General features: G+C 37.1%; 4 protein-coding genes and 1 non-coding gene across 15 annotated transcripts; 3 read left to right on the top strand and 2 right to left on the bottom strand.

Annotated features, from left to right (window-relative positions):
* Nucleotides 1-57,795: 57,795 nt before the first annotated feature.
* On the top strand, nucleotides 57,796-62,013 carry LOC131168080 (beta-galactosidase 7-like). The gene is made up of 17 exons (XM_058127278.1): nucleotides 57,796-57,891; nucleotides 57,993-58,105; nucleotides 58,207-58,273; nucleotides 58,399-58,491; nucleotides 58,595-58,738; nucleotides 58,836-58,924; nucleotides 59,017-59,122; nucleotides 59,232-59,319; nucleotides 59,417-59,535; nucleotides 59,647-59,808; nucleotides 59,999-60,198; nucleotides 60,326-60,429; nucleotides 60,541-60,650; nucleotides 60,741-60,959; nucleotides 61,087-61,298; nucleotides 61,380-61,656; nucleotides 61,772-62,013. The coding sequence occupies exons 1-17, from the start codon at nucleotides 57,796-57,798 to the stop codon at nucleotides 61,877-61,879; spliced, it is 2,307 nt and encodes a 768-aa protein (XP_057983261.1). The 3' UTR covers nucleotides 61,880-62,013.
* A 61,978-nt stretch (nucleotides 62,014-123,991) lies between these two features.
* Nucleotides 123,992-166,638, bottom strand: LOC131168682 (pentatricopeptide repeat-containing protein At5g03800). 6 transcript variants are annotated; one of them, XR_009140385.1, is made up of 4 exons: nucleotides 163,871-166,626; nucleotides 124,679-124,837; nucleotides 124,500-124,575; nucleotides 123,992-124,412 (listed from the first exon to the last, which is right to left on the bottom strand). XR_009140385.1 is itself a non-coding variant. In XM_058128307.1 (2 exons), the coding sequence occupies exons 1-2, from the start codon at nucleotides 166,570-166,572 to the stop codon at nucleotides 124,822-124,824; spliced, it is 2,718 nt and encodes a 905-aa protein (XP_057984290.1). In that variant the 5' UTR covers nucleotides 166,573-166,634; the 3' UTR covers nucleotides 123,992-124,821. The 6 variants fall into 6 exon arrangements, 2 of the variants coding, with proteins under 2 accessions (XP_057984290.1, XP_057984291.1); XR_009140386.1 differs by having other exon boundaries at nucleotides 124,500-124,560; XR_009140383.1 differs by lacking the exons at nucleotides 123,992-124,412; nucleotides 124,500-124,575; nucleotides 124,679-124,837 and adding exons at nucleotides 151,036-151,153; nucleotides 161,544-161,672 and having other exon boundaries at nucleotides 163,871-166,638.
* Nucleotides 166,639-179,808: 13,170 nt separating this feature from the next.
* On the top strand, nucleotides 179,809-179,914 carry LOC131143541 (small nucleolar RNA R71). The gene has a single exon (XR_009133529.1). It is a non-coding gene; the product is annotated as a small nucleolar RNA R71 (small nucleolar RNA).
* A 2,657-nt stretch (nucleotides 179,915-182,571) lies between these two features.
* On the top strand, nucleotides 182,572-272,657 carry LOC131168438 (E3 ubiquitin-protein ligase UPL7). 5 transcript variants are annotated; one of them, XM_058127863.1, is made up of 15 exons: nucleotides 182,572-182,760; nucleotides 183,287-183,409; nucleotides 200,095-200,335; nucleotides 210,506-211,098; nucleotides 213,534-214,526; nucleotides 214,616-214,950; nucleotides 222,387-222,665; nucleotides 222,772-223,024; nucleotides 231,204-231,374; nucleotides 231,510-231,602; nucleotides 241,591-241,698; nucleotides 246,405-246,521; nucleotides 259,805-259,894; nucleotides 260,005-260,112; nucleotides 266,925-267,375. In XM_058127863.1, exons 1-14 carry the CDS (start codon nucleotides 182,737-182,739, stop codon nucleotides 260,086-260,088), a joined length of 3,504 nt encoding a protein of 1,167 aa, XP_057983846.1. In that variant the 5' UTR covers nucleotides 182,572-182,736; the 3' UTR covers nucleotides 260,089-260,112; nucleotides 266,925-267,375. The 5 variants fall into 5 exon arrangements, with proteins under 5 accessions (XP_057983846.1, XP_057983842.1, XP_057983844.1 ...); XM_058127859.1 differs by having other exon boundaries at nucleotides 182,574-182,760; nucleotides 222,381-222,665; XM_058127861.1 differs by lacking the exon at nucleotides 266,925-267,375 and adding an exon at nucleotides 272,198-272,657 and having other exon boundaries at nucleotides 182,588-182,760.
* On the bottom strand, nucleotides 271,481-274,460 carry LOC131168439 (GDSL esterase/lipase At5g03810-like). 2 transcript variants are annotated; one of them, XM_058127865.1, is made up of 5 exons: nucleotides 273,855-274,460; nucleotides 273,628-273,758; nucleotides 273,311-273,544; nucleotides 272,207-272,462; nucleotides 271,481-271,727 (listed from the first exon to the last, which is right to left on the bottom strand). In XM_058127865.1, exons 1-5 carry the CDS (start codon nucleotides 274,093-274,095, stop codon nucleotides 271,534-271,536), a joined length of 1,056 nt encoding a protein of 351 aa, XP_057983848.1. In that variant the 5' UTR covers nucleotides 274,096-274,460; the 3' UTR covers nucleotides 271,481-271,533. The 2 variants fall into 2 exon arrangements, with proteins under 2 accessions (XP_057983848.1, XP_057983849.1); XM_058127866.1 differs by having other exon boundaries at nucleotides 273,491-273,544.
* Nucleotides 274,461-288,358: the final 13,898 nt, after the last annotated feature.

Below are 288,358 nucleotides of genomic sequence, written 5' to 3'. Positions count from 1 at the left end.
CAATTCACTTATAAGTTCAATTTTAAAACACAATATATTTAATTGACCAATTTTTTCCAACTTAATTTATTAGATTAATGTCATTTTTTACTTTATCTTATCAAATTTGAATAAAAGGGTAAAATTATTAACGATGAAATTTTATTTTTTCACTAGACTTAACAGTTGACTAGCGATTAATTATTGTGAGGTTCATTTAGTCAATAAAATTAAATTTTAGGATTTTTTTTTAGTGTTTTTGAAAACTCAGGGGGTGAAGTGTCATATTCGAAAAACTCAGGGGTATTGCTAAATTTTCTCCATTAAGATAATCAAATATAAAATAATTAAGTGCAAATAATTATATGTAGAAGTGTACTCTTGAAGTAATTAAATGAATAATTTAAAACAAATGTTCATATTTGAGAGTGTACTCAAGTAAAAAAGAATGTAACTACAGGATAAAAAAATTTCCTTGAGTTTGTATGTGTTGCATGTAGGATACCTTGGAAGAAGAAGAAGACGAAAAATTGATCTTGGAGACATTAATTAATTACCTTAGTTGTTGAATTTTCATGATAGGCAGAGCCACACCTTGAGCAAGTCCAAAGAAGTTTAAACTAATTTTACTTGTAAGGTGGAACACTTTGGTTGGTAAAAGGAGAATAGGATCATATGCTTTAAAATGTGGAAAATTAGGGATATACATAGATAGATATATTGGTGAGAAAGTGACACTTTCATATTTTAGAGAGGAGGTTGAGATGTTTCTCGACGTAGAAGAGATTGTTCGTTAAGAAAATGTTATGTGTTGCAGCCGAAAATTGAACAATCTGCATGAATCGATCCTTGATCATGCCCACCTGAAAAGAGACAAATAAAAATGACTTAAAGGACTTGAGGTGTACTCCGGGGGACCTCTCCTATGCCTAAGTAAGGGATGAGATTGAGAGGTTTTTATATAACAGTAAAATGTGTTAGGATGAGATACCTTAGCCTCTTCTTCAAATCCCTATTTATAGTGACGGAGGTTGACTTAAGGGTGTAATACCATTTATTGGCGAGTTATGGTGCGGGCGTGAATTGCTCCGGTTCTCACCTCGTTGGTGTGAATCACTCTATTTATTATAAGGTGGGAGTTAATTGTTTCGGTCGGGTGGTTGACTTGGGCGGTAACTGCGCTCATAATGTTGTGCTCTGGTTTCTTCTAGGTAGGTGATATATTTGGGGTATATCATTTGCCCGTCCTTAAGTTCGAATTTTCGAAGTTGGCTTCCAAAGTTCGAAAGTTGTTGTTGTTGTTTTTATTTTTTTATTTATTTATTGAGCAGATCTTTTTGAGGCATTTTGGGCTTCTTGTGGATTAATGAGTCGAGCTCTTTTTTTTTGGTTTCTGGTTTAATGAGCTATGCTCATATTTTGGGCCGTTTCTGGGCCTCACGAGCGTTGCTCGTCAGTTGAGCCGATTCTTCTTTTCCTAATGAGCCGTGCTCATTTTTTGGGTAGTCTTCTGGCCTCACAAGCGTTGCTTGTTAGTTTGGCCGATTCTTCTTAGCCTAATGAGTTGTGCTCATTTTTTGGGCAGTCTTCTGGCATCACGAGCGTTGCTCGTCAGTTGGGCCAATTCTTCCATGCCTAATGAGCTGTGCTCATTTTTTGGGCAGTCTTCTAGACTCACGAGCGTTGCTCATTAGTTGGGCTGATTCTTCTTCAGTAACATTTTGGTAATTTATGAAGCTGGGATGGTTGTTCAATTTGGCAGGTTCTTGCAGTTTTGATTTCATTAGGGTTAAATATGTGAGTTCTGGTATTTTCAATATAAATTAGGATTCAGAATTGGTTCAGGATGGATTTGTTTCAAAGAGTTTGGACGTGTATGCGCCAAGTGTTTGATCATTTGCGGCAAAGGGAATTGCAGGTAAGCGTGTAATGTTATAGATTTCGCAGACTATTTTTGTGTCGTCTGTGTCATTTGGGGTCTATAAACTCAGATTATTCAATTGTTTCCCAGTTGATCCGTGAGTCCCATGTTAGTTTTTTTGGACATGAGGTTGTGAGTGCAGCGACAGATTGAAGTTTGAGATTGAGATCTGTGAGATGTCTACCATCGACGACGGTGATTTTGTTATTGTTTGTTTTGATTATGGTGTGGATTGTTTAGTTGATTGGGCTCCACGTGCTTGACAGAATGTCACTAAGGAGCTCGGTTTTGTTGTTTGGGGGTTTTGCCGATTGTAGTTACTGCAATTGTGCAATTTTAGTGTGCGTTGCAATTTCAACTCAAATTTTCGATTGCAATTTCAAATTCACTGTTTAGAGCACTATTCAGCGCACATGAATGTGCAAGAGTCATTATTGCCGACCCCATGGTGCATTTGGCCAACCCATTGGAATTTCAAAGCTTGACTTTATTTATTTGACTAGCAGTGCAGCTGTCATGACCCCACTATATATTTGGTGCATAGGTCATTGTTCAATAAATTAAATAACTTGAACATCCTATTAATTATTATTAACCATTAAGGAGGAGCACTTCAAGCGTTGAAACTGTGACATCTATTTGTTTTTTTTTTTTTTAAGAATTATTATTGTATGATGGAGAAAAAAAATCATACCTTGAGAATAGGCATGTTGGCTACATAAATCTTGCGCATAGAAACATCAATTGTAGTCACATTAGATCCAAAATTTCCCAATATCGCAAGTTGGGTATTGGTTATTCATCCGTCAATTTTCTTACTTGGTTCCTTCAACGCGAGCAAAGGGCCATTGACGTGCTTGAACGTAATAAACCCATACCCTTTACTTTTCCTAGCGACCTTGCCAAGGATTACGACGGCTTCTTCGAGGTCACCATAGGTGGAGAAGAGATTGTGGAGGTTCCCCATCCAAGGCCACGAATGAGGAGTTTACACTGGGTAGGGTCCCAATTGGCGATGGATTAGACGGTGTCGAGTACGTCTAGGTGTTGGACAACGGCATTTCGGACGATCTTAATCAAGCCAATGCATCGACCTTCAATGATTTGATGTAGTCATGATCAAGGATTCAAAGAGAAAACCTCTCAAAAAATTCCCACAGATGGCGCCAACTTTTAACGAACGAAAAGTTATGTTATGTGAAAAAATATTGAATTAAAACATTGAATCAATAGATTTAGCATTTTGGAACGAAAATGTTTCACATGTTGAAATGTTTTTACCAATATATATATATATATATATATGGTTCAGTAGGGTGTTAAGAGTCTTCAGATAACTATGGTTTGAACTAATCACATAATAACAACTTATCATAGATTCAAAAGAGGTCGGGTTAGGGGAGGGGAAAAGTTTATATAGCAACTCCAATGGTGGTCTTGACTCATTTAGGAGTTGTCACGTGGCCAGTTGATCCCATGCTTTGATTGGGCGGCAAAAACAAATGCTCATGAGCTTAATTTTCTATACATGAGCTCCTAAATGGTTGAAGATCGCCATACAATTTATTGTGTTAGTAGTTACTCACTATTGAAAATATTCTAATGGATAAGGGAATGTAAGACAAAGATAACATTAATGTAGCAAATACTTATTCTTGAGAGTATTAAAATGTAGGTTTCTTTGAGCACTAAAAATTTGATCATTGTATAAACTTTTACATAATTTCTTGTATCAAGTGATGGGAAGAACATGAAATAGGTACATGAGTTCTTGTAGTATCAGATGATGGTAAGAATGGATTGAACATGATAAATCAATAAATTGAGAAAAAAAAGAGATTAGAAAGATTTAAAAGGGATGTGTTAGATGTAAAAGCATCCTATATGTTATATTTGTGTGGCTTTTATACTTGGTGGAGTTCATAAACAAAAGAAGAAAAACATATGGGTGAAGTCTTTGTGCTGTGTAGTAGGGCATTTTTCGACGAGTGGGCCTCATTCGTCGATGAATGGAGATACCGAGAGCAGGAAATGTTTAGACATATGAGATACCAAGAGCAAATAATATTTAGATCTTCAAAGTCGTCAAAGAAAAGGCATCATTCGTTGACGACTAGACAACAATTGTCGACAAATCAACCATTTTTGTCGACGACTACTCTCGGGGCTGCAAGAAAGAATTCAAATTTTGAATGTGAACGTTGGGACGGTTGGGTATTTGGAGGGAAACCTATGAGAGGTTGTTAAATATGTCTTTCTGGGCATATTGTGAAAGTGAGGAAATCATTGTATCATTGTATTGTGTACTTTCAAGTTTCATAGTGAAACCTTTGCCGATTGTTCTCGTGAATGTAGGTTTTGCCGAACCACGTATATTTGTTTGTTAATTCTTATTGTTTTAAGATATACTGTGTAATGTTCCTCAATTTCTTAATATAAAATGTCACATAATAGATCAAATGGTCAACCCGAACCTGTGGGAAGCGGGGACACCTGTCAAACACAGCGGAATTCTACGAAGCAGTAAACATAAAATCCAAACATCCATCCAAAAAACATAATACCAGAGCTTTCTATAACATTATAAAACTGTACTTTTATACATCCTCATAAACATCAAAATATCTCTAGGGTCGAACACAAAATAACTCTCACCCTATTACAAAATCTTATCCTTCTCACAAGGTAATCTCACTAGCTCAACGGCGGCCTTGACCCGCCGATCTCTCAGGGGCTCCTGAAAAATTAATTAAGTTTGAGGGTGAGACACTTCTCAATAACGGAAAATAAACTAAATACAGCTGTGTGACAACATGAATATTTAATGCAATTATACGTATACAGTACATTTCAGATTTCATAAATGTTCATCATATCATACTGAATAATCACATGCTTTCATATTTTCTAGTAAGTCATATCATACACAAAACATCTGTTATACCGGTAATACTGAAAACATATACCTAGGATGAATAGCTAGCTGGTGTCATGTATTACCCCCCATGACGGGTTGTGCAGCCCGAAGGCGGGACCCGACAATGGTTGGCCGACCACTGCCGAGTCAAATATGTCTATAAGTACGATGAGCCCGCCACACCCTGGTCCGGACTGTCAGGTGGACGTCCACACTCTACTAAAAGCCACATCGACTATCCATCTCCCATCCCCTCGTGGAATGGTTAGAACTAATCTGAGCGTAGATATCTGATCTACATATAGCTACGGTATCGAGCTCCTGAATTAAACTAAACTAACATCTTGATTGTGATAACATATAATACATGATCATATATATAACATCATTACGGCCTCGTGCTGAAAATATAGTAATTACAACCTCGTGCCGAAATCATACATAAATATGGCCTTGCGCCGATATTAAAAATACGGCCTCGTGCTGATAACATATATACGACCTCGTGCCGATAATATATATACGGCCTCGTGCTGATAACATAAATACATGGCCTCGCGCCAAAATCGTTTCAGGTATATATATTCTGAAAATAAATCATTTATCATATATTCGTCAAATTCATCACAATAGAACTCATCTTTTCATTATACCTGAAATCATGCTTTGTTCGTAAAATCTTTCACATCATAATACATTTCACATAAAATAATATTCATGCCACACATATGCTGTTAAAAGTCATACTTCATATTCTAAAATCATGATTTTCCGGCATCTCATACATATATATATATATATATATATATTTTAATCATCATAGCAGTATTTTTCCAATCGCACCTTTCATTCATAATAAACAATATAGCATATGCTTTTCTGAAAATAAATTTACTCATAATTAATAATAATTTGCATGGAAAATAACTGCTTTAATTTATTCTCTTACCTGATTACTGAGAAATACGTTAGGACCCAAATCCTACGCCCTTAGCGCCCGAAATTCAACTCCTGAAATTTACATTTTCCCCAGATTAATTAATCTATTTCTCCAAAATAATACTCACTTAGCCTTCCCTAGGCTCCATATACCTCAAATTAATATTTAAACTATTATTTAACATTCCTACTTAATTTTCCAAATTTTGCCTGCGGGTCCCAAAATTACACCCGCGGCGCTCACCTGGGTCCTAAATTCCAGAAATCCTATTTCAGTCCCAGATGCTTAATATTTTAGCATTTCTAAATTAATGCTAATTAATTAAAAATAAGCCCCTTAATAACCCCCGTATCCCAAATTTGGGATTTTGGCTCGACACCCCCACAAGAATTCTGTCCTACTAGACTTATAGAGAATCATCCCTAAATTCTCGTGGTGGTGTCCGTTCGTCAATTGGGCTTATATTTTGTAAGAAATTAAAGAAAAAGGGAAAAATGGCTTACCCCAGGGAATACGTCTATGTCACTCCTACCACCGATCCGCTCCAGTAGAAATGATGGTAGCGGGGAATGGAGTCCAGTGGTATCTTTGGATTTTCGATCGGGCGAAAATCTGTCACGAAATCGAGGAGAGAGGGAGAGAGAACGTGAGGAGAGAGAGAGAGCTGCGTTGCAGCAAATAAAGAAAAGAGAAGAAAAGTAAAGAAGAAGAAGAAGAAGAAGAAGAATGAATGAATTTTTTTTTATAAAAAGGTCTCCTGAAGCTTCTTTAAGCTTTAGGAGATAATAATAATAATAATAATAATAATAATAATAATAATAATAATAATATATTTAATTAATATTAATAATAATATATATTTTATTAATAAAATAAAAATAAATTTTAATTAATTTTTTTTCTTTTTCTTTTAAATCCGATTAATTAATTAATTTTTTTTTTGGAAATTAATCCACTAATCTTTTATATCTCTTTTTGGGGTTTTTACATTCTCCCCTTCTTATAAAAATTTCATCCTCGAAATTTGTCATTCCCATATTTCCCTTCCTTAGCGAAAACACTTCCAATTTTATTGATTGCCCTCACTTATGGTGGAGGAATACCGTGGTTACAACGAGGGCTCTGGGAGATCACAACTATTCAAAATTCTCCCAAAACCATTTACATTTCAAAACTAAAAACTCTATCTATCTTACGTTACACTATACAAATAAAAAATTACAACAATATTCCATTCACTTGACTGACTCAGCTCTAAACTCCACTAAATAAGTGCGGATATCTCTGGCGCATCTGATCTTCTAGTTCCCAGGAAGCCTCCTCAATGGCATGGTTGTGCCATAGAACTTTTACCAGTGAAATCTTCTTCGTGTGTAGCTCCTGTTCCTTTAGGTCAAAAATCTGCATTGACACTTCCTCATAAGCTAAAGTATCGCCTAACTCCAGTGCTTCATATCTGATCACATGGGAGGGGTTTGGAACGTATTTCCTCAGAATAGAAACGTGGATTACGTCATGGATCCTAGATAGGACTGGTGGTAATGCCAAGCGATAAGCAACTGGACCCACTCTCTCAAGAATCTCGAATGGTCCAATATACCTAGGGCTCAGCTTACCCTTCCTCCCGAACCTCATAACACCCTTTAGCGGTGCCAGCTTCAGGAATACGTGATCTCTTGTGTCAAACTCCAATTCTTGCTGACGAGTATCAGCATAACTCTTCTGCTAGATCTGCGCTGTCCTGATCCTGTCTTTGATGAGTCTGACTTTATCTTGAGTCTGCTGTATCAGCTTTGGCCCCAATACCTGTCTCTCTCCAACCTCATCCCAATACAATGGGGATCGGCACCTCCTGCCATACAGTGCCTCATATGGTGCCATCCCAATGCCGGCCTGGTAGCTATTGTTATACGCAAACTCAACCTGTGGCAAATACTGCATCCAACGACCTTCGAAGTCTAGCACACATGCTCGCAGCGTATCCTCTAGAATTTGTATCGTCCTTTCTGTCTGTCCATCTGTCTGAGGATGAAAAGCTATGCTGAACGACAACTGAGAATCCATGGCCCCTTGCAAACTCTTCCGAAAACGAGATGTGAACCGTGGGTCTCTATCTGAAACTATGGACACTAGGACGCCGTGGAGTCTAACTATCTCCTAGATGCATAACTTAGCCAATTTGTCCATGGAGTAGCTAACTTTGATCGGCAAAAAGTGGACAGTCTTTGTCAATCGATCCACCACTACCCAAATAGCGTCCTGTCCATGCAATGCTGGCGGTAATCCTGAGACGAAATCCATCGCTATATGCTCCCATTTCCACTCAGGAATGTGGAATGGTTGCAACGATCCCGCCGGTCTTTGGTGCTCAACCTTCATTTACTGGCACGTCAAACACTGATCCATATACTGAGCTATCTCCCTCTTCATGTTGCTCCACCAGAAGGACTCTCGAAGATCCCTATACATTTTAGTGCTACCTAGATGTACAGTATATAGAGACCGATGTGCTTCCTACAGAATGACTTTCTTAATCTCAGGATCGGCAGGAATGCATAACCTGGTACGGAACCTCAAGGCTCTATCATCTGAAATGCTGAACTCTGGTTTTTGACCATCCTGCACCTTTCCCACAAGCTTTACTAGTTCTATGTCATTCCTCTGGGCTACTTTAATCCTCTCCTGTAGAGTCAGCTGCAAAACCAAGTCAGCAATGAACGCCTGGTGATCACCCTCTACCAACTCCACACTGAGCCTCTCCAGATCCATCTGAACCGGATGCTGAATCTCCACTGCAGATACAGATGATACCACTGATTTCTGACTCAAAGCATCAGCAACCATATTAGCCTTTCCTGGGTGGTAGCTGATAGTGCAGTCGTAATCCTTTATTAGCTCCAGCCATCTCCTCTACCTCATATTCAATTCCTTCTGCGTGAAGAAATACGTTAAACTCTTATGGTCAATAAATATCTCACACCTACCCCCATATAAATAGTGCCTCCAAATCTTCAGCGCGTAAACAACTGCCGCCAACTCTAGATCGTGGGTAGGGTAGTTCTTCTCATATTCTTTCAACTTTCGAGAGGCATAGGCTATTACTCTCCCCCTCTGCATCAATACACATCCGAGCCCTTTATAGGACGCATCACTATAAATTACGAACCCCTTTTCTCCTAAAGGAATCATCAACACAGGCACAGTGATGAGTCGCTGCTTCAATTCTTGGAAGCTCTATTCACATTTATCAGATCACTTAAACTTCACTCCTTTCCTAGTCAATCTGGTCAATGGGCCTGACAATCTAGAGAAGCCCTCAACAAACCTGCGGTAGTACCCAGCCAATCCCAGGAAATTCCTGATCTCGTGCACGTTCTTTGGTCGTACCCAGTCTACTACCGCCTCATTCTTACTCGGATCAACAGAAATACCACCCTTGGATATAACGTGTCCAAGGAAGGTAACCTGTTCCAGCCAAACTCACACTTCTTGAGCTTCGCATATAGCTTCTTCTCTCGCAACACCTGCAACACTATACTCAGATGCTCCTCATGCTCCTCTGGACTTTTCGAATACACCAATATATCATCAATAAATACTACCACAAACCGATCCAAGTACTAGTAAAAAACCCTGTTCATAAGATCCATAAACACTGCAGGAGCATTCGTCAATCCAAACGGCATAACTAGAAATTCATAGTGACCATACCATGTTCTAAATGCCGTCTTCGGAACATCTTCCGCCCTGACTTTCACCTGATGGCACCCGGAGTGTAAATCTATCTTTGAAAAGATCTGTGTCCCCTGTAACTAGTCAAACAAATCATCGATACGCGGGAGCGGGTAATTATTCTTGGTAGTTACTTTATTTATTTCTCGATAGTCGATGCACAATCTCATCGAGCCATCCTTCTTCCTCACAAACAAAACCAGTGCTCCCCAAGGTGACACACTGGGCCGAATGAACCCTTTATCTAATAGCTCCTATAACTGTTCTTTCAATTCTTTCAGCTCTGCCAGTGCCGTTCTATACGGCGCCTTTGAAATCGGCGCTGTCCCCGGAACCAGATCAATAACGAACTCTACTTCACGATTAGGAGGTAGTCTTGGTAAATCCTTAGGAAATACATCAGGAAAATCCCTTACCACTGGGATATCCTCTACCCTCAGTTCCTCTTCTGATACAGCCTTCACACAGGCTAAATATCCCTGACAGTTCTGATAGCCATCTATGCACCTGAATAGCATATAATAACTGAGGTGGGGTATGCACACGTGATCCCACGAATCTGTACTCTTGTCCCTCTGGAGGTCTGAACACTACCACTCTCTGATGGCAATCAATGCTAGCATAGTGGGCAGCTAGCCAATCCATGCCCAAGATTACCCATGCATGTCTAAAACCACCAGATTAGCTAACAAATACCTCCCCTGAATATCCACTGGAAAGTCCCTGAGTACCTTTCTACACACCCCTACGGTCCCAGTTGGCGTAGCAATAGACAAACTAATTTCTAACTGCTGAGGCTTAAACCCACACAATTTAACATAATCTCGGGCAATAAATGAATGCGTCGCCCCAGAATCAAACAAAACAGTAGCTTTAAATGACAGTATTGAAACAGTACCTGTCACCACATCATCGGCCGCCTCAGCATCGCCTGGCGTCAAAGCGAAAACTCTAGCTGGGGCTGTATTCCTCTGCTGACCTCCTCATGATGCCTGGTAACCTCCTTGTGCAGGTCTAGGAGCAGTACCAGTCTGTGTCGAACACTCCCTCATCATATGTCCTGGCTCCCCGCACCTGTAGCAGACACCTCGCCCAGCACGACACTCTCCCAGGTGTCTCTTCCCGCAAGATGGGCAAGAGGAAGATGGTTGTGCACCTTGGAAACCGCGATTCCCGGTCTCCTGTCTCCGGTCTCTAAAATAGCCACCTCTCTTCCACGTGGCACGACCGACTCCCTGCTAGGAACCAGAAGGTGTAGACCTCTTCTTCTGCCTCTGCTCCTCAGCCTCCAACCAATCACCAATTTCTGCTATAGTGGCTCAGTCAACCAGCTCAGCGAAGTCTTGCAACTTCAAAATCGATACTTGCTTATAAATTTCTCTCCTCAAGCCTCTTTCAAACTGTCGTACCTTTTTCGTCTCATCTTGAATAATGTATGGGGCGAAACGAGATAGCTCGATGAATCTCGCCGCGTACTGTTGCACTGATAGCTTTCCTTGTTTCAAATTCAGGAACTTTACAATCTTAGCCTCCCTGGAAGAGGCTGGAAAATACTTGTCGAAGAATATCTCTTTAAACCGTTCCCATGTCATCTCTATAGGTACAATCCTCTGCTGCTCTAATACTCTCACCGCCGACCACCACCTCTCGGCCTCTCCAGTCAATTTATATGTGGCAAATAGTACCCTCTGTTCCTCAGAACACTGCAGCACTGCAAATATTTTCTCTATCTCCAGCACCCAATTCTCAGCAACTGCAGGATCCGTTCCCCCAAAGAAAGCTAGAGGATTCATCTTTATGAACTTCTCTATCGAGCTACCGTGGCCTCTAGATGGACCACCCTGTCCCTTCGAACTTCTAACAATCTCTGCCATCACTTGCTGTGCTATGTTGCGTAAAACAACATCTGAATCACTACCCGTAGCACTCGAGGGTCCAGCACCCTCACTCCCACTGGTGTGGGCACTATTGCCACCAAGGTCCATCCTGAAAAACATGTAACTTAACTCAAAACCTCATTCTCTATACATATCACTCAGCTCATATGATATATTTTCCTAACTAACTCGTCACTCTTGATCTTAATTCAAGGTTCAATCCTGCAACCTAGATACCCAACCCGACGATAGTTTACAATGAATTTCCTGAAGTCGTCACCTCAGGAAAATCATACAAACCACCACGGAAGTCCTGCATCTAGACTACAAAACTAAACCTCAAATTCCCTTATCCTATACTCTGGTATTATTACTGCTGCACTTTAGAGTCTACAGAACCTAGTATCCTAGGCTCTGATACCAAATGTAATGTCCCTCAATTTATTAATATAAAATGTCACACAATAGATCAAATGGTCAACCCGAACCTGTGGGAAGCGGGGACACCTGTCAAACACAGTGGAATTCTACGCAGCAGTAAACATAAAACCCAAACATCCATCCATAAAGCATAATACCAAAGCTTTCTATAACATTATAAAACTGTACTTCTATACATCCTCATATACATCAAAATATCTCTAAGGTCAAACACAAAATAACTCTGACCCTATTACAAAATCTTACCCTTCTTTTAAGGTAATCTCACTAGCTCAACGGCGGTCCTGACTCGCCGATCTCTCAGGGGCTCCTTAAAAATTAATTAAGTTTGGGGGTAAGACACTTCTCAGTAAGGAAAAATAAACTAAATACAGTTGTGTGGCAACATGAATATTTAATGCAATTATACGTATACAGTACATTTCAGATTTCGTAAACGTTCATCATATTATACTGAATAATCACATGCTTTCATATTTTCTAGTAAGTCATATCATACATAAAACATCTGTTATACCGGTAATACTAAAAACATATACCTAGGATGAATAGCTAGCTGGTGTCATGTATTACCCCCCATGACGGGTTGTGCATCCCGAAGGCGAGACCCGACAATGGCTGGCCGACCACTGCCGAGTCAAATATGTCTGTAAGTACGATGAGCCCGCCACACCCTGGTCCGGACTGCCAGGTGGACATCCACACTCTACTGAAAGCCACATCGACTATCCATCTCCCATCCCCTCATGGAATGGTTAGCACTAATCTGAGCATAGATATATGATCTACATACAGTTACGGTACCGAGCTCCTGAACTGAACTAAACTAACATCCTGGTTGTGATAACATATAATACATGATTATATATATAACATCATTATGGCCTCGTGCCAAAAATATAGTAATTACGACCTCGTGCTGAAATCATACATAAATACGGCCTCGCACCGATATAAAAAATACGGCCTCGTGATGATAACATATATACGGCCTCGTGCCGATAACATAAATACGGCCTCGTGCCGATAACATAAATACGGCCTCATGCCGATAACATAAATACATGGCCTCATGCCAAAATTGTTTTAGGTATATATATTCTGAAAATAAATCATTTATCATATATTTGTCAAATTCATCACAACATAACTCATCTTTTCATAATACCTAAAATCATACTTTGTTCGTAAAATCTTTCACATCATAATACATTTCACATAAAATAATATTCATGCCACACATATGCTGTTAAAAGTCATACTTCATATTCTAAAATCATGATTTTTCGGCATCTCATACATACATATATATTTTAATCATCATAGCAGTATTTTTCCAATCGCACCTTTCATTCATAATAAACAATATAGCATATGCTTTTCTGAAAATAAATTTACTCATAATTAATAATAATTTGCATGGAAAATAACTGTTTTAGTTTATTCCCTTACCTGACTACTGAGAAATTCGTTAGGACTCAAATCCTACGTCCTTAGCGCCCGAAATTCAACTCTTGAAATTTACATTTTCCCCAGATTAATTAATCTATTTCTCCAAAATAATACTCACCTAGCCTTCCCTAAGCTCCATATACCTCAAATTAATATTTAAACTATTATTTAACATCCCCACTTAATTTTCCAAATTTTGCCTATGGGTCCCAAAATTACACCCGCAGCGCTCACTCGCGCCCTAAATTCTAGAAATCCTATTTCAGTCCCAGATGTTTAATATTTTAGCATTTCTAAATTAATGCTAATTAATTAAAAATAAGCCCCTTAATAACCCCCGTATCCCAAATTTGGGATTTTGGGCCGACACCCCCACGAGAATTCTATCCTACTAGACTTGTAGAGAATCATTCCTAGATTCTCATGGTGGTGTCCATTCGTCAATTGGGCTTATATTTTGCAAGAAATTAAAGAAAAAGGGAAAAATGGCTTACCCCAGGGAATATGTCTAGGCCACTCTTACCACCGATCCGCTCCGGTAGAAATGACGGCAACGGCGAATGGAGTCCAGTAGTATCTTTGGATTTTTGATTGGGCAAAAATCAATCACGAAATCGAGGAGAGAGGGAGAGAGAATGTGAGGAGAGAGAGAGCAGCGTTGCAGCAAATAAAGAAAAGAAAAGAAAAGTAAAGAAGAAGAAGAAGAATGGATGAATTTTTTTTATAAAAAGGTCTCCTGAAGCTTCTTTAAGCTTCAGGAGATAATAATAATAATAATAATAATAATAATAATAATAATAATAATAATAATAATAATAATAATAATAATATATTTAATTAATATTAATAATAATATATTTAATTAATATTAATAATAATATATTTTATTAATAAAATAAAAATAAATTTTAATTAATTTTTTTTTCTTTTTCTTTTAAATCCGATTAATTAATTAATTAATTAATTTTTTTTGAAATCAATCCACTAATCTTTTATATCTCTTTTTGGAGTTTTTACATACTGAGTGTGTGAATTATACTTTGGTGCTTCATTGTTTCTGCGTTTATGATTTTCACTATGCAATCCCATACTCTTTTTCACAAGAAATTAATATCAGAGTATTGTTGTCATGGCATCAGGTACTTCTTTTGCAAGGCTTGATGTTGTCAAATTTGATGGAATCAGAAATTTCGGTTTGTGGCAGAGGAGAGTAAAGGATTTGCTTGTGCAGCAAGAGATGGTGAAGGCTTTGTATGGTGTTCAACTAAAAGGAATGGATGAGGCAACTTGGAGAGAATTGGAGGCAAAGGTCGTTTCCACAATACGTTTGTTTTTGGCCGATGAAGTGCTTTATTTTGTGATCGAAGAGGATTATCTAGCGGCTGTGTGGCGAAAGGTTGAAAGTCGGTACATGTCCAAATTACTTTCTAATAAACTATTTCTTAAGCAGTGTCTCTACTGGCTTAAGATGGTTGATGGTTCGAAATTAAATCAACATATCAATGCATTTAATCAAATCATAAGTGCTTTAATGCATGTTGATGTTAAGTTTGAAGAAAATGATAAGGCTTTGATGTTACTAAATTCCTTGCTAGCAACACATACTTATGAAAATTTGGTTACCACTCTCACATGGGGGAAAGAGACTCTTAATTTAGAAGAGATGACAAATGCCTTATTGAATTTTCATCAAAGGCTGAAAATCTGCGATGAAAACTCACACGGAGAAGGACTTGTGGTGAAAGGTAACAATGAGCGTGGGAAAGGAAAATTCAAAAGTGGATCAAGTTAAAAATCCCGTACTCAATCCAAGAAGAAAAAGGATATTTGGTATTATAAGTGCGGTAAAAAGGGGCATGTTAAATCGGAGTGTCCGGATTGGAAGAAAGGAAATGCTGAAAAGAATGAAGGGACTTCAAAATCAGAGAATGTGGTTCAAAAAGAAAATTCAGTTTGCAGTGATGGTGATGTACTTTCAGTGTCATCGGGGTTGGATCACCTTACAAACTCATGGATTCTAGACTTAGTATGTTCTTACCATATAACTCCAAACAAGGAGTGGTTCAGCACTTACAAATTGGCAAATTCAGTTTCAGTTTTTATGGGCAATGATGTTTCTTGTAAGATCATTGACATTGGAAATGTTAAAATTAAAATGTTTGATGGTGTTATGTAAACCTTGAGTAATGTAAGACACATACTGGAGTTACGGAAGAGTCTAATTTCACTTGACACCTTGGATTGTAATGATTTTAATTACAAGTTCAAAGGTGGGGTTATGAAAGTATGGAAAGGTAATCTGATAGTGATGAAAGAGCAAAAGCTCAATGGGAATATTTATACAATGCAGGGAACAACTGTTGTAGGAGGAGCTGCAATCGTAGATGTTGACTCTGATGAAATCGTCCTCTGGCATATGCGTTTTGGGCATATGGGGGAATATGGAATGAAAGAACTTCACAAGAGGAAACTCATGAAAGGTATGGAAACATATAAGTTGGATTTTTGCAAGATTTGTGTTCTTGGGAAACAAAACAGGACAAAATTCAAATTAGCTATTCACAAGACCGAAGGTAATCTTGATTATGTACATACCGATGTTTGGGGCCCAGTTAGAGTAGCATCAAGAGGTGGACATGTGATGTGAGTTTTGTTGACGATTACTCACAGAAGGTCTGAGTATACTTCATGTGGCACAAGTTTGATACGTTTGTCAGGTTCAAGTTGTGGAAAGCTAAAGTAGAAAACCATTCGGTGAGGAGAATCAAATGTCTAAGGTCAAACAATAGGACTGAGTACGCTGATTCTAGATTCATGGAGTTTTGTTAGCAGTAGGGCATAAAGAAACACTTCACTATTCGCCAAACAACTCAGCAAAATGATGTGGCTAAAAGGATGAACCAAACTCTAACTGAAAGAGCTCAGTGTCTCAAATTTAATGTAGGGCTACCGAAGAACTTTTGGACCGAGACAGTTAGTATGACTTGTTTCTTGATAAACCGATCACCAAGGGCATCACTAGAGGGAAAAGTAACAGAATAGGTATGGATGGGAAATGCAGTAGACTATTTTGGATTGAAGGTATTCGGTTGTCTAGCCTATGTTCACTTGTCTAGTGAGAAGAGATTGAAACTTGATGCAAAGTATAGACGCTGCATCATTTTGGGATATCAAAAGGTTGTAAAGGGATTCAAGTTGTGGGATCCAGTGGCAAACAAGGTGGTGATCAATCAAGATGTAGTCTTTGATGAGAAGGCTATGGTGAAGCATACTCAAGATTGTGATGAATAGAAACAGGAATAAGAAAACTGGGGCAGAGATGAACATGTTGTGCAGGTAGAGTTAGAAGCTTAGGGCACCAACAATGATCTTGGTTCTTTAGTTGTAGGGAGTTCTAGTTCAGGAAACCAGCAAGTCGACAGTGTTCTTATATGGAGATTCAGATGCACTATTAGACCACCGCCAAGATATGGATTTGAAGAGTTAGTGTCTTTGTAATAAACCAAAATTTATTTCATTTTTTTTTTATATATTTCTATATATTACTTTAATATCCTGGCTATTGTCTCTCAGGCCTCAGATAGGAATTGAAGTATTTCTGTAAGTAATGGGCACACCTATGCAGTGGAAAAGACATAAATCACATAACCATATATATTCATACAATACTAGAACCCAGTATTTTCCTATATCAATTACATATACCAGTACCATCCCCCAAAAACTTAACTTCCCTACATAAACTTACCCTATATACAGGGCAAACAATGGGGTCTCTCTATCTGCGAGCCTAACTAGTTCATTTGAAAAATATTAGAATAATGGGATGAGTCGACGCTTAGTAAGTGGAAATATGCTATTACTAGTGTGTGGCGACCAAGTTGCATAACTTATAATAATAATATTTAAAACTATATAAGCTGGTAAAGTAGTAAAGCATATCTTACATTTATCGTAGCTTAAAATATAACTATATCATCTGAACTTTCTATTTTTCATACTGCTAATATCATACTATATTTATAAAATGCTGTAAAACTGTATACATATGCATAACTGTGCTTTTTCCCTAGAACTCTGTGTGTCATAACTTGACCCCTTATGACAGGGTTGTGCGGCTCGTAGGTGGAACTTAACTCTAGTTAGCCTACCAGGTAAGTCACTGTACTTTACACTACCTCAGCCCGACCAAACTGCATCCTCTTTTAGGCGCAAGATTGGATGCTACCTCATCAAATTAGGCCCCTCAACCCAGAAACTGGGGAGCTGCATTCACTCTGAGCACGGTTTGATGGTACCCACACACTATCTGAGATACGTGGTTGCACTCTATTTGTAATAGCAACGGTACCGTGCTCTGTAATCTGTATCTATCTGTAATATTTCACAGGGATCTGATACCATATATATATATATATATATATATATATATATATATATAATACTATAATCTATTACTGTTTTTATCATGTTTCCAAAATAACCATAACACTATAATTCTGTATTGTAAATACCATAATATCTGAATAACATAACTGTAGCATCTTGATGCTATAACTGTATATCTGACTGTATAATATGTCTGTATAATCTATCTGTATAATCTGAGTGTTATGGCATTAGCAAAACATAACATTCTGTAAAATACTGTAATATACTGAATTGAATAAAATCTGTTTATATCTGTCTATTTAATAGCTGTGAATATCTGTCTATATCCGTATATACTTTATAACATGATATGCTGGAAAAACTATATAAATTCTATATCAGGTAAATATCTCTCAGGCCACACATACATTAAAAATTCTTATTCTGTAGAAGCTGAGTAATAACCGGTATAACTGTATATACATAAGATTTCTGATAATATAATTAAAAACTCCTAACATAGTATATTTCCCTTACCTAAATTCTGAAAAGTCCCTACTGTGTCTTGGCGTTATACCCGCAGGGTTTCCCGCTCAACACCCTGAAAATAACATTCCCGAGAATAAAATATCATTATTTCTTTGTACACTACGTTTCTTATAACTGTGGGGAAATCAAATACTAAATAAAATGCCTTATCCTGAGATTGGGATGAAATTCAAACCAACCCCACGCACGATTCGCTCCGGCAGACTTGTAGAGAACTTTTCCAGGAGCGTTGTGGTAGGCTTAGATCGTCAATCCGGCAAGAAATGGAGTTGGGATCGAAGAGAGAAGGGGAGGGGAACATTTTAGAGAGAGAAAGAGAGAGAGAGAGAGAGAGAGAGAGAGAGAGAGAGAGAGAGAGAGAGAGAGAGAAATTCCTACGTTGAAATTCTGTCAAAAATCTTGGTTTTAGCTATTTATAGCCTCAGATTCGTCGACAAGGCACATCATCTCGTCGATGAGTCCTGTAGAATGTTCATTGACGAACCTGCACCCCTCATCGACGAGTTTCAGATGGCCACAAACTCTCTCTCAGTATCTTCTCGTCGACAAGACGTGCCCTCATCAATGAGATCCTCATGAACGTTCGTTAACGAAACCCCTATGTTCGTCGACGAAGCCCTGATTAATTTCTTGGGTTATTATATTCTCCCCTCCTTATAAAATTTTGTCCTCGAAATTTACTATCCCAAGAGGCAAACGGTCTACTTATTTTATTATTTATTCTCACTTATGGCGGAGGAATACCGTGGTTACAATCTAAGTTATGGGAGATTACATATATAAAACTAAAAGACTACCTATTAACTAAATTAATACATGTACCTGCAAAAAAAACTTTACCTAACTACTTATACTTTACCTGTTTACCACTAAACCTCTTGGAACAACTGCGGGTATCTCTGTCTTATCTGCTCCTCGTGCTCCCAAGAAGCTTCCTCTATAGCATGATTCCTCCACAAAACTTTTACTAACTGAATTTCTTTAGTGCGCAGTGCTTGTGTCTTTTTGTCCAAGATCTGTACTGGTACTTCTTCATAAGCTAATGAATCCTTAAGCTCTATTTCTGCATAGCTGACTATGTGGGACGAGTCTGGGATGTATTTCCTCAACATGGCAACCTGAAACATATCGTGTATTCTGGATAAAACTGGCGACAGAGTTAGCCTGTAGGCAACTGGCCCTACTCTTTCTAGTATCTCAAAAGGGCCAATATACCTAGGGCTTAACTTGCCATTATTTCCAAACCTTATAACCCCTCTCAGAGGAGCTACCTTCAAGAATACTTGGTCTCCCACGTCAAACTCTAATTCTCGACGGCGAGTGTCTGCGTAGCTTTTCTGTCGACTCTGTGCGGTACTAATTCTTTCTTTAATTAGTCGGACCTTTTCATACACCTACTAAACAATCTCTAGACGCAAAACTCACCTCTTGCCTACTTCATCCTAGAAGAGAGGAGAACGACATCTCCTACCATACAGTGCCTCGTAAGGTGCCATGCCGATGCTAGCTTGATAGCTATTATTATAAGCAAACTCGTCTAATGGCATAAACTGGGTCCAACTACCCCCAAAATCAAGCACGCAAGCACGAAACATATCTTCTAATGTTTGGATCGTCCTCTCGGTATGCCCATCTGTATGAGGGTGGAAAGCAGTGCTGAATGCTAACTGTGTACCCATAGCCTCTTGAAAACTTTTCCAAAATCGTGAAGTGAACCGAGGATCTCGGTCTGAAACTATGGATACTGGTACACCATGGACACGAACTATCTCCTGAACATATATTTTTGCTAACCTGTCCATGGAATAACCAACTTTAATAGGGATAAAATGAGTGGTCTTCGTCAGTCGATCAACGACCACCCAAATTTCGTTCAATCCTTGTCGCACTAGTGGTAACCTCGTAACGAAATCCATAGAAATGTGATCCCATTTCCATTCTAAAATGAACAATGGATGCAACCACCCTACTGGTCTCTGGTGCTCAGCCTTAACCTACTGGCACATCAAACACTGCTGTACAAACTCAGCTATCTCCCTCTTCATTCCACTCCACCAGAAATACTCTCGCAGATCCTTGTACATTTTAGTACTGCCAGGATGAACCATGTATAGTGATCTATGAGCTTCCTCTAAAATTGTTCTTTTAATTTCATCGTCTGCAGGCACACACAGTCTGGTGCGAAACCTCAGAGCTCCATCCTCAGAGATACTGAACTCCTATCCCTGACCATCTTGCACCCTTGCCATTACCTTTGCCAATTTTGCGTCATCACCTTGAACTGTCTTAATCTTATCATATAGTGTAAGCTGTACCACCAGGCTGGAAAAAAATGCTTGAGGACTATCCTCTACTAACTCTATGCTGAGTCTCTCCAAATCCATCAAAATTGGGTGCTGAATCTCTATGGTTGCTAGTGCTGGTCTTATTGATTTCCTGCTCAAAGCGTCAGCTACCACATTCGCTTTCCCTGGGTGGTAACTAATGGTGCAATCATAATTCTTAATGAGTTCCAACCACCTTCTTTGCCTCATATTCAGTTCTTTCTGGGTAAAGAAATATTTCAGGCTCTAGTGATTTATGAAAATTTTACACTTTCCACCATATAAATAATGCCTCCAGATCTTTAAAGCATAAACTACTGTAGCTAATTTTAAGTCATGCACAGGATAGTTCCTTTCATATTCTTTAAGCTGTCTAAACGCATAAGCAATGACTTTTCATTGCTGCATTAGTACACATCCAAGACCCTTCAAAGAGGCATCATTGTATATCACAAACCTGTCCTCCCCTAATGGAATAGCCAGTATCGGTGTTGAAACCAACCACTGCTTTAATTCCTAAAAACTTTGCTAACATTCACTGGTCCAATCGAACTTTATATTTTTCCTTGTAAGTTGAGTTAATGGACTCGACAATCTAGAGAATCCATCTATGAAGCGCCGATAATAGCCTGCTAATCCTAGAAAATTTTTGACCTCCTGAATACTTCCCGGCCTTTCCTAACTCACCACTACCTTTATTTTACTCGGATCAACGGATATACCTACCTTAGAGATCACATGGGCGAGAAAGGTAACCTTTCTTAACTAGAGCTCACATTTCTTAAATTTTGCATACAATTTTCTTTCTCTCAATATCTGCAACACTAGCCTCAAGTGATGCTCGTGCTCCTCAACACTTCTCGAGTAGACCAGTATATCATCAATAAATACAACTACAAACTGGTCCAAATATTGATGGAACACCCGGTTCATTAAATCCATGAATACTGCTGGTGCATTAGTCAACCCAAATGGCATTATTAAGAATTCATAATGCCTATATTTGGTTCAGAATGCGGTTTTCGAAATATCTTCTGCTCTAACTTTCACCTGATGGTTGTCCGACCGCAGGTCAATTTTAGAGTAAACCTGAGTCCCCTAGAGCTGATCAAATAAATTGTCAATACTAGGGAGATGATATTTATTCTTGAATTTCAGTTTGTTTATCTCCCTATAATCGATACATGATTCATGGTCTCGTATTTCTTTTCCACGAATAGAACTGGCGCTCCCTAGGGCGACACACTGGGCCTAATAAATCTCTTGTCCAGCAATTCCTGTAACTGATCTTTCAATTCTTTCAACTCGACTGGAGCCATACGGTATGGTGCTTTAGATACCAATGCTGATCCTCGCAACATATCTATAGTAAACTTGATCTCTAGATCTGGTGGTAAAAAAGACAATTCCTCCGGAAAAATATCTGGAAATTCTCTCACCATTGGTATATCAGCTTGTTTTAATTCTTCTTTTGGAAATTCTTTTATGTATGCAACATACCCCTGGCAACCATCCTGTAGCAGTCTCCTTGCCTGAATAACCGACACCAGTTGTGGCAAGGCATGTACGTGTGAACCCACAAATCTGTATTCTTGCTCGCCCGGGGGTCTGAAAATCACTTCTTCCTGATGACAATTTGATGAGTTGCTAGCTAATTCATGCCCAGTATCACATCAAACCCCTGCATATCTAGAACCATGAGATCAGCTGGTAGTACTCTCTCCTGAATATTTATTGGGAAATTCTAAAACACCTTCCTGCATTTTACTACAAATCCCTTCGGCGTACCCACAAACAGTTCTACATCTAATAGCTATGTCTTTACCCCAGTTATTCTTACATACCCGGCCGATATAAAGGAATGAGTGGCACTTGTATAAAAAATAATAATTTTATATGGTAAAGCAATAAGGGTACTTGTGACTACATCTCCAACCATCTCAGCGTCACCCAACGTTTACGCAAAGACCCTCGTCGACACAGTATTCCTCTGTTGACCTCCGCGGGGCGCCTGATATCCATCTCTAAACGGTCTGGGCGCGGGTGCAAAACTCGACGACATCTGACATGATCGAGCCATATGGCCGGGCCTCCCACAACGATAACATACATTCTCCCCCAGCCCGTAGTCACCTAGGTGTCTCTGTCCACATCTGGGACAAGTGGCAAGAGGCTATCCACCCTAAAATCCACCGTGCTCTACCATATGCCTCTGACCCCCACCAGATCTACCTCCTCTCCTAGAGTCTCAACTGGGACCCACCTAAAAACTCGAGGGTGCAGTCCTCTTCTTTTGGCTTTGTATCTCAGTCTCCCTTGGTAAACTCTCCTCTGCTATAATAGCTCGATCAACCAGTTCTGAAATGTAACGACCTGCTATTTATTGAACAATGTTTTTTCCTCTAAATATAATAAATGTCATCTGTTGGTTATACTGAAAATAACATCCTACGCCTAAAGAGCACTGAGGAAATTCTGTCTGTCATATGTATCTAAGTAGCGATACACAAAATTGGGAACTGCTATATACAATACAATATACAGAAAACTATAATGCTCTGAAATATGTTTACAATACAAAATACCCAGTGACATCACTATAATCTAAAAACTATCCCAAAACACTGTTATCACAAAATACCTACCCTTCCTACAAGGGTAGCTCAAGTCAACCTCTACCCGCGAGCCTGATCTGCTCGCCTAGCTGGATCTCTTGAAGAATGATAAGTCGCTGGGATGAGACAACGCTCAGTAAATGGAAATATGCTATTACTAGTGTGTGGCTATTGAGTTACATATTTAAAATACTAAAATAATACTGAAATATGAGAAAACTGGTAAACTGTATAGAATATATCTATCTATCATGTAATCTTTAAAATATGACTGTGTATCTGAGTTTACTATCTGAAGGTACTGCTAGTATAATAATATAATTTGCTACTGTGTGGTATATCTGTACATAGGAACTTATGCTATACCCTGGGATCTGTATATCATGATATAACCCCTCATGATAGGGTTGTGCAGCCCGTAGGATGGACTTACTCTGGTCGGCCCTCTAGGTAAGTCAATCTTTATCATCTGCCAATCTGTCATGATCTATGTAGATCTTGGCCCACTGCAATCTCTCTGGGCTATCTCAAACCTCTGTCATCGTCTAATCGGCTACCTCAACCCAGCATGCTGGGGAGACTACAATCTCTCCTAGCACGGTTAGACGGAAACCACATGCTATCTGAGTCATGTGGTTGCACGTGTCTGAAACTAGCAATGGTACCATGCTCTATTGTAATTATATCTGTCTGTAATTTCCAAAATGATTTGATAATATGTAATATTGTATACATATATATAAATATATATACTCATCTTGCTGCTTTTAACATGATTTTAAAAACAACCATAACACTATATTTCTGAACTATATTATCTGATATATCTAACTGAAATTTATATATTATCTATTTGTATCATCTGTGCTTTCTATCTGTACAATCTATAATATCTGTATAAAATATCAGTATATAATAGCTGTATACTCTGTATATAATATCTGTATGCTCTGTATATAATATCTGTATACTCTATATATAATATATGTATGCTCTGTATATATAATATCTGTGTGCTCTGTATATAATATCTGTATATTCTGTATATCTATTGTAGCATCTTGATGCTATCACTGTATAATTTGTCTGAATAAGCTGTCTGAGTGTTATGGTCTAGAAATCATGTTTTTCTCTGAAAATGCTGTAAGTCTCATTCATTTATAATATTATGAAATATCTGAATATCTGTATATTTGTAACATTGTAAAATCTATATATAGGGTATTGTAATAAACTCATGTCATACATTTGAATAAACGTAGTCTCATGCTCAATTTCTGTAATTATGCTATAAAAATAATATTCATAATTCTCTGGAAAATAATCTGATATACATGCTTGTAAATACACTTTCTTAATCTTCTGTATACATATTAAAAATTGCTAGCATAACATATTTCCTTTACCTTAACTCTAAAAAGCCCCTATAAAATTCTGGTCCTATACCCACAGGGTTTTTAACTCAACATCCTGAAAATAATATTCCCCAGAAAAAAAATATCAGTATTTTCTTACCTACAACATTTCTTATAACTACAAGGAAGACATAATCTAAATAAAATACCTTACCCTAGATTTGGGATGAATTTCAAACCAACTTTCCCCACAATATGCTCCAGCAGACTTGCAGAGAACTTCTCTAGGAGTGTCGTGGTGGCCTGGGATCTTCAATCCAACGAGAAATGGGGTGAGGATCGAAGAGAGAAGGGGATGGGGGTTGTAGGAGAGAGAGAAAAGGGTTCTACGCTGAAGATTTTGGTTAAAAATTTGAGTTTCAACTATTTATAGGACTGGATTTGTCGACAAGACACGTCACCTCATCGATGAGTTCTATAAAAAGTTCGTAGACGAACCTACACCCTCATCGACGAGTTTCAGTCTGCTTTAAACCCTCCCTCGGTATCTTCTCGTCGACGAGATGGGTCTTCATCGATGAGATCCTAAAGAGGCTCGTCGAAGGAACCCCTGTGTTCGTCGACGAGTTTCGTAGAAATTCTTAGGTTATTACATACTCCCCTCCTTATAAAATTTCATCTTCGAAATTTACTATCCATATAATTCATCATCCCTTAATAGGAGAAATGATCTACTTATTTTATTTCTTACCTTCACTTGTGGCGAAGGAATACCGTGGTTACATACTATGTTCTAAGAGATTACATATATAAAACTGAACTATCTACTAACTAAATCTATACATGTACCTACAAAAGAAACTTATCTAACTACTATACTTTACCTAATTACCTCTATATCTCTTGGAACAACTGCGGGTATCTCTGTCTGATCTTCTCCTCGAGTTCCTAAGAAGCATCTTCTATAGCGTGATTCTTCCACAAAACTTTCACTAATTGAATTTCTTTTGTGCGTAATTCTTGTGTCTTTCTGTCTAGGATATGTATTGGTACTTTTTCATAAGCTAATGAATCCTTAAGCTCTATTTCTGCATAGCTAATAATGTGGGACGGATCTTAAACGTATTTTCTCAACATAGCAACATGAAACACGTCGTGTATTTTGGATAACACTGGTGGAAAAGCTAGCCTGTAGGCAACTGCCCCTATTCTCTCTAGTATCTCAAAAGGGACAATATACCTACGACTCAACTTGCCCTTCTTTCTAAATCTCATAATTCCTCTCATAGGAGGTACTTTCAAGAAGACCCGATCTCCCTTTTCAAACTCTAACTCTCGGTGGCGAGTGTCTGCATAACTTTTCTGTTGACTTTGTGCGGTATTGATTCTTTCTTTAATTAGTCGGACCTTGTCACAAGCCTGCTGTACAATCTCTGGACCCAAAACTCACCTCTCGCCTACCTCATCCCAGAAGAGAGGAGAATGACATCTCCTGCCATACAGTTCCTCGTATGGAGTTATGCCAATACTAGACTGGTAACTGTTATTATAGGCAAATTCAACTAGTGGTAAAAACTGAGTCCAGCTACCCCGAAAATCTAGCACGCATGCAAGAAGCATATATTCTAAAGTCTAAATCTTCCTCTCAGTTTGACCATCTGTCTGGGGATGGAAAGTTGTACTAAATGCTAACTGTGTACCCATAGCCTCCTGAAAGCTTTTCCAAAATCGTGAAGTAAACCAAGGATCCTGGTTTGAAACTATGCATACTGATACACCATGGACGTGAACTATCTCCTGAACATATATCTCTGCCAGTCTGTCCATGGAATAGCCAACTTTAATAGGGATAAAATGGGCAGTCTTCATCAAATGATCAACAACTACGCAAATTGCATTCAATCCCTGCCGCACTAGTGGTAACCCTGTAATGAAATCCATAGACATGTGGTCCCACTTCCATTCTGGAATAAACAATGGCTGCAACTGTCCTACTGGTCTCTGGTGCTTAGCCTTAACCTGCTAGCATGTCAAGCACTTCTAAACAAACTTGACTATCTCTCTTTTTATTCCACTCCACTAGAAGTACTCTCGCAGATCTCGAAACATTTTAGTACTACCAGGATGAACGGTGTATAGGGATCTGTGAGCCTCCTCTAATATAGTTCTTTTGATCTCGGTATCTGTAGGAACACAAAGCCTAGTATGGAACTACAGGGCTCCGTCATCTGATATGCTGAACTCTTCTCCTTGACCATCCCTCACTCTAGCCATAACCTCTGCCAACTTTGCATTATCACTCTGAGCTACTTTAATTTTCTCGTATAATGTAGGTTGTACAATTAGGCGGGCAACAAATGCCTGAGGACTATCCTCTACCAACTCTATACTGAGTCTCTCCAAATCCATCAAGATCGGGTGCTGAATCTCTATGGCTGCGAGTATTGGTTCTACCGACTTCCTGCTCAGAGCATCTGCCACTACATTCACTTTCCCTGGGTGGTAACTAATAGCACAGTCATAATCTTTGATAAGTTCTAAGCACTTTATTTGCCTCATGTTCAATTCTCTCTGGGTGAAGAAATATTTCAAACTCTTGTGATCCATGAAGATTTCACATTTTCCACCATACAGATAATGTCTCCAGATTTTAAGAGCGTACACCACTACAGCTAACTCCAAATTATGCACAGGGTAATTCTTCTCATATTTTTTAAGCTGCCCAGAAGCATATGCAATGACCCTGCCATGCTGCATCACTATGCACCCAAGCCCCTTTAAGGACGCATCACTATATATTACAAACCCATCCTCTCCTAATGGAATAGCCAATACTGGGGCTATAACCAACCTCTGCTTTAACTCTCGGAAGCTCCTCTCACAGTCATCAATCCATTCAAACCTTACATTTTTCCTCGTAAGTCACGTCAACGTACCTGATAAACTGGAAAATCCATCTACGAAGCATCGATAATAGCCTGCCAATCCCAAAAAACTCCAAACCTCTTGAATATTTCTAGGCCTCATCCAATTTACCATTGCCTCTATCTTACTCGGATCGACAAATACACTTGCCTCAAAGATCACATGGCCAAGAAAAGAAACTTGTTTCAACTAGAATTCACATTTCTTGAACTTTGCATATAACTTTCTCTCTCTTAATGTCTGCAATACTAGCCTCAAATGATGCTCGTGCTCCTCAGAACTTTTCGAGTAGACCATTATGTCATCAATAAATACAACTACGAACTGGTCTAAGTACTGATGGAACACTCGGTTCATTAAATGCCTAAATACCGCTAGTGCATTAGTCAACCCAAATGGCATCACCAAGAATTCATAATGCCCATATCTCGTACGAAATGCCGTTTTCGAGATGTCCTCTGCCCTTACTCTCACCTGATGATAACCTGACCACAGGTCAATTTTAGAATAAACCTGGGTCCCCTGGAGCTGATCAAACAAATCGTCGATTTTGGGAAGAGAATATTTATTTTTAATTGTCAATTTATTTATTTCCCTGTAATCTATACACATCCTCATGGTCCCATTTTCTTTTTCACAAATAAGACTGATGCTCCCCAGGGTGACACACTGGGATTGATGAATCCCTTATCTAGTAATTCTTGCAATTGATCCTTCAGTTCTTTTAACTCAGATGGAGCCATCTGATACAGAGCTTTAGATACTGGCGCAGACCCCGGTAAAAGATCCACAGTAAAATCAACTTCATGGTTTGATGGCAAACCAGGTAATTCTTCTGGGAATACATCTAAAAATTCTCTAGCTATAGGGACATCAGCTTGTTTCAGTTCTTCTTTTGGCGATTCTCTAATGTAAGTAACAAATCCCCGGCAGCCTTCTTGGATCAAATTTCTCACCTGAATAGCTGACGCAAGTTGTGGTGAAGAACGTACCCGCGAACCAAGAAATCTATATTCTCGCTTGCCTGGAGGTTTGAAATCACTTCTTTCGAATGACAGTCAATACTAGCATGATTATTTGCCAACCAATCCATACCCAAAATGATGTCAAACCCCTGCATATCTAATATCACCAAATCAGCTGGCAATATCTTTCCTTGAATAGTTACTGGAAATCTCTTGAGTACCCTTCTATTTCTCACCACTGACCCAGTCGGTGTGGCTACAGCCAACCCAATATCTAGCAACTGTGCCTCATACCCTGTTAGTTGAGCATATACCGTAGAAACAAAAGAGTGGGTGGCACCTGTATCAAATAAAACAACAACTATAAATGAAAAAGTAGTAAGGGTGCTTGTAACTACATCTCTAGCTACATTGGCATCACTCGACGTCAACACGTACACTCTCGCTGGTGCCACATTCCTCTGCTGTCCTCCACGGGGCACCTGATAACCACCCCGGTGTGGTCTGGGAGCTGGTGCTTGAGCTAGCAATCCCTGACACGACCATGATCGGTGCCCGGGTCTCCCACATCTATAGCAGACGTGCTCACCCATCTTGCCTTCACCTAAATGTCTGCGGCCACATCTAGGACAGGTAGGAGCAACTTGTCCACCCTGAAAACCACCATGACCCGACATCCATCCTTGACCACCTCCATATCGATCCCCTCTCCATGGCCCTCGGCTATAACTCGCCTGTAAATCCTGAGGTGTAGACCTCTTCCTCTGACCCTGAGCTGCAGCATCTTTCTGCATACCACCCTTAATGATAGTAGCTCTATCCACCATCTCAGCAAACGTCTGAGCTTGGAAGCTAATAACTTGCTCAAACAAATTCTGTCTCAGGCCTCCTTTGAACTTTCTAGCTTTCTTTTCTTCATCTAGTACTAAATGTGGGGCAAAATGTGATAACTCAATAAATCTGGCAGCATACTGGGATACTGTCATCTGCCCCCAAGCCATTCGTGCTCCGAACGATAGCAGGGAAGTATCGCTCGAAGAATAACTCCTTAAACCGACTCCAAGATACTGGCATTGGATCTAGCCTCTGCTCCTCAATCAAACGCGCTGACCTCCACCAACGCTTTGCCTCTCTTGTCAACTTAAATGATGCAAACACCACTTTCTGCTCGTCTATACATGCCAGTACTACTAGAATCTCCTCAACATCCTGAACCCAGTTCTCAGCTACAATCGAGTTAGGTCCTCTAGAAAAAGAAGGAGGCCTCATCCGTGTAAACTACTCGATTGTGCAGCCACGCTCTGCTCCACTCCTAGCCATCTCAGCCATCACCTGCTGGGTGACGCTGCGCAGTACGACATCTGTATCCCCACCTCCCATATTGGAGGGGCCTGGTCCGTCACCTCCAGCATCTGTACCACTGCTACGTGGATCCATCCTTAAAATGCACAAAACGCTATTTTAAAATCCTATACAAATCTACTTTACTTCATCCAACTGAAACCTCAAATTCACTGTCAACTATTTCCCTTGTTCCTACCCCAAAATCCAATCCTGCGACCCAAACACACGACTCATTGATAGTTTACTATAGTTTTCCTGAAATCATCACCCCAAGAAAAACATAGAAACCACCACGATAATCCTGTATTCAGACCACTAAACAAATCCTCAAATCCTTTTCCTATTTTTTGGTATTGTATCCGCTGCATTCTAGAGTCTATAGAACCTAACAACCTAGACTCTGATACCAAATTGTAATAACCTGCTAATTATTGAACATTTTTTTCCTTTAAATTTAATAAATGTCATCTATCGGTAATACTGAAAATAACATCTCAAGCCCAAAGAGCATTGAGGAAATTCTGTCTGTCATACATATCCAAGCAGCGGTACACAAAACTAGGAGCTGCTATGTACAATACAATATACCAGAAAACTATAATGCTCTGAAATATATTTACAATACAAAATACCTAGTGATGTCACTATAATCTGAAAACTATCCCAAAACACTGTTATCTCAAAATACCTACCCTTCCTACAAGGGCAGCTCAAGTCAACCTCTATCCACGAGCTTGATCTTCTCGCCTAACTAGATCTCTTGAAAAATGATAAGTTATCGGGATGAGACAACACTCAGTAAATGGAAATATGCTATTACTAGTGTGTGGCGGCCGATTTACATATTTAAAATATTGAAATAATACTGAAATATGAGAAAACTGATAAACTGTATAGAATATATCTATCTATCATGTAATCTTTAAAATATGACTGTGTATCTGAGTTTGCTATCTGAAGGTACTGCTAGTACAATAATATAATTTGCTGCTATGTGATATATTTGTACATAGGAACTTATGCTATACCCTGGGATCTGTATATCATAATATAATCCCTCGTGATAAGGTTGTGCGGCCCGTAGGCTGGACTTACTCTGGTCGGCACTCCAAGTAAGTCAATCTCTATCATCGGCCAATCTGTAATGATCTATGTGGATCCTGACCCACTGCAATCTCTCCGGGCTATCTTAAACCTCTGTCATCGTCTAACCGGCTACCTCAAACCAGCATGCTGAGGAGATTGCAATCTCTCCTAGCACGGTTAGACGGAATCCACATGCTATCTGAGTCATGTGGTTATATGTGTTTGAAACTAGCAACAGTACCGTGCTCTGTTGTAATTATATCTATCTATAATTTCCACAGGGGTCTGATATTGTGTGATATTGTATACATATATATAAATATATATACTCATCTTGCTGCTTTTAACATGATTTCAAAAACAATCATAACACTATATTTCTGAGGTATATTATCTGATATATCTGACTGAAATATATATATTATCTATCTGTATCATCTGTGCTTTCTATCTGTACAATCTGTAATATTTGTATAAAATATCAGTATATAATATCTGTATAATCTGTATATAATATTTGTATACTCTGTATATAATATATGTATGCTCTATATATAATATCTATATGCTTTGTATATAATATCTGTATGCTCTATATATAATATCTATGTGCTCTGTATATAATATCTGTATATTCTGTATATCTGTTGTAGCATCTTGATGCTATCACTGTATAATCTGTCTGAATAAACTGTCTGAGTGTTATGGTCTAGGAATCATGTTTTTCTCTGAAAATGCTGTAAGTTTCATTCATTTCTAATATTCTGAATTATTTGAATATCTGTATATCTGTAACATTGTAAAATCTATATATAGGGTAATGTAATAAACTCATGCCACACATTTGAATAAATGTAGTCTCATGCTCAATTTCTATAATTCTGCTATAAAAATAATATTCATAATTCTCTGGAAAATAATCTGATATACATGCTTGTAAATACACTTTCTTAATCTTCTGTATACATATTAAAAATTGCTAGCATAAGATATTTTCCTTACCTTAACTCTGAAAAGCCCCTATAAAATTATGGTCTTATACTCGCAGGGTTCCTAACTCAACATCCTGAAAACAATATTCCCCATAACAAAATATCAGTATTTTCTTACCTGCAACATTTCTTATAACTACAAGGAAGACATAATCTACCCTGGATTTGGGATGAATTTCAAACCAACTTTCCCCATGATCTACTTTGGCAAACTTACAGAAAACTTTGCCAGGAGCGTCGTGGTGGTCTCAGATCTTCAATCCAATGAGAAATGGGGCCAGGATCGAAAAGAGAAGGGGAGGGGGTCGTAGGAGAGAGAGAAAAGGGTTTTGCGCTGAAAATTTTGGTCAAAAATTTGAGTTTCAGCCATTTATAGGGCGGGATTCATTGATGAGACACGTCACCTTATTGACGAGTCCTGTAGAAAGTTTGTCGACGAACCTGTACCTTCATCAACGAGTTTCAGTTTGCTTTAAACCCTCTCTCGGTATCTTCTCGTTGACGAGATGGGTCTTCGTCGACGAGATCCTGAAGAGCCCTCGTCGACGAAACCCCTGTGTTCATCGACGAGTCCTGTAGAAATTCTTGGGTTATTACATGGAAAATCCTGTATCCTCAATACCGTCACCTGTCTACAAATATCTCGCCTCAGATTCCTCTCAAACATCCTAGCCTTCTTAACTTCACCAGGGACGAAATAAGGACAGAAACACAAAAGCTTGATAAAATTCTCTGTGTACTACTAGACGGTCAATGATCCCTGAGACAAACTCAGAAACTCTTGTACTCGAGCCTCTCTAACTAAGGTAGGATAATATCTATCGAAAAATATGTCCTTGAATCGAGCCCAGGTCATCGGTATTGGAGTCGTCCTCTGCTCCTCCAACAGTCTAGTGGTTGTCCACCATCTCTTGTCCTCCCCTTCCAATCTATACGTAGCGTATAGGACCCTATGCTCATCAGTGCAGTAAAGTACTGTCAGAATCTTCTCTACTTCCTATATCCAGTTCTCCGCAACTGTAGGGTCAGCTGCTCCTGAAAATGCTGGCAAGTTCATTTTCATAAATTTCTCTATGGTACATCTCTAAGAAGGAGATGGACCTCCCCAATCTCTAGAGCTTCGAGCTATCTCAGCCATAACTTGATGAGCCACACTATGTAGCATAGCATCTGAATCCCTGCCTCATGCTCCAGAAGGACCCACTCCGTCATCGCCACTAGCATGAGTGCTATTACCTCTTGGGTCCATCATACAATATTACCAAATTGTCTAAGTATTCGAATTCCTAGAATGCTATACTAGCTAAAATACTCCTATATTCTCATTACTAATTTTACGGTCGAGCCCTACAACATGAAAATAGAAATCATCGATAGTTTACTATGGTTTTCCTGAAATCGTCACCCCAGGAAAATCACAAAAACCACCCTGAAACTCTACTTCCAAACCGCAGAACAAAACCCTATATTCTCATTCTAGTTCCCAACATTACCTTCACTGACCCACTATACCATTCTTCTTAAAATTTCTTTTCTAAATTCTAGTATTGTTTTCCGCTGCACTCTAGAGTCTACAGAACCTAGCAACCTAGGCTCTGATACCACATTTGTAACAACCCAAAATTTATTCCATTTTTTAATATATTTCTATATATTACTTTAATATCCCTGCTATAGTCTCTCATGCCTCAGATAGGCACTGAAGTATTTCTATAAGTAATGGGCACACCTATGCAGCGGAAAAGACATAAATCACATAACCATGTACATTCATACAATATAAAAACCCAGTATTTTCCCATATCAATTACATATACTAGTACCATCCCCTAAAAACTTAACTTCCCTATATAAACTTACCCAATATACAAGGCAAACAAAGGGGTCTCTTTATCTGCGAGCCTAATCTGCTCGCCTAACTGGTTCACCTGAAAAATATTAGAATAATGGGACGAGTCGACGCTCAGTAAGTGGAAATATGCTATTACTAGTGTGTGGTGACCAAGTTGCATAACTTATAATACTAATATTTAAAACTGTATAAGCTGGTAAAGCAATAAAGCATACCTTACATTTATCATAAATTAAAATATAACTATATCATCTGAACTTTCTATTTTTTATACTTCTAATATCATACTATATTTATAAAATGCTGTAAAATTGTATACATATACATAACTGTGCTTTTTCCCTGGAACTTTGTATGTCATGATTTGACCCTTATGACAGGGTTGTGCAGCCCGTAGGCAGGACTTAACTCTGGTTGGCCTACCAAGTAAGTCACTGTACTCTACACTACCTCAGTCCGGCCAAACTACATCCTCTCCTAGGCGCGGGACTGGCTGTTACCTCGTCAAACTGGGCCCCTCAATCCAGAAAATGGGGAGTTGCATCCACTCTGAGCACGATTTGACTGTACCTACACACTATCTGAGATATGTGGTTGCACTCTATCTGTATTAGCAACGGTATTGTGCTCTGTAATCTATATCTATCAATAATATTTCACAGGGATCTGATACCATATATATATATATATATATATATATATATATAAAACTATAATCTTTTACTGTTTTCATTATGTTTCCAAAATAACCATAATACTATTATTCTGTAATGTAAATACTGTAATATCTTAATAACATAACTGTAGCATCTTGATGCTATAACTGTATATCTGACTGTATAATATGTCTATATAATCTGTCTGTATATTCAGAGTGTTATGGCATTAGGAAAACATGGCATTCTGTAAAATATTGTAATATACTAAACTGAATAAAATCTGTTTATATCTGTCTATTTAATATCTGTGAATATGTGTCTATATCTGTATATACTTTATAACATGATATGCTGGAAAAATTGTATAAATTCTATATCAGGTAAATATCTACTCAGGCCACACATACATTAAAAACTTTTATTCTGTAGAAGCTGAGTAATAACCGGTATACATGTATATACATAAAATCTCTGATAATATAATTAAAAACTCCTAGCATAACATATTTCCCTTACCTAAATTCTGAAAAGTCCCTACTGTGTCCTGGCCTTATATCCACAGGATTCCCCACTCAACACCCTGAAAACAACATTCCTCAGAACAAAATATCATTAGTTCTTTGTATACTACATTTCTTAAAACTATGGGGAAAGCAAATACTGAATAAAATGCCTTATCCTGAAATTGGGATGAAATTCAAACCAGCCCCACCCACAATCCACTCCAGCAAACTTGTAGAGAACTTTCCCAGGAGCGTCGTGGTGGTCTCAGATCGTCGATCCAGTGAGAAATGGAGTCGAGATTGAAGAGAGAAGGGGAGGGGAACGTTTTAGAGATAAAGAGAGAAATTCTTGCACTGAAATTCTATCAAAAATTTGGGTTTTAGCTACTTATAGCCTTAGATTCGTCGACAAGATAGGTCATCTTGTCGACGAGTCTTGTAAAAAGTTCGTCAATGAACATGTATCCCTCGTCGATGAGTTTCAGACTGCCACAAACCCTCTCTTGGTATCTTCTCATTGACGAGACGTGCCTTCGTCGACGAGATCCTCATGAACCTTCGTCGATGAAACCCTTGTGCTCCTCGATGAAGCCCTGATTAATTTCTTGGGTTATTATAGTCTTATGCTTTCCTTACCAGTTGCAATGATCCAACTACATTTTAAGAGGTAGTGCATGACCATGAGAAAAGTAGGTGGTTGGGTGCAATAATTGAGGAAATGGAATCACTACATAAGAAGCTTCCAAATGGTAAGAGAGCGATAGGTTGTAAATGGGTATATAGGAAGAAAGAAGCAATTTCATAAAAAGAAGGAGAAAAATTCAAGGCACAGTTAGTGGAAAAAGGGTACTTACAGAAGAGGAGAATAGACTATGATAAAATCTTTTCACATGTAGTCCGACACACTTCTATCAAGATAATGTTGGGATTGGTAGCTCATTATGATATGCATTTGAAACAAATGGATGTGAATATGATGCTTCTTTATGGTGATTTGGAGGAACAAATTTATATGGTACAACCGGAGGGATTTAGTGAACCAGGGAAAGAAAACTTAGTTTACAAGTTGAAGAAATCTCTTTATGGGTTGAAACAGTCTCCAAGGTAATGGTACAAAAGATTTGATTCCTATATGATCAAGATTGGCTACAAAAGATGTGAGTATGATTGTTGCATGTATGTGAACAAACTTGATGATGGTTCTTTTATTTTCTTATTATTGTATGTCAATGACATGTTACTAGCTGCTAAAGATTTAACTGAGGTAAATCAATTAAAGGAACTATTGCATAAAGAGTTTGACATGAAAGATCTTGGTCCAGCCAATTAGATACTTGGGATGGAGATTCTCTGGAATGGAACTGTAGGGAGATTATCAGGGCGGTTATGTGGAGAAGGTGTTGGAGAGGCTTAGCATAGTTGATGCAAAACCTGTATATACACCTCTAGTGAGTCATTTTAAGTTGTCTACTACAAATTGCCTTATTACGAATGATGACATCCGTGAGATGTTAAAGGTCCCCTATGCTAGCATCATGGGGAGTTTAATATATGCCATGGTGTGTACAAGGCCAAACTTAGCACATGTAGTGAGTGTGGTGAATATGTTTCTTTCTAATCCAGCTAGACAACATTCAGAAGTCGTCAAACGGATCTTCAGATACTTATGGGGTACATCGGGCTATGGCATCATGTTTGATAAGCAACAGGATAGTCCATCAGTTGTGGGGTTTGTTGATGCTAATTATGAAGGGAATATGGATGATAGAAGGTCTACAATGGGTAATGTCTTTACCCTTGTAGGAGGACCTATATGTTGGAGATTAAATGTACAATCCATGGTGGCATTGTCTACAACTAAAGCTAAGTATATGGTAGAAACCGAAGCTGCAAAGGAAGCCTTATGGCTTATCGGTTTGGTCAAAAAGTTAGGTATACAACAAAATGGGGTTGTGCTACATTGTGACAATCAGAGTGCTATTTACTTAACAAAAAATCAAGTGTACCATACTAGAACCAAGCATAGTGATGTGAGGTTGCACAGGGTTTGGGAGTTGATTACTTTAGGTGAACTTATATTGGAAAATGTTCACACATCTAAAAATACAACAGATATTTTGACAAAGCCAGTCACTACTAAAAAGTTCAAGCATTGCTTGAACTTACTCCATGTCTCCAAGTTCTAGAAGGGAGACAAACCCAACCGAACATTCTAATGTCAAGGTGGAGCAATCAGATATATATTTTTTTTTCAGGTTCTTTTAAGGAGCGTATAATCGCCAAGGTGGATATTTTTATGTTTGTGTGGCTTTTATACTTGGTGGAGTTCATAAACAAAGGAAGAAAAACATATGGGTCTGTGTAGCGGGGTATTTATCGACGAGTGGGCCTCATTTGTCAACGAATGGAGATACCGAGAGTAGTAAAAGTTTAGACATCTGAGATACCAAGAGTAGATAATATTCAGAAGTTCAAAGTTGTCGATGAAAAGGCATCATTTGTGGATGATTGGACAACAATCATCGATGAATCAACCATTTTCGTCGACGACTGCTCTTGGAGCTACGAGAAAGAATTCAAATTTTGAACGTGAACATTGGGATGGTTGGGTATTTGGAGGGAAGCCTCCGAGGGCTTGTTGAATATGTCTTTCTGGGCATATTGTGAAAGAGAGGAGATCATTGAATCATTGTATTGTGTACTTTCAGGTTTCATAGTGAAACCTTTTCCGATTGCTCCCGTGGATGTAGGCTTTGCCGAACCACGTATATTTGTGTGTTGATTCTTGTTATTTTCATATATACTGAGTGTGTGAATTATATTTTTGTGCTTCATTGTTTGCTACGTTTATAATTTCCGCTGTACATTCCCATACTCTTTTTCATAGTCTCTTGAAATTGGAGAAGAGGAGGAAGCAATAGAAGAGAAAATTGACTAGTATAAAAGCAAGGGAAGTCGAGAGTGGAAGCAACAGTGGACAAGGTAGCCCTTGGCCTCTATATTTACACTTCTACTTCCCTCGCTCAACATATTTGCCATTTTCATTATCCCACTACATAGGTCTTGCCATTGGACTCTATCTTAGAACCTACAAGTGATATGGCATGACACATTTAAATAACAAAAATTAGAAAGACTAAGTTAAAAAAAAAAATAGCAGAGTTGTCATCTTATTTTTTAGAAAAAGATAAAAACAAAGAAAATCGTAGAACATTTGTGAGAATAGAGAAAGGATTTTAAGAGTACGTATGTATATATAGAGAAGGTAATTGATAGATTATCTTAAAAAATATTAGTTAGTCAATGCTTCTATCATCATTCGTTCTTGTTTTAGGAGTGTGTGTGCATAAAGATGAAAATTGAAGAAAAAGAAAAAGGATAGAAAAGACCTATATTTTAAATATGGCTTCGAGGAGCCCTTAATATTACTTTTAAAGCAAGTTGACCTCAATACCCTATTTTAAGAAGAAAATGAAGTGGATGATTTTGGAAAGAATGTTTTTGTAAATATATCAAGTTTGCATACCATTTTAAAAACATGCAAATGGGGTGTTTGAGATAATACTTAATTCGTATCACTAGCTAAAAAAAACATGTTGGACAATAATGTAGTTTGAAAGAGGCATCGGGGTTTTATTATTGACAAAAAAAAAAAAAAAACCAAGAGGGTGTGATTAGAAAAGGTATTAGGTTTGTATTATCAAATGAAAACATGTTTGAAAATGCAAAAGTGTGAATGAAAACTTAGGGTATCATCCTTGCCTAGTATTTTTTTATTTATTATTATTTATTTATTTATTTTTTAAGGACAGAGAGAAAAAAGAAGAAGATGAGAACCTTTTTTTGTTTTTTTCAAAGAATCATATGATTTGCAAGGGTTTTACTTGAAAATTTTAGAGACATTGCTAGCTATCATAAGAGAACCTGATAGACTAAAAAGGAATCTTACAAATTTATGGTGTTTTCTTCTTTTGACCTAGTCTTATTGGTTAAGACATCAACTTCCTTCATCATATGATCTTTAAGAAGAGAAAAGACCCTCACCTGGCCTAAGGATAAGGGGAAACTGTCCAAGTCTAAATATATTACAAAAGTAAAGTGAACTTTTTCTTAAAAAAAAAAATTAAAAGGAGATTATCATTTTTAAATTAAGATTTTCTTTATTTTTCTTCAATTTTTGACTTTTTATTTTTCTTAATTACACATCTTGATTATTAATTATTAATTATTAATTATTTTATTTTGTTTTTTTTGTTTCTATGGTTTTATTAATTTTCCCAAACTATTCCTAGGTATAATTATATTTGACATTTTATAATGTTTTATTTTATTTTATTAAACATCATAATTTTTTGATTAATTTAGGTTTCTCCATGTTATTACAATTACATATTTTATAAATTTTTTTATATTTTTAAAATTTTAAAAGAATTTCATAAGATATTTAAAAATAATAAAAAAGCTAAAATGGATGTGGCATGCAACTATTTACTACCAAAAACCATACAAAATGAAGAAGGAACACTTCACCCGCCGGGCCGGGGGGGGGGGGGGTGTTGGGTTGGTCAAGCCACCCTAGACCTCCTAGCCATGAATGCCATGGCAGCCCAACCTTACCCAACTATTTTTGTTAGCTTTTCTTAATCATGCCAATCGGTATAAGCAACCATCGGGGTTTGTCAGAGCTTGTAGACATTAATTTTTCTATTATTTTACTTCTCTCTAATTTTCAAATTATTCACCTCATGTTCTTTTTTATTCTCTTATGCACATAGCACACCTGAAAATTTTATTTTCACACATGCTCACTCTCATTTTATCACTTTTTTTTTTAAAGTATTTTCTTTCCCTCTTTACATTTTCACGAATACAACATCACTAAAATGCATCACCAACTATTTTTCATGCATATTTCTCATTATAAACTCATACAATTTAATTCCAAATTATACATATAAAACAAATACACACACAAACACTTTTATATGTGTTGCAGCCAAAAATTGAACGACCTTCACGATCCCTGATCACGACCACCTGAAAAGAGATAAATAAGTAAGGTTTGGAAGACCCGGGGTGTACTTCGGGGGATCGCTTTGATGTTTAAGTCAGGGATTGGCTTGAGAGGTTTTTTATACAACAGTAAAGTAGAGTTTAGAAGGAGATACCTTAGCCTCTTCTCTGAATCCCTATTTATAGTGATGGAGTTTGACCCAAGGGTGATGTGTCATTTATTAGTGAATTATGGCGCAAGGGTGAATCGCTCCGGTTGTTATAACGTTGGTGTAGATTGTTCTAGTCATCATGGAGCCGGCGTCAATTGCTTTGCTTGAACAGTTGACTTAGGTAGTAATTGCTCTCATCAATGCTGGACTCTAGTCTCCTTTGGACTTATGGTAAGTGATATATTTGGGGTATATTAGTTGCCCCCCCTTCAGTTTCAAATTTTTGAAGCTGGCTTCCAAAGTTTGAAAGTTGTTTTTTTTTTTGTCAAGGAGCTCTTCTTGAGGCATTTTGGGCTGCTTGTGGTTTCATGAGTCGTGCTCTTATTTTTTGTCATTTATGACCTAATGAGCTATGCTCATATTTTGGGTCGTTTCTGGGCCTTACGAGCGTTGCTCGTCAGTTGAGCTGATTCTTCTTTGCTAAATGAGTTATACTCATTTTTTGGGTAGTCTTCTGGCCTCACGAGCGTTGCTCGTCAATTGGGCCGATTCTTCCTTGGCTAATGAATCGTGCTCATTTTTTGGGCAGTCTTCTAGCCTCACGAGCATTACTCGTTAGTTGGGCCGATTCTTCCTTGCCTAATGAATCGTGCACATTTTTTGGGCAGTTCTCTGGCCTCACGAGCTTTGTTCATCAATTGGGCTGATTTTTCTTTGCCTAATGAGCTGTGCTCATTTTTTGGGTAGTCTTCTGGCCTTACGAGCATTGCTCGTCAGTTGGACCGATTCTTCCTTACCTAATGAGTTGTGCTCATTTTTTGGGTTATATTTTCAGTAACATTTTGATAATTTATGATGTCGGGATGGTTGTTTAATTCGAAAGGTTCTTGCAGTTTTGATTTCATTGGGGTTAAAGATGTGAGTTCTGGTATTTTCAATATCAGTTAGGATTCTTAATTGGTTTGGGATGGATTTGTTTCAAAGGGTTTGGATGTGTATGCACCAAGTGTTCAATCATTTATGGCAAATGGAATTGCAAATAAGCGTGCAATGTTATAGATTTCGCTGACTATTTTTATGTTGTCTGTGTCATATGTGAGATCTATAAACTCATATTATTCGATTGTATCCCAGTTGATTCGTGAGTCCCATGTTGGATGGGGTTGTGAATGCAGTGGCAGATTGAAGTTTAAGATTAAGATCTGTGAGATGTCTACCATTGACGACGATGATTTTGTTACTGTTTGTTTTGATTATGGAGTGGATTATTCAGTTGATTGGGCTCCAGGTGCTTGACTGAATGTCACTAAGAAGCTCGATTTTTCTATTTGGGGTTTTGCCGATTGCAGTTGCTACAATTATGCAATTTCAGTGTGCATTGCAATTTCAACTCAAATTTCCAATTGTAATTTCAAATTCATTGTTTAGAGCACTATTCAGTGCACATAAATGTGCAAGAGTCATTATTACTAACCCCATGGTGTATTCGGCTAACCCATTGGAATTTTAAAGCTTAGCTTTGTTTATTTGACTGGCAGTGTAGCTGTCATGACCCCACTATGCATTTGGTGCATAGGTCACTGTTCAATCAATTAAATAACTTGAACATCCTATTAATTATTATTAGCCATTAAGGCGGAATTCTTCAAGTGTTGAAACTGTGGCATCTATTTGTTTTATTTTTTTTTAGAATTATTATTGTATGATGGGGGAAAAAAAATCATACCTTGAGAATAGGCACGTTGGCTACATAAATCTTGTGCATAGAAACATCAATTGTAGTCAGAATCGTACTAGATCCGGAATTTCCCAATATCGCAAGCTGGGTCCTGGTTATTCGTCCGTCAATTTTCTTACTTGGCTTCTTCAACACGAGTAAAGTGCCATTGACATGCTTGAACGTAATAAACTCGTACCCTTTACTTTTCCCAATGACCTTGCTAAGAATCGTGACGGCTTCTTCGAGGTCACCATAGGTGGAGAAGAGATTGTGGAGGTTTTTTATGGTAGTGTCCCATCCAATGCTGCGAATGAAGAGAGATTGTGGAGGTTTTTGATGGTAGTGTCCCATCCAATGTTGCGAATGAAGAGTTTGCACTAGGTAGGGTCCCAATTGGTGATGTATCGGACAACATCGAGTATATCTAGGTGTTGGACGATGGCCTTTCGAACGATCTTAATCAAGCAATGCATCGACCTTCAATTATCTGATGTAGTCATGATCAAGAATTGAAAGAGAAAACCTCTCAAGAAGTTCCCACAGACGGCGCCAACTGTTGCAGCCAAAAATTGAACGACCTTCATGAGCTCTGATCATGACCACCTAAAAAGAGATAAATAAGCAAGGCTTGGAGGACCCAGGGTGTACTCCGGGGGATCTTTGCAATGCCTAAGTCAGGGATTGACTTGAGAGGTTTTTTATGCAACAGTAAAGTAGAGTTTAGAAGGATATACCTTAGCCTTTCTCTAAATCCCTATTTATAGTGATGAAGTTTGACCCAAGGGTGATGTGTCATTTATTAGCGAATTATGGTGCAAGCGTGAATCGCTCCGGTTGTTATAACGTTGGCTTAGATTGCTCTAGTCATCATGGAGCCGGCGTCAATTGCTTTGCCTAAATAGTTGACTTAGGTGGTAATTGCCCTCATCAATGCTGGGCTCTAGTCTCCTTTGGACTTATGGGAAGTGATATATTTGGGGTATATCAATATGAGCTAAAAGTTCTTCACAATATACTCATCTACTGCACAAATATTTAATCATTTATTAGCCTAAAGACAAGAAAGAAGATCAATAGTGAAATTAAAACACACATAAATAAAAATGATAAAGGAGAGGAGCCTATCTCTAGTCTTGAACGCATCCCTCTTTAACCTTCCTCATGTGCTATTAGTAGATGAAGTAAAGAATAGAGTGATGGGGTAGAAGTGAATGAGTCAAAATTCAAGAGCCTCCTTTATATATGTCCAAAAGACCATTTTTTAGAAAAGTGTGGTGGTTTTTTTTTTTTAGGGAGTTGAAGAGAGAGTGGGGATGATTTATGAGGTAGTGGTGGAGGTTGGGGAGAAGATAAGGGAGAAGTCTTTTTTGTTTTGTATGTAGAGATGAAAAAGAGAAACATGAGAGGTTGAGCGAAGTTATTCTTTCCCCTCCCAAAGTTTGACATTTGGCCCCTTTTGACCCTTGACAAGGAAAAAAAATATTTAGAGAAAATAGAATATTTTTGAGATGTTGATAGGTCCATTCTAATTATGATGTCCTAAAAAGGGAGTAATGATTGGGTGTATGCATGTGTATAGGGAAATTGAAAATTTTGATTGAAAGAGGGACTAGGATATTATTTAGATGTGAATAAATGCTTAAAAAAAAGGATCTTCAAATTAACAACTTTAAAGAATTTGGAGGTGAGAAATTTTAGAAAAATGGATGGATACTTTGGTCATTCTGGAAAAAATGAGAAGTTAGGAAGGGAATTTTGGCGTTTTTGATCAACATAGGAATGGATAAAGACATTTTAGGTACTTTGGTCATTTTAGTCAAGATAAGGAATTAGGAGTGGTATTTTGGTCATTTTGATCCAGATTAGGAATTATGAGGGGTATTTTATTCATTTTGGCTAGGATGTGAAATTGAGAAGGGCATTTTGGTTAGTTTAGCTTAGTTCTTTCTTTTTCTTTTTTTTTTTTAATTTTTTTTTGGATAGAATAGGAAATTTAAAATTGCAATTTAGTCATTTTTATTAGGATGGGTTGAGAAGGTTATTTTGGTCATTCTAGTATAAATGGATAATTAAGAATGGAATTTTAGTTATTTGGTCAAAATGGATCAACGACACTTATCTTTCTTTGGTCAACGTCTTTATACAAAATGTTGGCTAGAGATATAGATGCCCATTTTGCAAAAGTTCCAATTGGAGGTAAAGTAAATCCAAAGAAAGTAAAGAATATTTTTGACCTTGAGTTGACAATTCCAATGACAATAATATCCTTTCAATTTTATGACCCTGAGTTGATTAGTCTAGAGAAAATAAGGATGAACCATTGTCAAGGATTTGCGACCCTGAGTTGATTAATCTAGAGAAAATAAGGATGAACCATTGTCAAGGATTTGTGACCCTGAATTAACTAATCCAATGAGAATAAAGAAGGACCATCATTTGGAATTTATCATCTTGAGTTGATTAATGCAATGAAAATAAGGAATGCCTATTGTAAGGATTTGTGACCCTAAGTTGATTAATCGGATGAAAATAAAGGAGGACCACCATAAGGGATTTGTGAGCTTGAGTTCATGAGTTCAACGAAATCAAAGAAATACCATTGTTATATATTTAGTGAACCTTGAGTTGATTAATCCAATGAAAATAAGTAAATATTGTTGTCGAGGATTTAGTGCCTCAAGTTGATTAATTCAATGAAAATAAGGAAGAGCCATCATCATGGATTTGTGATTCTAATTTGATTAATCCAAAAAATATAAGAAAACTAATGAAGGACTATCGTTAGGGATTTGTGACCCCAAATTGATTAACTAATGAAAATAAGGAAAGATCATTGTTGAGGATTTATGACCCCAAGTTGACAAACTTGGAGAAAAATTCATGGAAGCTGTGACAATTTAGTAGATGAGTGACTAGCAAGTGTGGAAGCAAAAATTTGAAATTGCATTTACCCATAAATGTAGAAACCTGAAAAAATAATAGCAATAAAATAATAAAGGAAAAGAAAAGAAGGAAAAGGAATTATATTAAGGAGCATCAACATGAGTTCGTCGACGAACCCAGGGCTCTTGTCGACGAACGTCCTTTTAGATCTCGTCGACGAAGTACACGTGTTCGTCGACGAGAAGATACCAAGAGCAGGGAATTCAGGCCATTAAAGGTTCATTGACGAATTCATTATCTTCATCGACGAACGCCCTTCTATGACTTGTCGATGAGTACACATGTCTCGTCGACGAGGCCACGTGGACAATTGTCTATATATTGCGAAAAATCAGATTTCTTGGCGAGAAATTCACTTCTCTCTTCATTTTCTCTCTCTACTTCGAATCTCCCTCATTCTCTCCTCTGATTCGGCTCTGTTTTTCCCTGTTTTGATGATCAGGAGTTACCATGTTGATCTTGGGGAAATTCTCTTCAACTTAGCCGGAGTAGATTGTTGGTTTGGCGTTCTTAAACACCATCCCAAAATCAGGGTAAGTGAGTTATTTTAAGATTTACATGATTATTAGGTATTTTTGGGCCTAGAAAATGTGTTAGATGGTTTTATACTTGGGTATGAGTTGATTGAACTTGAGTTAATCTGATTTCAAGGTTTGGAGTTTTGGGACGCTGTACATGTGGTTTAGGATTTTAGCAAGTTTCCCAGGAAACAGGTAAGGGGATAAACTGAGTCAGGTATTTTTAGAAAATGTATTATTCAGAATTAAGTATATAACTCAGAAATTATGTATAGTTTTGGGAATACTAAGATGAAACTGAGGAGACTTTGAAATACTGATTTAATATTATTTTGTTAGAAAAATATATGTTTTTTAGGCCAGATAATGTGTTCTAGTATAGTACTCACTTATGTGTGGCATGAGTATAGATTTTATGCAAATGATGATATATCAGAATATTATGATTTTTCAAAACGATCATGATTTAACGACAATTTTCAAAAAAACTATAAACAATATAGTAACTATATTTTCAGTATATTATGATATTCAACCGGCGCAGATGCCAAAATATTCAGCCGGTGCAGATGCCATGATTATACATGTTATAACAGTATTTCAGAAATATTATTATTACAGATGTTACATGTGATTTTGAAACAGTTATTCATAATAGTATTATGAATTACATATATATATATATATATATATATATATATATATATATATATATACATGATAGCAGAACTCGGATGACTTAGTTTAGATTCAGAGTACGGTACCATAATTATCAGTTCAGGCAGTGTTACCACACATCTCAGATAAAGTGTGAGAGTGGGATAGTCGATTGTGCATCAGTGTAGGAGCAGGTGGCCCTTGGTAGTCCGAACCAGGCTAGGCAAGCCAATCGTACTTACAAACTTACAAGTTTGACATAGCGTGGTAGGCCAGCCATTGGTAGGTCCTGCTTATGGGCTGCACAACCCAGTCATGTGGGGATAATACATGAAATCAACTAACTATCCATCTAGGGCATGATTTCAGTATTATACAAATATAGTAGATGATTTTCATGTATACAAAAATTTAGTATGTCACAGTATGTTATATGAAATATGATTTATTCAGATTTTTACAGAATGGTTTTATCAGATTTATCAAATGTAGTTGAATTATGTACAAATTTTCCTTATTTAACAGATATAATATATCATGTTTAGTGTACAACGGAAACAATACCAAAGTATAGAAATATAATTTTAGTGAGTCAAGGTTGGAGAGTTAAGACGAGAATTTAGGGTTTTGTTCTGCAGCCTGGAAATAGGATTTCTATGTGTTTCCTGGGGTGACGATTTTAGGAAAGTCATAGAAACACCTTTTAAAACAAAATATATCCCATTGATGCACTAACTGAGTACTATAACTAACACCTTCTACTCTGATAATAATTTCCCTCTGCCCGCCCCCCTTCATATACAACAACATTGTCACCAGTATACTACGTAAGCTTCCTGCCATTTAGATCGACCCTAGGGATATAGTAAAGACCTACGAAAAAAAAATTGTATATATAAGCACATCGCATAAGACATCTGTTCATTTATGCTAAGCTAATCAACTATAATCACAACTCAATTCATTATGTAGTAATCCTTTAAAATAAAGTTCAGCATGCAACATTTGTTAAGGATGCGGGCACATGGTTGTCCTCTTTTGTTAAACTCATAAATTACCTTAACTATCTACCTCTGATAAGGAGACCTACGTACGCATGATGATAAATCTTAACCATTTACTTTGACAAAGAAACTCACATTCCCATAATGGAAAGAAGTAGTTAGCCATGTCCAAACAAAGGGAATCTACGTCTTTAAGATAGTTATGAAAAAAAGGAACCAAATAACAAAAAGAGGGTAAGTTCACGAAGTATAGATAGATTCACTCTCTCCATTTTTCTCACTTTCTCTCTTTTACACTTTCACCTGAGAACTATTGGCTAACTTAGGCATCAGACAGATCTTCCCTATACCATGAGGATCTCCCAAGAGCCTAATCTTCATTTTTATAGATTAGAAGTGAAAAAGATTCTTTACCTGCTTCAACTTAATCAACCTCTAAAGTGGCAATCCATTTTAAGCATCAAAAGAATTGGCGACTGCACTGGGGATGACATAGTCATCCCTACAACCTCAAATATGCAGTCAAAAAAACCAAACAAATATGCTTTCAAAGAAGAAAACCAACCTCCTGACTGAATCACTTGAAGTTAAGGGGTAGGTGGTCCTCTGCACCCCTTATACCATCAAAACTAGTAACCCACGATCAATTCACCTCATTCCAAAGGAGGATTGAAGGGATCCTCGAGGTGATTCCATCACCACATCACATGACCACTATGGCTCCTAGAAGAGAAGAAGAATTGTTGGCCGGCCTAGTTCCTCCAGTAGTTGTTGTTTCAATAAAAGAGCATTTAGATGAAACAAGCATGACAATAGGTTACTCCTTAGTCATCAATGAAAAGTTTAAAGAGATGAATGAATGATTCAAGAAGATGACCAAGGAGATGCAAAAATAATATTTACAGCAATAATCTTGTTATTGATGTATATTTAAATCATTTCTATTAAAAATAATATAATATTATTATTCTTAATTAACAATAATCTTGTTATTAATGTATATTTATAGCATATTACTATGATATTAAATTATGATAAAAATAAATATTACTAATGAAATTCAACATTTTAATTTATTTAATGTTAATTTAAATTAATAAATAGTTGTTGTTCAATCCAGAATCGAATTATAATAACTAATATATCATAATATATAGTAAAATAATATATAGCCATTTTTAAATATATTTTGAATAAAAATAATAATATTTTTATAATTAGAAACTTAAAAGCTAATTATTTTAATTTTTAATGAAAATTTAATTAATTTATATTAATTAAAATAATATCATATTATTTATTAATTAACAATAATCTTATTAATTAAATTAGTATTTTTAATTTTTAATATTAATTTAAATTATTTTAATCCACTTAAATACATCTTTAATCCCAACGATATTTGTAACGTGAGGAAATTAGTGAAGAAATTTGCAAGAACAAAATAAACTAGATATGAGACATGTATTTAAAACCATGTGCGCGCTCACACATACATATTTTTATAGAATCTATTTTTGGACTAACATTTGGGCAATGCTATACAAAGATCGAAAGAGCTAACATAGGATCGCAAGAAGATCATTTTCAAAAATGAAAATTGTGAAAAATTGATTGCATAATTGTATGTAATATGGTTGGATGATGATTTTTTGATCGCATACATGGAGAGAAATAAATTCAAAGATAAGGAATTGGAGTTGGCTATGGAAAATTCTAAAAAAATAAAATAAAATAAAGTTCATCAAGTACAATAGTAAGATTTAATTCATTTGAAATTTCTGTACATCACTAAATGAAACATTAAGCACATGAACAGATTTTACAAAAACCCTTTGAAAAAAATTTAGATACAGAAAGAGGCAGAGAGGAGTTATTAATATTTTATTTTTCATAGTTTTCTCAAACTAAGCCACAAACGCAGCCAATCTGTGGCTAAACTAAGCTAATTACATGATTCTAATTCTTATTCTTTTTCAGATATAATATTCTTAGCAAAACAATTCTATGAACACATTCAAAATAAACTAAGTCAAATCCCCACAAAAATGTTTAACCAGTACACCAGTTGAAATGTAAATTTCACATGCGAATTTCGAATTTCGGCATACGCAGCATACTAAAACGTAAATTTCACATAACACATAATAACAAATGAAAAGAACCAAGAAAAACCCTAACCTTAAATTTGAGTGTTTCCAAATGAAGCCTTCAAACAGCAAATTCAAAGAGCTACGTAATAACTTATAAGGCACACTAAAACTTTTATCAATCGAACTAACAAACTCTTTCATAAAAAAAAAAAAAAAAAAATGAATTTCAATTTCATTAACAGGGCAAACGGTGGAAATCCACTTATCCCATCTCCTCCAGTTTACATAGCTACTCCTCAACGTTAGCAGCCTCCCGACGAGCAACGGTCACCTGCAACATGGCCTCTGCTGCCCTCTGCCTCAACAACGGTCAACTGCTTCTCTCTGTCTCTCTGCAATGTTTGCGTAGCTGTAGGACCTTGCTCTCTGTTCGCGCACAAAATGGAAGGAGAAAGGGTTGTGTAAAGGACGAAGCAAATCTTGCTAGATGAACCAGCAAGATTTGCCACACATCCAACACCGAATGGATGAGCGAATTAGTATTCTGAAGCAAATCTCGCTGGATGAACTAGCGAGATTTGTCACATGTCCAAAGCAGCATCACTAGTGCACAGTAAAACTTGCTAGACCAAGCAATGAGATTACGTCAGAGTCATTCTGGGAATTATTTTCTCAAATAGGGTATATATATATTTAAAAAAAAAAAAGATAAATCAGGAAAAAACTCTTTGAAGAATTTAGTCTCATCTGATCTGTAGAATTTTATTTCCTGCTCTATTGCCTAGGCTGCCTAGCCCACCTCTGCCATGTTGAGAATTTTATTTGTGAGTTTGTCACACATTGAAAAATTTGAGTGGATGATGGGTGCTTATATTCATTATTAAGCTCAAGACCCAATAGGCTTAAACTTTTGGGCCATCAAGTTCACCCATGGGCTCCTCCAATCCTAACAACTAGTATTAGAGCCGACGGTTCGTTACTCTAGGTGAATCATCTAGGTTGGGGATGAATCCGAATTAAATTAAGATTTTGATTAATTAATGTATTTGATTTATCGTTTTTACGATTTTGGTGTTTAATGTTCCTGAATCAATAATTATCTGAATCAAATTTTTTTTTTTTACAATATATATATATATATATTTTATGTGATATGCCATTATATAATAATATATATAATAAATCTTAAAATAAGAAAAATAATATGACCAAAGATTTTTAGGTGATTGGTTTGTATAAATAAATTGTAAGTGCACATACAAACTAAAATCCAATCAAGGAAAAGATTTATTTTTTTCAAAAGCGAGTATACCGAGAACACTAATGCATTGTAATGTTATATTATTTCTTGATTTATACTATATTATTTTGAAAAAGTATAAATGAGATTTTCCCAGATTCTTAATTATATATGCTAAAATACACACGTGCTAATGAAACTACAATACACAGAGTTAATTGTGAGAAATGTTTGTCATTCATTGCCGGAAAATAAGGATTAATTCATGTGAAAAGATTTCATTGCCGGCCTAATTTTATCCTTTTTTCTTCTTTTCTTATCTTGGTGAACTGTGGAATTTACAAGGTAAATGTGTAAAAAACCTCTTTATACTCATAGTAAAATACAACAAAAGAAGACTTGTAGCTTGACCTCGGAAGGATGTCTTGGTTGTGGGGATTCATCCCATTAGAGCAAATGGTTTTCATGTATATTTTAAGTCAAACAAGAACAGTGAATATATAACCCCCATGAGTTGGCATATGGGCAATCTCTACTACTAATTACGGTTCAAATGAATCTCATACCTAGCTATTTATCTAGATGAATGTGGTAATTAAAGAAAGCCTCCACCTTGTGGACCTTGAAAATGGACTTTCAATGCCACTAGTTACGAAGAAATAATAATAATAATAATAAATGTTTTTATTTTTCTATTTTTTGGTGAAGTCTTAATGGTGGAATAGTTTGTTGTTCTTTCTTTTTATTTTCTTTCGACTCATAGTTAATTAATTAATTACTAGAGAAATTGTGCTGCAAATGATAAAAATCATGACCACCAAACATGGATTCAGGCTAATCATGTCTACACAAAAGGTTGTCTATCTATTACTGCTTTGTGATGATTTGATCTTAATTTTATATTCCTTCAGCTTGCTCAAATTCTATTGAGTCCTTTATTCTAGAAACAATTATTTAAAATTTTTTTACTTTAATTTGAACTTTAATCTTATTTTTCTCTGTAATATATGTTTTATCCTTCTTCTTGTGTGACTTTTGACTGTCACACGTCAACTAGCGGGCAGCACTCTTGTTTTAAAACTCGTTGGATGGTCCAATGAGTTTTGTTTAAAAATTGCTGGACCATCCAATGAATTTTAAGATGTGTCAAAGTGGGAAATAAAGTTCCCATCCAATCTTTATTAAATATTTTAATATAAAATAGAATCAAAAAAGGAAAAAAGTCGATATAGCGCGCTTTAAATTTTTCTTTTGTCGTATTCAAGATAAGCAAAAGGAATACAAGTAAGCTGCTTGTTAGAACTAAAATGTGCTATTTATTTATATCAAGAATAAAAACCGTGCTTGTTGAGAAAAAAAAACAAAATGGCCCATATTTAGCAATCTGCTAAAAAGGTAAAATGTCTGCATTAATTAGATTCAACTCCATTATAAATAAGGATCCTGGTCTGATCAATTTTAATATCCTATAAAGATGATGTGTTCCTCTTGTTCCTTTTTGGTGTTGAGTCTTATTTTCTTTACCTGCTGTCTGTCTTCTTCTGCTGTTGAGGTTTCACATGATGGAAGAGCAATTATAATTGATGGTGAAAGGAAAATACTACTGTCTGGTTCCATCCATTTCCCTCGCAGCACTACTGAGGTATGAGCATGCATTGTGTCTGATTTCACTTTGTGGGGTTTGTTTTTTCACAAAATAAAATTTTAATTTGATGTTATTTAAGTATCACATTTTCCCAGTGTTGACTGTCAAATGATGTATTTCTAAGCTAACTGGCCGCTCTTTAAACTGTGCCCATGATCAAATCTGCACTTTTTGTTTTTCCTTTTGTGAATATCTTGCTCACTTTCTGAGAGGGACATAATTTAAACGTTTTCATTTGTCCCTGGTGTTACTTCTCTACGGCTTGAAGTATTTTACGCAAACTGTTGGGGAATAAACCGACCTGGAGTAATAATCACGCACAAAAAAAATCATACACATCCACAAGGAACACCGGATTTACGTGGTTCGGTCCAAACTGACCTACGTCCACGGGAGCACACCACTGCACTATAATCTGGGAGAAATAACACACGGAGGAGCCACTGCTCAACTCTCTCTCTCACCACAACTCTCTGCTCTCTGCACTCTGCAATACACACACACTCACAACTCTCTGCTGCACACACATATATATATACAAGAGGGGGGAGCAATATTCAAATATGGTGGCTTGCAATTTCAGCAAAGCCTGCAGAGCAGGTGGCCGTCCATCTCCAGTGTCAAAGATGGTTGCTGGTTTTGGTGCGGCTGTCTGCGGCTCCACACCTGCGGAATTCAACAATCTCCCACTTGGAGGTGGAGACAGCATCTCAACCAGTGTATATGCAAATGTTGTGCTCATGTATGTCTTCAATCATGAAGACCAACTGAAGTTGAGCATAACTTCAGTTTCTCTGTAGTTACCACCTTTGTCAACATGTCAGCTGGATTTCTGCTGCCTTGAATCTTTTCAAGTGCCAGTACTCCATCCTCTAATAGAGATCTGATGAAGTGATAACGCAATCCGATATGTTTGGTTCTGGAATGAAATGCTGAGTTCTTTGCCAGATGTATCGCACTCTGACTGTCGCTGTACAAAACATTCCTCTCCTGCTTCAACCCAAGCTCTGTCAACAAACCCTGAAGCCAAATCATCTCTTTGCTAGCTTCTGTCACTGCTACGTACTCAGCTTCTGTAGTGGATAGGGCAACAATCTTTTGTATCTGCGACATCCAACTAACAGCTGTTGTGCCAACAGTGAATATGTATCCGGTGGTGCTCCTGCGGTGATCAATTTCACCAGCAAAATCGGCATCTACATATCCTTTGACTTTCAAGTCTCCTTTGCCGAAACATAAGCATTTATCAATAGTGCCTTTGAGGTACCTGAAGATCCATTTCACTGCTTCCCAATGAGTCTTCCCTGGATTAGACATGAATCTACTGACTGCTCCCACTGCTTGGCCAATGTCCGGTCTCGTACAAACCATAGCGTACATGAGACTTCCAATGGCTGAGGCATAAGGTACCTTAGCCATGAAGTCCTTCTCTTCATCAGTCTGGGGAACCTGATCCTTGGAGAGGCGAAAGTGTCCTGCCAAAGGTGTATTTACTGCTTTGGCGTTGCTCATGTTAAACCTCTGTAGAACACGGCCAATGTATTCCGACTGAGATAGCTGCAATGTTCCCTGTCGCTTATCTCTGGAGATTCGCATCCCAAGTATCTGCTTTGCTGAGCCTAAGTCCTTCATGTCAAATTCCATTGACAATTGCTGCTTCAATTTCCTGATCTCTTCTATATCTGGTCCTGCGATCAACATGTCATCCACATATAACAACAGAATGATATAGCTAGACTGATACCTCTTGAAGTAGCAGCAGTGGTCGGCGTTACACTTTGTAAAATCATTCCTGTGCATAAAGCCGTCAAATTTCCTGTACCATTGTCTGGGAGCTTGTTTGAGACCGTACAAGCTCTTCTTTAACCTGCACACCAAATTCTCTTTACCTTTCTCTGAGAATCCTTCTGGTTGATGCATGTAGATTTCCTCTTCAAGATCACCGTGAAGAAATGCCGTCTTCACATCTAACTGCTCAAGATGTAAGCCCTCCGAGGCAACAATACTCAGAACAGATCTGATGGTTGTCAACTTCACAATTGGTGCAAAAATGTCGGTGTAGTCAATTCCTTCCTTCTGCTCGAAGCCTTTAACTACTAACCGAGCCTTGTATCTTCTGGAGCCATCATGCTCCTCTTTGATTCTGTACACCCACTTGTTGCGAAGGGCCTTCTTACCTTTGGGCAACTCAGCTAGTTCCCACGTTCTGTTGGAGGTGAGGGACTTCATCTCGTCCTTCATTGCAAGCTCCCACTTGCTCGCATCTCCTGCCTGACATGCTTCATCATAGCATTCGGGCTCTCCTCCATCTGTAAGAAGTAAATAATCTATATACCTTCTGTTTGGTATATGAGGCCGAGTAGATCTCCTAAGCTCCGGAGCTGGAGTAGGAGGCGGTGGTGTGACGAATTGCTCCACTGGTTCCTCTGCCTGAGGATTCTCGGCATTCTGCTGTTGTGTTCCCATACATTCTGGGACATTATCCGTATCTACACAGGTTGGTTCTCTCTGAACTGGTTCGGTGGATTCAGCTGTGTGCCTATCTTTGTACATCACCTTTTCATCAAAAATCACATCTCTGCTTCTGATCACCCTTTTGTTTTCATCATCCCAAATGCGGTATCCAAATTCATCTCCACCATAACCGATGAAAGTGCATTTCCGGGATTTCGGATCCAGCTTATCCCTGACATGATCATTGATATGTACATATGCAACACAACCAAAAACTTTCAAATGTGAAAGTCTTACCTCTTTGTTACTCCAAACTTCTTCTGGTAGGCAATAGTCCAATGGTACTGAAGGACTTCTATTAATCAAATAAGCTGCTGTGTTGACTGCATGTGCCCAAAACATCTTTGGCAAGCCTGACTGCATACGCATGCTTCTGGCTTTTTCTGTCAACGTTCTGTTCATCCGCTCGGCTACGCAGTTGGGTTGAGGCGTACCCTGGCACAGTTCTTTCCATTCTGATGCCGTGCTCATAGCAGAAATTCTTGAACTCGGTGTCAACATATTCTCCACCGTTATCAGTTCTCAGCCTTTTGACTTTCAAACCAGTTTCGTTTTCTACCATCGCTTTCCAATTTTTAAAAGCATTGAAAACATCAGATTTATACTTCAGGAAGTAAACCCATACCTTCCGTGAATGATCATCGATAAACGTGACGAAGTAATGCTTTCCTCCTGTAGACGAAACGGTTGTTGGTCCCCATACATCTGAATGGACTAGCTCAAGTTTCTCCTTCTTCGGGGTACTGATATTTGCCTGGAAACTAACTCTTTTCTGTTTCCCAAATATGCAGTCCTCACATGTGTCAATCTTCACCGACTGTAAATCACTCAACTTACCCTTTGAGTGCATCACCCTAAGTCCCTTCTCACTCAGGTGTCCAAGTCGTTGATGCCATAGGTTGCTATCATCATTTTCTGTAGCAACTGTAATAGACATACATGTATCAGGAGTTACATAAAGAGTGCCACTTTTCTTACCTCGAGCAATTGTCAATGCACCCTTCGAAATCTTCCATTCATCACCAACGAAAGATGTGTTATAACCTTCATCTGCCAATTGACCGACTGAGATCAAATTCTTCCTCAGGTCTGGAATATGTCTGACATCCTTCAGCTTCCATACTGACCCGTTCATTTTGATCTTTACTGTCCCCTTCCCGGCAATGTCGCAAGGATGATCATTGCCCAGATATACTTTACCGAAATTACCTGATGTATACTCCTCCAGGCAATCTCTGCTGCAAGTGGCATGGAATGAAGCTCCAGAGTCTAACACCCAAGACTCCCTTTTGCTCTCCAAAGAGCAGATCAACAAATCATCGTTCTCGGAAGCAATATTTGCTTCTATCTTTGCCCTCGTATCTTTCTTCTGACTTCTGCACTGGTTCTTGTAATGACCAGTCTTTCCACAGTTCCAGCACTCAATAACTTTTCTGCTCTGAGAACCTGTGTCCTGAGTACCTCTGGAATCTCTGGATTTGGACCTCCTAGTCCTGGATCTGCCACGATTGTTAGATCTTCCATGCCCGCTTCCCTTTCCTCGGCTTTCCACATTCAAAGCTGAACTTGAAGTGGAGGCATTGTTCGATTGCATTCTGATCTCCTCTGTCAAAATCATGCTGATAACCTCGTCGTATTTCAGCTTCGATTTTCCTGCAGAGCTACTGATCGCAGTTACAATACCTTTCCAACTCTCAGGCAGCTGGCTGAGAATTAATAGAACACGGATCTCACTGTCAAAGGTAATCCCGACCGAGGCGAGTTGATCCGACAACTCGTTGAAATTATTCAAGTGTCTGTTGAAGCTTTCACCTGCAGACATGCTCATGGTAAAAAGTCTCTTCATTAGATGTACCTTATTTGCGGCTGATGGCTGCTCATACATGTTCGATAGCGCATCCATAAGGGACTTGGTGGTTGTCAAGTGCTTGATGTTGAAGGCAACAGACTTTGCCAACGTCATCCTCACAACTCCGAGGGCTTTTCGGTCAAGCAACTCCCACTCGCTCTCCTTCATGGATTCTGGCTTCTCCATCAGTGGTAAGTGTAACTCCTTACCAAACAAGAAATCCTCGATCTGCATTTTCCAGAAACCGAAGTTCGTGCCGTCAAACATCTCGATGTGAGAGCTTTTCTGGTTCGACATCTCGATTCACTGATCTAGAGATGGAATTAGCTCAATCGGACAGCACGGTTGGATCCGGAACGGTCGAAAACCCTAGGAATGGCTTAAGCCGCTCGAAAAACGGACCCGAAATGGCTTCAAAAAACCCGGTCAAACTTTTGGTCAAACCTGGTCAACCCTGCTGACGTGGCACGTGGGACCCACTGCTGACGTGGCACTGTGGGGCCCACTGCTGACGTGGCACTGTGGGGTCCACTGCTGATGTGGCACTGGGGCCCACCGCTGACGTGGTGCTGACGTGGCGGCTGACGTGGCAGATGACTGGCGCTGACGTGGCGCTGACTGGAGCTGACGTGGCGCTGACGCAGCAGCGCTGACGTGGCGCTGACGCAGCAGCGCTGACGTGGCGGGCCTGGCTGACGCGGCGCTGACGTGGACGCTGACGTCAGCGTCTTCAAGCTTCTTCTGGTCGCCGGACGTTCACCGGCGCGTGGGGGCGCGTGAGGATTACTCCCGACCTGTCGCCGGCGCGTGGGAGCGCGTGAGGGCGCGTGGGAACGTCCTTTGGACGTTGGCGGCGCGTGTGGGCGCGTGCGGCTTCGTCTGAGCTCTGTTTGAGCTCCGGTTACTGCCGTTGGCTTCGTCTCGGCGAGAGGAGTTCGATGGTAGCCTCAAAATTAAATTTTGAGCTACTGGACAGGGGCTCAAAAAACCGAAATTTTTCTTGATCTGGCTATTTTTACTCCGACCAAAGCTCTGATACCAGTTGTTGGGGAATAAACCGACCTGGAGTAATAATCACGCACAAAAAAAATCATACACATCCACAAGGAACACCGGATTTACGTGGTTCGGTCCAAACTGACCTACGTCCACGGGAGCACACCACTGCACTATAATCTGGGAGAAATAACACACGGAGGAGCCACTGCTCAACTCTCTCTCTCACCACAACTCTCTGCTCTCTGCACTCTGCAATACACACACACTCACAACTCTCTGCTGCACACACATATATATATACAAGAGGGGGGAGCAATATTCAAATATGGTGGCTTGCAATTTCAGCAAAGCCTGCAGAGCAGGTGGCCGTCCATCTCCAGTGTCAAAGATGGTTGCTGGTTTTGGTGCGGCTGTCTGCGGCTCCACACCTGCGGAATTCAACACAAACAAATTCTTTCTGAAAGGATTCACACAGAGTTAAAAGATGCACTTAAGAAAGCAAGTGACTTTGGATGACATAACAATTTGCCAGCACCACTACTAAATCTTTTATACTCGTGATTTTACATTCTTGTGTAATATTTCTAATTTATGGTTCTTGTTCATAATGATGTCAATGAAAGATAAATAATTTCCCTCTTGCTTTCAGATGTGGCCTTCCCTAATTAGGAAATCAAAGGAAGGAGGCCTCAATGCAATTGAGACATATGTCTTTTGGAATGCCCATGAGCCCCACCGACGCCAGGTTCTTACTTTCTTTCTATTTTCTATCTTTGTTTTTTGGAAAGACATATGTAAATTGTATTTCTTTTTGTAATGATTCAAACTTCTTTGTTTTTTATGTAGTATGATTTCTCTGGAAATCTCGACTTTGTTCGGTTTCTGAAAACTGTCCAAGATGAAGGGCTCTATGCTGTTCTTCGGATTGGCCCATATGTGTGCGCAGAGTGGAATTATGGGTAATTATATTTCTATTTCATTTAATATATTTGAATATATTACACTGTTTACTCCAATTTATGGTTGTCATAAGTTCAATTGTGTGTTTTTCCTTTGCCAGTGGGTTCCCTATGTGGCTGCATAACATGCCAAATATTAAGCTTAGGACAAACAATCCTGTATATATGGTAATGTTATGATCTTATATGTTCATAAGCATATGTTTAATTCTCTTTACTGATCAGAAAAGAAATAAGCATATAATTCCATTTTTTCAAAAGCTATCTGAACAGCTACTTCTTTTTTAATGCAGAATGAGATGCAAAATTTCACAACCTTGATAGTCGACATGGCGAGGCGGGCGAATCTTTTTGCCTCGCAAGGAGGACCCATCATCATTGCTCAGGTTGGTTTGTCTCTGTGTATGATAATCATTAATACTGTCTCATTAATTTAAGTGAATATTACAATCATTATAAAAAATGCTCATTGTCTCTCTAATTGGATAGATTGAAAATGAATATGGAAATGTCATGTCTTCTTATGGTGAAAGTGGAAAAGAATACATTAAGTGGTGTGCAAATATGGCTGAATCTCAAAAGATTAGCGAACCTTGGATTATGTGTCAGCAAGATGATGCTCCACAGCCCATGGTACATACCCTTCCCATCTTTGTTTAATTATTGTCACATTAATATTAGTTTTAAGATAATCAATCTTAACGCCCTCTTTGTAAATCTCAAAAAACAGATCAACACATGCAATGGGTGGTACTGCGATCAATTCCAACCTAACAATCCTAACAGTCCAAAGATGTGGACTGAGAATTGGACTGGCTGGTTAGATAATTACAATTGTGTCTATATGCTGTTTATTGTGCGTATGTTTTCCTTTCAGAAATTGAATTCCTTAACCACTCAAATTGTACCAGGTATAAGAATTGGGGTATGAAAGATCCGCACAGAACTGCAGAGGATGTTGCTTTCTCCGTGGCACTATTCTTCCAAAATGGCGGCACCTTCCATAACTATTACATGGTATTGTATAAGTACTTTTAAGCATTATTTGTACCTAAATTCATTTTAACTATCTGTTACTACAAATTATGAAACCAATTTATGTTTTCTTAATCAATATTCATTACAGTACCATGGAGGAACCAATTTCGGTCGAACATCTGGAGGTCCATATATTACCACTTCCTATGACTATGATGCACCGCTGGATGAATATGGTAAACAAACCAACACAAATGGTTTTATTTTTATCTCTTTGAAGTTATGTTATTTACAGGCTCTTTGATTTTTAATCAACTGCATGTCTTTCTTCAGGTAATTTGAATCAACCCAAGTGGGGACATCTCAAACAGCTTCATCTTATCCTTAGATCATTGGAGAAGGTTCTTACTTCTGGCGAAGTAAAAAATATTGACTACGGGAATATGACTTCCGTGAGTCGCTTATTTGAGGATTTATTCTCAATTTTTTTTGTAAATGATTAAATGTATTTGAGCTACATTAAACATCTTAGTAATACTTTCTCTTATCTATTTGAATTGAAGGTGACCATTTACACTCTCGATGGAAAATCTAGTTGCTTCTTCGGGAATGCAAATGAAAGCAATGATTCTACCATCACTTTCCAAGGCAATAACTACACTATTCCTGCTTGGTCTGTTAGTATCCTTCCTGAATGCCGTACAGAAGTTTACAACACTGCCAAGGTAAATGCACGTGCACTCATCATTCTAACATCCACAAGAATGTCATGATAAACATTAATAACTATTACCAGAATGGCCTCACTTGTTCATGTAGCACAATAATATGATATCTGATATCTCTTTAAACACGTAATGAATTTGAAAAATATTGATAGGCAATATGTTTTATTAATATTTTAAATTTAGGCAGGTTAACACTCAACATTCATTAATGGTCAAGAGGGAAGATGAAGCTGAGGATGAACCCGACAACTTGAAATGGTCTTGGAAACCTGAGCCTTTTGAACGTATTAGCCGCAAAAACCTCAAGGGTGCCATGATCGCTTCCCAACTTTTGGATCAGAAGGTTGCAGCAAATGATGCCAGCGATTACTTGTGGTATATGACCAGGTATATAATTTTTCATTATTTTCTTTTAATTCTATATTGAAACCCATCAAGCTTCATTATTTTCTGGAAAAAGTTATGAATACTTGTCCATTGGTTGGACTTCTCTTTGCCTTTTTTTCTCTTGCAGTGTCAAGATAGACAAAAATAATCCCGACTGGGGGAATGAGATAACTCTAAGAGTGAACACAAGTGGGCATGTGCTTCATGCCTTTGTCAATGGAAAGCACATAGGTAATCCTTATTTTGAATTCTACGATGAGATTGGTTGTTTTAATAACACTTAAATTTATAAATTTTCCAACACTCCTTCTGTGTAACTTCTGTACTATGATTTGTTTTCAGGTTCTCAATGGAGCAAAAACGGAACATATAAGTTTGTGTTTGAAAAACAAGTTCAGATGAGGCATGGATCAAACCAAATATCACTGCTTAGTGTCACTGTTGGATTTGCAGTAAGAACTATATTATCATTGTCAGATGCATATACAGATGTTACTGAACTAGTATCTTTTGAATGTTAATTTGAACTTTTTTTCTGTTAGCACTATGGTGCCAACTTCGATTTAGAAGAGGCTGGAATTCATGGTCCAGTGGAATTGATTGCAGCTGGGAACGTGACCAAGGACTTATCTTCATACAAGTGGGTGTACAAGGTTGGATTGCTTGGTGAGCATCAGGGACTCTACAAAGCTGAGGCTGGTCGTCTCCAAAAATGGCACACCGATGATCTTTTGGTGAACAAGATGTTTGTGTGGTACAAGGTAATTTTAGTTTATCAATATTTGTTTGGAATATTTAATTATTGATGTCAACACAATCCTTAAATAATAGAATATATAATCTCTCATAAAATTAAACATCTATATATGTGCACTCAATTTGTTGCAGACAACATTTAAAGCTCCACTGGGAGATGACCCTGTTGTTGTGGACTTGCTGGGTTTGGGCAAAGGACATGCCTGGGTAAATGGCCACAGCATTGGGCGGTATTGGCCAAGCTTCCTTGCTGATGAAGATGGGTGTACTTCAACTTGTGACTATCGTGGAGCTTACAGCGACAACAAGTGCTTGACAAACTGCGGCAAACCTTCTCAAAGATGGTACTTAATGAGTTAATCAGAAATTTCACTATCGCTTGATGTAATTTATATTTTTACTTATCTGTTCTTGAAAATTCTAAGGTATCATGTGCCGCGCTCCTTCCTCCAAGATGATGAGAACACACTTGTTTTGTTTGAAGAGTTCGGAGGCAACCCATCTTCTGTCAACTTCCGCACTGTTACGGTTGGAACAGCCTGTGCAAATGCTTATGAAGGGAACACCGTGGAGCTGTCGTGCCAAGGAGGGAAAACCATCTCTGAAATCAAATTTGCCAGCTTTGGCGATCCGCAGGGTGCTTGTGGATCCTTCAAGAAAGGCAGCTGTGAGGCTGCAAACGCTACTGCAATAATCCAAGAGGTAATTAATCAGTTATAATTATATTTCTTTCTCCAAAATATTATATTTCCTACTATTTGGAAAAGTTTTCTTTTCCGATTTACTAATTATTAATAACTTGTGTTGATGGTTTTAGGCATGCATTGGCCAAAAGAGCTGTTCTGTTTATGTATCCGAGGCAACATTCGGGTCTACTGGATGCAATGTCCCTGCAAAAAGCCTGGCTGTTGAAGCTCTTTGCTAAGAGAATTTTATTTATTTATAGTGTTGTATTTTATATTTCTTTTATCAAGATTACTGTCTTAATAAATTGACAGTTTGTACTTAAAAAATTGATTTTAATTCTTCGATAAATTCGTTCCCTACAGTGTTTTCAAATATCTCCTCCAGTGCATGAGTGACATGGTTCTGTCTGCACATCCACAGTTCCAACTATTTAGTACCATAAACTCTCTCTCTCTCTCTCTCTCTCTCTCTATATATATATATATATATATATATATATATATATGTGTGTGTGTGTGTGTGTGTATGGAGCCCCTGCAACAGGTCTCTACCTTGAACTCATACTAAAGCTACCCACAACCTCCTGTCACTATTTCCCAAAAACATAAATAAATATAAATAAAAGAAAATGAATTGAATCCAAATTTCCCTACATATGAAGTTGGGATCTAATTCAGTTGATTATTTGATGTTGCATTGAATTTCGAATTCCTTCACCTCTGGATGTATATGCGCATGCGCGCGCGCACGCATGTATGTTGATGTGTACGATTTTGGTTAATAGTGAGTTGCAATGCACGGATGACCAAAGTCTGAATTTTAAAAAATATTTGACGCTTAGATCAATGAAAAGGTAGCAAAAGCGCACAAAAGGGATCTATGGGTGAGAATGGATATGCTCTTTCTAAGTTACCTCCCTTTAAATAGAGATGAGCTTCCATGAAAGTTATGTATGATTTTTTACAAGAAATTACTTAAATCACAGGAGAACTAGATGTTATTTGTTGATAGTGGGCTTTTAGATGTGACGGGTTATGGTGGCATGCCTTCTATTCAAGATCAATGGCCTTCTCCCGTAGTCCAAGTGGCTCAGCTAGAATACCCATATCAACATCCATCGATAATAGTGGTTTTTACCCAAGCCAAGTCTAAAGCCTAAAGGCCCATCTCATCATCTCCTTCTCCTACATAGGAGATTGAGGGTTCGAATAGGATTAGGGATGGGGGTGGATTAAGAGTTAGAATAGGATTCTTTAGTAGTTGTCAACCTATTGGAGGCATTGTATAAACGATTCACCCTTTTAGACGAATAATTTTTTTTTAAATAATAATAATAACAATAATAGCAATAAGGATAATGATAATAGTTGTTCTGTTAAAAAGTCCTTTTTTTTTTTTTTTTTAAGAAAGGCGGGACCTCCATTTGTTTATTGATAAACCCTCACTTTTGATAGAGGAATACCGTGGTTACAAGATATTTAAAGGGAGAAACAAAAGACAAACCTTTAAAGGTCTCCCAAATAACAACACCAACATCTAGACAAAATAAGATTACAAAACTAATCAAATTAAAACAAAACAAGGACCTACAAAACAAATATCACGCAACAAAACAAACAAAAGATAAATAACATAAAGCATAGACCAAAACCAATAGGAAATAGGCTAAACATACCTCAAATAAGCCGTCCCCATCTTCTCCAATTTATATAACCCATTGATAACTCTAAGGAGTTGACTACTATTTGTAAACAACCTATTCCTCCCCCTAGCACCTTGACAAGTCAAGGCATTTGCCACTTTATTTCCTTTTTTATACCAATGCTTTATCGAAATGTCTACTTAAAAGTCTGTTAAAAAGTCTTGATTCAACTTTGATAACACCTTAAATAGTGTCCCTCAAAAGTGGGTTGATATGTAACTAGCCAAAATTGACTCAGTAAAATGTCTTGGTTTCACCTTTTTTCATTTTAAACATTATGATTTTAACTTTATACAACTATAAAATTTTGTATCCTTGCTAGAGATAGGAATTAAGGTGGATGCACTATTCTAAATTAGACCATAAATATTAGGGTAGGTAATTGATTCAACAAGAATGGGTAAGCAAACAATACATACTTCTATTTGAAAGTCATTTTGATATACGATCAAAATTACATTAAACATGAATAGATGTAATGATAAACCCAAAACATAATGAAAAGCACAATAGATCTAGCTCTTTCTCCAACTGTTGGCATTTTAAGTCCAATCCCTATTTTGATACTAACAAAACACAAGTTACTTATGTGTGTATTTAGTGATTGAACAGATATAATTCAATACAAACATAAGGAGACTGGCAATGGAAGCCTTGAAGGACATAAAGACTATACACTCGAGCGCATTCCATGATGTCAGAAGAGCAAAGAAGAAGACATATTTGATTTAATTTGTATATGCATTTAGGTTTTTATATTTTGGTCTATAATAAATGCATACATCCTGTATGATATGACTTAATACTCAGACAAGCCATAGACAGACCTTAGGGTAGACTTTAGTCAACCGACATTGGTTTCTAGGATAAATTAAAAGCCTCGAGCGACTAACCAACTGATTTATGTGTTATAGCCCTCGGTCGACCAAACACAATGTTGGCCAAAAAGTCAAATAGTTGACTAAAGCCTTAGGCAACCGAACCAAAAATGAACGCAGCTTCAATGGTCGACTGAACCCTGGTCTCTGACTTTTCCACTGTCCTTGAGCGACCGAACTTGTAGTTCAAAAAGGCTCCGGGCGACCGAACCTTATGAACCGGTAAACCGAACCATGCACTAGGCCCCTGAACCTACGAAGGTTTGGGAAATCGCCTTGTCCTAGTCAACTAGTTCTCCCCACGACAAACCAAACCCAATACAGGCTTTGTGTCTATTCGGGCGACCGACCCTAAGGACCGGGTGACCGAACCTCTCGAGTTGCCAAGAATTAACTGCGGTAATTGGGTTTAAAATTTAATTAAACTTTTGTAATAATACCGAGTGTGTCCCTAATGGTTATATTTTTCTCTCAAATTTTTCACTTAATCAAAGTTCCCCCACATACTCTTTTATTTCAAAAATCATTTTGGAATTAAATTTTTTATACTCTCTAACTCTCTTTGTTACATTCTTTGAAATATTTTTTAAAGAGAGCATTTTGTTTGGGCATTTGTTTTTAATTGTATTTATTGCACATATACTCTTGAGCTTAAAATCCCAGATTCACTAAATATTTTTATTTGCAAAAATATTTATTGGAGAACGTATTTATCATATATATATATATATATATATATATAAATTCACATATATTTTATTTGTGCAAAAATTATTTGAAGAGCAAACCCTAGGTTCTCCTATACTTGCATTGAAATATATTTTTGGAAGAAAATTTTAATAGGGTCACATCTTTGAGTATTTTATCATGCACATCATTTATCAAAGATTGAAAATATTGTTTTGAGAAAACACCCTTTCTCTACTGAGCATTATTGCATATCATATTAGAGTGCTTGTATTGAGCTTTTGATGTTGTACATCTCTACTTGTATTTAGAAGCAATTTTATATGTATAAAAATATTTTTATTGTATCGGTTGGGTTCAGCCCGGAATTGAACTAGAGAGTCTCAGCCCCATAAGTAAGACCGATTCAGTTCAACCCGAAAATTGAACTGAGGAGTTTTCGCCCCATAAGGGAGACAAGTTGGGCTTAACCTTATAATTGAGTTGGGGTTTACCTCACCTCATAAAGAGAGGTTGTAATAGCTTCTGCTCCGCCCATTTAAATGAGTAGGGATAGTAGAATCTTTGGGGGGTATGCCCAAGGCGGGGATGTAGGCGGGTTTGGCCGAACCTCAATAAAAAATCTGTGTGTCACTCTCTCTATCGCATTTATATTTCCGCACTTAAATTTCTGTATGTGTATGTTTGTTTATTCACAGTTACAATTATTTGCATGCACACATTTAAATTAAATGAGATATACTATATACGTGTATGCCTGAACTCATAGTTTAATTATTTTACATACACGCATGTAAATTAAATGGGATATGATTTGTGGTGAATCGACGAAATGTTTAAATTAGCCAAAAAGTTTTTAAAAAACCAATTTATCCCCCTCTTGGGATCACACCATTTCCAACACCAACTATAGCTCAAAGCAAACCATGTACCTTGATAATGGATACTATATGAGTCAACACGTGCATCCCTCAAGTGGTACCGTAAAGGTTCACTTGGGCCATTGTGGCCATCAGCTTTATAACTGCAAAAGTTGACAATTAATGCACATCTCTCACAAGTATCCCACCACCAAAGGTGGAGGAGAGGTGGGGGAAGGTGGAGGAGAAGTTAAAGCTTGCAAGTTACCGCCTAAAGGCCCAAAAGAGCAACATAAAAAGTGTTACTTTGGTCCCATTATTATTTATATCCCTATAAGGATCCTAGAACCTACAAGGTGTATAATCCACTAAGAAGACCACCCTACCAATCAACAATTTAGCATTTTATATGGAAAGCGATGATTTGCCATGGTACACTCATGATCTTATGAAAGAAAAATGTGGAAAGTAGTTTAAGAAGACATCAAGAGCACATGACAACGTTCTCTAGTTTTCGAGATCCCTCCAAGAGCAAGCGTCTCGGATACCCCCATAGCATGTAGTCTTGTTACAACAACAATTTTAAAACATGAAATCCTAAGATAATCTCTTGGCAAAATATGTGCAAGTACTACTAAAGTGCAACTCCCCAAATCAAAGGAGAAATTGTGACAATATACTAGCTTATAACTACACCAAAAGATAAACACATTGTTATGTTTCAAGGTATCTCTTTCTTCCAAATTTTGAATTGTTGGCTTCCTCATGTTTCATCTCGTTTTGATATTGAAAAACCTAGGCATCTAATTGTGCTATTAAGTGTGTACACAAGTATTAAGGTATTAAGCACAATAACATATGCGAATTGGAAAGTCATGAAGCGTACAAAATGATGATATTTGGCTATGAACATGGAGCTTATAAAGACCAAGCTTGAAGACTATGGCTACAATTATGGAACACATGAAGTCCAAGCTTGAAGATTTTAAAGAAATTATTTCATGTATTTTGCAAATAGGACATATGTAAGTACACTTTCATGATTATGTGAAAAAGCTCATAAGTGACCTTAGTTGGACCCTAGGCACTCTATATTCCATTGAAAATCATTTTTAAGATGTCTAAAAATTATTTCAAAGTGTTAAAATCATTTTTGGAATGAATACCCTCAAAACAAGTTTTTCAAAATCCAGCATGTTTGTGTCGCCATATTGATGAGCAATTTTCTCATTCAATCACTTCTCATCTTAAAATATGTTTGACATGAAAGTTGTGGGATTTTCTCTTAATTTTATTTTGATATCAAGAACGTCCCATTTGAAGTTTTTTTAGAAAAAGCTATATCCAAAATTCTAAGAGCTGTCTGCAGCAGAAAACTTAGAATCTAGCCGACTGAACCCTTGGCCCGGTCAATCGGACCTCTCGGGAAAAGCGATGTAACGACAGGTAAATGGCTAGTTTTCAAAATAAACAATTATTTTCAACCCCCAACAGTCATAAAACGACTAGTATGTCATCTTGGCTATAAATACAAGGCCTTTAACTTGTTTTAGCAACAAAAGGAAAGGGATATACATCCATTACAAAAATCCAAAGTTTTCAAGACATATTTGAAAAATCTTTTCAAACACTTTGCAAATTCCTTGGTTATCTTTCAAGTGCCCACCTTCTTGTTTCTCCTTTGAGCTTCATTCGCATTCATTAGGAGTGTATTAGAGTTGTATTTCAAGTGTACTTATTAGCTCAATTGAGAAGCATCTATTGTACGACCTTTGTTTCTTCATTCTACTTTCGCGGTTTGGGTTTGAATCATGCCAAGCAAGGGGATATTTCTTGGAGAGGTATCACCACCTATAAGGAGGGATTGTATGGGTATCTCCACACAAGTAAAGAGTGAAGCAGGGATTGTACAGGTATCTTCGCCCGAGTGAAGAAGGGATTGTAGAGGCAGCTCCACCTTGTTGAAAGGAGCAGATAGTGGAAATCCTCAAGTGGTTTTCTTGAGGCAAGGATGTAGGTAGGTATAGTTGAACCTTTTAAACATCTTGGTGTTGTTCTCTCTTCCCTATACTCTTTAATTTCTGCACTTTTATGATTATATATTGAGATTTTTTTTTACATATTTAGAACACATGCAATCTTTTAAAATTAAGGACATTTACATTTGTGAATATTTGTTGTGAATATTGATTACATGTTCGTATTTAAATCACTTGCTCAAACCATTGTTAAAATTGTTTAACAATTGGTATCAGAGCCCCGGTTATAATAAGCTTAACCATTTTTGTATAAAGATCACATGGCTCATAATATTGGTGTATCCCCATTTTGTGAAGATCGGTCCTTTAGAAGGCCTCTAGTGTTTTGTGGTATAAATTACACCTTTTGGAAACAAAGAATAAAAATTTTTATTCAAACAATGGATTGGAGGGCATTGAGAGTGATTGTTAAAGGCAACTACGTACCTACTAAAATTGTTGGTAATAAAGAAATTCCTAAACTTGAAGATGAAATGGATGATAATGACCTACGATTAATGCAAATAAACTCTAGTTCTATAAATGCTTTGTATTGTGCTTTAGATACTAATGAATTTAATAGGATCATGAGATGCCAATGTGCTAAGGAAATATTGGAAGAATTAGAAAATTCTTATGAAGGAAACGAAAAGAAGAAAACCATCACTTGGGAATATTCAAGCTCAAGTGATCAAGAAGCGACAAATTGTTGCTTAATAGCATTGGTCGATGAACAGGTACACGTCTCTCAGTCTACCTCGTTTAATGATTAATGTGATGAATTTTGTAATGAATCATGTGATGACTCTTGTGATGACATTGATTTTCCTTGAGGTTTATGTTTTAAGAAATTCAAATGATAAATCCAATATGATCTTTTAGTTGTATATACCATTATTGATTGGTTAACATATGAATGTATTGGCTATAATTCAAGTGATGTGATAGCATGTTAGCTTAGGACTAGAAAGGAATGAGACAACATCTATTTTAATGGCATATTTGTCTCCACATAACTCTATATCATTCCTCCAAAAACGTCCAAAAGTAAAGGTTAAGGGCTTAGCTAGCCTATTTGAGGGTTACAATAGAAATATTTTTTGGAACCTTGTATTTCTGAGATGAATAACATAGATCGTCTACCTTGAATAAAATTTCAGAAGCATGCTCTAGAAAGTTCACTTCTGATGGACAACGGTATTTTTCTTACTTAGACATTTCTAAATGCTTCATGCATGTTTAATAAGAATATCAAATGTTTAGCATATCCCATCCATCACACAAAATCGAGCTTTAGGGAATTAATCATAGTACTATGTACCTTCCAACCCTAAACTCATGTTAGAATATTAATCATTGATCAAAATTTAGTCATCACTTATAATTTAACATGTCAAAATCTGCTAGTGAAACCTTCTCAAACCTAGTCATAAGCACAGATTATCATGATCAATTCTTAATTTGCTAGTGCATATTAAAATGCATCCTACTGTGATCAAAAAGGGATTCAAGGTTTTCAATAAGTCAAAATAAAATATTCCCTTTGTGCTTAATCTATGAAAAGTTCCCTAATTATTGCAAAACCTTCTCTTCCATAGGAATTCTTTACCAAACAACAATCATATTCGGTAAAGGATTATCTATTCATAGTCTCGTATTGTTGCTCAAAGCTGTGAACATATTTTAGAATATCCTTTTATTAGTGGTAAATCAAGTGAAAAAGTTTCCTCTCACTAAGAGCATTGTTCAAGAAAGATTCGTATACTCTTAAATGCTCATTACCAAAATAGTTAGGACATACTTATCATGCTTTATCCATAAGCATGAAAATATTATGCTTATTTTGAAAATGTCCACTTATCATTACTTTGGAATTATGTTCTCAATTGAAAAATAGCTCTTAGGCTATACTCGATGTAGGAGCCCGAACCTGAAAAATAAAATAAAATAATAAATATCTTGGAGGAGATATATTTAGATTTTTTTTATATATTTATATATAAATATCGTGGAGGAGATATTTTAGTTACTTAAGAGTTAAGTTATGTATTTTTTTTTATATATGACTCTCTCTCTCTCTCTCTCTCTCTCTCTCTCTCTCTCTCTCTCTCTCTCTGTGGAACCCACGCCCACTCTCTCTCTCTTCGATCTTTCATTGATCGTTGCCCAATTCAACGATCAGAAGTTACTACGAGGATCAAGGAGTGAATATCTATAAGTCTAGTAGAGCAGATTCTCAAACTCGAGAAAAAGTTAGGGTTCGATTTTCAAGCGTCTGGAGTTGTTTTTCAGGAAATAAGTAAGGGGATTTGTTTACATCAGTTATTTTAGAAAACTAAACCGATAAAATTGTAGCTTATGTTTATATGTACGTTATGACTGTTCATTTGAAAAATTATACCGGGTAAAATGGTCATTTTTATGATTTTACGATTTTGGTAAAAACTAGGGTTTTGGCATATGATCTCCAAACGTCTCAAAACTCCTTTATTTGCATTAAACTTAAAGTAAGAGATGCTTGAAACCCTTTTTTGCAGTTTAAATAATATTTTACGAACGATTTTACTATGTATTGTATACTTAACCAAATGAGTGTGGCATATGATATGAAATAAGAATGTATTGAAATGAAAAGCATGTTTATGAGATATGGGAACTCGAGTTCCAAATGATTATTAGGAAATACAGAAAAAGGATGTCAGTTAGATACCAAGCGCTATGTATGCAAGGGTTAAACTGAGAGTGCGTGTGTCGATTTATACCATAGAATGAATGTATGAAAAAATGTATGAATGAGTTTGTGAAAAATACTGGAATTCCTTAGATGATTTATGGAATGAAACAAGTTAATATGCTTTTATTATAAATTGTATATATGATGTTGGAACCGCCTTAGAAAGCTTGTTACTAATAAAGTTTTAGATAAGCTTATTATCAGAGAGCCTTAAAAAGCTCGTTATCATCAGTAAGTGCAGTACCGTTGCTAGAATATGAGGTACAGTGCAACCACATGACAATTTCTTTGGTGTGGGTATCGAGATAGTCGATTGGTACGAAGGGCCACTAGTCGACTTAAGGGCCAGGATGGTGATGGCCAAATCGGACTAGAGAGAACATGATGCCTGACAATGCCTGCATAAACAGGGCTAGATCAGAGTTTTATTATCGCACAACCCTTGCCATAAGGCCAGTACATGGCTTAGTTATGATGTTTCAAAGCTGGGATGAGTTCTATATACATATACATGATTTAAAAATCAAAATAGGCAAGGTCACAGGGTCGAGTACCAAGCGGAGGGATTGTACAGTGTATGGGATTGTGCCTTACCCTAACGTCAGGAACTCTCGCTTGTAATGATGCTAAATTGTAATGTCTCGGCCCTTTATATGGCCCCAAAGTGCTACTATACATACATAACCTGTACAATCAGATATTAGACATCAAATACCCGCCCTAAACAGGGACATACGAGTATATCATACTAATATGTGCTTTCTTATACTGCGGAAAAACATAAACATTCATATGGATTCTAATAGACATAACAGAGGATTTAAATGTTCCTTACATCAATTCATCCGTACGTAAAACATAAACTGTATTACATTCCCAAAAAAAGCCAACCAGGCTAACAACCCCGTACTTATATAGAAACTTACGTTAACTAACAAGACTCTATACTCTACAGTCTCTCTGGAAGACTAGGACCGATTTCCTGTAACTCCTGAAACAAAGGTTGTAAGATTGGGGTGAGAAACTTCTTAGTAAGGTGGAAGATATTACATTAGTGTGTGACGACATGTGTTTAAACCATTAGTGGCAGTTAACATTCATAACATTCTTAGTACTGTAATATAGGAGATATGTATATAATTCCTGCAATAGATAACTCAGTATTGTAACAAGTGAGAGTTCCCGAGGTTAAGGTAAGGTACAGGTCCATACACTGCACAGTGCCTCCGCCTAATACTCAAACCTGTGAATTTTCCCATTAAAGCTTCTAAATCATGTATAAGCATATTTAGAACACCATCCAACTTTGAAACTATCATAACTATGCCAGTAACTCCTCATAGCCAAAGTTGTGCAATAACTAAGCACTGATTGAGCCCTGTTCGTGCAGGCATTGTCAGGCATCATAACATACTGCAGCCCAACTTAGCCATCACCACCCTAATCCCTTTTGACTAGTGGCCCTTCATACCAAGCCGACTACTAGATACCCGTACTGAAAACATGTGTGTGGTTGCACTGTATCTATCTATTCTAGCAACGGTACTGCACTTAAGCTTCTTAAGGCTTCATATAACATTAAGCTTCTTATGCTCTGAGTGACAAGCTACGGTCCCAATTATCATATATACGAGTTACCATAAAACATATTAACCTATGAAATTCCAATATTTTCACAATCTTATTCATACATTCTTTCATACATACTTTCTTTCATTTATACTGAAGTATAAACCAGCATTTACCCTCTCGGTTTAACCCTTACATACATAGTGCACGACATTTAACCAGCATCTCATTTCTGCATTCCTAAAAGTCATTTGGGACTCAATCCCCATATTTCATATACGTAGTTAACTGAATCAATATATTGTCTTATAGTACCATTTCATATCATATGCCACACCTATTTGGCCAAAATATACATTTCCTATAAACTAGTTCGAAAAATATCATTTCTGCTGCAATCAAGAGTTTCAAGCATCTCCTACTTTAGTTTTAATGCAAATAAAGTAATTTAAATAAATTTGGAGATCATATGCCAAAAACCTCATTTTTTCCAAAACCGTAAAACTACAAAACCGGCATATTTACCGGGTGAAATTTTGTAAATTAGTAGACATATCATTCATATAAACATAAGCTACATATCTAGTGGTTTCATTTTCTAAAAATACTCATATAAACAGATCCCCTTACCTTAATCCTAAAAACCGAAACACAAACGAATTGATCCAAAACAACGACACAGGATCCTCGAAACCTAAAATCCGAAGAATACTTCACTATAATCCCAACTACTACATATCTACCAAACCAAAAACGAAATCAGATCCTTACCTCAATTTTAGGGAAAACCCAAAAATCCTCAAAACGAAGATCTGATCCGCTATAATTGTAAAGATTCTCCTCCTAATCCATGTAGCGACGTCGGATCGTTGATTCCGGCAAGAGACGGCATGAAATCTTAGAGAGAAAGAGAGAGAGAGAGAGAGAGAGAGAGAGAGAGAGAGAGAGAGAGAGAGAGAGAGAGAGAGAGAGAGAGAATTGAGATAACTTAGCAATGAAGCAATGAATATCCTATTTATAACTAGGTTGACCTAGCCAGCCTCGTCAACGAGTTGGAGTTCTCGTCAACAAGCCGAAGAAGGGCGTTCATTGCCGAGAGAGTGACCTCATCGATGAGCCTAAGATTTCAGAATCTTTGAAAATCCCTCAGTATCTTCTCATCGACGAGCCTCTGGGTCTCGTCGCTGAGCTACAGAAAGGGCTTCGTTGACAAGAAAAGGAGCCTCATCGATGAGCTCTGTTGTTTTATCCTTTCTAATTTCCCTTCTCTTTTCTTTATTTTTTTTTTTTGGAATTCAAGTCCCTACAATCTCCCCTCCTTATAAGAATTTCTTCCTCAAAATTCACCAACTGATACTGAGCATACTCTAACTTACATCAGAGACCTATAGAAGAGTCGGCAGCTACCCACAAAGCAGCTCCGGCCCGAATTTATTACCTACCCTCACTTATGGCGGAGGAATATTGTAGTTACAACATGATATTTCAAAAGATTACATACACATACAAAACTCTCCCGAAGACCATACCAATTTAACCTGAACCACTTATACTACTATACATACTTACGTACCATCAGAAAATAAATGCGGGTACTTCTAGCATACCTCTAACTCCATTTCATATGAAGCTTCCTCCACAGCATGGTTACGCCATAATACCTTCAATAGCAGTATTTCCTTAGTCTGTAACTGTTGAACTTTCCAATCTAATATCTGTACTGGTACCTTCTCATATGATAAAGCATCACTGATCTATAGAGATTTGTAACTCAACATGTGTGATGGATCTAACACGTACTTCTTCAGCACTGACATGTGGAACATGTCATAGACTCTAGATAGTGCTAGGGGTAAAGCCACTCAATAAGCAACCGAACCTATCTTTTTAAGGATCTCGAAAGGCCCAATATACTGAAGACTTAGCTTCCCCTTCTTCCCGAACCTCATCACCCCTTTCATCTGAGCCTTCTTCAGGAATACCATACTTCCTACCTCGAACTCTAGCTCTCGTCCGAGAGTATTAGCATAACTCTTCTGCCGACTCTGAGCTTCCTTAATTCTCTCCCTGATCAACTCCACCTTTGCAAAGGCCTGCTGAATCAATTCTGGACCCAGTATATGTCGCTCACCTACCTGATCCCAGTACAACGGAGATCAACACCGATGACCATACAATGCCTCATAAGGTGCCATCTCTATGCTGGTCTGGTAACTGTTGTTATACACGAACTCGACAAGTGGTAGATACCATGTCTAGTTGTCACAAAAATCCAGTACACATTCCCACAGCATATCTTTTAGCGTCTGAATTGTCTTCTCAGACTGTCCATCCGTCTGCGGGTGAAAAGATGTACTGAACGTCAGTTGTGATTCCAAGGCATCCTATTGACTCTTCTAGAAACGAGACATAAAACGTGGATCTTGATCTGAAACAACAGAAATAGGGACACCATGGAGTCGTACAATGTCCTGCACGTACAACTCAGCCAGCCGATTCAGAGCATAGCTGACTCTGATTGGAATGAAATGTGTAGTCTTTGTTAGCCTATCAACTACAACCCATATGGCATTCTGTCCGTGCACCACTGCAAGTAACCCCATCACAAAATCCATCGAGATGTGCTCCGACTTCCACTTGGGGATGTCAAGTGGCTGAAGTGGTCTTACTGGCCTCTGGTGCTCTACCTTGACCTGTTGACATATCAGCCACTACTCTGTAAATTGGGCGATCTCTCTTTTCATATTCAACCACCATAAAGATTCCCTCAAATTTCGGTACATCTTCATACTTCCAAGATGTATGATGTAGAGCGAATGGTGTGCCTCTTCCAGAATGACCCGTTTAATCCCAGCGTCATCTGGTACACATACCCTATTATGGAATCTCAAAATCCCATCACCAGAGATACTGAAATCCGACCTTAACCCACTATGGACTCCTTCCATAACCTCAACCAGCTCTGGATCTTCCTTTTGAGTTGTTCGGATCTTCTCCTGTAAGGTCCGCTATACGACCAAGCTAGCAATAACAACCTAGTGATTTCCTTCCACCACTTCTAAGCACAACCTTTCTAGGTCCATACAAATCTAATGTTGAACTCCCACTACATAGATTGACGCATCCACAGATTTTCGACTCAGAGCATCAGCTACCATATTTGCTTTTTCTGGGTGGTAGCTAATAGTACAATCATAGTCTTTATCAACTCAAGCCATCTACGCTGCCTTATGTTCAGCTCTTTCTGGGTGAAAATGTACTTAAGACTTTTATGATCAGTAAAAATCTCACACCTTTCACCATATAGGTAGTGCCTCTAGATTTTCAAAGCAAACACAACAGCTGCCAATTCCATATCATGTGTCGAGTAGTTCTTCTCGTACTCTTTGAGTTGAAGAGAAGTGTATGCAACCACCCTTCCCTGCTGCATTAGAATACATTCGAGACCTTTCTTAAAGGCATCGTTGTAGATAAAAAATCCACCATCCCTAGATGGAATGGTCAAAACTGAAGCAGTAACCAGTCACCGTTTCAACTCCTGGAAACTCAGCTCACACTCATCAGTCCAAGCATACCTAACGTTCTTTCTCGTGAGTCGCATCAATGGACCTACTAAACTAGAGAACCCTTCTACAAAACGATGGTAATAACCCGCAAGACCTAGAAAACTTCTGACCTCCTGAACATTCTTCGGTCTCGCCCAGTCCACCATTACTTCTATTTTACTCGGATCCACTAATAGCCCACCTTTGGACACTACATACCCTAGAAACGAAATCTATTCTAGCTAGAACTCGCACTTCTTCAGTTTAGCGTATAGTCTCTTATCCTTGAGCACTTGCAATACAAGTATCAGATGAACTTCATGCTCTGTGGCACTCCTAGAATATACTAGGATGTCATCAACGAATATCACGACGAACTGATCTAAGTATTCGTGGAAAACCCGGTTCATCAAATCCATAAATGTTGCAGGTGCATTTGTCAAAACGAATGGCATAACCATGAATTTGTAATAGCCATACCGAGTTTGAAAAGCTGTTTGTGAAACATCCTCTATTTTCACCTTCAATTGGTGATACCCAGACCGTAGATCGATCTTAGAGAAGATCTGCGTGCCCTGAAGCTGCTCAAATAGATCATCGATCCTAGGTAATGGCTATTTGTTTTTTATCGTCACCTTATTAAGTTCTCTATAGTCAATGCACATCCTCATCAACCCATATTTCTTATTTACACACAGCACCGGTGCTCCCCAGGGCGAAACACTCGGTCGAATGTACCCATTTTCAAGAAACTCTTGTAGTTGTTCCTTCAACTCCCTCAATTCTGCTGGAGTCATACGATACAGAGCTTTTGATATTGGCACTGTACCAGGAACCAACTCTATACCAAACTCCACCTCACAATCTGGAGGTAATCCCAGCAAGTCCCCTAGGAACATGTAAGAACCCAACCTAGGATAGGTGTATTAAATAAATAAGAAAAGAGAAGAAAAATTAAAAAAGGTAAAAATCAGCAGGGCTCATCGACGGGGCTTCTCTTGTTGGCCTAACTAGGTTTTTCAATCTTGTTTTGATGTTAACGAATGAAGGATGTTTTAGCATGTGTTGTTGAGTGGCTTTATTTCGAGTCTAAGTAAAAGGACACTCACGGTTAATCATGGAAGTAAGCTGGAAATCAAAGTCAATCAAGTGAAAGCTTCTCAGTATATTGAAGTAATGAACAACAAAAAGAGCTTAAAGGCTAGGCAAAACTTAAAGTAAAGACTGAACCTTAAGAGGCTACAAGACTTAGTGATTAAGGAGATCATGCTTAGAAGGATATTTGTAAGCACTTAAATTCATTACTATTTAGATATGTGAAGCTCCTTAAGATACAAAGACTTAGAGACCAGCACTTGAAAAACCCTTGAAAATGTTTTTGAAAAGTTGTATTTGAGTTTTTCAAGTAAACTAGATTTTAAAAATTAGAAATAAAAAAAAATATTTGAAAAGAGAGGACTGCCCAGTCAACTGACCATTTTGAATGTGGTTCAATCAACCGACTGACCCAAGTTATCTCTTGAAAACCTGTCTAGTCGACTGACCTTTCTAAACTAGAATTAGTCAGCCGACTGACATCCTTGCCTGTCCAGCCGACTGACCATTTTGAAAATAAACGCTCAAACAATACACTCTTTCTACACTAAAATCCTCCTAAAGCTCATACTTGCTCACACTCTTGCTGGGGGAAATTCTACGAAATTGCTGGTTGATTAAAAAGCTTTGGTTCTGATTTGCAACTAAAATCTCTATATCAATAAGAAAGAACCATTGATGACTTTTAAACCTTGAACTTCATATTTTCTATTTAGTTATGATTTTGAAGTATGATTAGTGATTTAACTTGTACAACTTGCTCTATGTTTGAGAGTGTATGCAGATATCCATTCGTTTCTCTTAGATCTTTGACAGTTCAAGGTATAGTTGGATTGTTGCACCAAGCATATGTTGTTGCTTGGAGAGGTTTCTCTTCCTAAAAAAGAGGTTGGTTATTGTAAAGGTTTTTTGTTCCACCCGGAAGGTACAATGTATAGTGAAATCCTTAGGTGATTAACCTAAGGCGAGGACGTAGGCTGGGGTAAGCCGAACCTTGTAAAAACACCGTCTCACTCTCTTCTCTTATTCTCTTTAAATTCCAACAACAATATTAACTGTGTGGATGTGTTAATCTTACAAACAACCTTGGATAATAAATAAACCTAAGATTAAAATTGATTAGGTTGATCATCATTGATTGTAGAAATTGAAAGGGAGTACGTTGGTTAATTAACTCCTAAATTCTTTTAATTAAGGGTTTATTTAAAATCTGAGTTATTAAAAAGAGTGATTGGACGTTATTTTAAATTATAGATCAAAGGCCAACTATAGGACTTGCACATTCATATATAGGGCTGCTAATAATTAAGCTGAATATTGCAAAGCATACATTAATTGATTACTTGTATTGTGTTTGATTGGTTTGAATAGTTGATTATTTGGTTGTTTATGTTGTGGATGTAGATTGAATAGAATACGTAAGCTTTTTCGTGTGGATTTCCTAATCAACAAGAAAATAAGAAGTCGTTTAAAAGAATTGTAAAACGTTGAGAATGTGCATTGATTACCGTGAGATCAACAAGGTAACAGTGAAGAACTAATACCTATTGCCTTGTATAGATGATCTGTTTGACTAGCTGCAGGGAACATAGGTATTTTCAAAGATCGATCTATGGTCAAGGTATCATCAGGTGAAAGTTAGGACTGAGGATGTTGCGAAGACTGCTTTTTGAACCAAATACGGTCACTATAAGTTTCTGGTCATGCCTTTTGGGTTGACTAACGCTCTGGTGGTATTTATGGACCTAATGAACAACATTTTCCATGAATACCTAGATCAGTTTGTAGTAGTATTCATCGATGATATTCTGGTATATTCTAAGAGTTCAGAAAAGCACGGAAACCATCTAAGGTTGGTACTTCAGATTCTACGGGAGAAGAAGTTGTATGCTAAGCTGAAGAAATGCGAGTTATGGCTGAATCAGGTCGCGTTTCTAGGCCATGTCATGTCGAAGGATGGTATCTCAGTTGATCCTAGTAAGATAAAAGTAGTGGTTGACTCGGTGAAACCAAAGAGTGTGCAGGATGTTCAGAGTTTCCTAGTACTGGCTAGGTATTATCGGCGGTTTGTGGAAGGATTCTCTAAATTATATGGCCCTCTCACATGATTGATGAGGAAGGGTATGATATTTGATTAGAATGACGAGTGCGAGCAGAGTTTCTAGGAGTTGAAACACCGATTGGTCACTGCTTCGGTTTTAACCATCCCATCTGGGACGATGGTTTTGTAATTTACAACAACACATCACTGAAGGGTTTGGGATGTGTGTTGATGCAACAAGGGAAAGTAATTGCTTATGATTCTCAGAAACTTAAGGAGTATGATAAGAATTACCCCACGCATAGTTTGGAGTTGGCGGCAATAGTATATGCATTGAAAATCTAGAGACACTACTTGTACGGTGAACAGTGTGAGATCTTCATAGACCAAAAGAGCCTCAATTACTTTTTCACAAAAAAGGAGTTGAACATGAGGTAGAGAAGGTGGCTTGAACTAATCAAAGACTACGATTGCACCATTAGCTATCACCCAGGGAAGGCTAACGTGGTAGCCAATGCATTGAGTTGGAAGTCAGAGTATGCGTTAGTATCTACAGTAGTAGGTCAGCATCATATCAAATGGGATCTGGAAAGTCTTGGTGTGGAGTTGGTGGATGGTAATCATCAGGCTTTCATTATTAGCTTGGTGATCCAGCCGATGTTATTTGAGAGGATTAAACCCACGCAAGCTAGGGATGTGGAGTTAGTTGAGATTGGGAGAAAGTACGGCAAGGGTTGGCTGCAGATTTTAGCATCTTAAAGGGAGGTGTGCTGAGGTTTGGGACTAGGCTATGTGTTCCAAACGACGAGGGGTTAAAAAGGACGATCCTGGAGGAGACGCATCGTTCTTTGTATATAGTACATCTGGGTAGTACGAAGATGTATCGGGATTTACGTGAATCTTTAAAGTCGAGTGGCACAAAAAGGGAGATTGCTTAGTTTGTGGAGCAATGTCCAACGTGTCAGCAGGTGAAAACTGAACATTAAAGGCCGGCGAGCCATTGCAGCCATTGAGTATTCCAGAATGGAAATGGGAGCACATCTCCATGGACTTTGTCACCAGGTTACCACCAGCACTACACGGGCAGAATGCCATATGGGTAATCGTGGATAGGTTGACTAAATCTACTCACTTTATACCGATGAAGGTTAGCTACTCTTTAAGTAGGCTAGCAGATTTGTACGTGCCAGAGATAGTTAGAATGCATGGGGTGTCGGTGTCCATTTTTTCAAATTGAGACTCGAGGTTCACTTCTCAATTCTGGAAAAGCTTACATGAGGCACTAGGGACGAAGTTTACTTTTAGTACAACGTTCCACCCACATACAGATGAATAGTCATAGAAGACGATATAGATCTTGGAGGATAATTACGGGCTTGTGTACTAGATTTTGGCATTTTTTGGATTCAGTTTCTACCGTTAGTGGAATTTACCTATAACAATAGCTTCTAGGCTAGTATCGGGATGGCACCATTCGAAGCATTGTATGGTCGGAGGTGTCGATCTCCTCTATATCGGGATGAGATCGATGAATGGCAGGTATTAGGGCCTGAACTTGTACAGTAGGCATCTGAGAAGATTGGTTTGATCAGGGATAGGATTAAATCGGCTCAGAGTCGGCAGAAGAGTTACACGGATGTTCGCCGCCGTGAGTTGAAATTCGAGGTAAGGGGTAAGATATTTCTGAGAATCACTCCAATGAAAGGGGTGATGAGATTACGGAAGAAGGTCAAGTTGAGCCCGAGGTATATCGGACCATTCAAGGTACTAGAACGAGTGGGTCCGGTGGCCTACAGGATTGCACTACCCCCAACGCTCTTGAGGATCCACGATATGTTTCGCATATCCATGTTGAGGAGGTACGTTCTGGATCCATCGCATATGATTAGTTATGAATCCTTAGAGATTGGGGATGCTTTGGTGTATGAGGAGATACCCATTCAGATTCTAGACCGTAAAATTCAGAAGCTATGTACCAAGGAGATACCGTTAGTGAAGGTACTGTGGTGGAATCACGCGGTTGAGAAAACTTCTTGGGAGTTAGAGACGGAAATATGCCAAAAATATCCACAGTTTTTCTGAGTAGTAGCTTTGGTAATAGGATCGGTATGGGTATGTATGTAATATTATGTTATCATAGTAATGATGTGTGGTTAGTCTCTGGGAGAGATTTTGTAATTTTGTGAGCTTCTGAGATGGTATGTATGTAACCATGGTATTCTTCCGTCATAAATAAGGGTATGTATGTATTTGGGACGAGGCTATTATGTGGGTGGCTGCCGACTCTTTCTAGAGTCGGATATGCATTGGGTATGTAGTTGAGTTAGTAAATGAGAGATTAAAAATTTCAAGGACAAAATTTTTGTAAGGAGAGGAGGTTGTAAGAACCCAACCTAGGATGGGTGTATTAAATAAATAAAAAAAGAGAAGGAAAATTTAAAAGGGTAAAAATCAACAAGGCTTGTCGATGGGGCTTCTATTCTCATTGACGAAGTCCCTTGTGTAGCTCGGTGACGAGGATCAGTGGTTTGTCGACGAGGAGATGCCGAGAGATTTTGGGAAATCCTAAAATCTTAGGCTCGTCGACGAGTTCACCTTGGTATCGATGAACTTCCTTCTGTGGCCCGTCGACGAGGATGCCATCTCATCGACGAGTCTGGCTAGGTCAACCAAGTTATAAATATCTTTTGGCTTGCTTAATTGAGAAGAAACCAAAATCCTGTCTCTCTCTTTCTAGAACTTTCTCTCTCTCTCTCTCTCTCTCTCTCTCCTCTCTCTCTCTCTCTCTCTCTCTCTCACATTTCGGGCTGTCTGTTGCCAGAATCAAAGATCCTACGTTACCACATGGATCAGGAGGAGAATCTCTACGTTTATAGTGGATCAGAATTTTGTTTTGAGGATTTTCGGGTTTTGACCCAAAACCGAGGTAAGGCTTTGAATCCGTTTTCGTTTTGGTAGATCTGTAGAGAATAATATTGTAAGGAAGTATTGTTCTTCATTGTTTATGTTTTGGGAACTCGATTCATAGTTTTGGAGCCGCAGAGTTTGTATTAAGGGGATTCTGTTTATATCAGTTATTTTTTAAATCAAAATCAGTAAACATATAGTTTACGATTGTATGTATGTTTTGGCTACTTATTTGGGAAAATCTATCAGGTGCAAATGCGAGATTTTTGGGTTACATTTTTGGAGAAAATTGGGGGTTTCGGGTATCATCTCTATTTCTGTTGGAAAACCATATGTTGTATAAAACTGTAGTATTGAGATAACCCTATCTGTATTTGTATTAAACTGTATTCTCGAATTGAAAACGATATGATTTGTTATATACTCGAATAAGTGTGGAATACACTGTTGTATGTAAAATGTTCTAGGTTTTGTAAAACAGTTATGTCAGCTAATTACCGTAAGCAGAGAGGTATAGGAACATGAGTTCCAAATTGTTCCAAGTTTTTTGAAATGCCATGTCTCAGCTAATTACCATGGGCGAAAGTGTTTGGCTCTATATCCAAGGGTGTGAAATATCGCCTGTTCGTTTTGGTTGGTCACTGATGGGTGTGAGTTGACACAGTATAGTAACGATATCTCTGTGGGGCTTCGACTAATGTCAGGTTATTGGGTGGTCGTATTAGCAGCGATATCTCTGTGGGGCTTCGGCTAATGCCAGGTTATCGGGTGCTCCATGTAATGCGGCCGGCTTTGGCCAAAGAGTATGACGACACTGACCATATGTTTTGTATCGTATGTATTGGAACTGGATTGTGAAAATACTAGAACTGTATCGTGTTATGTTTTATGTTGAAATAACACTTGTATGCCACACACACACTGATATAACCTGTTTTCTTCCTTATTGAGAGGTGTCTCACCCTGAATATACAAATATTTTTTAGGTCCTTTAAGTAGCTAAAACTAGCATCCTAGTGTTCGGAAAGTGTGGGTGTCGGTTAGCTACATTTAGTACTTGAGTAAGTACTAATTTTTGTAACCGGGTTGTCATTGTTGGGTTTTGTAGACACCCGGGGTACGTACTGTATTTTGGAGTGTAGACTCTAGTCATGTATAGACTCTGGTATGGTATGTTGTATGTATTAGTAAGAACATTTTCGCTGCGTATTTGATGTGTATGGATATGTATGTGATTGTGTATAGGGTTTACGTGTACCCCATAGGGTCTGACCCTCATTCAGTGTACTATCATGTATGTTTTAAATGATATAAAGATAGGTTAGGTTACTAAAATCACACCTGGGACTCATCCGCGGGTTCGAGGTGTGACATAACTCTAGGAACTCGCACACAATAGGAATCTCTTCCAGTTCACATTCTTTTGTCGGCGTGTCTTTCACAAATGCCAAGTATCCATGGCATCCATCCTGAAGTAATCTACTAACCTGAATAGCAGATAGGATCCATGGTGTTGAACGCACACACGACCCTAAAAACTTGAATTCTTGTTCCCCTAGAGGTCTAAACAACACTTTTTTCTGTGGCAATCAATACTGGCATAACTGGATGAAAACTAGTTCATCCCTAGGATGATATCAAACCCATACATGTCAAAAACAATAAGGTTGACTGATAATATCCTCTCCTGAATTTCTAATGGAAAATTCAAAACTACCCTACTACATACAATTACCGACCCTGATGGTGTAGCCACTACCAGTTCCTTATCTAATTGCTACACCTCTAAATCACATAGTTTGACAAATCCCCGAGAAATAAAGGAATGTGTCACTCTTGAGTCAAATAATATAATAGCTTTATTCAAAAGCATGTAAATAATACTTGTGACAACGTCTCCCGTGTTCTCTGCGTCGCCAGGAATCAGAGAGTACACCCTAGCCTGGGTTGTCCCCCCCCCCTTGCTGACCACCCCACGGCACCTGAGCACCTCCTCCATATGGCTGTTGTGGAGCTCCATTGTTTATCGGCATGCAACAATCTTTCTTCTGATGTCCCATCCAACCACACCGAAAACAAGCTCTAGAACCCTTCAAACACTTCCCCGAGTGAGGTCTGCCACACGTAGAACAAATCGGAGTGGATGTGGTACTCTGAGAAACGCCATTATTGTTCTTCTTCTAGTTACCCTGCCTTGAACCAGAAGATGAATTGGGAGGCGCTGGCCTCTTCTTCAAAGCCTGAACCTGAAGGTCCTCCTGCAGACTCTCTTTTGCTATGGTGGTTTTATCAACCAGAGTAACAAAGTCCTGCATCTTCCATATGGCTGTCGGCTTGCGAATCTCCTTCTTCAGACCCCTTTCAAACTTCCAGACCTTCATTGCCTCATCCGGAATCATAAATGGAGCAAAGCGAGATAGCTCTAGAAATCTGGCAGCATACTGCTGAACTGACAGCTGCCCCTGCTCCAAACTCATGAATTCTTTCATCTTGGCATTTATAACCGTGGCTGGAAAATACTGTTCAAAGAATAAATCTTTGAAGCGGCCCATGTCACAACTATGAGAATAGGTCGATGCTCTTCAAGCATCTTAACTGACTTCCACCACCTCTCTACTTTTCCCATTAGCTTGAACGTCGCAAAGGCTACTTTCTGCTTCTCAGTGCAGTTAAGAACGTCCAGGATTTTCTCAATCTCCCCAATCCAATTCTCAGCTTGAATCGAATCAGCACTCCCTACGAAGAGATAGGTTTCAATCATGTGAACTACTTAATGGAGCATCCCAACTCAGCAGGGGGACGATCCTGACTCTTATTCGTTCGGACAACCTCAGCCATAAGCTACTGAGCAAAGTCCTGCAAAACACTCGTGGAGTCGCTGCCAGCCTCATGGCCAACTCCTTCACTACTACTGACTCCAACGTTAGCAGTAATATCCTTGGATTACATCCTGAAGAAGCAATTGAGGAAATCAATTAGAAGCTTAATCAACTATTACTGCAATACTATAAACTTATTTCCCATAATAACAATCCTAGTTCTGACGTACTCTAATGACTCACATTTTCATTCTAACTAGAGTTCCTCCCTTCCACTTAGAAGCAAAACCATCAATAGATTGCCATGATTTTTTGAACCTTTAGAATGATCCAGAAAAGCACAGAAGTTTGTCAATGAATTTCTATCTCTAGGTATACAAAGCTACATTCGATAATCATATTCACATCTTAAACTCTGGTATAGTCTAATCTACAGACCCTAGCAACCTAAGCTCTAAGCATATCCATAACCAGGCAATGCAATTCACATCACACTTTCGGCAGGCTATGGCTCTGATACCAACTGTAACGCCCCAGCCCTTTATACGTCCCCAAAGTGCTACTATACATACATAACCTGTACAATCAGATATTAGACATCAAATACCCGCCCTAAACAAGGATATACGGGTATATCATACTGATCTGTACTTTCTTATACTACGGAAAAACATAAACATTAATATGGATCCTAATAGACGTACCAGAGTATCTAACTGTTCCTTACATACATTCATCCGTACGTAAAATATATAATGTATTACATTCCCAAAAAAAGCCAACGAGACTAACAACCTAGTACTCATACAGAAACTTATGTTAACTAACAAGACTCTATGCTCCATAGTATCTCTAGAAGACTATGACTGATTTCCTGTAACTCCTAAAACAAGGTTGTAAGATTGGGGTGAGACACTTCTCAGTAAAGAGGAAGATATTACATCAGTGTGTAACGACATGTGTTTAAACCATTAGTGGCAATTAACATTCACAACATTCTCAGTACTGTAATATAGGAGATATGTATATAATTCCTGTAATAAATAACTCAGCATTGTCACAAGCGAGAGTTCCCAAGATTAGGGTAGGGTACAAGTCCACACACTACACAGTCCCTTCGCCCGGTACTCAAACCTGTGACTTTGCCCATTAAAGCTTTTAAATCATCTATATTCATATTTAGAACACAGTCCAGCTTTGAAACTATCATAATTATGCCAGTAACTCCCCATGGCCAGGGTTGTGCGATAACTAAGCACTGATCGAGCCCTGTTCGTGCACGCATTGTTAGGCATCATAACATACTGCAGCCCGACTTAGCCATCACCACCCTGATCCCTTTTGACCAGTGGCCCTTCGTACCAAGCCAACTACTAGATACCCATACTGAAAACATGTGTGTGGTTGCACTGTATCTATCTGTTCTAGCAACGATGCCGCACTTAAGCTTTTTAAGGCTTCATATAACATTGAGCTTCTTATGCTCTGAGTGACAAGCTGCGGTCCCAATTATCATATATACGATTTACCATAAAACATATTAACCTATGCAATTCCAGTATTTTCACAATCCCATTCATGCATTCTTCCATACATACTTTCTTTCATTCATACTGAGGTATAAACCCGCACATACCCTCTCGGTTTAACCCTTATATACATAGTGCACCATATTTAACCGGCATCTTATTTCTACATTCCTGAAATTCATTTAGGACTCAGTCCCTATATTTCATACGTACTTAACTGAATCAATATATTGTCTTATAGTATCATTTCATATCATATGCCACCCATATTTGGTCAAAATATACATTTCCTATAAACTAGTTTGAAAAATATCGTTTCTGCTACAATCAAGAGTTTCAAGCATCTCCTACTTTAGTTTTAATGCAAATAAAGTAATTTAAAGAAATTTGGAGATCATATGCCAAAAACCTTATTTTTGCCAAAACCGTAAAACTGTAGAACCGGCATGTCTACTTGGTGAAATTTTGCAAATAAGTAGTCATATCATTCATATAAACATAAGCTACATATCTAGTGGTTTCATTTTCTAAAAATACTAATGTAAACAAATCCCCTTACCTTAATCCCGAAAATCAAAACATGAACGAATCGATCCAAAACAACAACACGGGATTCACAAAACCTAAAATTTGAAGAACAATACTTCACTATAATCTCAACTATTACATATCTACCAAACCAAAAACGAAATCAGATCCTTACCTCGATTTTAGGGAAAAACTCAAAAATCCTTAGAACGAAGATCTGATCCGCTATAACTGTAGAGATTCTCCTCCTAATCCATGTAGCAACGTCGAATCGTTGATTCTGGCAACAAACGGCATGAAATCTTAGAGAAAAAGAGAGACAGAGAGAGAGAGAGGGCTGGTTCATGTTCTAGAGAGAAAAAGAGAGACAGAGAGAGAGAGAGAGAGAGAGAGAGAGAGAGAGAATTGAGATAACTTAGCAATGAAGCAATGAATATTCTATTTATAACTAGGTTGACCCATCCAGCCTCGTCGACGAGTTGGAGTTCTCGTAGACAAGCCGAAGAAAGGCATTCATCACCGAGAGAGTGACCTCGTCAACGAGCCTGAGATTTCTTAATTTCCAAAAATCCCTCGGTATCTTCTTGCTGATGCGCCTCTGTGTCTCATCGCCAAGCCACAAAAGAGACTTCGTCAATAAGAAAAAGAGCCTCATCGACGAGCTCTACTGTTTTATCCTTTTTAATTTCCCTTCTTTTTTTTATTTATTTTTCAAATTCGGGTCCCTACATGAATTATCTATTGCAGGAATTTTATATATATCTCTTATATTACAGGATTGAGAAAATTTAAAATGATTAACTGCTTCTACTGAAATAAACTCATGTTGTCATACACTGATGTAATATGACCTACTTTACTGAGAAGTGTCTCACCCCAATATACAACCTTTGTTTTAGATCCTACAAAAAAATCGGTCCTAGATTTCTAGAGGGACTTTGGAGCGTAGTGTTGTTTTCGTTTATGTAAGTTTTGTATATATATTGGATTTTTGGCCAAGATGACTTTTGGGGATTGTAATAGAAAATTATGTTTTTGTACGTATGAATGTATGTAAGAAACAGTTAGATACTCTGGTAGTCTATCAGAAGATGGATGTGTGAACTTTTATGTTTCCCACTGTGCATGAGAATACAGATCAATATAATATACTCGTATACCCCTTATTAGGGTGGGTAGTTTGTGTTTATTATTAGAGATATGCATGGTATGTATGTTAGTAGCACTCCAGGGCAACCTAGAGGGTCGGGGCGTTACAGCTGGTATCAGAGCCATAACTAGCCGGAAGTGTGGTAAGATTCACACTACCTGGTTATGGAAATGCTCAGAACTTAGGTTGTTAGGTTCTGTAGACTAGACTTACCAGAGTATAGAATGAGAATAAGATCTTCGAGTTTTTCTTTGTAGACCTAGATATAGAAATTCATTGATAGACTTCTGTATTTTTCTGGGTCAGTCGACGGTTCAAAAAATAAAGGCAATCCATCGACGGTTTTGTTTCCAAGTGGTGAGGCGGAACTTGAATTAGAATGAGAATGTTGAGTTAGCAAAGTATGTCAGTATTAGGAATCTTAATTCAGGGAAATGAGTTTTATAGTATTGTAGTTGTAGCAGGTATGTAGGGTATTAAGATTCTAAACAATCTTCTTAATTGTTTCTTCAGGATAGAGTCCAGGGATAATATTGCAAATGTTGGAGGTAGTAGCAGTGAGGGGGCTAGCCATGAGGCTGGAAATGACTCCACGGTTGTACTACGGGACTTCGCGCAGCAGCTTATGGCAGAGGTGGTGCAAACAAATAGGGGGCAGGACCATGCACGGCTGAGTTGGGATGCTCCATCGATCAATTTACCTGACTGAAGCCTCCTGCCTTTGTAGGAAATACAGACCCGATCCGAGTAGAGAATTAGATTTGAGAGATCGAGAAGATCCTGGATGTCTTGAACTGCACGGAGAAGCATAAGGTGGCCTTTGCAACGTTTAAGTTGACAAGCGAGGCGAAGAGATGGTGGGAATTAGTAAAGATGCTAAAGGAGCATCGACTGATACCAGTGGCGATGTCATAGGGCCATTTCAGAGAGATATTCTTTGAGCGGTACTTCCCAGCCACGGTTAGAAATGTGAAGATGGAGGAATTTATAACTCTAACGCAGGGGCAGCTGACAGTTCAACAGTATGTTGCCAGGTTCCAGGAGTTCTCACGATTTGCTCCATTTATGATACCTAATATGGCAATGAAGGCCTAGAAGTTTCAGAGGGGTCTGAAGAAGAAGATCCAGAAATAGACAGCAATCCTGCAAATTCAGAACTTTACTACTTTGGTAAATAAAGCCCCTGTAGCAGAAGAGAGCGTACAGGAGGACATAGAGCTCCAGATCCCGAAGAAGAGGCCAGCGCCTCTTAGTTCTTTTTTAGATGTGAGGCAGGGCAATTGGAAGAAACCTAGCAGTGGTGAAGGCTAGAGACGAGAGACCGGTGGTGGTACATCTCATAGTACCCCATCGTTCCCATCTTGCCCTTTTTGTGGCAAGCATCATCCAAGGAAGTGTGTGTTGGGTTCAGGCACTTTCTTTCGGTGTGGTAAGACAGGGCATTTGGTGCGTGATTGTAGCATGTCGAGGAGAAACGCAGCCCCACAACAACCTTATAGACGAGGTCCTCAAGCGCAGTGTATCAGAAGGGTACAGCCTCGGCAATGGTGTATTCCCTAACTCCGGGCGATGCAAAGAATGTCGGGGATGTAGTCACAGGTATTATTTACATGCTTTCGAATAAAGCTATCATATTATTTGATTCAAGAGCGACACATTCCCTTATTTCCCGAAGATTCGTCAAACTATGTGGCTTAGATGTGCAGCAGTTAGATGATGATTTAGTAGTGGCTACACCATCAGGGTCAATAGTCATCTATAATAAGGTGACTCGAGATTTCCCAGTAAAGATTCAGGGGAGAGTTTTACCAGTCAGCCTTATTATAGTTGTTATGCATGGCCTCGATATCATTCTGGGTATGGACTGGCTATCAGCCAGTTATGCCAGTATCGATTGCCACATGAAAGAGGTAATATTCAGGCCTTCCAGGGAGTAGGAATTCAAGTTCATAGGGTCATGTTTGTGTTCTGCACCACGGATCCTCTTAGCTATATAGGCTAGTAGATTACTCTGGGAGGGATGCTAGGGGTACTTGGCATGTGTAAAAGAAATGCTGAAAGAAGAACTTAAGCTAGAGGAGATTCCTGTAGTGAGCGAATTCCCGGACGTATTCCTAGAGGACTTGCTGGGATTACCTCCAGATCACGAGGTGGAGTTTGCTATAGAGTTGTTTCCATGTACACGCCAATATCAAAAACTCCGTATCGTATGGCTCCAACAGAATTGAGAGAACTGAAGGAGCAGCTACATGAGCTACTAGATAAGGGATACATTCGACCAAGTGTTTCACCCTGGGGAGCACCGGTATTGTTTGTAAAGAAGAAGGATGGGTCGATGAGGATGTGCATCAACTATAGAGAGATTAACAAGATGAAAGTAAAGAATAGATACCCGTTACTCAGGATTGACGATCTGTTTGACCAGTTACAAGGCACACAGTTCTTCTTTAAGATCAATCTGCGATCTAGATATCACTAGCTGAAGGTGAAAGCATCAGACATACCGAAGACACCTTTTCGAACCCAGTATGGCCACTACGAATCTTGGTCATGCCATGCAATTTGACAAATGCACCTGTAGCATTTATGGATCTGAAGAACAGGGTGTTTCACGAATATTTAGATCAACTCATCGTGGTATTCATGGATGACATCCTAGTTTATTCTAGGAGTTCTGCAGAGCATGAAATTCACTTGAGGCTAGTTCTGCAAGTACTCGGAGAGAAGAAGCTATTTGCTAAACTAAAGAAATGTGAGTTCTGGCTAGAACAGATTGCATTTCTAGGGCATGTAGTGTCCAAGGAAGGAATATCAATGGACCCTAGTAAGATAAAGGCGATAGTTAACTGGGTGAGATCGAGGAATGTGTAGGAGGTTTGGAGTTTCTTGGGTCTGGCCGGGTATTATCATTGGTTCGTCAAGGGCTTTTCCAAACTGTCAAGTCCTCTAACGTAGCTTACGAGGAAGAACAGCAGATTTGAGTGGACTGGGGAGTGCGAACAGAGTTTTCAAGAGTTGAAACAACGTTTAGTCATAGCTCTAGTATTAACCATTTCATCAGGGGTGGATGATTATGTGATTTGCAGCGACGCATCCCAGAAGGGACTTGGGTGTGTTTTTATGCAAGGGGGAAAGGTTATAGCTTATGCTTCTCGTCAACTCGAAGAGTATGAGAAGAATTATCCTATACATGATTTAGAGCTAGCAGCTATTGTATTTGCACTAAAGATCTGGCGGCACTACCTATACGGTGAAAGGTGCGAGATCTATACAGATCACAAGAGCCTCAAATACTTATTTACCTAGAAGGAGTTGAACGTGAGGCAACGCAAATAGCTAGAACTGATTAAGGACTACGACTACACCATTAGTTACCACCCAGGAAAAGCTAGTGTGGTAGCTCATGCTTTGAGTTGGAAATCAGTGGATGCGTTGGTCTCAGCAGTTGTTATGCAACCTCAGATCATGATGGATCTAGAGAGGCTGGGAGTGGAGTTGGTGGACAAGGATATAGGCGTTCATTGCCATTTTAGTTGTTCAGCCAGCCTTACAGGAAAGAATCACAGTTGCTTAGAAGGAAGATGCAGAGCTGATAGAGGTTATGGAAGGGGTTCAAGAGGGTTTGAAGCCGAATTTCAGTATCTTGGGTGATGGGATATTAAGATTTCACAACAAGGTTTGCGTACCGAATGACGCCGAGATTAAGCGGGTCATTCTAGAGGAGGCACATCATTCACTCTACATCGTACATCCAAGAAGTACGAAGATGTACAGGATTTAAGGGAATCTTTCTGGTGGTCTAACATGAAAAGACAGATTGCCCATTTTGTAGAGCAGTGCCTGATATGTTAGCAGGTTAAGGCAAAGCACCAGAGGCCAACAAGACCCCTTTAGCCACTTGACATTCCCAAGTGGAAGTGGGAGCATGTCTCGATGGATTTTGTATTGGGGTTACCTACGGCGGTGCATGGACAAAGTGTTATATGGGTTGTAGTAGATCAGCTGACGAAGACTGCGCATTTTATTCCCATTAGAGTCAGCTATTCTCTAAATAGGCTGGAAAAGCTATATGTGCAAGAGATAGTACGACTCCACAACATCCTAGTTTCTTTCATTTCAAATCGAAACCCATGTTTTACCTCTCATTTCTAGAAGACTTTGCAGGATGCCTTGGGATCACAACTCACATTTAGTACATCATTTCACTCGCAGATGGATGGATAATCCGAGAAGACTATTCAAACTTTAGAGGATGTTGACCTTATGGGTCATACCCTGTTTTGATTATGACAAATACTCAGGTATTTAATGTTTGCCGAGTTGATGTGCAGGTTTATCTTGGCAGTATCCTATGATGGCATTCAGAGACGTGGAGGAAAATAAAGACCCTGAAGACCCTAGATATAATTTATGTGTTGTAATTTATATTCGGGTCTGTAATATTTAAGTATGAAAGGTCTGTAATAGTAAATAGGGTTTTGATTGTAATAATTGCATGCATCACCTGCATGGTTTAATATGTAAGCTCAAAATGAAAATGGCCTTAAACAGACCTTAGGGAGCACCCTTCGGTCGACCGACACCGAATTTTTTTGGTGTCTTTAAAAGGACCTAGAAATGATCCTAGGACACTCACACATGCATATATATAAATGGTCATTTGAATAGGGTAAATGTATAAGGGAGTTGGAGTTGAAATGCACTTAAAATGCATGCTCGATCGACCATACCATCTAGTACAATATCTCCCGATCGACCGAACCGAGACCAAGTCAATAGTTTGACCAAGGCTCTGTCGACCAAATTTGCCAGTTCATTTATACCCGGTCGACAAAACTCCCTTGGAGTCAACATACTAACTACCTAGTCGACCGAGGGTCCTCAGGAGATGCCCTAACTACCTGGTTAACCAAACTTCTCAGTTCAAAATTTCCCGATCGACTGAACCGCGCTATTTTGAAAAATCGCCTTTCCTGGTCGACTGACCCTAAAGTTCAAAATTGGCCCGATCGACCGAGCCATATGAACTTTGGTCAATTGAGAGTGTTTTGGTCGACCAGTGCTCTCGAGTTGGTCTGAATTTTTACCGCAGTTAACTATTTTAAACGGGGTTAATTAGGGTTAAAATGATTTAAAACAAAATTAATAATACCCTACATGTCCTAACAGCTAAAATTCTTCCAACTTCTATAAATAGCCCATCATTTGCAAAGATTAAATGGGATTAGCCATTTTGATTCAGAGAGATTCTCTGAAATTCCTAAAATCTATACTACTCATTTTCTCACCCCATTCACTCATACTTACCTTCTACTATTGCCTAAACTCTCTGTAAGTTGATTGAGTGTTTGTTTGGAAAGGTTTGTTCTCCCTGTTCTGCTTGGTTGATACGTTTTTCTTGAGAGAGAAACCTAAGTGTTCTTAAGGGACTTTGTTAATAAGTCTCTCCTAAGAAGACTTATATTAAACTTCCGAGTATTGCACATTCATTACAATATCTTGGGAAGTCTGTATTTGTTTTTGGATTGCAAAAACTCTTTTAAAACATTTTCAAATATCTATTGCACTTTATCTTGAAAAATATTTGAAGAGACATTTGTGTATGTGATATTGATCTTTGTGGCAATATTCATTGAGTTATCTACTTTGCTGTATACAAAGATTAAATTTATTTTTGTAAACCAAACATATACATTACTTGAGCATCATACGATTAAGAAAATCTGCTGATTGAAATATACATATATATTGTTTGGCTAATATCTTTGTTTAAGCATTTAGATTGAACATCTTGTGATACAAAGATCATATAGCTTTGCACTCTCACGCACTGATTACATAGATAGCAAATATTTATTTGAGATTTGACATATTGTAAACCATACTGAGCTTACATATTAAATCATCTATAGTGTATGTGATTGCACGCATTGGGTATATATCTGCTTTACTTAAGAAGCATAATCACTGAACCAGTTACTTTGTGAACATACTGTTGTATTTCCAGGCACGGGCCTGAAGAGAGGGACTAACCCTTTGAAATAGTTCTGGATTGACTTTGACCCGGTTAGGAAAGCTAGGTGTACTACCCTGTTAAGGTGTAGGTTGAGGTCAGCCACGCTAATTGACCTGGTTGTAAAGGTTGAAGTCAATCATGGGCTAATTGACCTTGTTGTAATCGGTGCCGCTCCACCCTTTAAGTGATCCTTTAGTGGAATCCTCGAGCTTACGAGCTAGAGACGGGGATGTAGGCACAGTTGGCCAAACCCCAATAACATATCGTGTGTTTATTTATATTTTCGCACTAATATTTACCGCACATATATGTTTTGGTGTGAATGATGCGCATAATCTAAATTTCTGTATATTATATTTATCGGCGCATTAGAGATTGCTTAGAAAGACCCTAGGTTGAAATATTCTGACTTAACCTAGAAGAAAAGTTTAAAATTCCAATTCACCCCCCTCTTGGGAATACACCAAATCTAACAAAGGATATGTTGCAGGCCTGTGTACTGGATTTTGGCGACAGTTGGATATGGCACCTACCGCTCGTGGAGTCTGCATATAATAACAACTACCAGGCCATATAAGGCATTGTATAGTCGTCGGTGTCGATCTCCATTGTACTAGGATGAAGTAGGTGAGTGGCAGATTTTAGGACCAAAACTAATTCAATAGGCCTCTTCAAAGATCGAGTTAATTAGGGAGAGGATCAGGGCAGCACAGAGTCGGAAGAAGAGTTATGCAGATACTCGCTGACAAGTGCTGGAGTTCAAAATTGGAGATATGGTATTCTTAAGGATTGCTCCAATGAAAGGAGTGATGAGGTTCGGAAAAAAAAAAAGGTAAGTTGAGTCCTCAGTACATTGGACCATTTGAGATCCTAGAAAGGATTATTCTAGTGGCTTATCGAGTGGCGTTACCCCCAGCATTGTCTAGAGTTCATAACGTCTGCCATGTATCAGTGCTGAGGAAGTATGTAGCAGATCCTACGCACGTGATCAGCTATGAACTCTCAAAGTTAGGGGATGTTTTGACTTAGGAGGAAGTACCAGTCCAAATTCTGGATTAGAAGGTACGGAAGCTGCGTACAAAGGAAATACCATTAGTGAGGGTACTGTGGCGTAATTATGCAGTCGAGGAGGTTTCGTGGGAACTAGAAACCGAAATACGCCAGAAGTACACACAACTTTTTAGTGATGATCAGGGTTAGACAGACCGATACGATTGATTAGGTAAGACTTAGTTATATGCATGTCAGGTAAGGTAAGTATGTTTAGTTGTCAGTTGTGTATAAGTTTATGTATGGATGGTCTTTAGGAGTTTTATGTATGGTATTGTTAACTCCCGAGACATTATATTAGAACCACGGTATTCCTCCACCATAAGTGAGGCAGGTAATAAATTTGGGACGGAACTACTATATGGGTAGCCGCTGACTCTTCTTAGGGTCGGAATAGTATCAAATAAGATGATGGGTTAGGAAACAGTTAGCAAATTTCAAGGACAAAATTCTTATAAGGAGGGGAGATTGTAGGAACCTAAACTTGGAAAATAAAATAAAATAATAAATAAATAAATAATATAATAATAAATATCTTGGAGGAGATATTTTTAGATTTTTTTTTAGATATTTATATATAAATATCTTGGAGGAGATATTTTAGTTACTTAAGAGCTAAGTTATTTATTTTTTATATATATAAACTATAGCTTATGTTTATATGTACGTTAAGATTGTTCATTTGAAAAATTCTGCCAAATAAAATGGTCGTTTTTATGATTTTATGGTTTTGGTAAAAACTAGGGTTTGGGCATATGATCTCCAAACTTCTCAAAACTCCTTTATTTGCATTAAACTTAAAGTAGGAGATGTTTGAAACCCTTGTTTGCAGTTTAAATGATATTTTACGAACCATTTTACTATGTATTGTACAATTAACCAAATGAGTGTAGCATATGATATGAAATAGGAATGTATTGAAATGAAAAGCATGTTTATGAAATATGGGAACTGGAGTTCCAAATGATTATCAAGAAATACAGAAAAGAGATGCCGGTTAGATATCGAGCACTATGTATGCAAGGATTAAACCGAGAGTGCGTGTGCCGGTTTATACCACGGAATGAATGTATGAAAGAATGTATGAATGAGTTTGTGAAAAATACTGGAATTTCTTAGATGATTTATGAAATGAAACAGGTTAATATGCTTTTATTATAAATTGTATATATGATGTTGGAACCGCCTTAGAAAGCTTGTTACTAATAAATCTTTAGATAAACTTATTATCAAAGGGCCTTAAAAAGCTCATTATTATCAGTAAGCGCATGTCGTTGCTAGAATATGAGGTACAATGCAACCACACAACAGTTTATTTGGTGTGGGTATCAAGATAAACGATTGGTACAAAGGGCCACTGGTCGACTTAAGGGCCAGGGTGGTGATGGCCAAATTGAACTGGAGAGAACATGATGCCTGACAATGCCTACACGAACAAGCCTATATCAGAACTTTATTATCACACAACCCTTGCCATGGGGGCAGTAGATGGTTTAGTTATGATGTTTCAAAGCTGGGATGAGTTCTATGTACATATACATGATTTAAAAACTAAAATGGGTAAGGTCACATGGTTAAGTACCGGCGGAGGGATTGTACAATGTATGGGCATGTACCCTACCCTAACCTCGAGAACTCTCACTTGTAATAATGTTGAATTATCTATTGCATGAGTTATATATATATATCTTATATTACAGGATTGAGAATGTTTCAAATGTTTAACTGTGAAAAGTAAGGTGTAGTCCCAAGAGGGGGGTGAATTGGATTATAAAAATTTCTTTTAACTCCTTTTAAGAATCCTTAACCTTCTTTTATTTCTTTGAGCTAATTCTTGACTTGTTTGTTTAACTCTTTAATCACAAAAGAACTTAGATTCTTATATCCAATCAACAACACAATTAAACAACCAATCAATTAACCAATTAATTTGGCAAGTTTGAGTTAACTGTAGCACTATTAGATTATAAACACAAATCACTCAATATCAAACTTTAAATCATTCAATCACAATATAACTTATGTTGTCAACCCTGGATATACAATTAAATTAAACCCTGTATGAATGAATTTGTCTCTTTAATATGATGTGTAATATAGAATTCAATCAACACAATATTCACACTCTTTCCAATACTTAGAACTCAACTAAACTCTCAATTAATTTATCTTTGGGGTGTTATCCAAATAACGTACTCCTGTATGGTTTCCACAAGATATGGTATAACTAACGTACTCCCTTTCGATTTCCGCAACCCAAATTAAAATTAAACTTTGAGTTTACTTGATTTCTAAATTGTGTAGTTTGTATGATATAGATATTCAGAACATCCACGCAGTTGTATATATATACTGAAAATAAAGAGTAAAGGAAAGAGAGAGTGAGATGGAGATTTTTACGAGGTTCGGCTTATACCCAGCCTATGTCCTCGCCTTTGGTAAACCACAAAAGGATTCACTAAACCTGTTCCTTTAACGGGTGGAACGAACCTTTACAACACTCCTTGGTTAAGGCTAGAGCCCACCTTTTCCAAACGATATCCCCTCATCCGGTCACTCTTTAACTAGGCTAGAGTCCGCCTCTCCAAACGATGTACTCTTTCTTGGTCACTCCTTAACTAGGCTAGAGCCCGCCTCTCTAAGCAATATCCCCTTACTTAGCCAATGATCCAAACAGTCCTTGGATTCGTCAATCTACAAGATAAAGATCAAATACATGTGTAACACGAACTTGCTCCTCAAAGAGCTGGTTAGTACAGCAATTATAGCACAACTAATATACTTCAAAGTAAATACAGAATATGAAATTCAGAGTTGAAGCTCTTAGAGTTGTATCACCATATGTTTCTTTCTATGTATGAAAGAATTTGAAAAGTTGAAGCACAAACTCAGTTGAGAATCAACAAGACGTTTAGCAACTTCGTGCAAGATGTAAACAATGAATAACTTTCAAAATTTCAGAGTGCTTTGAGAGAAATATGATAGCTGAATGAAATTCTTGGTGCACTATTCTATTTCAAATCAATGCATCTTAGGGGTATTTATAGATGTAGAAAGGCTTCTTACTTGTTCCCCAAGTTTACTTGGAGTAGGGTCCAAGTTTAGAATTAATTTGGGCCTTAAGTAATTTAATTTTCAAAAATTTATCCGTTGGTAATTTGAAGTTTGCCACGAGCCAGGCGTCTGTCAAGCTCTAGTAGTCGGCTGTCAGTGCATAACATACATATATCTCTCTAACAGAATGGTGGCAATCGGCTATCCTCAGGGTGGCAGTCGTCTGTCCATCAATTTTAAGTATAACTTTTACACACAAAGAGATGGTAGTCGTCTGTCCTTAAGTGGGCAGTCATCTGTCCATGAATCACTCAATTTGTAAAACACTCAAAATAGTGGCAGTCGTCTGGTAAAACACACACAGACGTCTCATTTTACCTTGGTAGTCGTCTGTCAGTTGGTTGACAGTCGTCTGTCAGTTGGTTGACAGTCATCTATCAGGCTTCTACTACTTTGTTCAGGTTTCTTAACTTGCCAATCGTCTATCTATTAACATATAGTCGTCTGTCCATGTAGCTTTTCCCTCTTTAAGCCTTTTTTTATTTTTCTCTCTATTGTTTAAGTTTATCTTGGAATATTTAACTTGTTTAACTTTTAAAAGCATGTTCCAAGGCTTAAGCTATGGTCTCTCAGTCTCCTTTTGCCTAATGAGTTTCAAAATAAAAAAATTCATATTTGAATTAACTTGAAGTATTTACAAAGACTTTTGGCCTAAGCTAATTTGACACTTTCTTTGCTTTGAGGTCTCTTGATCTTCTTTACTGAACTTCTGATCTTCCAGACTTCTCTGAGCTTTCAATTTGGATCACTTTCATTTATATAAGGCTTTCATGTTCCTTAATCCTTGTGAGCTTTCAAGATATAGCTTTTGAAGTTTGAGCTTCATTTGAACTTTGAGCTTTCCATGTTGAGTTTTTCATGTTAATCAGGTTTTTATTCTTGAATCCATGCCTCAAGCTTGATATAATTATCCTTCTCTGAAGTACAAGCTCTCATGAACTCTTTAACCTTTCATTCTTCATTTAGTCCTAAAAATAACAACACTTAACCAAATATGTTAAATTCTACTTGTTTGTTAGCATCAAAATAGGATATTAAGCCTTGTAAGGCCAACAAATTGCTTCTACTAAAATAAACTCATGTTGTCACACACTGATGTAATATGACCTACCTTGCTGAGAAATGTCTCACCCCCAATATACAACCTTTGTTTTAGGTCCTACAGGAAACCAGTCCTAGATTTCTAGAGGGACTTTGGAGCGTAATTTTGTTTTAGTTTATGTAAGTTTTGTATATGTACTAGATTTTTGGACAGGATGTCTTTTGGGGATTGTATTAGCAAATTATGTTTTAGTGCGTTTGAATGTATGTAAGAAACAGATAGATACTCCAGTAGTCTATCAAAAGATGTATGAACTTTTATGTTTTCAGCTGTGCATGAGAATACATATTAGTATGATACACCCGTATGTCCCTTATTAGGGTGGTTAGTTTGTGTTTATTATCAAAGATATGCATGTTATGTATGTTAGTAGCACTTCGGGGCCACCTAGAGGGTCAGGGCGTTACACTCAACCTATTAAGTATACCCTACCAAGGAATACACGACTCATCATTTGGATGCTAATCAAGAAAGCAATACCAAAGTAATTTAAAAAGAGGTTATTTTAACATAGGACCACCCTAAGGATCCAATACTTAGTAAATCTTTACATAGGGTAAATCCTCGCTTTTCACTATAAAAGTATATGTAATGATCCTACTCTCGTATCACAAGAAAAATCTTATAATATTTTTTATTAAGATGCAATGTTGGGATCTCTAAATGAAAATTCATGCTTATGTAAGAAACCCTAACTCAATCATGAATTTCAAAGTGTTTATGAAATGAAATTTGATTTTTAGCTTTCACAACATATGAATGAGTTTAAATGAAAAACCTCTTCTAAATTCTCTTATTAATTTGATTATCAAGTTATTCTTTATAAAAGTATTTATCCATACTCCGTATAAGCTCTCAACCCTTGATTAATCTATTAGAGCTTCATATTATTAAAATGGCATTGTTGTCCACAACCAAGTTAGTTTGGTTGCACTAGGTTTTAACCAAGAAGAAGGTATTAATTTTAAAGAAACCTATGCACTAGTAGCTAAAATTGAAAAGCCATTTGCATGTGATATTGCCTTTGCATCAAGGATTTCAAGTTTTATCAAATGGATGCTACTCAGGTTTTAAAATCCCTTACTCCTCAAGAAAACACTCAAATTTTTAACTGAGGAAATTAGGCAAAGTAAACAAATTTGTTAGGAGAATTAGACTCATTTTAATGATAAGGGAAACTTGAACAAAAATGGAGATCTTATTTTGAGATAAAAAGGGGGAGAATTTTGAAAAGAAATGCAATATAAATGATCTTAGATCAAAAAAGGGGACAAAGTAAAACAAAATGTAAAAAGAAGGAAAAGATGCAACCAATGAAAAGTAGATTGAGGGGTAGCTTAAGTTTATAAGGAGAACTTATTGTAATTTGGCTATTGTAATGACCCAAAGAATTATGGTATTTAAATAATTGAGGGAGGAGGGAAAAGAAATTGTAAATGAAATTCAATAAAGGCCTCGTCAACGAACGCAAAGTGGCTTATTGGGCTCGTCGATGGGGGCGCGTTTCGTTGACAAGAAAATACCGAGAGGCTATTTCTCAACCTTGAATTTCATCGATGAGGAATAAGCATTCATCGACGAACTTCCTTCGTGACCTCGTCAACGAGGTGACGTGTCTCGTCAACAAAGGCCAGTGTATAAATAACCCTAAATCCTTATTTCAGCGCAGATTATTCAAAAAAAATCACACTTTCTCTCTCCTCTTCGATTTTCACTTCTTCTCTCTAAGATTCTGGGCCCATTCTTCGCTGAATCGATGATCCGAAGCCGCCCCGACACTCTTGGGGAAGTTCTCTTCAAGTCTACTGGAGTGGATTATTGGTGGTGCTATATTGAATTTTATCTCAAATTCAAGGTAAGGCTTTTTATTTAGAATATGGCTTGCTTACATTTATAGAAAGTGTAGTGGTCAAAGAAATACAGAAATATTGTTCTGGGAGATGTTGTTTTCAGGGTGTTCATCGGGGAACCCTGCGAGTGTAAGACTAGACATTGTAGGGGTTTTATAGAAATTAGGTAAGGAAAATATGTTATGCCAGTAAATAGAAATTTTTACTAGTAAAAATATAGTATATGTTTATGAGTTTTCAGAGCAGGAAATTATATAGTTTTATAAATTATATTTAATGAGTTTTAATTAATGTGTGGCATGAGAATGTTGATATAGTACAGAATTCTATACAGCTTTTTACAGAACTACGGTGATATAGTTTCTACAGAATCATGATATGCAGATTATACAGTTTATAACAAAGCTATGGCTATATAGTATTTACAGAACCATGATTTACAAAATATATACAAAAATATATTTATATAGTATTTTCAGGATCATAATTTACAGTATATACAGACAGGAATATGTTTTTATAGTTTTCATAGTACCATAATTATACAGTTTTACAGAACCATGACATACAGAAATACAGTTGATATAGAAATACAGTTGATACGGGGATATAGTTTAATATAGCATTATGATTAATACAGTTGATACAGAATCATGGTAAAACAAATAGATTCTATATAAAAATGTATTATATAGTATCAAACCCTGATGGACCATTACTGTTCAGTTTACAGAGCACGGTACCGTAGCTATTTACAGTTTAGAGTGCAACCACATAACTCAGATTGTATGTGGATTTATAGCAGTCAATCGTGCCTATGTAGTGGACAGGCTCCTCATCAATTAGGGTTGAGGAGGCTGATCAGACTTTCAGAGCATAGTGACTTATCCTGGTTGGCCAGCCAGTGATAAGTCCCGCTTACGAGCCGCACAACCCAGTCATAAAGGGTTAAATCATAACATATAATTATCCATCCAGGGAGATTTTCTCAGTTATTATATGTATAATCAGATTTCTAGTATCAGTAGACGTATCTATGAATATTAGAAGTATTATGAATAGAAAATGCATAAGACAGTTATGTTAAGTAATATATGTATAAGATATACTATACGACATTTATACATGCTTTCTCAGATTTAGTTATCTATGGTATTTTTCTAAATCAGATTACACATATGTAACTCATTTGCCACACACTAGCAATAGAATATTTCATCTTACAGAGTATTGTCTCATCACAGTGATTTAACATTTTTCAGGTGATCCAGTTAGGCGAGTAAATCACGCTCGCAGATAGAGGGGGCTACAGTACTGTTCTATCTAAAGGGTGAGTACTTTTGGGAGGTTATCTTTGAATAGCCTAGTTCAGTTGAGGGTATTTTTGGGAGTAGATGTGTATGTATATTTTGGGGTAATATTCAGACACTCTAGTATTATGCATATATATGATTATGGTTTAATGAATTTTGCTTCTAGCTGCTTAGGTTATTAATTGTGTCTCGGATTTCATGGGTCCTATCTGGACCGTGATAATAGTATGATTTATATTAAAATGTAAATGAAAAAACATAAAATGGTATACCCAGACGACTAAGGTACACTACCAAAAAACTGAAGAGTTGCCTCAAAAGACTGAACTTTCACTTCAGTCTATTGAAGAATTTCTTTAGAAGACTGAAGAATTAGTTCAGTCTACTGAAGATTTTTCCATTGGAATACAGAACAAGTAGTATACTCTCAGAAGACTGAACCCTCAGTTCAGTCGTCTGACCCTATGTCCAGACTAAAATTTTCAGTGTTTTAAGGTACTTCAGAAGACTGAACCTGAAACTTCAGTCTACTGAACACTATTAACAGCCATATTTTTAAAAGTTTTTAAATTCAAATTTGTATTTCTTGTGCTCCAAACTTTCTATAAACTTGGGAAATACCCCAAGTAATCTTGGGCAACGCGAAATTACTTTTAGAAACCTATAAATACATGGTGAAAAATAAGAATGAAGGTGTAATAAAGGAGTTGGAATGTCTAAGACTTGCTGAAAGAGAAAAAGATTTAAAAATCAATAGACTAGAAAGCAAGAATGAGAAGGTGATAAAAGAACTAGAAGATTTAAAATCCAAAACTTCTATGGATAAATAAAAAAGACTTATATATTTCTGAACTAGAAAATAAAATTACCAAGATGTCTTAAAACCAAGAAAAGCTGCAAGAAAAGGGTAAAAATACACAAGACTTAGAAATCAGTGATCTTAAGAAGTAAAATGAGGATCAAACTAAAATAATTTACAATTTCACTAGAGGAAAAGAGAACTTTGATAGAATGATTGGTGCAAAAAGAATGTCTTTGAATAAAAAAGGCATAGGGTTCAATCGAGTTGAAAATATAAGGAAAAAAAAACCTCTATATAGGGTACTTTACGAAAGCCTCCAAAGACTATGCTAACACCTCCCCTAATGCTTATACTCACACTACATGTTTTCTATGTAAGAAGAAGGGACATATTAAGTTCGAATGTCCATTAAAGAGGAAAGATGTAAAAATTAAACAAGTTTGGAAACTAAAAGAAACATCTCTTGTTAAACCATCCGAACCCAAGAAAGTATGGGTACCAAGATGAAACACTAGTTCACGAACTAAAGACTCCAAAGATACTATAGTTAGTCATTCCCTTTTAGAAATTAAGAAAGCTACTTAATCCAATTCAATACAAGGATAATGAACTAGTTGAAATAAAGAAAAGCTTATGAGATAATTGACAAATCACAAAATGCCATTGGTGACCTCAAATCAAGAGAACCTTAATTGAACATGGGTTATCTTCTAAGAACTATATGTCACAAAAGGCAATACTAAAAGGATGCTTGAAGCCTAATAATTTGATAAAGCAAAAGAGGGAAGAATTTATGCTTGAGAGATAAGAGAAAATTTAAGAAGATGAAGACTTCAGACGACTGAACACTGTAGCACTGAAGGCTTAGACGACTGAGCCTATATCTCAGATGACTGAGGTACTACTGCCTGTTTAGTTTCCTGATTCTGAAAATCTTCAGAAGACTGAACTAAATCTTCAGTCTTCTAAGGTTGCGGGAACTATTGATGACTATAACATTGAGACAAATAAAACAAAAATAGCATTGTTCGCCAAAATCATAGGATGATTTGTACAAGGCTTAACTTAGAAAGTATTAAGATTTGGAAAGAAATATGAATTTTGAGAATTCATATGAAATTGAAAGAAAAAAAATCTAAAGCAAATTGAGCTCAATGCATGAGTATTTTGATTAAGAAAAGATATTTGAGCAAAATGAGAGATATTTAAGCAAAATAAGAGATATTTGAGAATGAGAAATACTTGAGCAACATGAGAACAATTTGAGCAAAATTGTAGCACAATGCATAAATGATAATAATATGCTACATACTCACATACTAAATGTTGATATTTTGATATGCATATGTGGTGAGATACTAATGATATGATAATATGAACTAAATACTGAGCTATGACTATGCTAAAATGCTAACATGTATGATATCTTGATATTGCCAAAGACATGATAATGACTTAACTTATATTAATGATATTGATATGATATTGGTATTATTCTTGATATTGGTATCCATGAGCACTTACATGAAATAAATTAATATTTGAATCATGGCATGATAAATTTAAAAGAAAAATTGGTTTCTTCATGAATACATAGTTTACAATTCACAAATGAAAGTCTGAATTTATTGAATATAAGATACATTTCATTCAGGGAGAGTTAGACTTATTAAATAATGATATCATGATTTAAGGAAATCATTGAAAATTATGATATACAATCTTTTTTATTTTTTTCATTCTACTTTGAGACTTTTTGTTAATCTTATTATGCATGATAAATGCAAAGTTTCTATTTCGAACCTTCACTAGATTTATACTTTTACTTATGGTTGCTCCTTGCCTTAGTATTTTTATACGTTTTTCTTGATATCTTACTCTTTTTGATTGATGTTAAAAGGGGGAGAAATTTTGGGTAAAAATTGAGCATGATAGTTGAACTTTAAATTTTTTTTGATATATTAAGTACTCTTGATGTAAACACTTAGTTTTTATGTTACTTATGTTGCCTTGAGTTGTTTCTATGCTTGTAATGACTTTTTGATGACTTTTTGCTTGTATTATGACCTTTTCCTTTATCCCCTCACTCTTTTTGAATGATGTCAAAGAAGGAGAAAATAGTGTAAGCAAAGATGAATTTTGAGGAAAATATGACTTTTGAGAATTTGGACTTTTGAGAATATGAATTATGTGATATGAGCAAATATGAATGAACAAATGTTAAAGCAATAAAAGCACACCATATATGCTATAATGAAATATACTGAGTTGTGTGGGTTCATATGCTTGAAATACTTTATTGGTGTTCATATGCTTTAATTGTGATTATTGTTTGAACTTTTTGACATCATCATTTTTCAAACTTATTAAAAGGAATGCTTATTGTAAGGGGGAGCCTTTTTCTAAGGAACCCTAATCTTTGCTCCGTATTTGTCATCATAAAAAATGGGAAGATTGTTGGCCTAAAATGACTTTTCAATCTTGTCTTGATGATAACAAATAAAGGATGATTGAATATGTGTGTTTAAGTGATGATGTTTCAGGTTTACTTATAGACCAAGTTCAAACTAAAGAAATGCAAATGAAAAGTTCAAAGTTTACTTGGGACTTTAAAGCTACATATTCAAAGACATCCAAAGAAGCTCAAGCAATACCAAAAATATCAGAGAATGTGAAAACTTATAAGCTGACTCAAAGCTCAAATCAAAGAGGACACAAAGCAAATATATCATGGACTTAAAGACTAGAGTTTTAGGCTTTAAGAACATTGATGTAAGTACTTCATGTCTAAATATCTTGTGAAATATGTTGAAGCTCTTTAGGGGTAATTATGGACTTAGAAACCTTATTTTAAACTCTGGAAAATGTTTTATAAGAAATCAAAGAGAGTGAAAAGAATTTTTTTGAAAACTAAAATGAAAAACCAGAAAATGGTATGCCCAGACGATTGAGGTACACTGCCAAAAAACTGAACAGTTGCCTCAGAAGACTAAAGTTTCACTTCAGTCTACTGAAGAATTTGTTGACTCTATGAGTCCAATCCTATTTTGATAATGACAAATCACTTGGTATTTGATCTGTGCATTAAGAATGTGATAGGAACATTATTTAGCATGCACGGAAGTTGAGGAAGTCATGGAAGCCATGAGGATTAAAGAATATACAACCAAGCACAATCCATGGAACTAAAAGAGTAGAATAATGGAGATGCAAGCGTCAAGTTCAAGATAGTCATGGGAATGGGTATTTAGATTTCATTGTATTTACATAATTTATATGATATAGCTAGAAGCTCAAAATCATACCTTAGACTGACCTTAGGACTCATGCATTTCATGAAGAATTTATTTAAAAGAGTCTAAGTTAAATTGAATTTTGGGGGCAAATTTTTAGAGGCCTCGTCAATCAACCCAATGGCCTCGTCAACTAACACATAAAGACCACTTGGCGACGAACACCTTGTTCTCGTCGATGAGAAAATACTGAGAGCACAAAAATTTCAGACAGGTCTCTCATCGACGAATGAGTGTTGAACACTCATTGATGAAGGTGTCCTATCATCGATGAATGTCAAGCGCAGAACTACAATTCAACGCGGATACACGTGGATTATTTGTCCATTTAAATTGATCCAATGGCTGAGATTAAACCTAGGGTCGAGAACTCACATAAAATTAACCTAAGAACCCTAGTGCCTCACTTTTGAACATATCTTGGGAGCCATGAACATTTTTGATTGATCTTAAGAGCATCAAACAAAAATACACCTCTTGCCTGCACTCCAAACCATTCACATCTAGTTTGGGCATTCGTTACATTTATCTTAAAGGCATTCACGCACATATTTAGCCATCAACGTTGGTATTGAGGTTAAAGTATCTTTGAATATACAAGTCTAATTTTTGTTTTCCCTCTTTCATTTTTTTAATATATTTATTGGGAGAATAAATCAATATTTTGGCATTGTATATTGATTGATTAAATAAATATTTGAGAAAGTTATTTTTTGAAATAACTAAATCTTTGAGATATTTTAAAGCTATTTTTTTTATTCAAAGATTTGTTAATTGGGTATTTGATTGGAAATTCTCAGAGCTTCTTAAAATAATTTTTGAGGAATATTTTTAAAGTATTGTTTAAATCTTTGCAAAATATTCAAAGTCATATTTATTCAAAGATTCGATATTAACAAATTATTTGATAACAGGAATATAAATTCGAGCATTATTCAATATTATTTTAAAGGATCATGTTGTCAAATCTTGCATAACGTTATTTAAGATTAAACCCTAAGATCTCCAAAGTTCTTATCTTTAAGAAATCAATTCTTGGGAGATATTAATTAAAGGGTAATTTTGTGAGGCATATCATTCATATAACGATTTCATCATTTTACACATATTGAGCTTCAAGTTTTAGCATATAAATATGTGTTAGGAATTTCTATTGTACTCATCAGATTGTGTAGAAGCGTTATTGAGTTTTTGCAGAGTTGTTATATTGAATCACGGTTCGGGCTATGAACTAGGGTTGAGGAGAAAGTTGTATCTCTTGTAAGCAGCGGATTAGGAAGAAATTATACCTCTTGTAAGTAGCGGATTGTAAAGGAAGCTCCGTCCTAGTTAAAGGAGCAAGCATTTAGTGGAATCTTTGAGTGGGTTGCTCAAGGCAAGGACGTAGGCCGAGTTAGCTGAACCTCGTAAAAACTGTGTTTGCTTTCTCTCTACCCTTACTCATTTTAATTTTCGCAATGCATTTCATCACCAATCTTGCATGTGTGTATGTTGAATAACCTTACAAGCACTTGGTAATTAATTGGGTATAATTGAATATAAAATTATTGGATTGAATTAATTTCAAGCTCTGGTGATTGTCTATGTTAAATCTTAAAATAGGGACTGATCGATGAAGTAAAATTAAATATTTTCAAAATACCCACTTCCCCCCCCCCCCCCCCCCTCTTGGGATTACACTTGAATTCATAGAATTTCTTCAGAAGACTAAAGAATTAGTTCAGCCCGCTGAAGATTTTTTCGTTGGAATATAGAATAGACATACCCTCAGAAGACTGAACCCTCAGTTCAGTTCAGTCGTCTAACCCTGTGTCCAGACTAAAATTTTCAGTGTTTTAAGGTACTTCAGAAGACTGAACTCGACACTTCAGTCTACTAAACATTGTTAACGGCCATATTTTTTAAAAGTTTTTAAATTCAAATTTGTATTTCTTGTGCTCCAAACTTTCTATAAACTTGAGAAAAACTCCAAGTAATCTTGGACAACACGAAATTAATTTTATAAGTCTATAAATACATGGTTTTAGAAAATTAAACTTACCAAGAAATTGAAAAATATGTTTATAAGCTGAAAGCCATCTTGCTCTCTAAAAGTTCTCTATTGGTCTCACTCTTGCACAACTAATTTGCTGAGAATTCTGAAGTGCTGAAGCAGTCTTCTCTTATCTCTATACTTTTGAGTTACTAATTCTCATCTAGAGAAGATCCCAGTGACAAATTTCCTTGAGCTTCAATCTATTTCAATTTGATATTTAAATATTGAAGTATATAGTGTTTGAAATTGTACTAATCTGCTCTTGTAAGAGTTTTATTGTACGCAGAGATTATTTCTTGCATTCTTGCAGTGTATTGACGATTCTAGGTTGTTGGATCGTTGTACCAAGTGTGGGGTATCACTTGGAGAAGCGTTGCTCTAGCCTATTGAAGGAGTGACTGAGCGTGGGGTCGCTTGTAACGGTTTGTTCCGCCCGAAAAGAAATGGTATAGTGGAATCCTTAGGTGGTATTGGCTTAAGGCAAGGATGTAGGCTGGGGATAAGTTGAGCCTCATAAAAACGTGTGTCATTCTCTTTCCTTACTCTCTTTACTTTTCATCATATATAAATTGTGCGGTGTATGCAAAGTGCAGATTACTGAAAGTTGAAAGCTGAGATTAAAGAAGACTCTTAATAAAAGAAAGTACGTTTTGATTAAACTTTTGCGGAAACCTAAAAAAGGAGTACGTTGTTTAATCTTTTGCGAAAATCTTTATTAAGAGAAGTGCAAACAATTTCATTTAATACAGGGCTTGAAACAAACTCATACATTCATAGGGTTGCAAAAGCTGAAAGTGCTAAAGAGCTGCATACTTTATCTTGGTTTGGTATCTTTGCTTGTTTACTTTAAAGTTGTTGATTGGTTTTTGGTTGATTGAGTTTTGATTACTTGTGTTGTGTTTTGGTTTTTGGATTGAATAAGTAAATAAGCCTATGTTGTGTGATTGTTAAATCAACAAGAGGTCAAAGAATTCTTAAAAAGAACTAAAATTTTAATAACCCAATTCATCTCCCCCCCCCCCCCCCTCTTGGGACAATTCCTTAACTTTCAACTCTCACTTAAGCTTTTGTTTTTAAAATCATTTGAGAGTAAGATTAAAGTTTCTCCACATATTTTTTTTGATAAATATTTTTAGAGAAACTCATTCTAACTTGTGGATCTTTTTGCACATTTATTGCAAAGATTTAAAAGCTCACTTGTTCTTTATTGCAAAATCTATTTTTGTGCAAAAACCCTAAGCATCTCTCACAATTATTTTTGAAATATATTCTTTTGGAGAAAATCTTTGGGTGAGTCAAGAGAACCTTAGGCATATTTTAATATACATATCTTTGCTTGAAAGGTCTCTCACATTTTGATTTTGAGAAAAACATTTGAAAGCAAAACCCTAGGCTCTCCTAATTTTTTATTGAAAAATATTTTTTGAGAAATATTTATTGGGTTTAAATCTTTAAACTATTTTATCATATACATCATTTTCAAAGATTGAAAAATCATTTTGAGAAAAACACTCATACTCTACTAAGCATAAATCATATCATCTGAGAGTGCATTTTAGAGCTTTAAATTTGTACACATCTGCTTATTTGAGAAGCTTATCTTTGTACGCAAATTTCATTGTAATATCTTTGCATTCCAAGCGTGGCCTGAAGAGGAAGTGCACCATCTTGGTAAGGTGTATCGGTTTAGCTCAAGCCCCTTTAGGTGAGTTAGGAGGTGCACCATCCTGTAAAGTGTGTACAGTTTGGCTCTACCCGGTAAGTGAGTTGAGGAGATTCCGCCTCGTAAGGAAAACTGGTTTGGCTCAGTCCAGTGATTGAGCTAGGGAGACTCCACCCTATAAGGAGAGGTTTGGCTCTACCTAGCAAGTGAGCTGAGGAGACTCTACCTCGTAAGGAGTATTGTAAATGGCATCGCTCCACCCAGTTAAGTGAGCGTATAGTGGAATCCTCATGCAGGTTTGCTTGAGACGGGGACGTAGGCAGTATTGGTCGAACCTCGATAAAAATATTGTGTCCCATTTCTCTTTACTTTTGCTATTTAATTTCCGCACATGTATGTTTGATTATTTATTGTATTGATTATTTTACATACATGCTTTAGACATTTATGAAATATTGAGATTGCTTAGAAAGACCCTAAGTTGTGTAATACTGTTTGTGGTTTGGAATTACGACATAATTGACCTAAGAACTTTTAAATACCCAATTCATCCCCCCTCTTGGAAATACATCATTACTCTCAATTGGTTCAAACCTTCTATGAAGGATTGGCTGAACGAGAGCAGTCCATGGTAGATGCATCTTGTGGAGGTACGTTCCTCACCAAGCACGAGAATGAGGCATGGGTTCTCTTCGAGAACCTAATCGAGATTTCTCAACAATATGTTGTTGCTACGCGGAGACCATCTGAACCCTCCACTTCCAAACCTAAGGGAGTCTACGAGTTAGCCAGGGGCTATGACCTAGCACCCACACTACACACCATAGTTTGAAAGTTAAACTAGTTCTTGTCCTTTGGACAGCAACTATAGTCAGCAACATGTGCAGAGGTGTGTGCCATCTATTCTGATCCTTCAAAAACTTGTTACAATTGCCCCCATGCGCCTTCCTAGCCTAAGTTTGTGTAGGAGGAAGTTAAGCATACGCATAATTGGTACAATAGGCCATCTAATGACCCATATTTGAACACGTATAATTCTGGGTGGAAACAGCATCCTAACTTCTCCTGGACATCACAAGCTCTGGGTTTCCAAGCTCAAAGACCTCAATCATCACCCACAGCTCCACCTCCTCGCCCGTATCAAAATTTTCAAAATCCCTCCGCTTCTGCCCCTAGATCTTCACCTTATCAGCAACTGTTGAGTCCCTAAAATGTATAGTTTTAGAACCTCATTTACCTTTGTTTAACCTCATTTATTTTGTATGCAAACCTTTGTTATCATATTTCAGAGCTATGCAAGGTTCTTTCGTGTTTCAGGAAAAACAGGTTAAAAACCACGAAGTTAGGCATTATGAAAAGAGAAGGAAATTTTTGGGACACTCAAAGCTCAAATCAAATGTTTAGCCAAGTCCCTAAAGCTTCAGTGCATTAAAGAAGAAATATCTTATTCGACCATGTAGAGCAACTAGCTACCAACAGGGGCGACCAAGGCAATAGACGCAGCCTCCAAGGTTCAAGCCTGAAATAGAACAACTGCGAGGTTCGACCAAGTCTTCAACATAGTGACTTTCTGGGGCGACTAGGTCCAAAGGCTGAAGTTGACTAAAGATAGACTTACTAAGAGCCTCGACCAAATGCTCGACCAAAGAGACCATCATGGGCAACAGAATCGAGCTCCTGAAATTTCCTAAAGCTCGAGATCCTGCAAGCCTCGACCATAGACTCGACCAACAAGATGATCCACATCGCGAGATACTTGCAGAAAATACCATTTTTTTAATTTCAAACCTTGTAAACCCTAATGGGTATAAATAATAGATACGAATATGTTTTATGGGTTCCTCTTTGGCCTCTCTTAGGTTAGTGACAGACTTAAGATGTCATGGACTGTGACAATCAGCGAGGCTTTTGTGCTTTTCGCGTAGATTAGATGATCATTCAGTTGTACCTCCAGTCGTTAGTGAGAAACGATTTGAATACAAAGGTTTTGAATACAAAGGATTGATCATTTACATGCTTTCTATTTACCACTTTCGTTTATCTACTTTCATTTAATTGTTTTCCCTTACTGCTTTCCTTTACACCTTGATTGCAATGAATACCTAGTCGATAGGATAGCACTTCTACAGCTTTGGTGAGGTACACGTATTAGGCTACAGTCTCCCACAGAGGTTCTCGTGATCATTGTGATAGAGTATACTCTGGTTCCTGAACGTGCTCCGGATGGTTGGTGCACCCTTGCTACTTTATGTCATCGAATGGCTCCTTAGATTGTTTAGTCGGGTTCCTATTAGTTTAATTCGGTAAACTCTCTGAACTTAGATTACGCACTTGACATCCTAGGTTTGATTCATGATTAAGCACTACTTTGTAGGAGTAGAGTTAAGTTAGATTTACATGCTTTTGTTTACATGCTTTCAAATAGTTAATAGAATACACCTTGAAAAATACCATCTTTTTTACTTTTCTTTTACACAAGGCTACAATAAATTAATTTGGAAGTGGTTTGATCACAGTGCTTTAAGTCCCTGAGGATCGATACCCGACTTCCCCACTTTCTACTGAACTTGGGATTGTTAGGTAGTACAAATATTATTTTTGGTAGTTAAGGACCCAAGCCTTGGCAAGCCTACCAAATTTTGGCGTCGTTGTCAGGGACTTAGCTACGGTTATGAGCCAACTTCCATGTTATAGTATTGTTGCTTTGTTTTTTTTGGTTCTCTTTTTACTTTTGTTTTTGTTTGCTGATTCTAAAGTCTTAAATCTGCGTCCTTCAAGTGTGTATGTTTGGTTTGCATTCTTTGGATCCTAAGATAGTTCTCCAAGATCCCGAGATTGAGAAATCCCATAGGCCCTCTAAAAAATCTACCTCTAATCCTGAGATTGTTGAGTCGTCCGAACTAAAACTCATGGCTAAACGACCACCGGTTCCTACTAAACAAATCTCAGAACCCCGAGCTCCACAACTACCTGTGGTGGAAGAACAACCCCTTCGGCCTCTTAGGGACTACTTTGTACCTAATGCATAAACCTCACCATCTTGCATCCAGTTCCCAAATGTCCAAGCAGCTCAATTCGAGATTAAGACTTTTATTATCTCAATGCTGCCCACCTTCTATGGGAATGCTACTGAAAATCCTTACCAGCATCTAAATGAATTCTTGGAAATCTGTTCCACCATCCGTATACCAAATTTTAGTGATGAGGCTCTCTGCCTTAGGGTTTTCCCGTTCTCTCTGAAGGATAAGGCCAAATATTGGTTGACATCCTTAGAACCAAGATCGGTGGCCAACTGGGCCACCATGCAACAAGAATTCCTAAAAAAGTACTTCCCAATTGGGGATACGAACCAACTTTGGAGAGCCATCACAAGTTTTTCACAGATGGATGGGGAACTATTTTTCAAGACTTGGGAGCGCTTTAGGGACCTACTCCATAAACGTCCACATCATTAGGTCCCCAAGTGACAATTAGTTCAAACCTTCTATGAGGGGTTGGCTGAGAGAGATAGAACGATGGTCGATGCATCATTCAGAGGTACTTTCCTCACAAAGCACGAGAATGAGGCTTGGGTTCTCTTTGAGAACCTAGCTGAGAATTCTCAGCAACACACTGTTGCAACTCATAGACTTCCCAACTGCCACTCTTATTTTCTCCCCAGCTCCTTAGCCTCTTATGCACGGCCCATCTCAAATGCATGGCTTTAAATTATATGGGGCCTTCACCTTTTGCATTTTTGCGTCACCTTTATTTCCCGAAAGTGCCCTACAATAATTAAACATAAGTGTTCATAAATTTACGGGCACAAATAGAATAAAAATCCTAATGTTATAAATTGAGCTCCATTTAAAATAATGTGCATAACTTGGGCATTTAATCCAATTTGTAATAACCAACTAACACATTCTAAACACCTTAATTAAACAACTTTGACACTTAATTAGCATTCCTCCATCTATTTTTCCCTTTGTCGTGCACAGCAACATGAAAAATAATAGGCACCTTGCTACTAGTAGTAATAAATGCATAAAACACCAGAATACCAAATTTATACTTGAGTGGTGGTCTGATAGTGCACTTGGGCCTACCGTGATTCTATTGGTTTCTCGAGCTGAAACTCCCTACAATTTGAACAATGTCATCTCTGCCTTAAGTCTATAGCTCCACCTGCATCACATGCCCATTTAAACTGTGATATTGTTGACCCAAGATAGAAATCCTCGCATTTATGTCCTAAGTATCTAACTCCACCTAAATTACATGTTTGATGTTGCCACAATTTTATGGTATTTGTTTCCATTCCTTTACCAGAGTACGCTGCCCCATGGCTTTCTCACCAAAATCCATATCCTCAATCACCCCTTTGTCTGCCACAAGACCACCCAGCTTGCACCTACCTTTCTTATACCCTAGAAAGATGTACTGTCTGTACATAACACCAAGAATAAATCATTCATCACTAGAATAGTGCACTAGTAGACATCCACTCACACTCGAGTAGTCTACCGCAAAACCTGCCCACAATTTACCTGCAACTCTCCCATCAAGTGATACCTTTGGCGATCGGTCACACGAGAAACGCGTCATTCTCACTGACTTCACCAAGAAGTTCCCTGCAAGTCCTGCATGTAACCTAACCTACTCACAAAACTCCTTGAACAAAACCAACGTACTCAATCCCAATGTCTGACCTGAGGATCTCTCTCTCGGTCTAGTTCTCCACCTCAATCACAAGTTAAACCTGGTAAACACCTCAAACTTATGCCATATGAGATACATCAAGACCTTTCGTGGTAAAACCACGAAAAACATATGTCCACCCCGTGATTCTACCATCACTGATCCCCGAACCTCTGAATACATGTAATCATCCATATGCCTTAACCGCATATGCCACAGAACATTTGACTTAGATTCTACAGCTACAGCTCCACCTACAACTGTTGTACCCTGTAGTGCATAGATATTTCCTACTACCTTTTCTCCTTTCATCACCATCAAGTCCCCTTCATACACTTTTATTTCCCCACTTTCATATTTGTAACTATATCCATTACAATCTAAAGTGTCCAATGAAATTACATTCTTCCTTAGACCCGGTACATGCCTTACATCACATACGGTTCTCACAACAACATCATACATTTTGATTTTGGCATTTCCAATACCAATTATTTTGCATGAAATATCATTTCCCATCAAAATATAATCAGCTTTAACTGACTAGTAGGTGTTGAACCATTTTTTATTTGCTGTCATGTGACAAGAGCATCCGATATCTACGATCTAAGAATCATCTGTGAGGCACTTCGAACCTGATGAAACACATAGCATATTACCATCACTGCTCCCTAAGTATCCTTCCATTACATTTGCAGATTTTTACGGACCCTTAGACATATATCGACTTTCCAGTTTTCACTAAACTAATGTCGGAGAATCATCATCCATGACGTGATACAACACGTCATCAGCTAAACATGGTCGGATGGTTGATACTACCTTTGCCTCCAATTCATTCCAACATGCTTCATCCATGCTTTTCAGTTGAATTTCGTATAAGGCCTTCACCATGCTTTGCTGCACCAAGAGATCCTTCACCCTTCTCTGCCATAAACTGAAATTCCTGGTTCCATCAAACTTGACAACGTCAAATTTCACATATGAAGATCCAGAGACCATTGCAACAATGTTATGATACCAATTTGTTATGAAAAAACCCAAATTTGCATAGCAAAATGTATTTATCTATGTAAAGGATCAAACACATACTATAGTAAATGATGAATATATTGAACAATCCACAACCACTACAAGTAAATGAAAGCAAGAGCAACAAATAACACGAGGAATTATGTGGTTCAGTAATGCCTACATCCACAAGAGCAAACGGAAAGGATTCGCTATATTCTTGTGCAAATTACAAGAACAATACATCAAATCCTCTCAACTCTTACAACCATCTCTCTAAATACATCTAATATAACATATAAATAGAGTTCCCAGAGGTTTTCCCTCCAAAACCCAACCATATTAACATCTCCCTTTCAAATTTTGAAATCTGCATTGGGTGTCCTGAGTCAAACCGTCGAAGGTTAGAGTCTTACCATCAACGATTTCCCCTACTACTCCTTGATTTCCTTCATGTTTTTCCTTTGTGTATGCTTTCCACTCAGAATGTGAGTCACACTTCACAACAATATGAAATCAACCATGAAGTAGTATGTTCAAGGTATTCCTATGATGGGGAAAAAAGGGGCATAGTAGTTAGACGGTGCCAAGTCCCACTCCGATAGCAGCGGCAGATCTACCATTTGCAACCCTCGGAAAGCCATGTCCGGCGAAGAACCGCCACACTTCACCACCTTCCGGGCACCAGAGAGGGGGCAAGATGTGTAGAATGTGAGAGGAGTGAATATGGTGTAGGAGTAGGAGTTATGATCAGAGGCATTATATGCCATGACTTTAGTTGCAACAACCTTAGAAGCGACTTTAGCTATTACAACCTTAGAGGCCATGTTCTTATTGAAGGTGTAGAGCTGGCTGGGGCCTCCCATAAGTCTGGCATGGCAAGTTGGGGTTTGAAACAGCATCATTTTATATTGATGAGTATTATATGACTAGAAGCTTTGCTTCTAAGGTGTCGTCGTCTTCCGTGGTCTCCACTGTCATTCTCTTCACTCTTTCACACACTGCTGCGACCTTAATGCCTGTATGTATACACCAAATGGGTAAAGTAACTGGGTAAATTAAATTACAAACTCTTCCAAAGTTAGCTAAAAGTTGCTGATCTACCCTAAAATTTCAAAATCTTCAATTTCTTTTTTAAAAAAAATAACTTAATTATGTGAAGTCGTTAGGATATATATATTAGGAGAGAGCGAGGAGTTAGAAGAAGAAGAAATGAAGAGCAACGAACCAAAGAGTGGGAAATAAGGAGGGCAGTGGATGTAGAAGAGGGAGCCCTTCACAATATCAACATCAACGTCAACGTCAACATCAACATTAGCATGGGACATTGAAGGTTGATCGGTAAGGCTTCCTGTTGCAGCAATATCAATTTTATTTTTATTTTTTTGAAAAGGTAATATCATTATGAAAGGAGAAAACAAGCAAGATGCATGCTTGGAAACTCCAAACAAGATTATAGAAAAAGGCGAGGAAAAAACAACCTCCCACATCAGAGAAAATACAAGAGAACACTTCCTAATATGAAAACCACCATCACCCTGCAAACAAACAAGTAAGATTTCCAAACAACTGAAATCAAGGCTAAATTGTGGAATTTCCCAAATTAAAAAAAAAAAAAAAACCGCAAACAAAAGCAAGGGGAAAGCTGTGAAAGTTAGAAAAGAAGTCAGGGATAGACAGGTAGACTACATTGAACTTTTGTCGACAAATTACAAAAATTGAGAACGTACTGAGTCCATAGATGCAGCTACGAAAATCCCACGATAGCCAAAAATCTCTCAAGGAATGATAAGGGATTTCACGATTCAGCCAACAAAGAAGAATATTAAAGCAAAAGATGCAAGATTAGAAGCCGAACAACGTGTGCTTTCAAGAAAAAACTAGGAGAAAAGGATAGAAAGGACATCAAGTCAGTTTGGAGAAATAATCATATGGATTGCGCAAATCTGAACACAAAAGGGGCTTCCAGAGGAAATATAAAGAATTTCTCCATCATCATTGCCTTACAAGAAGAATCGACAGCGAAACTAGCAAGACGACCAACCAAAAAAGATAAGTCGAATACCGCGGAACACCTAATGCCACAAGAGAACCTCCGAGTTAACCTTATAAATCTACTAAAATGCAATGAAACTCTTCCTAGTCCAAATTTGAGAGAGTGGGATAAAACCTAGACCAATGGAAGAGACTACAAAATGCGTCTAGAGTGAATTTCAACGACTAAGAAGGAGTGCTCCCAAGAAATTCTTCTATTTTGCTCTTTCCAAATCTCCCAACAAACCACCGCCATAATGGCTGCTCTGAGGTTCTTTAGAAAACCTTTAAGAGACGTAGAATTCCAAATATCATAAAAAGAACTTATCTCATACGGCATGACCATCTGTAATTACAGGAAATGGCATAAGGAGGACCACACTTTTCTACTAAATTGACAATGAATGAGAAGATGATTAACATTTTCAACATCCTTCTTGTAGAAAACACACATTGGAGCCAAATTCCAACCCCTTTTTTGAAGGTTATCTGAAGTCAGAATTCTATTGTTAATTGCCAACCAGCAAAAAACACTAATCTTTGTCGGAATGATAATGTTCCAAAGCTTGGCTGCTGGTTTAAGATGGCTGTGGTGGGTGTGCTAGGCAAGAACTCTAAAAAAACTTGCCACCAAAAAGAATTTAAAGGAGTTGAGATCCTAGAAACACAAATCTGGATTGCCTCTTTTAATCATATCTTATAAATCAAATTCAAAAGCTCCAACACTTGATTTGCCTCATTTCCTGTACTTTGACGCTTAAGCAATAGACACCAAAAGGGACTATTTTTATGAAACTACAAAACATCTGTAATTTTAGCATTTTGCTGAGACGTCATGTTGAAAAGGTTTCAGAAAAGGTTAAAAAGGGTGTCCGAGGAGGCCCATTTTTCAGTCCAAAAGTTTGTTTTATTCCCATCCCCAACCAAAATCGTCATATGATCCCACGTAACCAAATTGAGTTTAATGATATTCATCCAAAGATTTCCACATGTGGTATCAGAGGGGATAATGGAGCGTCATGTGGGTGTATTGAAACCATACTTGACACATATCACCTTTTTCCATAGGCTATTGTCTTCAATAGCAAACCTCCAAATCCATTTGCAAAGAAGAGCCTTATTCATGATCTCCAAACGCTTGATTCTGAGCCCTCCCTTATTTTTGGAAAGAGTAACTGACCTCCATCCGACCAGGGAATATTTAAAACTCTCGGACGTTCCTCGCCTAGGGAAATTTCTTTGGTATTTTTCCATGAGTCGAGATCCTCTTCTGCAAAGGTAAAATTGGCATGTAATAAATGGGAAAATTGGAAAGCACTGAATTGATTATTGCTTAGAGAAGTGCAGAGATGAAGATGATGATCTGCAGTACCTACAGATGATGATGATGATGAGGAAGCGCCATGTTCTCTTTGCTTTGCACTCAGAGTTAAAGGAAAGCAAAAAACGCTACTTGAGAACATCCTAACACATTAAAAAACGTTGGACAATCCAACCTATTTTAGTTTAAAAAACGCTAGACCATCCAACGTTTTTTGAGAACATCAATTGTGAAAATAAAATTCCACCCAAACTTTTCTTATATATTTTTAATTAAAATTAAATTAAATGAGGAAAAAGCTCCACTCTCTTGGTAAACTTGCTTGCAAACTCAGCTCTATATTTCTCTTCAGAGGTTGTTAAATTTGAGTTGAGGGTGTCCTTAATCCATATGGTTGACTGTAAGGGCTTCATGGTTTCTCATCTCTTAATGGATTCATTTTGAAGGAGGTCATTATCCTCTTCTTATTATTGTTTGATTTTTAATATGTTATTCTTCTATTAATTATTTTGGAGTTAGATTTGAGATTGTGTTCTAGGCTTCTCATCTTCCTGTGTGCATCTGTTCTAGCATTCAGGAACCATGTGGTGTCCACGTCTTGTTTCCTTCTTGTTCATTTGAAGAAAAAGGTAAGCCTGAATAATGCTTAAATTATTTTCTATGCTTTGATTGTTAATCGTGGTTAATATTATTCTTTTCTAATTTTTCTTTGATTTCAAATATGCCAATCTCCTACACATTACATTTTTTATTTTGGTTGTTGGGATTATTCTTGCAAATTTTTTCAATTTTATTTATAATTTTGTACGTGTATAATTTATCTAACAAATATATTTTCTACAATATTTTTTAGAAGCAGGAAAAAAAATGTAAAAGCTGAATTAGTAACATTATTTTCTGTGGATTTTGTTCTTCAATTACCTAAGTCTTTTTATCAAGTTGTCATAGTAATTTCTTACTAATGGATGTTTCTTAGTTGTTATTATTTTTTCTTCTCCATGATATCTTTCACAAGAAGGTAATGGTTTGTAATAAAGTTTGATATACATTGTTGGTCCACAACCTAATAGCTTAAACTTTTAAGTAAAGTGGTAATCTAATATGGCATCAAAGCATTGATTACCAGGAGGTCCAAGGTCCTTATATTGTCGCCTGCATTTATTTTTATTTATCATTTGTTTATCTCTCCACGTGTTGTCAGGCTGCACATGCGGGGAAGTGTTAAAACTTGGTATACATTGTTGGTCCACAACCTAACAGCTTAAGCTTTTAAGTAAAGGGGCAATCTAACAGCTTGTCTTTGTTCTTTTCCCTTTTTCGAGGGTTTCAATTATTTTCTAGTATTCTTTAGTTACTTGGATTTGTTCAACAAATTGTTGCAATTAAATCTTCTTTTGTTACATATGTTTTCGCATGGATAAATTTTTTATCCAATCTTTCATTAAATATGTTTTTGTTAAATATTACAAACCTCAATTGAAACAATTTTATATGGAGACAAGGACATTGTTTCTTGGGCTTGCTTAAAAATGACCTCATGTGTAAATCATAAAATTTGAGATTCCTCGACAAGATCTTCTTTGAGATGGGAAACGTCAGGTTTCTTGAGGAAGTTGAGTTTGTTGGGGAGATAAAGTTAGGGATATTGTCTTTGAGGAGGAATTTATTTCTCTTCCAAGTATTGATATTGAACCTATTCAAGAAACAATACAAGACAATATCATTGTACTCTCTACGCAAAATGAGGATATTGCTCCAGAAGAACAAACTCAACAACCTCAAGAAGTGATGCCATTAAGGAGATCCACTAGAGAAAGGAGAAGTGCGATTTTGGATGATTATATTGTCTTTCTCCAAGAACATGAGTTTAACATAGGTGTGGTGGAAGATGATCCGATCAACTTCCATCAAGTCAAACAAAGTTCTAATTCTCATAAGTGGATTGATGTCATGAATGATGAGATGAACTTCATGAAAGCAAATGATGTTTGGGATCTCGTCAAATTACCCAAAGATGTAAAGCCCATCGGTTGCAAATGGATATTTAAGACCAAGAGGGATTCAAGGGGTAATATTGAGAGATAAAAGGCACGTCTAGTTGCTAAGGGATTCTCTCAAAAGGAAGACATTGATTATAAAGAGACTTTCTCTTCGGTTTCATCGAAAGACTCTTTCAGGATTATAATGGCATTGGTGGCTCATTTGGACTTAGAGCTTCATCAAATGGATGTAAAGACAATGTTTCTTAATGGTGACATTGATGAAACAATTTATATGGTGCAGCCTGAAAATTTTATTTCTAGAAATCCAGAAAATATAGTCTGCAAATTAAAGAAATCCATCTATGGGCTCAAGCAGGCTTCCCATCAATGGTATCACAAATTTCATTGAGTAATCATCTCGTATGATTTTAAGGTAAATTCGGTTGATGATTGTGTATACTATAAGGTCAGTGGGAGTAAGTTATATTCCTGGTTCTGTATGTCGATGACATATTGCTGGCGAGTAGTGATATAGGCTTATTGCACGAAACCAAGAGATTTCTGACCAAAAATTTTGAGATGAAAGATCTTGGGGACGTCCTTTTGTATTAGGAATTCAAATACGTTGAAATCGCTCTCGAGGTATACTTGGGTTATCATAAAAGAATTATATTGAAAGGGTACTTACTATTTGGCATGAAAAACTGTCACCCAGGAGATACACCCACAGCTAAGGGAGAAAGGTTCAGTCTCAGTCAATGCACCAAGACTGAGGTTGAAAAGAAGGAAATGTAGAAGATTCCTTATGCGTTAGCTGTAGGGAGTCTTATGTATGCCCAGGTATGTACGTGTCCGAATTTGGCGTACATAGTTGGAATTTTAGGCAAATATTTGAGGAACCCAGGATTGGATAATTGGAAGGCAGCTAAGAGGGTTATGAGGTATCTTCAGATAACAAAAGACTACATGCTTACCTACAGGAAATTAGATCAACTTGAGATAATTGGGTATTCTAATCTAATTTCGTTGGATTCCAAGACAACAAGAGATCTGCTTTGGGCTATATCTATCTTCCGGCTGGAGGTGCTATTCCTTGGAAGAGTGTTAAGTAGACTCTCATAGCTCCTTTAACCATGGTAGCAAAATTTATAGCATGCTACGAGGCATCTAATCAAGGAATTTGGTTGTGAAATTTTGTCACAGGGCTACATATCTTGGACAGGGTTTAAAAACAACTCAAGATCTATTGTGACAATAATTCTACAGTGTTGTATTCAAACAACAACGAAAGTTTCACCAAGTCAAAGCATATTGACATCAAGTTTCTGGCGATTAAGGTTGTTTCAGAGTCATCAAGTGTCGATAGACCATATTCGGACAAACTCCATGGTTGCAGATCCACTCACCAAGGGTTTACCACCCAAGGTGTTTCATTAGCACGCTGCTCGGATGGGTGTCATCTTGTTTGACGATGTTGCGGTTTAGTAGGAATATGTATTTGATTTTATTTTCTGCAGAAGTGAAGTAACAAGGGGAGCGCAATTTTATGTATTTGTGACTCTGAATGTTATCTTCCTTTTGGAAGAGCTAAGGATTAAGGAACTAAGGTTAATCTCATAAGGAATAAGGTAGGACCAATTGGGATACACATGTTAAGGTTAAGGAGCATGCATATTACCATGCTACACATCCATACTCGATTTATATCATTAAGTGTATTAGTGTGGTGACCTTTGATGGGTTTAAGATTTTTCAGCCTCCTTCGCATAATAGCAAATATTATTTTAAAATTTTCCTAATATAATAAATATATTTTAATTATTGAAAGCCTCCCTCGCTCCCTCCCTCCCTCCCTAAATGACACAAATTATTTGCATAATAGCAAATATTATTTTAAAAAATCCCTAATATAATAAAAATACTTCAATTATTGAAGATCGAGTGACACATACATGAGTCATGCAAAAAGCGCTTGTTCAAATATAATTTTAATTAAAATAAATTTAAATTCAGGAAAAAAAAAAAATCCTCTTTCAAATTGGGGTTGTGAGATGCTAAAGATGGCATGTCAGACATTTGGGATATAACGGCACTAACCTAAAATATAGGATATTAGGATCCTCGTAGGGAAGCTGATATCCTGCAAAACACTCTTCAACATGAAGAAAAACAATAGCTTAGGCTGTGTTCAGTCGGCAACTTTCAATACACAATGTTCGACAGAAACAAAAACAATAGCATAGGCTGTGTAAAGTCGGCAACTTCCAATAAACAATGTTCAACAGAAACATTCATGCGAAATTTTTATCTTTAATAAAGAAAGATTTTGTACATCCCAATGGAGAGAATTCTTTTTGTTCGTGTGAAAGAATTCATGTAAAATTCGGATTGAACTGCACATGTTCATCTCTAAACAAAATTCCTGTGTGATAACTAAATGGAGAGAATTCTTTTTGTTCGTATGAAAGAATTCATGTAAAATTCGGATTGAACTGCACATGTTCATCTCTAAACAAAATTCCTGTGTGATAACTAAATGGAGAGAATTCTTTTTGTTCGTGTGAAAGAATTCATGTAAAATTCAGATTGAACTGCACATGTTCATCTCTAAACAAAATTCCTGTGTGATAACTAAACTTCATGCATCTCTAACTCTATAAAGGGGATTCTCCTTTTTATGTCATCTTTCAAAAATATCAAATGTATCCTTATAACTATTAATGATTATTCCAAAATACTCCTTTAACTACTCACAACTATTCTAACATACTCTTATAATTATATTAAATTTATCCCTATAACTACTCATAATTATCCAAAAATACTCTTATAACTATGTACAACTACCCCAAAATACCCTTATACTACTTAATTTTTTATTATTTTCTTTATAATTTTTTAAAAATTTTAAAAAATAGAGTTGTGGAGCACACACATAGTGCATGCCATAGCTAGTAATAATAATTTCCTTGTGCATGGGAACTAAAGAAATAATCCATGCATGGACTGAAGATATTCATATATATATAATCGTATCAGAAAATAATAATAAAATCTGATAAAAATGAAGCAAAGAGAGCTACAAATTAGAGCAACCCGTTATTACAACCCAATGGCAAACTAAACTGCAACATCCCAGAACCACTGGAAAGAATCTGGGAATGTGTGTCCATTATAAGTGGAAAACAAGCAATAATTACCCAAAAATGTATCACTCCCACTGCATACATTAATCCAGTTCTAGGAAAAACAAAATACCTTTACCTCATGTTTGGGCGCTTGGCTTTAGATTTATATGGATTAAGATCAAATGCAACACAAAATTGTACTAACTTACGTCTAAATCTGCACATTCAAATCCGAAACCTGAAATCCACGCTCCCAAAACAACCTTAGTACATAATCAGTCTGGAGAGCTTGTTCTCGTCTCTCGACTGAATTGCCTGTTAAAACTGTCAATCTGTTAAAAGATTCTCAAACATAATTTTGGGATGTTTGAAAAATCCCTGCTTGTGGATTGATATGATTACCTTCATGTGGGTGTCAATGTCAGGATCTGGGACAATTCCTGCTTCGCCTCTCTTCTGCTGACTTTCATCATAATATCTTCCCATCAATATCAACAACATTGAAGTTCAACTACTGATAAATACTTGTGCAAAACTAGGCAGGAAACACATACATGAATAAACCAAGCAGTTAGTCTTACCTGCTCAGCCTCCAACACCCTGACGGTGTGCAGAAAAGTTGATGGCTTCCCTCACAGCCATCTCAGGTATGTGCAGGTCATGCCAGCTAATGTTACCAGCTGTTTCTCAGGAACAAACCCGTCCCGCTCAAACCCATTACAAGTTACTCCACCTGTAACCTGAACAAGAAATAAGAATTGATGGAAGAGAAACATTGAGAAAGTTGCATAATAAATTAATTTGTAAGTTTAAATTGATGAACGTAAAAATGAAGCAATTTGAGTGCTGATCAGGTCATATTTTGCTGAAGGATTTCATGTATGCACTTTGTTAAAACCTATAATCTGCTGAAGAAGACAGTTTTAACATTTGCCCTTCTTTACTAGTGTGCGTATGTGTGTGTATATATGCCCTCCTCAATACCTGCCCCTGCTCCACACATCAATTAATTATGCACTAATTTTTGGTTGGGAAAGCAATAAACAATACAAACACACACACACACACACACACACACACACACATATATATATATATATATATATGAAAATGACCTTTCAAAACTGAGAATGAGAGTCATTACTTGTCATAGGTGTAAAATAAAATAAAATTAACTACAGATACCTGTTCTGTGAAAAAGGGCAGATGTCATGATTTTAGTAATTAACCCCATTCATACCATACCCATGAACAGTAAACCTTAATTTCGACACAAGACTAACCAATAAACTTCTTAATCTCAAACACTCAAACGTTTGGTAGCCAAGAGCTTTTCGGGCAAGACTAACCAATTAACAAAGTTGGATAATAAATGTTTGCTACCACCAAACCTTAATTTTCGCAAAATTTTCTTTGTTTTTGAGCAAACATCCAGAGAGTTTTTTATATTGCAATAGCTCCCACTTTGAGATCTTGAAATTCAAATCTCTGCTTATTTTCTGGGTTTATTACTGCAGTTTTTTTTTTTTCCAATTATTCATCCGTTTTTGTGGTTGTAAATTTGAGCCATGAATGTTCAAATTACCAGACTGATTTGTTGAATTGTAATTTTTCAGCCATTAAAAATTCAGCTTTGACTGTTCATATTCCAGAGTTATTTTTAATTATTTTTTAGTTTTCATACTTAATCTCTAAATAAAATCTGCAGCACCTACAAAAGGGGCTACTCTCGTCACCCTTCTCTGCTTCAGCCTGCAATTCTTACTACTTCATACAACTACTGCAATTTTAATTTTACCATGTTTTAATAAACACCCCTGCTGTGTCATTGTGCTACAAACTATTGAAATCAAATTATTTTTTTACCACGGTTCTAAAACTGAAGTCTGGTTAATAAGCACAATGAGCGCAGGCAACCACCACCCAAGTCCCTGACACAGCCAAGTTGAAACCCTTTGATGGTACCAACTACAGGAGATGGAGCACCAAACTCCTTTTTATTCTGGAAACCATGAGAGCTTGAGGCAATCAGCAGTCTCTATTTAATTTTCTGCTTCTACAAGTGTTGCTATTTTTGGGTGCTAAGGTATTTTTCTAATTTCTGAACTTTGGGGTTCATTTTGGTCAAATTAGCTTTGGGGGATCATGCTGTAATATTCAGGGTATTTTTGTGATTGTAGTTATTTTTGGTGGGGATTTAGAAGATAAGTGCCTTTTAGAAGGGATTATGTGAATAATACGAGTTGGCTTCTCTTGGAAGCTTCAGGCCTAGCATAAATAGGAGTTTTCAGCTACTTCTCCAGGAAGTTTTTTGGCATTTTATCTTTGAGAAGCTCAAGACCAGCTAGGGTTGTAATAAAGATTTGGAGGCTAGGGTTTTGAGGATTTGACACCACAGTGCCTACCAGTCCCTCCATCGCAGCTAAAGGCACGAGAGGCTAACAGAAATCCGCTGTTAAAGTTCTGAAATAGTGCCAAGCTAGGTTCTGATTTGAGGATTAAGTTGCTGTCATGACTAGAATTTTTTATCTTATTTGCTCAACTGAAATTAACAGCAGTCATCTCTTTATTATTTTACGGATTTATTAGCTACTTAGAGTCAAAGAAGGTTGCTGAAATCCTGTTCTGCACTCTTGTCTTTATTTCTCAATTTCTTGCTCTATTTCCACACCTATTTGCATCAAAGCTGATTTTGTACTCAGGGAGTCCTGGCTTTCTGCTGCTTCTAAACCCACCAACACAACTTTAGGCTAAACAGTGGGACCAAGCTAATTATTTGTGCAAAAATTACATGGTCACACACTCATATGGCATGGCCCTATGACATCTACTGCACCCTCAGCACGATCACAGAGATTTGGGACTCAATGGCTCATTAGCAAAAATGTATCCAAGGATGCCGAGTCTAAAAAATTTGAAAGAGACAATTTCCTAGGTTTATGGTGGAAGATAAGTCAATTTTGCAACAAGTCATTCAATAACAAAGATTGGTAAATGATGTACTAAAAAGAAGGGACCAACATAAATGGGAGTTTCCAAGATATGGCACTAATTAAGAAAAGGCACTAATTAAGAAATTGCACCCATCTTAGAAGGACTATAAATGACCCTAAAACACAAGTGTAAGGACATGACCTTACAAGACCTGATCAAGCGCATCCAGATTGAGAAGATGAACAATGCGAGATCAAGCTGAGAAGGACAAAGGAAGAAACAACCAAGGCCAATCTGGTTGAATCTGAGGATAAGGAGGAAAATTCATACGAAGGGAAATGATCACAGAAAAGGTTTCCTTATAAGAAACCATACAATAATTTCAAGGGATAAAAGGAACTATTTGAGGACCAGGCAACCAAGATTTAAGAAGAAGAAAGGAAAATGCTTCGTCTGCAGTAAGGTCAGGCACCACCCCAATGAATATGGAGTCCAGACGACCCAAAAAAACTAACTCACAGGCCCATCTAATAACAACCAAGTCAGTCATAGCAGATGTGGTCCCAAAGTCAACCTAACGATGGGAGGAAAAGAGTGGGAGTTAAGACACTGGATCCACCAAACACATTTGCAGCCTAAGAGAAATGTTCAATAAAATACAACCAAAACTTAGCTCTGGTAAAACACATAGCTGATTGATGTCTATCGTTTACATGAGATAAGTCAAAAACTAGTGTCTGGATCTCTTCTTAATAAAGTAGGGATAAAACTGACCTTTGAGTCATATAAGTTAATGCTCACCCAAAAAGCGGTTTTTGCAAGCAAGGGGATTGTAGCTATAGTTTGTGTGTACTCAATATTTTGTCTCCTCTAATTGAGAAAAGCAAGAATCCCTAATTCTGTTTATGTGATTGAGTCTCCCTATTTATGACATGGTAGACTGGGTCATGCCAACACTAAATTCTTTAAAAGATGGGAAAAACTCAGGACTAATTCCAATCTTCCAACAAAGGATTTTGAAAAATATAAAATATAGAAGCAAAGTTTGTGGGAAAAAAAGAAACTTCAAAATGTTTTAGAGAAGCAGAGTCAAGATGCACCACAGATACACTTCGGAAAGGAGATACACTTTGGAAAGAGGTGGGGGGTGGACACACTACTTCTTCTTTTGTGGGGGGAAAAAAAATCTTTAAAATTTTCTAGAGAAGCAAAGCAAGAAGAAGAAGAAGAAGGAAAGGAGATACACTTTGGAAAGAGGTGGGGGGTGGACACACTAATTCTCAATTCAAATTCAACAATAACCACCTCCTACATGGCCTCGTGTCACGAGCTAAGCTTGTTCAGAGCATTATGCTTGCCTGTGACCGCTTGTCTCATGGGAGATACACTTTGGAAAGAGGTGGGGGGTGGTGGACACTAATTCTCAATTCAAATTCAACAATAACCACCTCCTACATGGCCTCGTGTCACGAGCTAAGCTTGTTCAGGGCATTATGCTTGCCTGTGACCGCTTGTCTCGTGTGCTTGGGATGGGTTTCCATCATGTAAATGCTAGTGTAGGGTAATTTTCTAGTATTTGTTTCATTGTATGCTAAATAAGGCAGTATGAGTCACTTTGATGTTTTCTAGTGCCATGATGAATTTTTCATGTAAAGCTCTTTAGGGGAGGGTGAGTGTTCATTGGTCTTGTAAAACTCACTAGCTATTGTCAACGTGTTTAACCTACTTGCCTCCCTCACTAAACACACAAGAGGTGTTATTAATGAATTGTGTTGCTTCAATGTTTACTGCTTGCTTGCCACTGCTTTCATGATTGCTTATTGTTTCCGCTGCTATTTGATTGAATGCTAATGAAAGTGTTTCATGGATGAATGTTGGTAAACGATACGCTGGCAAGTCAAGCAAGAGTGCTTTAGCTAGCGCCACACGGCCCTTTCACAAAGGTGTGAAAATAGTCGGCCTGTGACACCTAGTATCAGAGCTTCATATTGGGAATTCAGTTACCTCCATTGTGGGGTTGGGATAGCTTTGGTAAGTGACCATGGCACCAACCAATGCTGAGAGAATCAGCGTGCTAGAAGCACAAGCTAAGACAACAGCCAACATTGTGGCCATAGAGGTGGCTCAAATGATGGAACTTGTTGATGAAGTGATGGGATCACAAAAGCATCAAGCAAGTTTCTTAGGTGAGATGTCAAAGGATTTTCGCTACACAGTGGAAACTTTGTAATCACGGATAGCTAATTTGGATGTAAAGAAGAATCTGATGGTTCTTTCTATGGGGAACTCCAACACTCCAAAAGTTAGCAAGACCAAGGTACCAGAACCCAGGACGTATGAGGGGTGCCCATGATGCTGAGGAGTTGGAGAACTTCTTGTTTGATGAGGAGCAGTACTTTCGCGCTATGAGGATGGCCTCAGAATAGGTGAAGGTGGATACTGCGACCATGTACTTGGTTGGTGACGCCAAACTGTGTTGGCGTACCAAGTACAATGAAATTGTGTTGAAATATTTTCTAAAATATACGATTTTATGGGTGGGTTTTCAAAGTCTTCCTTTGATAAATTTTCTAAAACATTTAAAGTTATGTGGGTTTATCCCACATTGGAAAAAGTGGAAAAGGAAAGGTAATTAATAAATGACAAGGCGGAATAATCTCTTAAAATTAATTAAGAGATGCAACCTTTCAAAACGAATGCAACCTTTTGAAACAAATGCAACCTTTCGGAACAAATGCAACCTTTTGGAACAGATGCAACCTTTCAGAAAAGGATGCAACTTTTTGGAATGGATGCAACCTTTTGGAGTAGATGCAACCTTTCGGAAAAGGCATGATTTTGTCTATATAAAGACAAAGCTAACTCCACGAAAAACACAAGAAAATTCATCATTCTCTACTTCTCTCTCTCTCAAATCCCACCACAAATTATATCTTTTTCAAATCTGGATTCTATTTTCTGCAGAGATAGAATTCCAGGAAGTTTGTTCAGATTACTTTAAGGGTGTTTGTGATCAGTTTTCGTTTGTGTATAACGCAAACTGATATCAGATCATATTATGGGCTACATTGTATCCTGGAAACGTATTTGTTGACCCAATACACACCAATCTGGTGGGGACAAATAACGTTTTAAGGAAAACGACATTGTAACGTGCCTTGAAGCATTTTCAGTACTACAGCATTTTCCTCATCTAATTCCTACAAATTGAAACTGGACGCTGTGTAGTGAATAGTTGGGCAGACTTGAATAGAGAGCTCAAGGCCCAATTCTTTCCTCTAAACATTGAGTATAATGCTAGAAAAAAGCTGAGAGACCTCAAGCATACTGGGTCAATCAGGGAATACGAGAAACAATTTTTTGCTTTGATGTTGGAAATCAGGGACATGTCGGAGAATGACAAGCTGTTCAATTTTCTTGAGAGGATGAAACCGTGGGCAAGAACTGAACTTCATAGGCAAAGAGTTCAAGACTTGTCCAACGCACAAGTGGCCGCAAAATGCTTGACTTGACTATGCTGGTGATAATACTGCTTCGTCCAAAGGGTTTGGCGGAGAGCGAAATAGTGAAAGTATTTCAAGAAAGGAAAATCCAAGAGTGGGGGAGCCGACTATAAGGCCTCAACTTCGAAGGAAGTTTCATCATCTCGAGGGCTCAACACACCCAATGAAAAGGGTAAAATTTCATGCTACTTGTGTGGAGGCCCTCACAGAGTTATGGAGTGCCCACACAAGGGCTTAGTCAATGTCTTACAAGCTTCCACTTAGGGACAAGTGGGGGAAGCAAAGGGGAAGAGGATGATACCCTGAGGATGGGTGCAACGCGGCAGGTGAATGCGTTGGAAAAGTAGGCAAAAGCACCGAAAGTTACACGAGCAAAAGGATTAATGTTTGTGGACTTAAGGATCAATGGGAAAAGTACCCGCGCTATGGTTGATTCCGAGGCTACTCATAATTTTGTTTCACAACTGCAAGCATGGAGACTCAACTTATCCTTAGAGAAGGATAGAGGACGCATGAAAGTAGTTAATTCTGTAGCCCAACCTACTCTTGGAGTAGCCAAGCAAGTGAATGTGAAGCTTGGACAGTGGGAAGGTCATGCGAATTTCACAGCGGTGCCATTGGATGAATTTCCACTCATTCTGGGAATGGAATTCCTGAGGGGGATGAAGGCAGGGCTGATGCCTTCTACTAGTTCGCTATGTCTGATGGGAGATTACCCATGTATGGTGCAAGTCGTTGCAACAAAAGGAGACAATGGGAAGTCCCTTTCAGCCATGCAACTCAAGGAGGGATTGAGAAAGGGTGAGCAGACACATCTAGCCACGGTGGTGGTAGATAAGGAAGTAGGCCAAGAGCAGAAGCCTACAACCATCCAAGCGGTGTTGGATGAGTATAAGGAGGTGATGCCAAATAAGCTGCCTCATGACTTGCCTTCATAACAAACTGTGGAGCATGGGATCGATTTGTTGCCAGGAGTGAAACCACCTGCTAAAGGGTCATGTCGAATGGTGCCTCCAGAGCTAGCAAAGTTAGGGAAACAACTTGATGAGTTGGAAACAGGATATGTTTGCCCCTCCAAAGCACCGTTGGGAGCATTGGTGTTGTTTCAGAGGAAACATGAAGAGCATCTACGGGAGGTGTTCAACAGGCTAAGGGGAAACGGTCTGTATGTGAAGAAAGAGAAGTGCTCTTTCGCTCAGCTGAGCAACAAATTCCTTGGTCATGTGGTTGAACAAGGTCATATCCGGAGGGGTATAGAGAAGGGGATGACTCAAGAATGGAAGATCCCCACAACAGTGAAGGAGTTGTGTTCCTGTCTTGGCCTTACCAACTATTACAAGAAGTTCATTAAGGGGTATTTGTGGAGAATGACTCCAATGACAGGACTACTGAAGCAAAGGAATTATTGGCCGCACATGTGTAACGATGTGGTTGATTATACCCGGACTTGTCTCATTTGCCAACAAGACAAGGGGGAGCGAAGGAAGAGTGCAGGGTTGCTGGAGCCCCTACCAGTACCATCCAAACCGTGGGAAAGTGTCTCACTGGACTTCATCACCAACCTGCCCAAAGTGGGGGAGGCAAGGTCTATACTTGTGGTTATAGATAGGTTTTCGAAGTATGGTACGTTCATAGCTGCACCAAAGTACTATTCGACAAGGGATACGGCACAATTATTCATTGCGAATGTTGTGAAATATTACGGTGTTCCCCAAGACATTGTTTGTGACCAAGACTTAATATTTACTAACAACTTCTTAACAGAATTTTTTAGGTTTCTCAGTTCACATCTTGACATCTCTTCGAGTTATCACCGACAGACAGACAGATAGACAGAGAGATTCAAGGGCTACTAGAACGGTACTTATGCCATTTTGTCAACGAAAACCAGAAGAATTGGGTGCAACTACTTGATGTGGCTCAGTTTTGTTTCAATGCCCAAAGGAGCTCAACAATCAACAAGAGCCCTTGTTAAAGGCCAGCAGCCGTTGTTACCTCACACAGTGGGCGAGTTGTACAGAGGAAAGAGTCCCAGGGCGTACATCTTCACTAAAGATTGGAGATTGCCCGAGCCTATCTGAAGAAAGCTTCTAAGCGGATGAAGAAGTGGGCAGATCAGGGGAGAAGACCGCACCACTTCAACCGAACAAAAGTGCATCATGTGTTTCATGTCAACTGCCTTAAGCTATTCAACGCTGACACCGAAGATCTGAGCAAAAGTCAGTCAAACAGAACAGAGTTGAAGATAGTGCAACCTAACAAATGTGAAGTTGAAGATATCCTTGTAGACAGAGAGTTCATATCCTCAAGGAAGAAGCGGCAGGAGTTCTTAGTGAAATGGAAAGGCATTAGTGATGAAGAAATCAGCTGGATTTTTGCGCAAGATATGCAACCGTTTGTGGACAAAGTTGAAGTGTACCTAGCGCCAAAATCTATGAGGACGTCGACTGCATAAGTGAGGGAGTGTCACGAGCTAAGCTTGTTCAGGGCATTATGCTTGCCTGTGACCACTTGTCTCGTGTGCTTGGGATGGGTTTCCAGCATGTAAATGCTAGTATAGGTTTGTTTTCTAGTATTTTTATATTGCCAAATAAGGCAGTATGACTCCTCGGTCACTTTGATGTTTCCTAGTGCTAGGATGAATTTTGCATGTAAAGCACTTTAGGGGAGGGTGAGTGTTCATTAGTCTTGTAAAATTCACTAGCTATTGTCAATATGTTTAGCCTACTTGCCTCCCTCGCTAAACACACAATGTCAACGAAGGTGTTGTTAATGAATTGCGTTGCTTCAATGTTTATTGCTTCCTTGCCACTGCTTTCATGATTGCTTACTGTTTCCGCTACTATTTGATTAAATGCTAATGAAAGTGTTTCGTGGATGAATGTTGATAAACGATAGGCTGGCTAGTTAAGCAAGAGTGTTTTAGCTAACTCCGCACAGCCCTTTCAGAAAGGTGTGAAAATAGTCGGCCTGTGACACCTCGTCACGAGTCGAGCTTGTTCAGGGCATTATACTTGCCTATGATCACTTGTCTCGTGTGTTTGGGATAGGTTTCCATCATGTAAATGTTAGTGTAGGTTTATTTTCTAGTAGTAGTTTCTCTGTATGCCAAATAAGGCAGTATGACTCCTTGGTCACTTTGATGTTTCTTAGTGCCAAGATGAGAATTGCATGTAAAACTCTTTAGGGGAGGGTAAGTGTTCATCAATCTTGTAAAACTCACAAGCTATTGTCAACGTGTTTAGCCTACTTGCCTCCCTCGCTAAACACACAATGTTAACGGAAGTTCTGTTAATGAATAACGTTGCTTCAATGTTTACTATTTGCTTGCCATTGCTTTCATACTTGCTTACTGCTTCCGCTGATATTTGATTGAATGATAATGAAAGCGTTTCGTGGATGAATTGTGGTAAACGATAGGCTGGCTAGTTAAGCAAGAGTGTTTTAGCTAGCGCGGCATGGTCCTTTCAAAAAGGTATGAAAATAGCCGGCCTGTGACACCTGGTATCAGAGCTCAGTTAGTGGCAATGTGAATTCAGTTACCTTCGTTGTGGGATTGGGAAAACTTTGGTAAATGACCATGGCACTAACCACTGCTGAGAGAATAAGTGTGCTGGAAGCACAGTCTGAGACAATAGCCAACAATGCGGCCACGGAGATGGCCCAACTGAGGGGACTTCTTGTTGTTGATGAAGTTATGGAATCACAAAAGCATCAAGCAAGTCTGATAGGTGAAATGTCAGAGGACTTTCACCAAACTGTGGAAACTTTGCAATCTCGAATAGCTGATCTGGATGCAAAAATGATTCTGATGGTTCTTGCTATGGGAAACTAACGCTCCAAGGTTTAGCAAGATCAAGGTACCAGAACCCAAGATGTATGGGGTACCTGTGATGCCAAGGAGTTGGAGAAATTCTTATTTGACATGTAGCAGTACTCTCGCGCTATGAGGACAGCCTCAAAACAGGTGAAAGTGGATACTGCGACAATGCACTTGGTCGGTGATGCCAAACTGTGGTGGCGTACCAAGTACAATGAAATTGAAAATGGACGTTGTGTAGTGGATAGTTGAGCAAACTTGAAGAGAGTTCAAGGCCCAATTCTTTCCTGAGAATGTTTATAATGCTAGGAAAAAACTAAGAGACCTCAAGCATAGTGGGTCAATGAGGGAATACGTGAAGCAATTTTCTGCTTTGATGTTGGATATCAAGGACCTGTCGGAAAAGGATAAGCTATTCTATTTTCTTGAGGGGTTGAAATCGTTGGCAAGGACAAAACTTCATAGGCAAAGAGTTCAAGACTTGTCTACCGCACAAGTTGCCACAGAACGCTTGACTGACTACGTTGTTGATACTACCACTTCGTCCAAAGAATTTGGCGGAGGGGGAAATAATGGAAGTCTTTCAAGAAAGGCAAACCAAAAGTGGGGGAGCCGACTATAAAGCCTCAACTTCGAAAGAAGTTTCATCGTCTCTAGGGTTCAACACACCCAATGGAAAGGATAAACTTTCATGCTATTTGTGTCAAGACCCTCATAGAGTTTTTGAGTGCCCTCACAAGGCAGCACTTAATTCCTTACAAGCTTCCACTGCGGAGTAGGTAATGGAAAGTGATGGGGAAGAGGGGCATACCCCGAAAATGGGTGCAATGCGACGATTGAATGCATTGGAAAATCAGGCAAAACCACTAAAAGTTGCACTAGCAAAAGGACTACTGTTTGTGGACTTGAGGATCAATGGGAACAGTACCCGCACTATGGTGGATACTGGGGCTACTCATAATTTTTTTTCACGGCAAAAAGCATGGAGACTCAACTTAACCTTGGAGAAGGATACGAGATGCACGAAAGCAGTGAATTATGTAGCCCAGCCAACTCTGGGAGTAGCCAAGCAAGTGATTGTGAAGCTTGGACAGTGGGAAGGTCAAGTGAATTTCACAGTGGTGCCATTGGATGACTTTCCAGTCATTTTGGGAATGGAGTTCCTAGGGGGGCAAAGGCAGTGCTAATGCCTTCTGCTGGTTCCCTATGTCTGATGGGAGATCACCCTTGCATGGTGCAAGCTGTTGCAAAAAAAGGAGACGATGTGAAGTTCTTTTCAGCCATGCAACTCAAGAAGGGATTGAGAAAAGGTGAGCAGGCATATCTAGCCACGGTGGTGGTAGATGAAGAAGTAGGCCAAGAGCAAATGCCTACGACCATCCAAGCGATGTTGGATGAGTACAAGGAGGTGATTTCGGACTAGCTGCCTCACAACTTGCCTCCACAATGAGGTGTAGAGCATCTACAGAAGGTGTTCGACGGGTTGAGGGGGAACAGTCTCGCTCAGTGGATCCTCCACCAATCCTATTCTTTTTCTAGAGATCCTAAATAACACAATGAGAAAGAAAGAAGGTCATAGAATAGTTATGAGACTTAGTTAATTGACTAACTGATAGAAGGTTCAAAGGAAATTTAGGCACATATAACACAAATAAAAGAGGAATAGAAGGAATTGAGAGAATATTGCTAGAACTAAAAACCGATGTAACCGAACCATCAGCGATAGAAACCTTAGAGTGTAATTTAGTGGGGTTCAAGGACACAAAGAAATTAGGACTACCTACCATATAAAAGGAGGCACCAAAATCTATAACCCAAGGTGAGGAGGATGAAAATGCAAGAAGGCCAGTTGTACTTGAATGAGCCACAATAGCCAAAGATGTAAAAGACTAAGTTTGAAGTTGTCGAAGTATGCAAAATCGATTGTTAAAACCTTCTCGGGACACGGTGGATGATGTGCTCAACTCCCCACTGGAGTGGGCTAGGTGCATTTGAAGTATCAAAAGTAAAATCGCCCTTCGCAAGAGACTTATTGGTCCAAGCTGATTTCCCAAAAAGATCCCAACAGTTATTAATGGTATGATTTTCCTTGCCACAATCCGTGCAAATGCCAGAATTGCCACAACGAACTCCTCATTGTATTACACAACCGCTGCCACAACTACAATCCAAGCCTTGTCCACGTCCTCCAAAACTTCCCCTCCTACAGTTAGAGGTAGTATCCATGGCTGACTTATCACAGGAAGGAGCTTAAGAAGTCAGGCAGCACACACTAACACAAACAGCACTTCAAAAAACCAGAACTTGCTACACTGCAAACTCTCCAAAATTCAAAACTTCAATAGGAAGCTAAGACTACAGAACCAGGCTTACAAAATCCTAGGAGGAATTACTAAACCACCAAGAACAGGGCAGACCACAGCAGAGTATTGCAGGTATTTTATAAACAACCTGGCAACAGCTCCAGGCATTGTGGCTGGCAGCAACTAGGAACGAATGGAGAAGAACAGTAAATAAATGTTTGAACATAAATCAAAACCAAACAGAAATCAGTACAAGAATGCAAGCAATCAATCATGACTACACATTATCAAAACAGCGTGATCAGCAAACCACAAACGATGGCAGAGGAACAGTGGTGGTAGCAGCATAGAAACAGAGGATAACTGAGTTCACATCAGCAAATCACCATGAAAACACACAGCTTCCTGCCAAGGATGCTGCAAGCGAGGGTGTCCTTAAACAATTCTCAAAACAACCAGAATATCATATTTGAGGACTGATTAGGGGAGGATGAGGACAAAAAAACGAAAACAGGGTATCAAAACCAATTCAGATAAATCATATTTGAAGGAGATCAATGCTCTGACACCATGTTAGAACATCACTTCACCTAAAAGCTTAAGCTGTCAGGTTGTGGGCCAACAATGCATATAGCTTTAAAACTCACCCACACACGCAGCCCAGTAGAATGTGGAGAGATATACACATGATAATAAAAACCAATTATAGGGAATACAATAAAATTTTAAACACCACATAGTAGATGCAGGCAACGAGACTAGAAACTAGGACCTCCTAATAACCAGTTTTGATACCATGTTGTAAAGTTAGAGATGGAGGAGAGAAGAGAAGTCAAGAAGAAGAGAACAAGAGAGGAAAAAACTGAGCAGCAGTTTCCTGGAGTCTACGTACAGCTCCAGGTATGCCCTCTTATAAATTATTGATAATAATAAAGTCTTAAGGACAAAAATACCCCCATTAACACAACCTAATTATTAAAATAACAAATTCTCCTCTAACAAAACCTTTTAGCTAATATACCTATTTTGGTTGGAATACATTGTGATACCCAGGTTGCAATAGCTCAAGCTATTAATAAGGTGTAACAGTAAAAGTAAACATAAATACCGGAGAAACGAAATTGTGAGACAGCTATTGGAAGAGGGAATAATCTCTATATATTATGTAAGATCAAAAGGTAACACCCTTTCACTTAGGGACTAACTAGACAGCTAATAGAGAACATATCAAGGGAAATGGAACTTACACCAACTATATGAGCCCTCCACCACCCCCCCCCCCCCCCCCCCCCCCACAACCGAATTAAAACCCAATTTAACTAGGATCAACACAAAAACAAATTGCTTGAGTGGCTGGTAAGAGCACTATTTGTGTCCCTCCATGTAGTGTAAATAGATTTTGCTGCAACGTATGAGGTTGACCAAAGCTCTTAACATATCCATACACTTAATTGGCTGGTATACTTAGTGGCAAGATACACTTCATGGAATCTATCTATATGAATGTGAAGGTGGGGCTACCTTCCATGAGACCTTAGCGAAGTCTCTAGGCAACTCATGAATTATCCACGTAAGGTGCATGGCTGAGAATATGTGCCAACATGAGAGCGTGAACCCTATGTAGTTGAGTGTTTACGGGATAGCTGACTTGCAAGAAAGGGATCAGCGTTCAAAAAATATTTGTTCTAATTGTATACTGCAGATTTTGCCCTCCAACACACTATTCTGGTTCAAGTCAAAAAGGCATCAGGACTACTGCATTCTTCTTCACTTGCCTTTAAGCTACGTCTTTACAATTATCTTTTTATTTCAATTTGAATCATGTAAAGGATTCTTGGAATTTTGTGTGCGCGCGCTTCAAATGGAAAGAAACCCTTGTCCCACATTGGTTGTGAGAGGATTTTTTCTCCTACTTATACCAAACTACAATTGAATCTTCTAGAGGTGGCTAGAGAATGAAACTTTGGGTTATCCTATAACATGCATGCATGCCGCTCCACCTTGCCGCTTCTCTCTCACACAGATCTTGACTTCCATTTTACAACGAAACCTTAGTTTGCTCAAGAATTTCTTTCTTTTTGTGCAATCATCTGAAGAGTTTCCAGCTACGACTATTCAAATTTCCAGATCAATTTGAAGGTTGAATTATTTTTGGCCATGAAAAATTCAGCTCTGACTATTCATTTCAAAACCACAGTTATTCAGTTTTCAAAATTAATCTCTGAATTACATTGGCAAGAACTACACTCCCCTGCAGCACCTATAAAAGAGCTACTTGCAGCACTTTGAAACACATTCTGCTCCCTGCATTCTTCCATTTACTGCAGTGTTATCTCTCCTTTTCTCTTCTGTTTTCTGGAAAATTCCAGCTTAAGCCGAGATTGGGTTCCACACACTGCCAATTTAGTGTACAGCTTACCAGTAGCTGTCAAATCTGGGAGACCAGGCATCGGGCACATGCTGCACCATGAAGGCAGCGAATTCAGTTATAGGACAACATACTTCTGTGCTTCAGCCTGCAACTCCAGCTACTTCAGACTAATACGGTTTAATTACCTCCTTGTAATTTCAAGTTACTGTATTTTTTTTGTAAACATCCCCACCATGTTGTTGTGCTTAAATTTTTTGAAGTAAAATTATTTTCCCAACAGAACTCCCATTGAGAGACACATTGCAAGTAATGACTGATTTAGCAAGTAAAAAATAACTAGTAGAAAAAGCATAGAAGAACAGAGAAAGCAGCAAGATTTGAATCAGCAAGAATTTTTCTGCAAGGAGCTTAATTCAGCAGGATTTTTAGAAAATTATGGGAACAAAAAAAAGAGGATAGTTTCTAAAGATGAGTCAAATAAAAACAACTTGGTCCCAGACAAGTGTACAGGCATAAACAATAGTCAAAAGTCCATCAACAAGAGTAGTGGATATATTTTTATTAAAATACTGTTGCTAAAAATACAATGATTTTATAGAAGTATCACAATGTAAACCACACAATCCCCCCCCCCCCCCCCGCGGGATTCACAAGGCTCCCATGCCATTGAGGGCAAGTACGCAGTCTTTGACAGATGCACTGTGGGATGATGAATCCATTCTCTCCCAAGTTTGAGAAAGTTATGAAAACAGAGAGGTTGGAGAAGATGGTGTACCAAACCCAAAAAGTATATATAATTGGTTTTTAAAATGCCACAAAGATTATTTGTAAGCCAAAAATGTGTCAAACCTCATAAATTCCAAATTCATATGGCAAATAATGCATATGAATTAACTAAACAATCTTCAGCCAATAAGAAAATGTGAACAAAAGCAAAAAAAAAAAAAAGTAGTAAATCAAAACCTACAAATTTATCAGATATTCAGATCATCAAACACAAATACAAACTTGTGCAACTAATAAGACAGATAAAAAAAAAGAAAGAATTCAGAAAGAAAAATCCTTTTGAGGATCTACATGTACTCAAGGAGATGTAAACAATTTTAGATGGAAACTTTTTAGCAGAAAATCTAGAAAAAACAGAGCTCCATGAAGTATGAGTTTGAAGAGCTACAAAAGAGAAATATAAATTATTAGATTGAATTGCATGCCAATTAGTTTTTCAAAAACCTGTTTTTATTTTTATTTTTTTTAAATCCAAAGAAATTCTAACACTTCAGAAGCCATCATATTTCATTTTCGAGTAAATATTCTTTGCGTTTGTTTTGCTTGTTCACAAAGAAATTACCTCAGATAAGGAGGGTCCAAAAAATAAATCTTATTTCTCTATATTCAGAACAAGTAAAAAATAAAGTCACGCATCTAAACTATCTAATCAGCATATCTATGAACATGATAAAAGCATCTGTAAACATAGTTGAGAAAGAAAATAGAAGTCAGGCTAAGTTAACAGATTCCCTAAACTTCAGAAGATGCATGACTTGCCAAAAGCTGAACCCCTACAAGCAGAGCATAACTACTGAATACAGGAATGGGGTAGATCTTTCAGTTCAAGAGCTCCATCCAAAGGTATTGTAACAGAGTGAACAATTTCTGTTAAAGCAGGCCTACAAAATAAGCGCATTGTAGTGACTGGTGCAAATTTAAATACTCTATGCTTCTGCAATTGACTCATCTAGGAAAATTAAGGCCTGCAAATTTAACAAAAGTATATCCATAAGGTAAAATAATGCAATATGAACTTACTAAATAACCTGAAGTCTATAAATGCATAAAATTACTACTTTGCCATACATGTTTGACTTGATCAATGCCAAGCTCGCATAAACGTATAACTAAATTAAATATTAATAAAGTTTGCATTCTTGCAGGAGGTTAACATTGATGACCCCTTTCAGGATTGGCCAAAGAGACACATGGTGGGGTCTCTACCAATCCTAGTCTTTGGATGTTCTAGAGAGTTTTGGCTTGGTGGGCTCGAGTCAAGATTCGCTAGGTGGGATCCTACCCCTTAGCCTTTTCTTAAGTTGCTCAAGCGTTCGCAAGTCATTTGTGATGTGTTCTGTTTTTCATTTCTTCTCCCCCGAACCATATGTCATGTCAGATTTGCTCAAATAGTATATCTTTTTCATTAATTGAGACATGATGTGTCAATCTATTGTTGGAAGATGACACCTTGCAACATTCCATCTTTCTCTTCTATAAATACTCCATGATTATTCTTCACAGGAGTCTTTTGGACACTTGAACCGCTGAGCTCTCTCTCTCTCTCTCTCTCTCTCTCTCTAACTTGCATTCCCACTAGTTCAAGGAATCCCTTCAGCCATCAGAATACCTACACCTGCCAAAATCTATGCTTGAGTTTCTTGGGAATTGCCTGGCTCTCCTCTCTTGGCCCTCCCCAAAACATCCATTACTTGTGTACAACAAAGATGTCCTCCCTTCTCAAGAACTCTCTACGCATTTTGGCGACTCTGCTAGGGAGACTTTGGTTGTGCAAAGCTTTGGCTAAAAGAAAGGTAAACACTCAACTAGAAGCTTCTAACACTCAACCCACTCAAGACACTGAGAATGGGGCGAATTTGGGTGATCATCCTTTTTTCGTTTTTTTTTTAAGTAAAGGAAAATCTATTGAAAAGGCATCAAGGAAATGCCAGCCCATGGCACAGCAAGTCAAGAACCTTAAAGGGTGTCACAAAAATCAAAGATTACATTATAGTGATTAACAACAGTCCCACTATGCCAGCTATAGACCATAGTAAATCAATGCTCTTTGTTGATCTGGAGCGCTGAGGTGGAATTTTTACACACTCTCCTATCCTCTCTTTCCAACCACACCAGAAAAAATTGCAAGGGTAATGAGGGGTATAGCCTTCCTCGTCTCTTTTATAGTCCAAAGGGGAGGAAACTGACATCCTGAGACCCACAAAGCTTCATAATGGTTGTTGCACATCCATCTTTTTGGATTTGGAGGAGCTTGCTTGGTTCCTTTGAGCCTGGGAAGACTTCCGGAGTTCAAGAAGAGGCCCCCAATCAACCTTGTGGTTTTGCAGAATGCGAAACAAAGAGAAAACCCTGTCACTTCTCCTAAGTTAAACAAGCATGGCAGGTTCATCTGAATCATCTCCCTCTTGGTAACCAACAGCAGAGGCTGGAAGCATCTGGTCTTCCCGGAGGGTTTCGATTTGAACGGGTGACACAAAATCTCTGGTGCTGTAATTGAACTGGGTCGACACCTGCTTCCACCCTCTTTTTGGAAGCCCAAAAGCAGGCAGCAATGCAAACCCTTGACACCCCCCCCCCCCACCCTCAGATGGGAGGTTTTGAAGACCTTAGCTTCTGTTGGCCATCCTGTTGAGTGTGAAGAATCCCCAAACTGCACCACCTACATGACACAAATGATGATGTTTCAAACCTCCCAAGAAAAAGTGCTTGGTGTTCTTCAATAGAATACTAGAATGTTTAATCAAGCAGTTGCTACTATCAATCAAATGATTCCTGCATCCACCTTGGGATTACAACCTCGAGAGACTCCCTTGAACCCTCCTGCTAATTCACCTCCGAGTGGGAACGATAACACTACTAATCCTCCTATTTCACCATCAACGCAAAGAGATCCTTCTACCTTAAACCATGAAATGGTTTCTTAGACACCATCTCTCAAGGGTACAATCCCTACTATACCCCATGCAACCATTAAAACTCTTCCACAAGTTTAGCTTGGAAGATCCACTTAACATGCCCCACCAAACCTCACTCCTCCTCCAACACCCATCATGTCCAACTGTGTCCCTTACATCACTAAAGAGGATCTAGAGACTCCAGAATAATCAGCAAAAGTATCTTGTTGCAAGGATGAACTTTAGTCTTCCTTATGCAGGTCAAATTATCTCCAAGCCCTATCCAAGGACTGCACCAGTCCTAAATTCAAACTCTTCAACGGCAAATTTGGTAATGCTAAGGAGCATCTAATGAAGTTTGTGAAGACAACCAACATTTATGGATTGGAGAATGATCTTACGTTAAAGGAATCATCCAAATCCTTGACTGAAAAGGCATGCACGTGGTATGTTTACTCAACCCAAGGTCAATAGAAACCTGGGCTCACACGTGTCATCTTTTTGTGAAAAATTCTTTTCTACTCAAGAAAAGGTACTTTGGAGGATCTTGAGATGGAGCATCAGAAGTCTAAAGAAGATTTTAGGGGACTATGTGGATCATTTTTGGGAGTATGTGTTACACAACCAAGACAATATTAAGGAGCGAGAGCTTGTGAAAGTTTGCATCCAAGGGATGTTCATCAAATATCACGTGAACCTAGCGAACTTGGCACATTCATCCTTTGCTACCCTAGTGGAAGCTACTCCAAGAACCAATAACCATTCAAGGGCAAAGGAATGACAATGCCTATTTTAGGAAGAGAGATCTCAATGTGAATGTCATCCAAAATAGGGAAGAAAATTGAATTAGAAATCCCACAAGTATAGACATACTGGGAGATAGTCATATTCAAGTATGTTTAGGGTTTAAAGAAACCAATAAAGCTTGTCCGAAGGATGATTTCTTAAATCCTAATTCGATACCTTGGTAGATGCAATAGCAAGGCACAAGATATTCTCCTTTATGGATGATTTTCATGGATATAATCAACCTAAGATGGCTCCAAATAAAATTGCATCCAAGTTGCCCCGACTAAAATGACTATTCTAAACAAAGTATGAGATTACCTCAATTCTACCAAAATTTCCGTGGGTGAGCAAGAATGCCTAGTTTATTATTTAAGTAGATACATACATGGGAGTGAAGTTGATAACTCAGCAATTGAAATGCATTGCTTGTCACTTGTGTTCATGTCTTAGAAGCTTTGGCGCCATCTTCTAATTCGGAGGCTATTCCTGGTGATGAAATCTAATCCAATAAAGTATCTCCTTTCTAAGCCAATTCTTTCCAAAATGATAGCCAAATGGTTTATATTACCTAAACAGTATGGTATCACCATTGCTCCCCTAAAAGCTATCAAATCTCAACCCCTTACAAACGTTTTGGCACAAATTTCATCTCTAAATGATGGGGTCATATCATATACCATCCTTAGCGTATTCCAAGAAGAATCCCTACTCATTGCAACTAACCCTATGTTTGGGAGAGGTCTTGGATTTGGATTTGTGTAGATATGAGAAAAAAAATATAATACAAAATTATATTAAACTTTGTCCATATCCACTCAAATCCAAACCAAAGGACCAAAATCCATACTCCCAAACGTAGCATAAGAGCCAAGAGCGGGATATGTACTTTGATAGTTCTTTGATGACTTTAACAGGATGCATTGGTATAATGCTTACGTCACAAGGTTCAGAGGATGACACCTCGTAGTTGGGTCGAGAGCCTCTCTCCCTAAATCCAGGTCAAGAAACCATCTCCTTAGAGTTGGGTGGAGATTTTATCTCCTCAACTCTAGGTTGAGAAATATCCTCCCTAAGAATGATACAAGGATCCTTCTCAACAAATCTTAATCACATGAAAAACACTCCAAACATAGGTCAAGAGGATCTCCCCACAGCTAGGTCAAGACCCCATCTCCCTAGCATTGGGTAGAAAGGTGCAAACTCTATCAGAATGTCACATGATTACCCTAATATCGACAAGATATACATGATGTTCATAACTAGGTCAAGACCTAATATCCCACACATTGGGTGGAAGTTGTATCTCCCTAGTGCCTGGTCGAAATTAGATTTCCCTAGTCTACGTATGTTTGTATGAAGTTCAATATATCCTTAGGAGTGGTACAAAGATTTTCCTCCTTGAAAAATCTCAATTATGTGATGAACAATCCAAATGTAGGTCGAGAGAATACCTCCTTGGAGCTAGGCCGAGATCTTATCTCCCTGGCATCAGGACGAAGGTTGCTCTCCCTACCCTAAAGTCACAAAAACTATTCCCTTATCGAATAGACATATTTTTCATAACTAGGTTCGATCTCCTTAATCTACACAAGTTTGCTCAAGGATCAATAGCGGTACAAGCTTAATTCAAGTAAGGATCAGTTGTGTTGGCCTAACAAGGCTTAGAATCTTAATTTTGATGATAACAAATCAAGGATAATTAACATGTTTGGTTAAGTCAAGTTTCAGGGCTCAAATGCTTTCATAAAAATCAACATCAAGTGTTTGAAGAGATTAAATGACGATTGTGCTTAAAGACATGAGTATTGATGAAGCTAAAGAAAGAGCACAAGAAAGACACAAAGAATGGAAGCAAAAGCATGAAGACTTAGCACTTAGAAAGTTCTAGTCTTTAAGAAGTCTCACGTAAGTACTTCACGATTTCAATATAGATGTTTGAAGCTCTTAGGAACTTAAGTGACTTAGAGACCTTATTTCAAAATCATGGAAAATGTTTTAAAGTCTTACTTATGTTTTTCCAAGATCCACGTAAAGTTTTGAAATTAAAATTTGAAAAATCACTTAAGCTGAAAGCAGGACAAGCAATTGATGAAACATCATCAGGCAACTGACATTTTTATGTGCTTTTTAAGAAAGCAAACAGAACCAAGACAGGTGACTAACCACTAAGGCTCAGGCGACTGACCTCGGGCATAGTCGACTGAAGTTCGTGTTTTAACTTTTAAACAGCGTTTGAAAAGTTTCCAAATTTGATTTCTTGGACTCCAAACTTAGAGATTACTTAGGAAACACTGCAAGTAACTTGGGGAAAACGTAAAGTAACTTTATTACTCTATAAATACTTGTTATTTTCACAAATTACAAACAAGCAATCAAGCAAATACGTATTACAAGTTCAAAGCTTTCTTGCTGAAATTTTCTCTGAAGTATTGCTGTGTTTTTGCTGATACTACTCAAGGTATTCTGATTGTTTCTGCTGAAATTTTTAAATCAAATCAAAAACCCGGTGATATTCTATTGAGCTTCACTTTTTAATATTGATTATTGCTTAAGTATATTGATTTTCACTTGTACAAATCTGCTCTAATTGAGAGTTTTACTTGTACGAATAGAAATTGTTTCTTGTTTCTTGTTTTTGACGATTCAGCGATATAGGATCGTTGCCTAGCAAGAAGGGGTATTCTTGTTAGAGAGGAATCTCCACCTCATACAGAGAGAGGTTGTAACTTTGCCTGGTAAAAAAGTTGGAAAGGAAAATCCTCACAGCATGTTGCTTGGGGCAAGGACGTAGGCTTCTAGCCGAACCTTGTAAAAAATCTGGTCTTCAGCTCTTCTTCCCTAATCTCTTTACTTTATTGCAAGTGTATAATCTGAGTGTATGTTTGTTCAGAACTTGCTGCATATTTGCTGAAATACTGATTTTGTTTCAAACTTGAAATCAAGGATCATATTGTTATCATTGATTGATTTAACAAGTTCAAAGATTGAATACTGATTTTTATATCTCAGCTGAAGTTAATCTTGCTTAATTAATTAAAGGAAAGTTTCAGGCTTTATAAAATTAATCTTCTGAAATTATTTTAACATTGTAATTATTCATTGTTGAAGAAAATTCTGATTTTGAATATTGAAGTTCTGAAATTTTAATATAGCTGGTCTTTAATATCATTTATTCATAAAGGATTAAACTTGTATTGATCAAAGGATTGTTGGCTGTACTTTTGAGGTTGCTAATCAATATTATTGTGTTTGTGTGATTGCTGAAAATCAATTTGCTGGGTTAGTACTTAAACTAAGGAATTTGTGGAACAAATTTATAAAGAAATTTTAAAAACCCAATTCACCCCTCCTCTTGGAAGTATACCTAAATTCTCAATTGGTATCAGAGCCATGTTGGAGTAAATCTTAAACTAGAAGCTACACAAAGATCCCTATGGCACACCTAGGTGTATCTGCTTTTTCCAAGGGCCAATCCTCATCTAGACCACCTATCTTTTGCGGTGTTAACTACACCTTCTGGAAACAGCGAATGAGAATCTATTTGCAAACCATGGATTGGAAAGCTTGGAAAGTAGTCACACATGGTTACCTCATCCCCACTAAAAACGTTGACAACAAAGAAATACCTAAGGATGAAAAAGATGACTGACAATGATCTAAAGAAGCTGCAAATAAATTCTAGTGCAATGAATGCCCTATATTGTGCTCTTGATGTAAATGAATTCAATAGGATCAAGGGATGTAAATCAGCTAAATAAATCGAGGATAAGCTTGAAGTAACTTATGAAGGAACGGTTGATGTAAGGGATAGTAGAATTGACATGCTCACCAACGAATATGAAGCATTTAGGATGAACCCTAAAGAAACCATCACTAGTATGTATACTAGGTTTACCCATATAATAAACTCTCTTAATGCATTAAGTAAAAACTACTCTACTTATGAGATGATACGAAAAATTCTTAGAGGACTTCCACCGATTTGGAAACCTAAGGCCACTGTATTAACAGAAGGAAGAAATTTGAAAAATACCTCCCTAAATGAATTAATAGGATCGCTCCTCACATATGAGATGGCAATAAATGAAAGAAATTCTGAAGGTAGTAAACACAAGAAATTAGTAGCTCTTAAAGCTGCAAAAGAAAGTTCTAGTGAAGAAGAAGACAACAAACTCGATGATGATGATGTAGCCTTAATTACTAGAAGACTTGGAAAATTCTTCAAAAAGAACAAGAAATTTACTCAAAAATTCAGAGGCTCAAAATATGATAAAGGAGAAACTAGTAAAAAGGAAACAAAGAATGAACCTCCTACATGCTATAATTGCAAGAAAATTGGGCACATAAAACCTGATTGTCCACAGCTTAAGAAAGACGCCAAGAAGAAGAAAAAGAAGGCGATGAAAGCTACCAGGTGGGATGACTCAAGCTCAAGTGAATCAGAAAATGAATCAAGCGATCAAGATGTGGCAAACCTTTGCTTCGTGGCAAAAGATGACGAGGTAAATTCCTACAGTAGCTCACAACAAGACGAATCTAGTGATGAATCATGTAGTGACACATTTGACAGCAAGCCCTTATATAGAGAAATGCAAGATGAATTATTTTCTTTACGTAATAGGTTCATAAGAGTAACCAAAAGAAACATAGCATTAAAAGAAAAGAATGAACAGCTAATGAACAAACTAGAGACATCAACATCAGCTGAAAAAGAAAAGGATTTACTCATTGATGAACTCATGGATAAAATCAACAAGATGTCTCAAGATCTAGTAAAGCAACAAGTAAATGGAAAAAAATACAGAAGACTCAGAAATGTGTGATCTTAAGAATAAAATTGAAGATCAAGACAAAATCATCTACAATTTCACTAGAGGAAAGGAAAACTTTGATAAACTAGTTGGATCACAAAGAATGTCCTTGGATAAAGAAGGAATTAAATTCAATGGAGTTGAAAACAAGAAGAAAAAGAATCTCTACATGGGATACTTTGTAAAAGCCTCAAAACACTTTGCAAGTACATCCTCCACAAATGCCTATGAACACACTACGTGTTTCTTATGCAAGAAAAAGGGACACATAAAGTTTGAATGTCCTTACAAGAGAAAAAATGTTAAAGTCAAGAAAGAATAGAGAGTCAAAACTGAAACTAAAACTGAATCAAAAAGACCTAAGAAGGTTTGGATACCAAAAGAACACCTTGAAACTCTTCTTGTAGGTGTGTTTTAGGACCACTCCATCAAAAGACAAATGGTACTGGAATAGTGGATGTTCAAGACATATGACCGGAGACAAGTCCAAATTTACCACATTAATGCAAAAAGATGGTGGACATGTCACCTTCGGAGACAATGCGAAAGGTAGAATAATCGGTATTGGAAAAGTAGGTAAAGAACCCTCCTTAACTATTGATGATGTACTATTAGTAGATGGGTTGAAACATAATCTACTTAACATTAGTCAACTAAGTGATAAAGGCTTTGATGTAATATTTAAACAAGACAAGTGCGTAGTTGAAAACAAAGAAAAGCATGATATCTTGTTCATTGCAAATAGGGTTGATAATGTGTATTGCATAAATTTTGAAAACTTGATATCTCAAGAAGTCACATGCTTAACAGCTATGAATGAAGCCAGCTGGCTGTGGCATAGAAGACTAGGCCATGCTTGTACAGATCTATTGTCTAAACTAGCTAAAAAGAACTTAGTCAAAGGTCAACCCAGCACTAAGTTCGTTAAAGACAAAATTTGTGATGTTTGCCAACTTGGAAAGCAAACTAAATGTTAGCTTTACCGTGATCCCAAGAGGGGGGGTGAATTGGTATTTTTAAAATTTAACCCCTAGGTATTCCTTCTAACAGCAGTATGTTCACAACCCTATGGTCAATCTAGTGCAAGTAATATAAATGTATCAGAAATTAAATGAAGCAATTTAATAAATCACACAAGCACCAGAAAGCAATAAAGATAGGGTGACACGCAGAGATGTTATCGAGGTTCGGCCAATTGCCTACGTCCCTGCCTTGGCTAACTAGCACAACGATTACCACTATAGTTACTCACTTAACCGGGTGGAGTGGCACCTATACAGACCAGGTCAATTCAAGGGCTGACCTCAACCGTTACATACAATCCTTACCGGGCCGGATTACCGCCCCCTCAGGCCACGCTTGGAAACACTCTGATATTACAAGCAAATGGTACAATGAAATAGTGCTTTCACGTAAAGCAAATTTGTACCCAAGTAATGCGCTCAATCACAAACACATCAATAGCATGAATATAGTGTAAGCTCAGTGATGTATGTTTTGCTCAATCAATACTCAATACAAAATGATCAGTATGATGCTTAAGAGTATTTCAACACAAGCAACAACTTGGAATTCTAAATAGGATATCTCAATAGCACATCAATATTCCAAGTAAGCTAAGCACATAATCAAACTAGCTTCAAATAGATTTTCCTCAATGAAAGATGCACAATACTAGTTTGAAGAAATACTTGTTTGTTTGAAAAATCTTTGCACACCGAAAATCCAGCTATTGGACACTTGCAATGAAATGCAAATATCCTAAGCTTCCTTGGTTTAATCCCACGCTAGATTTACGATGAAGAAATCTGTGAGTTAAACCTAGGCTAAAACTCCCCAAGAGAAATATATATAACAACCATACAAATGGGAGATTTTAGCACAGTATAACAATCACAATAACACACGAAGAACTCTCACAATCTCAGATTTTATCAAAGGAGGCAAGTTTGAGAGTTTTTGGACAAAGAAAGGATTTTCAAGATAGAGAGAGTTTTTTGCTAATAACTTTTCTTAATCACCCCTTAATTGAGCAAATGGACTCACATTTATAGCCAGGTAAAAAAATTATTACCGTTCGGGACATAATGGGCATTATTAAAAAGTCTCAAAAGATTAAAATTCAATTAGCCCGAAATAACCCTATTTTACCGCAGTTAATTTATTTTAACTGGCTGGAGTTCGGGTGGCTGAACCGAGGTTCGGTCGCTCGAACAGACACAGTAATAAAAGTGTTCAAAGCTAATTCGGTCACTCTTGTCTTGGCTCAGCAGCCCGAACAAAAGTTAGAAACATTTGTTTGTAGGTTCGGGTGCCTGATCCTGAGTTCGGTTAAACACAAGAGTTCGGTTAACCGAACTCTTGTGTTCAGTCGCCCGGGGCTGATTTGAACTGTAATCCTCGGTTGCCCGAGTTGGTGAATAGTCCCTTTCAAAGGGTTTAGGCGCCCGGAGAAGATACATGCATTTATGGTTCGGTCGCCCGAGGGCTGGTCAACTATTTGACTTTGTCCAAGTTCGGGCACCCGAGGAGTTTTATACTCCAAAGGTTCGGTCGCCCGACCCCTCTTAGCTTGCTTAGATATTGTCAATTTCAGCACAATTATTTCACACTCATATTTTATGCAATGTGTGTGTGAGTGTTGGAGCCTAGAGTCTTACTATGGTCAAGTTGAGCTCACACTATATCTTGTGTGCATAATGTGCAGGTGATAGGCATACAAACCATATCCTAGATTACTATTACAGACCTTATTACATAAATGACTAATATATTACAATGTAAATTACAAAGCTTCACGGTCTTCTTGTTTCTTCAAGTGCCATCAAGGAAGTTTGATTTGAACCTGTACAAACACTTGACAAACATCAAATATCAATATTTGTCATTATCAAAACCAGGTGCGACCTATAAGGTCAACACTAAAACAAGTTTTAAAAAGAAGAAGCACATTTCCACTAGTAGGCCCTCAGAACTTATTCACTTAGATTTATTTGGCCCTACTAGAACACAAAGTCTAGGAGGAAAGCAATATGCTTTCATCATTATTGATGACTACTCCAGGTTTACCTGGGTACTCTTCTTAGCCTCCAAAGACGAAGTATGTAAGATGCTAATCAATTTGTGCAAAAAGCTTCAAAACGAAAAAGGATATGGAGTTCAAAATATAAGAAGTGATCATGGAAGAGAATTCAAAAATAAAGACATTGAAAAATTCTGTGATGAAAATGGAATAGCTCACAAATTTTCGGCACCTCGTACTCCTCAACAAAATGGAGTTGTTGAAAGGAAGAATAGGTCACTTCAAGAAACTGCGAGGACTATGTTAAATAAGCATAATTTACTTAAGTATTTTGGGCTGAAGCGGTAGATACCGCATGTTATGTAATAAATAGAGTCTCTCTTAGATCAAGCCTAGACAAGACCACCTATGAACTATGGAAAGGAAGAAGACCAAACATATCTTATTTCGATGTTTTTGGATGTAAGTGTTTCGTATTGAAAGATAAAGAAGACTTGGGAAAATTTAATGCGAAATCAGACGAAAGAATCTTCTTAGGATATGCGTTGAATAGTAAAGCTTTTAGAATCTATAACAAAAGGACCCTCACAATCATAGAATCAATACATGTAGCTTCTGATGAGGTAAATCCCTTCTCTAAACCATCTGACATTGAGGAAGCTAAAATAAAGCAAAATCTAGAAGATTTAGAAATTGAAGAAGTAAAAGATGAGAATAAGGAATCGAGCTCAAATGATAGACATCTAGATCAATCTGAACTACCTAAAGAATGGAAATTTGTAAGAAATCACCTGAAGGATATCCACTAGATCATCTTTGAAGAATATGTGTAGTTATTATGCATTCCTATCTCAGGAGGAACCCAAGAACATAGAAGAAGCATTAAGTGATGACTCTTGGATAGTAGTCATGCAAAAAAAATTAAATCAATTTGAAAGAAATAAAGTTTGGAAGCTAGTTCCTAGACCCACTGATCATTCAGTAATTGGAACCAAATGGGTGTTTAGGAATAAGAAGGATGAAAACGGCATTGTAGTGCGTAACAAGGCTAGACTCGTAGCACAAGGATATAATCAAGAAGAAGGAATAGACTACGATGAGACCTTTGCTCCCATAGCTAGAATGGAAGCCATAAGAATTCTATTAGCCTATGCATCTCACAAAGATTTTAAGCTTTATCAAATGGATGTGAAGAGTGCATTCTTAAATGGATTTATAAATGAAAAAGTATATGTAGCACAACCTCCAGGATTTGAGGATTTCCATTACCCTGATCATGTGTTTAGATTAACAAAGGCATTATACAGACTAAAACAAGCTCCTAGAGCCTGGTATGAGCGTTTAAGTGGATTTCTGTTGGAAAATGGTTTTTCTAGAGGAAAAATGGACAGCACACTATTTATTCAAGCTAAAAATGAAGATATGTTAATTATACAAATATATGTGGATGATATCATTTTTTGTGCTACAAATGAAGAACTATGCAAAGACTTTGCAAAATGTATACAGGACGAATTTGAGATGAGTATGATGGGTGAGTTGACCTACTTCCTTGGACTTCAAATTAAGCAAGCTAAAACTGGGACTTTCATAAATCAGTCAAAATACATAAAAGATTTGCTCAAGAAATTCAATATGGAAGATGGCAAACCTTTAGGGACCCCTATGAGTACATCTATAAATCTTGATAAAGATGAAAAAGGAAAATCGGTAGATATGAAATACTACCGAGGCATGATAGGAAGCCTACTTTATTTGATAGCAAGTAAACCGGACATTATGTTCAGTGTATGTATATGTGCCCGGTTTCAAACAGCCCCTAAGGAATCTCACCAAATAGTCGTCAAGAGAATCTTAAGATATTTGATAGGTACTATTGACTTAGGTCTATGGTATCCTAAAGATACAGGCTTTGAGTTGATAAGCTATTCGGATGCGGATTATGCTGGATGCAAAATTGATCGGAAGAGCACTAGTCGAACTTCCCACTTTCTAAGAAGATCTCTTGTGTCTTGGTTCTCCAAGAAGCAAAATTCCGTAGCACTATCTACTGCGGAAGCAGAGTACCCGGCAGCAGGTAGCTGTTGTGCACAAACTCTATATATGAAGCAACAGTTAAAGGATTTCAATTTGCATTATTCAGCTGTACCTATAAAATGTGATAATACAAGCACCATCAATATCTCCAAAAATCTCATATCTCATTCAAGAACCAAGCATATAGATATTAGGCATTTTTTGTTGAGAGATCATGCGCAAAAAGAGGGTATAACTCTTGAGTTTGTGAATACAAGTGATCAATGGGCTGATATCTTTACAAAACCTCTTCCAAAGGAAAGATTTATCTCTATAAGACGTGAACTAGGTTTATTGCATAGTAGAGAAGTAGTCTAGAGAAGAGAAATTGGATGAGTGTTAAGTTAACAAGTGAGGTCAGACAACTAACTCTCTGAGGCACAACCGACTGACTGGCTACTGTTTGAGAAAATTCAAAAATATACACTTATCATGAGACTGACTCCTCAAGATTAGTCAACTGACTGACGGCGGTTTAAATACCAACAGTGCGAAACCCTAATTTTTCAAATCATTAGTCTACTGACCCTGCTTCTCCTCTCCTCTAAACCTTTCCCTCCTTCATCTACCAGTCTTCCCTCACAAAAAAACCTCTGATAAAACCTCGAAGCTCATCATCCCACCTCATTTTCACTCGATTTCAAAGGATTTCACCGTTCGTTTTTCTCAAAATCAATCATGCCACGAATGAAAACCACTAGAATCAAAGGATCTTCTTCTAGGAATGATGACAGCAATGACATAGAGAAATGGCTTGTATCTCTTCACGCAAAGAAGCTATACCGAGATCAACTGAACCAATTTTTGGTAAGGTCTTAGACACTTCATTCTTAGAAAATGACTTTCCCGCCATTTTACCCATGTTTAGAACTTTAGGATGGAAAAAGTTCATCACATATCAAGCAAAAGGACTATATCCGAACTTGGTGAAACTCTTTTATGCCAACATGGTAAAAGGGGACACTGTAACCTCCACTAAAGTTATGGGGAAATCGATTGCTCTTACTCCACAAACCTTGGAAACCATTTTAAATATCACGCCAGGAGAGTTTGAATGTCCTTCACTTGGCCAATCTTGGATTATGGCTCAAGATTTCTCCCCTGAGGAATTTCTTCCATTGGTTATGTCTGATGAACCAGTTTACTTTGGTCATCCTCCACTTTATAATCAACTAAATTTGCAAGCTCAAATCCTACAAAATCTTATCGCGTACAACATTTTACCTCAAGTAGGATCCCACGACCACGTGTCTTACTTGGATTGTTTTGTACTGTGGTGCTTGCTTAAAGATAAAAAACCTTGATTTGCCAAGCTTAATTCTTAAGTGGATGATTTCTAGAGAAGAAGCTCGTCGCATGATTCTTCCATATGGTGGCATTATGAATCTTATATTTGCACACCTTAGCGTAGCCACCCCTTCCACCTTGTTCATCAAGAGAACCCACTATGCCCTTTTCTCTTCTACCACACTTAAACAAATGGGTTATGAGAAACATGATCAAGGATGGTTTCCTAAATATGGTCGGCGATGAAGACAAGCTCAGGAACCACAACCACCTGTTTTGAGCAACCAGCTCAGCCACTTTCTTCTACGACAGATGATACCCCTGCCTAGTTCATTGCTTATCAGCAGCAAATCACTGATCTTCATGATGAAGTTCGTTCAGGCTTTAGCTCACTACAAGTGCAGTACACTTCTCTTGATCAATGGCTTGAAAGGATTGAACAATATATGGCCGGATCATCTTCTTCAAGTGGTAAGGCTCCTATGGAAACTACCTCTGAAGAGAATGAAGACGATGATAGTGAAGAGGATGAAGATGGAACTGCAGCTGACAATGCAGATGATGCTTAGATGCTTTCCTAGCTTAAACTCACTTTGATTGTAATATGTGCACCTGATACAATTTTTTTTTTGCTCTTTTGATTATTCTCATGCTATTTTGGGATTTATTGTCTATCTTTTTATGCATGATGAATGGAAATTTTCTGTTTTGTGCTTATGATGGATTAATGCAATAGACTTTGTCTATTTTTTTTATGCCCTTCTCTTTTTGATTGATGTCAAAAGGGGGAGAAGTTTGAGTGCAAAATTGAGTATGCAGTTGAGTATGAGATTTTTGCAAAATAAATGTAAAATAAGTTTGAGTGCAAAACTAAGCATGAATCTTGAATATGAAATATGACATTGATCTTGAATATAAAATATGACATTAATCTTGAAATATAAGCTTCAATTGAACTTGATGAAATGATCTTGAATACAAAATATGACATTGATCTTAAAATATGAGCTTGAATTGAAATTGATGAAATGAAACTGAGTTTGATGAAATCTGATGATAGTTACAATGCAATCATAATATGATATGAATAATGATCTACTTTATAAATCTTGTTGAGATTATGCTTATTGTAAGGAGGAGCCTTGGTAAGGCTACCTCACTTTTGCTCCTTCTTTGTCATCATCAAAAAGGGAGAGATTATTGGCCTAACAAGGCTTAGAATCTTAATTTTGATGATAACAAATCAAGGATACTTAACATGTTTCAGGGCTCAAATGCTTTCATAAAGATCAACATCAAGTGTTTGAAGAGATTGAATGACGATTGTGCTTAAAGACATGAGTATTGATGAAGCTAAAGAAAGAGCTCAAGAAAGACACAAAGAATGCAAGCAAAACTATGAAGACTCGGTGCTCAGAAAGTTATAGTCTCTAAGAAGTCCCATGTAAGTACTTCACGATTTCAATATAAATGTTTGAAGCTCTTAGGAACTTTAAGTGACTTAGAGAGCTTATTTCAAAATCATGGAAAATGTTTTAAAGTCTTACTTATGTTTTTCCAAGATCCACGTAAAGTTTTGAAATCAAAATTTGAAAAATCACTTAAGCTGAAAGTAGGACAGGCGATTGATGAAACATCATCAGGCGACTGACATTTTTATGTGCTTTTTAAAAAAGCAAACAGAACCAAGACAGGCGACTGACCACTAAGGCTCAGGCGACTGACCCAACACTATGTTTTTTAAAATACGCTGAACTTTAAAGGCTCAGGCGACTGACCTCGGGCATAGTCGACTGAAGTTTGTTTCTTGGACTCCAAACTTAGAGATTACTTGGGAAACACTGCAAGTAACTTGGGGAAAACATAAAGTAACTTTATTACTCTATAAATACTTGTTATTTTCACAAATTACAAACAAGCAATCAAGCAAATACGTATTACAAGTTCAAAGCTTTCTTGCTGAAATTTTCTCTAAAGTATTGCTGTGTTTTTGCTGATACTATTCAAGGTATTCTGATCGTTTCTACTGAAATTTTTAAATCAAATCAAAAACCCGGTGATATTCTATTGAGCTTCACTTTTTTAAATTGATTATTGCTGAAGTACATTGATTTTCACTTGTACAAATCTGCTCTAATTGATAGTTTTACTTGTATGAACAGAAATTGTTTCTTGTTTTTTCTTTTTGACGATTCAGGGATATTGGATAGTTGCCTAGCAAGAAGGGGTATTCTTGTTAGAGAGGAATCTCCACCTCATACAGAGAGAGGTTGTAACTTTGCCTGGTAAAAAAGTTGGAAAGGAAAATCCTCACAGTGTGTTGCTTGGGGCAAGGACGTAAGCTTCTAGCCGAACCTTGTAAAAAATCTGGTCTTCAGCTCTTCTTCCCTAATCTCTTTACTTTATTGCAAGTATATAATCTGCGTGTATGTTTATTGAGAATTTGCTGCATATATGCTGAAATACTGATTTTGTTTCAAACTTGAAATCAAGGATCATATTGGTTGTCATTGATTGCTTTAACAAGTTCAAAGATTGAATACTGATTTTTATATCTCAGCTGAAGTTAATCTTGCTTAATTAATTAAAGGAAAGTTTCAGGCTTTATAAAATTAATCTTCTGAAATTATTTAACATTGTTATTATTCATTGTTGAAGAAAATTTTGATTGAATATTGAAGTTCTGAAATTTTAATATAGCTGGTCTTTAATATCATTTATTCATAAAGGATTAAACTTGTATCAAAGGATTGTTGGCTGTACTTTTGAGGTTGCTAATCAATATTATTGTGTTTGTGTGATTGCTGAAAATCAATTTGCTGGGTTAATACTTGAACTAAGGAATTTGTGAAACAAAGTTATAAAGAAATTTTAAAAACCCAATTTAACCCCCCCCCCCTCTTGGGAGTGTACCTAAATTCTCAAGTTGTGTCTAGTTTAAAACCAAAACATCTTTAGATTTCTATCATCTAAACCACAACATCAAACTAAAGCATAGAACTCCAAGGAGTGTGTGACATGTATAATATTTGCGTAGCAACATCCAAAAGCATCAAAACGACATTTTTCTCCACTTGATATGGAGCCTGCCCAGAACTCGCCTACAAGGTTATAAAGATGCTCCAAATAATTCATGTGCTACTGTGTACTCTAAAGTTATGAAACTCTACATATGTGGGATCCTCCCAAGGCACTCAGAAATTCTCAAGATCATGTAATCCTATTACTCATGGAATTAAAGGAGGGATGACGCAATTAGGAGAATCCAAAGGGGACAAGGAGCTTCAAATAGATCATTCTAATAATATTGAGATGTCTCAGGAACATCTTCCCTTCCTTTATTCCCTCCATCATGATGGTTATCTTTGCTACCATTACTCTCGCCGATATTAAGGGAGGCTCTACCAATTTCTCTCGGAAGATCACTAGCATTAGCATCATTTATTTTACATCTATATTTATGGACTCATATTGCAATTTCCTGAATGTGAAGCCTTCCTTGCATGGAAAACTTCATACTAAGGATGTGATCTATGAGCTAGGACTTCCTTGTTAGAGTCTCTCATATGCAGAACCATTGTCATTGATTCTTCCAAATTATTGTGCAGTAACTTTCAGATGTGTCATCTCCATGAATGCCATAGATCCAACAATTCGAGATGATGAAAAAAAACGCAAATCCAAGCAATTGGAGCAAAAGGAAATACCAAGGAAGTTCTACATTCTATCATAACTTTTTTAGGTGTCTTAAATTTTGCACCAAGTCTTAAAGAGCTTCTTATGTCTATATTTATAAAAAATAAAAAATATTAAATAAAAATTATTTGGACTTCAAAAGAAAATGTTGTGCAGCTTTCCAAAAAATTGTACATATTTCAAAAACATACAAAATCTGCATCTAGCAAACAACTACAGCAGGAGAAGTGCAGTCCCCCCGCATGCAAGTCCTATGGGATGTGCATACTCCTCACCCGCACAATCCCCACAGGACTAGCACTCCACACACAATCTCAGCGAGACTCACAGTCCCTATGCACACACCCTGCAGGATTTGAAGTCCTATGGGATGTGCATACTCCTCGCCCGCACAATCCCGACAGGACTAGCACTCCCCACACACAATCTCAGCGAGACTCACAGTCCCCATGCACACACCCTGCAGGATTGGTACTACCCGCATGCATCCCACCAAACTCGTACTACCAACATGCACATTCCTCACAAGAATTGCATATTTAAAAATTCAAAAATTTTCAAAATCTAAAATTCAAAATTCAAAAAAATATTGTCATCTTATTTTTGAAAAAAAAAAGTTTGTGGATTTCAAAAAAAAAAAAAAAAAAAAAAAAAACACGTCTCTATACACACAACCCTGCAGGAGAGTCTCAAACCTCCATGTGCGAGCGCAACTCCTATAGGACTCCAAAAACTCCCCGCACACACAACTACTGCAGGACTCCTAGACTCACCACATGTGCATAACTCCCACAGGACTCCCAGACCTCCCTGCATGTGCGCAACTCCCACGAGACTCACCTCCCAAAAAAAAAAATTTAAGTAAAGTTTTTACCTTGGTTTGAAGTTGAAAGCTAGTCAATCTTCGCTATGTTACTTGCTCCTTTCTCTCAATTCTCCTGCGCTTTTAACTCTTTTCAGATGAAATTTTTAGAAGAAAAAGTATGGAACCTCTCATGTTCAGACTTGGATTGGAAAATTCAAATTTTACCTCACTTTTATTATAAAAAATAAAAAACAAACTTTTACTTTGCCTCATTTACATAGTCGCATTTAACAAAATTTGCTCCATACGAATTTTTTCAAAGCATTTAAATAAAATTTTGTAGGGGACTAAATGTAATGTGTAAAGTACCACTTTGCCCTAAATGATTGACTTGATCAATGTCAAACTTGCATAAGCATATTAATTAAATATTATGTCTACGATCTTGCAAGAGGTTAATATTGATGGTGTGTGTCGAGATTGGCCATAAAAACACGTAGCAGGATCTCTACCAATCTTGATCTTGGGATGTTCTAAAGAGTTTGGCTTGGTGGGCTAGAGTCAAGATTCGCCAAGTGGGTTCCTAACCCTTAGCCTTTTCATAAGTTGCTCAGGTGTCCACATGTCATTTGGCATCCGTATGTCATTCATGACACATGTTCCTTTCTTTTATTTCTTCTTAACCAAACCCATGTGTCATTGCAGGATTCACTCAAATAATAGATCATATTCATTAATTGAGATATGATGTGTCAATCTATTATTGGAAGATGAAACCTTGCAACATTCTCTCTCCTCTATAAATATTCCCTGATATCCTTCACAGGAGATCTTTTGGAAACTTGAACCATCGAGCTCTCCACCTTGGATTCCCACTACTTCAGGGAATCCCTTTAGCCATCAGAATACCTCCACCTGCCACAATCCATGCTTGAGTTTCTCAGGAATTGTCCAGCTCTCCTCTCTGGGGCCCTCTCCAGAACATACATTACTTGCGTACAACAAAGCTCCCCTCCCTTCTCAAGAACCCCCTCCACAAAGCCATTAAGGAAATGAGAACAGAAGAGGGAAAAAAAAATTGTAGTGAATCAAAGACTACAAATTTACCAGAAATTTACCAGACATTCAGATTATCAAACAGAAATGCAGGCTCTTGCATATTAATCATTTGGTACTCAAGTTATTTAACCTTTTGCCACTTGGTCAAAATGCAAACACCATGAGCATCCTTTGTTGCTTCATATGCAATCCCAACTACAATAAATCAGTAGCTTGTTCGATAGCAGGAAGGTTCATTGGTTGGGGATGGGCAGTTGCAACCAGATGAATCTGGCAGTCCCAATCAAATGTCTTCATAGGAAGACAAAGACATTTGGTTGGGGATGAACTAAATGGCCTCAAATAAATTTCTTCATAGAAATGTCCCTCTATAAATCTGCTTTTTAAAATGCTGTGGGTAATATATGCCCAGCTTGGATTTCTCTCCCAAAACCCCATTGAACGATTAGGGTTTTCCTTGTGTCATCCTTAAAAGCAAAGCGTACCATGAATATTTCTTAGCTGAGAAGCCTGAGATCATTGAACTCTAGGAAACCACCAAATTCGCAAAATATCTTTTAACTCCTTCACTCTTAAAAATCAAAGCATCAAACTGTCTCCATTAATCGAATTCCATGCCAAATTATTATTTAAAAAAAAAAAGGAGAAGGAGAAGGAGAAGGAAGAACTATTTTCATGTTTTTGGTGATAAAAATAAGCCAAAAATAAGAAATTATGGAGGGAAATCAAGAAACCCATTATCAACTATGAGAAAGATAAAGCAAATGCTCCTATTCCACTGGAATGAGTGCGCAGTTCCTTCTCTTCGGTCAGTGCCTTTGCATGTCTTAAGCCTAGTGCCATCTCTCCCATATATTACTTCCTTTCCTTCCCGCTCTCATCCAGCAACCCTCTTCAGCCTTCCCAGTCCACAACACACTGAAGAAGAAGGCTTGGAAAGGGATCATGTATTGAGGAGAAGTGGGATTGATTTTGTATAGATTTAAAGGATCCTTCATCTTCAGGAACTCAGATGGGAAAATGCATAAAGAAATTGAGAGAGATAGAGTACCATAGAAGCCCCACCCCGCCCGGACCCTGCCTCCAAAAGAAAAATAAGAATGTGACACATGGTAGAAGACAATGTAGTACATAGATCTGAAATGAAGTTCAGTATTGATCACTCATGGAAGTCATAGAGAAAAGCAGTTTTTTTTTCCAACGGGAGCAATTGAAGTTTCAAGTGAAACAAGCAAGTGTATTTCATTTGGCTAACACAGCTAATCATTCAAACTAAGGTTGTCCAATTACCTTTTGTCAAGGAGATCACTCACTGTTCAAACTTCAAAGCTTTTTTGTAAGAAAGCTTCTAGCTACCAGCGCTATCAACAATTCCACTCTTCAAAATCCTCAAAACTGCATATTGCAATGCCACTGCTCCTATAAGCAAACAACACGTTCATCTTGATCAATCAACAGATTTATCCTGGTGCAGAACATTCCATACAAAGAAATCAAGGGCCAAACCCAAAACTTCGATTCCAGCCATATAAATAGCGTAGTCCAGAAATCTACTTCCCAAAGTTAAACTAAATATGGTTTCCTTAAATAAATAGCTAAAAAAAGTAAAATAACTCAAAAATTAAAATTTCCTAAATTTCTTGAATAAGGAGTGCGGCTTTCAGGATGAACCTCTTTCCCAAACAGGTTTCTTATTCTTCCCTGCTACAAAGAATTCACCATCAAACATTGATTAGTGAAATAATGGTGAACAAGAACACAAGCCAGCACTCAAGTGGACCACATCATTTGCAATATGATTGAAAATTCAGCTCGTAGCATAACAAACCAATCTTGAAACTCATTGAATTGTTGCAACCATTGTAGATCAAGTACCTCACAACACATCACACACATGCAGGCACAAGTGTAGCAATGGAGCTGCAAGTTAATCCTACTAAGCACTAAAATCTATGTCTACATGTGAAGAGACAAAACCTGCCCATTAACCATAAACATGCATCATGAAGGCCTTCAAATGATATTTTATACAAGGGTTTTTCCAATCCTTCAATTTGTGGTGTCTCTCTGAACTAACTCAAATTAGTCTTTGTCACCATGACTCCTTTACTATAGACCTATTGTGGTCCACCCCTTCCCTGGACCCTGCATACGCTGGAGCTTTGTGCACCAAGCTGCCCTTGTCTGGATTGATTCTATCAGATATGGTCTGGTTAAACCAGTCGGTTCACTGATGCTACTGACCAATGGTTAAGGATATTTGGGGTTAGTTCCCCCCACCACCCACCCTCCCTATGGCTTTTTAAAAGGACCTTTAAAAAAGAAGCTGGCGAAAAGAATCTTTTTGAAATTGTTTTAAAAATGTTCCCCTTGTGAAAAAGGAGCTATTAGAAAGAAAAAACTGGCTTTTAGCGTTTGGCAAAAAAGTTGTAAGGTGCCTAAAAGTATTCAAAATGACTAAAATAGATATGTATTTTTAGGAAATATAATTAATGCATTAATAGTTTTGTAATATTTAAAAAATAAAAAATAAGGACAACAATGGAATTGAATAATTCGTTGGAGAAAAAGCTAGCTTTTAGCTTTTAAAAGTTTCAAATCTGTAACTTTTAAAAGCTCACTAAAAAAGCTAAAAATGGCTTTTAAAAGCTGGAAATGCTGTTTACCAAAACATATTGTTTAACAAAAAAGGGGGCCAAACTCACCCTAGGTCAAATTGGACATGGATTAAGTCAAAGCCCTTTTCCATTCTGCTTGCTTCCATGAGGACTGATTTTTTCATGATAGTTAATTAAATCTGGTTTCTTTATAATTCACAAGCTGTTTGTTTACTTTTGATGTCATACAGAATTTCACGTAAAAGCAGAGCACTACTTGTTTACATTAAGCTCTTGTTGCTCTTTCCATAACTTTCACTCATGCCCTCACAAACTCCTTATTCTGTTGTATTTCCATGCATTGTTCTTGATGCTTCACCCTAAAAAAATAAAAATCAAAGAACAGATGAGAGGAAAATTTTAATTGCTTAAGTTAGCAGTTTGTTAGAACTTTTCAAATTTTTATATCTAATTACAATCTCATTGTCTAAATCGGTTTATCAGGACTGATTCACTTTTGATATGAGAACAAGGAACCCTCTATCTTCCCAACTCTTCACATGGAAAGAAGGAGTAAAGGAAAAGGAAAAAAGGGTAGAAGACACTCAAATGCAGCAGATCCTCACTATCAAGAGCTCGCAGCTGAAATTTTCCCCTCCAAATATTATGAAGGGCTGAACCCTTCCAAGCCTCAATCTAATGCTCATATCCCTCTATTCTTTTAATTTACAACACAGGTTGCAATTGATGTTATTCAATCAGGAGTATTAACAATCAAACGCATTACATTTACCAATTATTTCAAATATCTTTATCTATACAAAGAATTGCTCTCAGATGAAGGTTCATTTACAACAATATGTAATCATTTTCTTTACACATTTAAAATTATGATCCATGTACATCACAACTACATGAGAATTCTCAATCATTCAAAAATGTTAAGAGGGGGGGGGGGGGGAGCAGTATTCCAGAACATAGAAGATCGTGAGACCTAGTAAATTAGCATAGAATATTTACCGGCGATCATTGCATGAGCACTGACCACTCACAAAACAATGAAACCCTGAAGCATCCCTCAGAGATATCTCTCTCCTTGTAACAGCAGAAACATACTTCAAAAATGTATGGCAGTCCCCACATAGATGGATGTTCTTGACGACACGAATGGGTTGCCCTCTCTTGGTCATCAAAAGACCATAGGTTACAGCTAATTTTGCACTATGATAGAACAAGAAATCCTTCTTCTGATGCTCCTCCACTTCATGAAGAACAAAACTCGTATCTGGCACATATCCAGCTTTTAGGCATTCCAAAATTAGTATTTCCAAACCACGGTAGATGTCTATCCATTGAGAATGGGATTTATCTCTTGAATAGAATGAATGAACCCAGTTTTGATGAATGATCCAGCTTCGGGCTGGGTGTTTCCGTAATCCTTTCTCTCTCATTTCCTCCCTAACTCTTTCAGAGCAATGCCATCTCCCAGATGCAGAATACAGATTTGACACAAGTATGTATGTGGATGGATCCTGTGGTTCCATAGCAAGTATGCACTTTGCAGCCCATTTTCCAAGGGCTGTATTTAAATGGATTCTACAAGTATCAAGCAAAGCTCGCCAAACAGAAACCTCAGGCTCAAAAGGCATCATATTTATCACTTCCTCTGCTTCTTCAAAGAGACCCCAGTAACCTAAAACATCAACTAAAGATGCATAATGCTCTGAAGTGGGTTCAATGTCATACATGGTTTTCATTGAGCGGAACAGTTTACGACAATCATCAACTAAATTTGCATTAGTGTGTTTGTAAGCTGAAATAATCAAGACAAATGTAACAGTGTCTGGCCTTATATTTGCTTCCTCCATCTTTGACCAGACAGCCAAAGCCTCATCCCCCCACCTGTGCAAAAGGTGGCCAGCAATCAAACCATTCCATGAGACAATATCATGTGAGGGCATAAAATTGAAAACCTTAATAGCAGAATCCATGTTCCCACACTTAGAATACATGCTTAAAATAGCATTCCCTATCCCTGAATCAGATAGGAACCCAGACTTAACTGCATGACAGTGGATTTGCTCCCCCATCTCCTGAAATCCTAAAGTTCCACAAACACCAAGCGTTGCAGTTGATGCAACCTCATCTAAAACCACGGTTTCTTCAAAAAGCTTTTGACAGAAAAGAGAAATTGCTTCCTCTGGCTGCCCATTCCGAGCATAGCCACATATCATTGATGCCCAAATTATTGAACTGTCCCACTGAGATGGCCAATGATCAAACAGCTTATGGGCATCGACCATACTTGCGCACCTTGTGTACATATCAACCAATGCAGCTTCAATACAGTCATTCAAACCAAAACCAAATTTGACAATGAAGCCATGAATCTGCTGGCTAATTCTCACTTCCATGAGCAAACCACAAGCTTTAACCACACTAGTCAAAGTAAAATCTGTTAACTCTACGCCCTCTTCCACCATTCTAAGAAACAAATTCAAAGCCCTTGACTCTTCACCATTGTGACAAAATCCTGATAAAAGAGCATTATAAGAAACGCAATTCCTCTCTGGCATCTTATCAAATATCTGCATGGCAAAATCCACCATCCCGAAGTCCATGTATGCTGTTATCATTTCAGTCCAAGTAATGACATCTTTCATGGCCATCCTCTCAAACAAAGCTATCACATCTTTTATGCTGCCACATTTTGCATAAAATCCAATAAGCGCATTGTTAACACTCAAATCAGACTCAAAACCCATTCTAAGTGCATGGGCATGAATTTCCTGGCCTTCCGTTAAAGCAAAGGTCCCAGCAGAGGCAGCCAGAAGAATCGAAAGTGTAAATCGGTCAACTTTTAATCTATCACTTCGTTGCATATTGCGGAACAATTCAAATGCCCTCTGATACATCAACTCCTTCACCACGCTTGATATCACAGTATTCCACGAAGCAATATCCCTCTTGTGCATTTCATCAAACAAGTCAAGCACGAAATCTAAACACCCACACGTACAATACAAACCCATAAGTGCATTTGAAACAAAAGTGCAATTCAAGTAACCCATTTTTAAAACCATGGCATGAACTTGAAATCCCAACTGCAACTCAGCAACACGAATGCAGGCTGTCAATATCGCAACAAAGCTATACTCATTGGGCTCAATACCTGAACTTCTCATCTCATAGAAGAGATCGACGGCTTCAGCTTCTCGGCCTGACTTGGCGAAACCCGAAACCATTGCCGTGTACGAAACTACGTCGGGGGACGAAAGGCCAACAAAGACCTCGTAGGCATCGGCAACCATGCCCAGCTTGAGGTAAGCCACCATGAGAGCAGTTCCCAGACGGGTGTCGTCTTCAAGCTTGAGAATCGAGGCGTGGACAGCTTCCACGAGCTCAACGTCATTGTACCGAACCGATAGGTGGAGCAAATTGTAATAATCATCAACAAGAAACTCCGCTGACTCTGAATGTGAAGGGGAAAGGGGAGGTGGTGGATTTGGAAGGAGTTCGGCAGGTGAAGCGGATAAAGAAGGGTAACGAGGTTTGGGTCTGGAGAGCCGAGGGGGCGTTTTAGGGAAGGAAGCAGAAGAGAGCGGTGAAGGCGGCGATGGTTTGCAGTGAAGAACTGGAGAAGAGTGCAGAGAATTACAAGGGAAGGGAGAGAGGGAGGACCGAGGGAGGGAGGGAGGAGCTGGGTGGATAACGGAATCCATGTCCAGCGGAAGGCGCCCACCACATCCTACTACCTGCTGGGAGTTGGGAGGGGAGCTCCGTACTCGACAGTTGTTTCTTTTTGCTGTAATTCGATAGAAAAATATTGAATTATTTTATAAAAATAATACATTAAGTAATAATTTTCTGTTTAAAAGTATAGAATTTAAATATTAGATTCGAATTTATATATATTTTATTTTATTTTATTTATTTATTTTTTAAAATTTACATTAAAATTTAAATATTAAGTCCAAAAAATGTACTCTCAAACACTATTTAAATTTTAGCTTGGGATTAAAATTTAAATTTAAATTTATACAAATTTAAATAAAAATTAATTTAAAATTATATTATCTTATTTTTTAAATCTGGGTAAATATAAACTAAAAACATGACATTCAAGTTCCGATCGTAATCTTGTATGGCATCATTTTTATTTCCTAATTTTTAATTTTTAAGTGAAAAATTAAATTGCACGACAATCTTGTATATGTTATTTGTCTTTAATTTTTATTGCAGATTTTTAATTATTTTTGTTTGGAGAAACTTATTTTCAATTGTTTTGATAACATCTTGTCATATTATTTATTATCTAATTTTGATTTTTGTGTATTAATTTACTCACTTTAATCCCCCAAATCCTTACCTTGATCAAGACAAGTGAATTTAGGGTTTAGGATTTAGGGTTTAGGGTTTAGGGTCACAAGGCTAATTGTTACAACTTAAAGAACAAAAGAAAACAAAAAATGTCGTAACCAAAGAAGATATGAGAAAGAGGCCGGAGTAGGTATTGCCAACAAAGAATCCAAAGGTGTAAAATTTGTTATTTTCGCGACTAGTGATGTATACTTCAAAAATCATTAGGTCATGATTTCATCTTACTTATTTCTTATGTATCCCAATAGGGATTGATTTTCCTTATGTGAATTAATCTCTAGTGGGACTATGTTAATGTGTAATAATACGGCTCATAAAAATTCTCAGGATTTGTTGGCACCCCATTTTGTCTGAAGCTTTATATAGCAAAATCTGATATTTCTTTAATTTACTTGTTTTAATTTTGATGTCCTCTAGGGTCTTCTCCTAGGCACGGTCTCTCATCTCGCTCATCCTCACCACCCGTTTCAAGCATGCATACATTAATTCATCTTGTAATAATAATTATAAATTTTCATTAATACAATTGAAAAATAATAAATACATGAAAAAAAATGAAAAAAAAAAAAACAACAACTTCAAGCGGCCTTAGATTCTTGTGGACCTACACACGTAAAAGGGCGAGTTTTTAGTTAGAAATGAGTTGACAAATGTAAATAAATTAAATAAAAAGTCAACCAATCAATTAGATTAATCACTATCAATTAGTTTAAAATTGATTGATTAATAAAATTGATTGGTTATTCCTTCTTGCCTATAAATAGAGACTTCTTAGAGAAATAAATGAGAGGTGGAAGGTTTTCCTATATTAAGAAAAGAGAGACAAAAAGTAAGATTGGGAATTGCTAAGGGAGAGAAAAGAAGAAAGGATGTAAAAAAAAGGGGCGGGAGAGATTAAGCAAAATAATGGTTACTCACAGAAGATTGAAAGATAGAAAATTGGGAAGGACTTTGTGTAGTGATTCAAAAATAATAATAATAATAACTAATTATTTATTTAATAATTAATTAAATAATATAATATGATATAATATATTAATACAATATAATTATATATTATTATAATATATATATATATAGAAGTAAAAGTATCCGATTTCACTGAGATTGAAATTCTTGAGACCCCCTCACGCCATCTTCAACTTTCTCTCTCCGTCCCTATTCTCTCTCTAAGATTTTTCTCCTTTCGTAAGTCAAATCAAAAAACGAACGCCACTACGGGGTCCTAGCGACAATCCATAACAAGTTAATCGAAGCAGATTCGTGGTTTGAGGATCTTAGGCACCACTCCAAAGTTAAGGTAAGAAAAATAAATTATGCATGTCATTCTAGAATTTAACCGGTTAATGGGAACGTTTAGGGATGTTAGGATAGTAATTATTTCGGGATTTAGCTTATTAAACTAAAATATATGATTACAGGATTTTGTACACCGCAGGCGTCGGTTTAGGATCCTTGCAGGCACATTCTCAGTAAACAAGTAAGGGGAATAAATTAGGTCAGGCATTTTCTAAAATTTAACTAATTAAATTATAATATGTGGTTGCAGAAATTGATATATATATATATATATATATTCTGGGTATTCAGATATATGAAAATTGAATTTTGGATTATTATTATTATTATTATGAATTGATTAAACCCTAAAGGAAGATGATTCGTTTTATTTTTAGTGAAATGTATGTATATTCTTCCAGGAAGTTATTAAACTACGATTTAATACTCAAATTGTGTGGCATGAGTATATACTGATTTTTAGAAAAGTTGTATAAAAATTATGGAAATATGATATATATATATATATATATATATATATATATGGTTGTGTGCCGAGATATGTTATGATATGATTTTATACATAATAAATTAAGAACATGTCAGATTTTATATGGCTATATTATATGCTATACGGTAGTAGAGCCCTGATGGACTATTTCATTGATGTTTGGAGCACGATACCGTAGCTATGATAATGATAGTTTGTGCAACCACACTACTCGACAAGGGTGTTGGTATTGGAAGTCGATTGGGCCTGTGGAGAGATATTGACCGCCCCTGGGTCCAAACCAGGCTGCAGTAGGCCAATCGTACTATAGACGCGTACAGTTTGACTTAGCCTAGTGGTAGGCCAGCCATGGCTAAGTCCCGCCTTTGGGCCGCACAACCCGATCATGTGGGCTTATTACATGATGATGTATGAACGTCCATTTAGAGGAAAAATTCTTTATGTATACGTATATGTATGATGATTTAATTATTGCAGAGAAATATGTGTTTTCATAAATATATATGTGTGTGTGTGTGTGTGTGTGTGTGTGTGTGAATTCAAGTTACATGTTTTGTCAATTAAATTTAATTGAATAATGTATGTATATTTGGAACACTAAAACTCATATTGTCACACACTGATAATAATTTATTCCTTCTTACTGAAAGGTGTCTCACCCCAAGAATCTTAAATATTTTGGAAAATCCAGACAGTCGAATGGAGCGAGCTCCGAAGTAGAGGAAGCCTAGTTATTGTCGTTCAAGGTATGTGTTTTTGGAATAAGGAGATATTTTATGGATTTTTGGGGGGTTTATATGTATATTTATGGAGACTTTAGAACTCTACTATTTTACATAAGGATTAGGGGTGTTACGTTTTCTGCTGCAATGATAGGATGTATTCATGGATAAGTGTATCACCGGTGCCCCACTTTGTGTCCGGGTTGACTTTGTTGATATTATTATGGTATCAAAGTATTTTTATAGTAGAATTTACAGAGTCGTTACAATTATGGTATCAAAGCCTAGGTTACTAGGTTCTGCAGACTGCAATAGATAATAATACCAGAGTATAGGAATGTATCTTGATGAGGATAGGAAATTGGTAGATTCGGAATCTAGCAATACATTATTGGAAGCTAGATAGAATCTTGGGTTTTGGTTTCGAAGCCTGGAAGCAAGAATCCATTGATAGCCTTCTGTGACTTTCTTGCGACAACAATTTCAGGAAAATTAAGGCAAACCATTAATGGTCCTTGTTTATGAGCAAAGAGACTGAAATTTGAGACGTTAGTTGGTTAGATGGGTCAATTTTTTTATGGATTAGAGGTTTTGTCCTTGAAATGGTTAAGTGTAGGATTAGTTAAGGGTTTTGGGTCAAACTGTCGACTGTTTTGTGTGGCAGGGGAAGGGATCTCAGGTTTTTCGTCGACGGTTTCGGAGGTCTCAGAAAAACTGTTAATTGTTTTGTGTATGAGTTGTGTGTTGATGTTTACAATGAATATGTGAAATGTTAAATTGTTTTCTTAATTAGATAATAGTACCCGTCACATTCAGATATTGAAATTCTAAGACTATTTTTGTCCTATATTCAGGATGGACCACAGAAATAATAATGCGAATGCTGGAGGTAGTAGCCATGTGGGGGCTTCCAGCTCGAGTGCCAGTGACTCAGATCAAGTCCTGCGTAGCATGGCTCGGTTGGTTATGGCGGAGATAGCACGGAGTTCCAGGGAGCAGGGGTTTCCCGCCAATTTATCAGAGCTACACCATAAAGCAATTGACTCGGATGAATCCCCTGGCTTTTCTAGGAAGTGTCGACCCGATTATGACAGAGAATTGGATGCTGGATATTGAGAAGATCCTAGTAGTACTATAACGACCTATCTTTAACTGGTTTTTTATTTTTTATATATATTTACTATAAAATCCATAATGCTCTGATACCTACTAAACTAAACCAAACCATCAACCTAGACAACGAGAAGCAGAATCCATATAAATACAATTCTAAAAATATACAATACCAAAGTGTCTAAATATTCCACAAATATTACATATTTCACTGTACTCTCAAGAACTACTATTACTAATATCAGGGCTAACAAAATTGTACTCCAAAAACACTCAACCTCAAAAAGGGCAGACTAACAGCTCCTCTATCTGTGAGCCTGCCCCGCTCACCCAACTAGCTCACTTGAAAAAAAAATAGTTCAACACTGAGATGAGACAAAGCTCAATAAGACAAAACATGTTATCACTAGTGTGTGGCTACTGAGATATGGATCTTTAAAAATTAATCTGAGTTAAAAGTAGTTCAAATAACTAAATCTGAAAATGCTGATACTACATAACATGTCAAACTGTATGAAGTTACTTTTCATAATAATACTACTATTTCGGGAAAGTCTGATAATACTATAATATCTGAAAATATTTTCCTAGATGGCTGTATGTCATGATTTAACCCCTCATGACAAGGTTGTGCGGGCCGAAGGTTGGATCTATCCTGGGTGGCCTACCAGGGTAAACCACTCTACTCCTCGGTCAGATTGACCCTCCTCAACCCATATTTGATGGGGAGCCTGTCCACAACTAGGCATGATCAACCTCATACCACTTACTATTTGAGTTAAGTGGTTGCACTCTAAACTGAATATCTGTATATATGTAACTACGGTACCGTGCTCTGCTGTCTGCTCCATCAGGGTTTGATACTATATAATACGTTTCTATATTCAACTAACTGTTTTACCATGATTCTGTAATAACTGTACAAACCATGATGCTGTAATAATCTGTAACTATATCAATTGTATTTTTCTGAGATAAACTATAAATCTGTATGTCATAGTACCGTAAAACTATAAAGTCATGGTATTCTGAAAGATACAGTAAACGCATTTCACTGTCTATATATTCTGTAAAATATGTTCTTGAAAATACTATAAAAACATGCTTCTATACTGTATTCATGCTCTCATGCCACACGGTAATTTAAAATATTTTAACATCAATAATAAGTTGCATAAATTTTTGCTCTGAATAATAATATGGTAAAAACATAAACTTTATACTAAAATCATACTAAGTTTTCCTAGCATAGTATGTTTCCCTTACCTAACTGTCAAAAAGCCCCTATCGTATACTGGTTCTACACCCGCAGGGCTTCCTATTCCCCATCTTGAAAACCATATTTTCCATAATAGAATATCAATATTTCTTGGCCTACATCATTTCCTACAACTGCCAGAAAGCCAAAAATTGAATCAAAGACCTTACCTTGATTCTAGGGAGAAATTCAACTCAATCCCACAGACAATCCACCCCAGCAGACTTGAAGAGAACTCCGCCAGGAGCGTCATGGTGGCCTTAGATCGTCAATTCGACGGGGCCGAAATCAAAGAAAATTGGAAGAAGAACCGTATGAGAGGGAGTGAGAAGGTTTTCCATCGATTTTTCTGTGATTAACTGAGCTTAGGGCTATTTATATTGCGAGATTCGTTGACGAGCCACGTCACCTTGTTGACGAGTCCTGTAAAAAGTTCGTCGACAAATCTACACCCTCGTCGACGAATTTTAGTCTTCTAAAAAATCCTTTCTCAGTATCTTCTCGTCGATGACACGGGACCTCATCAACGAGGTCTTGAGGAACCCTCGTCGATGAAACCTCTGTGTTCATCGACGAGGCCTAGAAAAATTTCTTGGGTTATTATATCCAAAATGCAATGTCATCGACAAACCTGAAGCATTCGTCGATGAAGTTTGCTGCCTCCTTCTGTTCCTGTTCTCATTTCCCTTTCTCTTTATTATTTAAATAACATTATTTTTCAGGTCACTACAAGTACTACATTGCACTGATGAGTAGAAATTTATGTATGCAACATTTAAGCTGATAGGAGAGGCTGAGCGATGGTGGTCAGCGATGAAGCTTTTGAAGGAGCAGAGGGCGGTACCTGTAGCACTGACTTGGGGACGTTTTAAGGAGATCTTGTTCGATCAGTACTTCCCTGCCTCTGTTACATATGCTAAGATGGAGGAGTTTCTGAATTTGACCTAGGGTCATCTGACAGTGCCACAATATCCTATTAAGTTCATGGAGCTATCTCGTTTTGCCCTATTTATAATCCTAGATGAGTTCAGAAAGGTGTAGAAGTTTGAGAGAGGGTTGAGACAAGAAATATATGAGCAGGTGGAAGTTTTGCAGGTTCAATATTTTTTAGAGTTGGTGGATAAAGCCACCGTAGCAGAGACTAGTCGATAGAGGGGTACAGGAGGATAGAGACAAAGGAAGAGGCCCACGCCTCCTGGATTTCAGGCGAGTACCAGTCAGGGACAATGGAGGAGATACGATGTGGGCCAGCGGCAGGTAGTAGGACACCGAGTTCCTCAGGGTAATCTAGAAACCCCTACTTGCCCTCGATATTATAGGAAACATTTAGGGAAGTGTTGGGTTAGGGTAATTACCTGCCATCGATGCGGTCGGCTTGGCTTCATGGCATGAGATTATTGAGTGCCACCGAGTAACGCTCCCACTCCTAGACAATTCTAGGGAAACTACCAGACACCCCGAGAGAGCCAGCAGAGAAACACTGCTTAGGTGCGGGTCTACTCTCTCACATTGGGAGACGCAAAGGCGGAAGGCGATGTGGCGAGAGGTACCATTTTTATTCTGTCATGTAAAACTGTTATTTTGTTTGATTCAAACGCGACTCATTCATTTATAACCCAAGAATTTATTAAGTTATGTGAGATAGAAGCTCAACCAATGGATGTTGGTTTATCAGTGGCTACACTGACAGGAGTCGTAGTCATGTGTAGGAGAATACTTAGGGATTGTCCAATCAGTATTCATGGGAGGTCACTGCCTGCTAATTTGGCGGTCCTCGACATGCATGGGTTTGAGGTGATATTGGGGATGGACTAGTTGGCTACAAACTATGCTAATATTGACTGTTATAGGAAAGAGGTAGTCTTTAGACCTCTAGGAGAGCAGGAGTACCGATATGTTAAGATGTGCGTGCGCTCCTCACCGCAGATGTTATCAGCTATTCAGGCGAGGAGATTGCTTATGGAGGGATGCCAGGGGTATCTGGTCTGTGTGAAGGAAACGCCAGAGGGGGAATCAAAGTTGGAAGATATCCCGATAGTGAGGGATTTTTTTTGATGTGTTTCTAGAGGATTTGCTAGAGTTACCTCTCGATTGTGAAGTCAAGTTTGCTATCGACCAATCTTTGAGAACAACTCCGATCTCTAAGGCTCCATACCGAATGGCTCCAGCAGAGTTGAAAGAATTAAAAGGATAGTTACATAAGTTGTTGGATAAGGGGTTCATCAGACCCAGTGTGTCCCCGTAGGGTGCACCAGTATTGTTTGTTAAAAATAAAGATGGGTCGATGAGAATGTGCATTGACTATCGGGAAATCAACAAGGTAACGATTAGGAATAAATACCCGCTACCCCGAATTGATGACCTATTTGACCAGCTCCAAGGGACACAGGTTTTCTCTAAAATTGATCTTATACCATCAGGTGAGGGTCAAGGCAAAGCATGTTCCAAAGACTATGTTCCGAACTAGGTATGATCATTACGAATTCTTGGTTATGCCATTTGGACTAACTAATGCCCCTGTTGCATTTATGGACCTGATGAACAGGGTCTTCCATCAATATCTGAATCAGTTTGTGGTGGTGTTTATTGATGAAAATTTGGTTTATTCAAAGAGCCCCAAGGAGCATAAAAATCATTTGAGGATGGTCCTTCAAGTGCTTAGAGAAAGGAAGTTGTATGCTAAGTTCAAGAAATGCGAATTCTGGTTGGAGTAAGTGGCATTTCTAGAACACGTAGTATCTAAGGACAGTATTTCAATGGACCCAAGCAAGATAGAGGTGGTAGTTGATTGGACGAGACCAAAGAATGTCCACGAGGTTATAAGTTTCTTGGGATTGGCAAGATATTATAGTCGATTCATAAAAGGTTTTTCTAATTAATAGGCCCTCTGACAAAGTTGACCACGAAGGGTGTAAGATATGAATGGATGAATGAATGTAAACAAAGTTTCCAGGAATTGAAATAGCGACTCGTCACTACTCCGGTTCTAACCATCCCATCAACAGATGGTGATTTTGTGATTTATAGTGATGCATCTAAAAGAGGGCTTGGGTGCATACTGATGCAATAAGGGAAGGTTATTACATACGCTTCTCGGCAGCTCAAGGAATACGAGAAGAATTACTCGATGCACAATTTGGAATTGGCAGCAGTAGTTTTCGCGTTAAAAATTTGTAGGCATTACCTGTACGGTGGAAAGTGTGAGATCTTAATAGACTACAAAAACATTAAATACTTTTTCACACAAAAGGATTTAAATATGAGGTATAGGAGGTGGCTAGAGTTGATTAAAGATTATGACTGTACCATCAGTTACCACCTAGGAAAAGCTAACGTGGTAGTGGATGCGCTGAGTCGTAAGTCAGGAAATGCATTTGTATCAGCAATAGTAATTCAACATCAAATCAGAATGGATTTAGAAAGATTAGGTGTGGAATTAGTAGAGGAAAATCACTAGGAACTCATCGCCAATCTGGTAATTTAGCTCACTTTATAGGAAAGAATTAAAGTTGCTCAGACAAAAGATGTGGAATTGATAAAGATTGTGGATAAGGAGTAGAGGGGGAAAAGGATAAATTTTAATATCTCAGATGATGGAGTCTTAAGATTTCGTACTAGACTATGTGTACCTATTGATGCTGAGATTAAAAGAACTATCTTGGAGGAAATGCATCGTTCCCTTTATACAGTACACCTGGGAAGCACTAAGATGTACAGGGATTTACGAGAGCCTTTTTGGTGGAATAATATGAAGAAGGAAATTGCTAGATACGTGGGGCAGTGTTTGTGAAAAGTAAGAATGATCAGTTTAAGCTTCATAAGATGGGTGTTGGGAGTCTACATCCACGCATTGGTTGATATAGGATGGGTTTTGGGAGCCTCGGAAAACATTCAGTTTGAGCTTCATGTTGACGAAGGATATATCCATGACACCGGTCCTATACTAGATACATGCATTTTCCATGGCTAAGAATGGTCGACCTAGGAGGACAAATATATGTTTTTTGGCTGGGTTGGTAGGTTCCATGTCTAAAACAATGAAGTCAACTGGGAAATAGAATGTATCGACCTTCACTAGAACATCCTTAGCAACACCTCGGGGCACTTTCACAGATCGGTCAGCAAAGCTCAAAGTGACTGGGGTAGGCTTAAGCTCTCCTAGACCAAATTGTTGGTAGACCGAATAAGGAAGTAGGTTCACACTCACTCCCAAATCCAAAAGGACCCTATCGATGGTGTAATCTGATCACACATGAGATGATGGTAGTGTCGGGGTTCTTAGGCTTTGGGGGAATGTGACCTAACAAAATGGAGCTCACATTCTCGGTCAATTGGACTCTTTTGTTCATGTGCACTAGAGATTTGCGCTTTTGGGTACAAAGGTCCTTGAGGAATTTTGCATAGGCGAGCACTTGCTTAATTGCTGCTAAGAGGGGGAAATTGATCTTGACTTGCTTAAATGTGTCCATCATGGACTCTACATTGGATTTCTTTTTAGATTTATAATTTGATTGAAGAGTTGCAAGAAATGGTACTGCTGGGATATAGTGGGGCAATTTGAAATCATCAGAGGAGGCAGGCATCACAAGATCACTCACTAGATTGAAGAAGGAAACAATAGGATCTACACTCATCTTCTCCTTACCCTTAACTAAATCCGACTTCTCCCCGACCTTATTGTCTACCTCCTTGCCATTTCTAAGGGTGGTTACAACTTGAGCTTGTTCATGGCAAGTTGAATGACCGGAAGCCGGATGACTCTCTATCCCATATTGACCTTTTGGGTTAACAAGAGGTTGACTTGACAACTTACACTCTTCCCGCATACTCAAGGATGTAGCTAGTTGGCCTAAGGTGGCCTCTAGCTACACTATGGACTAAGAGTGGGAATGAAGCAAGTACCGATCGACCTGACGATCTACCTTGATACCCTTAAGGGCTTTCAACACCGTCTCCTAAAAAGAACAATCATATTGAGATCATTAAGGAGGTGATGGTTGATAAGCTTGGTGATAAAGAGCAAACATTGAAGGATTTTGCTGATTATGATTTTGAAACGATCGAGGATGGAGAGCATTTTGTGATTGTTGAGGTCTTGGGGTTGGAAATCCTGGAGCTTGTGGCCTCTAGGAGAAGTTAGGATGTTGACCCCACTCATGATTATACTTAGTGGAATATAGATCATTGGCCAGTGTGTCGTTCCAAATGTGGGTGGACTTAACTTCCTATTGCACAAACTCAGACATGGGAGGCGCATGGAGGTAAGTGTAACAAGCATGAGATGAGTCGAAGCATATGATGCACAACTCTGCACACACTACCGGCTGAGATGGTTGTCCTAAGGAAAGGACTTGATCATGTTTCTCGATGATAGTGTGCAGAGTGGGTGCAAACTCACGACTAGCTACTAACTCGTAAACTCCCTTAGAATGGGAAGAAGAAGTTTGGGAATTTTTACGAACGACAATGATGTGTTGCTGAGAATTCTCAACCGAGGGTCTCAAAGAGAGTCCACGCCTCATTTTCATGCTTTGTAAAGAAGGTACCTCAATAGGATGTGTTGATCATAGATCGATCACACTCAGCCAATCCTTCATATAATGTTGTTAGCTTTATCGTAATCCCAAGAGGGGGGTGAATTAGGTATTTAAAAATTCTTCCTAGGTTTAACTTAATACAACAATAAGAATTACACAAACCTAGAGTCTTTCTATGTAATCGCAAACCCAATCAAGTACTCAAACAATAAACGTAAACATACAGGTGCAGAAAGTAAATTGCGAAAAATAAACTAACAGCAGATATGTTATCGGGGTTCGGCGAATACTGCCTACATCCTCGTTTTGGCTCACCAGTACAAGGATTACCATTATAAAGCTCACTTAACGGGTGGAGCGGCACCTAAACAATCAGGTCAATTAGCACAGGGCTGACCTCAACCTTTACAGTTAATCCTTATCAAGCTTGATTACTGCCCCCTCAGGCCACGCTTGGAATACAACAGTATTTTCACAATATGACAAGGCACAATGATTATGCTTCTCAGTAAAGCAGATATGTACCAAACATAATCAATCACATGCACATCAACAGTATAGGCAATGTAAGCTCAGTGATGTGAATATTTGTGCAAACAACACTCAACAAGATATGATCACCAAAATGTTCAAAAGTGTTCTAATCAACCTATATCTTTGAAACAAGTTATATCAAATCTCAATAACAAATCAGGGTTTCAAAGATGTTAATAAGATATTCAAACTATCTCAAAAATATTTTCCTTCAATACAATGAGCACAAGACTAGTTTGAAAAATATTATAGCTTGTGGGAAATATTTTTGTACAACAAAAACAAAGCTATATGAATCTTGTAATGATAATGCAAAGATCCTTAAGCTTGCTAGTTTATCCCAACTTGATTTATAAAGTTCAAATATGTGAAATAAAACTTAGCCAAACTTTACAAAATTAATATCAAATAATCAAACAATACTGTGAGAGTATTAACAATATCTAGTAATCACAAGTACAATCAATAAGCTCTCACACTACTAAAATGTATCAAGGGAATGAAGATTTGAGAGTATTTGGGCAAGGTAGGATTTTGAAAATAAAGAGAATTTTTTGCTAATGATTTTCGTAATTAGTTGCTAATTCACACAAATGAACCCATATATAGACAAAGGCCAAAATATAACCGTTTAGGACATGTAGGGTATTATTAGCATTGTTTTAAAACACATTAGAAAAATTAACCCTATTTAAAACATTTTAACCTCGGTAAGTATTTTGCAACCCGCGAAGTTTCGGGTGGCTGAACTTTAGTTTGGTCGCCCAAGTAGACTCAGCTCAAAAAGGCATTTTAAAAGGTTTGGTAGTCCGAGTATAGGTTTGAATGGCTGAACAAAAGTCGGGAAACATTATGTTCATGGTTCGGGTGCCCGGATATAAATTCCGTTAACTGAACTAGCAAGTTTGGTTGCCCGAGGCCTTTTTGAACACGAAGGTTCGGGCGCCTGGGTTGATGAAAAGTGTTCTGACACTTTTTCGGTCGCCCGTGGATGGTAGGTTCACTTCTGGTTTGGTCACCTGAAGTTAGGTCAAACTGCTGACTTCCCATCGGTTTGGGCGCTCGAGGTGTTTTGAACACTTGGGGTTCGGTCGCCCGACCTCTCACAATTATGCCAATTATGTTCAATTTCATTTCAAGTTGATCCTTTGATTGTGAATGTGAATGGGAACTGTGTTGTGCATATGTGTAGGGACCTAAGGTATTTTCTAAGGCCATTTTGAGATAGTCTCAAAAATTCGGCGTTGGACGACCGATGCCCTAATGTCCTTTAGCCCCCTATGGTCAAACTACGGTCTTGTTGAGCTTACAATTACCTACATGGATGACATGCAAAGATTATTACAGACCTATATAGATTATTATAGACCAAATTTAAAACATAAATGCATTTACAATAAGAATCTTCTTCTTATTTCTTCTGCTATTCAGATTCTCCATGGAGTATGCCAGGAGTATGATCTTTAAGTCTTTTAGGCTTCCAACAATCCTTTCTCATATGTGTGTACTGAATTAATGACCTGTTCAAGTACTAGGCACACACATTAGTAATATGTGATTTTTCGTAATCAAAACCAGGGATCGAACTCAAAAAGTCAACAGTTTGGACTAGTTGCCACCTAGGGACTTGATGATGTGGACATTTACGTAGAAGGTCCCTAAAACGCTCCAAAGTCTCAAAGAATTGCTCACCGTCTATCTAGGAAAAACTAGTGATTACCTTCCTAAGCTGATTAGTCTTCCCGATGGGAAGTATTTTTCTAATAAATTCATGCTGCATGGTGGCTCACGTGGTCACTGAGTTCAGTTCTAAAGAATTTAGCCAATACTTGGCTTTGTCCTTAAGAGATAACAAAAATAGCCTAAGGTAGAGGGCATCACCAAAATTGGAGATACAGATGTTTGAGCAAATTTTGAGGAATTCATCTAGATGCTTATAAGGATTTTCAGTGGAATTTTTATAGAAGTTGGGAAGCATCGAGATGATGGGGGTCTTGGTTTCAAATTGTGTGCCGCCTCGACATTTGGGAACCTAATGCAAGACAGTGATGTATATGCATTGGGAGTGAAGTAGTCCTGCATAAGCCAAAGAGGTTGCTCCACTGCTGTAGGTCGACGCAGAGCAGGAGGGTCTAGATTTTGATTTTAATTATGGAGAGCCGGAACCAATTGGCGTTCGACCATGACTTTAGAGTAGGAGGACTCAGCTAAATCTGGACTCGAAGCGAACTTCCTAACCAACCTATGGGTTCTCTCAATGTCAGGGTCAATAGGCACTAACTTAGGTTCCAGAGATCTCAAACCTTGCGTACAACAAGTTAGCACAAAATATCACGACTTAGAATAAAAAAAACAATGAAATAACAGAGAAAATAAAAATAAAAATCACATAGTAAACTACACTAATTTCGGCTCACTACCGTAAGTGAGTTTCCAGCAACGACACCAAAATTTAGTAGCTTCGCCAAGGCTTGGATCCTTAACTACCAAAGATAAAATTTATAACTTAATCACTCCCAAGTTTGGTAGAACAATGAGTAAGTCGGGCGTCGATCCTCAAAGACTCAATGTAGTGGTGTACCAAATTAATCTAATTCACTGCGCTAGAAATAAAAAGAAAAAGTTGAATTTTGGATTTAATATTTAAAACTATGAAAGCAAATTAATGAAGGTTGAAGGTCTTATGGAATATTGATTCCTCGGTTATGAATCCACCCTAAGTCGTTAATTCGCAATAACTAAGGTTTGGTCCATTGTCCATAATGGGATTTCAACGGTTCATCCTAATATGAACGCATAGGATGAACCCTAAACAAAGTCAAGTAATACGCTCTTGTAGTATAGCGTATCCGGGTTTGCACCAATCATCCGAAGCACAATCGAGAGAACTGGGTATACCCTATTTAGTGAACATGGATTCCTTTCTATTAATCCCGTTGCATGAACATAGATTAGGCTTGGTCCACTCTAATCTAAGTACTTTGATTATGAAAATTAATTTAGAAAAGTCTAAATAACATCATGCAACCATACCCAAGTATGAACAATCAACTAAACCCTAGCTTCGCGAATCTAACTTAGGGTTTCATCACAACTGGAGAATCGGGGGATTAGCTACTCATCATGCATGCAAGCAAACATAAAGACAAGATGATAAAAATGAATGTAAACTTAGCTTTTATTGAAATTCAGAATCAAAACAAAGCAAAAACGAAAACTTAAAACTCCACAATTCGAAAACCTAAGAACAATCCACGGCTTGACAGCCAAAAGAAGACTCAAAGAACCCAAAAGAACTCCCTATTATCTGCCATAAGTTTCAATCAATACTCCTTAGGATTTACATGCGCTCCAATTCAAATTAGGAAACAATCCGCAATAATCTCGCGAAACAAATTTCTGTAGTCAACCAAAGTCAACCTGGTCGCACTGCTAGTGTCTCCTCGTCACGTCCTAGTCGACACATTTTCGAAAATCTTCAATTATTTATGTGTTTAGTCGATGACATAGTCGACCAGGTCATACATCTAAGGTCTCCTGATATCGCCCTGGTCGAGGGTCTTTTTGAACTTGCTGTTAACTAGCACTCTAGAGTTTTCTAGCTCAACTTGGCCGCCCATTGTGACTTCTTGGTCGTACTACATGTGCGATTAGAGAAATTCTCTGTAGTTGAGTCAAGGCCATGGAGACCTAGTCGAGCACTTGGTCGAGCATTGTGCTTCCAAATTGCTGCATTAACTCCTTGTACTGCATAACTCTTCGATTTAAACTCCGATTTCCTAAAATATCAAATATATCGCGTGTAACTCCGTACAATAATAAGAAGTGATAATTGTGGAGTAAATAGGAACATAGCACAGGTAAATGGGCAAATAAATAAACATATTTAGGAACACATCAAACATTTTTTAAAACTATATTAAAAAATGTAGATTTAAATATAAAATATAATCTGGAGAAGTTTTTAGAATAAATTATTATAATTTTTCTTAAGATTATTTGGCATAAAAAATATAAAATCATGAGATTAAATTAGTGTTTAAAATAAGCGACGTGCTGTATTATAATTTTTCTTTGAATTATATAGTGAGAAACAATTTGTAATACACGATAGAGTAATATCTAACATAAATATAGATTAGTTATTAAAAAATATTATATTATAGCCAGTGCACCGTGTATATTGTATAATTATTATTATTAATCTTAAAAATTATATTATTTTGTTTATTAATTATTTTAAAGTTCCATTAAATACTTAAACAATTTTAGAAAAGAGTTAAATTATTATGACTAATTATTAAAAAAATAAGAAAAAAATTAAATCAGTAAAATAAATTTTTAATTTTTTATTCATAACTAACATTTGATTTTTTTTTTTCATGTCTAAAATTTCTAGGAAGTGCTACTGCAAATTTTCTCCACGACCTCTACATCTCCATTCCCAGTTTTCCATCGATGTAGGGTCTCTAACGAGACTACGAGAGGGAAAGCTGCCACTGCCAGTCTTACTTTCCGAGATCGAAACCCTGTTCGAACTATCGACGGCCTCCATGGGCGAACATCGCAAACACCAGGTTTTTTCTCTCCGTCTCTCTCTCTCTCTCTGCATATTACTTGTCCTCGATGATCTCGAGCTTAACAAGTGAAAGTTTTTAAAATCCATGCATTTACATTTGTTAGAGAATTTTTCATCCGAAACCGGGTCTATAAACGGAAACTAATGTGATCTTGCTCCCAGAACTGCCATGTTTTAGAACTTTCCTTTCATTCTTTATTCGGATGGTCAGAAAGCGCAGCACAAATATAAGAAATTAAGATACCTGAATTTTAGTTTTTTTTTTCCCCTTCAATTGGGATCCCAAAATCCCATGAATGCCACTGAAATTGCCTTACTTCGTATTTAGTTATTGAGTGGAATCTCTCTCTCTCTCTTCCCCAAAAAAAGTCATGATATTCAGAATTTCAATTATTTTTCTGGATTAATTTCAGAATTCATTGCTTTAGTCATTCGGCATTTGTTTTGTTGAGTTTTTTAATTTTTAGTTCTTAATTGTGCAGTTAGTTAATTTTGAATGCATACTGTTCTTGAGCCTGAATCAGGTATCGTTGAGGGGAGCCAGTGCAAAGGAAATCACGAGGGATGCCCTTCTCGAGAAGGTATCCCAGGAAAGGGAGCTTCGCAATTATGCGAGGCAAGCTGCAAGAGCTGCACTCTTTATCCAGGTGCATTTCTTTGTACCTTCTATAAATAATTTGCTAGTTCTTATTTATGCTACGTGGAATACTAAAGTTGTTATGGGGAAAAAAATTAATCAAATGAAAGTAACTTTTTTTTTATAGCAAAACAAATTCATTAAATAGAAAAAGAATGTACAACCAGGAGAAGGGACGTATCCTTAACAAAGTCTTGGGAACCCCAGAGAAAACAAAATAAGAGAACTAAAAAGTGTAAAAAAACAGCCCAAGGAAACCAATACAGCCTAAGAGGACAACAGAGAATGCCCATTGCGCTGAATATCTGAGAAGCATATGTCCTCGAAATTAGCATCACCCATGCACCATAGAGAATCTAGAAAATGATTCTTCTCCCACACCAACAAAAATGCTAATTTCTTCCCTGAAAATAAAACAATAACAGCAATAACAAAAACAATAAGCCTTTAGTTCCATTAGGTGGGGTCGCCGGGTTGGCTGCATGAATCTTTTTTAGCTAATTCACCAAGTCGAGAGCATTTTCCTCTATTAGATTAAGGGTTATTAAATCTTTCCTCACTACTTCATTCTAAGTTATTTTATACCCACCCCTACTCCTTTTCATGCAAAAAACAATAACTAACTCACTCCTCCTCACAGGTGCTCTACTAGGCATGCGTTTCAAATGCCCAAACTATCTAAGTTGCCCATCCCTTATCTTGTCTTCGACCGGTGCTATGCCTAAATTATTGTGTACATGTTTGTTTCTTATTTTATTTTTTTAATGTTATATAACTTATCCACCTTAACATTTACATTTCAACAACTTTTACATTTTGTACATGTTGTTTCTTAGTTGTCCAACATTCTGAACCATAAAGCATAGCCGATCTTATAGCCATATTATAAAATTTTCCTTTTAATTCCAAGGTTACAACACACCTGACGCACTCTTCCATTTTACCCAACCTATTTTAATTCTATGTACTAAAAGTCTACATCTTCCTCGATATCCCTTTCCACTTGCATAATAGATCCTAGATATCTAAATTTATTAGTACTATTAATTTCTTGATTATCAAGTTTAATCTTCTCTCTATTACTACTCCTTATATTATAGAAATTAAATTTCGTATATTCTATCTTATTCCTACTTATCTTAAGACCTTTAGACTCTAATGCAGTTCTCCAAACTTATAACTTAGATTCCACTCAACTCCTACTATCATCAATCAATACAATATCATTTGTAAATTACATATACCAATGGACCTCATTTTGGATATTTCTAGTATGTTCATCAATCACTGAAGTAAAAGATAAAGACTCAAAGTAGAACCTTGATGTACACCTATTATGATTGGAGAATCTCTAGATTGCCCTCCTATAGTCCTAACGCTAGTTAGTACTCTATCATACATATCCTTAATGACCTTGGTATATCTATTGCAAGCCTATTTCTTTTCTAAGACCCACCAAAGAACTTCCCTAGGTATTCTAATATATGTTTTCTGTAGGTTAATAAAAACCATATACAAGTCCCTCTTATTTTCCCTAACCTTTTCTATTAAACTTCTTACAATATAAATAGCTTATGCTGTTGATCTCCCAAGCATAAACCAAATTGATTTTTTGAGAACCTCGTTTCTACTCTTATTTTGTTCAATTACCCTCTCCCATAATTTCATTGTATGACTCATAATCTTAATTCCACGATAGCTATTACAATTTTGAATATCACCTTTGTTTTTGTATAAAGATATTAATGTACTTTTCCTCCATTCTTTGAAATTTTCTTGGTTTTTATAATAATGCTGAATAGATTAGTTAACCAAATATAACCTTATCCCCTAAACATTTCCAAACTTCAATTGGTATTTTAGCTAGTCCTATAAATTTTTCACTTTTTATCTTTTTTAACGCCATCTTAACTTCAAGGACTCTAATTTTGTGAATAAGTCTCCTATTTTTGGTCTCCTTCCCATTTGTCACTTCCAAGATCAATTTTTCATTTTGGTTTTCATTAAATATTTAACCGCAAAATACAGCAAATAAAGCACTAATCCGTAGTGCTTTTCCTTCCTTCTTACTACCAAAGTTGACAAAGATATTGCCAAAAACTCCTTCACTGCCCTTGGACAAACCCAACATTCTCCAAAAATAATTGAATAACTTGTTCAAAACCTTCCATGCAAAATTACAATGCAAGAAAAGATGTGGTGTAGATTCTGAGCAGTTAAAACAAAGCACATATATATTTGGAGAGAGAGCCTTTAAATGCCTCCTAATCTGCAACAAGTTATTAGTATTGATCCTCTTAAGCACAATCAACCAGAGTTTTATAAACAAATGTAGATCTGAACAATTTCAAATCTTTTTAGAAAATAAAATATTAAAGCTAAGTTATTGAAACATTGACCCATTTTGCAATATGAATTAACTACCACTACTTTGTTCTTATAAAGGGTGTACTGCTATCTGAAGTAACAAATACATGGACTGAGGATCATGTACCGTGTATTCATTAACTAGTTAGTTTTTATTATTTGTTTGAATCTGAGCAGGAGTCCAAGAAGAGTTTAATTTATTTATTATAATAAACAGGGAAATCATGAAGAGTACAAGAGAAAAGAAATAGCATTTGGACTGTGAGTTAAATGAGTGAAAAATGTCCAAGAAAAGTTCCTTGAATTATTGAAAACCCAACTCCTCTTATCCCTCTCGAAAGAGAAGTGAAAAGAACCTATTATATCATCTGTCTGCCTCTAGTTCAGATTCATTGCAGAATGAAAGTCCTCAAGACTCCATACTCCCCTCTGTAAGAAGTTAGAAATCAGAATATTATGCAACCTGGATGATTGAAAAAATGGAGAAAATGCTTGAAACAAAAAGAGCAGCTGACCTAATTATCCTCTCAGAAGTGTACCCTATCCCATTTCTGATTTTAGGGAGAGCATGAGAAAGAAAAGAGGTGTGAAACCTGTGAAACTAACACCCAAGTACTTATACAGGTAACAATGTAACATTGCCCCTACTCTAACATCCCACCTATTCACTTGAAGCCCACCCACACAAAGATTATCATGTGTCAACGGGACTCAGATTCTGGCGGAAACTGCCGTAACCATTTTCTACCAAGGAAATGTTATTGGAAGCCAAGCCTCTCTTAGACCTACAAACCACGGTCCAGTTCACTAGATAACCTCTACTTGTATCTCCCACCCTTAGCGATAGGAAGTCCCTCGTTAGCTGTTCAAGCTTTTGAGCCATCCTGAATTGGTACAATAACGCAATGGGTGGAAGAGAGACAAGTCTGAATGAGGATAATCTGATTGCCTAATGTAAAGTCTGCCCCTTCCACTCATCCAACCTCCTAACATTTTCTCATACCCCAGGCCCCAAAAAGAAGATTTAGGATTACCTCCTAGGGAATACATAAATAATTAAGGGCCCAGCTCAAAAGACCACAACCTGCCACCAAGGTATAAAAAGAAAGAAAAGTTGTGTCTGTATTAGCACCTGCAACTCCAATCACAGTCAAATTAATCTTCAGATCTGATAATTTCTGAAACATTTGTAAGACTGTTTTTTTTTAAATTTTATTAAATCGAAAAAAAAATTCATCAAGATAGAAGAATGTACAAATAGGATGACAAATCGTCAAAATATAAATTTTTTAAAAAAAGAACGAAAGGAAGCTACTACAAAAAGAAAAACAAAATTAAGCTAATAAGCCCAACCAATCACAGAGGACATTAGAGAATTCTGTACTGCAAAAAGCCCCTGTAGAGAACACCATCATGGAAACCCAAAAAAACAATCCTATCACAGATCAATCTATGGATGAAACACAATCTTGAAAAATCCAGGCATTTCTCTCTGGTCAAAGAATCCATTTAATTGCAGAAGCTGCACATTGCCTTGACATTCTCACTTTGCCTTCCCAAAGCCTCTAAAATCGATCAGCAAGAAAGTCACAAAAAAACGAGGACAAACCCAACACTCACTAGAAAACTGAGAAATTTGTTCTGCAAGCATCAAGGCACAGGGCAATGAAGAAATAAAGAAGCGTGATCCTCATTTGTAGCACAAGTTATAACACCTAACACATACATTGGGGGGAAAGCTACACATGATTTTCGAATCTGCTGGACATTGTTGGTGTTAACTCAAATAAAGTATGGTGTCCACACATATGCCTTTACTTTCGACGGAAGTTTAGCTTTCTACACTGGAGCTTGATGAGTATGGTCTACAGGGTTCATAACTATTTCTTTTACTACAGGACATTTAGCTAGCCAACACTTAGATTCAGCTGTACCCAAATTTTTTTGGTTCACCCCAACATTCCCCACTCATCGGACTGTTGCTGTGCAGTTTTTGGATATCAAAAGTCATGATCGAATGAGAATGGATAAGAGGCTCATGGGATTGACATGAGGGGGCAGCGATTGCTATATTTCTAGGAGCAAATTCCAGGTGAATATGAAACGCATGATACAAGTTATGCCTTGGAATGAAGGCCAATTTGGAATCCACTTTGTCTTTGAACAAGGAAGCTATGAGTAATGCAACCATGAATCTCATGGAGAGTTTGATCTTGGCTTAGGATGAACGCCGGTGGCATGCTTAACAGATGCAGCAAGAGGAAATGAATGGAAAAACAGTACTTACATCATTTGCAAATTGTAAGTGCTCAATAGACAAGTCCTCATAACCCACTGCATCCCTTTTATTAACCCTTTAGCCCCATTTCTACGAATTTGCCTTGCTTAAAAAATCAACCACCTGAGACACGGAGAAAGTGGATCTCCCTGCCCAACACTGCTAGATTCTTTAAACCAATATTTAGGCTCCCCATTCACAATTACAGTAATTCTATAGAAGAGAGGCATCATATGATCCTCTTTCTCCATCTCATCGCCAAACCCTCTCCCCTTATAACCTTAACCCCAAGAAGAATGACCATACTCCTCAAAATCCAATTTCAAAACAATACCTTTCCTTCCTTTTTTACAAGCATCCTCCACAAACTCTTTAGCTAATAAGGCTGCTTGACTGCATCTAAAATCTAGCGACCCCAATAAAAGCACTGAGTTTGAGAAATGGTGTTCACTAACACTTCAGCCAATCTGTTATGGAGAACCTTGGTATTTTTTAATACTGGTTACCCGTCTAATGAGCCTAAAATCCCTAATGTTTGTGCATAGTCCTTAGGCACAAGTGTAATGATGGTGGATTTAATATACTTACCACTGATCCATTCTCAAAAAACTCGCTAGGAACCCTCAGGAGATCACACTCAAAATGTTTCAACATCCTTGGCAAACAGCCATCATGAAACCATCTGGCCTAGGGGCCTTGCCTATCTCAATTACAAGCCTTCTTGCTTCTTCCTTTTCAAAAGGCCTCTGTGACAAAGGTGCTTGCTTTATTGTCTTATTGAACACCAATCAAAGCCTTTTATTGTCTGATCAGTATCTTGTTGGTAATCCTGTTTTTTATCATGACGTATTCCATAAGAGTAGGAATACCTTATAGGCTTTTGAGAGGTGGTGATGGAAAATAGGAAATATCACCACCCAAGTCAGAGGAAGTCAGCAAATTTGTACTGTTCCTGGACCTCATCCACTAATAAAGCAGTGATACAGGAAAATTCACTTTCAATGCCACGAAAATTCACTGTCAGTGTCACTCTCGCTCTCAGACTCATCACCCCATTCCTTCTTCTATATAGAACAACCTTGCTCACATTCTTTCCCTCCTGATTCGATCCGCCAAGCCTCCAGAGTTTCCACAATGCATAAATGTCTCTCAGAATTTTCTTCTCAAAGACTTTGACATCACTGTATCAGAGATTACAAAATGACATGTTTCTCTTCAAAATGTTTTCTCATTTAAACACTTGCAGGTGCTACCATTAGACAAGAATATACTTACTGATCATAGCATCTCAACTGACCTCTTCCCATCACCAATAGAGTTATCCAGCACACCATCAATGTTCCCCTGGTTGTCTTTTGTGCAAACATGATTGGCTAGCTTGGACCTTGTTTGAAATCCCATGTTTTCTGGACTGCTCCACTTCATGATTGCTATCCTCTTATTATACTGCTGATCTGGAACCATTAGCTAAGATGATAGAATTACCTGTTCTGATTTTATTTGTGGACAAATCAAGACCTCTTGTTTGGGTATCAAGAGCTTTATTCTGAAAATTACTGGATTCATGCTAAGGATATACACTTGATCTCCCTTCCCTTGTTCATGAAATAGTCGTTTTAGGGAAATCCAAAACCGTTTCTGCTTTATATTAGTTAAAATGGGATTAATTGCTATATGGACTATTAGGGCCTTAAAATTGGACTCTAAAGCATATGATTTGGAAATTGTTCTATCTCTAAAGAGGAGCCCCGGGCTGACCTACAGAGTTAACCAAAGAAAACCCTTTATAGTTCATAGTTGGAATTGGAATTGGAATTGGAATTCACTGGAATCAAAAAAGGAATATCAGATTCCTCTCTTATGTTTGGTTCGAAACAAGATCGGAATCGAAATCGTATTATAGTGTTTGGTATGTATAGACATAGGAATCGGAAATGAGTTTAGTTAGTATAAAATATTTATTTAATTAATTTAATATGAAATAATAATATTATAAATATAATTATTACATAATATTATCTTATTAAGCTATATAATAAATATTTTTTTGCAATAAATTCATTTTGATAATCATGTACTTGATTATACTTTGGGTATTATATTTTATCATATTTTTTTTATTTTTGTTTTAACTATATTATTAATATTATATTTTATCTTATATTTTATGAGTATTATATTTTATTATGTAATTTATTAAATGTAAATAAAAATCTCATATATTATAACACTATAACATAATTTATTATTTAATATAAAATAATAATATAATAAAACAACCACCATAACATTTTATTTTATTACACAATAGTATTTCATTCCTTTTTTATATTATATAATTAGTAAAATTTATTATTATATAATTGTATTAATGATATTAATAATATTAATTGATAATATAATGTACAACTACCATAGTATTATATTTTATTACACAATAGTATTTTATTACTTTTTATGTGTTATAATATTATTATATATAATGTAAATATTAATAATAATGGTTAAAATATTTTATATTATAATATATAAAATACTATTATATATTTATATTTAATGCTGTCGTAATATTATTATTATTTTTTAGATTTATGTAATATATATTATATTATATGTAGTATTATATTAATATTATTTTCTATATTTATATAATATATATTTTATTAATGCTACATTATAATATATACGTGCCTGCGTATATTAAATATAAAATAGTATTTTATTTTTTCTATACTATTACTATGTCATTATTAAATTTTATTATTATATATTTATAATTGATGATAATAATAAATATTTTTATTTTATTTTATTTTATTTTTAAGATTATAAATAATAGTATAATAAATCAATAATCATACCATAAGTATATTGTAATATTTTAACATCTAATATTGGTATATTAATTTTTATATGTTATAAAATGTAATAATAAAAAATATTTATAATGATGGTTTAGTATTTATATTAATATATATAATAATATTTTACATATTAATAATGATATCATAACATTAATATTAATTTTTAAATTTATGTAATATATACTATATTATATTATATAAATTATCATATTATGATAAATACTGTGTTTCCAAGAATCAGGATTTGATTCTAGAGTAAAAGTCGGGAATCAAATGTAAGTACAAGGGGGAATCCCATTCCTACTTGGAATGGGAATCAGAATAAGGTTACTGTAAATTTGTAAAACAAACCTTAGGAATGGGAATCAACCATTCCGATTGCGATTCCCCTTAGTGTTTGTTAATTGGCCAAGATGCAATGTAGTAGTTAGTACTCAGCCCAAGCCATTCCAAGCCCACACCTATCCTGGACTTCTGTTCATCCAGCTTCTTCATTCCACAAACTTCAATTTCCTCATGAAGAAGAACTTCTCCCAGCTCTCTATTACACACTCATCCCACCACTCTTTTTTTTTTTAATCTTTTAGCTGAGCCATAACTAGAAGAATACAGAGCACAAACAAAGAAGAACAGAAAGGGAAAAGAAAGCAAAAAACAGCTGAAGGAAAAGCAACCTAACTATCATAGGAATCTGAAACTGTGGAGATTGTCGTAGGAGGAAGAGGGACATTGTGCTAATCGAAGATCTGGACTTTCTTGAAACCTTCTCTAGCTGCCCATGTTGTAAGCTTATGGGCTGTATGGGTAGCTTCCCTTGGGGTAAAGTGCCAAGCCACAGCCCTGGAGTCTATAAGGTCTTTTATGTTCTCAATACTGTGGCGGATTCTCCAAAATTTTGAACTTTTCTTCCTGTTAATTTCATCAATCACTACCTTCACCTCTCCTTCTATAATCAGTTTCAAAAAGTTTTCTGCTATTGCACATTTGACAGCAAGGAGTCAGGCATTGGCCTTTGCTATCAGGGGATCATTTGCAGGGCCTGAAGAGGTCCAAGCTTTCAGCATGTGGCCTTGGTCGTTCCTAGCCACGTATGCCAGAGAAGCCGTAGAAGATTGTTCCCTGAAGGCTGCATCAAAGTTTATCTTGGTGTAGTGTCTAGGAGGTAACTCCATAAACCAGCTTGCTTTTTAGGACTATCTTCACTGTGGTGGTGTTGAGGTAGGTATCCCCTAAATTCAGAAAATTGGGAGGAGATGTCGCTCTTAAGCCTGAGGTGGTCGATGGCTTTTCCCTAGAAAAACAACCTGGTTCCTGGTGTACCAGATTTTTTTGAATATAATCGCTGTAAACAGGGGAAGGTACGAGGTCTCTGGATGGTTATGGGTGATGTGATGATTCTGATTGATAATCAGTTCAAGCCAATGACTGGGGGAAGTGATGTCCATATCATCCATTCTAAGGCCCCGAAAGGAAAACCATAACAATCTAGCAATCTGACATTCAAAAGAACAAGTGCAATGAGGTTTCTGTTATTGAGCCACACAAAGGACAGTTTAAGTCATGTAATTCTATTCTGATACCGAGCATTCCTCTAGTAGGGATGGTATTTTTCGCCACTCTCCAAAGCATCATTTTATGTCTTTCATGAATATTGAGTCTCCACAATTTTTTACAAGGGAAGGAGTTCGGTGAGACCCTGAATCTATCACTTCGAGTTCGGGCTGTCGAGTAAGCAGACTTCACTGTGAAAGCTCCTCTTTGATTAAGGATCGACACCTCATCTTCCCTATCCCTCAGAAGAATGGGAATCTGTCTGATCTTTCCACAAGTAGAGTCATCAGAGGTTCCTTAGTAGTTCCTCCATCTATTCTCAGCTTTGATGATAATCTCACCCGGATAAGTGGGAAGAGTCCTGACTTTCTGCTTAAGATCAGGTATATAACCTGTTAGTGTTGGTATCCACGGATATTTCCAGATATTTATGTTATCAGCAGTACCAACTAAGCAGCAGGCTCCTTTCCTGATAGTATCTCTACGTTGGAGCTGGGTTATCCAGAGGTAAGAATCGGGGGGTAGATTCTTGAACATGAAGAAAGTTATGTCTCTGACAGTGTTTTTGCTGAAATAAGGATACCCACTTAGATTTGTTATTTGAGATAATTTGCCAGCTTGATTTTTAGAGGAAGGCATGATTTATGTCTTTCATTCTTCTAAGGCGTAGGTCACCAATCTGCTTTGGAGTGCACAACTTCTCCCAGCAGATGGGATTTAAAGATTTGTTCCTTAACTGAGAAATTCCCCCTCCAAAAATTACTTCTTAGTTTGTCCCAGTTATGGAGCATGGCCATATCCACAGACTTCAGAGGAGTGCTCCTGCCTGCATAGGATAGGACTTTGGATTTTGATCCACTAAGCTTCACTTTAATCTTTTCTGTAACATGTTGGAAATGAGAGGCCTTAGGGTCTGCCCAGCAGAAGAGGAACTCCTAGATATTTAGCATTTTCCTTGAGCTTCTTAAGCCCCAGCGTTTGTCTGATTGCCCTAGCTACTTCCACGTCTGTGTTTTACTAAAGGTTATGCCAGACTTCTCTTTATTAGTGGTTTGCTCAGTCCAGCTTCCAAAGACCTCTGGGATCTCCTTGATAACTGTAATGTTCTTATCATTTTCCCTACTAAAGATGAACAAATCATCAGCAAAGGGGGGATTGTTGGTTGTGGGGCAATTCCTTGCAATTCTGATGCCTTGAATTTCTCTCTGCTCTTCTTCACCAAGAAGCATTCTTGAGAGAAGCTCTATACCCAGGATGAAAAGGTAAGGTGAAAGGGGGTTCCCCTGTCTCAGTCCCCTTTCTGGTTTGAAGTATCCTAAAGGTCCCTCATTGATGAGCAGGGGGAAAGATTATGTGGTAATACAATGGTGTATAAGTTGGATAAACTTATTGTGGAATCCAAAGCATCTCAAGATATTAAGGATGAAATCCCATTCCATTCTATCATAAGCCTTACATAGGTCAATTTTAATCCCCATAAGACCACCTTTCCTTTCTTCTTGTTGAAGATGTGCAATATTTCCTGGGCCAGGTTTATGTTATCTGTAATAGCCCTGCCCTTGATAAATGCAGCATGGAAAGGAGAGATGAGCCTATCCATTAGTGGCTTCGGCCAGTTTGACCGGATCTTAGATATGATCTTGTAGTTCACATTGCATAGGCTGATTGGTCTGTATTGTTGGACATTACAAGCCGTGGTGCTTTTTGGCATCAGCACAATGTTAGTATGATTGATCTCCTCAAGGATTCTGCCATATCTGAAGAAACATTGAATCATGTCAACAACATCCCTTCGCACAACCACGTGGTAGGTTATATAAAATATTCCTGACATCCCATCTGGACCTGGGGCTTTCAGGGGGTTCATTTCACACACTTATGTTCCAGAGCTCCCCCTTTTTTGGAGGTTCCACTTGTTCCTTATTATCCTCTAGAGTGATGCAAGGATTGATCAAGTTATCCAGGTTAGCAGGGAAACATGGATTAAAGCTTTTGAAGAATTTTGTAAAGAAACTTATGAATTCATCTCTTATCTCCTCCCCAGCATAGTTCCATTCCCAATTTTATTTTTTTGGCGCATATATTGTATTCCTTCTTCTTCTGGTGATAGTGTATGGGTGAAAGAATTTTGAATTGGAATCCCCTTCCATGATCCATCTGATTCTCGAGGTTTGCCTCCAATGTAGCTCTTCCTTAATCAGTTGTTCTTCAAGCTGCATGCAGGGCTCTTTCTCTAGGCTCAAGTTCTTTCTGGAGGGTGGGAGTTGTTGTACTCTGTTTAGCTTGTCCTTTAGTAACTTGATCTTTAAATTGCTGAAATGCTCCTTGTTCCTAAAATTTGAGAGCTTTTTTAGTGCTTTTGATCATTTTACAAAGAATTAGGCCTGTTGAGCCCTTGACTCTCTCCTTCCAACATGCTGTATGACTTCATAAGACACTGGGTCTCTTGTCCACATCCATTCAAACTTAAAAGGCTTTGGGAAGTTGTTATTGTCTCCAGTTGTGTCCAATGGAATAGGGTTGTGGTCAGATTGTATAGCTGGTAGATGTTTCACTGTTGCTTTATGAAATTCAGCCCTCCACTTTATGTTAGCAACTCCCGTATCTAGTCTTTCTTAGATGTTTGCTTGACTAGCTCTTTTGTTTGTCCAAGTAAAAGGGTTGCCTGAGAAACCAAGGTTGATGAGCCCGTGCTCCTCCATGAGATTGTAAAGCCCTCTTTTAGACGAGGATACTTTTCTCTGCCTCCTTTTTTGTCTTCCTTTCTGTAAATGCAATTAAAATCTCCTATACATAGTATAGGACCTGTGAACTTTTTGAGTATTCTCCCAATTTTCTTCCAGTAGGCAACATAATCTTTGTAATGAGGACCATAAACACAATTCATCATCCAGGGTCCTCTGCCATGATTTATCAGCAGGGATATCACTTTCTTTTCCTTCAGTAAAACATCGATTTAAAAGTTCTATCTTTATCCACAGCAGAGAACTCCTTTTGACCGAATTGGATTAACCAATGTAAAAGCATCGAAGTTAAGACTACTTAGTATATTTTTCATTTTCTCTTCTGGGCATCTAGATTCTGAAATAAAAAATATATCTGGTTTGTGTGTACTCACCAAGGCCTTTATTTTTTGAATTGTCAAGGCATGGCCCACTGAACAATTCTAGGCCAATATGATCATGGTGACATGTGGGCAAGGTCAGGCCCGCCTCCTCAGCCATATCTATTCCTTGCTTTGAAACAGGGTGTGTGGTAGCATTTTGTTCAAGACTCTATACTCCGTTGAATCTTGTAATAGACCTCTGAACCGTTGTTGAGGTTTTGTTGATTGTGTTATTCCTAGCCTCTATCACTTTCTCCATTCATTCCTCTTCTAGACAGTGCTTGATTTTCCCATTTTCTCCTCTACCCCATTTGCAGCTGGTTTGGTTTGTCCCTTCAAATCTTCTTTCGAGGCATAGCTTATTGAAAAGATCTGGTAGAGAGCCAAAGCTCCTCTGTTCAGTTATTTCATTCACCTTTTTAACTATCTTTTTGGGCCTCATTGTACTATCCTTCCTCATCTCCCAGTGGGCCTCTTGGCCTTCATTTACTTCTAAAATTTAGGCCTCTTATGGTGGATTCGATTTTGTGTGCTTGTGGGCATTGGAGCTCTCAGCTTTGAGGGCCTCACTACTATTGTGAGCAAGGCCCATTTTTTGTTACCATTATCTATCCCTTCTATTCTCTTCCTTTTAGTTTTTTGTTATCAAATTTGTCTCACCTTTTCTTTTGTTTTTTCCCTACCTGTAGTGCCACCTGGTTGTGTACGGCTGTCCAGAATATTCTTTAGCTGCATGTGGTTACATTCCTTCTCCCCTCTTGCCTGGACTGAGGTTTGGTCACGTGCCGCCGTTGGCTCTGACTGTGGCTCTCTTTGCAGATTGAATTCCTCTCCTGCCTCTGAGTGATTAGAATCTCCTCTCTCCCACACTTTACTTTTCCATGGTAGAGCTCACAATTGTGGACTGTAATCCCTTTCACTTTCTTCATTCTGCATATCTAGTTCTTTAAACATTTACTATCTGTGTGCCCAATTCTTCCACATTGATAGCAGAAGTCCAACAATCTTTAATACTTGAAATTAATCCAGACATTGCATTTGCCCTTCCTTTTCAGCCAGAAACCTGTCTTTAATGGTTTCCACTGATCTATTTGAACCCTTATTCTATTGTGCTTTCTCCAAGGCAACAACAGAGAACTTGGCAACTCTGCTTCCATCATTGTGTCCGCCAGTTCACCGATTCTTTCAACATTCATTTTGTTAATAAATGCTGGTGGTAATTCTTTGATCTGGATTCAGAAAGGGCATTTGTCAAACAGTAGTTCTTCAATTGTCATCTGAGATTTACATTCTTGCAAGACTAGTAAATTCCCCATTACCGACCATGGACCTCCTTTGAGCACCTTGGTTTTCTTCTCCTTCCTTTGGAAAGTGAAGGAGAATGTGTTGGGACCTAGATCTGTTATCAAGACCTTGCCATATTTATCCATGCTCTCAGTAGTGTACTCTTTACAGCATGTTTGTTTATGGTTTCCTCACCTACCACTTTCCCTGCTAATGTCTACTCTGCAAGTTTCTGGGCATTTTCTTCGTCCTCCTGCTGTTGTAGGTGATCTTCTCTTGTTGTGCAAGAGTCCATCACTGTCTCTATCATCTCTAGGGCATGATTGTAATGGTAGGTGTTTGTCAGAAAGATTTGAAAATGGGATGAAGAGGGACTGAGTTAATGATCTGGAATTGTGAGGTTAATAGATGGTATAATGAGCCAGGAATTTAGGGATTGAAGGACTGGTTAGGGCTTTTTGAGACTTGCTCAAGGGGCTTGGGGGATGAATTGCCTCTGGATGAGAGCTCTGCAGGGAGAGCGAGTTATCCCACGATGCCTTTTTCTAAAATGGAATGAGACATCCACATGTTTTCAAATCTTAGCAGCATTGGGCTCCATCTCAGTGGACTAAACCCAAGGACTAAAGACAATGATCTGATCACTATGAGGAGTAACTCATGGGTTAAACCAAGTACGCATTCTCCCAACTGTGTAGTGAACAAAAACTTGTCAATCTGCACCACAGTTGACATATGACTGGCAACAACCCAAGGAAATTATGCTTTAGAAATTGGAATATCTCTCAAGCTACAATCTATAATTGGCCTTCAAAACCCCTCATGTCGTAATTCTAGAGCAGCCCTCCAATTCCTCACTAAAAGATCTAATCATAATCAGTTGGGAGAAGACAGAGTAGACAGCAGAAAGCTCTTACATGAAGCTCCTAAAGCTTGGACAATGAGGACTATAAACTGAGATAACCACCATTGTCCTCTTTCATTCACTTTGGGAAGGACTGACACAGAAGTTAAACCCTTGATTCCTAAATACTTCTAACTGTCAAACCATCAACCTTCTCCAATTTTGGTTCTGGAAACACAACAATATCATGTGAAGTCTTACAAATAACTTCATTGACTTTATCACGTTCAATAGGATCCTCAAAGCCTGTACCGCTCCAATAAGTATTCTTATCCAAACCTTACTTCCCCATCTTGTTCTATTGTCCCCCCCCCCCCCCCACCAACACCACAATTAATAGTAGTTGAAGTCTTTTCTAGTTCCTCCATCACCTTTTTTGTTTTTATTTATTGTTTTTTTTTTGTTCTTTGTTTCCTTTTGTTTTTTGTTCCTGTCTCACATATGTCCTAGGTGTAGCAACAAACGTCACATCCATACTAAGAGGAGTTACTAATCTAATTCCCTCTCTTTTCCAGCAAATCTTATATCTCCATTGGTTCCAGAGTACTCTCAAATCTTGTCTCTTTGGCTATATAAAATTGTAAATAATCTGATTCAGTATCTTTGCTAGAGTTAGCATCACCCAAAATTTGTTCATGTGTAATTTACAAATAAGAGAAATTGACAAAGGAGGCATTGGTAAGGATTAATGTCTGGATTACTAGAAACAAGGACCTAGTTACCCTCCTATTCAAGGCTTTAAACCTATGTTATCAAGGGAAAAATGCATCAACCTCCTTTGAGGTTTTTTGGACCTCTTGATATTCAAAAATGACCCCAATCTTCTTTGACATTTAAACAATGAATCTTATGCGACCACCCTCTCTCCAAACAGAATTTTGCTAATGAGCTGCCCTTCTTTGGATTTAACATGTAAATTGTGAAAGGATATGACAAAATGGACATACTAGAAAAATTTTGACAAATTTTCCCACAAGTATGAATCTCCTGATGATTTTTTTTTTTTGGGTGTGGTGTCAGGGCTTCTTCCACTTACCATTTAGGGGGTCAAGTTGTTATTAAGATGAACGTATCATGCCATCATGGGGAATCAACCATTTAGGGGGTCAAGTTTGTTATTAAGATGAACATATCATGCCATCATGGGGAATCAACCAATTGAGAGGATATTATTGTCATCATATTTGAATGCTAGGGAGATTGGTGTTATTTTCTTAATTTAGGGGAAGCTTGCATCTGTTTTGGCAAACCTTAGGGCAGGTCAGTATATTTTTGTCTATTAACAATTACAAACTGATCAGAAGATAAAGCACTATTTGGAACACCTTCAGCTATTTGCATGCCTGCACAAATCATCTGACAATACCAGCTCCTTTCCTTGAGAAAAAGGTTTGAATCCACAAGAGGGAGTTTACTGTTCAGTTTTGAGTTAAACAATGATTGCTGTATAATTATATATTTCTTTTTTCTGTGCTCCTGGCATCTTAGATTGAACCCTAGGATACCTTGAGAGGGAACCCCTGGTGGTGGTGGGGAGCGCTTCTGAAAGTATGGTCATAGTCTGGACAGTCTCTGAAATTCGCATATTTATTATATTTTTATGTGTATATATTATGTTATTTCATTATATTTATGTTATTATTTATTTGAATTATTAGTATAACGAGAGTGCTAGTGTTATCAAAGATTTGCTTTGTAGTTGAATATAAGGAAATGAAGTTTCACCTAAAGGGAACAAGTTCAAGCCTAACCCCTTCTCATGTTTTACATAAAAATCTAAAAAGTAGAGTCTACCTTGAAAATCATGAATGAAAATTTGAATCCTTGGATTTCATGCGGTTTTTGTAGGTACACACGTAAAACATGTTCAGGAGACCGATCCATGGGGAGACCCATGGGTTGGATATCCTAGGGTGAACCTGCTTGATATAGGTATTTGATATTTTGATACTTCCGAAATAAGTACTGTGTGGTTTTTGTGGGTTCATAGTTCATATGTAAAACATGTGCGAGACACTGATCGATGAGGAGGTCCATGGGCTGGATATCCTAGAGTGAACCTACATAAATGAAGTAGTTGATATTATGATACTTAAGAAATTAGTAGGAGAGAGATTCAAGTTGAATATTGGATGAACTTAAGATTTTTATGGTTGAATATGATAAATTTCTGGTTAACTTGTGTGTTCCTTTGTCTGGATATAATGGGACATTCTGATTTAAAAAGAAAAAAGAAAAAAAGAATGAGACATTTTAGTCTGAAAATGTTGCGTATTATTGGAATTTGAATAATACGTGGAAGGAAAAAAAAGAAAGATGAATATGTTTCCTACTATTTCAGAGAGTGTGGAGGCGCCACTATATAGTGAAGATGGTTGCTTTACAGCTTCAACAAGAATGGGCAAGCTTAGCGAATCATCGTGCTGCTAAAGTGAGCAGAAGCTGGATTTCCAGCAACCTTTTGAGACCTTTTCTTTTCTTTATTACATATTTATCAATTCGACATGAGAAGATTCGAACTGGAGATATAGATTGTATGCATAATTGCTTCAAAATTCTGTTGGAGAGCATAAACTCAACCGGTATGCCAATTTTTTATATTTTGATACCTGAAGATTTTCCTTTATTAATTCATTTATATCAAAGTCTTTGTATCAGTAATTGTTTCACTACCTTAGTATGTCAGATTTTCTGTATATTAGATAATGGACATTAAAAATTCCATTAAGTTCTTGTAAGTATTTATGGCAAATTCTATTTTTATACTTTTGACTGGAATCTACGGGCCTTTCATTTTTCTTGGCATTCTTGTTAATGGTTTGAAAATTCCTGCCATTTCCCATTTTTGTACTATCTTAATTCTTGGGATTGGAGCATGTTTAATCTAGTTTATCTGCCAATCTCAAGAAAATTTTAGTATGTGTCATATTTAATTCTGTGTGATATGGTTCAGGATTTGGATAGCCCATGGATTTTGAGGGGGCATCTTGCTTGACTCAACTTGAAATAGAAAGTACTTCACATTGATGGTGGCTGTGGTTCGATATGGAGAAAGGGCCTAGCAAGGAATTACACCGTGCTTTGTTGTGATGAATTTATTAATTTTTATTTTAGTAAGTTATTTCTGGGAAAGAGTGGTTATGTTAATTTCGGAAAGTAGGTTTTAGGGTTTTATTTTATAATCATAGGTTGTAATCTCTTTGGAATTCAGTATTTCAATATGGTAATATTAAGAAATCAAGTTTAGGGTTTTCCTTCTTTCAGCCATGGATGCAAGTGTCCTGCACAAACCGCTATCAGAGCACAGTTGCTGCTGCTGCTTTCACCAGTGCTGCTGTATACTGCCACCATCACACCCCAGTCAGCCAATAATTACTACCATAAGTGCTGCCTACTGTTATTGCCACCATCACACCCGAATCTTTTTCAAGTTTGGTTGAAACTCTAGCCATCTGATTCTCACCTGCAATCTCCAAAACCCAGCCTCATCGGCATTAATGCTTTCCTCTCTCAACCAAATCTCCAATCCCTCATTTGATGCCAACCAGTCCCCAAGCTAGAGTCACAAACTAGATATCATTCACATTCTATGCCATTGCTATTAATAGTGCCTTCCTTTTCAATTCAAAGCACCATTCATACCAGAAAATCTTTAAACATTAGCTCACCAATGGATCCGTCAGCATGACTGTGCCATACTACTTCAGATTAGCCATCCCACACCCAGTTAAGCCTTCCAAGTCATTACAGAAGTACCTTTGAAGACGTTGCTGCAAACCTACCCTTCCAATATCTTCCTCACCAATCAACAACAGCCAATGCAAGAGCATGGAATGCCATCATTGTCTTCATTTTCCTTCTTAATCAGACTACAGGTTTGGTTCTGTTTGCCCAATGTGGTTATAAGATAACTGTGTCCTCGTGATCTAAACTGACCCAACTATCGTATTTTACCTACTACCCAGACTCACAATTCCTAATCCATCAATAACCTAAGTCCAGGAAGCCTACACTGCCTAAAACCGACTGCGCCTGTACCCAAGAAATACCATTTAACTGATGTGGCCTGGATAATCATATCAGACTGGTTGAAAAGAAAGATTATGAAGGTTTGTTTGAGCCCTTACAGAGAGATGGGCAGGACTGGAGGGACCACATACATAGTCTTGTAGAGAGATGTTTACAGCCAATGACTAGAACAATAAGGACATCGTTAGATTTTAGTAGCAATTTGACTTCTTCATTAGCTTGCCTGGACTCTGACTGAAAAGATGGACATATGGATTACAGGGCTTCTACTAGAAAATGCTTCTTTTTCAATTTTCTATTTTTTTTTTCGAGTTCTTTAAAAATAGGTTCAAAAAAAGCAGGTCGTTTTCGGGATTTCTTATTTTTTTAATTTGTTTTATTTGTTTGTATGTGTTATGTTCATTTTTATATTGTATTTATAAATACATATAGTCTTAGTCTCTTTTTTTTTTAAATTTTTTATTTCTAAATATAAACTAAATCGGAATATAAAAAAAAATATATAAAAATAGAACCAAAAACATATTCTTTTCAAAATGCATGCCGCCCATTGCTTGATTATGGTATAAAGAGTAATTGGTTGAGTTTCGTGGGAAAAGTGAATCAAATGTCTTGTATTATTGTTTTTAACCTATTCAAGAGTCTTCTTGTTTATAAAGGGGTTGGGAATGAGGATGAGGTAAATTTAGCTTTCACATAACCCAGAGGATATGCTGGCACCTTGGGGGAATAGAGTGTTGAGTCCCAATGTAAGAACCATGTAGAGAGACTTGTAACCAGATGAATAGAATGGAAATTATACAATATTAACAAGGAGCAAGCCTTAAGTCCCACTAGGATGGAGATAATGATTGAAAAATTCATCCCTGCTAACCATGGCGGGGTCACTCTGCATGGTAAAGGGGTGGATGGTTGATATGCATAAATTCTGAGGTGTCAATTGGAGGAAAATTTGCAGCATAAATTTTTTGATACGTTGGTGGGCTATGATATAAGATTTGTACATAATCGCCATTTCAAGTCCAATGATCGTAGGCATCTTCTGCAAAGAATGTTAAAAATGATGTCATGCACACGAAGTACAGCTGGAAAAGTGGGTAGATCTTAATGTTTCAAGAAGGAAAGCTCATATTGAAAATGTTTGAAGATGAAGCATTTGAATGAGGTGAGAAAGAGGGACCTGAATAAAAAGGGTGATTGCGTACACAATTCATTGGAACTCAGGAGTAGTTAGGAGGAAGAATAAATCAATAATGAGAAAGTGCATATGGTCTAGGTTTGTGCAGTTATTTATCAGAGCTTTGCAAATCCTGATTCAAGACAGCTTTCTAAATTGAATGAGCTCTTCCATCATGCTGGCACAATTATGTTTGAGGGAGTTGACAGCCCATGCATGCCTTTGTTCATATTGAAGCTGAAGCTAATATGATTTCTCAATGTGTTTTTCATTAAGTTTCAGATACAACCATTTTGGACTTGCTGGATGCAGATATTTGGTTATAGGATTAGATGTGGAGATAAAGTTACTTGTTTTGATGGGTGATGGAATTTCATTCCATCTCCATTCTAATGTTTGTGATATGCTGGCCTGCAGTATATTGTGCGGGACCATGAGAGTGTCAATATCATCTGATTTTTTATGGTTATGAGAACTTTATGACTTATGAGTTTCAAGGTTGGTTTAGCTTGTTATGAGTTGAGTTACATTCCTAGCCTGAATTAGATGCCAGAGCTTGCTTCGAGTTTTAGTTCTAGTTCTTCCCATTGAACATAATGAGCGTCAAGGTTGGTTTGGCTTGTTATGTCTTGAGTTACATTCCTAGCCTGTATTAGATGCTAGAGCTTGCTTTGAGTGTTAGTTCTAGTTCTTCCCATTCTCCTAGTCCTTCTTTTGTTTTTGTTACAGGAGAGAATTGTGATAGTCCACTCCCACTGTCTAGGTATTGCCCACTTTGGGGGCGAACCCTTTGCGGTTTTGTCCTTCCTCAAAAGGCGCCTACATAGGAGAGGGATCCAATCCCCATTTAAGCTAAGGCCTCTTCACCTCCCTGAGTGATTTGGAACTCCTCTCCACCCCAAGAACCTCAGTTTTGGGCTGTCTCCTGCTCCCACAAGGCATAGGATAGTGGGTACCACCCACGCTACCAGGACATGCCATCGTTGGCATGTGTTGTCTCCACATTTTTGGTTGGGATCCAATTCCGATACCATATGTGATAGCCCACTCCCATTGTGTAGGTATTGTCCACTTTGGGGGTGAATCCCTCACGATTTTGTCCTTCCTTAAAAGGCGCCTACACAAGAGAGGGATCCAATCTCCATATTCCAAGGCCTCTTCACCTCCCTGAGCTACGTGGGACTCGTTCCCACCCCAATAACCTCAGTTCTGGGCTGTCTTTTGCCCCCACAAGGCACAAAGCTTGGTACCTGGTGGGAGTAGGAGACAACTCAGAATTGAGGTTCTTGGCGTGGGGAGGAGTCCCACACCACTTGGGTAGATGAAGGGGCTTTGAATTTTATGAGGATTGTATGCCTCTCCTGTATAGGTGCCTTTTGAGCAAGGACAAAACTTAGGGTTTGCCCCCAAAGCGGACAATACCTACACAGTGGGAGTGGAATGTCACAAGACAATGGTAGAAGCAGTTCTTAGTGGAGAGGTCCAGCCTGGAAGAGCTTTGCATCATCTTAGAAAATAAAAAAAAAAAAATTATTATTTTAGTATTCTATTTAGGAAACAATGGTTGCATTAATTCTGGATGGTAGATCTTAAGGTTTTATTATTTATGGTGGGCTGTAATCTCTTTGGAATTTGAGAATTGAGAAATTGAGTTAATGGCTTTATTACTTTGTGTCTTAGATGTGTGTGTCCTAACAAAAGCTAACTAAGGAAACTCTTCTTTTCAACCCCCATCATAATTAATAGAGCATTTCAAAATAGCTAATTCCAGTTGCCCCTTCCTTGCTTACTTTTACCGTCATCCAAATGGTAAAAATAAAACTGGAAATGATATTAGGGATAGTTGATCAGTAAAGGTTTGGACTGTTTAACTATACAATAGAGATTGTGGGTTGGTGGAGGTTTTTGCAAGAGCCGCAGGTGATTATGGGTTCAGAGAACACGAGTAAAGGTGTGGATCTACCTTTAGGGACGCATGGTTGGTGGAGCTGGAAGGAGGTCTGTCCGGTTGTTCAGAGGTTGAAAAGAGTGGATGGTAATGTTGGAATTGTCGAGGTTCCCAAATGGTGAGCTGGAGCGGTGGTAGCTGGTAGTCCTGGTGTTTTAGGAGAAACTAATGTTTGTGAGAGGAAGTGGATAATTGCGAGTGCACCAGAGAGTGGGGTGGGTTTTGAATGAGCTGGCCCAGTGATTATTGACATCACAACATGTATGGCCCAGCTGCCAAGTTATTGGGAAATAATCCAGGGGCTTTAGAGGGAGATCTGACCCATTTGCAATTTGTTGGGCTCCCAAGGGAGCTTTTAAGGGTTTTTGAGATCTCTAATATGCACAGGACTTAGCTGGGCCAAAATTGAGAGGAATGGTGTATTCCCATGAGGGGGGTGAATTGGGTATTTAAAAAATTTCTCCTAGGTTAAATTCAAATTCCACAATCAGCGTTGCACAAACCTAGTGTCTTTCTTTGCAATCGGAAATACGACAATAATTTAACTGAGCAGATATGTAAAACAATCAATGCAATCTCAGTATTTCCCAATCATTCACAATAATAAAAATATAAACATATAAGTGCAGAAAATTAAAAGCGTAGGGAAAGAGAAGAGCGCAGACACAATATTTGTTATTGGGGATTGGCCAATACTACTTACATCCCCACCTCAAGCTCATAAGTAAGAGGATTCCACTAGTGCTCACTTTAACCGCGCAGAGCGACGCCACTTATACTCTCCTTATGGGGCGGAGATTCCCCAGCTCAATTACGGGGCTAAGCCACAACCTGTACACCTTATGAGGCGGTGTCACTTCAGCTACACTTTCCGGGCGGAGCCAAAACCCAGCAACACTTTACGGGCGGTGCCAAAACCCACACCTTACAGGATGGTGCCTCCTCTTCCAACGATCACACACTGGGAATACAACAAGATAATCAAAAATAATTTTCGTACAAATAACTGCTTCTCAAATCAAGCAGGGATGTGCAAGTTGAAGCTCTAATGCACTCACGTATGATGTAAAGATAAGCTCAATGTGAGTTTGGGTGTTTTTCTCAAAATAAATATTCCAATCTTTGAAGTAAGATATATATGATGAAAACTCAAAGATTTGAACCCTAATAAAAATTTTCTCCTAGAAACGTTTTTCAAAGAAAAAAAAAAAGAGAACCTAGGGTATTTGCTTTCAAATAATTGTTGCCCAAATAAAAATAAGAGACCTTTTCAAGCAAAGATATGTGAATGAAAATATGCTCAAGATGCTCTTAATCTACCCAAAGATTTTCTCAAAAATATATTTCAAAATAAATATAGGAGAAGCCTAGGGTATTTGCTCACAAGAAATTTTGCAATAAGGATTAGTGAGCCTTTGAAATCTTGCAATAAATGTGCAAGATTCACAGGCTATATATAGTTTACTCCCAAAAATATTTATCAAATAAAAGTTGTGGGAGAAACTATAATCTTACTCTCAAGAATGATTTTGAAAAATGTAAGCTAAGTGAGAGTAAAATGTTTTAAATGATATAATAAATGCCCAAGAAAATGATTCTTAATCAACCTTCAAATGCAATGAATTTGCAGGAGAAGGAAGCAAGAATAGATAATCAAAGCTCTCTTGGAAAGATTTTTCAAAGAAATAATGAAGAGAGTATGAATTAAGAGCTTTGGAGATGAAAATATAGCAAAATATTTTGAGAGGATTTTTGGCTAATCCATCTACTTAATTATGCTTATGAAGGGGGTATTTATAGATTTTTTTAGAAAATTTGACCGTTAGGGACATATTAGGCATTTTAAAAATTGTTTAATTAAAAATTAAACTCGTTTAGCGCTGAAAAATTAAGCCAACCCGAGAGCCTCGGTCGACTGAGCATATTGCTCGATCAGCTGACCAAGGGCGATTTCCAATCGTTCGTAGCTCGGTTGGCTGACATTTTTGGTCAGCCAGCTGAGCACCAACGGTCAGTCGGCTGAGCACATTTTGTACTCATTTCGCCGGTCGGCTGAGCGCTGAAATAAGGCCAAATAAAGAACTTGGGTCGACCGAGCAAAGTGCCGGTTGGCTGGCCAAAAAGCGTAATTCAAATTCATAGTGTTCAGTCGGTTGAGGAAGGTGAAGTTGAAAAAACGACCGGTCAACTGAACTAAATAAAAAATTAATTTTCTGGCTTAAGGTCTGGTCGGTCAACTAAGCATTTCATAAACTTATATTTTTGGCCTGTGTTGTCCTTAAAATTTGTCAAAAAGATTTTCCGTGAAAACGTTGGTTCCCTAGGGTCAGTCTATGGTCTATATTTGAGCATTTACCCACACCATGTGTGATATGCATTATTACAACCCAAATCAAAAACAAAAATGCAATACAACAAAAAACAAATGTCTTCTTCTTTTGCTCTTCAATTCGTCGTGGAATACGCCAAGTTGTATGCGCTTTAAGTCTAGTCTTGGCTTCCACTTCCCTTTACCTTATGTGTGTGCTGTACTGTAAACTTGCTCATTTACTAAATACACACATAAGATACATGTGCTTGGTCAGCATCAAAACAAGGATCGGACTCAAAAAGTCAACAAGAATGGGACTGTTTGTTCATCACAGGCTCATGTTCCAGGGGCCCAACATACAACTGAAGAAGCTGTACAGTTGGGTACACCTCAAGCCTAACATTTATTTTCAGTTGACTGGGAGAGGTGAGGCTTGTGACATGGTGGGCTTTGAAAAGGAGGGGAAGAGTAGGTCAGGTTTTGGGCAAAGCAAGCAAGCGGAGGAGACATAGCTTTGTAATGCATCCTCTCTGGCGAGAGTGGTTTATGTGAGAGGGCATTGTAAGTGGTCAGCAAGGTCTTAGATTTCGATTTTGACTAAAACTTCGAAGCTCTAAAAGTACGGAACTTTCGATTTCAATGTTAATTTCGATTTCAATTTGAAAAATTAAATGGAAATTAGTAGTAAATCATGGAATTCTTTTATGAAACTTTAGAAATGGTTAATAGACATAATAATATAAGTTTTAGGACTAATATATTAGAAATTAGATACACCTATGCTTTGTATGAGGTGGAAAAAATGTGATATAATTTGTGTATAAGATAATGTGCATTAAAATTATTCAGTTAATACAAATTAAATTCCTAAATCATTTGAATATTATTTATCATACAAATAATGATAATTTTGAGATGAATACTTAGATAAAAAATGTTGTTGCAAGTTTATTTTTTCATATAATTTCAAAATCCCTTGTAATAATCTTTTTGTTTTAATAAAAAAGAAAACATAAATTGAGAGAGAAATTTCACTTCGCTCCTAAATCTCCCATTTGAATTCTGAGGAAATTTTGTTCTATAGGTAAAATTTTGACTAGTTTTGCTAAGATTTTGAGATCCAATAAATTTCGAATGATACATTGAAATTTCAATGGAAATTATGTAAAACGGAAATCGATTGCCATTTCAATTTCAAGGGGGACGGAAATAGGAAATTTCGACAATTTTGTGGAAATTTAAGACCATGGTGGGCAGAGAGCTGAGGTAAGGGGTGGTTTGAAGTTTGAACTGATGAGAATTTCAGAGGGGGTTTTATGGAGGACAAGTGTAAGAATGCGCAGATGGAGGATGATATGATTGCTGATAGGCTGGGAAAATGGTAGCATGAGTACTAGTAACAACAAGATGGGGATGGATAGGGTGACAAAATCGACGATTGCAGGAAAGTCAGCATCTCATCAGGGGCAGAAGAGCATGGAAAAAAGGAACTCCTTAGATGTAAGGAAAGTTAAAATTTTGAAAAGATATTAGTGATGGCAGTATTTACATCAGAGTGCCTTCGACCGCATAAAAAATAGTTAACAAAGGAGGTAAGTGAGGAATTATTGAGAAGAAGAAATGGGGGATGACTATTGTTAACCTTGGTTACTTGAAAAGGAATCCTAATATTTTTTAGCTCATGTTTTCAAAAGAAATTCTTAACAGAAGAAAGATCCCTAAATATGTAGTTTCTGAAATTTTTTTGAGGGACTTGAGGACTTCCATAAAGAATGAAAAGTAAAAAATTAAAATATTTTTTATCAGTGACCCTACGTGTGGGGTTCACAGTTGGTTTTGAGCTGCAAAATGTCTGAAGTAGATTATGTAGCATTATCTCGTAATGTGTGTGATTTTTTATCAGAGTGAGGAGACTGGGTTTCATTGTTCTTGCATTGTACCTTTTCTTGGGGGTATTTTTAATCATATGTTTGGTATTTTTGGGGGAGCATTTAGTTTGTCCACATTTTGGAGAGTTTGTGTCTTCATCATTTAGGGGGATTGGCAGGGCAAATGAGGGGAAGGCTTTTTGGATGTGTGCTTTATTTTATTTATTATTTATTATTATTATTATTATTTTGCTGTTTTTTTTTTTTGTTTTTTGTTTTTGTTTTGTTTTGTTTTTTTTGTTTTTTGTTTTTTGTTTTTTTGTAGTTATAAGTTCTATTTGGTTGGAGCCCAGTGATAGAACTTTCAAGGGCTCTCAAGTACTCCTAGTTTTATATGGCATGAGGTGGTCTTCTGCACTTTGCTTTGGTGTTATGCAAAGTGGAGTTTTTTAGAGGAGCTCCTCTGAGTGACATGCAGAGAGATTTGATAGCGTTGCTAAACTAAATATTTTTTTTTTGTTTTTTTTGTTTTTTTCCAGTTTTTGTTGTTTCTTTTTTATTTTTGGGTTTTTTAGAGGATTCTTTATCCTCCTGTTTATATGTTTCTCTTTCTACTCTTAACATAAATCTTTTTTTTTTTTGTCAAAGAAAAAGAAAAAGAAGAAAGAAAAGTGTAGCTTGCGCTATGGTTCTTGAAATGGATAAATAATTAATGGAAATGAGCAAGTGTCAAAATATAAATGCATATTCTAACTTCAAAACAGCCTTTGTCTTGATATCTACTAAAAACGAACCTTATATTGAGATTGTGTATTAACCTTTTCTTTTGTTTTTATTTCTTCTTATTAATGAGCATTGTATTAAAGAAAGCAAGAAAGAAAATTGGCTGGGTGAGGTTCCTAAGTATATGCTGCTAAGTTGCTTTTGTGGAATCTTTTCAGTTTTTCGATGAAGGATCCAGGTCAATTGCGTTATTTTTCTTCTCTCTCTCTCTCTCTCTCTCTCTCTCTCTCTCTCTCTTTCTCTCTCTCTCTCTCTCTCTCTCTCTCTCTCTTCCTTTGTTATATATTTGTGGAAGAGTGGAGGGTTGGGTCCTGTTTCCATAACAAATATTAAATTATATTAACATAATCGTGTTTGTTTCATAGCCTATTCTTGTTAAATAATGTGCTTTATGGCAGTGGTTCTTTCCCAAACGAATAATGGTACAGAAATGGGGAATTTATTAGACACTGTAGGATTTAGTTATGATGCCTTGAGTTTCTTCATTGTGTTTACCCTGTTATCTATTTGTATTGCCTTCCTTTTAAGTATCGTGTCTATGTTGTGTGGCACTGGTCATTTGTTTCATTTGTTCCCTTTAATGTCCTTCAGATAAACTACTGTTGTCTTAATTGTTTGATTGTTCTTAATGTGTAGATTCAATGAAAAACTTTTGCTCTCTGGCAACGGGTACACTTGAAGAAAGAAGGACATGGACTTATCAATCACGGAAGCTGATTTTTCTGTGCTCATTTATTCTTGCACAGTGTGACTCTTTGCATCAAGAGGATCAAGGTGTTGTTACGCTTTCCTCTCTGGGAATTCGTGTGGTTGTTGCCTTAACTGATCTGAAAGGGTGGAAAAGCATTACCAATGAGGATATACAGGATGCAGATATAGCAGTGAAGGATTTAGTTCGTTTTATGGGAAGTAGAAAAAGTGGTCTATACAGTTGTATTAGAAGATACATTAACAATTTGGGTAGTTCATATTCATCAAAATTATGCAGTGTTGCCCAACTGGATGATCGATTCTTGATTACTGCAAGCGCATTAACTTTAGCTTTACGGCCATTTCATGTTTTAAACTTTGATGTAAACGACCCTGCATCCTCAGACCTGCTGTGTGCTGCGGAACAGTACTGTGTGTTTGTACTGACAATTCCTTGGCTTCTGCTAAGTTTACCATCAGTTCTTCTGCCTGCTTTGAAGCACAAGTCTGTTTTATCACCTTGCTTCCGGACTCTAGTGGTAAGATTGAATTTGAAGAAATTTCGTTTGTATATATATATCTTTTAAAGAAAAATCTTTTTAAAGTCTTCTCACAAGAAAACTGGCCTGTATTTTTGTACTAAACATGATTATGTTGGTTTACTTGAACATATTTTGTTACCTGTTTTCATAAACATACTTTATGAAATTGCTCATCCATGTCTAGTGTAGCTGATGTGATGATTAATGGGATTTATTTTTGAAGATTGGTTTTAGGAGGTGCTAATATATTTGGAGGCTTTCTTAGGTAGCTTTTGTTTGTTTTTTGTTTTAGGAAGGTGGGCAGTTCTGGTATGGGTTGGGTTTTCGCTATTTTAGTTCTCTTTTTTTTTGAGTATTTCTCTTCCTCTCTTGTTTGTACTCACTTTCTCTCTTAATATACCTTTTTTTTTTTTTTTTTGTGATAAAAAAGAATCTTTTTTTTTTTGGGTGTAAAAGGAAAAAAAAGGCCCATTAACGAGCCTAATCCGAGCCTAGTAAATGAGCCCAATAGCATGTAACTGAGGTACTCATGAGCCAAAACCTTCTGAGCCTGTTTGTGTTCAGGTTCAAAAAATTTATTGGATGAGCCTTGAAATTGGGCTTGAGAATTGCTTATTTATATTGAATGATTGAAATGAGCTCTTACTGAGTGGAGCTCCCAAATGGCCAAATCTCTCCTGAGCGGCTTGGGTCTTTTGTGGCCCAACAAAGCGCATAATACAAAGTATGCAAACCTCAGCTGAAAAAGCATAAAAGGTGCACCTTCTATGCGAGTGTGTAACCCTTAACATAAATTATTATTATTTTTTATTTTGAGAGTTTGGTATTCTAAAGAGTCCTCAAGGCATTTTAGGCATGCCTCGTCTTAAGGCGAGCCTTGATTTTGCCTTCAAAACATTGATAACTAACCATGCCTCAAGTACAAAAATTTTCCAGTCAACAACTAGGGTTTGGTCCCTTGATGAAATTTCAATTGACTTTGAACATGTGGAGGAAACCTTTCTTCTTGTAACTATGCTGAAATCAGCTTTCTTAATACCTTCTTGGTTTACTAGGTTTGTGTAGTGGCTCTCTGCACATATAGAAATGATTGCGATTGACAGACATGGTTCTTTAGCATTTAGAAGCAATATGGTATTTCTTTATTCTACAGAAAGATGAAATTAAGTGAAATAGGTATGCTATTGCTAGTCATATATTATGATTGTGGCTGCGTCAATTATCTGTAAATAAGTCCTATATCATTTTACCTCCTGATTTCATAAATTTCCTACATGTAAACTTAATGTGTCACTCTTTCCTCTAACTGAAGCTTGTAAAAGTGCGCTTGTATATGTTGTCAGTTTTCTGTTTCTATTGTCGATTTTCAACTATTTGCGAAAAAACTGAAAACCAGATTTTTATGGTTTCAACTGTTTTGGCAACCTGTTGCTAGAAATTTTAATACCCAGAAATAGTTTTTTTTTTTTTGGATTAAATAATTCATTTTATACACTTTAAAATTAAAATTAAAATAAAATGATCATATGAATTTAAATATAATTTAAATAAAAATATACATGCATTTTAAAAAATAATAATAATAAAGCCAATTACAAAATATTTTTACTATTTTTCAATTGTCATGTACAATAAAATTTCTTATTGTAAAGTAAAATTTGAAAGCATAAAAATTCAGTAAAGTAATTATAATAAGGTGAGATATGCCTATCTCTATCTCACACCAAATCAGGTTATTAACAAACAATAAATCTAGCAAGGGGGATCAACAAGTAATAAAAAAGCAATTTTCTATTTTTCTATAAGAATTTGGTTTGGGGGACTGGTTGAATTTCTTCATCACATGATTTGAAGAAATATTTTGAATCTATGTCGAATTGGTAGGTACATCTATTGATCAAGTGAATTTCGTTTTGATGGGGGTCAATTCAATAAAAGAAAAAAGTAAGGGTCAATCTTGATCCTGAAACAATTCATTGCAATGAGATTGGATAAATATCACTAAATCCTTTTACCCTACCCTAGATCCCTACCCTAGACTTTTTGGGTAAATCAAATTTCTCGTTTTGACTCTCGGACCCTGCATACGCGAGAGCTTTGTGCACTGGGCTGTCTTTTATTTATTTATTATTATTTTATTTATATATATATATATATATATATCAAACAGCTCCTAAGCTGGTGAGCACAGAGTTGGTTCTGTACATTATCACCTTTGACTATTGTATCACCTCAATGTGCATTGTATCATTTTTATGTTATTTTTATCAGTATACAATTTATATTGAAGTCCGGATTTATGTTCTATTATAAATCACTCTAGTAAGTGCTTTTCTCTCTCTCTCTCTCTCTCTCTCTTTCCATTGAGCTTTGAACCGTTGCAAATGCTAAAATTTGTGGGGTACTGATTAAGCAATGGCAGGTGATGGCAGATCTTCAAGGATAAAATCTTAGCAGATATGTCAAAGATGGAACAGTTGAAAGTACCTTCTTGCTCCAAAGTGGTGCCGCATGTTGGTTGGGCTCTTGCGAACATCATATGCTTGGTGACAGAGAGTGAGATCAATTCTTTAGATCCCAGACGGTTCACTCAATCTGTGGATTATGCATCATATGTTCAGGTTGTTATCATTTATGCAGAGAGCTTTCTGGCTTGGCTTGAGAACGTTGGATGGACAAGAAACGAGAACCAAGAACTGCTATTTGCTATTGGAAGTTCTGCAGAACCCATTGATGTTATTATGCATGAGACAGACACAACTTACAGGCCCTTAAAGGTCTCATACATCGACCTATTTAGGCCTATTTGTGAGCAGTGGCATCTTAGTAAACTTTTGGCAGTCTTGAAGCAAGATGCTTGCATTCATGATGCTGATACTTTGCCAGACCCAAATCTGGAAGTGAAGTTGGAACTTCTTGATATTGCTTATTTTTATTCTTACATGCTTAGAATTTTTTCACTCTTGAATCCTGCAGTCGGATCGCTGCCTGTTCTTAACATGCTATCTTTTACTCCTGGATTTCTTGTCGATCTTTGGGGAGCCCTGGAAAGTTCACTTTTCCCTTCAAATGCTCATACTTCTGAGGAGGGTATTTGCTCAAGTAAGATTTCAGAGAACAAAAGTAGTGGGGCTTTTGTGAAAAAGCAAAAATGGGCCACTAAGGATGGAGGTAATAAGTTTGTCTCAGTTTTGCATAAAATCACTGGTAGGTCCCTAGTGGATTTTGATAGTACAGACTCAATAAACAGTCAACCTATGCCCAGCTGCAGTGGTGAGGATTCTTGTGATGTGTGGGATATAGAGTCTTTCAGGCATGGTGTGCAGGGTATTTCAAAAGATATATCATGTCAGCTTCATCTGTTTTGCGCCACCTATTCGCACCTGCTGTTGGTTCTTGATGACATAGAATTCTATGAAAAACAGGTAAATGATGCTAGGTTTTTCCTAACCATTTGGAGATCAATAGCTGTTTTGAATGATAATTATTCAAGTATTTCATGATATTGAGCTAGGTCCCATTCACACTGGAGCAGCAACGAAGAATCACATCAATGCTTAACACACTGGTTTATAATGGCTTGTCCAATGGTAGTTGTGAACAGAATAAAACCCTTATGGATGCTGCGGTTAGATGTCTACATTTGTTGTATGAAAGGGATTGCAGGCACCAGTTTTGTCCCCCTGCACTATGGCTTTCACCTGCTATAAAGAGTCGTCCCCCAATTGCTGCTGCTGCCAGAACTCATGAAATTTTTTCCGCTAATTTAGTGTTGGATGATGGTGTGACCATTCCAAGCATGGGTTCTGTTATAACTACAACTCCTCATGTATTTCCATTTGATGAAAGGTGAGGTATACCCTTGCAAGATATAACACTCATTTGTTCACACACGTGTCAGCTATCATGCTGTACTGTTGTTTTAAGTTACCTTGTGCACATCAAATTCTTGCACTTGCGGAAACTCCAAGTAACACATATCACAGAAAATAGAAAAAATGAGCAAGTGGAATGCAAAAGGTTTTGGCTTGATTTTTTTTTTTAAAAATTTTTTAGAGGTACTTATTATTATTATTTTTTCCGATCCATCTCTTGCTGATTTCATTCAAATAGTCAAAATTTTTAATGATAGTTACTCATTTTCACTGATTTTTGCAATAATAGCCTTTTCTAGCATTTTTTTTTCTCCTCGACGTTTTCTTGATGACAAGATTAACTAAACACAGTCAAAGTGGAGGCATCCTCATTAACAAATAAATCAAACTTATGCATTGCCAAATCTTGGGAGTTTGGCACCTTAATGCATGTACTAAAAGATGCCTGCAATAAGACCTGCAGTTTCTCTAATGGTGCTGCAGTATCTTCAGGGACCCCTACACAGTTCGTAAGTATATACTGGTCAACATGTCTCGAGTGTTGCATGTGATTGCAAGTTAATAATTTTAATTAAGACATTTAGATAATTCTAGTATACTCTAGATTTTTTAAAAAGAAAATTGATAAATTCATGTCATAATCTAGGTTTGTAAGTTAAAATATGTTTCTCAAAGTATTTTAAAAGCTAATATTAATTTGCAGTTAAAAAATATGGATACAGATACATAATACTCCAATGATAAAGTTAAAAAAAATGCTTAAAGAGTGTCCAAGAAATGCTTCAAAGTGTTGGAGAAGTGTCGCATATACCAGTACATTTTTAAAATTTTAAGCATGTTTATGAAATGCTGGATTCGTATTTGAGAAGGCCCAGCAAAGTTGTTATCGTTACAAATACGACACAAATATGATAGCCATAAAGGAGTAACGAGGCTATAAAATTTAAAATAATTAAAACATGATATCTATACCAAATAATACTATAATTATATTTTTTGAATCAAATTTCTGAGAAATATTGAACACATATTTACCTGAACTTATGGAACGTGATTTTAATTCTTATTTTAAACCAATTTGTAATCCCTTATTATATTCATGTATATCTTGATTTGATATTTATATATATTTATTAACGTATTACATTGTTCTTAGAATTAACATTTTAAAATAAAAAATTATGTACATATACAATGATTATCCCTTGGTAAAGCATATTGTCTCTGATAATAAAACAAGGTGTGCTGGAGTTAAGAGGTTTGAAGCTTTAGTAACAAAAGTGTAGGTATTGAAGGGGTGTGTTTCCAATGTTGTAAATTTGTAATTGTGAGTAGCATCATGAATTTTATAGGCTATTATGCTATTTTCCTGTCATTTAAAATATTGATGCTTAATTCTTCCTTAAAAAAACATAAGAGTGAATCCTTGTTGACATGAAAGAAAGTTAAATAAAGTGAGCATTAGGCCAGTAGATATAAATATAATAGGTTATTAAAATAGTTATGTAGATACAACTTTTCAAAACACACATTTGTGCATAATAGGTTGTTATGTGATGAATGTATTGGGTATTTAGAAAAAATTAAAGGTATTATTATCTAAAATGATGCTTTTTGACTAAACATGCAAAATATGTCTTTTTACAAAAAAAATAAAAATTGGTTAATTAATTTTATAAGATGCTCGTGTGCTGTATGTGGAATTTTCAATTTATAGAATTTTTTTTTAAAAATTTTTTGAATGGATATGATGAAACTAAAATTTTCATGTAAAAATACGAGTATTTCTTTCCATCCAAATTCCCAATAACTGCGAAGTTCCCACAAGTCCACAAAACCAAACATCTCTGCTCTTCCCTGATCCTGTAAAAGACTTATGTGATAAATCCTCCATCATACTCAGACAACCTAATTCTCCTTGAAAGGCCAAACAACTTATTCCAAATTCCTTTAGATAAAGATCAAAGAAAAAATAGATGTGCTGCGGATCCCGAGCTCTCAAGACACTAGAAACAAACATCTGGATATAATGCCTTCGAGGGTCTCCTACTCTGCAATATACTGTTGGTGTTAATTCCATTAAGGAAAACCAACCAAATCAAGGCCTTTGCTTAATGTGTGGTTCTCGGTAGTTGTTAATGGGGAACCTAAGTCTTGGTTTAGGGCTTCAAGAGGTATTGGACAAGTTGATCCACTCTCCTCCTTTTTGTTTGTCCTAGTAGCTGATGTTTTGAGTAGGATGGTGGATGGGGCTGTGGATTGGGGGTTGGTGAAAGGGTTGGAAGTGGGGAGAGAGGGAGTGGTGAATGAGGATAAATATTCCATGCATGGAATAAATAAGTGTCATAAAATTTAGTCTTTAAATTTTCACAGAATTTTTCAAAGTTCTGCAGCTTCTGCTTTCCACCACCTTTGCTTCAAAATGGGTGTCAATTTCCATCTTACAAAATTTCTCTCCAAATTTTCATGATTTTTCCAAAATTTATTTATTTATTTATTGCATATGAGAAATATTTCATTAATGACTGAAAATGGTACAATACGAAAGGACGAGGTGTCCTTAAATAAGAAAGATTAACAAACAAGAAGGTACAGTTGGTTTGCCTTTCAATCCCCTTGAAGGTCAGGCGGAGAAAAACCCTGAAGAACCCAAATGAGTGAGCCAAAAGAAAGGCTAAGAGCATCACACTATTACATAGTGTAGAAGGAGGAGTTTACGAGCCTAGTTCTTGCATTCCTGTCAGTCCAAAGAGTCCAAAGGATAGCAAAAACTGCACTGCTCCATAATATGTGGCCATTTTTGCTTGAGCCAAAACCCTGATGCCTAATGAGCAAGAGATCTCCCACATTCCGAGGTGCCACCCAAGCTTCACCAAAAGCAAGTGGGCAGAGCATTCCAAAGATGAGTAGCCACATGACAGTGGAGGAAAAGATGAGCATTTGTCCAAAATTTATGGAAATCTTAAAATTTCAGTGAAATTTGCAAGAATTTAAATACAGAATAAAGTTTCCTTGAAATTGAAATTGAGATTCAAAACTGTCTAAATTTAAATTTCTTTCTTATTAGTTCTATTTTTTTTCTCTTTAATTGAAAACTAAAGATTATTACAAGACAGATATGACTAATGGCTTTAAGAATTTTGAAATTTTATGAAAATTTGGACTTGTATATTTACTAGAACAATTTGTTCGACCTTTTATCTCTGAAATAATTTTATTTGCATAATGACTAATATTTAACTCAATTATGAATTTCATGTACTCCAAAATCCTGTCGTTGTTATATTTTATTTACAGCATTTTTGTTCTAAATTTTGCATTATTATGTCACTTATGTCTATTAAAGTTTTTTAATGTTCATAAAAAATTCCATGCTTTACTACTAGTTTGCATAGTTTTTTATTATCAGAATTGATATTGATATTTCTATCAAAATTTCAGTATTTTTTGTGCCTTGAAATGTAACTGAACTCTAAATTTAAAATCTTTGTGACAAAGTGTCTCCTAGGCATAAACCACAGGTTTGTAGAAGTGCTTCAGGGATGTATTCATAATAGATTGGATGGCATGATATTTTTGTCCATCTTTTGGAAAATTGAGGGGAATGAACATGTCTCAGATGAAGGACCATTCAATCCTGCCATATGCCTTTCCCACGCTGATTTTGATAATTAGCCACTCCATTTTGCTTTTTTTTTTTTTCCTTTTTATTCCTCCTCTTCAGTGTGTATGAGTTCCTGGACTATGATGAAGTAGATCATCATTTGCCCTTTTGGGGCAAAGCTAGCTTGGAAAGGAGCAACGAGTTGGCTGAGGAAAGGATGAAGATGTAACGCTGGAATCTTAGTGACAATTTGTAAATGTTGCCCATTGTGGTCTACCCATTCTTTGGACACCGCATACGGAAGCTTTGTGCTCTGGTCTTTTTTTTTTCGTCGCACAAAATAATTGGTTGAAAGATGATTGACCATTTCAGGATTTTGATTTGTAAGGATAAGTCAGACAATAGTATTTTTGATAATTTCAAATAACATATCATCTTTTGTAGCAAGATAGATACACCCCACCAAACCCATATAATCTCGTGGAGCAAGATATATATATATATATTTTGGATAAACAAAGAAATTTTATTTGGTAGGGTAGAATGCACAAGAAAATATAACAAAAATGAAAAAGCAGGGAGAAAAAAATCCTCCCTTTACATCAGAAGATAATAATTATAAATTTCAGAGTCTAAGTTCAAAGCCAAATTCGATGCTATTGAGCCAACCAGTCCCGTTGCATATCTTCCAAAGAGATGTAGCGAAAAAGTCCATTTGCTGACACCCACAATGATGAAGGATAAGTCACTCTACTCCAAAGCAAGTTATTAGACATAGCCACTCCTTTGAAAATTCTAGCATTCCTTTCCATCCAAACGCACCAAATTATTGCCATAATAGAGCATCGCCATAAAGCTTTCCTATCCTTTGCTTTACCAAAGCCTCTAAACGTGATGGTACTAAATGCCTTCAATGTGAATGGACAAACCCAGTTCTCACCAAATATACCAAATAATTTATTCCAAATAGCCATTGTGCAAGGACAATGAAAAAACAAATGTGCACAAATATCTGGTGATGGGACTTTATTGGGTCTTCTCTTTTGAAGCAAGTCATTGGTATTAATTCTTTCAAGTAGTGCAGTCCAAATGAAAGCTTTTATTTTCAAGGGAGCTTTGGCTTTCCAAATCTATAGATATAGAGCAAATTTATCCACGATAGGGTCATGAGTCAAATAAGAGAAAAAAGGATTTACAAGAGAATTCCCTAGAAGTGTCTAAGCTCCAAACCCTTTTGTCACTCCCCAAATAAGTATGAAAAGAATCAAGCAGCCTAGTCAAAAGGGCCAACTCATTGATCTCTCTCTCTCATTAAGATTTCTCCCAAAATGGAAATTCCATGAATGTATTTCTCGATGCGGAAGAAGAAAAGCGGAAATGGGGTTATCATTGAGATTTGGTATACGAAAAAGATGAGGGAATTTAATAGACAAAGGCATATTCCCGACCCAGTGGTCTTCCCCAAAACAAATTTGCTCCCCATTTCCCCCTGAATACTGAACTTTAGAAAGGAAATAATGTTAAAGCTGAGATACAAACTTCCAAGGACTCAAATAAGTAATATTATTTCCCACTCGAGCATCCACCCATTTTGTGGTATTCCAGATTTACTTCGAATTATCTTATGCCAAAGAGAATTAGATTCTAAAGGAAAGTGCCATAACCATTTCCCCACCAACGAGATGTTTTTTCAAACTACCCAGACCTAAGCCTCCCTCCCTTTTAGGCCTACACAGAGTCTCCCACCCTACAAGATGATCTCTTCTACCCTCTTCCCCTGTTGCCCTTAAGAAATCCTTCATTAGCTTCTCCAGCCTTTGTGCCAATCTCACAGGGATTCCAAACAGAGAAAAGTAATAAAAGGGTATGAAATATAAGCAAGCATGAATGAGGGTAATACGCTCCCTTGAGTGAAGAATGCTCCTTTCCAACTCCCCAATCTCCTAGCTAAACTTTTGAAAATTGGGTCTTAGAACTTAGAAGGAGTCAGCATTAGGATTACCACACTAATACCTAGACCCACCAGACCACTCATAGAAAAATTAATTTTCAGCCCAGATGCTTTTTCATAGATCTGTAAGATAGTCAATTTTCACCCATTTTGGAGCAAGATAGATAAACCCCACCAAACCCCCTCCTCCTCCCATCCCTCCCTCCCCAAAAATGGAAGTAAAAATACAAGAAGAATGCATGCTATAGAAGATAAGGTTGGATGTGTTAGCTTTTGCACCATGGCGTGCATCTAGATTTTAAGACCAAGGGCAGCTAAGCAAAATATGCATAATATTTCTTAGTATAATTTATACAATCTCTATAAATGATCATTGCTTATCAAAAAAAGAAAAAGAAAAAGAGGATTGTGAGAAAATAAACCAAGCATTGCTTTACCTTTGGCTAGGTTTACCATGGATCTACCTTTTCTGTGTTTGAGGATGCAGTTCCATTGGAACTAGATTTTGATACAGCATACATGTTTATCCACAATTCAGAAAACCACCTCTGCTCAATAAGGGAATTAAGTGCTATAATTCTTTTGGATCATATGTCTTTTGCATCAGAAGGTCCATAGGCACCAGCCATGTGAAGTGATTCACTTCCATCACCATTCTTCAGTTCTAGTGTCTCCTCTAATTCATTGTCCACATACAAGTTCATTCGTGTTCAGTGTGTGCTATATGCCCTGCTCTTCCACAATCAATGTTTGATAACTATTGTCTTTGAACAAAGTTGAGGAAGTTTGAGTTCTAATTTCCAAATAATGGTGGTTAAATTTAAACACAGTTGGTCTACTACTTGCAGCATTAGTGTTTTTTCCTCACCTCATTAAGCCCCTTTGGGGTGTTTTGGAGGAGAAAGCTGTTCAAGAAAACCTGCTCTAAAATTCTTCTCTATTCTTACTGCTGTTTAAAAGCTTGATCAGCATACAAGTGATGACAAATTGTGGCGTGAGCTGATTTAAATCGAGGAAGACTTTGGCATGGGTCTTCAGGATTTCTTTGCACAAACTTTTTTGCTCATCAAATGTTTTGATGTCCTTCCATTTATGTTCTTTTTCCATAGTAGTCTCTTGATTAACTTGCTGATCCTGGTGTCATATAATAATCAATAGTTGCTCCCCTACCTCATGAAAACTTTCATCAAATTTGGACCCAAGGTTCCAAACCATCTTTATTATATCAAATCTGACATGCCTTGTCATACAAAACAAAACTTCTCCCATCAGCAGGTAGTCTATTTTAAGAAAGGCTTGGGGCTTGCAAACAAATTTAATGGTAAGAATGGTAGCTTTACTTTTTCACACACCGCACCTTTTCGATTTTGCATCCATATTTAGACTACATGTACTCTTCCATTTTTTAAAGATATTTCCTCCCACACTCTTCTGGGTCATGATCCTGGTTATTGCATACATTCTTCTTGACCTTGCTTATGAGTTATAGTGTTCCTCATCTTCTATCTACCTTTTACCTTTACATTTTCTTTAATTTCCACTTCTCTAATCCATTTAAATTAAGACTATTTTCTTTGATGACTTTTCTACAGCTACTATTACTCTACAACCTCATTAGTTTTCTCCTCTATCATTTTTGTTTTTCCTTTTAGGTACATATATGTATGTTTCTTTAAATGTGTTGATGCTCCAATGGCCTATTGACCAATCTTTACAAGTACGAGAATATAACTTACCATATGCATTTTGAGCTATAGGTCTTCTTGTTTCCTTAGTTTCATGTTCATGTTGAATGATAATTTAGTTTATTTGAATTCTATTGCGTAGTTTTTGACTTTCCCTAACCTAGTGGCAGAGTTCAGATGTTCAGAGAGTTTATCAAGATGGACAAAGTTTCTCGAAGAATGGCAGGTGAAGTGGCTGGACCTGGTCCAGGTTCAGTTGAGATAGTAATACGTCGGGATCATATTGTTGAGGATGGTTTTCGACAATTAAATTCCCTTGGGTCAAGGTTGAAGTCATCCATCCATGTTTCCTTTGTTAGTGAATGTGGACTCCCAGAGGCTGGCCTGGATTATGGTGGACTATCCAAAGAGTTTTTGACAGATGTAGCAAAAGCAGCCTTTGCCCCTCAGTAAGATTGTCTTAATTGTTTAATAATTTTTTTCTTTGGTATTTTATAATTTATTTTTGCATGTAATGATTTTTTTTTCTTTTTTCTTTTTTGTAAATTGTTAAAGGTATGGTTTATTCTCTCAGTCTTCAACTTCAGATGGACTTCTGATCCCTAATACTGCTGCGAAATTTCTAGATAATGGTATCCAGATGATTGAGTTCCTCGGAAGAGTGGTTGGCAAAGCACTTTATGAAGGGATTTTACTAGATTATTATTTTTCACATGTTTTTGTGCAAAAGCTTTTAGGCCGCTACAGCTTTCTTGATGAACTTTCAACCCTTGATCCAGAGCTTTACAGGAATCTTATGTATGTTAAGGTAAGCTGTCTGATAAAATGGTTGCCATGTGCTCCTTAAGCTTTAAAAGTAACACCCTGGGCACAAGGCTTCCACGCCATTGTAGGGACTTGGGGAGGTTATGACGTATGCAGCCATACTTCCGCATTTGGAGAGGCTATTTCCATGACTTGAACCCATGACCATGGTCTTAAATTTCCATGAAATTGTCGAAATTTCTGTCAAAATTTCCAGTTCCGTCACCCTCGAAATCAAAATGGCAGTCGATTTCTGTCTTGCATAATTTCCATTGAAATCTCAACGAATCATCCCTAAATTTATCGAAATCTCAAAATTTCTGTGAAACTTATCGAAAATTTAATTATACAATGAAATTTCCTTGAAATTCAAAGAAGATATTTAGGAGTGAAGTGAAATTTCTCTCTTAATTTATTTTATTTATTTTTATCAAAACAAAATATTATTACAAATGCTTTTGAAATTATATGAAAAAATAAATTTACAGGAGAATTTTATTTAACCATTTATGTCTAAATTATCTTTATTTGTATATTAAATAATATTTAAATGATTTATGAATTGCATTTGTATTAGTTGAATATGTTTACTATACACTATCTTACAAATATGTTTGATGCACATACTATATTACAACTTTTCCAGCTCATGCACAGCATAGATGTATTTAACTTGTAATATATTAGTCCTAAAACTTACATTATTATGTTTGTTAACCATTTCTAAAGTTTCACAAAGAATTCCTTGCTTTACTACTAGTTTCTATTATTTTTTCAAATCAAAATCGAAATTTCCGTACTTTTGGAGATTCGAAATTTGAACCGAAATCGAAATTTAAGACCTTGCCTATGACCTTCATGTTCTTGTACAATATCCTTTTCATTGTGTCAAGGCTTGCCTTGAAAATTCAACCCTTAATGCACAAGGCTCCTACGCAAAATTAGGGGTCTAGAGGGGACATGATGTACATTACCTTACCTCAACATTTGGGGACACGGTTACTGTGCTTCAAGCATGTGACATTTTGCTTTGAGCATAGCACCCTTACTGCCCTACCATGTTTCCTTGTTGAAACTTTAAATTCTAAATTTTATGAAGTAGTTGAAGGTCTTTTTTATAAGTGAGGCCACTACCATGGAGAAAATAATGATGCTTATACTACATGGATAGGATGGAGGATTGAATGGAGAGAAGTGCCCCAAAATCGTTCATTGCCTTAAGTAACTTTCATTTCATCTCCCTATTCTCATAGCAATTGGAATATATATTGTGGGATTAGAAATAAGCATACTAGTGTTTAAAGAAGCTTGCCTATTATCTGATTTCATGTACAATAGGGTTCTTCGTACATCATGCCAAATCAGTCCTTATGTTTGATGATGTTTCTAGCAATTGATTTGGAAACAAATGCTATTTACCTGTAATATTCTATAGTAGAAATAAAAAAGTATTTACAAGAAAAATTCTATTTTAAATTATGAAATGTGTTTCCACCTTAATAAATAATATATAATTAATTGGCTAGTGTGTGTGTGAAACATCACAATCTTTCATGAATCAATAATGTAATATGATAAAGCAACTAAAATAGAGCCTTTAGAGGTCTCCTAATCTACAGCAAGTTATTGGTATGGTGAAATAAGTTGCGATGGTATTTGAAGCTGAACTCCCTTGCCGACTACCATTGTTGCTTTCCTTTGACGTCTCCCTTCGCCGTCAACAATGTAGGTTCTTTGCTCGTGTGTTGTCCTGAATAGAAGAACCCATTCGACCTCGACTCCTCTTTCGCTCGATCTCGACTCCCCTCTTTCTTGACCTCGACTTTTCTATTGCTCGACCTCGACTTCCCTCTTGCTCGAGTAATCCTCTCCTTATCCTTTTGCCGCAATTCCTAAACCTCTCATCCTCTTTGATGTAGTTCGTCACGTTCGACCATGACCCCCCTCGCGCTCGAATAGTGATCTCCCTTCCAAAAACCCTAATTTGAGTAGTCCTTTGTGTTCGCCTCGTTCTGGGCCTTCCTCTTCGACCTTTCTCTTTGGTTTTTTGGTGCTCACTTGTTTCTCACTGGTCAACTCTGTGACTGATTCACAAGCTTCTCCTTATTCCTCAGTTTATCAAGCTTTCTCTTAGTTAGCAAGCTTCTTTGGCTTGGTTCTCTGTTTGTTGCCTATCTTGAAGTGATGTCGAGGGATAGGAAGCACAGTGTGGTGGTTGAAAGGAAGTCTTTTGACCTAATCTTAGAAGGGGGAAGTTCTGATTTAATTGGAATCACAAAATATCGTACGGGAAGAAGGATCTCCATCTTCATAGAGATGGTTGTATTTAGATGGTTTCTTGAATCTTGGGAAGAATTCTGGGCCATGAAAAAATTCGTACCCTAGGCAAATTCTTGGTTTCGACGAGCAAGGAACAAGGACAAAACCCTCACTTGCAAGCGAAAGTCAAAAGAGTTTGGGAACTACCCTGCCCTTATGGAGACCAATAGCGGTGGGTGGAGAACCCTTGCATTTCTGGAGGGGTTTGAATCCAAGGGATGGATGAAGATCTCCTCCCTGGCAGCTGAGCTGGGCCACCAAGTTTTTTATCCCACAAAGAAAGGCTCAACATCTTCAGTCATTCAGCAAGTAGTGAAGAAGATGATGACCACCCCAATGGATTTGAACCCAATTCTCAACATATCAGCTCCCTTGTGCACTTGCCCTCATTGTGCCAAGACTTTGAGTCTATTGCTGAGTGGTGACTTGACACCCAACCCACAGCTAGTGGGGAAGACAAATAAGCACATGTGATAGTGTTGAAGGGGAGAAAAGCATTGTTGCTGGCGACTCTTTGGATCCTTAAGCTTGATAAGGCAGTCCCAAAGCCTTCTTCTCATTTGAGGAGATCAATGTGGGCCTTAACTTGGGCCTTGGAGCTACAAATATGGGGATCTTTTTCAGCCTTTCAATCTCACTTTACCACTCAAAGTCCAATCCCAACTCCTTTTCTCCCTTTGAGTTACGTGATGGTCCCTTTGAAGCCGCCAAAAAGTTAGTCCACTTTGGGAAGGCTGTCCCCCTACAGGAGCCCCCTCACAGGCAGCTGCAACTCAAGAGGAGACGGTTTTGGAGTAGGAACCCCTTAATGCCTAAATGATATTGGAATACTAGCCATTGTCCCAACCCCTAGTACTGGTTATGACACTTTGTGTGCCAATCCCACCTTTGAGGATTTGATTGATAGGCTCAATTTTGAAACTTTGAATGACTTGGACTCAGATAGTGCTCAATTCAAGAATTAGGTATTTGTTTGGGTTCTTAGGAAGCTGAAATCAATAAGAAAAACCATAGGCATGTCCTTTGAAGGGTTTGAGGACAGAGCCTTATAGTTGTTTAAGGATATTGAAAGAAAGAGAAGAGAGGAAATGGGAAGCAATCAAAAACTTGCAAGCAATATCAGAAAGTTGGACCAATAGGGAATTAAAGTGCTTGGAATGTATAGTAAAGTATGGAAAAATAGGAGGATGCTTAGAAATGAAAGAGGCATGTAGTAGCTCGAGCCTATGTTAAATCATGTTAAGAAAAATCATTTCCTGAAATGTGAGGGGTCTCGACGACAAATCCAAAAGGAGCATAATCAAGTTCTTTCTTAAGGATTGGAGGGGTGATGTGGTGTGCTTGCTAGAAACTAAGGTGGAGACAATGGAGTAGCTCTTGATCAATGACCTTTGGGGTCGAGATGCCTGTAATTGGATATCCGTTGGAGCAGTAGGTAGCTCAGGGGGGTATACTAGTCTTGTGGAAGCCTAGTGTTGTGGAATTTTTGAACACTCCTTAAATTCCTTCTCAGTCTCTAGTGTGTTCAAAAGCATGAATGATAACTTTCAATGGATTTTCACAGGGTGTATGGCCCTGGTGAAGGACCCACTAGGTATCTTTTTTGGGAATAAGATCTTTGAGGTTAGGAGTAGATGGGATGCTCCTTGGATTATTGGAGGCGATTTCAATATGATTGTGTATCCACATGAAATAAGTGGGTGTAGCCTTGAGATCAGTAGCATAAAAGAATTTCTTGGCTTTATCAATCCTTATTGATCTCCCTCTCATTGGTGGCAACTTCACTTGGTCCAACTCGAGGGAGTCACCTTCGTTTTGAAGGATCGATAGGTTCCTAATTTCGGTTGAATTGGAATTTCATTTTCCTCATATGATATAGAGTCTACTTCCTAGGCCCTTCTCAGATCATTTCCCCATGTCCCTTGACACGGGGGGAAGTTAAATGGGGGCCAACCCCCTTTCCATTCGAGAACATGTGGTTTAAACATGATGGTTTTGGGGAGTAAGTGAATGCTTGGTGGTCTTCTATTCTGGTCACGAAGAAGGCTAGTTTTGTGCTTGTCTCAAAGTTGAAAGGAGTAAAAGAAATGCTAAAGATATGGAACAAAAACACCTTTTGGAATGTCCAAGCGAAGAAGATTGTTATCCTTAACTTAATGGCATCAAAGAGATTGATGAGCAAGAATTAATCTAGGGTCTTGATGATGAACAGAGAGCCAAAAAAGCTATTCTTAAGAAGAAATTGAACGAGGTTAGTAATCTAGAAGAGATATCTTGGAGGCAGAAACCCAGAGCTTTATGCCTCAAAGAGGGGGACCATAATACAAAATTTTTTCATCGGACGGCAAATGCTCACTGTAGAAGTAACACCTTATCCAACATTGAAATTGGGGAAATCACCTTAACTATGGAAGAGGATTTTAGGAAAGGTATTTGTGATTTTTATAAAAATATCTTCATTAAACTCGAGGCTTGGAAACCTATAGTGGATGACATCAATTTCAAAACTCTCAGTTCTTCCATTGTAGGGTGGTTTGAGAGACCTTTTAAAGAAGTAAAAGTCCTCCAAGCTATTAAAGCACTTGCACCGGATGGTTTCTTCTTGGCTTTCTTTTAGGCTAATTGGAGCCTTCTCAAACATGACTTGTCAAACATGTTCAAGGAGTTTCACAGATCAGGAAAATTCATCAGTTGCATAAATACCACCTTTGTCACTCTTGTTCCAAAAAAAGTTGGGGCTGCTAACATCAAGGATTTTAACCCCATTATCTTGGTGGGAAGCATGTATAGAATCATTGCCAAAGTACTAGCTGTGAGGTTCAAAAAAGTAATATCGAAAGTCATTGGTCAGTATCAACATGCTTTTGTGGTTGAAACTTGAAAGGTAGATTATAGACGCCGCCCTTATTGCTAATGAAGTGGCGGATGCCTATCTGAAGGAGGGAAAAAGGGGAATAGTGTGCAAATTGGATATGGAGAAAGCATTTGATCATGTCAATTGGATCTTCTGTCTTTATCTCCTTAGGAAAATGGCTTTGGGGGAGCTTTGGTGTAGTTGAATTGCTCAATGCATCAAAACCCCAATCTTCTTAGTGCTCATAAATGGCTTCCATTTTGCTTTCTTTCGCTCCTCGAGAGGCTTGAGGCAAGGAAATCCCTTGCTCCTTTTTTTGTTTATTTTGGTCATGGAGGTGCTTAGCCTTATGCTGATGAAAGCTATTGAAATAGGGATCTTTAGAGGTCTCAAGGTGGTCAAAATGGAAGGCTTACAAAAGTTTCTCATTTTCTTTTCGCAATTGATACTATTACTTTTTGTGAGGATGACCCTCTTCATATCCTCATCCTCCGTTGCATTTTGTCAGGGTTTGAGGTCGTCTTAGGCCTAAAAGTGAACCTTAGTAAAAGTGAGCTTATTCCAATTGGGGAGAATGCCTTGGTTGGGGGGGGGGGGGGGAGGGAAGACTTCCCTTGTTGATCTTTTGGGTCGCAAGATGGGAACCTTTCCCATTAATTACCTTAGTCTACCCTCCATGCCAAATTCAAAGATAAAGGAATATGGGGTCCTATTGTTGAAAAGTTTGAGAGGAGATTGTTAGGATGGAAAAGAAATCTTTTATCAAAAGGAGGCAGAGTCACTCTTGTTAGGAGCACTTTGACAAATCTTCCAATTTACTTCATGTCTCTCCTTCCCTTACCGGCCTTAGTCGCTAGGAGATTGGAGGGAATTCAGATAAGATTTCTTTGGGGAAGCTGAGGGGCAGAGTTTAAATATCACCTTGTTAGATGGGGAGTGGTCAAACAACCCATTTTTTTGAAAGGTTTGGTGAAATCCTTCCTCACTTTCAATAAAGCCCTCCTCGGGGGGTGGTTATGGAGGTTCATGAAGGAGAAAGACCACCATTGGTGGGATATTATTGTTTATAAATATGGGCTTAAGCACAATGATTGGACAACTCACATTAGAAGAGGTCCCTATGGAGTGGGAATATGGAAATTCATCAGGAAAGGATGGGATGATTTTTCCAACTTGGCTTGTGATAGAAATGCCCTCATCAGTCATCATCTCCAAATCACTGATCAGGGAATTTTCTGGGACATTCCTTTTACAAGGAACGTGTCAGATTGGGAACTTCACACACTGTCTGACTTCTACAGATTTCTCTACAAATTCTGTCACCAAAACATCCCCAACGAGCCAAAATGGGCTTTGAACAAAAATGGTGTTTTCACTATTAAATCTTTATATAAGAAGCTTTCACCGTTGGGAATGAATTGCAATCCGTTGGATTCACATTCAGACGACAGTAGCCCCTTGGCCCCCTTCAAAAGTTGCCTTTTTTGCTTCAGAGTCAGTACATGGAAATATTTTAACCCTTGACAATCTGCAGAAAAGAGGGCTTACAGTCATGAATCGGTGTTCTCTCTGTATAGCTGAAGCAGAATCTGTCAATCGCTTTCTTCTCCACTGCCCCTGGACAAGGAACTTGTGGAATTTGGCTCTTTCCTTGGCTGGGCAGCACTAGGTTATGGGCCTATGGCAAATTCCGTTGGAGGGAAGATTTGGGCATGGAAAGGCATCAGAGCCAGAAAGGCTAAGTGAAAGGCTTTGAACCTCATCCCTCTCACCATCTTTTGTTGTTCTTGGAAAGAAAGAAATAAGAGAGCCTTCAAAGATTCATCTACTTCGCTTCAGACCTGCAAAGACCAATGGATTGCTGTTGCCTCCGGCTGGCTTAGTGGGAAAATTGTTGGTGGTCATTTTGTAATCCTGGATGTTTGCGACACTCTTCAGAGTGGTTGATGTTTTGTACCACAGGTTGGCATCCCCTTGATGCCTTGCTAATATATTTTCTTTTTGCTGATAAAAAAAAAGCAGCTAATATTGTGAAGTTGGAGAATGTTACTACTTCATTCTTTTGAATGTATGGGTATTGGGGTATGGATCTTGATTAATGGTATGTAAAGCCTTGAAAATGTTGCAGCACTCACTTTCTAATGTGATTGCTTAAGAAGGGTTTTTGGCTAATTAAAGCTGGGGTATTCAAATAAACAGCTTAAAAAATTTCATGCTGTACACATGATTTTCAGCCTTTCAGTTGGCATAATTATTGTAGTCAATGGTTAGTAGTGCTTCATAAATATTTTTGGTGCCTTAGTCTCGGTAGTGTTCATGGTAACGGGTAGATTGACAAGAATTGACGCCTAAAGTTAAAATATGCTTTTGATTTATCATGATTGTTGCATTGCAAACAATTTGTGTGGACATTTTCTTCCTATAGAAGAATGAACCTGCCATGCTTTATGGTACTTACTGGGTGCTAAGCAGCAAAGATGTAATGAGTTGTAACCAAGGAGGAAGTATTGAACTCAATGATCATAATGGCTAATTGGACATCTGTGCATCAAAGACATCCTCAGACTGGGAGGAGGCCCCTTTGGGTACTGAGAGAGCTGGAGTTAATCATGATGGTTTGATTTACGTTAGACTAATGGCTGAGTAAGTGAGATGTGTGTTGGTGTTGGTTTGTGTTTAATGTGCGAGTACAAATAGGAGCTTGATGATGAAATGAAGAAAATGATTTTGTAAGACGAGATACGAAATCACATTCTGGAGTTGGTATATGGTTTTGGTAGATTGATGTTATGGGAGAAGATTTTTGTGTTGACCTGAGTTTTTTTTGGAATAGGGCATATTATTGACTGCGATGTTGATTCTTCAGTAATGTGTCATTTCTTCATGTTGAAAATCTTCTTCCCTGTTGCTAGTGTCATAAATCAATTGGTCTATCTGCATGCATGGTTCTTATTTTGTCTGTTGACTCTACTCTAAAATTTCTCATATTTTTTACTGTCCTTGTTCACAGCTTTATGATGGTGATGTCAAAGAACTCTCTCTGGATTTCACAATTAATGAAGAATCATATGGCAAACATCATGTTATTGAGCTAAAGCCTGGTGGTAAGGATGTCTCAGTGACAAATGAGAACAAGTTGCAGTACATTCATGCAATTGCGGACTATAAACTTAATCGGCAGGTAGGTTGTTGTTCTTTAGAAATTTTACACTTTTAATTTGCTGGGTAGAAATCATTATTTTCTTAGTAAAGCTCTGTAAAAATTATTGACATTTGCACACATATCAATTTATGTTGTTTCTAATCTTGATTGCAGTTGTTGCCTTTGTCAAATGCATTCTATAGAGGATTGACAGATCTTATTTCACCATCATGGTTGAAGTTATTTAATGCAAGTGAATTTAATCAGGTATTTTCCCATTGCATGTGTATGGAGCCAAATGCTGTTTTAACATTGACTATTTTTATTTGGATGCGTTGATATGAGATTGCTTGCTTTGATGCCTCTTCACAGACAATTTGATGATACCAGATGAGCTCTGTTTGTCATGAGGTTGTATAACGTATAGGCAACACTATCTATATTCTCCTTTTGAATGGAATTGTCAAATTCCTTTCATGGTACTAGCGTATTAATTCATTTTTTCATAATTAATTGACAAGTGTTTTGGATAGTGTCCAAATTATATCGGAAATTATTGCATTGCATTTGTTGATGCATTTGTGTTTTATGTTACCGCAATTTCCCCAGCTGCCCTCAAACAAGAAAACTCTGAATTATTCCAGCTGTCTGATTACTTAATTAACAAAACTCCAAGTTGCTCTGGCTGCAGCCTTATGTATTGCTGATTCTCTAATACCTCCAAATAACTCTTGATGTTGATAATAGGCACTCCATTCACACACACACACACACATTAATATACTAATACAACAACAACTACCAAGCCTTAAGTCCTGCTAGGTGGGGTTGGCTGCATGAATCCTTTTTCGTTGATTTACATGATCTTGGGCAATATGATCCCACTATTTGAGGGCTGTTAAATGCTTACTCACAATCTTATTCTTAGTTATTTTAGGTCTATCCTTACCCTTCTATTGCCAATAATAGTAACTAGATTAAGCCTCCTTACTCATGCATTATTTGCCCTATGTTGCAAGTACCAAAACTATCTCAATTGCCCCTCCCTTATCTTATATAGGTGGAATTTCATTAAAAAAAAATTCATTCTTTAATTTACCAATTTAATGTTATACTGGTCATTAACCTTAGCACGCTCATTTCAACAACGTTTACTTTTCGGATATGTTGTTTTTGAGTTGCCCTACATTCTTATCCATATACCATAGCTGATTGTGCAACTGTCCTATAGAACTTTCTTTTTAGTTTTAGGGGTATTCTACAATCACACAACACGCTTGAAGCACTTCTCCATTTAATCCAACCTGCTTTAACTATATGTATTACATCATCTTCAATTCCTCCTTCAACTTGCGTCATAGAACCAAGTTATCGGAATCTACTAGTGCTATTTATTTCTCTTTGATATTCATTTACCATGTGGTCTTGGACTAAAATGACATTTCATATATTTGATCTTATTTGTACTCATCTTTAAGCCTCTTGATTCTAAAGCTTCTCTACATAATTCTAACTTAATCTCTATTCCACCTTTAATTTAATCTATTGAGACAACTAAAATTATATTTCATATGTTCTTTCTTATTTCCACTTATATTATAATCTCTAAATTCTAATATTTCTTTCAATTCCAAATAAGATTCTACTTCACCCCTATTTTCATCAATCAATACGATAACATCTGCAAATAAAATACACTGTGGAACCTCATTTTGGATACTCTTAGTAAGTTTATCCCTCAATATGCAAAAGATGAGGGCTCCAAGCAGATCCTTGACGTACACCTATTATGATTGGAAATTCCCTAGAATCTCCAAGTTTAGTCATTATTCTATTGTACATATCCTTCATGACTTAAGTGTGCCTACTACACACTCCTTTTTTTTTTTCATAGAACCCACCATCGTACTTCCCTAGCTACTCTATCATAGGTTTTCACTAAGTCAATAAAAATCATGTGCAAGTTCCTCTTCTTTTTATTAAACTTTTCCATTAATCTTTTCAATAGATATAAAGATTACAAAAGAGTCATGCCTCAATCTTTTTTCAGTTTTTCAAAGGCAAACCCTATAAAACACAGATGCCAAAGCCCAAAAAGATGCTAGAAAAATCACTCCATCTCTTGCATAGGAAAGCAAATGGGAAATTGAGGAAGAATGTGATCTGGGATTTGGATGTGGGAAGGGGTTAAAATTATGTCTGATCCTAGTGGGATTGCCTTCAAGATCACTAAGTTTTGTTATGTACATTGTGGTGGACATTTGTAGCCCAATGATTTAGGGAATATAATGGGATCCAATTATCTGGAGAGAATATGTCTTGGTTAGAGAGACTTTTGAGAAGGCAGTGAGGCTTTTGTCTTTGGATGGAGAGGGTTAAGGCTCCTGGCTGTGGATGGATTAAACTTCGCCTTCTTTCAAGATTGTTGGGAGGTTATTAAAGGATACTTGCTTAGGGTTTTCAATGAATTTTGTTGGAATGGGATTTGAGAAAGATATTAATTCCACTTTCATAACTTTGGTGCTGAAGAAGAGTAGATCTATCAAGATCACAGATTATAGACCTATTAGTCTTGTTTCTGGTGTGTTTAAGATTATCACCAAAGTACTATCTAATTGGTTGGGTGCAGTGTTTGATTAGACTGTTTCTAAGGCTTATGTGTGTCCATGGGGGTTAGACAGATTGTGGACGCCATTTTGATTGCTAATGAGGTTGTAGAGGATATTTAGAGGAGAAAGGAGGGGCTCATCTTTAAAGTGGATTTTAAGAAAGCTTATGATAGTGTTAGTTGGAATTTCTTGGACAAGATTTTTGAGAGGAAGGGGTTTGGAGAGAAATGGTATCGGTGGATAAGGGGTTGTATGTCTAATGTGAGGTATTCAGCTTTAGTGAATGGTGAGCCTAAACCATTGTTTAAGGCATCGAGGGTTATTAGACAAGATGACCTCTCTTCCTGTTTTTGTTTGTTTTAGTGGCTGATGTTTTGAGTAGGTTGGTTGATAGGACAATGGATAGAGGTTTGGTGAAAGGTCTGGATGTGGGAGGGAGGGGTTGATGGTTTCTCTCCTCCAAGACATTAGTTTCTTTTTAGATGACCGTAGACCTTCTTTTTGAATATTTTGAGTCATTTCCATGTATTTTGAGAGGATTTCTGGGCTTAAGATTAACATGGGGAAGAGTGGGCTTGCTGCTATTTTTGTGTCTCATGAATGTGTTGGGGAGCTATCTTCGGGTGTGAGGTGAGGTTTGCTGGATTGTTCCTTGTCCTATTCAGGGATCTCTACTGGGGGTAATCCTAGATATCTTAGCTTTTGGGATCAGGCTGTGGAGAAGGTGACTAAGCATCTAGATGGGTGGAAGGCAGCTCTTTTTTCCCCTGGGGGTAGAACTAGAACTACTCTTATTCAGGCTTGTATTTTTAGTATCCTGTTGTATTGTCTTTCTATTTTTTTAAGATTCCACTTGGGCTTGCCTGCAAGATTGAGAAAATCATGGGAGACTGGTCAGGTGTTGGCGGTTTCCCTAGAGGACTCTTCCCTTTGGCATAGAGTGGTTAAAGCAAGTTTGGGCTAGATGAGAATGGGTGGGACACCACTTTGGGATTTAGATGTTCTTTGGAAAGTCTGTGGAAAGCTCTCTCTCAGATTTATCCCCTCCTTTTCCCCATAGTAAGTTCCTGTCAGGAAAGGGTTATAGTATTATTTTTGGAAAGACCTTTGGTTAGAGATTGTTGTTTTTGTAAACCTCTTTTCCATGTCTTTTTCGTTTGAGCTCTCGGCAGAAGAGTACCATTTTTTCTTTTTTTATTGACTTGATGGTCCTTTGCCTTTGTTGGATTTTCACTTTTGGAGCCCCCTTCATGATAGGGGACGGAAGAGTTATCCTCTATGTTAGTATTATTGAATAACTGTCGTGTTTCTTTGGAAGCGGATAGTTGTTTCTGATCCTTGGATCTTTCTGAGGTGTACCCTTGAAAATCCTTTTGTGAAATTTTGACTAGTTCTGACTCTTCTTTGAGGCCAAAGTCCCCCCAAAAATCAAGGCTTTTATCTGGTTGGTTGCACTTCATAGAATCAATGCCAATAACTTGTTGCAGATTAGGGGACTGATGAAGGCACTCTTTCCAGATGCGTGTGTGCTTTGTTTTAACTGTTCAAAATCTGCATCTCATCTTTTTATGCAGTGTGATTTTTCCTTGAGGGTGTGGTATAATTTATTTGGTTTGTTTGTCCAGAGATAGAGTGGATTTTTTGGCAGTTTCTTTTGTTGGTTTTCGAAGGGCATCACTTTGGAATTGTGTTTTCTTTGCAGTGATGTAGGGGCTGTGGTTGGAATGTAATGCACTTATTTTTTCAGGGAAGAAGTCGACTTTTTTTGCTGGTTTGGGAGAAGATTCATTACATGGCTTCTCTTTGGAGCATTGGTTATGGGAATTTTATGGGAGTGAGCTTTTTGGATATTCAGCTCAATTGGCAATATATGTTGGTTTGATATTGTGCACTGGAACTTTTTGTTTGTTTTTCTTTTTGTTTCTTGTTCTATTTTTTATATTTTTATCTGGTTTGTCCAAGATTTTTTTTAAGGAGATGCCTTGTTCTCCTTGCTGTATGTCCTTAATCTATTAATGAACCTCTTCTTTTGCTATATATATATATATATATATATATATATATATACACACACACACACACACACACATATACATATACATAAAAATTCCATTTGAGCAAGTGATTATTAAAAACATCTCCTATGCTGCCCAGAAGGAATCTTTTTTGTATATATTCGAGTCTTTTAGCCACCAAGCCAGGGATGGGGAAGAGGGACATGTAGCACACTGGGAGATTTGAGAGGGTTCTCTTCTGACCTGCAAGCTTTCTGTCAAATTTCTCCAGAATGGCGTCCTTTTTTTTGGTTACATTGCCCTGAGTGGCAGCCCAAGATATTTCATGAGGACTCCCAGCTTACAGCTCAAGATTCCTGCAAGGAAGGAGCTATCAGGAAAATCGCCAACAGGGTTAAGCTCACTTTCACCAAAATTTGCTATTTTAGTTTAAGACCGGAAATTGCCTCGAAACAGAGAAGGATACATCTTTAAATTCAGAATATGCTGAGGATCAGCCCCATAAAAAATGATAATGTCGTTTCTCGTTTGCAAGGAGAAGATGAGAAATTTCTATCTCCAATTCAGTTCTACCAATTTGCAACCCCGTGAAGATACCCACCAAGTTGTTATGATCCCCCGCCCTTTTATAGGTTGTGTGTTGGGAAAGAAACAGAACAGTTTTTCTATTAGATAACAGAAGACATTTTGTTATGGCGGAAACAATTATGGGGATTGGAGAGCAAGAAGTCCTAGAAAAAGTAGAAAAAGAAGGAAAACAGAGAGACTACTAAAAAAGCAAAGCTTTCTGCATATCAACTAGCTGCATTCCATTAAACAAACCAAATGTGGAACACCAATATCTATAGGTTGCATGGTGCACAATAGGGCAATATCTGTGCAGTCTGACCTCTATATTTGAACCACTGTTGCCATGATTTGCACATCTGACCTTGAGGTTTGGATATCATTGAAGAGGTAGTACATAGAATTAAAGGAGATTGGGTAAAATGGAGGAGTGCTTTAGGTATGATGTGCGATCGCAGAATACCACTAAAATTAAAAGGAAATTTTTATAGGACATCTATAAGACCAGCTATACTATTTTGATTAGTATGCTGAGCAACTAAGAAACAACATATTCAAAAAGTAAAAGTGGCTAAAATGTATGCTAAGGTGGAGGAGTGGTGTAACATTAAAGGATAAATTAGTGAACGAACATGTTCACAGTAAGTTAGGTGTAGCATTGGTAGAAGAAAAGATAAGAGAGGGGCAGCTTATGATTTGGGTATTTGAAACATAGGCCAAGTAATGCACCAGTGAGGAGGAGCGAGCAAATTATTATGGCACTAGAAGAGGGCGGGGTAGACCTAAAATAACTTGGAATGAAGTGGTGAGAAAAGATCTATTAGTCCTTGAGTTAGTTGAAGAAAAAGTCTTTGCTCGAGTGGATTGGCAGAAAAGGATTCATATAGCCGACCCCACTTAGTGAGACTTGAGGCTTGTTATTATTGTTGTTGTTGTTGTATAATTCCCTTACCATGGAGTAAAGGTTCCTCAATGGTAATGTCAAAAAAAGAAACCTGCTCGACACCAAAGTAGAAGACATCACCCTTCCATTGAAAATTCTAGAATTGCATTCCAACCAATTATGCCATACCAAAGCAAGAGTAGCACACCTTAAAAGTCCAAAACATCTTCCTCTCGTTTGACCTTCAAAACCTTTAAAATTATAAATAAAATAGCTCTTCCAGTAACATAACCATTTCAAGGTTAGTAGTGGTAATAAGATACAGTTTTGGGATCCTAGGCTCATCTCTCTCTCTCACTCTCTCTCTCTCTTGAAGCCTCCTCCTCTCTTCTTTTCTCTCTCATGACTCTATCACCATGGCTGCTGTAGGACATGAAAGGGAACGCAAGCATTTACTTCCAGCCAAAGGGAAGACCTTTGGTTTGAGAGTCTGAGACTGGAAAGTGGGTGAGAGAGTTTTTCTTTTTGTTCTAGAGCACAAGCCGTCTCAAAATAGTTGTGTGAGGTTTTTTTTTTTTTTTTTGTTGTTGCAGTGAAGTGGTTCTTGGATGTATTGTCATCAATTTTTGAATGGGTGGGAAGGCAAAATGTTCATTTTTTTAGGAGTGAGAGGTATTTGATGGTGATTTGCATGTTTTTTTTTAAGTTGGGGCTTGGATGGAAAGGAAAGAGGTCCAAACAGGTCAAAATGGGATGGCTGGTGAAGAAAGAATTTTGTGCGATGTCTATGGGTTTCGTTGCTGGTAATGGTGGTGTAGGCAAAGGAATACAGTGAGGTACTCACTCGTGGAGCCAGGTAGTGTCAACGGAGAAGATGTCAGGTATGTGCTCGATGTGGTGGTGACGTAGGAGGAGAAGCCTTTTTGTGCATTGCTGGTTATGGAGGCTGTGGCTTCCATGGCAGAGGTGGCTAGGTTTTCATTGGGGCATTGATTGTGATATATGCAACTAGGGTTTCACATGGGGTTGCGAATGGATTGGGTGGAGTGGGCCTGGGTCTTTGATAACTGTTTTGGACCTGGGCCAGCTATTCAATTGGGAATAAGCTGTGTTTAATTCCCAAATAGGCCTATCACTCAAGTGAGTATGTTGAGGACGAGTCTTGTGTAAAGGCTTCTGGTTCTGGTGACAGGATTATAACTAAGTGCTGGTGATATCCATATGGGTGTTTAAGCAATGCTGGAGCTCATAAGGTTTGTGACACTTATGTTGCTGTACAGTGGAATATGTGCAACTGTGTGAGGATCGGTGGAGTTCTCATGAGGCTTCAACTGGTGGAAAGGTTTCATTAACAGAGAAAAGAGAACTTATTATTGGACAAGGGTCTCAGGCTGTGACAAGCGGAAGGGTGTTGAGGGGACTAGTGGGTCAGCTCGGTTTAATAAATCTTTTTCTGATGTGGTGTCCAGAGAGTTTTCTTTGGAGGCTGCTGGTTGTGGATGTTCTCAGATGGTGCAGGAGTTTCAGTTTGCAAAGTTCAGGGTGTTAAGGCCTGACATACATTGTTGGCCCACAACGCAACAGCTTAAGCTTTTAGGTAAAGTGATAATCAATTTTGGTATTAGAGCTGGTTACCAAGAGGTCCTGGCTTCTAGTCTTGTTGCCCTCTTTTATTGTGTGGTATTTAAAAAATTATTGTATTCCCTGTAATGGGTGTTATTTATTGTTTGTTTATCTGTCCACGTGCTGTTGGGATGCATGTGTGGGGGAGTGCTAAGGCCTGATATACATTGTTGGTCCACATCCTAACAGCTTAAGCTTTAAGGTAAATTTGTAATCTAACACAGGATAAGGATCGAGCCTGAGCCTGTGTTGATTTGTTTCCAGTGGTGGTGTGCAGATCTGGGGAACATAATTTGGAAATAAAGGTTGGCAAGGCATGCGATAAAGTCGATGATACCAAGGTGTACACGCGCAACACTTCGTATGTTCTCTATTTTTAATTATTTAGTGAATTTTAATATGTGGGCGAGTAAGGTCTTAAAAGATATACAGATGGGAATTTTTTTATGGAGTTGTCTCAGCATTGTTCTAAGATTAGCTCATAGAAGGACAATGAAGTCATATTGAGGACGAAAAGAACTGGGGTGATATTTATTTTAGAAAATGAGAGTATGATAATTATTTTTTCTGTGATGGTGGTTTATTGTTGGATGAGGTTCATTTGCAATTTGGATATGTTTCTGATTCTTGTCACTGATTTGGATATTGCTCCTGTGCCTCCTCTGCTTGAAGGTTTGGGGGGTGCATCATTTTCTGAGGAGGATGGCTTGGCTGAAGGGCTGCGAGTGAGTTTAGGGCTGGGATTTTACCCATCTCTGTGGAGGAGGTTAGTTTGATGATATTGAAGCTCAACAGCTGATAGATATGATGGATTATGGCTGGCTTATCCTGGAGGGAATGAAGTTCGTATGGATGGTGGTAAAGGTAAAATAAATTAAAAAATGATTTAAAGGTGAGCATGCATTAGCAGATTTGCATTGGTCTGTCCAACTATGATGGAAAGGATCTAAAGGGGGTTTACTTACTCAGAAGTTTGTTATGTGTCCCTTTTTTTTGACTTATTTCTTGTTTCCTTCTTTTGAGGATCCCCTTGTCTTCTCCTAGGTTGTAATTTCTTTAATCTCTTTCTAAATATATATCTCTGTTATTTTTTTTTTCAAAGCTCTTTAAAACACACCAAAAATTGTGCTCCAAATGGCCCATGAAAAATGAAAAAGCAAAAATAATAGTGCATTATTTCCACTATTTAGAGAATGCAAAACACGAACATTTGGAGATGAGGCTTTCAAGGGTCTTTTAACCTGAAGCAAATTATTGGTATTGCTGTTATTGAGAACCACTGAGCTAATTAAATTCCCGATTTTAGGAGTCCTAGCTATCGAGATCATAGAGTGTAAAGGAAACTAATAGCTAATATACTGACAAGTAGGATGATCAAAAAATTTTACAAAAAAATTCCTCAAAGCCGTCAAAAACCCAAACCCCTAGTATCATTTCTAGAAGAAGGATGAAAAGAATCAAGCACCTCTAACCAGCTTCTCTCTCACATTTAGATTTCTTTGAAAACATGAATTCCAAGAAACAAACTCCCTTTATAAACATAAAAGAAGAAATAGGTGCATTATGTAATACGATAAAGTCAAGGAAAGGTGATAGAAAAAGAAGATTTCCCCATCCATAATCCTGCCAAAAACTGATATGAGAGCCATCACCCACTTTCTATTTAATTGAAGGGAAAAACAAGGAAGAAATCTGTGAGATAAATTTCCGAGGACCTTTGGAGTAGCTCTAATAAAAATTTTATCTTCCCACCCATTTGCTTGCAATTCGAATTTTCCGGTAATCACCTTATGCTAAAGGGAACTAATTTTTGTTGGAAGCCACCATAATGCTTTTATAAATTGGAATTTAAGTTACCAAGACCTGGATCCCCCACTTGTAGACCTATACACAACCTCCCAACTTAATAAATGAGTCGAAAACCTGGGATGTTGACTAAAGGAACCCCTAGATAACTCCGTAGCTATTGTAAAGTGCCACATCCTAGTAAAGAAGCAAGCTCTGCAATCCTAACCAAGCTTAAATTAGTTGTAAAAATACCAGTCAAATTAATTGTAGCAAGACCATTCTCATCCATTTTAATTCTCATACCAGAAACTTTCCCTATTAAAAATTGGAAGGACTGTAAGAATATTGTCACTCTTGTAGAGTGTGAACTATTTGACAATCAGACGATGTCTTCTAATTAATTCTACTAAAACAAAAAGAAGGCAGTCAAAATAAGACAGTTCTAGAGAGAGAGGAATTGTTTTTCTCATATCTTGAGAATTCGTGGTTAGACTGTCAAGTTTCTGGTTTGGCAGAGTTCTCTATATGTGTAATGAGCTCCCTCTTGTAGTTAGGTTGCCACAACATAATAAGAATAATGCTAACTTCTTGTTCTTTTGGCTTGAAGCTTATGCCCTAGTCCATAACTTCTGATGGCAATACTGCATGCCTTCACATAGTTGAAAAATCATGATTCCTTATGTTTTGCCCTTTTTAAAAGGGGATTAATTTCTTTGAAATATCATTTGATTTTCACATATTGATAGTACTGATGTGGTATCTATATGCAGTTGCTTTCAGGTGGAAACCATGACATTGACATAGATGATCTAAGAAATAATACACGGTACACCGGTGGTTATTCTGAGGGGAGTCGAACAGTTAAACTCTTTTGGGAGGTATTAACCCCACTATGGCTGCTGAATGCCCTAAATACTATATTTTTTAGTTTTGTTTCTATTAAAGTGTCTAATATGGATTCAGTTTCTATGCTTACCTATCTAGTGCAGATTATTTAATCTTCCCAATTTTCTGCATGTCCTATTATGTGCATCCATCCTCAAATTTCCAGTTCCCAAATTTTGTATGAACTGCCTCTGCAAATAATCCAACTTAAGGGGTTGAAGAAATTGGAATCATATCCATCTGGCATTGTAAGAGTAATTTGTTTCCAATTAATTACTGGAGCTTACTCCATTTTGATGAGTCGAGTAGGTCAAAAACTTCAACTGTTTTTTTACAGCTATAAAACAATAATTTCCCAAGAAATAGACATGGGGTCAGAGAAATATTTCGAGGTGTTCAGATGAAGGAAGGGAGGGGGGGGGGGGGACCTGGGCTAAAACCAAATGCTATAGCCCAATCTTGAATTGATAAGCTGAAAAAATATTAACAGTTTCTTGAATTAGAGCTGCTGATAGTTCCAACTAGTCTGATTTTAGTTTGCGCAAAAATTCAATTGTTATTATTATTTATTGACGGAACACCTTTAATCTACATGAAATGTGTCTAATGAATTTTGATCCTTAGTTCTATTGTACATCTGTTGTCTGGAGGCTGGTACGGCCCCTGTTAGTTGTAGACTTCAATATTTTGTCCTTGTTTTATTGGACCCATCAGAAAAAGAGAATATCAGATCATGTTTTATCTGCAGTTAAAATGCTACAAATACTCATACTACTAACAAATAACAACGGTGCTGAAGGATCAATTTTATTTTATTTCACTTTTACATGCAGAGTTCTGCATTTTTAGGTCCATAGTCTGAGTACACTTACAGATAGCTGATGTCTTTCCTATCAGTTGAGATGACTGAAGATCATATTGCATGCTTTTGAAAGAAATCTGCAGTCAACTTATTTTGTGAAACTAGAACTCTGCACAAATTTACGGAATGAGGATAAATTTTTATGTGGATGGCCTTTGAATGCAGCCAAAATAGAATTTTTTTGGCTTTGAAATCAGAATACGCATAACTAGTATTTTCGATGAATTAATAGGTCTACCTATTTTCTTTTAGCGTGGTTTAGATAATTTTCTGTTTTGGGTTTACTGCCAATGCTTATGAAGTTGTTGGTATTGCCATGTTACATGTTTGGTGCAAAAAATGCATTTTTCTCTACATCCATAGTTACACACTTGGAGGAAATTTTTTACAAATTCAACCAGAACAAATTCCCATGAAAATTAGTTAATAAAAGGGTCTAGTATTCATTAATAATTATCCCCTCCCTTCAACAAGAACCTTTGCATGTGCTATTATGAAATCAATAAATTTGGAAACATGGCATTCGGTCCTTGGATTTGTATTTGTGGAATTCAACACAACTCAACATTCATTTGTATTGTTTTTTCCAAGATCACACAGTTTTAAATCCAAGACCGAATTCCATGCTCCTAAGTGCAACATAACGTAGTGTTTTGATGCATGGATTTGGAATTGACCTGGAATTACAAATACATGAATTTGTATTGGAATTCTATAGAATTCCAAATCCATAGGGCTAAATTATAGGATGGAAATGGAATTCCAAAAAACAAATTCAAATTTGTTGTTTGAATTAATTTAAGTATGAGATATAGATTTGGACATATGAAACCTAATTTCAAATCATCTCATGTAGCAATATACATGGAACTATTAGTTTTTTCAGGAAAAAAGTTCTGGAAATTATAAATAATGAAAAAAAAATTTAAAAAACAACATAACCAAAAATTATATTTTCACATTCCAATTTAAGAAAATATGATAAGTGCTGCAAATTATGAATTGTATGAACTTCATAAATCATAATATATTTTGATCATAGGGAACATGCTTAAAAACAGAAAATATAAGCAATGAATAAGAGTCCAACCTAAGTCAAGCTCCCTTTGTTACTTTGGTCGTTGATTTGATGAGGTAGAAAGTGTTGGATCTTCCCACTTGTGCAGTTTCAGAAACATTTGTCACATTCTCACCAGATTCTCTTTCATTAGAACTTTCAATGCATTGTTTGTGCCGCCACCCCAATAATGCGCTCTTTAAAATTTAGAGAGCATATATCATCCCAATTTTAAATGCAAATTGTATTTTGATATGGCTTCACATATGGATGTTCTTATAAAAATAGCGTAATTATGATGCAATTACTAAGAGGTGAAGACAATTAAGACATGCAGTTGGTTGGCAGGGAGAGTAAACCTACTAAACACCCCAGTATTCCTTAGATGATACAATTCAAGATGACATAATTGTTTACTTCGTACTAGTTTCTTAAATAACAAGAAGCTTTTCAAAAAAATCAAGGGGGGGGGGGTGTGAGTGGGGTTCATGGGTTCTTTTGTAGATAGTTTTGCCGAACTTCAAATGATGAGAAAATAATAAAAGAATGAAAAGAAATGAGCTGTTCATCCAATCAATGGAGTACAGATTAGTGGAAGCTGATGGTGAAAACCACCGAGTGCTTTCAAATAAAAAGAATATGTACTAAAAACTGGATTTTGAAGCATACAACACATGCAGTGCATAAATTGGATATTCATGTTCCAAGTGTAAAAAAGAAAATGAGACCTGACCATTGTGGGTACTAAAGTTTCAGTAATCAAGATTGAGAAACAACCATGGCAAAATTGTTGTGATGAAGAGAAAATGGTTTTCCTAGACTTAAATCATTTTCACAATCCCAATCCTTTGGCTATGGTGAGGAACTTTGCTTCTTTTTCATTAGAGTTCACTGTAAAGTGGCCGTGTACAGTGAATGTACAGTAAGATGAGTGTTGGAGTGGTTTGAAAATGAAAGCAATATGCTGTGGTATAAATGAATTCAATCAGAAAACATTTTTATTTGATTCCCATTAACCACTCCCTCCGTGCCCACCCCCCCCCCCCTCCAAAAAAGAAAAAAGATAGCTTATTTCTGCTTTTTAACAGTCAATGTTCAAGAAAAGTCCTGTGAATGAAACTCAGAACTCCAAGAACATTCAAAAACCGAACAGGCTAGGCAATTAAAAGCAAAAACAGTTTAGCTAATCCAATGCTAGCTTCATTAGGCATTGTTTAGCCAACAGAAATTTTATTCTATAGAAGAACCATGCTAGGTTGAAATATAAGAAAACCAAAGGAGCACTCAGAAACTTATCAAAATTTTCATTCTCTAAATTACCAAAGCATGAGACTGAAGAGAGAACTGCTAACAAGCAAAATGAATGTAGCTGCAAAACACTTCAGTATTTCACAGCTGCCATGAAGATCCAAACTTCTTCTCTACTGCTTTCTCAGCCTTGACTTTACTGAGCTAGTCCTTCCTCAGAAGAGATCATTGTTCAGTGGCAGAGTACAGTGAACTTGCAGCGAGAAGAGTGTTTGTGTGTTCAAAACAGGAACTGGCCGTGGAGATACATCTTAAGAAGGCACTCACATATTGATCTAAAGTGTCAAATATGTGAAGGGAAGTCTCTTAAGCTAGTTACAATGCAATGAAGTAAGCACGAAATGAGGATAACCATGGAATGTTTAACTGCAGTTGGACTGAATTATGTTGGCACTGAGGATAACTGTGGAATTCTGACAAGACAATATCGACTGCAAAACTCTGCATTGTGACATATTTCTGTTCAGCCTTTGAGATATTATGCCAGATGTATTTAAATGCGCATTATAAATAGTTGTGATGGCAAAAAATTAACAACAACAACAACAAAAAACCAATCCTGTCCCACTAGGTGGGGTCGATTACATCATTTTCTGCCAATTTGCATGATTATGAGCAATTTCCTATGACAAATTTAGGACAATTAAATCTTTACTATCTCATTCCAAGTTATTTTAGGTCTTTCCATGCTCCCTCTATTGCCCCTCGCAGTAAGTAGCTCGCTCCTCATTGGTGCACTATTTGGCCCACGTTGGAGAAGCCCAAACCATCTGAGTTGTCCCTCTCTTCTTTTGCTACCTTCTTGACAGCAAAATGGAGCATTGCTCTCCACATTTAGGTCATTCTTCCTCTGAAAATAATTATATTGGATGATCACCTCAAGTCTATTTCACTTGCTGCTGACATTTATTCATAAATAATGTTCCTTGTAGTCCTAAATGGCTAAACCACATAGGCTTCCAGCAGCCTAGACCTTGGAATATACTTTTCCAAGGGTCAAACCCATTGAGTAGGTCCAGGCTTATATGGTGTGCTGCAGGATTAATGAAATTTTATTGAAATTATATATATTATTTTCTCCTTTTCAATTGAAAAAAGAAGCATAATATGATTCCAATCTATTTCTTTTCCAACATTAGCAACAACTAGTGATGAATGGTTGAAATATTAATGGAGTCACTTAAAAAAAGTAAAGCAAGACAGTAATGTACAAATGATTGTGCCAATGTAGGAGTATGAAAACCTTTTTTTTGCAAGTAATTGTAGAATTATTTGACTTTGTAATTTAATATCAATCATTTTGCTCAAAAAAAATTAATACATGCATTCATGAATGTGATGTTCTTTGAATGATTTTGAGTTTATGGTTTAATCATTTAACTTTATGATTTAGTGTCAACCATTTGGAACATTTTGCTCAAACTGGTATTTATTTTATGTTTTCATTGAGTTTCTTCTGATTTATGTTGCAGGTTGTTGCAGGATTTGAACCAAAAGAACGGTGTATGCTTCTTAAATTTGTGACTAGTTGTTCTCGAGCTCCATTACTTGGGTTCAAGCACTTGCAGCCAACATTTACTATTCATAAGGTCTGTCCATTATATTCTTGCTAATTATCATTTAATTATATAATCTTGATGCATTCATAATTTCATACTATCCTGTGCTTGAGATAATATTTGGATCGATGGTTTAACATGGTATTCAGTTTGACCATGTTGTGTGGAAATGCATTCTGAGAATAAATTTAGAACTGGATGGAGATTGGAACATTGTATAAATTATGTGCAGCTAAAGGAGTCACAATCATTATGCTGTGTAAGCTAAAAATAGCAACAATTGATCATCTTCCTTTTCCTGGAATTTTTTTCTGTATTTTTTTGCAGGACATCCAAAAAGAAAAAGTCATCTGGGTTGTCATTGTCCACTTGAGAACTCAAAATCATGCCATGGAACATACAATTATATAGTTAGGGTTAGTTGGCACTATAAGGGATGAAGAAACAAAGCTTTTCTCCCCTCTCAAGAAGCCCTTCTGAAAATTTTTGAGGGAATGGAATATGGCTGAAATGGGAAATTTTCTGCACTTGCTAAAAAACGAGGAGCTTCCACTTTGAATATTATTTATTTAATTATTTCCCTGATTGGTGAACAGAGATTTCATATATAGGGAACCAAAGGGGTGCCACCCGTGTATAAGAAAAGAAAAAAGAGAGAAACAAAAATGTTTGAATCAACCGTGTGATAGGGTATTCAAGAAGTAAAAAATTGTTTGTGTTTCTAGCACTGCATGCTAAACCAACAAGAATGTTGCAAGCCATCTATCCTTGATGATTAGGGGAGAGGTAGCTGTTCCTTCAAAAGCTCTAGCATTTTTTTTCTCCACAAAGTCCAACCTAAAGTGAATGGGATCAAGGTAAGCCTTTTTTCCCTTCTCTCCACGCTATCCACTCTGATTATTACAGAGTAAAGGAATTCATATCCAAAACATTTGTAATCTAGAAAGGTAGATGACAGATAACAATAGAGTTTCCAAAGTAAGGGAGAACAAAACCATTGGAGCAGCTTGATTTTCCATCAAATGTGTTTATCTTGACCTTCAAACCATAATTGTACTCCCATTTGTGAGAGAAGAAGAGGCATGTGGTCTTGATGCGCCTTATTTGTAAGAAGTTCTCTATTGGACCCTTGAAGAACTAGATAATCTTTGGTGCCCTTCTCAAAGCTAAAGTCAGAAGCAGGTTGTTGCTGAGCTAGCTGTCCTGAGGTTTATCAAAAAGAAAAAAGGGGGGTGGGGGTGTTTTGAGGTTTCTTACTCAGAATTCTCATAGGATGCTGATATAGTATTTAGAATGTGAAAGATCCTTTCATGGTGTCCTTTTCTTTTCCTCACTTAGGAGGTCTGCCAGTATCACCATTGATAATTTACAAGAAATGGGAAAGATTTTGGTGAAGAAGGGCTTTTGTTTTTGAAGAGTGAAGTAGAAACCGTTGGCGTGCTGTCCTATAGTTCTACTCATGGTTGATTTTTTTTTTTTTTGGGATAAACAAAGAAATTTTATGAGAATAGAGCAGAATGTACAGAAAAAACTACCAAGACAGAAGAAAAGGAAAAACAAAAAGGGGAAAAAAAATCCTCCCTTTGCATCAAAAGAAATTAATTTCAAAGATCACCATCTAAAACCCAAAACCAAAACTCAATACAGTATAGCCAACCAATCCCGCTGTAGGTCTTCTGAAGAAACATGAAGAATGAATCCATTTGCTGACACCTGCATCAGCTCAAGCTAAACCACTCTACTCAAAGCAAATTAATAGATATATCCACACCTTCGAATATTCTAGAGTTCCTGTCCAGCCAAACACATCAAATAATAGCCATAGCAGTGCATTGCCATAAATCTTTCCTATCCTCCCCTTACCAAAACCTCTAAGCATGATGGTACAAAATGCCTTCAATGTGGAGGGGCGAACCCAGTTTTCATCAAATATACCAAATAATTTATTCCAAATATCCAATGTGAAAGGACAATGAAGCAAAAAATGTGCATTAGTCTCTCCATCCTCAAACAAAGGACACAAATATCCGATCACAGGGCTTTATTAAGTCTTCTCTTTTGAAGCAAATCGTTGGTGTTGATTTGTTCAAGTATCGCAGTCCAAACGAAAGATATTATTTTCGAGGGACTTTAACTTTCCATATCAATGGATACAAAGAAAAATTATCCGCAGTAGAGTCATGAGTTAAGAGAAAAAAAATTTACAAGAGAATTCCCCTGAAGTGTCTGATCTCCAAAATGAAAATTCCAAGAATGCGTATCTTCTTGCAAAAGAAAAATAAAAAGCAGAAATAGGGGTATTATGACAAATAGATAACTCAAAAAATGAGGGGATGTAATAGGAAAAGGCGTTTCCCCCACCCAATGGTCTTCCCAAAGCCGAATACGCTCCCCATTACCCATTAAATACTAGACTTTGGGAAGGAAATTATCATAATATGCGGTACAAATTTCCAAGGACTCAAATAAGTAATACTTTAGCATCCCACTCGTTTTGTAGTATTCCAAATTTAATGCCAAACAGCCAAAGAGAACTAGGTGTTAAAGGAAAGCGCCATAACCATTTCCCCACCAAAAAACACCAAATTACCAAGACTCAAGCCTCCCTCCCTTTTAGGCGTACACAGTCTCCCAACCTACATGATGATCTCTACCCTCTCCCCTGCTTGATCATAAGAAATCCCTCATTAATTTCTCAAGCCTCTATGCCAATCTCATAGGGATTTTGAAAAGAGGAAGGAAATACAAAGGGTGGAAGAATAACAATCATGGATGACGGTAATATGATCCCCTAGAGTGCAGAATGCTCCTTTCCCGCCCATCTAGTCTTCTAGCCACTCAAAAATAGGGTCCTATAAAGAGTTAGCATTAGGGTTACCACCTAAGAGGACACCTTAATATGTAATAAGCCAAGTCAGAAAATGTCACAATCAAGTTGATACCTTGGACTACCATGCAAGTTGAAGGAGAAATTGAAGAAGATTTAATGCATAGAGTTAAAGCAGGTTGGATTAAGTGGAGAAGTGGTATGAGCATGCTGTATGGTTGTAGAATATCCTTAAAATTGAAAGGGAAGTTCTATAGGATGACTGTAAGACCAGCTTTGCTGTAAGAATCAATATGTTAGGCAACTAAGAAACAACATATCCAAAAAGTAAGATTTGTCGAGATGAGAATGTTAAGATGGATGAGTGATATAAAGTTAAAAGATAAATTAAGTAATGAACATATTCTTAGTAAGTTAGGTGTAGCTCTTGTAGGAGATAAGATGAGGGAGGGATGGCTCAAATGGTTGGGCACATGCAACGAAGGCCAAATTGTGCACCGGTGAGGAAGAGTGAGTTAGCTGCTGTGAGAGGCAATAGAAGAGGTAGATGTAAACCTAAAATAACTTTGAGATAGTAGGGATTTAATAGCTCTAAATTTGTTGGATGAAATTGCCTATAATTGCGTAAATTGGCAATAAAGGATTGATGTACCTAGTGGGATTTAAGGCTTGGTTGTTTGTTGTTGTTGTTACCATTGAACTTCCCCATGTACTCTATCATATGCTTTTTTATAAGTCAATAAAAGCCATATGCAAGTCCCTTTTCTTTTCCCTAAACTTTTTTATTAATCTTCTTAGAAGATAAATAACTTCTGTAGTCGATCTCCCAGGTATAAAACAAATTTAATTCTTTGAGACCCTCATTTATATTTATTCTTTGTTTAATTATCCTTTTCCACAGTTTCATTGTATGACTCATATGTTCAATTCCACGATAGTTATTGCAATTTGGAATATCACCTTTGTTTTTATATAAGGTATTAGTGTGTTGTTCCTCCATTCCTCCTGCATTTTCTTGGTTTTTATAATAATGTTGAATATATTAGTTAACCATATACTTCCTTAATCTCCTACACGTTTCTAGGCTTCAATTGAGACACCATGATCTCACCACTAGCTTTCTTTTCTGCCTGAGAATCTTCCTTTGGATTCACCTAAAACCTCTTTTATTATCTTTTTAATAAAGCTAACTATTCTTTTCCACAGAGTGTTTGCATCATCTTTATCCCCTATTGTCCAATCACCCTCTTTGATCATTTTATCTTCAAATTATGCTATATTTTCTCCCTTTAGACTCCACCACCTAATCCCCTTGCATTGATTTATGTTGCTATTATCTAATTCTAAAGCTCCTTGTTGTGCAGTCAAGATTTCCCTTGGGATAATCTTACAATCTTTACAAGATAGATGGTCTTCCCTCCTATTGAAGAAGAAATGTGTTTGTCTTTTATTTTGCCCACTCTTGAAGGTTATTAAGTGTTCTCTTAAAAGCAGGTATTCATTATAAACAGATTGTATGGCATGGAAAAATCTAAAATCAAGGGGCTAATTTTTTATCTCCATATCCATGATCCCCCGGGTTTCTCTCATAACTGTTATCACCCTTTCCAACATGTCCATTCATATAAGCTCCTACAGATGTATTTTCAAACCATAGTATCCCTTGTATAATATTATTCATATCTTTTCAAAATTGTCTTATGATGTTTTTTTTTAAGCTTGTTTGGGGAGTATATGCAGCAATGAAATTTATATCTCTTGGCCTAAAACTATTTTGATTTTTATGATCCTATCTTTTATTTTTTTAACATTTTCCACTTTATCTTTTAGGTATTTGTCTACAATAATTCCCACCTCATATATATTCCAATATATCAAAGTTTAAATCCTGATTTTTGAATTCTCTAGCTTTCTCCCCGATCCACTTAGTTTCTTGGAGGCAGATTAGGTTAATTTTTCTTCTAATCATTGTATCAACTTAGTGCTTTTACCTGTAAGTGTCCCTATGTTCCAAGTTGCTAATCTAACTCTAGTCTCTTGTACTACCTCTTGACCCTCTCCCATCTAGGCAGGCCTGACCTAGCCCACCCTAGTCCATTTTTCGTTACTCTCAGGTGGCATAAGTGCAACTTGTTGCCCATAGGGGAAGGCCCATTAAACATTTGGTAAGGATTCATATCAATAGATCTGACAAGTTTTACACTGGCTGTCAGCTACCTAATGCAACCCTCCTCCTTTATCTAGGCTTGAGACCGGCTGTTTGTATGGATACTTAAGGCGTTTAGTGCTTTACAAGGCGGAGTACAAGTATCTACTGATTGAAGAAACAGAAGAAAATAAATTAAAAAAAAAAAAATAGTAAATAAAGTTGTAGCCCCACACTAAAAATTAGACATGAAGCTTATGCACACACTTTTGCTTTCAAAAATCCAGCGTGTGAAAAAGGCTAGTGCATAAACTAAAAAATACAGACTTTGCATCCTCAGATCTTGAATACAAAATGGAAGTCAATTGTTCTTGAAAATTTGGGTGTTGTTAAAAGCCTAAGTTTAATATGAATTTATAGTATTCTTAGGGTTTGTAGGTTCCTATCTCAAGTTGTATTGGATTTCAGCTTAAATGATGCATGTTATCTTTGAAAATCAAGTGATTGGTGCAAACTATTATCCAAAATTTACAGCATGGGAACTAGAAAACCAAACTGTAAATCTAGGTAAGCTACTCTTTCTCTAATCTACCTCTATTTCAGAATTATCTAAAGCATGTCCTAGAACCAGGTCTACGAACCACACACATGTATCAAATTGAAAATGACTTGAGGGAGAATTTCTCACCGGTGGATTTATGGGAGTATCAACTGATTTAGCTCCCAACTGATGATATTGTCTTGCAATTCTAAAGTATATTTCTGCTTTGCCAAGCTTAATCCTTTTCTGCGTCTAAGTTCTGACAACCTTTATGTGAAAGAATAATGACAGTTGCACAGGAGCTTAATTTGGAATTGCTTCTAATGCCAACACTTCACATCTGCAATTCCTCAGTCGCTGCCTGAACTGATGATACTGTTAACTACCAGATATACCACAGTTATATTCTCCTTCCTGACAAACAGAAAATAATCAGATTAACACATCTAAACCCAATAGCAAAAAAGTACCATGCTGAACTTGTCAAACCAAGCCCTATGAGACTAGTTAAGCCCAGAAATGTTGTTACGAAAGTTCATTAACCTCGACTGTCTCCCCTTGAGCAATGTACCTGGAGGTTGCTCCATGTAAACAAGGTCCTCATACAAGCAACCATTCTTGACATCTAATTGGCATAATGACTAATCAAAATTAATGGCTAAGGAAATCAAAATCCAAATAAAACATAATGGTGTTAAGGAGAGAGAGAGTCTTAAATTAATCAATGTTGTAGGTCTGCATATGCACTTTGACCACCAATTGAACTTTTAGTCTTTGAATGGAACCATTAGGATCGTACTTAGTGGTATACAACCAGCAACACTTGGTCAACTCCTTACCATGAAAAAGATCCAACAGTTCCCATGTCAATGGGAGAAATCAAAACTTCATTTTCTATATCCATTACATGCTTTCACCCAGGATTAGAAAAAGTCTCACCATGTGGGGAAGAGAGCGAAAATAGACAATGCTAGAAAACAACCAATGGGAGGAAGATGAAGTATGAAAACATAACTTGCAATATAAGATACACCAAAAAATCTCTGAGTAGAAGCTCTAGTGCCTTTCGATAAGCAATGCAGATCCAAATTGAGCTGAGGTTGATATATAGAACAATACTGTGACATTGTAGAGTATTGAAAAGGAGGTTGAATGGCTACAGTCAGCTCCTTTCTTATGTCATTTATTTACTTTCAGCAGTTTATCTGGAGCAATAGCAGATCTATTACTGGAAACATTAGTGGGGGGAGTACCTTGTATAGGGTATGGGAGTTGGAACAAGAGGAGTCACAATCACTGACAGCTGGAACATGAAAGACTTATTTCATGCAAACTTATTTTCCACTTGAATAAGGTGTTCCCTAATAAAAAGCGACATCTACACCTAAAGCACAAAAACGCAATAGCACAAGGAAACAACTTGTCCTGACCAGCGTACTGAGCATGCACAACATGGATGCACTAAAATAACACGAAGCACAAGAAACATAGGAGCATCTGGACAAACAATGGAAAAGGGAAATTTTCATCTAAGGAACGACAAGGCATCTTATTAATATAAAAAAACAGGTTGTTTTAGGAACTTATTCATCCAGCAAGGAAAGGTGGAAGTCTTTGCCCCTCATTCCCCTTGCCATCTTTTGGTTGTGTGAAGGGAAAGAAATAACAAAGCTTTTAAAGGATTGAATATGCCCTTATGGAGTAATGAAGACTGTTGGATTGCTAATGTAACGAGCTGGCATTGAGGGTTTTTTGATACCATCCAGTCTGGTTGGCTCTTTTGTTTTTGTTTGTATTTGGATGGCATCCTCTTGACGCCTTCAATAAATTTTTCATTACTAGAAAAAAAAAATGCATATGGAAAATTAAGGAAAAACAGAAAAAAAAAATGCATATGGAAAAGTAATGACTATGGTTTTAAAAATTGGCCACTACCATTGTGTAATGCCATTATGTAGCTGTATTGGAGACTTCTGTCACAGGATGATATTAAATGAGTATCCTGATTCACATGTGTACCACCCAATGGTTTTAAAAATGCATATGGAGAAGTAAGGACTATGGTTTTAAAAATAGGCCACTACCAAACGGAATAATTGGGTGCTATCATATCATATCATGTAGCTTTCTATCGGTTAAATACTGCATAATGCCGTTATGTTGCAGTATTGGAGACTTCTGATCACGGGATGATATTTCATGAGTATCCTGATTCACATTTGTATCACCCAATAGAGTCTGTTATGGTGTCATAACGACTGTAATTGTCCAATACAGATTGTACTGTCTGCTACAAGCTGTTATGACTTACGCCCTCCGTCACTGGTTGTGAGTTTATTCAACGATTTTTTGCACTAATTTTGTAATTATGTAAGAAAATCAAGCTTTTAGAACTTGAGAAAGAATTTATGAACTATAATTATTGTATCTATTTGCAAATAATCAATAATTTAACACTAATTAATTGAAGATAAACAGAATGTCTGTTATGTACGAGAGCAAAAATCACTCTATAGAACTTTTTCCCACTACTGGTTAGAAATTATATTCGCAAGTTGAAACATACATCTACATTCTTCATTTGCTAAAAATATCATATTAAAATGTAAAGTTGAAGTCATGTAGTCTTTAGCCTTTTCTCCATACTGCTTCTCTTTGCTTATATCTTTATGCTTTTAAGTGATTATGCTGTGAAATATGAAATATAAATATGTTCTGTATTTTATGATTTCTTAGTTTAGATAGATTACTCAATTGAATGGTGATTAGGCAACCACAAGGACTCTCCCTTTGGTGACAAAAGAACCAATATAACATCCAACATGTTTAGCATATGCTATCTGTAACTTGATCTAAAATTTTGGAAATAATCATTTAAGACTTTGGTATGTAAGATTTTGGAGTTAATACATGTGAATCTGTAAGTTTTAAGAAGTTTGCTAATCGCATAAACAAATTCATGAATGTGGCATAATGCATAACATTCAAAATGGCTGTGACCATTACACAATGACCATTACTGTACAGAGACTGCCACTGTTTTTGAAAACTATGGTAAGGACCATTCTATGTCAAGTAAGTGCCTATTCTTCTTTTCAATTACCCATTCTCTCGAGGAGTATGAAAACAAGCAAATGATCCCTTTATCTAAACAAAAGCTCTGAATTGAACTTGGATAAAATCCAAAAGCATTATCAGACTAAAAACTATTTAGTGCCAATGCTAGATTGATTCTTTATTTGACTATAAAATTGGATGGATTCCATCAAGAAATCCATATCTATCATTTAATAGATACAACTAATTCATTGTAAAGAAATTATGTACAGAAGAAACAAAATGCTGTTGATGAAATCAGTTCTCGACCCTGCACATATTGCAGATTTGTTAATGAATAGAAAAATATAAGGACTCACTATGAGACCCCTAGAATGATTGGAAGACTTTCTATGCTTTCTTAATTGACATGCTTGACACTTCATATGAGAAAGAGACTTAGATGACTGGGAAAGATTTGCTACTGCTTTAGAAGAGATGGGTGTCTGAGTTGAGCAAGCCCTTAATTCTAAGGAACACCATGAGGAGAACAGGTATGTTGTATTAGAGAAAATGGAACCACAACCACCTTCATCAGGGTTATAGAAGCTGTCTTTCTTAACACCTCTTTCCAAACTTTACTTAGAAGGATCTAAGGTTGCTAAACATTTAAGAATCTTTATCAAATGGCTCATGAACAAAAAATTTCGATTTCAACTAAAATTCCGAAGCTTTAAAAATATGGTGCATGTCATTGATCCAAAGAAACACCATGGGGAGACAGATATGTCGTATGAGAGAAAATGGAACCATAACTACATCAGGATAATAGAGGCTGTCTTTCTGAACCCCTCTACCAAATTTCTCAGGATAACACCATAAGATGGATAAAAGGTTGCTAGATATTTAAGTCTTTGTCAAATGGCTCATGGGCAACAAATTCAGGAGAAAGTACTTAAATTAAGTACTTGTGTCAATAAGTAGTGTTTGATTTACACTAAGTAATTTTTAAAAGTACTTTTCCAGACTAACTTAAAAAAAAAAAAAAAAATTAATTTTTCTGAAAAAAGTACTTATTTGAAAAAATACTTATAATAAGTATTCCCAGACTACTTTTAAATAATTACTGTTTTAGATAAGTTTTTTTAAAAAAAAAAAAAAAAATATTTTTGTATAAGTAGTTCCAAATGATCTCTAGTTTGTAGATGTTGGATAACACCATAAGAAGGATAAAAGGTTGATAAACATTTATGAGTCCTTGTCAAATGGTTCATCGGTAACAAATTCAAGAGAAATTTAGGCACATGCAAGGGATTAAATTTTGATTTCAACTAAAATTTTGAAGCTTAAAAAATATGGAAATTTCTATGGAAATTTTGATTTTGATGTCTATTTCAATTTTGATCTTAAAAGAATGATGGAAACTAGTAGTAAAGCTTGGAATTCTTTTATGAAACTTTAGAAATGGTTAATAGACATAAGAAAACAAGTTTTAAAAGTAATATATTATAAAATAAATACATCAATGATAGCTATATTGTGTATGAGGTGTCTAGCTGTAATATAAATATCAAACATGTTTGGTAATATAAATGAAATTAATAGGTAGTTAAATAGTGTTTATTATACAAATAAAGATAATTTAGCAAAAAGCTGAATAAAATGTTGTAGCTACTATCTAAGTTTAATTTTTCATATAATTTTGAAAGCCCTTGTTATAATTTTTGGTTTCAAAAAAGAAATAAGATAAATTTAGGGAGAAATTTCACTTTATGTTTAATTTCATATTTAAATTCCAAGGAAATTTCATTCTATAGTTAAAAATTTGACAAAATTTGGCTATAGTTTTGAGATTTTGACAAATTTCAGTTGATTCTACTAAATTTTGATGGAAATTTTGTAAGACTGAAATTGACTGCCATTTGGATTTTGAGGGTGATGGAAAACAGAAATTTGAATGAAAATTTCTACCATTTTGTGGAAATTTAAGATCATGGGCACATGTACAGATAATATATGGAAAAGACATAATATCTCCATTCTCCACAACAAAAAAACTTAGCAACTGAACCATTGGCAAGTGAAACTTTTGAGTATTGAGTACCAGGTTCCTAGGACTAAAATAAATCAAGTCTACATGTGATGTGGGATGTGAGGATAAAGTGGCTAGAAGCCATGTGTTACCTAAATGGGCCACAGTAGAACTTCATATTAGAGGCTTGAGTTCGAAGTTACTGATGTAAACCACTTTATTATACTCCTGGAATGGCATGGTAGAGGACCACGTCTGCTATTAGGATCCTCTTCAAAATCACCACTGGCAAAGAACTGGTTGGCTGATGTTAGTTTTTCCTCGGTCATGGAGATCAACAATGATCAACAGTGTGGTTTTTCTTACTGCAATGAGCAGAGACATAAGTACCATCATAACTACCTCTTGTATGACCCCCCCTATAAACCTTTTTTTAGAGGGAAATGAGTTTGTTACCTATGTGAGAAATGAGTTTGATACTTGAGAGAAGCTTTCAAAGAGATCATTCCAAATGGCTTTGTTTGTCCAGTGAAACATCTGATTAGTTGCAGCCTTCAGTTCAACACTATTCCACCCCCACAAAAGAGTTGTATCATCTTCTATTTTCGAGCCCTCACAATCTCTTGAGTCATGATATAGGGAATCCTGCACCAAATATAAGTCTTCCCTTGTGCATTAATATACATCCTCACAGCCTGTGGCCATGAAAGATAATTTGCAGAACCAGCGACTTTATGACTGTGAGCTGCCCAGTCAAAAGGAATCAATTAACCATGAGGAAGGCCAGTAGAAACTGGAGGAAGACAGAAACTAAAGCAACCCAAAAACAAAGCAAAATATGGGCAGCACACAACTGCACTCCTAGATTTCATGAGGCAACTGTGGCAAAGTGAAGCTACAGCTTCGTAGGAGGAATCGGAGGCATAAATGGAGCCTTAAGAATCATGGAAAGTCGTGTAACAACACAAAATAGAGCACACCATGATGAATAATTGGAAGTACTGAAACAGAAGCCCAGGTGATCTCTACACAATTTGGCAGCAGCTTGAAGCAGATGCAAGCATGTGATCAAGAATTAAATTGAAACCAACCAGAAACTGAAACAAGATTTCCAGCAACCAATCATGAACACAGATGGCATCATAACATCACCATGCCACAGCCAACAAGAAGAAACAGTGGAGCAGTGTGCGATTCCCTTCACATTGGCAGACAACTACAAACCCATACTGCACTCGTAAGAGATGCGCACGGCTGAGAAGAGAAGGATATGAAACCCTAAATGACTCTCGAACTGAAAAGATATTTTAATTTATGAGTTGCTGTGGGAGAGAAAAGAAGAGAGGAGGGGAAAAGGTATTACCATGTCAAATTAGTCCAGTTTAGAGAGGTTTAGAGGTCTGATAGTTGTGAATCTGAGAAATATCAATTATAGCCTAGAAAAACAGCAGTACTGGGGATGAAATTCATACAAGGGGGTGAGGATGGAGGCAATGCAGTCAGCTAGGGGGGAATTTCTCTCTCCGATCAGTATATTCTATATAAAATATTTATGGGGACAAAAATTCCTCTAAACAAGTATTACCCTGTAGTGTACTATACTAGCACGACCCTAACAATGTTGATGTTCAAATACTGTTGATGCCTTTCATTACTTTCCCATAATTATACTAAGATCTGGTCTTTAGGTGCTTCTGGGGAATTTTCTTACAAATATTTTTTAGCCCATTTACTTTTTGGCTCCATTATTCAGTGTTTTTTCTTTGGGTTATGTTATTTGGAAAGTCAAAGTTCCTTCCAAAGTTGAAGCCATTACTTGGTTTGCGGACTCTTTATAGAATTAATACATAAGATTTGTTGCAAAAAAGAAGGCCTAAATGCCTTATAAAGCTTTAAATCTAGACGTGTCTGTTCGCTGTCATTCTAATGGTGAGACTCAAGCTCATGTTATGTGTTTTTTTTTTTTTCAATTTTTGAAATAAAAATATTTTTGATTGTTTGGAGAACTGTGGGGGTAGTGATAACTGGTGAGGCGGCAAAGATGCTATGGAAGTGAGCTATTTTTGGAGTTTTGTGGTGCATTTGGTTGGGAACATGATGCTGGCGATTTTAAGGATCATCTGTCTCCCTCCTGATTGTTATAGGGTAGCATTGTTTTTGTGCCTCCCCTTTATGTTCATCATTTGGTGCTTTCAAGGGATAGATGGCATTCTTAGGGAAGGAGTACGCTTAGGAGAAAATTAAATGTGGGTGGAATTGGTGGATCAAGACTTCACATGTTTAGTAGGAGGGGATGATGCACTTTCATCTTTGACTTTCACAGATGTGTTTTCTTTGTTGTCTCATCATGTTCGCATACCTTTTGTAAAAGAGCACTTGCTTTGGCATTTTTTGGGGAAACATATTCTCCTATACCGATGAACCTGCAATGTCAAAGTTTGGACAGAACAAGAAACCATTAGGTCTTTTCATGACAAAGTCAACCCCTTATCCGCATTCAATCCATTTCATGCTAGTATTTGTTAGGAGGAATTAACAATTGCCTTCATTTCTCACTCACTCCAAAAATAAAATAAAATCAAATAAAAGAGGCTTATGGAATTTAGCTTAAGCATAAACGGCTGTGGTTCTTGATGCCTGCTGGTTTTTTATCAACATTTTAATGATTCCAGTTTATAGAAAGGATTGAATTTTTTATCTAAGTTATAACGGGGAATTTGATCCTGCTTAGGTTGCATGTGATGTGCCCGTTTGGGCAATGATTGGAGGGCAGGATGTGGAACGCCTTCCATCAGCTTCCACCTGCTATAATACTCTGAAGGTACTGAATTTCCCACACTAATTTGCTCAGTATTTATTACAAGAGCTTGTTCAACTATGTCAATTTTTTGAAACTGGCATGTTTTCATGTTTTGCTTAATGTGATTACAGCTTCCAACATACAAACGTCCTAGCACTATGAGAGCAAAGCTACTCTATGCTATCAACTCGAATGCTGGGTTTGAACTCTCTTAGGACCTCTGGAAATTATTGTTTCAGGTGAAATAGTTTGAATCATCTTTCTAAATCCTTAACACTCTGCTTTATTAATAGCGTTAGTGTCTGCTTATATTCTGTAATAAACGCATCCTTTATTCCCGTCAGCTTCTTCTACCACAGCCGTGGCAGCAACAGTAGTGTGTTAAGTACCACTAGGAGGTGTTGCTTTTTCTATTTAAAATCTTATTGTTTTATTCTGTTTGTTTTTTTCTTTTTTGTTTTGTTTTGTTTTATTTGGTTTTTTGTTTTTGGTTTTGTCTTTGTTTTTGTTTTTTTGCATTTTTTCTTGATTTAGGGACAACATCCTCTCAGAGCTATATTGTGCTAATCAAGTTCTTAAATTTCGATTTTGACTCAAATTTCAAAACTCCAAAAGTATGGAAATTTCAATAGAAATTTCAATTTCAATGTAAATTTCGATTTCGATTTTAACGGAAATCTGTAGTAAAGCATGAAATTCTTTGTGAAACTTTAGAAATGGTTAACAAACATAATAATGTAAGTTTTAGGACTAATATATTACAAGTTAAATACATCTATGTTGTGTAAAAGTTGTAATATAGTATGTGTATCAAACATTTGTAAGATAATGTACAGTAAACATATTTAGCTCATACAAATAAAATTTATAAATCATTTAATTGTTATTTATTATACAAATAATGATAATTTAGACATAAATGGTTAAATAAAATGTTGTTGTGAGTTTATTTTTTCATATAATTTCAAAAAGCATTTGTAATAATATTTTGTTTAGAAAAAAATTAAATTAAAAGAGAAATTTCACTTCACTCCTAAATCTCGTATTTGAATTCCAAGGAAATTTCATTGTATAATTAAAATTTCGACAAGTTACGCTGAAATTTCGAGATTTCGATAAAATTTGGGATGATTCGTTGAGATTTCAATGGAAAATATGCAAGACGGAAATCGACAGCCATTTCGATTTCGAGGGTGACAGAAACCGGAAATTTCAACCGAAATGTCGACAATTTCGTGGAAATTTAAGACCATGGCGCTGATGTCAGTTAAATTCTCTTACTTAATTGATGTGTTATCTACTCCTAGCTTACTACAAAGATGTCTGTTCCTAGTTTCATCTTTTGGAGTTATGCAACAACTTATCCATCTTAACCAATGATGTGGAATGCGGATTATTACAGTGGACGGAATGGGAGCAGGAACAACGTACGTTACTTGTCATATAACATGGAATGATATCTCCAATCAAAGTTCAACTGCATAAAGAAATAATAATGTAAAGAAGTAAAATTAAAAATAAAAATCTCCAAGAGTACCAACTAAACTGAATGCTAAGAGATGATAGGAAAGTAATGAAAATTAAAATATAGCCTCTTCCCTTTATCTTTGTATGTTGAATTTTGTCTACCTTGAAGAAAATTTGAAATCTATACTTGTTGAGACCTTACCCTTTAGCCTTGAATTAGTAGTAGTAGCTTGAGAACTGGAGTTCTATCCATAACAATTTTGAATTATAGTACTTTTGATCTGCTCTAGCCTCGTACTTTGGAAGGTCAAGGGATGTCAAAATCCTCATCATGATCCAGAGTTACTATTTCAAATTCTCTAGTTTTATGTAGGAATTATCTATTGCGGTATCCTCTAAGTCTAAATCAACATCTCACTTTTTGATTGACCCTTCTGCGTAGTTTTCTTGGAACTGAGATTCAATCGATTGTTTTAGTGAATGAATACAAACTTATTCACCCATGAAAAATTCAGCCTATTTTTACATAATTGAAATTTCACGTGCAAGAAAGATTTTGTTTTTAAAAGTAAGAACAAGTGTAAGCATGATAATCTCTGTAGGGGAAAAAAAAGCTCGAAGTAAATAATCACTGGTTTCTCTTCTTCTTGCGTATATATGAGGAAGTGCTCCAGTTCCTCTTTGCAGATGATGTTGCGACTGGCTGAGACAAAGTCTGTGTGCTACCTCAGCCAACTGTAGTGTGTCTGAACCATAATTAGCTGACCCGCTCTAAAAAAGGCCTTTATGTCAGTACCTATTTTTTCAAAATCTTTCAATACTCCAGCAATTGCTTATTTATCTTCATAAGGTATATATAATAGTCCTCCTAGGGGCAGGAGTAGTAACGTAGGCAACATCATAAAATCTAGGAGATTAAGTAAATCCAGCGCAATGCATCGGAACATTCATTTTTCTTCCCATTCCTAAGCATTATTCATTCAACTCGTGGGTGAGAATCTCCACATATATTATTTCTTGTAACATCCTTAATGGCCCCAAGCATAGTATCAATTGTTTCATAAACCACACCCATAATCGGCCTGTGTTTGTCAAATTGGTTTTGTAGTGGCCAATATATTGCACACCTTATTCAAAAAGTGTTCACCTCATCTGCACTCAGTAATAAAAGCTCAATTTTCTTTTGTTTTCTCATTACTGAACTTGAACTAGTCTTTCAAAGAGCTGCAATAGTTGTCAAAGCATACCTCCTATATACAAGTTTTTAGCAGTGTATATGGTGACTAATCTTATCTTTGCGACTTAAAGTAGTTCTAATTACCAAACTTGTACTTTTTATTACTCCATCCATTAGATATACCTGAAGGACACCCATACAGAAAGTGTCTTTAGCAGGATCTTTCTCAACAGTTCGCTTGACCTCATCAAGAAAGAAGGTCCATACTTTCTCAAAAGATGATGCTTTTATAAGCCTTGGGTGTTTTATTGATGGCTGTCATCATTTCATGGAGTTGCAGGTTTTTAAGACATTAAATGCTATCCATAAACACAAAATGCTTTTACTAATGTAACGTCAACTGCACTTTTATCCATTAAACCAAAGAATTATTCAAGAGTACTTCTGCTGGCTTTCAAACTTTGATGAGTAAGCATTGAATTTTTTTTTTGTGGAAAGGATAGCCCGCTCCTTTCCGATTCTTGAACCTTCTTTCCTATTTTTTCAAATCCTTCTATATTCTTCAATAAAGCATGACATAATTCTGAATTTCTGATTTTTGTTCATAACAGAAGCACCAAAAGGTGTGCATGAATTCAAGTGTAGAATCTAATAGATGTTTCCCGGAAATGCTTGCACTCTCAACGTTTTGCTCTGCTCGGATTCTTGTCACAAGTGCATCTTTAGACATAGTTCATCTAAAAAGGACTTTGCAATCATTTTTATTTTGTCTTTGAAGGAACGGTAGGTGTATCATCAATAACCTACATTTCTTCAACATGTCAATATAATTGAAGTCATTTCCTGCATGCATCAATATCTCTTCATCGTCATAGCCTTCTGCTGGATATCTTCTCTCAAGTGTTCTCTGAAAACCATGTTGAGAAGAAGATGGTGTGGCTACTGTGGCAGGTTACAGAGGTGTAAAACTGAATAAAGCTAGGCATTTCTAGGTATTGAACCCTACAAATTTATTTTGCTTCTGATTTTTTTTTGGAAGAATGAGTTGGATCAGATTAACCTAATCAACTGGTTGGGTTTTGGGTTTTGGGTTTTGGGCTTGATATAGGTGGATCAGGTTATAACTGGATGGGCTTATGCAGTTAAGGGCTGGCCTTTGTTGTTCCTTGCGGGAAGGGAACACAGTTAAAAATAAAGAAATAAGATAATGGGACTGCACTTGTGAGGAATTTGTAATTTTTTCATGTTCAATAGCAGATGCCAGTGGAAGATTGCAGAGCCATGAATCTGCAGTGGTGGAAATGTGCAATGGTCAGCATGTAGTTGCTTTGACAATGATGGTACTGTGCTGGTTAGGCTTCTCTCTCCATGACGAAGGTGGTGGTGATGTGGTGTTACTTCTGATACAGCCACAGCAGTAGCAGCACCCTGCATTGTGCTCCTGCTTCTTTTTTCTGGTAGTAGCCCCTAGCCAACAGCAGCAAGATATCTCTTTTTTTTTTTTTTTTTGTTCCTTCCCTCGCTGTGACAATGATGAAGGATTGGGGTTCCCTGGTGTGACATTGATGAAGTTTTTTAGCTGTTGGGTGCTGTGGGTGGTGGTTATGGGTGTGATGAATACAATAGAATGTTTCAGCTGTGGCTGGTAAGATTTGACTGGCGATTGTCAGATGGCCATGCTGGCATGGTGGATGGTGGTCTGTGATTGTAGAAAGGGAGGATCAAAATGAGGCTTTGATACCAAATTGATGCAAGACTGATTGGCACAAAAGAAGGATGCAGGAAATTAATAGAAAAAAGTAGGAAATTAAGAGGGAGACTAACAAATGAAGACCCAACTCAATTATGGCTGAATGCCCAATATTCCAAACTGCTCTTCATGGTTACAGGTCAAGCCTTTATGTAGGTTTTTTCCGAGTGCTAAATAAGTAAACAATCTCTAGGGATTGATGGCAATTAATGATACATAACATGAAATCCCTAAAAACCAGACCAACATATAGCTGTCAAATATTTGAATCATAGAACTTAGATATTCATAAAGACCCTATATTATGTCTACTCCTGTGGTAGACACGAAGTTCTCATTTAGTGTGACGTTCATAAAGATTCTAGGGTATTATCATTTAGGAAACTGTTATATTGGTTTATTTAGGTTTACAATTTCCTTATTCTCCAAGTGCTGTAAGCCTATAAAAGGCCTCCTATGTTAGTTTTAGGGAGGGAAATAGAGAATTAAAATAGCACGACATTGGTCCTGCATCAAGTGGTATTAGAGCGGACTTTGATTTGACATGGCTTTCAGTGTAATTTGTCAGGGTTTGTGATTTCAACTCAAATAGTCGTGGCTGCTAGTTTTCAACATGATTTTCTTCTAGTTTTCACTTAAATCACAGGGTTCGCAGTTTTAACATAAATTGTTTTCTGCTAACACCATCTCTGCCTCCACCTTCACCACCATGCCAGCCGTTCTCTAAATATCACTGTTCAATCTTTTTTCATTTCTAGTTGGGAAAAAAAGCAAAAACAAAAAAAAAAAAAAAAAAAAGAAGAAAGAAAGAAAGTGGTGCGATGAAGAAAGAAGTTGCAGTTGCAGAGAAATAAAACTGTGCTGCCACAAAGGCTAAAGAACAGGTTCCATATATGCAAATGTGTGTGTTTGTGTAGTGCTGCACTAGCCATCAAACCCCTTTAATGTGACAAGAATTTTTGTTTCTGAAACAGAAGACCAAGAATTTGCATCCTTTGTTGAAGCAGGCCACTGTTTTGTCGTCACCAGAGCAGATCTCTGTGGGCATCTTAACTGACCCACATGCTCGCTGGAGAAAAACTCTACATCGTCGCTGGGATAAGCCACAGCATCATCAATGAAGTGTAGGTTGCTCAGGCCATTTTCTCATACAGCTTCCTTCTCCATTTGTTCATATCCCCACAGATCATCGTTAAGCTGTCGCCACTCTTGATGGAGCTAGCTAACTGCTATTGAATCAAACTGGTTCAGTCAAACCAGTCTGAAGCAAACCAGTTCAACCAGATCTGACTGAACCATACTGCAGATTAAAAATGTTAAAAAATAAGAACCGAAAAAAAATGGCGACCACCTTTATCTCTGCATTGGACTAGATTGATGCTAGGATGTGCAAGCTTGATTCTATGCTTCAGTTCACACCCTTATATCGTTCTTTGATCATGATTATTGTAATCAAAAGAGAGGCCTTCCATTCTGTTCACGAGGGAAGAGGTAGCAGAGGTAGTTGAAGATGCTATTAAAATTGTAGAACCACTGCATTGGGAGTCCAAGCCCAAACACGTTGAGATAGTTGAGGAAGCTACAATTAAGATTAAAGAACCACTGCATTAGGAGTCTGATCCTCGAACTATTAAATTAATCAATCCAAGTAAACTTGCCAGCTACATCTCCATGGGCTTTTCCATCATACACTCGTGCTGCATTGAAGCCAACAACTTGCCGAGGTCTCCATCAAGCTTACTGTTGGTTTTTATTCTTTATCCTTCAGATTTTTAAAATTTGAGGCCAAATTCTTTCTAATTTGGGTAATGCGACACAGAAACAAGAGTCATCTTTAATTTTCTAATTTTATTGAATTTTCGTTTATTTTATTTAGGGTAATCTTACTAGATTTGTATCTTCAAGATTCTAGTATAATCTTATCTAGCAATAAAGATTCTAGGTTATCATTTATGAAACTAGTATTTGTTTATTTAGGTTTCCTAAATTAGTTTTCTCATCCTCCAAGCATTGGAAGCCTATACTTGGAGAACAAGAAATATACTTGCAAGGGACTGAAGGGCATTGAAAATTGGTATTATGCAGCCGAGAGGCATAAAGGTGCTGGCATACAGGCAAGTAAATATTTGAAAGGAAATAGTGATGGAAGTTTTTACATCTAGGAGCTTTTGAATGGGTTGAATTTCTTGATCCTTCCATGAACATAAGTCATGAGTCATCCTATTAGGATGAGGCCCTAGACTTATATTTGGTGACCCTAGACATAGTTGATGCTTATTCTAAGGCTACAGGAGGACCATGACTTGTTACTACACTTTGTTGTTGAGATCTGCAATGAAATTCTAGATGCGTTGTCAACTGTTGGGACTGAGATGCTTGTCAACAGTTTTTGAACTACAAATGTCATTTCCTAACCAAAAGAATGGATGCTAGCTGTCCAGTTTAGTATCTTTTGAAGATTCCTGGGTCATTGGGCCTAATGTTGACATGCTGAGAACCACCTTTAGATGATGTGTGCCTTTATCACCTGTTTCTTTCCCCTCCACTGCTTTATCAAACATAATGAAGCTTTTCCTTTAATTCTTGAATATGAACTGAATGCATATTTACTTAGTTTTCCATTAAATTTGAATATTTAAATAATTTATTTTTTTCAGGAAAAGGATGTTGGAGTCTTCTATGATGCTTGCAGGTGATGTCACTGGTTGAGTTACTGGTTCTCTAGTTTGAGCTCTTGTGCTGCCACTATCCTTGTTGATCACAAAATTGATCATGTGAACTTTTTAAGTGATACTTCTTGTATTGAAGGGTCTAGATGCTCCTTAAATGATTGATGATACAACATAGTTAACACCACTTCTTGTCTTGATGCTTGGTTAGTGTTGTTCCAAATGGAGTTCTTGCGACTACACTATTTCAAAACTTGAGGTTTAGTTTTCTCTAACTGGGGTGGTTTGGTGGATGACTAGATGGTGCCTACTTGTTATTCTAGGAGATCATATCTGACTTGGAAGTGTTAGAATTTAGGGATTTTATTTTGATTTTTAGGACATTTGATTATTTAAATTAATTTAATTATGAGACTATTTTGTACTTTTTGGCTGTCAACTTTTTAGGGTTTTATTCTTCCTAAAAAAATCATTTTAGGGTTTATGTTATGTATAAACATCGTAATTTGATAATTGATTGAATCTTTTCCCTAAGCTTTTGGCTCTTCTCCTCCCCCCCCCCCTCTCTCTCTCTCTCTCTCTCTCTCATATCAACTTCTCTTCTCATTCTTCTTCTTTCTCTCCTTCTCTTGTCTGCCTTCTCTTCCTTCTGCCCAATTTCTGCTCTCAATTTTGTCTTCCATTTCTCCTTATTCTTTTTCTCTTTTCTCCTCTCTCTTGGCTGTCCTAAATCACTACAGTAAGCTTCCTTGAGTATCCTGTCATATGCCTTCTCAAAGAAGGTAAAAGTTATTTTCAAATTTCTCTACTTTTCTCAGCACTTTGTTTAAGAGTTTAGAAGGGAAGGGGATATAGAGTTTGTAAAGGAATGGAGGGGAACATAAGGGAAGGAAAGAGAATGTAAAGTTAAGTAGATAAGTATGAAATTACCAACATACCTTAGATATTAAAATACAAAAAAAAAAAAAAAGAAAGGAAAAAAGCATGTAGCAAGAGATGCATATAAAAGTGTAACATGAATTGTACCGGTATTTGTGCTCCCATTTTTTTTTTTTTTTCGGTTACGCTGGGTGTCCTGGCGCCCTCGGCTCATCCAGCTACATGATATATGATCACTTGGTTCCTTCTTTAGTTGATGAGGCATGTAGTCTCTCTCTCCCTCCCTCTCTCTCTCTCTCTCTCTCTCTCTCTCTCTCTCTCTCTCTCTCTCACACACACACACACATGATATGTAGCAAGCAAATAGTAGCATATGATGAAAATAAAAGCATCCCCACAACTCGAATCTGTGGTGGATGATTAAGTAAAACAAATTACTATTCATATCTAAATCAACTAACTGGCAGTTTGGATCAGATAATCTATGGTGCTTGGCAGAGAATTCATCATTCCTAAGAATATCTTTTCCATTTATTTCATAACATGATAATTGAAGTTATGTCTAAATTTATAATTGGTAGATTGTAAAAGCATTTACTCAATAAAGAGCATAACTATTCTTATGACTATAGCCATAAACATAAAAAACTACCATATAAATTTAAATGAATAACTAATCGTAACTCTAAAAAATGCTGTTTAATTTTCCATATAAATTTAAATATAAAAGCGTAAAAGCTAGTTCTTAAACATGAATCTTAATAACTATAAACCAAGAAAATCTCTATCATTAGTTGCCATGTTTTGTTTCGTCACATCATAGCATTCGCTGATCAGATTGGATCCGTGGCAAACTTGGCAGATAATTCGATGAACAATTTGCAATTCAAATCCTACTTATTAAGCATGCGAATTGGATATGAGTAGGTTTAGGAGGATCAAATTCGATGTGAATTAATGGATTTATCCATTTTGCCAAGTCTACCACTATGACAAATAGATGAAATTGAAAATGGCTCTCAATAACTGATTTCAAACATCAAGAACAAGAATTACTTGTATATATTCAAGAAGTTTTAGAATGTTGCATAGTAAAGCTTAAAACATACTGGGAAAAAATGGAATTTTGAATAATATGAATGATGAAAGTTTGTGAATGTATTGAGAGAGAGAGAGAGAGAGAGAGAGAGAGAGAGAGAGAGAGAGAGAGAGAGAGAGTGGTCATAGAAGAGGAAGCCAAGGCAAACACAGAGAAGTTCTCTATTTTGCAGAGAACTCTTGTATGTAGTGTTCAGTTTTTATTGAATCAGAGTAACTGAAATTTATTTAAAAATAATAATATAAAGAAGCTTAGGAAAAAATTGTTAGTATAAGAAAGTTTGTTCTAAAAAAACAAATTACATAACTTATGCCCCTTTGCAAACCTTTGTTTTAGAGGGGAAATTTTTTTTGGCAATGGAGGGGAAATATTTTTTGGAATTATATATATAAATTCCAAATTTGGATGGCAACCTATCCTTCCTTACATTCTCTTCAACTCCCTTGTCCTAAACAGTGTAAACCATGTGCAGAGATCCTCATTCTATTTCAAAACTTCTCCTTTGGGCTTCGTTTGGATAAAAAAAAAAAAAAAAAATTGTGAAAGAAAAGAAATAGGAAGGAAAATAAGGAGGAAACTAATTTTTTGTGTATTATTTCTATCTCAAATGCTATTAAAATGAAAGTTCAAATGCAATTGTTTATAACATACAGACTAAATTCTAATAAATTGATTTACCTTTATGTTTTGTTTTCTTCATTTTCCTTGATAGACAAAAGAGAAAAAAAAAATGATCTTTCATATATTCTTTTACTCTCATATATTTTTCAAGCTCTAGGCAAGGCCTAAATCTTGTTAATACCTATACAGCCTTCGGCCTTTGGGGTTATAAACTCTAATTGATTTTCTGCGATTCCATTTCTAGTCTTACTCTTTGTTCAATTACTCTTTTTCAAAATTTCATTATGTGACCCTTAAGTTAATAGTGCGTAGGCGTAAGCATTTTGGGACTGGTTTTTTTAAAATAATTAATAAATAAAAATCAATTTATCTATAGTACAAAAAAGAGAGAAATTTTAAAATGATGGAAAAAAAAAAAAACACATAATTTTTAAATATCATATAGGCCAATTTTAGGTAAGAAATTCATGTTAAAAAATAAGATGAGCCATGACATTGCAAAAAGAAGAGAAAATTTAAAACTGAAACAAACCAAAAGCCTTAAGAGACAGTGGCAGAGAGTCTCCTGGGAATCTGCTGCGAACAACACTGGAGAGGGTGAGTTGAATACTCGAATTAGTTCGAGCGAAGACCTGAGATTGAGAAGAAATATCGAAGCAGAAAGGTTGTAGGGGGTCGCGGAGAGAGATGAGAGGCTGGAGAGAGACTTTGGAAGGGGTTGTCGGAGGCGAATCAAAGGTTGGAAGGGATCTTTGATTCGTCGGAGAGAGACGAGAAGCTGGAGGAGTCTTCGAAGCCAGACGCAAGCTTCGAAAGAGACGTGAGCTCCGAAGGGGTCGTTGAATAGAGATGCTACATCGGAAGGAGTCGTCGGAGGCAGATCAGAGGTTGGAAGGGATCGTCGAGTCGTCGGAGAGAGCGGAGAAGCTTGGAGGAATGGTCAGACGAATCGTTGGAGAGAGAGGAGGAGCTGGAGAAATCGTCGGAGAGATACAGAAGCTTGGAGGAAAGAATTGTGTTCCAGTAATTATGATAGTGGAGATTGGAGAAGGGCCTCCTAATCAGATTGATATTTTTTGTGTTTTATGTTCTGTTTTATTACTACTACTGCTACTATCTTCATTTAGATTTTGTGGTTTGAGGACCATTAGGGGGAGCCCGCCCATGTACCCTGGATGTATACATGGTTAAAAACTTTCAGGGAAGAAAAAACTGTCAACAAAATTCTCCTGCTAGCAAAGAATGTAAAATGCAGAACTATTTCTCGTCTATTATTTTCAATGTCAATGTTATGCTATCATTTGCATTCGGCGATTTACTGGTCACTCATTTCATTTTTTAGGAAAAAAATTTAGGACGACTCGGTCAAAATGAAATTCTGAGAATGCAAACTCATTATTGAATTGAAGAACCAAGTGTTCTTTATTCATGTGAAAAGGGAAGTGGAAGTGCCAGTAAATGTTCTTTACACATGTGAATGTAAAATTATAAGTAATCTCTGAGGCTTATAATGTGGTGTATGTGTGTGTGAGTGTGTGTAAATTACATGTGATGTGGTCTGGAATATGGTTTTGGGTCTGAAGAGTCTGACAAATACCATGTAGGAGCAAGAGTTGTACACCTCTCTGCATCTCTACTATTTTAACGCAACTCTTCCTTCTATCTGTTCTAACACCCTCTCTGATCCCATATCCTCAGTGGTTAATCCCATTTCCTCCTTACCAGTTGTAACCCATTTCTATTAATAGAACCATTTGATGGATCCCCTTTGCATATATGTAGCTAATGATTTGCAAACCACACCATCAGCAACTAAAACCTGAAATAACGTTCCTAACCACCTATATATATGCATACATATATATATATATATATATATATATATATATATATATATATATAAATGACATATATCTGATGGTCAATATAATGTATAAGAAGATAGTAGAACTAAATGGTAGAGTTTTATTTTGTTGTAATCTTGATAACAGTATTTGCTTAAGAGATGAGGGGAATTCCTTGTTCAAGCAGATCGCCAGCCAAGACCTCGTTGGCAGCTTCAGAGGGATGGAACCCATCCCAGAACACGTACTCTGTAGCATTGGAGCATGTCCCTATAGATCTGGCATTGCAAAGTATGGCAGTTTCTAATATGCCTGTTCCACAGCAAGCCTTCCTTGCCTCAAAGAAGCCTGTAACATTGTGTATCAGTTCACCAATGAAATCTGAATCAGTTGAAAATAGAACTGTTTTAATCTTATGCATGAGTTAACAATAGGGGCCTAGGGGGTCCCTTCATGATTCCATGACACATGATAAGAGAAGAATGAAACCTGTCCAAGAGAGCTGAGTAAAACTTGGAACTTTGTGGAAAGCAATACATATCAAATAATTTTTACTCACACTACATTTGGGACCATGGAATTGAACATGGGATTCCGAAGTGAGAAAAAAATCATGACACAAAATTATAGAGTTTTGCAAAATTCTACACAATTCCATACATGAGTTGAGTTCCCTGCTTCCTAATGCTGCGTTGTGTTTTTGAAAACCATGAAATTTAACCAGCTCACTGGATGAATTTTTGGAAACCTAATATTTTTATAATATTTTGATGAGTAAATCCAAATGTAATGACTAGCTCCTTTTTACTGTGAAGTAGTCACGTTACCATTTTCGGAGGGCTTTGTGATCAGATCCAAGAGTGGCTCGTAGATATTGAAAACGACAAGTTTGAGATCAGGGTGCTTATTCCGCAGACCTTGAGAAGTGCTGTTTAGTTTCTCGTTGAACAAAATAGCATCCGTGTTCAACCTTGCCACACATTGGTTGCTTCCGTAGCCAAAAAGGGTGATAGCAGCAGGCAAACACCCTATTGGTGGTAGGCTTGTTACTCCAATCCTCCTTGCTCCCAACCCATGCAGAGTCTGTCACAATATACTGTTACAAGTTCATCGTACTTCTAACTAGTGTTAATTGAAAAAGTCAAGAACAAATTATTCATCTAGTTTTCCATCAGAAAGTATATTGCTCTGTAAATGTTCTAGATTATGCATTCTGTTTGTAACAGTATGAACCTGTTTTGGTGATGTTAATGAAACAGTTGAAGCCCATTTGTTGAAATTAGAGGTAGCATTAACAGTTGAAACCTGATATGCCTGTGATCAAATGTGTTCTGTATGGGGGTAAAGGAAAACCATATTTGTTGATTTTTTTGGCTGTTTTTTTATATATATATATAAATCTTGAGCAACATTTGCAAGGTTAAAAAATTATTTTAGCGCATTGTACCAATTGAACATGATATCTTCCATTTTTTTTCTCTCTTTTTGTTGTCTTTTGATTGGAAAAGAGGACAGTTCAGGTGGTATTCTGTTTAGGAAACATTCCTAGCCAGATAAATCTGTCATGATCTTAGATTTGAGACACACACAAATTACAGTTGATAAATATAATCCTAGAATGAACAAGTTTGGTCCTCATGGTTAAGAACTGTATCCTTCCACTTTCAAATCTATGACAATAATTTTGAAACTATTAAGATCATGATAGTAATAAAAAACAATGAGAGGAAACAAGTGAGTGAGAGGGTGCAATTGACATCTGCAGATTGAATGGCCTCATAATGTTCTTCTGCAGGATGTTTAGGTGGAATATTATCCTAGATGGAGCCACTGAAAGCGAAAAAGAAGCATGCATTTGACAAATGATGGCAAATCTTAAAGAGATTAGCATGAAATGTGCAGTGGGATGTAATGACAAAGCACAAAGAGACCTCAATGAAATTAGAGTATGATTTGAGGAGAATGTCTGAGAATTCATCGGCCGAGTATATTTTATTAAGCAAAGGATTGATATAGTAGTTCTGAAGGAAGTCACTGTTCCCTGCGCTCAGAAGGTGGATTGCACCAGAGAACATGGAATTAGCTTTGTATTGCCCTAGCATACTCTTAACCTTTTGTTGGTGCTCCTTGTAATATGCCAGCTGCCTGGTTAGGGGAATGGCATCCTACAAAACCCACAGAAGTCAAGAGAGAGAGAGAGAGAGAGAGAGAGAGAGAGAGAGAGAGATGCATATCTCTTGTTATTTACATATAACACTGCTGTACTGTCAAAATAGCCAGACCCAGCCGATGCAAAGTTGACTCCTGTCAGAATGTTGTTCCCACTGGCTTCTGGACTAAGGTAAGCAGGTGGGTATGAAGTGAATCCGAGGTATTCAGCTGTGTATGAGGATATTAAACAAAAAATCTATTCAGCGTGCGGGCACACACACACACACACACACACAGAAGTAAGAAGTTGGTGAGGAACAGAACCGGCGAAGTCTGTGGCGAGCTTTCCATTGCAGAACCTTCCTGTTGGTTTGTGAGTAACGAAGTCTCTTCCATAGGGAGGGAAGTTTGCCTTCAACAGTGTAAGACGCCGATTGTTATTTCCAACATCAAATACAGAGTCCCCAAAGATGCAGAGAGCTGGGACAAGCGCCCCATGAACCACTGGGGATAGTACGAGAGCAACAAGAACTGACCCACCCAAAACACAATCTGAAATCCCCATTTCTTTCTCCAACCTTAACACTTCACAGATGGATACACTAAACAGCAGAGGGAGAAAGAGGGTAGGTGGTGGGATAATTTAAGCAAGTGGAGGAAAAACGCAGAGCTGCATCATTGTCAAAAAGATAAGAGTTGTTTTGGTGCTTCTCATCATTTGCAAAGCAATGAAACATGTCGACCACCCGCTTCTTAAATTTAAAGGTAGTGATCTTCTGCCCTTGGGCTAACGAAAAAGTCAAAAAGCACTTTCATTGAGGGTTTGTTTCAAGGAGAGGACAAAGGATTTAATTACTTCCAAGGTTTAGACACTTCTCAATTCCATTGCACACTACCCAAGAACACACAACTTATAGCCTGACTTGGAACAAACTAACACGCTGTTTTCACAAGTATCCATGACATACCATTCCCCTCATCCTATGCCAATCTCAACATCTGCCCATGCAATAATTCTTACCTGTTAATTTTGCAAAGAATTGATATTGCAAGGTGCACTTTTCTGGTCCTGAAAACAGTTATATTCTTTGAGAAAGAAACCCCTTCTTTTGGTGGCTTTTGCTTTCAAGAAAAGAGAGAATGCTGCTATATTAATAACTACACTTCATCATAGCAAACTCAATCCACAGTACACACTTTTTTAAAGTAAGTAAATAAATAAACTGTGTCAATATTTTAATATTTTGTTTGCAAAGTCTCTGTTAGGCTGGTGCCTAACCACTTTTAGCGAAGATTACAAAGAGAGAGAGAGAGAGAAGAAATGTTGATGAGGCAGTGAAAAGAAGAAGGAAAGATCAACCATCATTGCAACTTTGCATAACATGGCTAATGTGGTAAATTTAAGTCATAACAATTTAAGTTTAGCTACGCCCCCCTCAAAACTTAATTTATGATTAATATGGTAGGTGCACATCGTGTCACTTTAGTATAAGGAGTTAAATTGCTCTTTTGGCTTCTTTTTTTTTTTTTTTTTTTTCATATTTTAAATCTTGGGCATCGATTTTATTAGTCTAGAGCATCCATTTTATAATGTGGGTCTTGTCTCTTATTAAGTATCATCTAGAATTTAAGCGTGATAGATGACATTACAAGGAGAATTGAAATTTAAGCGGCAAATATATGCATAGAAAAATTTCAAAAATACTTATTATTTGTGCTTTCTATAACTATAAAAATAATCTCATTTTCTATGATGTGTAAGGAAACTCCCATGCTTAATGAAAACCCTTACCAAAATTTTAGCTATAGTAAGGACAATTGTGGATTTAAACTATCACAAATAATTTTAAAAGGTGAGGGGTCCTTCAAGGGTGATGTTGTGATGTAGATCGTATAATGAAAATGCACAGTGGAATAAACAACAACAAGTGAATGTAAATAACACATACAACTAGAACAAGATCAACACAAAGATTTACGTGGTTCGGAAAAACCTACATCCACGGAAGTAATGGTACACAAATTTCACTAAAGAAATCAAAATGTACACGATACACTTCTTTAATAATCACTCTTAACTCTCAAAATATGCCCAGATGACATATATAAAGTTTCCTCGGAGGTTTCCTCCTGTTTGCCCAACCACCTAACGTTCAAAAATTCAAAATTTTAGAAAACTATTGCAGCCCAGGCGCCTCTTGTTGACGAACATAGAACCTCATCGACGAGACCAAGAAGACTCTTCGTTGACGAATACAAGGCTCTTGTCGATGATGACAAAAGTTTGAAAATTTCCTGCTCTCGGTAATAGTTCGTCAACGAGCTTCAAAACCTTTGTCAACGAACCTCTGCTATTCCCTCGTCGACGAGTCCTGTTGTGCTGCCCCCTTCATGTTTTTCCTCCTTCCTTCTTTGTTTGTCAAAACAGAAGTATAAAAGCCATAAAGAACAATCTCTACCTTGGCGATTATACACCCCTTAGGAGAATCTCAAAAACATGAATTACTTCACTTTGAACTTGAAAACGCTTGGTTGGGTATGTCTCCCTTCTAACACTTGGAGATGTTGAGTAAGTCCAAGTAATGATTGAAATTCTCTGAAGTAACTGATTTGGTCAGAATATCTACTACATTATTAGATGTGTGAACTTTCTCCAACATAAGTTCACCTGAAGCAATCAATTCTCGTACTCTGTGGAATCTCACATCAATGTGCTTGGTCCTAACATGACATATCTAATTCTTTGCCAAGTAGATGACACTTTGACTATCATAATGCAGCACCACACCATCTTGATGTAACCCCAGCTCTCTAACTAAACCAGTAAGCCATAAGGCTTCCTTTGCAGTTTCGGTAACTGCCACATATTCCGCCTCAGTCGTGAACAATGCAACTAGAGACTGTACCATAGATCTCCAACATACCAGTCCTCCTACAAGGGTAAACACATATACCGTTGTAGATCTTCTGTCATTCATATCTCCAGCATAATCTGCATCAACAAACCCTATAACTAAATGACAACCCTGTTGCTTGCCGAACATGATACCATATCTTGATGTACCCCGCAAGTATCTAAGTATCCATTTGACAGCTTCCTAATGCTGCCTTCATGGATTAGAGAGGAACTTGCTCACCATGCTTACTGCATGAGCCAAATTTGGCCTCGTACATACCATGGTGTACATTAAACTCCTCATAACACTAGCATAGGGGACCTTTGACATGTCTCGGATTTCCTCATCAAAACTTAGGCAATCTGCAGTAGATAACTTGAAATGATTCGCTAGAGGTGTACACACTGGTCTTGCTTCAGTCATGCTAAACCTCTTCAACACCTTCTGCACATAAACGCCCTGAGATAACCATAATCTCCCTGCAGTCCTGTCATGGCGAATCTTCATCTCAAGTATTTTCTTGGCTGAACCAAGATCCTTCATATCAAATTCCTTATGCAACAGGTCCTTTAACTAATTCAACTCAGTTAAATCCTTTGCAGCTATCATCATATCATCGACATACAATAACTAGAAAATAAGTGAGTCGTCATCAAGTTTATTCACATATACGCAGCAATCATACTCACACCGTTTGTAGCCAATCTTTATCATGTACGAATCAAACCTTTTATACTATTGCCTTGGAGATTGTTTCAACCCATAAAGAGATTTCTTCAAACTGCAAACAAAATTTTCTTTTCCTGGTTCAATGAATCCCTCCGACTGTACCATGTAGATTTGTTCCTCCAAGTCACAGTGAAGAAACGTTGTCTTCACATCCATTTGTTCCAAATGGAGATCATAATAAGCTACCAACCCCAACACAATTCTGATAGAAGTATGTCGGACCACTGGAGAAAAGATCTCATTATAATCTATCCCCTTCTTTTGTGAGTATCATTTTGCCACCAACCGTGCCTTGAACTTCTCACATTCCTTTTCTGATATTGCCTCCTTCTTCCTGTACACCCATTTGCACCCAATCAGTCTCTTCCCATCTGGAAGCTCCACCAACTCCCAAGTTTTATTCTTATGCAGTGATTTCGTTTCCTCAATCATTGCTCCCAACCACATATCTTTCTCTTGGTCGTACATCGCCTCTTGAAAAGAAATTGGATCATTGTAACAAGTAAAGCATAAGATACTAACTCATCAAAACCATACCTTGACAGAGGCCAAATAATGTGTCTGGATCTTCTTAACGGAATATCGTCGACTTGCTGGCTTTCCAAGTTAAAGCTCTCTGCAACCATGGGAACATGATCATTTCTGTTGCCCTGAGCTTCCAACTCTACCTGCACGATATGTTCATCACTACCCCAGTTTTCTAGCTCCTGTTTTTGTTCATCAAACTCTTGAGTATGCTTTACCATAGCCTTCTCATCAAAGACTACATTTTTACTGATCACCACTTTGTTTGCCACTGGGTCCCACAGCTTATACCCCTTCACACCCTCTAGATATCCCAAGAAGATGCAACAACGAGACGTCGGGTCAAGCTTAGACCTCTCCTCACTAGACACGTGAACATAGGTTGGACACCCAAATACCTTCAATTCGGAGTAGTTTACTACATTTTCCGTCCAAACCTCTTCCGCCACTTTACCTGCTAGTGATACCCTTGGTGATCGATTAGCCTAAAAACAAGTCATTCTAACTGCCTCAGCCCAGAAGTTCTTCGGTAGCCCTGCATTCAATCTGAGACACTGAACCCTATCAGCAAGAGTCCGATTCATTCGTTCTGCCACACCATTTTGCTGAGGTGTATGGTAAACTGTAAAATGTCTCTTGATGCCTTGCTCCGCATAGAACTCCATAAACTGAGAATTAGCGTACTCGACCCATTATTTGACCTTAAGTATTTGCTTCTCCTCCCTGTCAGATTTTCCACTTCAGCTTTCCAAATATTAAACTTGGAAAACGTACTAGATTTATGACGCATGAAGTAAACCCAAAGCTTTTGTGAGTAATCATCAATGAAACTCACATAGTACACATGTCCACTCTTTGATGCAACTCTAACTGGGCCCCAAACATCTGAATGTACATAGTCAAGAATTCAATTCGTCTTGTGAGTAGTTGATCTGAATTTTGCCCTATTCTGTTTTCCAAGAACAAAAAATCTGCAGAATTCCAACTGACATGATTTTAAACCTTTCAACAATTTTCTCTTGTGTAGTTCTTTCATGCTATGTTGTCTCATATGTCCAAAGCGCATATGCCACTAGACGGTCTCATCTGATTCAGCATCCGCGGTTGCAACTCCACCTACAACGGTAGTTCCTAACAACGTGTAAATATTCCTATCCAGTTTCTGCCTTTTCATCACAGTCATATTACTTTTCCATACCGTCAAGACTCCACCTTTGGACTTGTAATTGTAGCCATTACAATCCAAAGTGCCAAGAGATATCAAACTCTTTCTCAACTCAGATATATGTCTTACATTACACAATGTTCTTACAGCACCATCAAACATTTTTATCTTTAGCAAAGATTACAAAGAGAGAGAGAGAGAGAGAGAAGAAATGTTGATGAGGCAGTGAAAAGAAGAAGAAGGAAAGATCAACCATCATTGCAACTTTGCATAACATGGCTAATGTGGTAAATTTAAGTCTTAACAATTTAAGTTTAGCTACGCCCCCTCAAAACTTAATTTATGATTAATATGGTAGGTGCACATTGTGTCACTTTAGTATAAGGAGTTAAATTGCACTTTTGGCTTCCTTGTTTTTTTTTTAAATATTTTTAATCTTGGGCATCGATTTTATTAGTCTAGAGCATCCATTTTATCATGTGGGTCTTGTCTCTTATTATGTATCATCCCGAATTTAAGCGTGCTAGATGACATTACAAGGAGAATTGAAATTTAAGCGACAAATGTATGCATAGAAAAATTTCAAAAATATTGATTATTTGCACTTTCTATAACTATAAAAAATCTCATTTTCTATGATATGCAAGGAAGCTCCCATGCTTATGAAAACCCTTACCAAAACTTCTTAATTGTACCTCTCCCCCCCCCCCCCCCCTCCCCCTCCCCCGTGCGGGGTTCCCTCTAAAATAGTCACAAATAATTTAACTATAGTAAGGACAATTGTGGATTTAAACTATCACAAATAATTTTAAAAGGTGAGGGGTCCTTTAAGGGTGACTTAGGTGGTAAACGGTAAACTCAAGGCTATTCATGTTAAAATGTGAGAATTCGAGTTTTTAGGGTTATGACTTTCCATTTAAGATAATCCCTTAGTATTTAGGTGGAGAAGGGTAGAGGAGTAGGCCCATTATCTCGGTGGATTGATGAGTGTTCAGGGGCATTAGACACCATTATTTTTTTTAAAAAAAAAAAAGTGAGGGAAATAAACTGGTCTTTTAATGTTACTTTTTGGAAGGGTTCCCTACAATGTGTTATTTATGTAAGTTTTAAAGAAGTCATAAAAAGTATCCTATTGTGACAAAATATGGAATATTAGCGATGACCTTGTACCTTGCCAAAAAGACCTAAATGTCCTAATTCTTACCAACATCTTGCGCTCACCTTGCAGAAAAACACTAAATTTCCTAACTCTCTTACCCCAATCATGCACTCGCATAACTACTGTCTCTTTCTCTCTCTCTCTCTCTCTTTTTTTTTTTTTTTATCAGTAAATGATAAATTATATTGATCAAATTGATATGTACAGAATCTCTGGGCATACCCGAGAGGAAGGAAGCCAAATAAGACTTCCATCAAAAGTTTATCACTATTACATCAAACCTAGGCATTCCCAGGGGCAATAAGCCATCAAATCGAAACCAAAAATTAATACTGTCTCTTTCTCTCTTATTGTGCACACATGTGTTGGAGGTAACCTCTTAAGTAGTTATACAGTTCACTGCCATCATTGTTAATGCCCTCAGGCCGGTTAGTGTTTTCTCTCCCTCTTTTCATTTCTCTCACCCTCCCATGAATTTTACTTTACTTTTTCTTTTTAACTTCATCCATCATTGTGAGGCATCATTTGGCAGCAGTCTACTTTTGTCTGGATAGCCTAATTTTCTTCCAAAACTCCTAATTTCCATCCCTCTCTCCCTTTATCTATTTATCTATTTATGGTCACTCTTTGTTTCATTTTATTTTGCTCTCTTTCGTAGCAACTAAAGGTGAATGAAGTTAATTTAAGTTGAATGCTTTTAAGTAGATTTTCCTCTCCTTTTCTTTATTTCTTTCTTCTTGTGCTCTCTTAAATATTTTCTCTCTTTATTTTATTCTTTGACAATGACACAAAGTGAACTTTCAAAGCTTGTGGGGTTTGCTCCAAATCATTTTCGGATATCTCCTCTCTTTTATTCCTCTTTTTTCCTCAACACTATCCCTTATTGCATTTTTTTTTTCCACAATTTTCCATCTCTTATACCCCTTTTGGCCTTTTTTAGTGGCCTAAATTGGAAGGCTCTAGGGTGGCTCAAGGCTTATTTTTCAATAATTGAATATTAATTTTTTGTTTCTTTTTAATAGGTTTTGCTTGTATATTTTTTAGGCTTCCTAGGAATTTCTTTTGAATTTTTGGTTATATATTTTTGGAAATCAAGTAATGTGCCCTTTCACTAAAAAAAAATTAAATAAAAATGAAAAAAAAAATGCAAAAAAAAAAAAAAGAGAAAAGGAAGTGGAAAGTAAAAATTCAAATAATAAAATAAAAATATATAGAAATTTCCAAAATTCAAGTAAAATCTTAGAAAATAAATTTAAAAACTTGGCTATGTTTAGAATACCTGAGAAAAGCTCAAAGAGGTTAGCACTTGGAATATCATCCCAAAAGTGCAAAGAGGGTCTTCTAAGGTTTATCGAAGGGCTGCTTTAATAGTATGGGAGATACTTGGTAAAACCTTGACTCATAGTAGCCAAAATATACTGAAAAGGTTTGCTTATATACGATATAGAATGTGAAAATTACTTAAATACCATAATCACAGTAGTGGAATACAAAACACAATGCCACTAGAAGAATGCTTGGAGGTCTCTTTTAATGAAGAGCAATGTATTTTTGTCAATCAAACAATGATTGGAGGCTTAAGTGGTGGCAAAGTCTCTAAGATTAATGATCATAAACCCCATTTTGAACCGTTGGAAAAATGAATCTAAAAATAGGATGCGAAAAAAAAAATTGAAAAAACTTATCAGTTAAGGTGCTCACAATTCTTAAGAAAGATTTTGCTCCTTTAATATGGTGTATAAGGCTCATTGGCGTCTATCCCCAAAATACAATGATCCTTTCAATTGGCGTGTACTCATCAATTGAGATATTGGAACAACACGACTTATTTAAACAATGACCATAGGAAAAAATCACGATCGGGTCAGTAATAAAAGAATTTTTTAGATAGAAGAATTTGTGAGGAAGCAGAAAGCAATAACATTTTCATTCTATATAACTTTATCTCTCTCTCTCTCTCTCTCTCTCTCTCTCTCTCTCTCTCTCTCTCTATATATATATATATATATATATATATGTATGTATGTATGTATAAAATTTTAAAACGGTCACAATGACGGTCAGAAAATGGTCACAAAAATGGTTAACAACAATGGTCAAAATTGTTTTATAACAATTAATAAAAATAAATAAAATATTTAAACAATTATTAAAGAAAAGTAGTAAAAACTTTTGAAATATCTTTACACAAAATACTAACAATCCCCTTCTATTTTAGAAGATTAAAAAATATCTGGGTTAACTAACTAGAATGTCATGAATTATCTAGTGCCATTTGGGTTATAAACTAGACTTAGGAAGATAAGTCATGATCCATGAAAATATTGTGAAACATTAAGTTCTTATTAACCATAATTCTTATTGTAAGTCAAATAAGCCTACCATCTACATTTCACTCTTAAGATTAACTGTTCAATGTAGATTGGTGTGAATAAGTCCTCGCCTAAATTTCATGAGTGCTCTAGTAATCTTGCTTAAGATTACACAAAAGGAGCCCCACTCTATACTTATATAGATGAAACCATCAAGTGTGCACTGCAATTAAGTATGTCACCTATAAAGGCTATGAAATTCATTAAGAACAAGTGTCAACCTCATACATTGAAGTCTTACAATATTATCACTATAGGAATGGACAATTATAAATTCAATGATGGTATATACAAGGACAACTGATGACTTGTTATTACCCATCTGAATCTACTTTATGGGATCTCTAATCACATAGGTTGGGTTAGTGTCACCTTCGAACTTCGATTATAAGCATATGTCTCATTCCTCTCGATGAGTCACATTCTAAATTTCTGCCTAGTGGTTTAGTCAAAGGATCTACTAAATTAATCTTGAGCTTACATAATGTAGGAAAATTACCCCCTCACTTAAGCGGCTTTATAGCACCATGTCTTAGGCATATATCCCTATTTTTATTATTATAAATTTTATTCTTTCTTATGAACTATATCTTGTAACTTGGCAAACATAGTGCATAGACACAGATGGAACTAGTTTTTCATCCAAAAAGGGATATCTACTAAGAAAATTTCTTAGCCACTCAATTTCAGCTCCTATCATCTCTAATACAATAAACTCAAACTCCATGGTAAGCCAACCTATAATAGTTTGTCTGGATATCCATGATACAACACCCACTACTAGGGTAAAGATATAATCACTAGTGGATTGTCTCATATGAATCAGAGATCTAGTTATCAGTGAAATCTTAATAGTCTCAGTTAGATTGTTGATTGTATTTACACAGTCTTCAATTAAAATGCAAATGCTATAATAAGATGGGTATAATTTGATAATTATAACAAACTCACAATTATCTTAATATATTCAGATTGTGGTACAATATCATCTCTATTTTTCTTTAATTATGAATTCACATCAAAGATGATGCAATGATAGTCTTAGTGATACTTATGAGGTAAGAGCAACTTGATTTATTTAGCTATGCTCAATAATGAAATGCACACTATCTAAACAATATTGAAGAACAAAGTCAAATTTTGTGAGCAAGGAATGTGTTTGTTCTCAGCATCCCTTTTGTTGGTGTTACTATCTTGGTATCTTCCTCGATATAACCGTACTTCTAACTCACTTTAACTATGTAGATCATTTCCGCCATTTATATTATATTTGGGAGCATAGTGTTCGGATATTAGATTTGGATTTGAATGGATTTCAAGTTTTGAACACATTTTAATATAATTTTATATTACATTTTATTCAAATCCAATACAAATAAAAATTCAAAACCTTTCCAAACATAAGATTTGTGCATTTTGCCCAAATATATTAAAATTGATAAAATGATTAAATGAACTATAACATCCATAGAAAAATCAAGATGGGTGACAATTCCATTCATCTTTTTCACAAATCCACAAATACACACATGTACCCCTACCTCATTCTACCATTGACTTTTCATGCTTCACTATGACAAATTAATTAAGATCGTTGACAACTCTTTCATTCTTGGAGAGAGGACTCGACATGTTAAAGATCTTCAATTATTGAATAAGGTGTTCTTAAATTCAAAAGAGATTTTGACAAAAAAAAAAAAACATTTAAAGCATTAATGCTCCATTTCCAAAAGTAAGGGCATATTTTATATCAATGTAAAAAAATTATGAAAAAAAAAAAAACAACTTAAACTAAAACGAAAAATTAACAATATGTTTAAATAATACTTTTAAAATAAAAAAAAATAAAACTTTAATTAAATGCATGCTCATTTCTAGAATCAAATAGTAGTTTAAATATTATGTGATTACGTAAAAGAATAAAAAATTAAAATTATTATAATAAAAATAGAAATTAATTATAATTATTTTACTTAATTATTAAAATTTAAACTCCTTTTTTTAGCACTATAGGTACAATCCTATTGTATATGAAAATTAAAATGACAAAAAAATATTTAAATGATTTTTATTTTTCATCAAAATTTAAGAAAAATTATGGATGTTTATATTTTAGTTATGTTTAAAATTCACATGTTCATTATATATATATATATATATATATATATATAATTGTTCATAAATATATAATTTATAAAGTGAATTTAATTTGGATATTAAAAAGGAATAGGAGGCAAGAAATGATTACCTCTTATTATATTTGCATGACAAAATCAGCACACAATAAACAATTATCAACAGAGAGTTCATCATTTGCTCCTCCCAATTTCCAATCGTTTCTTTTAGGAAAATTTGACATCGTCCTTTCATTTAATGAATATTTGTTTTATAAAGAAATAACAAATGCACATTCACACGAACAAAAGAAGCATAAAGAATTGGCCTCTACTATCTCGAGATTGCTTTGGTGGCTTGGCTAGACTAAATTAGACTAACCTTACATCTTGAAAGTATGAATTTTAGGTTTTGAATTTGAATTTATGTAAATGTGGATAATTTATAATATAAAATTGTATTGAGTTTCTTACAAATTTATGCAAATCCAAATACATGCTCCCAAATAAAACTTATCTATGTTCGGGCCTTAGCCTATGTACATGGTATAATATTGGTGGGCCCTTTGTATCATCCAATATTGATTAAACAATCTTGGTAACCAAAATGACTTGACTATTCTATATGTTTTTTTTTTCTTTTTTAGTTTTGTTCTATTATTTTTGTTAAGGTTATATTAAAAGTTTGGATTTTTCGACTTGAATTCGAGTTTGGATTACTTTTTGTCCCGATCTAGAGACTCAAACCCATGACTTTGAATTCTGAGCTCCCAAACACAAGATAAGGACATTTTCATTTTGTGGATGATTAACCTGTCATTTACAACAATGACAGGTAAATCGGGGATAGGAAAACTATATACCATACCAAGTTTAGATATTTTATTTAATCCAATCTCATAAACTTTATCCTATTCTAAGTTTGGATGTCATCTTTGTGTATGACAGATTGATTGTCCACAAAATCAAAGTGCCCTTACCTTGTGTTTGGAAGCTCAAAATTCAAATCATAGACTTGAATATGTAGATAAAAAAGAAATAAAAAATTGTATTGAGGTTTTAAATACTCACAGATCCAAATTCAAGTTTCGAAATCCATACTCTCAAATAGTTACTAGTAGTACTGTTAAAACTTGATATACAGTGTTGGCTCACAACCTAATAGCTTAAACTTTTAGGTAAAGTGGTAATCTAATATGATCCTAGGTTCTAGTCTTGTTACCCGCAATTTAAAAAATAAAATAAAATATTGCATTCCTTATTATGGGTGCTATTTATCATGTGTTTGTCTCTCCACGTGCTATCGAGTTACAAAGGAAAAATAGTTGTTTCAATATGCAACATAGCGGGAGGTAGTGGTCAAAACAGTTCAATGAAAAATATGAACCTAAAAAAAAACGTGCTATCGGGCTTCACATGCGGGGGAATGTTAAAGCTTGATATACATTGTTAGCCCACAACCTAACGGTTTATATTTAATCTTTCATTAATCCTCCAACAAAGGCAAATTCTAATCTTCTTCCTCTTTTTTTCTTTTTTTCTTTTTTATTTTTCATTATACTCTTTTCAATTTTTTCTTCAAACTTTGTATACTTTTGATCATACACATCTTCTAGCTCTTGAAGGCTTATTATTGAAGTTGGATATTCATACATGCTCGTTTGTATCCTAAAGACAATCCACCATAAAGTTGATATACAGACTATTTGGCAAAAAATAAATTCCATCTTAAGAAAAACATTTAATTTTTAGTTTTCTCCCAATCTTAAGTTGAAGTTCAAGTGACTCAATTTGAAGCAATTCACTGCCGAATTTGTCATATTGGAAAGGTTCCATGGCTATATTTTCTGTATTAATTCTCGTTAATTTGATTACTCTCTCTGTGTGAGCAATTTAATGAACTTCCATATATCTTCAGTACAAATGAAATAATTGAATGTACAAATGGATGAATTGATTATTGGGTCTTGTAGCATCCATAAATTTACTTTTTTTTGTACACACAAATTTTATGTCTGAAAACAAGAGGGGAAAAAATAGAGGTGGATCCAAACAAATATTTAGTTGATGGAATAATAAAAATAAAAGTTATAAATTATTTTTATGTGTCTTTTCACTTGTGCACAACAATTTCTGATTTAATTTTCTGAAGAAGCATATGTAGGAATAATATAAGGAAATATGCTGCAGAATTGAAATTTGCTTCAAGGCACGTTACAATATCGTTTTCTCAAGAAAACTGATTTCATTCAATTGATTAAAAAAACAATACAAAAGAATGTACATATATATACATTTAGTTTAACAAATGAAGTTGAATATGGTGAATAAATAAAGAAAAACTAATTAACTAACTAAAACAAAATTAGTTTGTTGTTGCTGCTATACAGATGAAGAATCAGTTTGGTTATTTTTGCTGTTAAACTGTTGTTGCACCAGATATAATTTTGTTGCTGCTGCTGCTGTTAAGTTGAAGCTCTGCTGTTGCTGTTAAGTTAAGACTGGTTTTTCATACTCCCCCTCAAGATGGATTGATGAAGAACAAATGTTAATCAGTCCCATCTTAGATAACAATTCTGAAAATTGTTTGTAACCCAATGCCTTAGTTAATAAATCTACCAATTGACAATGAGTTCTCACATGATTCAGTTTAATTACTTTAGCCAAGACCTTGTCCCTTACAATGTGACAATCAACCTCTATATGTTTGGTCCTTTCATGAAAAATTGGATTGGATCCTATATGCAAGGCTGATTGACTATCACAAGACAATATTTGTAACAACCCGAATTTAAAATGGAAATTTGAGTAATAAAGAGAGAGAGAAATAGAGACAAAAACAAAAGGAGGCCGCGTTCGTCGACGACATTGCATTTGGGGAATAAAATAATTTTTAAGAGATTGCCTAAATTCATCGACGAACACAGGGTTTCGTCGACGAAGGCTTTAAGAATTTCGTTGACGAACACAGGGCTTCGTCGACGAGAAAATACCGAGAGGGGTTTTGAGGCAGCCTAAATTTCGTCGACGAATACAGGGTCTCGTTGACGAAATTTATGAAAAACTCGTCGACGAAGATCGGGCTCGTCGACGAATTATGCTGTCTATATATATGAAAAATCCGATTTTTAAACATCATTTGAAGCTTCCTCTCCACTCTCTCTCTCTTTCTCCTCTTCGGCTCTCTCACTCTCTCTTCGATTTTGGGCTAGTTTTACGTCGGATCGAAGATTTTAGACTACCATGACGCTCCTGGCGGAGTTCTCTACGAGTTTGCCGGAGCGGATCGTTGGGAAAACGAAGTTGGAAATCATCCCTGGGTTGAGGTAAGACTTTTTAAGTAAAATTAGACTTTATGGTAGTTATAGAAATTGATGTACGCATGAAAATACTGATGTTTGGTACTGGGGGTTTTGAGTTTCAAGGTGTTGATCAGGAAGTCATACGGGGGTTAGCCTAGGATATTTTGGGGGCTTTCTCAGTGGTCAGGTAAGGGAATAAACTAAAACAGTTATTTTCCATACATGTTATTATTAATTATGAGCACATTTATTTTCAGAAAAGTCTATGCTATCTTTGTATATTACATAAGAAATGTATGTTTGGAAAATACTGCTATTATGATGAAAATGTATATGTCTGTATAAGATGCCAGAAATGATGATTTTAGAATATGAAGCATCACTTTAAACGGCATATGTGTGGCATGAACATTATTTTTATGTGAAGTGAATCATGATATGAAGGATTTTACAATCAAAGCATATTTTCAGATATTTTGAAAGATGAGTTATACTATACTGAGTTTGACGAATATATGATTAATGAGTTATTTTTAGAATGTAAATACCTGAAACGTATCAGGCG

This window comes from Malania oleifera, chromosome 11 (genome assembly GCF_029873635.1).
Source record: "Malania oleifera isolate guangnan ecotype guangnan chromosome 11, ASM2987363v1, whole genome shotgun sequence".
NCBI lineage: Eukaryota > Viridiplantae > Streptophyta > Magnoliopsida > Santalales > Ximeniaceae > Malania > Malania oleifera.
Note: the sequence above shows the minus strand (reverse complement) of the source record. Positions and strands in the feature narration are given on the sequence as shown.

Bases quoted from the DNA above. Each gene is read 5' to 3' on its own strand.
- LOC131168080 (XM_058127278.1), top strand. From the start codon at position 57,796: ATGTGGCCTTCCCTAATTAGGAAATCAAAGGAAGGAGGCCTCAATGCA. The intron at 59,809-59,998 runs GTAAATGCACGT...AAATTTAGGCAG, and splicing joins AAGTTTACAACACTGCCAAG to GTTAACACTCAACATTCATT. The intron at 60,199-60,325 runs GTATATAATTTT...TTTCTCTTGCAG, and splicing joins TACTTGTGGTATATGACCAG to TGTCAAGATAGACAAAAATA.
- LOC131168682 (XM_058128307.1), bottom strand. From the start codon at position 166,572: ATGGATTCCGTTATCCACCCAGCTCCTCCCTCCCTCCCTCGGTCCTCC.
- LOC131168438 (XM_058127860.1), top strand. From the start codon at position 182,737: ATGGGCGAACATCGCAAACACCAG. The intron at 182,761-183,286 runs GTTTTTTCTCTC...AGCCTGAATCAG, and splicing joins GCGAACATCGCAAACACCAG to GTATCGTTGAGGGGAGCCAG. The intron at 211,099-213,533 runs GTAAGATTGAAT...AGGTGATGGCAG, and splicing joins CTTGCTTCCGGACTCTAGTG to ATCTTCAAGGATAAAATCTT.
- LOC131168439 (XM_058127865.1), bottom strand. From the start codon at position 274,095: ATGGGGATTTCAGATTGTGTTTTGGGTGGGTCAGTTCTTGTTGCTCTC. The intron at 273,545-273,627 runs GTAAATAACAAG...TGGGTTTTGTAG, and splicing joins ACAGTACAGCAGTGTTATAT to GATGCCATTCCCCTAACCAG. The intron at 271,728-272,206 runs GTAACGTGACTA...ACAATGTTACAG, and splicing joins CACAAAGCCCTCCGAAAATG to GCTTCTTTGAGGCAAGGAAG.